This window comes from Stegodyphus dumicola, chromosome 8 (genome assembly GCF_044657685.1).
Source record: "Stegodyphus dumicola isolate Sdum_Otavi_A_Nest chromosome 8, ASM4465768v1".
Lineage (NCBI taxonomy): Eukaryota > Metazoa > Arthropoda > Arachnida > Araneae > Eresidae > Stegodyphus > Stegodyphus dumicola.
This window is the reverse complement of record NC_140775.1, coordinates 141,082,440-141,370,797: the sequence shown is the minus strand read 5'-3', so window position 1 is coordinate 141,370,797 and position 288,358 is coordinate 141,082,440. Positions and strand designations below refer to the sequence as shown.

Below are 288,358 nucleotides of genomic sequence, written 5' to 3'. Positions count from 1 at the left end.
ATACAAGATTTATCTTTCTTGGTTGATATAACCAAACACTTAACCGATTTAAATTTATCGTTACAAGGAAAAGATCATATCATTACGAACATGTTTGACATAATTAAAGCATTCAAATGTCAACTAGTTCTTTGGGAAAAACAACTTAAAAATGAAGATTTGACGCACTTCCCGACGTGCAGCATGAATAAATCAAGTTTAGATGATACTTGTTCGTATCAAAAATACGCAGAAAAAATTGTAAATTTAACAACTGAATTTGAAACGAGGTTTAATGATTTTAGTTCCCTCGAAGAAATTTTTTTTTGTTTTCTTCGATTTTCTCAATAAGTATTGACTCAGTACCCAGCCATATGCAAATGGAGGTGATCGAGATTCAATGCAACTCAAATTTGAAAGCAAAATTCATTGAAGTGGGCGTGCCTGAATTTTACAAATATTTACCAGCCAGGTTTGAAAATACTCGAAAATTCGCATATGAAATTATTTCCATGTTTGGTAGCACTTATCGGTGCGAGCAGTTATTTTCAGTCATGAAAGGTAATAAGACTCCTATTAGAAACCGTATTAATGATGCTCACCTTGGGTCAGCGTTGAAAGTTATCACTGCAAACAAAATTTCTCCCGAAATAGGAAAGATAATAGCAGAGAAGAGATGTCAAGTATCAGGACGTAAACATTAAATTTTTCTTGTTCTTTTCTATATAAATATATATATATATATATGTTTATTATTGTATTATTCGAAATAAATCTACGTTTCTATGAATACTGATTTTTTTTTTTTTTTTTTTTGCGGCCCGCCTAAAGTTAAACCTTATTTGTTTGGCCCAAGTGTACCTATGAGCTTGACATCCCTGTTGTACGGAATAGTAAGTTATACGCATTTTCTTTTTGGAATTTCATTTAACTTTATTGGATTGAATTAAATCTACTCCGTCGATAGCGCATAAACCTCAATAGAATAAATGCACTCTTTGAAATTCACTATATTTATTTACCATAGCGACACTCTGGCGTTAGGTTCACTTAACAGCTATACATTTAATTTATTTCATAACTCTGAATGCACAAAATTCATATCATCTAAAGAATTAGCTAATCGTTGCCACATGTTCTATTCAAATACTATAATAAATCTAAAACGATATATAAAAAGAAATTACACAAACAAACAGAAACAGTTTTTCGCAGAGGATTCAGTATTTCTCCTTCAATTAATTCAGTATTTCTCCTTTAATTAATTCAGTTCTTACTTCACGACAAGGCAAAAATACATAAAAACTAAAAAATATCGCTATTATAAATTACGAAATAAATCTTAAACAAAACACTTATTTCCACGAATAAATTCCGGAATGGATTAAGCATGATTTAATTCGCAATAATAAAAGAAGACATTATCTTTGTTGTTGTGAAGCTTAGTTTCTCTAGATTGGAAACAAATTCACACAAATGCTATGCTTCAAATGTAAACAAAGATGGCTGGTATAGTAAAAGTAAAAATTTGATGTGTACTCCACATGACTTCCTTGTACGGAATATTAAATCATACGCAATTTTCCTGCATTTCATTTAAACATATTAAATTAACAGTTAACGGATTTTGAATCAAATCTACTTCGTAGACACCGCATAAACCTCAATAGAATAAATGCACTCTTTCAAGTTCAATATATTTATTTACCATAGCGACACTTCTGCTGTAGGTTCACTTAACTGCATTACATCTGATTCATTTTATAACTCGGAGTGAGAAAAAATTATATATCATCTGAAGAATTACCACATGCTCTATTCAAATACCATAATAAATATAAAACTATGAATAAAAGAAATTAAACAAATAAAAAAGAAACAATTTTTCACAGACAATTTAGCGCCGCTTACTTAATGCGTATGCGCTACTAATTAATTCAGTTCTCACTTCGCGGCAAGGAAAAAATACATAAAAATTGAAAATATTTTCCTTTAAAAGTGAAGGATATAGAAAAACATAATACACTAATTACAGTTAAAACAATTAAAAAGGAATTTTTACAATTAAAATTACAGTTTCTGCGCAGAAACAAGCTAATAACTTAAACGATAATTCCAGCATGAATTAAGCATAATTTAATTCGCAATAATAATAGAAGAGATTACTTTGTTGTTGCGAAGCTTAGTTTCTCTAGATTGGCAACAAATCCACTATTCTGTTAAGTTTCAGATATAAACAAACACGGCTGCCATGCTAATCAAAAAGTAGGTTTAGAAAACTTAAAAACTGAAATTGTTGATAATTCTATAAGGTATTTCTCCCACTTTCCTAGCGTGCCTTCGTGGTGTAGTGGTTCTGCACGCTAGGCAGGTATTCCAGAGGTCCTTGGTTCGATTCCCGGCGAAGGCATTTGCTAATTTTTCATATTACCTGCTTCCGAGAAACATCCTAATGTCTTTACAGTGGCGCCCGAACTGAAAAGGTTGTGGATGATGACTCTCCACACCCAGGATTTGGCGATTGGGTCTCCTTAAAACCCCAGTCGCCCTTTAAAAAGGGGAGTATATAAGGTATTCCTCCCGCTTTCCTAGCGTGCCTTCGTGGTGTAGTGGTTCTGCAAGCTGGGCCGATATGCCAGAGGTCCGTGGTTCGATTCCCGGCGAAGGCTTTTGCTAATTTTTAATCTTACCTGCTTCCGAAAAACATCCTAATGTCTTTACAATTCTACAAATATTGCATGCAGATTTACTAAAGGCATAAAAAACTCAAGTGGAAGATAAAAATAACATAATTCACTTATTTTAAAGAAAAAAAAATGCACAATTTAAAAACATATAAGGATAAAGAAACTGAGATCACTCAGCCCGAATAACAAAGTATATATATATATATATATATATATATATATATATTTATGTACTTTTGATGAGGCCGATTGCAACCAAAATAGGAGGTGCACATCAACAAGTTATAGCAGTCCTATATACAAAATTTCAACGTTCTGAGGCTACTTGCTTTTGAGTTATGCGCGATACATTTATGCATACATACGCACGTACTCACAGACGCTACGAAAAATTCTGCTTAGAATTAATTTAAAATCAGTTTTTAAATTTTTTGGGGAAAAACAGTCCTTTATTCTGTCCTTACGTACAGATGTCACACGAAAACATTGTTAAATTGCATTGGATAGCGGTCAAAATGGATATTTTCGTTAAAATATGATACCCGACATTTTCACGATTACAGAACTTCCTTTTTACTTCCTACAAGGAAGTAATAGTAATTCCTTTTCTGCACTGCGTCAGTTCGAGAGTAATCCATGTCATATGATTCTTATATAACGGTGGTGACTTAAATTGAACTAAACTCAAACAGCCTATAATAATTTTATAGCTCAAACAGCCAATAATTATCCAACCAAACGCATTGCAGACCGAAACTAGATGATTTTGAATTAAACTGTCATCCTGAACACAGACACTTGCTTTCTGTACCTGGGCCTACCTGGAATGCTGCTTGCTGCTCCCTTCTTACCGCAAAGCTATTCCAAGATGTAAATGTTCTTGAAAAGGCACAAGTTGTGTGCCAGTTTGTTTTTAGCCACAAAATATTTACAGAAATAAAAATGAATATTTAATCTGTTTCGGCTGTCAGGTTGCTGTTCTTTTTACGTACCAACATCTACAAAATGCTATATATATATATATAATATAGCCATCAACTGTTTCTACAATATTATTAGAGCTAAGTTTGCTTGATTACTTATATGCACAGAACTATTATTTTTACATATATTATTTTTATAGTACATTACTTTTAAATACATTTATATATATACAGTTATATTTAATTTGAATGATTTGTAATGAAAACTTAAAAAGATGCCGAGTTTGTATCTGCAAAAGAAATTACAAATGGAACATTAAAGTGTTTTTCAAAATTTATTCGTTTAAGCTAACTATTACTTTAGTAATTTTTACCATTAGTTTAATGTAATATTTTAAGCTAATAAGACAGAAAAAACTGCAAACATTAATCTAGCATAATGTTTCATATTAAGTTTGATGAAAATTTAGTGAAAGGAGCCTTTCAAACCTTTTATGCGCGTTTGTCTCACTGCCTTTTTTGTCACATTCCTGAAATGCAGGGAAATATAAGAAGTACTGCCTTCATTCAGAATAAATTATGTGGAACGAAGGTTACTTTCACGGTAATCTTAATTTCTTAAATTTTAAATCGAATTTCAAAGAGTCTATTGCCTTTTATTGTTACTCTTTGCACAATGTAGCTTCTTTATCCTCATAAATTCGAGAATGTTTAGCAGGTTTTACACTCTCAAGTGTTCACCTCTTCAAAGCAACGAATTCAGAACAACAGGAATTTGCTCTGAAAAAGCATTTTCTTTAATGATTCTTCAAGATAAAGTATAACTGCTTACTCAAATTTTAACAATAAGGGCTTTTTATTTAAATTTTTTTAAAACGCTTTTGAATACGTTAAGTGACATACCTTTATTAAGAGAAGATAAGTACGAAGATGGGGAAAATTCAAGTACCTCAAGATTAAAAAAAAAAAAGCTCTTGATGTCGTCTTTAGAAAATAGAAAAAGACAAAATAATATAAAATTGCGCAAATAGTGCAGAATTTATGTATATAATTTTATAATAAAATGAACGTAAAAATATTTCCCGCGTCATCTTCCTAATGTTATTACATTAGTTTTACATTTTTGTCATTTTTTTCAGCGATTTTCAAAACTACTTACTCTTCTTCACATGCGTTTGATATTTGTGTTTTAAATTAATTCTCATTAAAAATGTTTGAAATGAATTTTTAATTTTCCCTGATATACAAAGTAAGTGCTTGAAAAATTAAAGAATCATTTTATTTATCGTTGACTAACGGAAAAACGCACAGTTATCATTAATGCCACTCGATGGGGTTTTGTTCTGACCGAAGACTTTTAGCTAAAATTTCAGTAAATTAATATCAAAAGTATTTTAGTCTAGCTTGGTACTATTGATAGTTGTATCACGGAACTAAAAATGAATTCACAATTTAATTTTTTCCTATTTTGAGTAACTTCTGCGTGTATAAATGAATTTATCTCAGCACTAATTTCATTAATTCAGATCTGTAATTGGCAGTCAATTTTTGTGACAATCGAAAAGTTTTTTTACACTAGAACATCAAGTAAAAACTATTAGGAGTGAAATCTTATGCATATTCAATATATTTTGATTCCGATTACAAAATTGCTCAGAATTCTCTAAAATTTTAACTATCATTTAATTTTCTCGCTTGGCACGAAAATTCAGTATTCAGTTCTTGCAGATTCCTTGTCTGCTTTTAATTCCTCAGGATTTGTGGCATTTCTTGTTAGTGTGGTTTGGCCTGCATCTGTCAAGCCAAAAGAATTTGAAATTCCGCTCCAACGAGTCCGAATTTTATATCTGAAAAGAAGGAATAAGTAAATTTTTGAAAGTTAATCATAGTTCGCCCCTTAGGTATTAATTTTATTTAGTTTGTGCTAAAATTATTCGCAATGTTTTTGCAGTTGCTGAACTGAGTTTCCTTGAAGCCTTTCACATTTCAAACGTTAACCAAAACTAAATTTTATAACATTCTTTAGTTAATCTGTTAATTCTCAAACCTTTAGTCTAAAATATTAAAAATTTCTCAATATACTAAAAGGATTAAAAATATAAAAATTTAATTACTATTTTCCTCGGTAGATGGCGGCACACTCATTTTCTATTTGCTTTTTTTGCTGATTTCCTTAATAGTACTAGGGTTTCTTTTAAACCTTTTTCAGTCGCGACCCCTTTTTATCGCTGAGATTTTTTCGATACTGCCAGAACCGCATAATATTTACAAAAATTTTGTGGGGCCCCATAAGTATTGCGCAAATCCGACACACGCATGGGTGAAACAGTCAGTTTTTTCACTTGTACTATAATATACTATTGCAATTTTAGGTCATTAACTTTAATTTCTAATCTTAAGACACAGAACAATGTAAAAATTTTAAATAAGTGACAGACGAAATGACAGCGTCACGTGCAAAGCAAGGAAAATGAACGTTTATATTATAAAATGATTGCGTCGAAACGTTTTCGTTTTTTTATTTGTCTGTATTGTCTTATCTTTATCTGTTTTCAGATACATTGTGTAAAAATATTTGGTAATTGCAAAATTATTATAATAAGTTAAAGAACTATCAAAACTTCTATAATTTTTGGCGACTTCCTGCTGCAGATTCCACGACCCCACTATCCCCCCACTAAGAAACCCTACCCTCTCTATACTATCCTCATTCAAGTCCGACTCTAATCACTTTGCACAATTTTTCTGATTGTGTGTATATGGGGGGGGGTAATCTAATGCGATTGTATTCAAAATAGTTTCACTTGCTTTTTGCTTGCCTTTGCACTGGCGTATTTCTCTTCTGATTAAATCTTTTGATACTTGCAATATGTTTTCTCCTACAGAGTGGATACACAAAAGCAGATACATTTTTTTTCACTGAAATATAAAATGTTCCTTATTGTGAAAAGTAAATAAATACAGAAATCTATAAAAAGTATTCATAATTATGCTTTTTTCTCGTTCTGTAACTGTAATAATTTAGTAATTTTTAAACAATTATAGTAATTTTCAGAGCCGTATAACGTTCGACGACTTTAAGAAATTTTACTTAATTTCCTAACTTACTTAATTTTAATAAAATTTTAAGCCATATTTGTGTGAAAAAATTAAGGTAATTTTCTGATTAACGGTTAGAAAGGCAGAAAATGTTATTTATTGGAAGTAATAAAAATATAGATACATGTTTTATAATCTACAGCCAAATAACATAAATATACTGCAGATTATATATTTAGCAACACATTTAACTAATTGCGCGCATATTAATGATTTATTTCTGGTTTCAATGATAATACCAGGTAAAGCAATGAATTAACGGTAGCATTTATTCTTCCATCTCTCACTAAACCTGGTGAATTCGCGAACGCACTTAACGAATAGTAATTAGTATTTTTACGCAATTATTAATTGACTCTCATTAAGGACGTTAATGCAATATTCCTTTTTTATCCTTAATGCGGTAAAAGTATTTAAGTTTGCGACTGTTAGAAAGATAAATATGCCTAAAATTTAATATATTGAATAACATGCAAACTGTCTGGTAAAAGGATCATTTTGTTTTCACTCGAATCTGCTTCTTCCTAGAAAATTTGGCTGAGCATGGAAGCGATGGTATATGATTTGAGAGCGAAGTTATTCGGTTTAATTTTGTTGAATAAAGTACCCAGAAGTACTTCAGATAATTACGTCTTTAAAATAAATGAAAATAAAGTGACGTTTCGGCATCTGTTGATTCAATATTCATGATTCACTGAGGCTTAAAAATATTTAAAAAATTGAAAACAGATATAAGCTATTTACGAACTGTAAAATGTATTTTAAAGGAAATAGAAAACTAAGAAACACAATACAGGAAACCTAACGCCTTCACGACTGTCTTCTGAAGGCCATTGCTGTCATAAGTGCAAGATGGTACGTGTATAAGGTATTTCTCCCGCTTTCCTAGCGTGCCTTCGCGGTGTAGTGGCTGTGGACGCTGTGTCGGTATTCCAGAGGTCCGCGGTTCCATTCCCGGCGAAGACGTTGCTAATTTTTTCATCTTTCCTGCTTCCAAAATACCTAATGTCTCTACAGTGGCGCTCGAACTAAAAGGGTGTTGGATGAGGATTCTCCATACCTAAGATTTGGCGATTGGGTCCCCTAAAAACCCCAGTCGCCCTTTAAAAGGGCGAGTATATGAGGTATTTCTCCCGCTTTCCTAGCGTGCCTTCGAGGTGTAGTGGTCAGCACACTGAGCCGGTATTCCAGAGGTCCGTGGTTCGATTCCCGGCGAAGACGTTTGCTGATTTTTCATCTTTCCTGGTTCCAAAAAGGTACCTAATGTTTCTACACGTGTTTCATTTCTTAGGTAGTGCTTTGGATGGATAATTATTATTACTGTGGCTGTTATTATTAATAAACTGTATTTTACTGTCTCTGCTGTTTTTATTGCTTATTTGTCTTTTTTTGAAACTGTGATTTGTATCATACAATAAACGCGCACTGTTTTATTTTTTATATTTCTTTAACTTGAGAAAATGCTAAAATTTTGACATATTTACTTATAAAATATATCTCCATCCTTCTAGGATGCCTTCGTGGTGTAACTGAAGCATACTCGACTCGTATTCGGGAGGTCTGGAGTTTAAATCACGAGGAGAGCATTGTTCCTTTTTCATGTCTTCTGCTTCCAAAAATTCTAATGACTCTACAGCTTTCATCAATATATAAAGTTTGCTTATTTGTATAATCAGTTCTAGCAAAAGACAGGAAAGCTATCTAAATAAGTGAAAGAGAAAATGCACTATAAATTTGGCGCACATAATGTCCACTCTGAATTCCCTTATTTAATGTTGACAATAATTTACGGGTTGTAATTTATCAATGGAATTTTATTGCACTATATAAAGCGTTCAGTAATATCCACGGTTTCACCTTAACTCCACACCTCATGGGGCTGCTATTAGTCAACATAAACACGTTTCACAGGGACCTGTCTTGTTTCCAGTTGGAAAGATGCATCTAGTCAGCGTTCATATGTGTCCTTAGCATGTGGTTCTAGTTATAGATGTATAGCATGTGGTAGATCCTTAGCATGTGGTTCTAGTCGTGCAATGCTTTATTTACATAAAAATGTAGCTTATAGCATGGCAGCGAGTATTTACAATTTATGTGCATTATATTCGCAATATGTTTCAGCTCTAACATGATTTTTGCTACTTTAAAAACTATTTTATATTTTATATAAGCGTGGCCAAAATGAAAAAGTAAAAAAATGTCAATTTTGTCCTTATCTAACTCTTTAGGCAGATAAAAGTTTGTGTCACTCTTCAGCAACATCCTGCATTCACTCAGCTCTGGTGGTATCTTTAAAAATCAGCTAACTGCTCACTGTTCATAAATTTCACATTGGGTTTGTGGTTTGTATAGTTTATATGAGTTATATTTAGTAAAATATAATATAATGATTGGTGAAATTGTTTACATTGTAAAAAAGGATGGTCAATTAGTGGAACTGACTGATGACATGACTTTCAGTACCAGTACTTAATGACAAGGAAAATGATGACCATTCCCAAATGAGAACGATGACGAAATATATGACAGATACAATAAAATTTACAAACACAATTGTTGACGCATTAAATCTTACGGCTTCTGAAGTGAATGTTATTATACGAAAAGAACTTTCAAGTGAAACTGGCTCTGCTGGATCGTTATATAGCGGGGAGAATATCAAGCGCAGGAACCTGAAATGAAACTGCTGTTGGAGGTGTTCCAAGTTTGTCCATACAGCAAAAGGCATAAAAGAAAATACGAGTTGTGAAAGAGACGAAGGTGAAGTATGTGGAGCAACTTTTCTTGTAACAGAACGCTTACCTGACGAAAGTCAGTATTATTGATAAAATATTTGATCCGATTTTATATTTATTACAGATATGTTTTTGTTTGTAATTACTGTTGTGCAGGTGGCAGTTGTGAGACATGAGTTATAATTGAATATATGCTACTAAATAGCAATATGCGGTAATAAACTAATAACTTAAAAATCACAGAAAAACAAGAAATATATAATTTTTAATATTTTCCTCTGTCTTTGGCAACAGTGTTTAACAGCATACATCTGTCTGGTGCCAAAATAAAAATTCACGCAATACAGGGTTAAAAGCGATAGAGTTTGAGAACGCATTATTATAAGTGCATGCAAACAATGCTTACTATTTCATACAATATGTATATATTATTTCCGCCATAGCGCACTCTAAGCAAAATAATAACTGCACTATTAAAAATTGGAAGTAATTATGAAGAGAATTTCTTTTTTTTTCAATTTTTATATGAGATGTAACAAATTGTGAATAATAAATAATTTAAATATATAAATTTATATATATTAAAAATATAGAGATATATATTAAAAATATTGCTGTATAAATTTTATGTAAAATTTCCATTCTCTTTTTTGTAAAACGCGAAAAAAATTTGCTTCTTATTCGGGCTCGTTGAATGCTAACAACGGTTTCACCTGTTAGTAACTAACAGTTAGTGCTTCAGCAAACGACGAGAAAGGATTCCCCGCGACTTCAACTTATAAGCTTTATATTTTGTCAGCGCGATTTAATTATTTCAAACTAAAAATTTTTTTGCTATGATAGAAAGAAAATATGAAAATTCCTTTTTCACATCTTTAAACATTTATCTGCAGAACAGCTATGAAACGCGTTTTTCATACTAAGGCGCGGTACCGTATAGGTGTAGTTTCGCTAGTGAGATAATTCCTTGAGTTATGTCCCTGACAGAATAATGTCTTTACTGATGACAAGAAGAAGTTCATAAACTAATAGAATTTGGCATTTTGCCTTGCTTATTATCACGTTGTAAAGATAGATGTAAGAGAGGCACGTCAGCTTTAAAATAACGCAGAGTTTAGCCCTGATTGGAATTAATTTTTCAGAAAAGCCCTAAACTTAAAAAAAATTAACATATCTCTCAATCTTCATAGTGCAGAATAATTCTGTGTTTAGTTAAATGTACATGAAAAGAAAAACTTACAAACAGCTAAATGCATGAAAAGATAAACTTACAAACAGCTAAATGCATGAAAAATAAGTTTAATTTTTTTCCTATATAAAAGCTACATTGTAATATTTTTAAGGAGGTGCAAATATAGAGAAAGTGGCTAGGAGTTGATAATTGTTATGGCTGCCTATAAGTAATCCATTGCTTTTTAAAGTGATAGTTACTGTAGTTATAGATTGCAGTTCCAGGTGAAATATATCTTGTTAGAAGGTTTCGGTAAAATAAGGTATAAGCTAACTATTTCATTTCTTCGAATCCTTTCGTTGGCCTAGAATAAAATAGATTTATTTTGTCTGAAGACTATATTTAACACTGCATGTTATTTTATTTTGTGAATGCAGCAATAGAAACAAAAGCAATAAAGGTTTACTAATTCAGAAGTCAAACAACAAAAATTAGCGTTATATTTTCAAATTTTCACAGGACTAATTTCGATGGTTTTATCGAACCACCATCATCAGCTGCAAAAGCGCAAATGAACGAGATAGGATATAATGATTAGATATGGATCTCGAGAACCGGATTTTCTAGAGGCATTTCACATTCAAAAAAATCTTTCTGTTCTAGTTAACGATCCTAATTCCAATCCATCTTTGCCTTCGGCCCTTAAAGAAATTATGTTTTAGTTCTGGTTTCATTAACAGATGGCGCCACTAGCTTATTTCTGTCCAGGCTTTCTTATCTTATCTAATCATTATATCCTATCTCGTTCATTTGCGCTTTTGCAGCTGAGGATGTTGGTTAGGTAAAACCATCGAAACTAGTCCTGTGAAAATTTGAAAATATAACGCTGATTTTTGCTGTTTGACTTCTGAATTAGTATTTGTTCGGCGTGTTATTTTGTCTAAATCAATAAAGGTTTCTTTGCTTATTTTTTAATGGAGTATAGCAAAGAACATGAGAGCTATCCGCTTAAAAAGCAGAATGTTTTCGTGGAGGAATTTCTAAGGGAATCTGGTTCTTAACACGACATGCATAAAATAAGGCATGAAAACCCCCATGAAATCAGTTTTTCCACGAGGATTCGAACAATAATTGAAATACAGCGGCTCACCTGTTCTTGCTTCTAAATAATCTATGGATCAAAACCAATTTATTATATTTAAAGAGAACTGTTGAAGTTTAACAACTGTTAAAATTGATACTCAAAATTACGTAGTGGAAATTATTATCAGATAAGCTCGAAATATATGAAAAGTGGAATGTAATAATGACGCTTTATAACATCTTGTGGAATCGAGTTTAAGGATTAGTGCAAAGAATCTCTTAAAGACACATTATGTTACATCAGAGATTTTGATACTCACTTTTGAATTTGTTTCTATTTATACTATTACGTGAAAGCATAACCTTCGTGAAAACTCATTCTTCAACAAGGAACAACATGTACTTAGTTGCTAGTTGCGACGAAATGAGATTTTTCATTAGAATGAACAATAAAGCTAATTTTTTTGTTTCTTTGGTGGCGATACTGTTCAGACATTTCGAAACGAGTGCACAGTCTCTCTCTTTCTGCACCTCCACGAAGACAACAGGCTTGCTTTTATGTTGAAGCTATTATTGCGTGTTCTTTGGGAGAAGAAATCTATTATCTGCACATCCCGGCCAACTCCCGGGAAGGTTGGACGGGCCAAATAATTTAAACAAGTGATGTTGAGTTACATGGGCATATGAACATGGCATGGGATTCTGCCCTTGAAGAAAATATAATAGAATTCTGTGTAGGTGCAAGTGAAGAGTATAAGATCATAAGCTTAAAAATTACTATACTAAGCTATATCATAAGCTTAAAAATTACACTTCATAAATCATAAGATTACTTACATCAGTTTACCAGAAACACACTTATGCCATATATTATAGGAGCCGTTTACGAAGTATAAAGCAAGTACCAAAATAATAATTCTCAGAAATATGTATGCACTATTTACAAAATAACCTTTTAGTTAACGAGAAGAAAATATACGCGTTACAGATTAAATGTTATGCAAGAGTGAACAGTGAGCTTCGCAGTCGACAGTACTGAGTTAGAAGTATAAAGCATAGTAGTTAGCATCGCATAAACTTGACGTACAAGTTCAATTGTTGGTCACAGCATGAGCTGTACGTCAAGCGGATAAGGACAGACGTGTTCAGGCCTGCACTAATCTGCTCGAATATCAATGCAAGGACAAAACCAGACTGGACCAGATCGTCACTTGTGATGAAAAATGGATTTACCTCAAAAACACAGATCGAAAAGTGGGTTGGTCTGCGTCCGGTGAGCCCCTCGGCAGCGTCGTAAAGCGCAATTTGACTAAAAAATGATAATGCTTTGTATCTGGTGGGACTGCCGTGGTATTATCCACAAAGAGTATCTGGAAAAGGTAAAACCCTCGACAGTAAACTGTACAGCGTGATGCTAGTCCGTGTTGACGCTATTATCAAAGCAAAACGTCGAAATGAATTCCGGCGAAAAAAGGTAATGTTCCATCAAGATAATGCAAAATCTCGTGTGTCTGCATTTCACCGGCTGATCTCTGTAGTGACTCGAATAGGATCTTTTGCCACACCCACCATGTAGCGCCAACGTCGCTCCTTCGGACTTCTACCATTTTCACACCTACAGCTACATCTTTCTGGTGCTATCTTCCATTCCCCACAGGACGTCCGAAATGAAGTTGATCTGTTTTTGGACTCGCTGCCACCAAGTGTCTGGGTCGAATACTTTCAAAAACTACCAAACGTTGGCACAAAATCATAGATTTGGGTGGTGATTACTACCCGCACTAAAGGTACTGCATTCATATCTTTTTTCCTAACTTCATTAAGAATGTTTTTTGGCGAAACAACAAGTATTCATTACAACCAGATATTTTAGAAAAAACAAGTTGATATGTCATAGTAATAAATGTTATTAAATATCGTTTGGTAGGTTTGTTGGATTTCTTTAGAAAGAGTTCCAGAGTTTGTAGACGCGTGATTCACTTACCTCTCTCCTTTAGTGTATGATAATATGTACATTTAAAACTAACATAAAAATGTAGGTAAGTAAAAGAAGTAAAAATGGAGATTCATGGTTTTGCTCGATGCCAGTTATCTCAACTACACCTTTTAACATTTTATCTTTTATTGATCGCATTTACCTATATCAGCAGTTTAAAAATAAAATACATTTTTGTTGATGAACATTATCTGAAGAAAAAAATCTGGAAGCTTACAGATTTTATATTACGCCCAAAGGAGCGTTTTTTATTTACATACACACACCTATTACTAGAGAATTTGGGCTAATATTCTTTGATCTACAAATATTTTAAAACAGCCTATCTTTAGAATTTCCGATAGACAGTCTCGAGCTCTGGAGATAAAAGTGTTTTTTCCTGTACAATGCTGCCATTGCTCACTTTGAAATCATTCAGTTCGTTAATCAAAATTTTTTATCAAAATATGAAAATTTATCAAACATTTATCAAAATATGAAAATTTATCAAACATTTATCAAAATATGAAAATTTATCAAACATTTATCAAAATATGAAATACACAATAAAACAAATTAAAAGTTCAAAGTTCGGGCTTCCAGGTGTCCACATTCGGGTAGGAGAATACCTTATTCAAAATTTGATGTATGTAGGTACCATTGGTTTTTCACAATGCAAAAAACATGCATACATTCATGCAAATTCTTTATTATTTAATCTCTTTAAATGCAATACAGAGCGATAATATTTGGTGGCAAGCATTTTAAAAGTGATTTAAACTTTTATAGTGATTCAACGCAAAATCTTGTTTTGAGACTAACAGCGCCTCTGGGTTAACGCTCGTTTGACTTAAAAAAAAAGGCAAATCCAGAGATTTCTTTCTAATTATTGCAATTTGAATTGAGTTAAAACTTGGCATCGATGTCGGATTTTGTATAAATGTTCAAGATGAGAGCATTGAATTAAAAACTTTAGTTGTCATTATATATTACATATTGTACTGTAATTTCTGTCATAATATCCGTCAGGAGTTCTTTATTTATGTCACATTTTTGTTCCGCTTTCTGTTCAAAAGTAGGAGTTTACATGTGGTAATTAAATATTTCAGAAAAGGTATCGATAAACGATATAGCATTGCAACTTCATGGTAAATTCTTTCACAAAAAATGCAGTAGTTGAATTTCTTCTTTGCTGTGCTAAATGCTTATTTGCCCGAGAATAACACAAATCTTACTTATCATTAGCATTTCGAATGCGGGGAATATTGAGGGATTATAAGAGAAGATTCAAGTTGTTTCAGAAGTAAACATGCTAGACACCGAGAAATAATGAGCTCATTTTAAGAGAAGTACCATATTATCCTTATTTCTAATGCACTGTGAATATTCAGGAGAGTATCTCAGAGAATGTATTTTTGTTAAAAATATAAATTTACAGTAACGTTAAAATCAGTTTGAAATTTAGATACATGTTTTTTTTATCGATTGGGAAAATGCTAATTAAATACATAAAGCTGCAATGCATAAAAAATGATTAAAGATAATGAGCAACTTGGACTGAAAATATCTCAAAAAATGAAAGATGAAGAATTTCGTGGATTGAATGAAAACTAGATTTCAGAAATGATCTATTTATTCTAGACTTTTATATTTTTATTTTGTACTTTTCTATTACCTGTGTTTACTAAAAATTAGAGAATATCGCCAATTATGATTTACACAAATATTTGAATGGCATTAAAATATTTGAACAAAAAAGAAGAGATTAAACACTGTTGAATTGTTTAGGCTATGTCACCCAGTAACAGATGTGTATATAGTGTGCTCATTTCTAATCCCAGCGATTCTTTCCAGTCAAATTAAAAATATTCACTTCAGTTCAGAATCTTTAGTTTTATTAAAAATCAGCATCATATTTTTGCTTCAATCCTTTATCATGTATTCCTTCGTTCAAAATGAAAAGGCTATGTCACCTGCATGAAATTTTCAAAAAATAAAATGGTTATCAGAAGGTGTTAGTGTGTTCTTTATAACAGATATGTGCGAAATGACATCTTCTTGGGTTGCTTAAGTTGTACTACAGTGCAAACGGAGCTAAAGTGTCTTTCGACCATTCAGCGCAATGTCGCATTTTGAGCAAGGGCGCTTGTGTAATGAAGCAAAATTATTTCTTTCATCAGAGAAAAATGTTTTGATCTAGCTTTATCCAATTATCTGCTGGATTTCTCCCCTTTATTAATCTCTTTCATTAAGATGATTACACAAGATCAAAATTTTGAGATATTTTAAACTCTTCAAATGATTATGCCAAATATATAATAGAAGCATTTTAACACTGCTTTTAGGAATATTAGGGCATAGGAAAAAAGTGGGTGGACACCAGGTATTCGTCATAGACAATTAGGTAATGTCCCATTCCACTAACTGTCTAGAACAACCCTATCCTAGATGGTGTGAGACGTACCTAGGCGCATTGCTGACTTGGTTCACGCCACAGCCCCAGGTTTTAAACCGCACGGGACGTACCGTGCATCTCATTCAAAGGTGCGGGTGTTTATTTAAAATTTGAGAGAAAAAACATAAAGCATAAATGGGCTTAAGACATACACGGAACATGCCTAGAGTTACATCACACATAGGGTCAAATCATACATACAGTTAGAACAGACATAGGTTTGGCAAGGACTTCTCATGAGGGGACGCATAATTTTGTGCCTCTGCTTGAAAGAAATTCCCTTATCTGGAGAAGACTGATACGGAGATGTTTGTGTTTGTAGGCGAATTTCAGGAACGCAGGGATCTCAGTACTGGGTCTTTTGAGGTGCCATTGAATTGCCAAGGGACAGTTGAAGATATAATGTTCCCGGTTATCCCTTTCATTTAAAGGAATATTAGCAGTACTTGAACAGATGTGTCTTCGGATGGACTAACTTCGGATGGACTGTCTTCGGATGGACTAACTTCGGATGGACAACTTCGGATGGACTGTCGCTACTTTGAGGGTAACTAAAAACAAGTTTTTGGTGTATCAATCACAACTAGCCTAGATAAGCATATTTCTGCAACACCTTTAAATACAGAATTATATTGCTTTTATACAAAAAACAAAATGAATTCCATTTGCTTTTTCTAAAACTATTATGATCGTCTTACATGATTGATGCAGATTTTCGAAGGGAAATAAAATACTTGAAAAAGAAATTAAATGTTGATGTATTTAGGATGTGACCTCTAATAATGGTTTCTTGTATAGTGTACTAATGTATGATTACAGAAATACTTTCCAATAAAATAAAATCTATCTGACTGAGTTCAGCATCTTCACTGGAGCTATCAAAAGCCTTCCCATACTTACCGGAGACTTAATGATTAATACCCAAATTATGACAAACGTATTCGAAGAAATAGAGTTTCTTGTATCAAAAATTCGTTCGTCTTCCGAACAATTCTTGTTGAAGCGACTATGACCATAAAAAAAACCGGAAAAAAAAAAAAAAAAAAAAAAAAAAACGAATTTTCATGGGCATTATTTCCTTTACGCCTTACTCTCAAAACAAAGATTGATATGTTTTTGCCTTGTTGAAATTTACTTGGATTATTTGAAATTATTTGTATCTTGATGTGAATAACGGTTTTATACAGGTTAATAAAAATGCACTCAAATCAGATTCTCTCCGTTCTCAAATCAAATTCTCTCCGTTGCACTCAAGATTACACATCAAAGTTTTCTTCGGACTGAGTGGCTTTCAGTCTATACAGACGGTTCCTTATTAGGTAGGAAATAGGGTGCGGATCATGGTATTTCTAATTTTTTTAACTATTATTTGTCTGCTAGAAATTTCACCATCCGTTTTGGTGGGGAGCTAATTGCAGTATCTGTAGCTCTTCAACAACTTATTCTGCGTTATTGTGCGTTTGGAAAACAGTTTGGTTTTGGGATTTAATCTATAATACTGGGCATTATGTCGAAATCAAGATTGCTCAGATTTATGAACTAAGAGTTTCAGATGAAATTTAAAGCGCTTTTAGCAGCTTCTTTCACACTCCACAATAGATTATAATAAAAAAGCCAATTTACTTGCAAAGAAGAAAGATCAGCTTCCATTGTCTAATTCTCTCGACAAATTTAACTTAGACATTCCTTAAAAAGCCAACCTTGCAAATTCTTTCAGAAACATACCTGTGATCCAATGAAATACACCTGGTGAAATCGCGATAATTAATCCTCCGAACACGAAATCCATACGTAACGCTTCACCTTTTATCTTAGTACACGCAGGGAAAGTTCTTGTCGTGCTGGCGGAAACTCTGATCAATTTCGCAGGAAGAAAAGGTATGATATTTTTTTAGCTTTTATAAATTTTGTACGCTTGGGTCAGAGGGTTAAAGCAGAAATATAGATTATTAATTCTCTAATTCAGGGCTTAGAATTGGCGGAGTGGATAACGGTGATAGTTGAACTATGTCGATCCTGGCGAACCGGCTAGGTACATATGCGTTATCGTGGTGTTTTCCTGAAGTGAATACGAGCGTAGTTATCTCAGAAACTTCCTCCACGAAGACATTCCTCCCTTGGTAGATAGTCCTTGCGTGCTTTGCCTTAATTAACCCATATTTTACCAATAATCGAAGCAATTAAAGTTTTTGTTTGAAATTTCTAATTTTGTTTTATAGGGAAGAAAAGAAAATAAATTCAAAATTATACGAAACGTTTATTTTCTTTGAGTTTACAGGCTGTCCTATATATAGGACGATGGTCAAATCCAGTGCTATGAAGTTACAGGACAATATTTTCTTTCAAGCACTTTCTTTTGAATGGAATGGTGAAAAACAACTCGAACATTAGCTAATATTAGGTTTTTTACAAATAGTTGTTAATTTCCTTGTATCATTATTTAATTGACAACGACGTCAATGTCCATCAGGGTTTTTGACAATCACATGATCAGTTTGCATTTTCAAGAAGTCCAGATTTCTCTGCTGCGCACCTAATGTTCCGCCTTGAATGTTCCTAGCTATTGATAATTCCAAATAGCTGACTGCTATAGCCCGTCGATATTCTAGAAGATATTCTAGCTTTGGTTTCTTTCATATACATTTTACAACCATGTCGACCGAAATAGCTCACCATTCTTTCATCAATGCTTAGATGTTCGGAAAATACACCTTATTGTTGTAAAGCATCATTCAGTAAATCATAAATACATTCTTTCTAATAGCCGTCCGAATCAATGGTGCTATTGTCAATGAAATGAGTGCATCGCTTTATTTCAGAGTATCTATTTCGTGGCATTGCTCAAATATGGTTCCTGTGTCTGGCGCGTTTCCCCATACATTTTTTCACGTGGCAAAATGTGGTAGCCACTATAAAAAAGTATACCTAAGAATTGCTTGAGTTCATATGTTTTATCAATAAAAAATTATTTTTCTGCTCAGCGTATCTGTTACTCTCAATAACAGCTTTGTTTATCATTTTTTCAGCGACATAGTCAAAGAGTTCTGTAAGACATTTTCCAAAAACAAAATCAGTTGGAGGTTGACTAAAATCTTGAGAAAATATTTCTGAAGCATGTGAATATTTAGGAACGCAATCTTTCCAAACAAGGTTGGGCACACATTTCATTAGCTTCATTTCCTACTAAAATTTCCACAGTTCGTACTCTTTCTATAGTTACTGCTGCGTTTTCATCCCAACTAGCTTGGTCGTGTCAAGTCTTAGTGCAGTCATCGTCTATTTTTTCATTGTCACTGACTGTATCTGGATCAGGTGGTATTACTACCATTTACGGCTCAGTATCTTCATCATCTAATGTGATAAAATATTCCAAAGCTTCTTCAGCTGTTAAAAATTTTCGATTCATTTTGAATGCGTAAAATAATTATTCCTTACAAAATAAACCTTCACAAAAGTAAATTTCTTTCATACAAATAAAACGTGTGAAACGGCTATCAGATGATAAATATAACTCTTTATAATAGGGGACGGAGGACAAGAAACAGTTGATCACTAAATTTTACAGCGAGGGGATGAAACGGACGTAACCATTTCACTCCAGAGTGGTGTTATGTTTCAACGTCATATAATAGTGGATTTAGTAGATTTCTAAAAAAGAAAGCAAAATAAGGATCAATAATACATTTTTCTTTCAGATTTTTTGTCATTCACATTGATGGAGACCTATTTTATTTAAAAAAGATCCACACTTTTTATTTTACCCTTTTTTTCCCTTTTTTTTATGCGTTCAAAAATAAAATGCAAAAAAATCAAAATTAATGCTTTTTGTACGTTTTCTAAAAAACATATTTGTAAAAGTAAAAATTTAAAACAAAATAGCTAATATAACAATCAGCTTTCTAGCAATAATACAATGTGAAAGAAATAGTTTAAACATTATTACTTTTTTCTACTTGCATCAAATATGTATTTTCCTGTATATATCACAATGGTAAAATATGGGTTAAATCAACTAATTTGCCTCTAAATTAATGACCTCCTAAGACATAGCGAAATATCAGTGGGTCTGGAGCCATTTTTTAGAGAGGTGAGAAAAGTTATATTTTAGAAAAAAAAAAAAAAAAAAAAAAAAAAAAAAAAGAAATTAAATATGATAAAGCAAATATACATGAGCAAAATAGTAAATAAATTTAAAGTCTTAAAAAGCGGAAAATATTTAATTTAAAAACATTTTTAACATTCGTAAGTAAAAGTAAAATTACTTATGCTACATCATTACCTTATGTAGAACTAATGTAGAACTTAATGTAGAATACTACATTAAGTTTAGCTTTGAATGAGATCTTATTTTAACGTTTCCAGAATTAAAATTTTATTGATTTACGCATTTTGTTTAAAGGTTCAAAACATTAATCAACTGTTAAACTTATCAGAGTATTAAAAATATATTACATAATTACTATTTTTAAAGAGAACAAGCTTTGAAACTGGAAGTCAATATTGTTACGAATTTGGTATTTAAAAAGCTAATGTTAGTTCAATTATAAATTAAATGGTTTTATTTCTTGCGCAGTGCAGCGCGTGACGAATATTAAAAGAAAGCTAAGCCGGAAAATTGAAAATACAAGAGCGCGTGCATTAAATAAATAAATATCTCTTTTTGATTTCGAGAAAGTACTGGAAAATTCTAGCGCGTGATTTTTAAAATATTATAAAAGGAGGAAAACATCTCAGTTTGTAGTAGTTGCTTAGTTTGTTGTTGTTTAGAAAACTGCTCTTGTTGATTGTAGTGAATTCGCGGATTAGCGTTCTTTAGCTGTTTTGAATTACGTTCTATTGGACATTTGAGTAGTTAAAAGATAACTACTGTGAGATATTGTAATACTGCATGATAATTTGAGAAAATTTAAGCATTTTTGTTGTGATAATAATAAATTTTTGTTCATTTTTCATCGGACTTGTGCATTCATTTCATAACGAACCCGTACGCACGCAACAATATTAAAACGTTTTATCATTTTATTAAAATAAACACAAATAAACACACACCAACACAGATTTCTCTGATATAAGTTTATTAATTCATTATTCATCATGTAAATTAAATAAATGCAATTTCTGATAGCAGGCAATATTATTTACAGTATATACAATGCCAAAAAGCTAAGATATTACTAAATGCTCTTGATATGGGTAACTGTACAGCATAGTATTGTAATGAACCACAATCTATTTCAGAAATCATTTTTCAAAATTGAAAGCAAGTCTACCTTAAATTAAGTTTTAGTTTCTCAAACAGAACATACATTAATTAAATATAATTACACATATTATACACCAAAAATCCTCAAATTTTATTTCCATTTTGAAAAACTGCACAAGAATAACTCAAATAAATCCTATTTGCAAGAATTCAAATAAATCCTATTTGCAAGAAAATGGGGAATTTATTTAGTCGTACGTGTATCTTAAATAATATACCCTGTTATTCACACATTTGAAGTTAAATTACGACACAGAAATATATTTTACAGAAAATCTAGGTTTCTATGGATAATTTCGAAACATGCTAACAAAATGAAAATATATGCAACTGATTTCAGCAACTTTTTCAGTTCCGGCTATATTTCCAAAATATAATATATCTATTCTACTATCACTCTTTCTTGAAAGTAGATAGCTCATTTATTTTAACCATCACAGTTGATAATTAAGACCACTATTTCCTAAATGATATTTGTAATAAGCATGTCCTATTCTAATTACTTTCTACGTTATTGAAAGTCGAATTTTTGCTTACAATTATAATGAATTCAGAACTCTACAAAACTATAACCGTAAACATTTCATTTCTTAATAACTTCCTTACTTTTATCTGACTTGATGTTTCAACATTACATGCATTATTTAAAAGTAAACTTATTATGTCTACTATAAACACCCCTTTTTATGCTTTTTAATAGAAATGATTCTTATTGCTTTCTCCTCGAGAGATAAAAAAACAAATTTTCAAATATCTTTCCGAAATGTAATAATTGCAAATATTAAGTTTTGTAGCAAACTTATTCATTAAGTAACTTTGACTAACCGTATTATTAGTTAGTTCAGACATCAACTCTTCCTGAATGACATTTTTAGCCAGTGTTAACAGCTTTAATTTTACTACACCATATTTCTAATAATTAAAATATCTGACTTATGTTAAAAGACATTACGATTAACAGCATTGTTAAAAGCAACAGTTTTAATAAACAGGCACTATTGCATCATTTCGAGATCAAAACCGCTACATAAATTTGGGGAGATTTATTTAATATACTTAACAGTTAATTTTATTTTGAAGCAACCTTCCTATCGCTCTTGCTTTCAACTCACGCTTTCTTGCCAGAATGTAAATGATCTAGCGTGCGTGAATTCAAATGAGGAAGAAAGAAGTAGTATTTAAGAGAAGATTTTGGAAGGTGATTTAGGAGAGTGTGTTATGCTTCCCTGAAGGTCACGTTGCTATATTTAATTCCCCAGCGATTAGCTTACTGTCGTGTTCTTGCCAATCGGCTTGTTTAGGCCGACTTTTACGAGTCAGAGCCAGCCTGCGCGTTAAGTAACCTGTAAAGCCGTTAAGCTAACTTACTTCATTTAATTTTACATAATTTGTTACCTTTTTTAAGCTAAAAGCGCTGGCTTTTGTAGTGACCATAGACGCAAAAGTGTTGGCTTTTATTAAGTCGGTACCATCTGTAAATTTTAATTTGATTTAATAATGAGTTATTCCCGCCCTTCTCTGGAATTTGTAGTATTTAAGACTTAGAGATAATTCCTTACACAGTCTGCTAACGTCTAGCTAGTTTATGCTTTCAAAGAAAAGGAGACGTTATAAAATTTTCTAAAGAAATGGTATTTTAAGAATTACTTACATTTTTATTTAAAGATTTTGTTTAACTGTAGCAATTTTCACTTTATTTAAAGGAAAAAATTATTTGCGTATTATTTCATACATGCTTTTACTTACATTCATATTTTAAGCTGAAATAATGTTTCATTATAAAGTGGTTCCTTTCGAAAAATATTCTTTTTTTTGTGAATAAATTTAGTGAGTTTATGACTCTGATTTATTTTACCATAGTTCTTGTTTTCACAAATTATTACGTTTAAAAAAATCTTCAATTGAATCGACTAGACGTATTTAAGATAAGAAGATGTTTCTTTTATCTGTACTTATGTATAAAGAACTTGCCGGAATTCAAGTTGTTTAAAGTTTAAAAACAACCAAGGGCAATCAGTTTCCAATCAATTCTAGATAGTAAGTTTGCTCATCGCAGAAATAAAACATAAATCAGAATGCATTAAATTCATTAATTTAATAAAATATACTGTTAGTGACAATAATAAAATTATATACTAAAATGTATGACTATTATGCTGAATAATTCTTTCGTTCTACATGAAGAATTCTATTTGTAAAACTAATTCAGATTCATACTTATGAATTTTCAATCTACGATTTGTATCTTTTGTAATATTACTTTTAATCATTACCTGCTTGAAATGCACACATTTTTGTACTATTTATCCAATCACTATATTAGAATAAGCTAAAATATTTAATTGTAACAGAACGATAACAAAACAACATTCTGAATTTTTGGAATTACTTTAGTAGTTGGAGCATTATGCAAAAATGTAAAATTTTCATATCAGTAAGGTACTCTTGATGGGATTTCTGGTTTTATTTATTTAACCGCGAAATACAATCCATAGGGAATGAGAGATATCTTACATACTATTTAAAACTTCAAAAATAACCAAAAAAAAAAAAAAAGAAAAAAAAAAAGAAACATTACATTAGAGACTTTTTCTTTCTCAACATAAAGAGGAACATTAACATTTATTTCCACTTTCCCTCAATTACAAACAGAATCACAGAAGAGATGTATCATTACGATATTAAGGGCAATGATTCAATAATTATTTACTCAGAAAGTAAACAAAGTTATCCTTTTTATGTTATTTTAAGTATTTTAAATAAATAGATTACATATTTCTAAAGTTGATAATTAAGACCACTATAAGTAAAGTGGAAATATACCAAAATATTCAGTTATTTCATTAAAAATGGTGAAAGAAACATGAGCTTTGAAACATAAGAAAAGAATGAATTTAATATTTATAACTTTACTTCAGTTGTCATGAAATTTTACTTCATGAAAACAATAAATGGAAAACATTTATTTATTAAGGCCCAACTTCTTAATCCAGAAATATAAGTATGACAGTAAATTAGGCTGTCAGGCATTATTTGAAAAATTAATTTCATGTTGCCTATAAATACTTTAGAAAGTATTCTTACAAAGAATACATATGTCTCAAGCGATAAACTAGGCAATGATACATTTACTATGCATAGGGAAAATGCTTTACATAATATATATATATATATATAATATATTCAGGAGTAGGAATTTGGATGGCGTAGAAGTGTTGATCCATAATGACTAGGAAATTGGAGGCGAAGGTAGATTAAATCTTCAGTTTTATTTTCAGTATCATGTTACGGATACACACAAGTAAGCACATTAAATGTGCTTGTTCTCAAAGGTTTACATTTTTGATAACTTTGTAGCAAGAAAGAAGCAGCAGACAGACCGCAGTCCAGCTAAGTCAAAGCGTAGAAAGCAAGTGTGTAATGTTCAGAGTGAAATCGTATTCAGACAGAGTTACTTTGGTTCTCAAAGCATTTTGGTTGGATAGTTAATATTGCTCTAAAATTACTATTGGCTGGTTGAGTTTTAGTTCCATTTACATTACAAGAATTAAGTAAGAATAATATGGCATAGATTTTTCTCGAAATGACGCAGTGCAAATAGATGTTGCTATTTTTAGAATAGAGAAGGGAAATTTATTTACGCTACTAATTTAATCTTTTACATATTCGGTTTCTTACATATTGCAAGATCTAAGAAAATATGATAGCTGTATCAAAAAATAATTGGCAACCTCGAAGTTAACATTCTTAATTTGGCGATCTGTCTCTAAGTTCATCTCTTCTCACAGGTCCACATTTTTCTATCTTACGTAACGTTTTAATGCAGATGCCTTTTGTCCAATCAAACTAATTGTAAACCAAAACTCTGAACTGAAACTTTCCCACTCTCAACCCTCTTCCTCTGAAAGTACTATAAATCTTTCCCCTTTTTTCGCATAAGCTCTGCTGCTGGCAAGACGCTTTTCATCCATGCTGCTGCTTACTTGCTGAAGATGACGTCGTACTTCAAAATGCAACTTACTGTATTCAAATATAATTAGGAAACATCTTGTCTGAAAAAGGATGATTTGATATGCGCAAAAAAATAAAGATTGTTATTTTTGAAGATACGTTGTGCTCAATTGCCTCATCATGCTTTCCACTCTGTCACCTTCAAACCACTACAGTATTCTCGGTCATCTACGCAGTATCTAAGCTGTTAAAAGTTCCACTATTTTCATCTACGCATTTTAAAATCATTATATATATATATATATAATTTTTTAATCTGTTTTCACAATATTAGTCTTGAAAACATTACCTATTTTTGCTGCTGTCAAAAAATCGAGCGCACTTCTTAAAGACAAACTACAATTCCGGCGAAATTTCCGATATTATGTCAATCATTTTGCTGCAGTTGAACTAATCAATCTGAATTTCTGTGCCGAACGATTATCTCGAAAATGATCTGCGCCATCATATAGAAGTCACTGATTGATGGATGCCACAGATTAATACGGAAATTCACAAATTTTTAATGTTGATTACTTTAAGTCTCAAACTCTGTTCAAAAACCAAACTATTACTTAAGTAATCTGTAGACAATGGTATTTTTAAGAATGGTATTTTTTTGATGGATTCCACAGATTAATATGGAAATTCACAAATTTTTAATGTTGATTACTTCAAGTCTCAAACTCTGTTCAAAAACCAAACTATTACTTAAGTAATCTGTAGACAATAGTATTTTTAAGAACCGAAATCGGGAAAAATCAATTGTTGAGTCCTTTGTGGAGTTTGAATAACTTACACCATAACAGCTGGGAAGATTCTCTTACGTTCATTCTTATTTAAAGGATGAGATGGAAAAAGGATCAGAGGAGAAAAGTACGAAATCAAAGAAAAAGAAATCAAAGTGTTGAGAAAGTATTGTCTGCTCCATTTTTAGTTCGTGCGTTACTGTAAACACTATTAGCTTTATGGGGAGCAATTAACTCCGAAAATACATCCTGCCTTCGAGATTTAAATCTCAAATCTTCCAAAGCTAGCTGTATGTGCTAATCACTTACACCGCAAGAACACGCATGGGGTAGGGTAGTGCTATTCATGCCCACTATCTTCATATAACACTTTTATAGAATAAACATCTTAGTCGGAAAAACTGACTACAGAAGTTGAACTATGAAATATCAATACAGATAATGCGTTGTTCTTAATATTTTTACAGTATTTATAGAACGCATTTTAGGAATTTTAGTTTTCAGAAGACATGTAGGTAGTTAAAATCTGTAATTTTATTAACTTATATTTTTGAGAATGTTAGCAAAGTTGACGCGGATTTAAAGGTTTTATTTAAAGCCGAGTGTAGTTGTTTTGCTTGCAAAGAACAGAATTAAATTTTAAAGGCTTACTCTTTAAAAATACTGAAAAAAGAAGAAAAGAAAAACAACAATGTAATCTTTAAGGTAAACAAAACTGTCAAAAATAGTTTTCAGTGTAGCTTATCTCGAAATTCAGCTTCTCCCTTTCTTTTGAAAAGAACATGTAGTGACAGTTACTGAAAACGAAAATTTTATGCACTCATTTATCTTATATCTTCAACTTTCATAAGTTTTTAAGTGGTGGGTTCAGTGTTTTATGCTTTTTTAAGTCTGTAACAGATAAGCTGATTTAAAAGTTACATTGTGAGGTGGAAAAAATGACAGGTTATGATATTAATTTTACTAAATTATTTATATATTTCGTTTGGAGATCAATGGTGTTTAATGTAAAGCATTATTATTTAACATTTTAGAATTTCAAAATTGAAATTTATTTCTTGCTGCCTACCAGCGGCCGAGCGGTAAAGTCGCGGAACACTGGTAGTTTGGTCCGAGGTTCGAATCCCGCGAACGGGCTAGCTGCATGGGCGGTTTCCATGGTTTTCCACATGCGTGACGTGTATACGAGTCAGTTTCCCTTAGAAAGGCATCCCTCCCCTTAGGCAGATAGCCCTAGTGGGCTTTGCGATAATTAAGTAAACCTTAACCTTACTTCTTGCTTTTTACTAAATTAGCCTGAAGTTGCGAAATCTCTTGTGCATGTTTATGTTGTAAATACTATTAATTATCACAACATGTATTTTTTAAGACTTTTAATATTATGATCGATTTTCTTCTGTTACTATATTAATTTTATTACGATTGTGAAAAATAGAAATAAAAGGAATTTTGAATTTAAAATAAATTTCCCTTCAGCCGTGAGGCTATCCGTAAAAATTACTATAAATTAACAGAAAGCAAGTTTTTTCGAAGATTATACGACGAAGAACTTAAAAATATCTTTGCCAAATTATCTTGAAGATGAGATGCCAAAAGCGCAAGTATTCGAAAATATTCATAGAATTCAAAGCCCTCTGTTTTAATAGCGATGAATAAAAATACATCATAAGAAATTCTAAAATTTAACACGAACTTATTAACGCATGTTTAAACTTAACACAAACACATGGACGTAGATAACAGTGTCGTATTTACATTTTTGCTTAATTACGTTATAGTTATACATAGTGGGATAACACGCGAATATGTACTTTTGGCCAAAGAGGTGAAAATTAAATAAAATAAAATTACAGCTAAAGAAGTAGGTAAGACAGAAGTAAATATGTATTTTACAGAAGTAAAATGTGTATTTTGGATATGAAATTTATCGAACTGGTACCCAAGAGGCTGAGAATAAAAAAAAAGTGCTTATAATGAGTAAATATCTAGTTGTTTTAAAAACTAATTAAATTTTCCTGAAAGCTAATTACTATACAAATTAATAGAAATTAACAAGAAACAGTTTTGAAAAAGCTTATATATTAAGCATATAATTTATTATTTTTATGATATAAAAGTTGCTTATATTTAATTTTAGGAAAGCCAATAATTAAGTATGAACAGAATTAAAACTGAAAGGTTCTGCAGGAAAAGCGTCTCATAAAATATTTTTAACAGTTATTGAAAAAATTTATTCTCGTTCTCAATGATGTGCAGATATATGCATAATACTTTCAAAAGACATTACAGAAAGGTGATGTTAATTTTATTTGGAAATATGCTTCAGAAAATTAACAGTTTGAAATAAGCTGTTTCTGCCCGTTTCAGTTTTTGCACATGATTGTAGAAAGAACAATTCTTAACAATAGAAGCGATATAATTTAAATGTCAATGAATCTGATGACAGATAATAATCACATTCAATACATAGGAAACAGAAGACTCTTCTGGGAATTATTAATAACATTTAGCTTTCTATTATCATGTTGTAGTTATGAATCATTTTCTTCAAGGGAATAGTTTAGAAAAGAGATGGTACAGGTTGATAAGAAGCAGCCGGTAGGTGGCGTTAATGTTTGTAGGGTTTTCCTTATTTTTCATAACAAATTTATTTTAAGTTTTCCTGTTCTCAACTTCTCAACTTCCGCTCACATTTTCTCGCCAGGATGTAAATTTAAAGTTTTCGAAAAGCAGTACAAAGAGTGCGCGAGGCGGCTTTTTTTCCGCAGCTTCAAAGCGTAGTAACCGAGTATGTCAGGTCCTGCCATACATGCCAGTTATATAACGATGTAAATTATAGCCCGGCTGAGTATCTAAATAGTGTAAGAGCTACTTTTCCTAATGTGTTAATTGTAATAGATCTACTGGTTCCATTTCCAAAAGGTGAAAGTAATATAAATATATATTTACTATTTATAGTTGATTGTTATTTTTAATTTTTTTGTTTTACTTAAATTGGTTAGAAATAAAAGAGCCTCAGCAAAAATTGTAGCCGATTCTTTTCTAAATAAATACATTTTAAAATATGATGCACCACTTAGGGTAATATCAGATAACGGCCGTTAGTCAAATTTTCGAGGAGCTATGTGTAGGGCTTGGCATCCGCCACCTTAAGATGATCCCGTACAGACCGCAGTCAAATAATGCCGAGCGCGTAAACAGAAACATAGTTAAAATCATTCGGATCTATGTAAAAACGTATCACCGACGCTGGGCGTCGGTGATACGTTTCACTGTGTAAATGAATTGGCGTACGCCCTCGAAACGGCCAAGCATGATACCACGGAAAAGGCCCCTTGTGAACTCTTTCTGGGGAGGAAGATAATTATCCCTTTAGATAAATTTTTTTTTGTCCAGAGAAGGGAGGAAGAATTTAAATAAAAAGACATCCAAAAATTAATTAATGATGCAATCAAAAATTCAGATGTAGCTAGAGAAAAACAGTCGCTCTACTATAAGAAAAGACATGATTTTAATTTTAAACCTGGGGATAAAGTACTGAAAAGAAAACATGCCTTGTCTTGCGCCCCACTCGTAAAAGTGTCAAATTGTTTGCCGAGATTTGAAGGCTCCTACGTGAATGAACGTATTTGTGGATCAGTTTCATATTTAAAGGGAAGCAAAGAGGGCAAGATCACTGCTAATGTTGATCAAGTAAAAAATACCATGATCGTAACGACATGCCTATTTTTAAAGATCTTTTTCAGGAAACTCCAAACATAGGAGAAGGGCCCTCAACAGCACAAATCGTTCTTCCAGGAACCAAAAGGAATGAAGACAGAGTCTTGTAGCCGGATTTAAAGAAGCGTCGACTTCAAGAGCCTAGATGTATGAACAAACGCAATATTGAAAACCAACATAAGAGAAATAAGGTCCTGAGAAAGGAAGGGTAGACTAGACCCCGCACAAGATCGACAAGCAGGCAAATGGAGAGGAGACAGTATTTGAGACATCAGAACTTACGACGCCAGTCACTAAGAAAGGAAGTCAAGAATAAGTTAGCACCTGAAGTTCCACATAGGAAACGAGCATTAGACGATGAGTCGTTAAACAGAAGGAAATACCTAAGAAATGGAGAAGAGCCTACGGAAGTCCAGCGAAAAATTCCCCGACCAGTCCAAAGAGGTTCCTCGGCCACAACCGGAAAGCGTCCAGCGCATGCAGGAGTAGAACATAGCCGAAAGAAACCAGCGTGGGACCGAGGCATCAAACGAAAACGGCCGACAACTGAGAGCAATGGAAACGGTCAAAGTCGCCAGAGGATCAGAGTAAGACGCCTGAATCAAGTTCTATCGTGTGAAGACTTCGTCAAAAAGACAATGACAGAGTACGCCAAACAAAAGATAAGTCAAAATTATTCTATTTACTTTTATTTTAAAATCTAGTACGAAGTTGGTTGAAAATATTTATGTCAGTTTTGCCTCGGGAAGAGGACAAGATTTGTTTAATTTAACAAAAAGCTTACAATTTTGTATTTAGCAAAAAGCTTACAATTTTGTATTTAGCAAAAAGCTTGCAATTTTGTATTTAGCAAAAAGCTTACAATTTTGTGCTTGAAAAAAAATCTAAAACGAATTGTTTTTGTATTATTGTTATTATGCAAGTAATTTAAAATTGTTCTATTAAGCAAGTAGCTTTAAATGTTTATAAAAAGTAAGAAAGTTTAGCAAATAATCTTCTCCATGTTAGAATGAAATGTTAACTTTGGTCGTAGAGACTGTGGTAGGAAAATGCTTGTATGGTATCAAAAAACTTCGTTACTCAAAGTGTTAGAAACTCTTGCATGTAATTAATCTATGCTTATTTTTCAGCGGAGTAAAGTAAGAAATTTATTATGTAAAAATGTTTGAATTCTGAATTACTTAAAGTATGTTGTATGCTTGAAATTATGTTTCGAATGAAAAAATAGTCTATGTTCCTGATGATAAGTACTAAAAAGAAGTTAAGATAAATTGAGAATGAATGTAAATTAAAAGTTTAGGCTCTTCAGACTAAACTAAGTTAATTTTCACTAGCGTTAGCACCTCAGGCTGAGATTTGATTGTCTAGGTCTAGTTCGTTTAATTCTGACAAGTAATTGCGGGGTAGTCGGTAAGTGTTGTACTCATTTTACATAAAGTACGCTCGCATTTTACGGTACACTATGCTGGACAGCAAGGGGAGTTTTAAGATTATTTAGAAAGAATGAATTGAGTATATGCAGAAAAGGTTGAACTGTTAAAATACGTATATATTAAAAGTGTGGCAAATGTAAGATATACTACGTAACTTACTAAACCTTTTTCCTTCCAGACTAACGTACTAAACGTTTTTCCTTCCAGAATACCTGGAAGGAGACAGATCAAAAATTGCCAAAGAGAGAAGATATTGTAATTATGTGCCGCATTTCTCCATCTGTAAAAAACCATTAACTTTAGTTAAGATATAGATTAAGATTCTAAAGGTGAACTCACATGCAGATTTAGAATTTAGCTATCATATCCAGGCTTTTAAAGCCTTGTTATGCGGTAGTTAAATTCTGGCGAGGGAAATTGCAGGGTTTTCCTTATTTTGCATACAAAATTTATTTTAAGGTTTCCTGTTCTCAACTTCTCAAACTACCCCTCACATTCTCTAGCCTAGCGCTTCGCTAGCCTAGCGCACGTTTCGTTGTTATTTCGCGGTCACTCTAGTAAGCCTCTTGGCCTTATCAGTTTAGTATCACGCCGGTTAGATTTCTGTGAGTCTCTTAGAAGTAATTTTGAAGTGCGTTCTTGCACTCGTTTATTTTTCAGATTTGATTTATATTATAGTCTACGTTTAGTTACCGCCGCAAGTGAATGGTGGTTTTGTAACGCACGAAGTCCGTGCTGTCTGTAATTTAAGTTTGAGTTAATAAAGGGTTATTTTGCACCTTTCTTCTTAATTCACGCCTGTGCGCGAGAATTCACCAGGGTCATTGTAGGATCTAAGTTAGTGTATGTGGAAAAGTAGAGATAGGTCTTGCATGTTTACTCTTAGTTTTTAATGTATACGTTCCAAACAATGACGTCTAATAATGGATAATTTATAACGTAACTTATAGTTAATAAAAGAAAGAAAATAAATGCTGTATTGCATACACATGTTAAAAGTTGAGTTTAATTCATACGTTCACCGATAGCTATAAAAAATAAACTAAAGTTTTAATTTGCCTCACCATTCAGTATTTGAAAAGTTAGATTTTTTTAGGTTTATGATTTTTTGTTTTAAGAAAAATCTATGCTTTCAAGTATTTTAGGAAAAGATGAGTTCAGAAAATTTAAGCCCTTTCTTTTATAACGGCTTTATGTAGATAATTATATTTACCATTTAAAGTTTCTAAACAAAGCTTTAGAATATTTGAATAATATTTTAATAAAAGTGCTTCATACATAATTAAATAAAAGATTAAAACAAAAACTGTAAAAGTTAAACAAAATTAATAAAATATAAATAAATATGCATTAAAATCAACTGAGCGACAGAAAGTACAGAGTAATTTTAACGAGAAGCCTGGTTAGGCATTTTAGAGAAACACTGTTTTTAACTTCCTGCAACTTATTATTTCTTAAGCATACACAGCTTTGTCTAATAAATGTTTAGATTTGCAACACTGTGATAAGGTAAATGCGGCTATTTGGAATTAGGTACATTATATTGCATTGGTCACACATATTGCGTATTCAGTGAAATAGATGCCCTGTGTAGTACAATATCGAGTGAGTTAACAGCTTTTAACTTAGTATAGCATTTTCTAACCTCATTCTGAATTTGGTCAGATTAGGTTAAGTTATTTTAAATATAGCAAAGTACACGGAGGCTGTCTGCTTATGGGGAGGAAGGGATGATTTCGGGGAGAACTTTCTAAGGAAAAATGGCTCCTATTTACATTATACATCGGGAAAATTACTAAAGCCGAACATGCAATCAACCCGTTCTCTTGGGATCTTCTGGGACTGATGGCCAATTTCTTAGCATTCAACGGTTTTAACCACTCAACCACTGGTGGGTCTCATCATGGATTTGAAACGATTGAAAAATGCCGATTAAGGTTGATGGGTAAAATTCTTTGCGAAACCGTTGAGATGTTGAAAATTGCCAGCGGCAGTGAAGTCTTTTGTAGTTCAATGCTTTCATTTAGCATCATCCAATTTATAATGGTCCGAAAGAAGCAGGTAATTATGGTTCTGTGAGAGGTTATCTCTTGGCTTATCAAACTGATGACAGTTTTGAGTAGGTTCAACAAAAGTGGAACGAAAACTGTACATAATAACTAAAGGTAATTGCTATGAGCTTTGATACAGACAAACTGCACGAGATTTTTTTAAATCTGATGACTGGTTTTCTGCAGCATGGCAATGCATCAAGCGACAATACAATTATTATCCAATAATTGCAGGCACAGATACAAGTGACTGTGTTAAACCAATAATTTTGTTAGGCAGATTTAGCTCTGGCCAGTTATTATGCATTATCCAAATTGAAATCTTCCCTATGGGGCAAAGCTTTCACTGAAATTAAAGAAGCTGTGACAAAGAACCTAAACATAATCCAGAAAGTAAATTTCCACAGTAAGTACAATCACGCCTTTAAACGTGTGGATTTGAAAGAGATTATACATTTAAAGTATGTCTTACGTGTTTGTTTCGTTTTATTTAGCTAGCGTGTAGAGTCATTAGAAATTTTTGGAAGCCAAAGAGATGAAAAATTATGCAACCGCCTTCCCCGGGAATCGAACCACGGACCTCTGGAATACTGGCCCAGCGTGCTACCGTTACACCACGAAGGAACGCTAGGGAAGTGGGAGAAATACCTTATATACTCCCCTTTCTAAAGGGCGACAAGGGTTTTAGGGGATCTAGTCGCCAAATCCTGGGTGCGGAGAATCATCATCCACAACCCTTTTTTAGTTCGGGTGCCACTTGTAGAGTCATTAGGAATTTTTGGAAGTCAAAGAGATAAAAAATTAGGCAACCGCCTTCGCCGGGAATTGAACCACGGACCTCTGGAATACCGGCCCAGCGTGCTACCGTTACACCACGAAGGCACGCTAGGAAAGAGGGAGAAATACCTTATAAGTGTAGAAACATCGTTTGATCGATAATATTAGCTATATATATGTGTGTGAATTTTGCATGTGAGTGCAAGAAATGTTTTATGCTTAGAACAAAGTGTAATGAAAATTTTACGAACTAAAATTTATCCCTAAGTGGGGTACACATGAAAAGTTTTTTTTAAAATTTGCGTAGCCCTCTACCCTTTTGCCTAGCTTCTTTTTTTATTTTTGCATAGCGTCATATAGAATTTAAAATAAATTATTTGCGTAGAATTTTCTGTCTGTCTCTGCAACTAGAATTAAATATCAAAGAAGAATGTTTTTTGGAATATAGTCTACAGATATATTTTCCAGCACTCTCTATTAAGTATGTAAATAAACAAATAATGCTTTTTAAAAAATACGAACTATATCAAATAAAAGACTGAAAATGCTTTCCCGCCAGACAATTCATTTTGCAATACTGCTGTAGAATGCAAGAATGCAGACATATAATTGGATGAATTTTAATTAATGTTACAAAGTACACGTAGAGATTACACTCCAAAATTTTGCTTCCTTTCTTTTCTACTTTTGGGATCTGTTCATTCTTTGAGGTATAAAGTAGTTTATTAAAGAATTTTAATAACTGTGTACGGAATTTCATTTAAATCTGCTGTGGTTTTCGAATTTACTCTTACGATTTCATATTTTGATATTAATTATAGAAAATTCCCTTGGATGTTTGTTAATTTACTTAAAATAAATAATTTAAGTTTATTTTAGACTGTGCTGACTGTCTAATATGAGGTTATGTTTTAAGGCTAATAAGAAACGTTGAAAAATAAGAAAAGATAAAAAAATACTCTCAATTTGCAAAAACTTCCAGCAAAAGTACTAGTTGCGTATAATATCTTATTAATTAAAACTGATCTAATTAGACACTTTTCATAATGTAAGCGGTAAAAGGACTAGTGAAATTTATATTATAAATAAACATTTTACTTTATTAGAAAGTAATGCGACTAACTGCATTTTGAGAGAATAACATTTTACTCTGAAGAGAAGGAAATATACATCACAATAGACATGCTATATGCAAAACCATGCGCTCTTACTATAATGCTACAGAAAACATATCTTGTCAAAATTCATCAAATTTGAAGCTTAAGTAAAATCATTCCTTTATAGAGGAGATCATTTTCTATAAAAAAATACATATTCTAGAAGAATTTTACGATTGAATGTTTAAATGAACTAATCCAAAAAATTATAGCTTCACAGGAGGTCCAATATATACCTTGCCATTTCATCCTGTTTCTTTATCACAACTATTAACAATCGAATTCAGGACATTCATTAGAAATCCATACATTTCATACAAAATGTTCAGACTAAATATATTTATTTATCGACTTTACGAAAACAGTTGAACCTATCATCGTCCTGAATTCAGCACAATTTAAAATGCGGAGAAACTACAATTAAAATAGATTTATAGATTTATAAAGTTATAATAGATTTGATTTATATTACAATAATCTGATAATATAAGAGTTTTGCAATAATATGATAAGTATAACAATCTGATAGTATAAGAATTATTTCGGCTGAAGGCTATATGTCGATTAATTTACTGCTAGTAAATTCAAGTATATCATTAGAATTGCAAAAGGTATTTTAGTCATATTCAGAAAATGCTTTAAAAGGAGACTTGCCTCGTATATCTGATTTACAGATGAATATAGTGTGTTCCAGAAATATTACGACAAACTGTACGGGAGGTTAGAAGAAACAAAATGCTGTTGAAAAGACTTTGGTTCACTGCTTTGTTCAGAAGAAATTTCAAAATCCCGCGATGTGACCTTAATGTAACTTTCGGTGAAGAGAATGAAACTAATTTCTTCGCGGGCTTGCAATGCCCTGCACGCTAAAGTTTATCGGAATTATTCAAATTCCCGACCACTAACATCAATGTGAACAGAACTACATCGTTCCTTCAGGAACTATCTGTTACATTCATAAATGCCTGGCAACATCCGATTGTTGTCGAAGGATAACTAAATATGCGAAATTATTTCTCTGCATAATGAAAGGATTTCCGTACACAAGTGATATCACATCCTCGTATACGATGATATTGATTAGGTTCACATATAAAGAACAACATATAAAGACAGCATCATCAAAAATGAATCACGTAGTTTTATCTGGACTGTTCGAAGTGTCATCAAAGGAATATTATCTTAGCAAAGCGGTACACCAAGACAATTTTCTTTGAATTTTTTTCTTTTAAATTCCCGAGTCCGGATGTTCTGTTGTCACATTTTTTGTGTGACACATTATACATACATCAGATTAAACATATGTTTTTCGAATATCAATTCGGAACCAAATTAGCTCTTTCTCTTTATTCTAAAATATGAATTTTAATAAAATTACTCCTTTTAGGAGCTATAGCACCACAGCATTTAGTTTTAGCAAAAAAGAACTACATTTTATTCTACCTAATATAATGAGAAATTAAAATAAAATGGTGAAAAATCATTACATAAATATTAATATTTTTGAAAAGTCATTTTACGGGATTAATAGCTTTTAATTTAATAGTATTAGGGTCAAATTTAATTCAAAATGTAATTTGCATGCCAAAGAGTTTGTTATTTATAATCTTATATGTGAAAGAAAATCATCTCATTGTAAAATTTAAAGTTAGGCAAAATTGATCTTCAACTCTATCTGGTGCTGCTGTTATAGAAAACGTCTTTGCTTTTCAAAAGATTCCTTAACACTTTCCAATGCATACAGTTTTTCTATAAAATCAGTATCAATCTAAGGTTTCATTTTGCCTCCTTTTAAATTTCTAACAATTTATTTTTTTATGTGTGGATGTGTACTGTAAATTTTCTAAGCCTTTAAATAATCGGCGTGTTTAATGATTAGACAGCACCTAAAATGGGCATTGAATCGATTGGTACTTAATACTTGTGGATAACCTTTGAAATGATAAAATCGGCTCTTAAGTTCTAAAAATGATATCAAGTATAATATGGTCTCAGATCTAAGATAAATATATAATTTGATAAAAGTTTATGCAATGCATTGCTAATAAAACGAAATTTCTAGTCCTTAAAAATTCAAATTCTGACAGTTTTTTTTCATTTATCAGCAAATACTGAAAATAACATGGTTCTTTTTTTCTCCCCTTAAAGTAAGAAAAATTTAATATCCTGCATTTTTTTATACACACGTACACTGCACTATAATACCTAATTGAAAATTTTAATCAAACAGTTTATAAATTCGAAAAAGGAATTAGCCTCCATACTTTAAGAGTACATTAAGTTATCTGATAGTGCCCAGGGTAAAGAAAAAAGTTTTCTCCGTTTATGCAAGGAAGTTCGCGATTTTAGTGTAGTATTTCCCTCCTTTATTCCTTATCCTCCTTTTTTCCTTATTTTTTTTCCTTTAGTGTAGATAACTCCCGGATTGATAACGCATTATTTTCTTCAATAATTTGCGATAACCTTTTAAATTTCTCTCAGTATAATTACAGAGATATTTTTGAAAGATCAGAGTAGGGAATAGACTAGTAACCTTTGTTTCTAGACGCATAGCAATAAGAAACTTGACATTGATCTACAGAAAGGATTTTTGTATTCAAATTATATCTCTTATGTCCTTAAAATTATGGACAATATGATTAATTCATGAAATCTAATTTTCAATGAATTATCGCATTAAAAAGTAATATAAAAAACAACTAAACTCAGTGGCGCAACAGCCCTAGTGGGCCACGGCCTGCAATGCCCTGAAATCTCCTTTCTTGACCTTGGGCCCTGGAGTGCTTCATATGCCCTGGGAAGTGGTTAGCTTGTCGCAAGACCCCGGTATTTAGTCCCTAAGCGAACTTGGTATTCACTTTATCTACTCACTCAAGGGATGAAGGGCTGAGTCAACCTTTCCTAGCCTGGGGATCGAACACCGGACCTGTGGTGCAACTGCTCGACGCACTAGCCATCGCTCCACGGGGCTTAAAAAGTAATAGAGAATGTAAAAATAATAGAAACATTGAACTTTTCTAAAAATATTTTGATAACACAGAGTCACCAACACCAAATATTCAATGAAATATTAGATACAAATGATGTGCGACAACTGAAAAATTTAAAAATCCATATCTAAAACATATATTATGAAGAAAGTTTTCAATTTTTCAAAATAATTTTATTTCTTTCATATCTGTAGCTGAACTGGGGTTATTAGAAAAAATAAAACAGTAAAGCTCACATTTTCGTAATAAAAATCATACGGGAAAATGAAAAAAAAGTCCAATTAAATATTATTACTTTGAAATAACTGATAATTACGAAATTTAATATTGCTAAACCATGAAAAAGAATTCACAATTTTTAAGGAAAAACCAGGAATTCTTAAAAGCAACACGCAAACCTTCATTAACTGATTGTTTTCTAGCTTGTGGGTAATTAAATATTGAAGATTAAGAATTGGTACATTAAATGCTTGAAATAATATCAGGCGTGAAGTGGACAAATTGTCTTGTCTTGGTTTGGTTTAGAAAAATCTAGCAACTCTAGCTTAGACATAACTGTTTTAAGATTTGTAAAAGACAAGTAAATAACCTTATTTTTTTTAATCTAGGTTTAGACATATTATATCCCTAAAAAACTATTGAAGCATCATCCAGAAATCCTAAAATTCCTTATTACCAAAACTTTTATTTTATCTCTGTCACCATATGCTTAAATTTCAATGCATTCAATGCTTTTATACTTTCAACAGCCATAAACGTGTAATAAATTTTATTGAATCTGACGGGTGTACGCTTTTCTCTAGTAAACTCTTTAAACCACGAATTGGGCAAAAATTCGTGATGTGTTGCTTTAGCAGCAGAAGGAGTCTTTTACGTGAACTATTGATAATAGATTCACATATGAAATGTTTTATTTAAATCGTCAGCTTATAATAAAACACAGCTTATCTTATAGACATTACATTGTATTCACAGTTCTGCTTTCATATAATTTTATTTTAAAAAGCAAGAGTTCTAAAGGATAATTAGGTACGAAGTAACAGCTATAAATGACATTGAAGCTAATTATTTATTTAGGAAAAAAAAACGTAAAATATCCTTTTATTAAGAAACATAATTAAAAATGAAATAGGATTTTTTTAAATATTTATTGTATTATTTATTGAAAACGATTTTCTCTAAGTTCTGGATCTGACAACCTGTCGAGAATGAAATGCCGTAAAAAATGCAAAATTCTATCTTTTGAATTTCCTAATATGCAGATATTCACATTTTTAAACGCTTATCAGCAGTTTTTGCATTACTTTGCAAATATAATACAGAAAGCCTATGCTTTCTCTGAAGACTGCGAAATTGTAGACTTTTCCTCAGTTATCATGTCAGAATCCGAATATAAATTTTTGTGTTTTAATAACAGTAATGATTGTTCTGTAAGCTTATTTTAAATTATAAAAAATTTCAAAGAAGTTAGCTTTTGCAATTCAAAATTGGAATTAAGTTATATAATGAGAGTTTAATTGATGCACTGATTTGATTAATTGATTAATTCTCTAAATAGCTGTAATGCTTTCAGTTTAATGATATTTAACTAAATTTTCTAAAACTCATGTTTACAGACTTTTTGATTATTAATACAGAAAAAAAAAGCCGTTCAATAACGATGTCAATATTTTCAAAATATAGCTTACACTAAATAATGGATTGGAATTTTAATCAGAAAACATTTGAATTTATGTTTTACTGTTTTCATACCTCTGATTTGTTTACATTTCAGTGCTGAGTTTATTTTTATAACCAATTTTGTAAACAAATGACTTTATTCGCCAGTCATTGTGTTATATTTTAATGCATTACCTCGGATTTACAGAACATGGTTACGGTATTTCTTGTAAGACAGGAAACATATTGCTATCAAATATAGGCAGAACATATGTTCTAAAACTTCGAATGTTGCTTTGGTAACGAGAAATTATTATGATTGCTTTCCAAACTGAAAGCCTCACACTCAAGGAGTTAGAGTTTGTTGCTATGAGAAGCATGCTGTGGATTTATTGTATATGGTTTTATGTCTAAATAATTCTTAATCTAATTCAAAATATGTATACATTTTTCGACTTCGATTAAGTGGAAATTTTCACATATTTGAAAAATATAGTTGAAGTCCGTTTTTTTTTGCTATATTTTTTTACTTTAATATTCTAAGGTAGACGTAAAAAATTTATCACTTAAGTTTAAAAATAGCCGCAATAGATGTGGGGAAAATGTTTCTTCTATAAACTTTAATATCAAGATAGCGAATTGAGCAAGCAAAAATTTTGTTTTCGTATCAGCTCCATTATGTGTAATTACAGTGACGTTTCTTCTCATGCAAATAATTAAAGTATTAAGATAATTTTTAGTTCTTTCACATTCTCTAGATTTAATAATTTTTACAGAGATTTTTTCTTCTTGAGCGAATGTAAAAGTTAAAATATTTCGGGCTACTGATACTTTTATAAATGAATGGATTTTAGAAATGCATAAAATTAATTTTTTACATAAAATATGCCCTCATAATATAAAAAACTGAATGGTACTGTAGTGACATTAGGTTATTTTGAAAAAGACATGAAAAATGAGCAATGTCCTCATCGGGACTCGAACCTAGACATCTCGAATGCGCGCCGAGTTTGCCAACCGTTATACCACGAAGGCAAGTAAAAAGGAGGGAGAAAATAGAGGCGACTCAAACAAGATCATAAGGTCTATTTTTAAACCAGGTGGATTGGGTCATATTCTTCTCATTTGTGCCTTATATGCTCCCCCTTTTAAAGGGCGACCGGGGATTAGGGGACCCAATCGCTAAATCCTGATGGTGAAAAATCAGCATCCACTACCTTTTTAGTTCGGGCATGAAGCATGAAAAATGAGCGATGCCCTTGTCGGGACAACCGTTAGTCCAGGAAGGCATGCAGAAAGGAAGGAGAAAATACTTTATAGTACAAATTTTGATGTTCCCATTCCGAAAACATTTTGAGAGAAAGAAAGATCAACTGTCACGATATTTGAATCTTAGAGAAAATTTGAAACATGTTACCAAGTAATGTCATATAATCACTACATATACATCAACTTTATATATAAAAATCAGGCATAACAGACAGCAAAATTTTTAAAACTTGACAAAACAGTTAATTCTGAAAGCTGCCATTCCAATGCAAAAGATTTAAATTTATTTTCCAGGTTACGATAGTATGTCAATAGCATGTTAAAAGCAGTTTTCTAGTACACATGTACCACATCCATAGTTCCTTTGCTTTATATACAGGACAGCAGATGTGATAACTGCAGCTATAGTGTGTAGCAAGAAATGAAGATATTCAAGTTATTATTAAGTTGTTCTTCTTATGAATCATTTATGGAAATTTCATTAACAATAAATATATTTTCAATTCATTGCGTGATGAGTATTGCATTTTTATCATTGTGATTAATCGTTTCAATAAATTTACTAAAAGATAGTTATTAATCATTTCCTACACGGGGGGGGGGTACACAATACTTTAAGGGAACGTTGCAACTATATAAGATATTAATAAAATTAAAACTATACAATATAAAATAAAAATTCTCACAAAAAATATTCAAAAAAGGTATGAAAACAACTAAAATTTATATGCATATCGATTCTGACAATTTATTTTAATCAATTCGTCAAAAATTAATATTATTGAATTATGTCCTTTCTGGAATTGTCTTTGAATATACAATTATAGTGATTACAAAAAATATCTGCAGCATTTTAAGCACTTACAGTGCAGATATCGTAGTTATAAAAATATGTATAAATGCAAAGATATTATTGGTAATGTCTTATTACGGGGAGAGAAAGCTGTACGACACTAACATTATAAAAATAAAAAAAGCAAAGAAACTTTGTTAGAAATAAACTGTACAGGTAATCCACAAAATAAAAAATATATAAGAAATCAATAACTATTATTTAACTACTACCATATTATTATGTATATAATTATAAAATATATAAGATAATTATAAAATTAATCAATTTTTATTTAGCGTTCATTTTTACATTTTATTTTATTTTAATTAATCACGCGTTACTTGAGAAGCAAAAGTACCCATAATGTTTTTTGGTGGTGGGGGGTTACTCACACACATTATAAACTATTTTAGTTGTTCGCAATTTCCGAAAAAGTTTTCGTAAGGTTCAGCAAATTTTAATTAATTAAAATTAGGTTCATAAAGCAAGGTATAATACAAATTTACACAACTAGAGGGTAGAAAAAACGCAAACTGTAGCTTCACCGTAGGAGCATTTTGCGGTTTGAGTTTGTGGAGTTTCACAATCTTCGCGTCGGTCTTCTAATGGTAACCTCACTGACCAGTTAGCCGCTCGCGCACAATCCTTAGTCTTAGAGATGGTGTTGCTTATAGACGACATATCTTTGTTGTTCCGGTGGTTGCGTGTTAACTCTCCAGTGCTTCATCACCGTCTGTTCAAAAGCGAAGTGTGAGGCCTCTATATTGGCCAATCAGCGGTTCTGAACCGTTATACTTGATGGGTATTATCTGGAATTTTCAGCCAAGACGAAGTGAGATTAACGTCGTCATCGAGGCTGCGTGAGTTCCGAAGTGATATAACGAGTGTTCCCAACAGAGTTTACGAGCCAGCAACTGCATATATGCCTGAAGTCAGCAAGAGTCTTCTACCATTGCGCCAAACCTCATGGATTAACCTCATGGCTGTGTTATAGATTGTCTCAGTAAAGACAAATTATTATTAAAATTTTCACTTGAGATCCCCATGAAAGCGCCCTGCAAACAAAACCCTCTAATTCATTTTCTAGAAATACATAATTTTTTAGTTTAAAATATATCGCAAGTTTATTCTTGTCAACCTGGAAGAAAACGCACCAATGTAAAATCTAAAATTATACTAAACAGCAAAATTATTTTGGCGCAGATTTTGAATACAAGTATTCCGAAACCCATCAGCCACAGGTTCATCTCCTTCAGGCGCAAAAACATTCAAGAGGAGAGGAACCTGTGTTTGATAGCCCTCAAAATTGATAGAGTTTTATTCAAAAATCTACGCCAAAATAAGATTGCTGTTTTACCTAACTTATTACATTAGATACTTATGCATTCTTAGAGTGTAAGTTTTAACAGATATATTATTACATTAGATACTTATGCATTCTTAGAGTGTAAGTTTTAACAGATATATTATTACATTAGATACTTATGCATTCTTAGAGTGTAAGTTTTAACAGATATATATGAAAAATTGCAAATATCTTTAAACAGAAGAGCATTTAATATGAAAACTCTCACGCGTGTTGCTTATCTTATACCATTAGATATGATAAAATTATATTTTTGTGATACACATTAATTTAGGAGGGATTTTTTATAATAGTATTGAATAAATGTTTTTTAATGTAATTAAAGCATTCCCTAGAATTTGAAAAAGTAAACCTTATTAAAACCACAAAAACTCTTTAATCATGCAAACAGATTCAAAAGAGATGAAAAGCTAGTTCAATCTTAATTGCACCACATTTCTTTAAGCTAAATATAAAGCATCCCAAGACCAAAATAAAACATTTTAAAATAGCACGTAATGCTTCCTTTTTTTATATACATCAGAAAAAAGTCCTTTTTCTCATTTAAAATAGAAAAGGATGGTCGATAGGAGTAACATGGGATCTCTTTATTTATCCTCCAAATAGCTTTTAAATTGATGAATTAATTTTAAGGACGCTTTTCATGCATGAGCTGCTAAGAAAATGTCTGAAAGGTGATGGTTCTATTCTTTAAATTTTAAAGCTCTCAGGAAGTGTATTTTTAAATTTCATTGTCAAGAAATATTAAATTATAGGAGAATAGCAGACACGGTTTTCAAATTCCTACATACGTAGATTAATTTTACGTTTCTTAAAGTGATGATATTTAGGTTTTTCAAAAATATGACAATTTGCCAAGATTTAAAAATTTAAATTAAAAGTATTTTATTCACTTACATTACATTAAAAACTACATTATGAAATAATACTCGGATTTTCTGAGTGTTTGAAAATCGCTCTATAAATATGACACTCCTAATAAAAACTGAGATTTTAAAAACATTTATAATCATGTATTACATCTCAGAACCTCATAAGTTTTTTTTCATTTTTACTAGGGCATTTCCGTTATATTTAGAAAGTTAACAATAAATAATTTCAGTCGATAAAAAGTGGTCATTACATGAATGAAGGAGAAAAATATTCATCACCTTGTAATAATAGTTCAGTAATAATTGTAGAGTAACAATAGCTCAGTATTACAGTAATAATAGCTTTCAATAAAATATGTCTTTGGAATGCTGTACGGAATGGTGCTATTTGCATGACCATTTAAAATCATGCTTTTGCTTTAAGAGTTGTATTAAGCAGAAGAATAGCAAATAACATAAGGTTATGTTAATGCTCCTATTAAATCAACTTCCTTTATAACTAATACATTTAAATAACTTTAAAATACAATATAAATTTAAGAAATTTCTGTAGAATTCATACTTTACGTTACATGAGCTTAAATTTCTTCTTAATTTGCTCTTAAAGGGGAAGGAATTATCTTAAAAGAATATATTAATTAACTTTGTTAATACATATTAATTAACTTTGATTAGATGAAAATGATTAGGATTCTCTATTATGTCATAACTATGGCCTAGTTTAAAACACCCATATTTACTTCCATTATTTATCACCAAATCAAACAATGGGCACCAATTTGCCAAATTAAAATCAAATATATAACTTTTAATTTCTGACAAAAATAGGACATAAAAGGAAAAAAATGAGATTTTAAAAGTTTAAAATTTGAATAAATATCGAACATTTTATATTCTGTCATGAAGCTTTATAGCTTTACAAACCTATCATCTTAGGCACTGCGCGATTGCAAACATAATAAAGATCTGCATCAAGATTAACCTATTCATTATTCCTGAAGCACCATATCTGAGGAGAGAATTTTATCAATTCCTAAAAGCATTAATGCTTTAAAATTAACGATTAATCATCAGCGATGAATAATGCACGCATTTGCATGATTGTAAACAGAGGAGCTTAATAAAATTCACCAATTCATACTCTTTAAAATTGTGTAATGGAAAAAGAAAATGATTAACAATGGCAAAACTATTCCATGTGAATTTTACGAGATAAACAGAAGCGGGGATGAAACTATTAAGATTGAATAATAAAATTTATCAGCCTCATTAGCACTTTTGTGAAAGCACGTTTCCAACAAAACTTGTTATACCTCACAACCGACTTCAAAGTTTCATTTCTGTTATGCATAAATTTCAGAGTCTTTCTGTTAAGCAATAGACTCTCAAAATGAATTCATTTTCTACTTACTTAAAATCTACTTTTATTCAAGCTGGAATCATTCTGCTATGTAAGCATTCATAGAAGAATACACCAGGAAGTCCGCTGCAGATAAATATGCTGTTTGATAGAACTGCCTAGAATCTGTCCATGACGGAAAAATGTTTTATGACTCTGGCAGTACATTTTTTTCCTTGAGGAAATCAGAAATTTAAAAAGGAGGGAGAAAGATATTTATTGAATGACTGACTGACTGAAGAGTTGTGAAACCAGCAACATATTGCCGGAAATGCAGGGAATATATTGCCTAAAACTGCATCAACTACATTAATATAGTCATGAAATGATGCGTATTGGATTTATGAGCTGGTATCCCTGAAAACGATCGTAGAGTCATAAAAGGGCATGCTCTTGCAGACCAATCAACATGTATATTTACGGTATTCAAAATAATCAAAATGTTTTGCAGCAAAATACATCATGTTAGATGCATCGCTCGTGCATTATATTCCTTTGGTGAATTCATGTAATTTGAATACTGTAATTTACCAAAATGATAAAAAGCGCTTCTTAAATCTCCTTACCATATTCAGCAAATATAGACGCCATTAAGCTACTGCTTACTCCAGATCCACTTGCGATAAGATGGAAAATTCTGATAAATGCAGCACTATTTTGTTTTCTATGAATATTTGAATAATTTAAATGTTTATCTGAATCAACTATACAGTTGCGGCTAATGTCAGTCATCTAAGCGAAGATGGAGGAACACACTTAGAGCCGTTTCAGGCGCATAAAACCAACTATGCTCATTTAGCTTTGATGTGAAATGCTTTATTTTCAATGAAAATATATGCTTTCTTCAAAAGAAAAAGCCTAACACTTTCTTGTACTGAAACACTAGACAAAATTAATTAATTTTTTTATAGTTAGTTAGAGATAATTAACACTAGATAAAATTAATTAATTTTTTATAGTTAGTTAGAGATAGTTAACACTAGAGGAACTTAAATTAAATCATTTTTTTAGAGATAGTTAAGAGAAAATAAAAGATTTTGATTCCACGAATTTTTCAATTTTTTTCCCAATAAACCGTAAATCTGAAAGCTTTCTACTTTCGTCAATTTCCATCAGAATGTAATTTAGTTAAAGTTTAAATACGCTTCAAGTTGCTAAGGTTTTAGACAATCTTTGAGAGGATACTGTTTGTTACTCTGTTTATTTTCTAGTTGTTGCAGTCTGACCTGTCAAAATAAATTTGTGCTAATCGCGGTTAGTCCACGAACACTTAGTCAGAGATGAGCTTGAGTTCAGTTTTATATTAATTTGTTTCTGATAAATATCCAGCTGTATAATCCTTAGTAATTTATAAAATTCCTCCCCAAAAATGAAATAACAAAACGTTTGATCATTATTATTAAATTATTCAAAAATTTAATTATTCTTCGAAACATAACATAAAAAGCATTTTTTTCGGACTGTCTCAAATAATTATTTGTTTAGCCTCTTAAACCTTGGTATGCTTGAAATTATCTTTATAAATTTCCTATCAAGAATGAAAACCCCTATTAAATATTTCAAAATTTAAAACTAATAAAAGCAGCAATGATAACTGTGGAAAAATTATTTAAATAGATAAAAAAAGAAATTTCATTTTCAACTGCTCAAAAGTTCATTTAAAGGAATCACGAAACAAATTTTGATGTTAACACTCACATAATTCCAGGAAATGGTAGAACAATAAAAATAGTAACATTTAACACACGTTTCTTTCCTTTTAAAGTAGATCCATTTAGTAACAGGCAAGCAGTATACTTATACAACAGTTTACAAAATTCGTACATTTGTTTCTTATAAACAAATTACCCTTGCATCCATACACCTTTCAGTTATCTATTCTAACAACAAACACATTCACACCTTTATTACAGTATCACCATAAACATCATTAAATATATAGCTTAAGTTCGCCATTTATTAATAATTTATATATACATATAAACCAGTATTCTTAAAATGAACAAAAACTTAAATAATTTAGTACGGAACATACACATCCATCATGCGAAACACTAGAATGACGTTGATCGTTCTAGAAGTATTAATTCTGCCCACACTAATTATTATTTCACTTGGCAGTAAGATAAACAGCACCAAAGCTTTCAATATTTGTAAATGTACACCTATGCACACACACCACATTTTATATCAAGAGGAATACGCATACGTATTAATTTATATATTTATGCAAGAGTTTAGATGAAAAATATGCAAATAATTCATTCCGCATTTTATGCGGCATCTAAAATGTTTGACGAAATAGAATTTTACAATTTCTTCCTGGTACTATTCTCGAATATTTCCGAATTTCCTAAAATCTCCTTTGGCGTATTAACTGGCATCACGAAATCACAAAATTTGATTTTAAATATATCACGATATCAAGGGGATAAATACTGTTCAAGTTTACGAGATAGTGGCAAAAAATGTGGTGTGTGTTATGAATTATATTACAAAAGAGATTGTGCTATAGATTTTGATTGAAATTTAAGCACATTAAAATGCTTTCTGAAGTCTAACATTAAAATAAATTGTATTATTTCAATAAGAATAACATTATGTAATCCATAATTTATGATGAATGAGAACTAAAGCTATGGATATGAACCTTCTAGATCTCAGCTTATAAGCTTGCACCTATAATTAATAAGATTCATCTATTCTTCAGTATTAATATGAAGAAGCCTCATAAGAAAAATGTTTCTATGTGTAGAAAGTTTTAATGTAGATATATAGTATATTTATATATATGTATATATAATCATGTTTCAGCATATACATATACATGAATCTAATATAATGACAGGATTGAGGACGTATCAAAAGCTCATTCATATTCCCAGTGCTCCTACACAGCACTCTGGTGGTCCGATGACGTCATTTGGATTCACAATAAACGCACTTTTGGATGTTTACAATGGCAACGCAGTGCAAGCCTCCATTCGTCCCCGAAGGCAGAGAGTCATTGTGCGAAAAACATGACTGTCGACTTCCTTTGTGTTTTCACGCCGTTAACGGCAACATTGGTTGTCACAGAACCGTGTCCAGTAATTGCAAGGAACTAATGATGTTTTCGTCCTGCAAAAGCAACAAAAGGTGATCAATATTGCATCAAAGGAAGTAGAGTGACAAGCACGAAACACAGAAATATTATTTAGCGTTTCTCTCCATAAATAAAAGAAGAGTTGATTGGAACACTCGTTCTGCCTAAGAGGCAGCATTCGTTTAATATCTGTTTAGCGGAATTACTTTTTAAATGATATAGCCATAATTTTATCGACCTTCTTATTTACATTTACATTATTCTATCTGTATATTGGATGCATATATTCCTTTGCATCAAAATACTTATTTATACTCCAGGAAAAAAGCGTTTATCCGAAAAGTTTCTTATGGCATCGCTATATGTGATAACCCCATACATAACAGCGTGAACATTATTTTCAGAAAATAATATTTGAATTAAAAAAATAGTTAAACCCAGTTTGTAGACGAGTACCGCGTATAGTGACTAGGGAAGCCGACTGAGACACCAAAGGGCCTGGGTTCAAATCCCGGAGAAGGCATGGTTGTAATTGTCCGTCCCTTCATAGATAGGTAGGTTACGGAGGTAGGACTGGAACGCCTGGTGTCTAACAGAGGTAAACAGGCATATGTTCCACGCCCTTCTCTAACTACAGCAAAAGCTCCGTGGAGCCCCACGAGGCAGCACCAGGAGATTATTGAGGTTGTCAAAGGGAAGTAAATGGCCTTACAAGGGCATTAGTAGGATTGTATTACAGATTGAAGAGGCAAGCTGTGGTGTTACGGATGGTAGGTAGTTAAACTAAAAATACAACAAGAGTACACATAAGCAAATAATATACAAAACACAAAGCACAAATTACATAAAAAGAGAACACAAAAATCAGGTACATACACATAATTACTTAAGGCACAGAAAGACAAATGGAGTACATGAAGTCACATGAAGGCTGGAACACAAATTTAGTGTTGGGCAGTTCTGTTGTATATAAATACAGGTACATCTTGAATGATGAATGATGAGTTGTGAATACTCATGTGTGCAGAAGAGTGCAGTTAGGTTGCGTAAGGCATTGATTATTGTAGCGTGACTAAGAACATAGATTAAAAAAACACCGAGTAAAAGAGCACGAGGATGTTGTACCACTAATTATTGGGCAGTGCTCCAGCAATTAGTGCACCGTGAGGCACACAAAGGTTCACTAACACTGCACAAAAAGATGCTTGTTCACATGCTGTTGAAGAGATTACACATATATCATACGGAGGCATTACACATCTCACTAAGGAGATGTCATGTACTTGCGAATTACTAGCATTGCCACTTTAAACTGGTGGGCATGGGAGCTTAAACGCACAGTGTTTGTGAAGACCAGATATATTAAAATCCATTGGTCTAGTCTTAAAGCTTATCATCAGTATACCAGAGCGTGGAGCGCAAATTATCGTAGATGTCCTAAATTTTCTCAAATAATCTTTTTAGAAGAGGTAATGCTAGATTCAACAGTGGTGTTAATTCTGATAAATACGTATAAAATAAAACTGAAAACGTCACACCTGGCGTGTATTATGCGAATATTGTTCAGAATAAACGTGTAAACATCGATAAGCAAACTGGTGACATAAGATTAGGGTGCTACTGTAGATATCATCAAAGTTCTAAAGGAATTAAATGGCTTTAAAGATTATTCGTTTAGTATTATGTTTAAGGAAAGCTCTAATAAAAAAATGACTGAATTCCAGGCCATGGATAATACTATGGATAAATTGTTCATATTATTTGAAATGTTTGATAAAATTTTCAGTTCTAACAATAATATAAATAATACTTAGTAATATGTATGGTTCAACTTAATAATCCTATAACTAGAAAAACGCCTAAGGCAATTCTCAATATTTAAATTTTATAATAGTATACAGTATTATATAACTTGTTTTGCACTCTTTGACATTCTACTGCATGATCGCCTTGTTTTTGCCAGTCATTTTCTCCCTCTTGTTTTGGTATCTGCTGTTATATGTACTGTTACGCTACCTTTTAAAAGCATCAAATGTTGGCATTTACTTATTTTTTATAAGTACTCGTTTCTCAGTTATTAGGCATCAGCTCGACAACTTATAACACCTTTCCTTCGATTTAGAATCGATCATGTGAAATCCTGGGCATGCAAAATCTCTATTGGTAATTTAAAACCTATTAATATTTAAAAAAATTATTATATAAAATTATTTACCGATAAAATTTATCTTTGTTCAGTTTGATTAGGAGAAATATTCAAGTTACTTTTGTTGACTGGTTAGAAAACCTAATCTTTTGTTCAATAGGTGATAGGGCCCTGTAGGGCCTTCTAGCGCATCAACCCTACAGCCCAGGTATCCTCGCGTATACACCATTTCACACACAGTAAACATTCATAAACATGATATACTTCATATATTCATAAATATTAGACGCCTGTAATCTAAATATTAGTGAAATATAAATGTATTACTTGTATAGCTAGTAAGCAGGGAATGATGATAACGGTAACCGGAAAAATGCCCACAGAAAAAACGCCCACAGGAATAATGCTCACAGGAAAAAAAACTCACACAGAAATATGCCCACAGAAAAAAAGCTCACATGGAAAAATGCTCAATTGGGAAATATGCTCACACGGAAAAAAGCTCGCATAGATATATGCTCACATGGAAATAAGCCCACTGATAAATAAAATATGTAGAAATATCCTTACATTAATCAATCAATAATTAATCGATTTGAACATCGTACACCTACTTGAATTTTTCAAAGAAAAGTTATTTAAATTACGAAAACATCTATGGCATATATGTGATGTACAAGCTTTTGTCGGGAATAAATAGATTGGTGAAGAAATATAGATGTAGTCGTAGCTTAAATTATCAGACGATAAGTTTAAAAAACAAGGATCCATTTATTATTGGTCAGGAGAAATAGCAGTTACAAAATCAGATTTCCGAAGTAAATAAAAAAGAATTACTAATAATTTTCTGTAAGAAGTTTACTGCATCGTTACATTAAAGAAAAGACACCGATATTCCTTTGCGAGTCCTTTTATAGCCTCTGAAAAGGCGGAGCTTCCATGAAATGACGTCAGCCTTGTCAGCCATTCCAGTTCTCTTTAAATATCTCTAGAACATTCTATAACTGTACGTGTAGAAAAGACGGGAAAAACAACTTGACTACGGGGCTGTGCATTTAATTCCAAGTACTTTCAAATAAGAGACCGTCGCCATTAAAAATGAAAAGAACATACAGTTAGAATTTTAAATGTATTTTTCACTAGTCAAAAATACATTTAAAATTCTGTATATATATATATATATATATATATATATATAAAAAGCTATATAACTTATATATAGATTCAGTTGCTATATAATATTAACAAATGGACTGTTTTGAATTAGGAAAAGGAGAGGAGGAAGGAAGAAAAATGAAACCAGAATATACTATGAAAAATTATTACAATTTTAATTGTTAAAAAATCTGATGTCTACACCACAGAACTTTCTTGTATACGGTATATTAAATTTTACGCATTTTTTCTTGCATTTCATTTAAACTTATTGGATTGAATTAAATATACTTCGCCTACAGCGCATAAACTACAATAGAATAAATGCAGTCTTTAAAATTCACTCTAGTATTTGTTTACCATAGCGACACTCTGGTGCTAGATTCACTTAACAGTATTATATTTCGTTCATATTATAACTCATAATGCACAAAATTTATATCATTTAAAAAATAGAATTATCTAATCGTTGCCACCTGTTCTATTCAAATACTATAATAAAGCTAGAACGATGTATAAAAGAAATTAAGCAAACAAAACAAAAAAGAAACAGTTTTTCACAGACGATTGAGTATTTCTCATTCAATTAATTCAGTTCTCACTTCGCGAGAAGGCAAAAATACATAAAAACTCAAAATATCTATATTAAAAATTACGAAGTAAATCTTAAACACTTATTTCCTGGAAAAAATAGCAGAAAGGATTAAGCATGATTTAATTGGCAATGATAAATGAAGGCGTTATCTTTGTTGTTGCGAAGCTAAGTTTCTCTAGATTGGCAACAAATCCACTAGTCTGCTGTTTCAAATGTAAACAATCAATGGCCGCCATAAAAAAAAAAGGCTTAGCGGCACTTAAACAACTATAAAATTGTTGATAAATCTAAAAGTATTGTATACAGATTTACTAAAGGCATAAAAACCTTAACCGGAAGATAAAAACAACATAATTCAATCATTTTTAAAGCAAAAACATGTACAATTTTCAAACATATACGAGTAAGGAAACTGAGATCACTGAACCGGGTAACAGAGTGGATATATATATAAATATATTTATATACGTTTGGCGCGGCCGATTGCAACCAAAATACGAGGTGCACATCTACATGTTATAGCAGTCCTACATACAAAATTTCAACGTTCTGAGGCTACTGGTTTTTGAGTTATGCGAGATACGTACGTACGCACGTACGTACATACATGTTCGTACAGACGCCACGAAAAATTCTCTTCAGAATTCATTTTAAAGCAGTTTTATAATTTTTTTGGAGGAAGCGAGTCTTTTATTCTGTCCTTACGTACAGATATCACGCAAAAACATCGTTAAATTGCATTCGATAGCGGTCAAAATGGATATTTTCGTTGAAATATGCTGCCTGAAACTTTTCGCGATTACAATACTTCCTTTTTACTTCGTACAAGGAAGTAAAAAATAAAATAATAGTAAATATAAGTTACGTATTTTATAATATAAACATTTAGAAGAACAGTAAATATAAATAATTATTTCATTTAAATTACATAAAATACCTTATTATGTATAAATGATAAATATATATTTCAAAATGTTATAAATGCATAAAATTACTGAATATTAGCTAATATGTGTAAACATCTAATTTTATCATCGATTTCATCATAATTTCTCACATGATTCGCGATTACTAAATGTAAGTTTTCATATTTTCTTTTTTTTTTTAACTTCAGTAGACCCTGTATTTACAATAGCTAATAATAAACGTTGAGAGGCTAAATCTTTTTTCAGTCCGTCAAATAAAAACCACATACTGGGATGGATACAATTAAATAATGAATTTAGTACCTTATGGAAGGTTTCCTAACGATTTATGGTTTTAGGAGATTTTTCGAAGGCTGCTTCATAATGATTCCGCACTTCGATTGGAAATTGTGGTCTTCTAGAACTTTTTTGGTTCCAAACTTAAATAACTACATTCAAACATCAATTCCTATACACATCGAAGGTATGCAAAAATAGAGTAAAGAAAAAAACAAAAATTATCTTTTGGCAGTTACAAGAATAAAAATGTTGTACAGGGGCAGTGGTATAAAATATTATAGTACATGGAAAATTTCACTATAGTTTTCATTCTTTTATATACCGCCTCTGAAAAGGTTAATGTGAGCATTTGTCCAATAATTTTTTCAAATGATTAAATAATTTTTGTTTTAAAAATTAAGTAGGTGTAGGATGTTCAGATCGATTAATTATTGATTGATTAACGTAAGGATATTTCTACGTATTTACAGTTTGCTTATTTCCATGTGAGCATATATCTATGTGAGCTTTTTTCCGTGTGAGCATACTTCTAATTGAGCATTTTTTCATGTGAGCTTTTTTCTGTGTGGGTGTATTTCTGTGTGGGCTTCTTTCTTGTGAGCATTTATACTTGTGAGCATTATTCTGTGAGCATTATTCCTGTGGGCTTTTTTCCTGTAGGCTTTTTTCTTAGAACCGATGATAACCTATTGACATAATATAAATAAAGTATCTTCGTCTTATTTGCGAATAGTAAGTACCCGGACTTAATTCAGATAATAGTGAATGCTATATATAACACGACAAGTCATTTAACAAGCAATTAAGACACTAAGAACATTAAATAAAATAAAATTAAAATGTAGCGTATGCTGCACTGTTCATTTACAATGTACTTTATCTTAGATACGACAGTAAAGGGTTGCGATCTTTTCTCCAATTTTCAAGAAATGCCACAGATACGAAAGTTATGTGTTACTGTGAATGTGAAGTACTGTTACTGTACTGTGTGTAAAATACTGTTTCTGAGAAAGTAATATCGAAAAAAGTTTCAAAGAATAGTACAATAATAAATGCCATACAATGCTGTTGAAGCGCTGCGGAAGATCCGAATCACGATTACATACATGATGGTCAGGACTGCCGCGGGGAGAAAGCGACTCGGCATGCATTTCAACATATTACTGTTTCAGTATTTTACCGAAATACGGCTTATTTTCGCTTCTAGTTTAAGAGCCATATATTTATTTATTTTTGAATTTGAGCCATTATTTTCATTTGGGTGCAGAAGACTGTAACAAACGCTTGTGTTTATCTGGTATGCATATTTGTTTATTCATGAATTTTTGAATCGACGTGGACAATGAAGAAAAAACAAAGAAATATAGAGAAGTGTTTTAAAATGCCCTTTAGTATGTTTTTGCTGTGGCTTATCAGAACAAGCTACGGAATTCATGTGGCAAGGAGTGCAAGATTGCGCCCTTTCGCTGGTAAGAGCTTTGAGCCTCATCCAGGTGAGAGTGCGATTTATCTCAGTTCCCTCGCCAATTTTGACGGAGAGCAGCCCGAGGGGGACGGATCCTAGAGTCTCTCCCCCTCTTTCCCTACCTCTAACTTCTCGAGAGGACTTTTGGCTCGACGCATATTTAGAGTAGCCCCATCTTGCACAGACACTATACATTTACAAATATCCATGCCTTCTTCGGGATTCAAATTCAGACGCTTCGGTACGGCTGTCAGCGTCTGTAATCACAATTTCGGTTGGGCGGCCCGTTAATTATAAAGAATATTAAATACTGCTGGGAAATTAAACTTGATCCATTGTTTCAGTACTTAGCGAGAGAGATAAGAGACAAAAGTTGTCGCAGTCATTATTATAAAATTAATGCATCACTCATCATAACATCACAGTTAGTTTGCATTTAATCATCTAACACATATTTTTAAAATTTAAATCTTTAAATATATATGTTTAAAATATTACAAATTTAATTACAGTAAAGCTTCGATTATCCGAATGGAGTCGCAGCAGGTTAATACATTTGTTGAGAAAACTGACTTTCATCTTTAAAATTCTTCAGTTCAAGTAAACCATTCATTCACAAACATTTCCTAAATGGTTTTAACTAATTATATATTTAATTTTATTCATCAATTATCATATTAAACATTAAATTTCATTATTCAACAGAATGATTAAAGAAAACGGACTTGCATTCTGGAGGAAAAAAACATTTTTTCATTTCCCTTTTTTTTAAGTACATATATCTTTTATTGATTTCTGTTTTATTGAACAAGTCCTTTCCTTTGCAACAATATTTTGAATCTCTTGAGTCTCATTAACCATACATTTGAAACCTCTACTTCCACTTCAGCCCGAGCTGGAAGAAAGATTAAACTTCCAGGGCATTAATTACGTCTTTAAAGGAATGAATCTTTTTAGTTACATGTTCACGGAAAGGAAAATTTTCAGATTTCCAGAAATTTAAACACACTTTTTGCATTACATTTGTTATGTAATATTTCTCAAGCTCACATGTTATTTCCACCTTGAGCGGCTGTACTTATTTCATCACAAATGAAAAATCGTAATGATTACACCCGCAGAGTAGATACAAAAAATCATAGAAGTAAGGATGATTAATTCATTATAACATGCACGTGGCAGTTATCTGCCCAATTGGGGGGATAATCTTGGTGGAGCACTTTCTTAGGGAAAGAGGTTATACATCAGAAAAATATGAAGTGCTATGCAACAAGCTCATTCATACGGATTCGTTTCTGGTGCGAACTGCCAGATTAGTTTCATTGGTTTAGTGATTTTGTCTGTTGAAGGCTGCTTCTAGTTGTAGAGCTCTTAGAATTCAACTACACATACAAATGGGAAACTAACCAAAATATTTTGAGTTATTTCAGTCTCCAGAAATGTTTTCATTTCCAGGCATTTCTTGAAAGCATCACCTACATCTGATTTAACAAGTTTCGACGGATGGAAGTTTGTTATGGTATTTGGGTACTTCAGTGTGTTGCAAATTTTAGAAATATATTTTTTGAAAAGAACTTCCTGCTACCATTTCTAATCAAATTTAACCATTTGTGATCGGAGCTATTTCACAGCCTTTATTCGTATTTAAGCTTAAATGTCAGTTAATAATCTTAGAAAATTTTAACATTACTTCTCAATGAAACTATCTAGCACTAAAATTAATTGGATACTCTACAATTTAAGTGGCTGAATGCATTCACGTAAAACAACACTTATTTATTCTCTTAAAAATCTCACTTCCACTAAACATGATCTAATTACTCGATTCCACAACACGCTCTGAAACGACTGATATTGAAAGCGAGATAATGATAATGCGCGGCTAAAGTGTCTCCGTTTTCGTTTCTGTGCTTCCAACTTTCCAATAAAAACTACTTTGCATTCACCCTGGCACCTTCATCTGGCACAATGGAATTTCCAATTGTTTTCTCTGTAACTCTTACTTGCTTTAATCCTAATTAACTTTTAGTGAATGGAATTAATATGATTCTTAAAATTTGTTAAATAGTTTAAGTATTTGGTTGCAGTACTCAATGGCCTTGCCGGTCAGAGAAGAGAATATTTACAGTGATATGATCATAAAAGGAACTTGGAATGTCTTCTAGTTTTTAGGATAAGTACTGGAGAGAATAAGCTCCTGAAGTTTTAATTTTAATCTAAGGATTTCAGATTGCGCTAATTGCAACCAATGGTTTCAATTCATTGTAAAAATAGTTTTTTGTTTTTACATAAAGGAAGTCATTATTTTGTGCAAGATCAAAGCGATGCAATAAATTCTAAAGCTCTGAATAAAATATATTTGAGAGGCAACTGTATGGTCTTATTAAATTCAACACTACTCGGTGACGGTGTAAGCAGGTTTATAAATGTTTGTTGAAAACTTCTTGCTGAACTTTTTATTTAAATCAGAAAGAGATTCCCTCTAAATGTTAATGAAATTATTGCCAGTCTCAATTTTCTTGTTCTAGTAGTGGTAAATCACTTTTCTCAATTTTCCGTTTAACAATGCAGTTCCCGCATCTTACTTCCGGAGATAAATGAATGAAAATCTTTTAAAATGATCAAGAGATCACTTCATTTAGATGAAAATTTAGTTATTTCTAAACCATTCCAGAGATTTTTTACGCAATGTAAAACACGGCCTTTAATAATTATGAATATGAGATTTTATCTAACTTTTCACCATTCTAACTATATACTTAGGCTATTATAGAAAGAATCTTCTCCCAATTATTCGATATAAAAACAAAAGCCACAAACTTACTTAAACCAGAAACAGTGAAAGATCGATTATGGCTAAACAGGCGTTAAATACATTTAATCAAAATTGCTGTGCATGGAAACTTAAATTAGAACTGTAGATAAATTAGGTATTTTTTTAAAAGCAGGAAACATGAAAAATGAGCAACATCTTCGCCGGAACTCGAACCACGGGTCTCTCGAATACAAGCCGAGTGTGCTACCGTTACCCCTCGAAGGCATGCAAGAAGGAAGGAGAAAATGCTTTATACGCTGCCCCTTTTAAAGAGCGACTGGAGTTAGGGGACCCAACCGCCAAATCCTGGTAGTGACGAATTATCGTCTACCACCTTTTAGTTCGGGCGCCACTTGTAGAGTCTTTAGGTTTTTGATGCAGGAAACTTGAAAAATGTGTCCCTCGCTGGGACTCGAACGTGAATATCTCGAATACGCACCGAGTGTTCTACCGTTACACCAGGAAGGCATGCAAGAAGGAAGGAGAAAATACTTTATATGGTTTGCCTCCCACTTGTATCTGTACCTGAGGCCTTACATATAAACCACGGACCTCTCGAATACAGTTCGAGTGTACTGACTACTACATTACGAAAGGGAAAGAAATGCTTTATAGAAATAGTAAAAGAAAGCATACAGGAACTTGTCATAAAATATACGAAAAATATTTGGAAAAAAAAACGAAAGTACTTCAAAGCATAAACGTTAAATAACTGAACGGGATGAAAATTCTGATTACAATTAAATATTAGATATTTATGCATGTTAAGTTTTATCTTATTTGTGTTGTTGTACTATATGATGAAAATTAGGTATTTTCTGAGTTAATTTAAGTTGTAATATAAGTTTTATTTATATTTGTTAGTGGAAGTCTTAGGTTATATTTGTTAGTAGACATCTGCCGTGTCACATATTGTGCCTGCACCGAACACTGCTAACGTTCCGATTAAGTAGAGGAGTTTATCTTTCAGATTATGTAAGTAATTGCGAAATAAACTCATTACGGTTATTACATGAGTTTTTTTCTTTTGCACATTTATTTTTAATTGCTGTCTGCAATCTCTGCACTCCCTTGCTTTCTGTTCATTTTCGTTAACTTCTACTACTCTAGACTGGCGTTTCAAGACTTATATTCTTAACGAATACATTAGGCTGATGTATACTAGCTCTAGCTTTAAAGGTTTTGCAGGGAATTTTGACTCATTCATTATCTGGCACAGGTAAATTTTCAGTTACAAGCAATTTTGAATTATAAATTAGTAAATGAAAACATGGAATACCCTGGAATTTGTCGTGGAAGGATTAAATAGAAAGAGAACTAAAAAATCAACTATTTTGGGAAGCAAAGTTTTTGCATCATTAAAGAATACAGTGGGAATGAGTCAATTTAGAAATGCGTGGAGATTGTATCTTGCTTTGTAGTGAGTTCCTGATCCTTCGAGAAAATGAACTCCCAGATTAACATACCTGCATGTAAATTATATCGACATAATGATAACGTATGATCATCGAATCCATGCTACACAGTTTATACCTATTAATCAAATTCAATTCAAGGGCAGTAATATTATGAAAATAGTATTCGGAAAACTTCGTATAAATACATAAATATACAGACTTTTAAAACATTGTGAAAGATTTTAAGTTTATATGGTTGCGAAATGCCCATCTGCGGTAAGGTAGCTTCCGAGCAAAACGGGTTTAGGGTTTCCAGACAGTGACAGGGAAAGACAGTGTTGCCAGATTTGGCACGAAATCGCCCGACAAAATTGGGGCGACAAAATTGGGGATATGCTATAGACGGAGATAGAACATTCTAGAACGCATTCTTAGCGATTTCTTAGGGACTATTCCGGAATGTAGGTTAGCCTGTCCTGGGAGAAAGTAGTATCTTGAGTAGTGTTAGTAGCAGTGAGTTAGCTTCAAAGCGATCGACCGAGTCGAGAGCTTTGCCGCGAAGCTGTCTTCATGGTTATAGCCTGAAAACTGTCTTGCTGATAGTTTCAGCCAGTTAGTCGTAATTTTTCAACGACTGTAACGTGTCTTTAAAGTCTTGTGTAACAGTGCTTACTGACGAATAAATTGTGTTTTGAATCTTAATAAAAATTGTCATCAATTCCTCCAAATCCACGAACAATATTAGTACTTTTCATTAGTTATCATGACAATATTAGTACTTACCACGAACAATATTAGTACTTTTCATAAGTTGGCTTCCTTTTATTATGGATTTCTCTCTTACACGTCATTTTCTCTAACTTGAGGGAAATAATGGGTAAGGCTGTAGAGACGTAGGTATTTTTGGAAGCAGGAGATGTGAAAAATGAGCAATACCATCGCCGGGACTCGATCTACGGACCTCTCGAATACGCGTCGAGCGTTCTGGCCACTAGACTACGAATGCATGGTAAGTAAGCGGGAGAAATACCTTATAAGGTAATTAAAAAACTCTTAGAAAAACTCCATATTGTTAATTTATTAACTTGACATGAATTTTAATGTAGTTCTTTGTCAGTCAACTTGATGACAAAGTTATATCCGACCAGATGAAATATATATTGTCGTTCAGAAGAGTAGTTATTACTGCTGGAAGTTAAAAAGTTCAGAGATTAGAAATGTTTTTATCAATTATTGAAATGTATGTCGTTTAAATTAAAATGCAATTACTGCGAGTTTAAACTAAGATAGCAAAAGGGAATTTTACATCTTTCAAGTTTTGATTCAACTTGGTATGTATAAACTGTTTTTTACACTTAATTTAACAGCAAATCACAGGGATTTGGTTTGCTTGCTATATATTTTTAAAGATAAATGATATTTTCAATAAATGAAATTGCTTAGCTCTATCATCTGTGTTCTTATTCAGATGCTTAGCTGAGTCAATAATTGAATAACTCGGTGAAGCCTACATGAGAAACATAGGAATTTAAGAAAAGCTATTCCTCATTTACACTGTAATTGATACTCTTTTAGATGAATTCCGAGTTACTCAATTACAGTTTAATCCCTACCACTAAATGAATCAAAAGTTTGTTTCATATATAGTTCATCTTGTAATTACTTAAGTGCATTAATTATGCAAAACATTCATGTATTAAATACTCCCAAGAGGAATTGTTTTTTTTACAATATTTAACATTCTTAAAGTGTAAACGAGATTAAAAATTATTCTCAAACGAGCAGAAGGCACACTGAAACATTACTTAAAGCGTAAATTAGATTAAAAATTACTCTCAAAAGAACAGAAGGCACATTGAAACATTTGACATAGAGACACGGTTAAATTGGCAGCAAAGCAAATTAACATACTTAGTAATTATCGTGTTCATTTTTCGAATTTACTAAGTTGGATTTTAATTAAAAACTCGCATCCGCAAAGTCTTTCGTTTGAAATCTGAGATCCCAGGTGCCTGAAATATCGACGCAGCGCAATTTTATCTGAGATATGTGTTTGAAAAAAAGTGGCAATTTAATTAATTAAATTAGCATTCTTCGAAAAATTTATGCAATTTACGTCGAGAAACATTTGATTAGTAACAGTTTCAGTTAACAGTACTTAAAATTTTCTAAATAATTATATTAAAAATTTTCTGTGATCCCAGATATAAAAGCTAGTTTTGAATTACTCTTTAGATTTGAATTACTCTTTTTGTTTTACATTCTGCAATATATAAATCAAATATATATTGATATCTGAAGCTGTGTTCCATGAAATATTGATGTAATGAGTTTCAGAAACAATATATTGCCAAGAATGGCGTTAAAGAGTGATTTCAAAGAAGTAATATCAATTCAGCCTGCTTGAATTACAAGCAAGGAAATTTCTATTTCAATTTGCACAGTTTATTTTGAATTTCATTTCAATAGAAAAAATTAACCATACAAAAGTAAAATAAGCACATAAGTTTGTAAGGTAATTTTCCCCTCCTTATCGAGTGCCTTTGTGGTGTAATTGGAAGAACATCTGATTAGCAATACCGATGACGGCATTTAAAATATTTTGCTGTTTCTGCTTCGACAAACTTAATGACTCAGCAAATTTACACAAAAAGCCTGAATATATTCTTCAGAATCGTTGCAACATTCATGAAACTAGTTATAATTGCATTTGTACTTATCAAATATGGCGATGGCAACATTAAAAATGTTATATTCTTATCTATTAGAAAAATAAAATAAATGTAGCTTTATCAAACGTAACATCAATTACACTGCCGTTATTGACAGCAAATTCTGTACTCCATGGCCTGCCGTTGTTGAATCATGAGAACCAGAAGCTGCGAAAGGTCATTGGCATATACTGTAGAGGAGCTTCCAGTTTTCATTACCGTTTTTAATTCAATAAAATTAAACTTCAATAGAAGCTAATTGTTTTTTACATTAAAAATGGGGAACACGTAAACTTTAGATTGGGACTTTTGTGACTAATTGCATTATCTACTCTGCCACACGTTACTACGACTAATAATACGGCAATACACTTGATTTTGAGATGATTGGTGCCACGAATATTAATGATTTGGAAATTGAAATAAAATAATAATTTTTGGTGCAATAAGTAATTAATGTGCAATATTGATAAAAATGTGCATGATCTTTAATTTACAAAAATAAACTAACACTTACGGAGAACTGTGAACTATTTTTAATTTTGCACAGTATAAGAAACCTGAACCTTTTCTTAAGAACTGTATAGTTGTTTTTAATAACAAAAACGGAAAAAAGACATTCCCCCTCCCAAAAAAAAACCTTATGCTCCTTTTTTCCCACGTTTAACAGTTTACGAATAAGATCAGTTCATTTAAATGCGGATTTAATAAGCACACATTAGAGTTGTGCTTAATTGCCCTTTTCTTTCGAATTTAATTGAGTCACGAAAAGAGAAGATTCTTAAAAAAGCATCTAAAATTGCGCAGATAGTGAGAAAGTGTGTATTCTTGGAGAGCGTCCAAGTGATGCGGAAATAAACTGGAGATGAAGTTTTTGATAAATGCGCAAACAGCAGGTTAAAATGAACCCTAACACTGCGGTGACGTTGGCAAAAATAGGCCTGGACCATACTGATTGAGTATAATTGCAATATAATTAGAAATCGATACTTAACAACGCGTTTCATATATAGTTCGTTATGTGATCTGACAACCGAGTGCTTTTTTAAAAATATTTTCAGAAGAGATCACAGCTAACTTGCAGTTTTAAATTAGGAATGCTTTCATATTAAAATAGATGAATGAATTAATGTATTATCGATAAATTCAGTTAAGAAGCATAGACTAAATTACATATTGATAACTATAAAATCTCATCACAATTTTATCTATGTGTAATTATCTAATAAATAAATTTAAAATATGCTATAAAACATTAGTTAGATGAAGTTTAAACTCTATCTTCACTCCGTAGATTGCTGGTAAGAAAAAGAAAAAGAAACAAAATTTATTAAACGAGATGAAGGTTAGTTTATAACTATGATTAAACACATGTATTTTATTTCAGAGGAAAGCATACACATTGCACAGTAGTGGTTTTGAGAAGAAAATATGATGTTATCATAGCATGTTACAACTTGCTACCAATTTAAATTCAGTTGTGGAATAAGTAAGTTGAGGAAGGTATAAAAGAAACAAGTTCATTTGATACGGTTAGTTTATTCGGTTTTATGATTTTATTCGGTTATCAGTTTTAATTATGAAATAATTATGGCCATCGTTTGAAAAAGCTTACTTACTTTAAAACTCGTATCCGTGATTTACCGTATAAGCAATGCTTTTTTTTAAAGATAAAAACTGCAAAGTGTACCATTTATATTTAATCAAACAGTAACAGAAATTAATGAATAAAAGGCGTCTAGAAAGTAAATTTATGATGCTTATTACTTCCAAAGAATAATTTATGTGGACATTAATACATTGTGCAATGTGTTTGTTCTTTGATATTGCCATATTCATATTTATAGTAGACAAAACACTGATGATCATGAAGCATAAGGCAAAAGTTTAGATCCTATGCCGTAAGATATGCTATCTTGGATACTGATTCTCAAAATTATCGCCTGTTCCACGTTCTCATCGTCATAATAACTCTATTAAACATGACATTCCATGAAAATGAGACGAGAAGAATATTACTTAGCACTGGATCTGGACTATATAGTTTGAAGAGTGATTTTTAGTGAAACATTTTAAAGCAGACGTTGACAAATTTTAGCATAGGATTATCGAAAAAAATTTCCTATGTTTAGAAAAAGGCTTCTCACTCTTTACGGTTATTATGTAAAACAGGAATGTCCAACAAGTAAATCGTGAAAGGATTTTTGGTCCAACAGTCGATCGTGGAAGGATGTTTGGTCAATCACAACCGGAGCCGATTTTAACATGCCAATGCAACTTAATCGTGACTCATAGAAATAAACGTCGTGTATGCTTTAGCTGATAGCTAAGTATGTAGTAAAATAAAGTTATGAGTAAAATAAATACTGTACGCCATCCGGTAGGGACCACATCTCTAAGATGACTGATTACTTCTTAAAATAACCAGAATTTCTATAAACAACAAACAAAAATAAAAGTGTTGAACATCGCCTCTATAAGAGACAACTACCTCCACAGAAGACCTAAATCATTTGGAATTATGCACAATCGCTTTAGACTGGATTAACTGTATTTGATTTAATTAATTCTCATAAAAATAAATTGCATGGAAACTTTAGTAAATTCAGCAGATTTTATCAAGATGCTTGAATCGTTAAATGCAAGTGCTTTAATATTCCTAGCCGAGAAAAATAAATATGGAGTAATGGCATAAAGCGTCCAATTAATTGTGAATATTAAAGTAACATATATTAACCATTTTCGAATCATTAAAATTAATTGATGATCATTAAATTACTAAAAAAACCCCGTCTCCAATTGAAGATAAGCTCTTAAATAATAACTACAGTTTCATGGTACGTACATAAAAACAACACATCTCTGAACATCACTCAGCTTTAAAGCTACTCTTGAAATGGTGATAATGTCAAGGAATGACTTAAAGGATAGTCCTTAAAAATAAAGTATTTTTTTCTTTAAAAGAAAAGATTAAATTTATGTTACGGAAAAAAGCTTCCATGTTTACCGTTGGGGAGGAAAGAGAACAAAAAACCGCAAAATTAGATTTAACGGGTGAAAAATAGTCTCGCTTCTAACTCCTCTTCTTTCGCTTAAAATTTAAAAAAACAAATAAAAGGATAAAAACTGAGAGACATAGACTTTTACAAAGAAGACCGAGGATCGTTACAAAGAAGAAAATAAAAGCATTTTTTCCCCTTCCTTACCTTTTGACAAATTTCCAAAAACTCATCGAATGTGACGTAACCATCCTGGTTTTGGTCCAACCGCTGAAATAGAAAGAATGAAAGTTACTTAAACATGTTTAAGCAAAAACAATATATAAATTTTTTATGATATGCTGATTTTTAAATTCTTTCCATGAGAGAAAAAATATATCTTCCAGTTTTTTTTTAAAATTCAGTAACAACATAACTGAGAATTATTATTTAGGGGTTCGCTTTCAGAGGCAAAGAAAAAGGCAAACATAAATAATCAAATTCAAGTATAAAAACTATTGATTCAGATAAAAGTTTATTAAAGAAAAGAAAATATTATCATGACTATGTTTAAAAAAAGGGTGAAAGTGAAAATGTTGCACGTAATTTTTTTTAGATATTTCATAGTTTCTCTTTTTATTGTAAATATTGATAGAATAGAAAAGGCAAAGGAAGAGAAAGATTCTAGAAAAAAGTATTTACAATATATTAAAAACCATATGGAGAGTCTTAGGAATAACGAGTAATGTGTATTGCTACCAAAACACAAAAGTAAAATTTAATAACTATATGGTCACTATAATCGGCTTATTATTAGAAAAAATATTAAGTACTTTTGATATATTTTATTAGTACTTTTGATATATTTATTGATAACATATAATAAATAAGTGGATTTAAAGTACTACATCTGTCTTTAGCCCATCGTATAAAAATGTCTCTGCGTCTTCATAATACAGGGATTTCGCAAGGAAACATTTCTGACTCATTCCACAGTCACAGTCCTCTTGTATCTCACTGCATACACTGAACTATTTAGAATTTTGCCTTTATGGGTCTACTTATAATCCTGCTAAAGTAATACACAGAATACTCCGGTACGGCTTAATAATTTTCTGATGTCTGTTTGCTGATTCGGGACTTTCAGTGCCCGAAAATTATACGAATGCACACACGTCTTCTTTGTTCATGCTTCAAAAGGGGTGCTCATATTAACTGCCATTTGATGAAGTTGTATTCTTTAAGAAGTTTTTTAATGACCATTCAGTTCATACAAATACTTGTAGTTAAACATCAACTACGAGTTTTGGTTTTTATCACCATATTAAACTTGCGTTTAAAAATACCAGTCACGTTCATCTATATATACTATATATAAATTAAAATGTATGTTTGTTTGTCCTCTAATAACTCAGTTACTACTATAGCTTTCGTCGCCAAACTTTCTACAATTCTTTTCGGGGTTCTGGAAAAGGTCGATGTCCTCTTTTGCCCCCCAAAATTGCTAAAATCAGAGATAATAATTAAAAATTCTGAAAAACGATTATTTTCTTCCTCAGTTTTCGGTTTGGCAACAGCCTCGCAAGCTGGAGATGAAAGTCTCCTTTATGTCAAATGTTGTTGCGACTGCTCGCTTTCAAATCCTAGAATATGTTAATAAAAATTTCAAAGTAAAAAATAGCATCGACAAAAATACACTATTCCCGCTTAAAAAAATTCGTGGGAAGCCATTTCGGTTATTTCCATCTTCCTACGACTCTAATCAGCCGAAATATTAATAAAAAACTCTGAAAGCGCTAATTTTCGCACTCATTTTTCAGTGTGGCAACAGTGTCGCGCGTTGGAGATAAAAATGCTTTATTTCATAAAGTGTTGCTACTACTCGCTTTCAAATCGTAGAGTTTGTTAATCAAAAATTTGTAAGTTTTACAAAATCTATATATATAATGAAGAATGTCTGTTTGTGTGTTTGTTTGTTCGCGTTATTGATTTTTGATTAACTATGATAAATTTTTTGACACATTTAATCGACTAAAATGAATTTAGGTGAAATATTGGATTTAACTTGAGCTTGGATTTAACTTGACCATTTGATTAGAAAGACGAAAGTCATTAAAAACTGCGAGCCATTGTTGCTGATATGATGACAGAGAATTAGCTTATTTTTCTATCGGAAGTTTTTATGTGGGTTCCATATCGCATCAGACTGAAAAATGTATGACTATGAATTTTATATTTTGCATCGTTATTAGAGAAAGATTACAGCGGTATCGTTCGTTTTGTTGTTAAATACTTTACTCTAAATCTAACTTAACTGCTATTTGGTACTTCCGCTAGTAATTAATAAAATCAAACGTAACTAACATATATCTGTACAGGCAACATATTTTAATATAGTAAATATGTGTGAATTTCATCTTGATCGAGGCCTTAGTTTTAGACTCACTTCGGCATGAAAATAACCTAACGATATTTAAAGACTTTATTTCACTTTAGTATAGGCATTCCAAGAACATTCCTACCATTTGGTTTGCTTGGTAACCACCGTAACTACAGTTGTGGAAGACAAGCGGGTCCTTTAAATTGCTAAAATCTTTTACTTTGCCGTCATTTACGATCGTAACGTGTGCGGTTATGATGACACATGACAGGATCAAAAATGAGGAAAGTGTCGCTATAAACGTAATGCTTCTATTTTAAAGTAGTAACAGATTATAATAACATGTCATCTGTGAAAATAAGAAAATGAGGTCATGGTAATGCTAGAAATGTTGAAAACTGCATGTGATGTGAATGTCATGAAAAGGTCAAATGAATTTAAGTAGTTGCCTTTGGGTCATGTGGGTTATGGGCGAGAAGATTCGATTATTATCTCAGAAGCAGGTAGCCAAAACCAACAGTGATAGTAAAAGACTGTGAGATGTGATATGTTCTGTAAACGGGGCAGATTTTCACCCATATCTTTCAATTACCAGTCGGGCATTCTATATGATATGTCACAACAGCACGAGCTGAGAAAGGCGATAATTCCTTATATTTTCCCCTCACCTTAAAGGGCGAATGAGTAGAGAAGTAAAAGAACCAGTAGGGTAAATCCACGTTATGAGAAACTTTTGTCCACAACCACACTTTAGTCAGACATCACTATTCCATTCAGTGGTTTTCCGATATACTCATTCTAATAATTAAACATAAACAATTTTGGCTCCCACAAAAATGAACAGAAATATTTAATTTTAATTTTTGGGATCAAGTTAAAAAAAGTCGCACACACATTGAAGAATGAAATATTTAAATCAGTATTTAACCAGAAAGCAAATATCTGTTTAGAAAAAGGTTGAGTTTAAAAGATTAAGTGACAGATATTGCTATGCAGACCGTCGTGAAATGTTTTGATCAAGACATACAATTTTTCTAACAGTAATATCTTATTCAGAAACTCCAGGTTTACAAAAATACTGACAGGTTACAGTCTTGGAATATAAGTCAATTTATAATCTCATCTGCATAAATTAAGAGTGAATAATATTTCTAATCTAAACATTTTCTCATTTGACTATTAGATTAGAGTTTTAAAGTAATAAAATTCCAAGTGAATATTATATTCCAAGTAATAAAATTCCAAGTGAATATTATATTCCAAGTAATAAAATTCCAAGTGAATATTATTGACGCGTTTTTAGAATTTTAAAACTGATAAACTACTTGTGGTGGGAAAACATTTTCGGCTTCCGAAATGTAACAAAATTATAAGAAAGTTACACATTAGCACAATTACAAAGAAAAATTACTGAATGACATTAAATGGAAAACAAAATAACGGTTGAAGCACTCTAATTTATTTTTTTTTATCTAACCCTCTAAGGGAAGCCGGAAAAAGGGGCAAAAGAAAAAAAAATTGAAATTGAATTTCTTGCTCAAATTATATCAAATCGGAAATCAAATATTTTATGCTTTCTTTCCTTTTTTTCTTGTTTTTCCTTTTTTTATTTCTCCTTTTTTGGCGGAGGGGGCGGGTTTTAAACGATTTTCTTATTCGTATTTCTTTACTAAATAATCTTCCCTAAACATAAGCATAAACCTTTATTGAATAGAAGTATAGGAACCGGTGGACGGTATAAAATGTTAAATTTCGTAATTTTGCCAAAACTGTTTTTTTAAGTTTAGATGTGCAAAATATGATTAATTGCGCCATTTGCAAATATTTTTCAAACAGGTAATACGTGCCTAGACCAATGATTACAAAAATATACGTAGCATGATGATTTATATGACCACATTATATATGTATTTAAACTGTATACATATGGTGTGTTTACAAGGCATAAAGGTGGATTTTTATCATAGAAGTATATTGCATGCTTATGAGACACATATTGCATGCTTATGAGACATTTGACACGTACATTGAAAATGACATTCCTTTACTTTAAAACATGTTTCTACATATTTCATCCAGTTCTTAGTAATTTAACAAAGCTTTTCTTTACCCACATTCTGTATGAAAGCAGTGATGTTCATTCAGAGCTCTTCTAAAATGTGTTAATTGTTTATATACACAAACCGTTTTAAATTTCACCATAAAAAGTAGTTTCAGTCGGTAATTTCCGAAGTAGGTATTTAGATACTCTTATGAAATAAATAAATACCTTAACATACTATTTAGTGTGTAATATCTTATCTGATACATCGCACCGTTTTCCTGCAACCAATCTTGCTAACGAAAGACAATAAATTGCCTGACTTAAATCTCTGCGTGGACTTAATGGGTGGATGTCGTAAGTGTCTTCTGAATATCCCCTTTCATGCTGCTGTTAAAAGCAACTTTTTTCAATCACGTTTCACATTCAGTGCAAAGTCAATTTCACGAATTTCCTTTACTAGTTTGTCAACTGAATTATTCTGTTTCTTTCCGAATTTACAGAATAATTGTGCATAACACCGATATATCACTTTATCTTGAAATATTATTAGAAAACGTATTCTTAATTAAAGTTTTGCATGGTTACAACATTAAATCAAATGTCAAAGACGTGATACGAAATGCGATTATGTTCAATATCCGCTTCCAAGCAAATGTGCCATCAAACCCATTTCTGCTACCAAAGAATTCATCTCCCTCAAAGAGACTCTTTACACATAAAAGAAAAATATAAGAATCAAAGAATCCCTGCAGATAAAATATGCTTAAAACTAAGTATTCTAAAGATACATCAAACGGAGAAAAAATTCTTTTAACACCTTGTCGAACACAGTATTTGTATGATTAGTTTGGTTTGGTTTAGTTTATTATGGCAAAGCCAACCACGGCTATCTGCCTAAGAGGAGGGATGCTTCGTGAAGGACTTGCTACAGAAAACAGGCTCGTATACACGATACACATGGAGAAAAACACGAAAATCCTCATAAACCCAGCTCGTTGGCTTGGCTTCAAACCCAGGTCAGAATTTTCACTTTTCAGCGATTTTACCGCTTGGCCGTTATATTTATATAAGTTTTTGCTTCTAGATATTAACGTAGTTATGGCGTATGATCCTTCCTTTTTTCTGAATGCATTCACAGGTTGGAAAACGATATGCAATAGGAATTCTGTTGAAATGGAAGATAACAAGTTCGGAAAAAAAAGACATTCTCAGTGATAAAAGTTAACGTTTTATTCAACCGACAGAGAAAAACCTAAAAGGATCTACAAGAATAACAGAACACTGCTGTTAAACACAGTTTGTTTTTAGAAGTTTCTAGTGATAACTATATTGGGGACTTTTTTTATTAATGAAGGGTAATTAAAACAAAATTTCATTGAAAGAGAAAGCCAGTAGAATCCGTTTTGTACAAAGAGGTATTAGATCAACTTTTGGAAAGAGTTGTTTGTTTTAGGATCTAAAAGACTTTGGTAATTACTGGATTTTTGTGGCTCCTTCGTACAGTTCCGTCAAGCTTTTGAACGGAATGAGAAGTGTAGTTTTTATTAATCATTCCCTTACTTTCTAGATATGAAAACTTCCACACTTCTCTGTGTTATTTAAAATGAAATTTTACATTAAGAGCTTCAATCAAGAAAAAAGTATCTAAAAGGCAAAGGTTATTCTAGTTATTGGATTTTACAGAAGTTAGAAAGTTACCAGCGTAGAAGGAATATATGTAGAAGGCTAAACGGTGACAAAATTGGTTTCATCAAATATATCATTTATGGATTTAGTTCTAAAATTTCATAAGCACCTTCTATATAAATTGTATGCCTCTGGAAAAGCTATGCTGTAAATGAACATCACACCCAGATTATTATATTACAATTTATGCGCTTGAAAAGAAAGTGTTCCTTGTCATAGTATTGACGGGCGGTATAGAATATTATGTAATTGTGATGTATACACATATTTAAACACATCAATCAGTTTGGATTCTGTAACATGCATTCATATTCGGCGCATGCATTCTGAAGAAAACATATTATATGTATAGTTGATTAAAGTAACGTTTTTAGTGGCTAAAAGACAAGCTAAAAGACAACACTAGAAGTTTTTGTCCACGTGAATCTTAAGTTTCCTGCTGAATATAAACCAATTATGGCCGACAGGCAGATGGATATAATATTATATCTTACAAATGTATTCATGAGATTAAGTAACATTTTATAAAATGTTAATAAAATATAAACAAATAAAAGCAGTCCCAAACAACTCTTTTTTATGTAGTGACGCTCAATGTGTAAATACCGTTTGCTTTATGTAGCACTTTTTAAGAGCATGTGTTTCAAGTTTCTTTGAATTAAATAATTTTACATTGGTATGTGATTTATATGAATAATATTGTCATAATCATATGATTTTAAAGTATTCACGTTTTCATTGAAAATTATAATTTAGGTTACGATGCTTAAAGTTTTAATTAAATTTTTGCTGGAGAAGAAGTAACTAGTCTCCGTTAGCGTAAGACTTAAATTTAAATGTATTACTATAAATGCAGTAAGTTTTCATGTAAACTGAAAAGAAAACTTTTCATCTATTCATGGCAACTTTATAAAAATGAGGTTTAAAAACTGATTTTTTCTTGTACAGTAACGATCTCACGTGATCACCCATCTGCAAGAGATTTATGCTTCACCATATTTAGCTCAAATGGAATTTTAAAAAATTACTTCAGAAATCTCACGCTAAGTACCTATAGAAAAAAAGATTGGCATATGGACTTGAGCAACGCTGAGCACAATGAGCAATCTTTTTAAATGTTTTCTCCTACGCCTTTTATTTTAGGAAGGTGTCTTGATTTAATATTTTTTTTTTTTATTTTGAAGCAAATTAATTAAGACACTTTCTTGGCTTAGTTGTTTTTTAAAGTGTTTGTGCTTTTTAGTAGAAGTTCATAAAAACTTGCCAAAGCATTAGCTGTTTCAATTAGAGTAAATTAAAACTATAATTAATACATATACTAAATAATACGTTATTAACTCTCACACGCTTTTCGATAAAGACTGTGTTCCACTTTCCAAGTAACTTCTTTTGGCAATTATAACGTTTATGTTACTGATAGCATAATGCCTTGGAAGAATTTTATACTACATTTACAGTAATGTAACTCTGTTCAATCCATTCTGAAATAAGCATCATAACAAAGTATCTAATTATCCTCAACGATATGTATAGTTTCATAAAGTCACAAATATGCCAGCTATATAGAAGAATTTAGGTACATTTCCGTACTTTTATACCATAGATATATTGCGCTTCCAAAACACTGAATGAGGCGTTACAGCTTTATACAGATGTCAAGGGGGAAACTGCATGTAATGACAAATAAAAATAGAACTGGTATCTTTCACGTTTCGTTGCGTTTCCTTGCACCTCTCTCTCTCTACCTGTAATTTTCACGCGCATATGCTGCGCAACTTAGAATTCCACCAGTTTTGGCAAATCAACTTTTCTTTCTAAGGAAGAAATTTAAGGTGTCGTAAACTAAATTTTTAAAGAAAAAGATCAGTTTTTCATGAATAGAAATAAATATGTAGGCGTATAATTCCTACCTGCTCCTTATCACCGATTTATAAGCTATCAGCATGAGTGAAAGAAATCTCGGGATTTTCTATACGTCTGTTATATGTCGGAGAATATGTCTCAGGAAGTAAAGAATATTGTAGTATTTTGATTTTATGATGCAAATTGTTTGTTTTGATTAGTAAAGAGAATATCCAATGTCACTTTACGCCAGGGAGAATTCTTTCACGGGAACTTTATAGCGTCAGGGTGGGGGAAGGTAGTCCGCATTTTATTTACCTTTTAACGTTTCGTTTTAGTTTGTGAATATTAAAAAAAAAAAAAAAAACACTTTTATTTATTGAAGTTATTTATCAACATTTTGCATACTTTTTCTTGCTTAATTTACAAAACACATTAAAAACATAATCTAAATTTAGATTAAATGAATATGTAGTTTTTTGGTTTGGAAAGAAGAGGGATGTGAGCGTCTAGCAATGGTGAAAGGAGTGCATAAGGTATTTCTCACGCCTTCTTAGCGTGCCTTCGTGGTGTAGTGGTCCGCATGCTGGGCGCGTAATCCAGAGGTCCGTGGTTCGATTCCCGGCGAAGGAGGCGTTTGCTTATTTTCATTTCTTCTGCTTACAAAAAAATTTCTAATGTCTCTACAGTGGCGCCCGAACTAAAAGGGTGGTGGATGATGACTCTCCACACCCAGAATTCCTAGTTCTCTAGAAACCCAGTCGCCACTTAAAAGGGGGAGTATATACGGTATTTCTCCCACCTTTTTGGCGTGTCTTCATGGTGTAGTGGTCTGCATGCTGGGCGCGAATTCTAGAGGTCCGTGGTTCAATTCTCGGCGAAGGTGTTTGCTCATTTTTCATTTCTCCTGCTTCCAAAAAAATTTTAATGTCTGGCGCCTGAACTAAAAGTGTGGTGGATGATGATGATCTTCTGTTTGTTAGAGAATTTTAAGGAAATACACGATATCCCATAAATCTGGACACATTTTAAGAAATTATTAAAAAAACAGTTTAGCATATCTAAGTGAATTTTGCACGTATGCTTATTACGGAGTTTAATTTTCTTTTTAGCACAAATTAAAGTTTAGTTCAAAATTTACCAACAGATGGCGCTGTTAATTTCATATAGAATAAGAAAATTTAAATTATAGAGCAATTTATTCGTATTTGACAACATGCAGAATTTCGCCAACAGCTCTTAGTTGCACATAATTTTTTCAAAGATTTAAAATTTATCCATTTTTGGGACATTAACTGTGTAATGATACCGATCGGCAAAAATTTGAATTCAAATGAATCTTAGCCGTTGTGTTTTAAAAGTGTCTGAATTTATCTGATTCTGGGTAGATAAAGGTAAAATGTATATATTTTGCATAAATTCTACTCATTCTTTTGAAAGTTGAGTGTATCTAATCATAACCTTTATACATCGCATCGCAGATGTACATTTAAAATCTGTAACTGACACGAAAAAATACAACTTTTGATCAGATTATGCTTCAAAATTTACCATATACAATTTATTAACCGAAGCAAGAATTAACAATTAATTCAAATGAAATATTCCTGATATCGAATTATTTATATACTTGAAAATGCAAGTAATTTATTTTTTTTGATTAATATAATTTCATATTTTTACAACATCTGGCTTCAGCAAATTATGCAAGATGTTACCGTCTGTCTTTAAATGCTGATTGCAATCTCAAACATTAGTTTATCGAAAAAAGTATAGACCATCGAGCAAAAGACAAGAAATAATATAATCAAGACAGAATTAATACAAAGAAGAAAAATCGTGAATTAAAGCACAAAAGAAATTTGAATTACTAGAAATTGTTGATGCTCAACCATTAACATGATCAAATCACATTAATTTCCGAAATGAGAAAATGCATTTTTTGCATTTTGGATCAGATTTCTTCTGGTATATTAAATGCTGAATTTGCCACAAACAAAGAACTAAAGAAGAATCTTTAGGGATTAAGAAATCTAAGCTTTCATAATTAATGTCTATCTCCATAAAACACGCCTTTACGGAAATGGATGTTGTTTAATTTTTTCCCCCTCTTTCCTGCAAACCCTCAGGAATAATTTTTTATGTAGGAAAAAATTCCTTCTCTAAAAACAGAAAGGAAGATAATCCATCGTATTATTAAAAATATTTCTTTTCCACTAAATCTTCTTTCAGTGTGAATTATTTTCCATTTTTCTTAATTAAAATTCATAGAAGGCCGCTAGAGGAATGTATTTCTTTCCTTGTTAGCAAAAAATAAAAACCTAAACACTAAACTGCTTTGGATTGGCTTATAATTCATTTTTTAAAGTTTTTCTTTAGCGTCATAAATACGCTAAGTGCCCAATTTAAATGCCTGAAGCCAGTTAAAAATGTGCTTATCTCTAAGTGCCTGAAATAACTGTGAGTGGAATTTTAAAATGAGGTATTTTTAAATAACATAAAATAATAAATATTAGCTTGGAGAATTATCAGCATGGAAATAAAAACTGAATATGCAATATGAAAAAAAAATCATAAACAATAATATAACAAAAATTTTTAATAAGGAATAGCGGGAAGTAAGAATAATTACTAATCTGTAAAATTCTTACATATTTCAGGGATTACGAGTTTTCATATTGAAAAGCAAAATCAAAAATAAATTAAGTATTTATATTATTAAGTATTATTATTAAGCATTTCTATTATTAAATATTTATATTATAAATAAATTAAGTATTATATATAATTAAATATATTATTATTGTATATTTACTTTATCGTTTCATATTTAGTTATTCTAAATTGTAATTTTAATTTTAAGTATATGCGGGACGTCGGTGTGTACGGACAGAATAAAGGACTCTTCTCCCCAAAACGTTCTGTAAAATGGAATCAAAATGAATTTTTTCGTGACGTCTGTACGTACGCATGTATCTCACATTATTTAAAAAAGAACAGCCGTAGAACAATAAAATTTTGTATATGGGGTTGATATAAAATCTATTTGTGAAGCTCCTTCTTTTATTGTAACTGGCAGTACCAGAAGAATTGTTTTATAAGTGGGTTAACTTACTAAATTTCTCGAAATTCTTTTAAATTACTCATTGAGGTAATTCAATACTCTTTGTTTTACTTCTGATTTTGTTTAATTCTTTACCCATGCTTATATGGTTGACGAAACACGAACTGAATAATTGAAAAGTTAGGTCTGGAGGCAATTTTCCCTTGAAAAGATCTGTCACCTGCCTGCTCAACATAATTTGCATTTAGTCTTAAAAAATTCTTTAAAGATTTTAGGATTAGTTTATAGATTATTAAATATTTTATTCATGTATTAAGATTCTTGCACTTAATTTACTTATGCTTTCTGAACTTGAATGATATTGCAAATTAGTTCGCCGCAATAATTAATCTTTTATTTGTTTACAAGTGAATGTTCACAATTTAAAATTTTAATTAGCTTTATATGAATGAGATAATGTTTTTGTATTTGTTAAATACAAATTTCATTCCTTGAAACAATGGCGCAAGAGAATTATTTAATTTTATTTAACCTTAAGTTAGTTTCTTATGAAACAATATATATATATATATATGTAAGATATAACAAAATACGATAGCTGCTTTAAAAAAATAATTGGCGACCTCAAAATTAACATTTCTAGATTTGGTACTCTCCCCCTAAATTCATTTGTTCTCCCAAATTCGAGATTTTTCTACGTTACGTAATGCTACTAACCAGTCATAAATTAGCTGTACTTGTACATCAAACTCTGGTATAAAAACCTGTGGCGAGCTAACTACGTCTCTGAACATTTCATGATTCTGAATTTCTGATTTTGAATTTCTGACTATTTCATGTAATTATTTTGAATTATATGCATTTATCTTTTCAATTAGTGAAGTAGTTGGCAAGTCACGCTCCTTCATGACATTAGATTCGCTGCTTTAGGCCACGTGACCAGCTATATAGGGCCTGATCACAGCCCCTTCTACAGCTTCATCCAGTCTTGGCATTTTCTCACAGGAAGCAATGGGCTTCAAAATGTTTCCCCCTTCAGCTTATACCACACCTGGAGAATACCATTTACGGATTTCCTCAGACATCAGGCCCAGATCGGGATTCACTCAGGAATCTGGAAAGAGCAGGGATAGAAATTCACTGCTGCATGCCAGAATAATAACAATAGTATCAAAGTATCATTATGCCTTAAATTCCGCGTCATTCTTCTGCTAGGTTCTACCTTGCTAATGGCACTTCTCTTTGCTTCTCTGTCTAAACAGCCTGGCATGCAGCAGTGAATTTCTATCCCTGCTCTTTCCAGATTCCTGAGTGAATCCCGATCTGGGCCTGATGTCTGAGGAAATCCGTAAATGGTATTCTCCAGGTGTGGTATAAGCTGAAGGGGGAAACATTTTGAAGCCCATTGCTTCCTGTGAGAAAATGCCAAGACTGGATGAAGCTGTAGAAGGGGCTGTGATCAGGCCCTATATAGCTGGTCACGTGGCCTAAAGCAGCGAATCTAATGTCATGAAGGAGCGTGACTTGCCAACTACTTCACTAATTGAAAAGATAAATGCATATAATTCAAAATAATTACATGAAATAGTCAGAAATTCAAAATCAGAAATTCAGAATCATGAAATGTTCAGAGACGTAGTTAGCTCGCCACAGGTTTTTATACCAGAGTTTGATGTACAAGTACAGCTAATTTATGACTGGTTAGTAGCATTACGTAACGTAGAAAAATCTCGAATTTGGGAGAACAAATGAATTTAGGGGGAGAGTACCAAATCTAGAAATGTTAATTTTGAGGTCGCCAATTATTTTTTTAAAGCAGCTATCGTATTTTGTTATATCTTACATATATATATATATATATTGTTTCATAAGAAACTAACTTAAGGTTAAATAAAATTAAATAATTCTCTTGCGCCATTGTTTCAAGGAATGAAATTTGTATTTAACAAATACAAAAACATTATCTCATTCATATAAAGCTAATTAAAATTTTAAATTGTGAACATTCACTTGTAAACAAATAAAAGATTAATTATTGCGGCGAACTAATTTGCAATATCATTCAAGTTCAGAAAGCATAAGTAAATTAAGTGCAAGAATCTTAATACATGAATAAAATATTTAATAATCTATAAACTAATCCTAAAATCTTTAAAGAATTTTTTAAGACTAAATGCAAATTATGTTGAGCAGGCAGGTGACAGATCTTTTCAAGGGAAAATTTTAAGAATCAATGTACATGGCAATTTATCATATTTCATTATGATCATAGAAATGTCTCGGATTTCATTATGATTGGATAAATATTTACTGGGATGATTATGTGCCTGGAAATGAAGAATGGAAATTCGTTAAGTTCATGTTTTGTTATCTTCATCTGTAAGACTTCATCCTCAGCTACAACGACTGCAAGCTAATTCCTCTTCTATGCTTACGGAAATATTACACACACACACACAAACATACATACACACACACACACACACACACACATATATATATATATATATTGGTTTGGCAACTAAGTTCCCCCGCTTTTTTAAATTGAAAAAATCTGTATGACATTAAATACTTTTGGCACGAAGTTGTACATCATTCGAAAGAGAATATATTGTTCTACCGCAAAAGGGCCATATGGCGACGTAAAGTCTGCCAGGAGGGTCGGGCTGCGTCCCTCATATCATACCTAAATATATGTTTCGTTCTTACTAAGATACATTTTCTTGTTATTTACAAATCATTAACATGGAATGTCAAGTTGAGAAGAATGAGCATTTTCGACACTTCCTTATTTTTGCTTTTAATAAAGGTTCTAAGGCCCCAGAAGCTGCTCGCAACATTTGTGCTGTGTATGGAGTGGGTGCTATAGCTGAAAGAACCGCTCGTGATTGGTATGTAAAGTTCAAAAAAGGATATTTTAACCTCAAAGGTGCACCTCGTTCTGGCCGCCTAGTTGAGTTCGATGAAGAGCGATTGAACAACCTTTTGCACAAAAATTCGCGTCAGACAACAAGGGAACTGGCAGAGACAATGGATTGCTCCCACACTACTGTAGAGAAGCATCTTCACTCGATGGGCAAAGTTCAGAAATGTGGAGCATGGGTGCCTCACACATTAAGTGTGACTAACAAAAATCAACGAGCCACAATCTTCTTTGGTTTGCTTGCTCGTTACCGTGCAACCTATGGACACAAGGAACGATTTCTTCACCGAATCGTTGCTGGAGATGAAAAATGGTGCCTCTACATGAATGTGAAGTAGTGTAAGGAATGGCTTAGCCCCGGTAAACAAGCGACCCCACTCGCGAAACAGGACTTTCAGCCACGTTAAAACGATGTTATGCGTATGGTGGAACTGGCAAGGGATTCCATTTAGAATTGCTTGAAAGGACCAAACAATCAACGCGGGACAACGCCCGCCCTCATATCACCAATATGACCAAGGAAGCCATTCAAACTCATGGTTGGGAAGTGCTTCTACACCCACCATACTCTCTCGATTTGGCACCAACGGATTTTCACCTCTTTTGATCTCTTTCAAATGCTATGTGGGAAGTTTCTTAAAATACTGATGCAGAAATGAGAGCTTGGTTGTATGATTTTTTTTGAGTCTCAAACAGGTGATTTCTACCAACGCGGCATTGAAAAACTTGTTAAACTTTGGGAAGACATTGTAGACAACAAAGGAGAATACATTCTTAATTAACTACTTGTATATGTTTATTGAAAAATAACATTTTAACAAACATTATTCAAAACGGCAGGAACTTACTTGCCAACCCAATATATATACTTCTCTTAACAGGCTTAAAAGTCCTTATCCGCATTTATTTTCGCAATCGTTGGTGGTAGTCATAGACGTCCAATTACAGGACTGTTATAAATTATCGAAAAATAACGAAATCTAACATTTTACGTGATATCCCAGTTCCTGTACGTATAATAGGAAAGTTTCATATTCGTTATGAAAAAATAAAATTATAAGAAGCTTAACTCCCGTATGATAAAAATTAACCGGGATTTTCAATTTCAATATTTGCGATTTTTGATACCATTTTCAAACTGTCTTGAGGGATCAGTTATGTAAGTTAGAATAATTCGAGGAATTATGTTCAAATGAAGTGCAGCAAAAAATGTATATAATTTAATAGGGTGCACAAAGTAGTAATGTGGTATCGAAATCAGGTTTTTATCAGAAAATTAGCGAAGCAGCAACCTTGTGTTTGGCGTAGATTTTATTAAACACATAATTGATTTCAAGGGCACAGAATCCTCTTCATTAGGAGCAAAGGAATAATGTCATGGTTATAGTATTCATACCCAAAAGGAATAAAGAGAACAAAAATGTAGTGCCATCTATTGAAGGAAATAATATCGAAAATTGAAAAATTAAGGTAATAAGAAGTTTAAAGCGTTACGAAGGACTGGATTGGAATTAATGGCATTAACTAAGCAAGATAAACTTTTGTGAATGTGAAATGCTTTAAGAAAACCCAATTCACCAATAGAAGAAGCTTACTGGATAATTTTTTGAGGACTGGATAATTTTTGAGGAGGATAGTTTCTGAGTCAAAATTTTAATTATGTCTCCAACTATGATTAGCGGACGAAGGCTCGTTAATTTCGCCTTTTCAGACATCACAATTGTGTTCCTTGGTACGAAATTTTAACGCCTTTTCCGTTTAGGAAATCTCAAACTACATTCACTTGGTGTGCTATTCATTACTCAAGAATTAAAGTCAGAAGTAGAATCTTAAAAACTGAGCCATGGATTTTATTGCTAGACGAGAAAACGACTTGAAAATTGAACTTCTGGAGAAACCATGCAATTTTATAACTGACAGAAAGATGAACGAGAAGCACGACAATGCTATTAATGCTACGTTTAATACCTCGTCTTCTAGAATGCCAACATGAAAATGTGTTACGGACTTTATCAATGACAACGGAAGAAAATTCTCAATGCGTGGCAAATGATTTCAAATAATTGAGTTCGGTAGCAAGCAAAAACGTCTAAAGAAAAAACCTTTGAGAGCGCGAAATACATAATAGCAAAAGAAACCTTCTTTTGCTTACCCGGGTGACATGACTTAAAATGAGGAGGCAAACAAACAGAAAAGGATTTATGGTAAACAGTACTGCTGAAATAATCAAATAAGAAGATCAAGGAAGAGAAGGGGATTGTCAGACTCAGTTTGAAAAGTGAACTGGATGGCTCGATCAATCGAGTTTATAAAAGATAAAGTCTAGGATAAATCTTTTTTATTACCATCAAAATCCCGAAAGTGTCGTCTATGTAGCGAATACAAGAACGAAACGATAGTTTCTCAAATAAGTTGACCTCTAAACAGTGCATACAAATGTCAGCAAGTAAAGGTTTAAGAGGAGTTTCCATAGCTAATACTTCAGTTGATGATAATATTCCTTTTGTAAAAAAAATGGGTTTGAATCAAAGACACTTTGATCCAAGAACGACTATCAACGACTTCATACGAATAGTTTACTGTATGAATATTCTTAGAAAGTAAAGAAGAAAATGTAGAAACTAGATATGTGGCCAAAGTATATGATGCCGCTTCTAAATTCAAAACTACAGGCGGAAAAGAAATTCCAGTTTTGTGGAATTTGGGGACAGCATACAACCCAGCAATAGGTTAAATTGACTTAGTGGTATCTTAGAAGATTTGACAGCTGTTTTAACTTCCTCGAGGTCAGCAGGTGAAGTATATTTGGGGATCGAGCAATATTACCCTTCGTTTATTAGTTTTCGTGACTCCAATAGTGTGACCAATGTCCATCAATGTATGTCCAATGTTTAATGTCCATCAATGCATCTCCAATGTCCAATGTTCATCAGTGGACTCCAATGTCCATCAATGTAGTATGTGTGTTTGTCGATTACAATGATCTGTCTACCCTTATGAACTATGGAAATTATAAAATTAGCATTAGAATGAATTTCACGTAAGGCCTTCCTTTCCTTTTATTAAGATTAGAAACAAATGCTTTGATATTAAAATTCATGTTATGTGTAATTAAATGGCGAATTATATCTTCGTGTTTCTGAAATTTTAAAGATTTGCAAATAAGGGCGATGATTCGAGGAAGATTTAGATATCTTCGAAAAGCTGAAGTTATAATTTAATACCTTCACCTGACATACCAGATATTAGTAATGGGATTAGTATTTAGAGCGGAAAAATTAACCAAACAGATAAGACTAGTCGACAGGAGTGTCAGCTTTGGAATTAAGATACAAGGAATTTTTTATGGCATTGACTATCGGTATCGGTTCTAGAACAAGACTTATAATGAAGTGAGAAAAAAATTTAAAGTAGAATTCGAGATTTTTAAATGAAGGTAATGTAATTCATATTCAGTTCTAGCGTTTGTGCGTGTTTCTTGTAATGTGACGAAGAAGTGATAATTTGAATTTAAGCACGATTTTAAGATTATGTTTAGCTTTTCTAAACATGAGAATGATATTCTGTTGTTTGCACTAAAGAAAAAATGTGTGACACATGACTTCCTTGTATGGAATATTAAATTATACGCAATTTTCCTGCATTTCATTTAAACATATCGAATTAACAGTTAACGAATTTTGAATTAAATCTACTTTCTCGATAGCGCATAAACACCAATAGGATAAATGCCCTCTTTAAAGTTCACTATATTTATTTACCATAGCGACACTTTACTTCGGCGCTACGTTCACTTAGCAGCATTAACATTCATTTTATAACTCAGAGTGCACAAAAATTATATCGTATGAAAAATTACCACAAGTTTTATTCAGATACTATAATAAATACGAAACGATGTATAAAAACGATGTATAAAAACATTAAACAAACAAAGTAAATAAATAAATAAACTTTTCTCAGACGATTCAGTATTTCTCATTCAATTAATTAAGTTCTCACTTCGCCCAAGACCCAAGACTTTATCAGTCCCAAGACTTTATGAAGTTCTAAAAGTTTAGGATATTGAGCTTCATTCCACATATAAGAAGAACCAATATTATTCAATGCTAAAACGACACATTCTTTTACTGTCAGAAATCTTCCAATCATGTCATCCATACTATTCCACCTTGTTTTGCAGTCAAGAATTAAATTTAATTCCTTTCATTTTTCTTTTTTGATATAATTTTGAAGAATAGTGCTTCTTACTGGAAATTTTCTAAAGAACTTACAAATTTTTCTAATTTTTGAAACTGATTGTTTGTAATTATCAGACAAAATAGGAATAAAATGTTCTTGGTTAAAAACATAATAAACAGAATCTTCATAATCGTTATATTCGTATTCGTCATCTTCCGATTCCTTACTTGAAACATTTATTTCGGCTTCAACTTCAGCCATTTCTCTATGTTTGTACAACACATGAGTAACTAACTGCTAAGCGGATGGCGTGTGAATAGCATGGTTGATTAATTATGGATGATAATTTGCATGAATGAGATCCGTTACTTTAGAGTTGTTTCTTGGTAATGAATATCCTTTATGTAGAAGAGACTCTCGTATGAATGAACTATTTGTAATGCTATTAATAGAAAATCCATCCACAGCTGCAAGTTTTGATATGATTTCTTCTAAACTAGTCCTTTTCACTTTCATAAAATTTGAAATATTCGATTGTTCTTCTGAAGAAGAGGGACATCTAGGCGTTTCTTGTTCGCTCATCATTTCTGATTTCTTTCCGATAATTATTTTATAAACTGCTTACAAATGATTATGCAGACTTCTCATAGATGATCCTTAGCAGCTCAACATTTTATGACAATGACTGCAGATTGCCTTGTCTATCCCTAACTTTTTGAAACTATACTGAACTTTCAACTTATTTATTTTTTATCTAAAAATGAAATTAAAGTTATTAAATAAATATTTTTGAAGTTTGTTTTATTGTTTTAATATTAATCTAATTTGAACAAATCTAATCTGCGCATTTTTTAGGATTTTCTAAAAAACACGCATCTTTATAATCTAATTCCGAAATTTGATAGAGATATAATTTATGTCAAAACGTTGCGAAAGAAAATATGTGTTATTTTAAAACGCTATGTTTTACTTAAAACCCCATGAGACAGAAGCCAGAACTTTTTATTTTACATTAATTTTTGAGAGAAGAAATTTATATAAATAAATTAAAGTTTTAAAATGTAAAATACAAACATAGAAATTAGAAACATACTTAATAATTACATTATTTTTACCAAATATAACAACTATATATTTTTGTTTCCAGTTTTCACTTTGCAATATTAAGCGAGTCTGTCGTGACTCGTGACGGATTGCACATGTGTACTAACATAAACTAAATCGGTTAGGCACGTCTTTTCTACGTGCGCAGGCGCAGTGCACTATGCACAAGGACTGGCCAACCTTGAAAAAATCTGTTTGCTGCCAGTTGTATAGAATGAATAGCAAATCAAATAAGTTTAAAATTAATTTTAAATAAGTTTAAAATTAATATTAAAGTTACAGAGATTCCTTAAACTGGTTTTAATAATATCAATTCCTTAAACTGGTTTTTTAAAACCGGGTTTGAAAGCCCGTCAAACTCTACTCTGCACTTATACCTACCTACCTACATTGGTGAAGTTTCGAAACGGATAAATGAAGGACCATACTGCTCAATCCCAAGATATTCTTCAAATTTTGATCTTGCGAAAGTTGAAAGAGCTGTTAAATTTTCTCATGTATTGCCAATGTAAAGCATCACTAATTCCACTTACAAATTGTGCTGGATTTTAAGCTCTCTCCTATGCCCACAAAATTGGAATTTCTTTTCGACCTATAGTTTTCAGCTTAAAAACGACATCATATTCTTTGGTCAAATATTTAATTTTCAAATTTTCTCCTTTACTCTCTGCAACATTTACACTGTAAAAAATTCTTTTCAAGTCATCAATAAACTAAAACATTTTCTCCCTTGCGCTCCCTCGTGGTTTTCTTTTGATGTTAAGTAGCTGTTTACTAATTTTATAGTCGGAAGAACACTAGTCTTGAAACTAGTCTTCGAGAATTCTATTTTATACATACTGAAATTGAAGAACTGCTTTCTTACTAAAGTCTCTTTCAGTCAAATCCACTTTGTTTTCCAACACGAATATTATCGCCAAATTGAAGTATTAGTGTCCGGCCTGTCCTTGCTGACATTTACATGCACTGTATAGAGATTATTTGAGAAATTATCTTTTCGCCTCAATCTAATATTGTTATGATTGCAAATTTCGAAAGTGTTCATGAATTTCAATTTGATCAATAATTTTACCTTCCAAAAACTAAGATTTAAAGTTCTCAATTGAAAAATGGATGAACAGAATTTCGAAACAATTTGTTTTTCATTTCCCTTCTGTTAATAAAAAGAACACGTTCACTTACCTTGAGTCTTTATTATCCGCATACTTGTCTTAAATACGCTAAGCATTCGCAAAAAGTTTTACGAATGCCCCATGAATTATATTCCGGTTCTCCGTCTTTTAAGAGAAAGAACTTGATTTTATTGACAGTTTTAAAGAAAGCAAGAAATTTATAGTTTTGAAATTCACAGAAAAGAGAGTTTAAGAATGAACGGAGAACAAATGGAAGGAACTGAAATATCCTTAGATTAAAGACTGAAATGTTGAAGAGAATAAATGTATGCAACGTTTATTACATGCGATGCCAATAATAGTTAAAAGATAACTAGACGAAGCAGCATTACCTTTCAGAATATTAGATTAGTTTCTCATGCTAGCAGAAATGGAGGATAAATGCGTAATGAATAAAAATATAAAAGTTTGCAATTTTTTATGGAAATGATTGAGCACAGCGAAAGTGTGGGACTAATGTAACAACCACGAAACTAGTAATCAAAAAGAGGAAAAGAGTAATTGAGACCAAGTTTAAAATCAAATAGGTACTAGTTTCTGTCTGAAGTACACGTTTCTGAAAAAAAAAAAAAAAACAACTCGGGAGGTCATCAGTATGCTTGTTTTTACTATTACACACAGCTATTTTCTTCCGAGCTTTTCATTTATTGATGCAGTAAATTTCCTACGATATAATTTTATTCAACGCTACGCACGCTTTTTTTTGGACAGATTGCCAACAGCAGTAAATAATAAAATACTAAAAAATAAACATTGATTATACCTATCCATAAGCTAATTATTATAATTGAAATGTTTAAAAATTCCAGATCACTGCTTATAAACATTAGAACATTCCCCTTTTATCGTATACAAAACATCTAAATATTATACCAACATAATATGTTCCAGGGATTTTAACTCATGCATCACATTTAGTATAATTAATCATTTGTAAAGCTATAGAATTAATGAGATCAGCCATTAGCGTATGTATAGGGAATTGGGACTGCAGGAATACTCTCAACTTACAATAAGTGCAAGAATCAGCCTCATCTCATTATGCGTCAAATATGTATATTAGATTTGAAAGGGAAGGTATTTAGTGCATAATTAAGGAAATCTTTGTCTCGCATATGCTCAGTTTTAGGTTGATACTATCAATGCACCTATCTGCTAATTATGATTACCCATTTAAGAATGCGCCATTAATCTCCTTTTCCTTTGTAAGACTCTGTCTGACTTAATTTACAATTACTTGAATAAAAAGTTATTACCTCTTTTTGAGTAGAAGTGTACTGATCATATTATTTGAATAAATGTTTTGTCGAAATACTCACTTTAGTCTTACGCTCTAACTTCAATATAGTAGCTTTTTATACCGACGCATTTCTTAGCTAAAGATTCACGGTCTATGAATTTAAGAAATATGTTTCTGACAATAGCCATGGTATTCTTATAGTTACGCCACAATATATTCGTGGAATGATATTGGCTGGAAAACAGTTTTTTACGCTCTAAGTATCAGAAGAATAACTATTGACGACATGTCAGTAGTTCAAGAATAGAGAGCCTTTCCTTGGTTTCGAATGAAAGAATGTTTTAGCGGATATAATGTGAACAAAAATTGGATTTCCTATACAAATCCCAATCTGAAGCGGTTGTATTTCAACAAGTTGTATAGTTTTATAGATTTATGAACTTACGGAAATAGTAAGATGCTTCTGGAATTCGCATTTTCTAAATGAAGGAAACATTATTTTCCGATGCGTTGTATTTTTTGAGATTAACTAATATTCGAGTCAGACCGCTCGGTGGCGAAGTGGCTAGCGCATCGCGCTATTGCACCACAGGCCCGGAGTTTGGTTCTTTTAACTACACTCATGTCCATAAATTAAGGATAATTCGGAGTCACACTGAAACCGAACTCTAAAATAAATATATCACCTGTAAAATCACTATACACATCTTCAAGAATCATATGCAAATTTCAGGAAGTAACCAGATGACACCGATGGTACGTCACAATGTCCAGAGTGTAAGAGAGTTATATATAAGGAATACAGGCAAAGAAGTAAAATTGTTCGCAGGCGCTTTATAAGCATTCAGTGCAATACCCGAATAGTTATGACACAAAGAACGCATTTGGATGATTTTTTACGTGGTAGAAGTATCGTCCGTCTGGAATGTGGGCGTACCCAACTGGAAGTATCAGACGAACTTGGAATTGCTCAGAGTGTCATCTACAGGCTTTGGCAACGATTCCAAGATGATGGTAATATGAGTAGACGTTACAGCACAGGTCGCCCCAGAGTTACAACGCCGAATGAGGACCGGTATTTGGCAGTTACTGCCAAAAGAAACAGGCGGAGCACAGCCTCAGACCTCTCTCGTCAGCTCTCTTCAGCCACTGGTACGACAATTTCAAGGCAGACCGTGTACAGACACTTAGGGCAGATTGGTCTATATGCTCGTAGACCTGTCAGATACGTTCCACTTACTGCAACTCACTGTCGCCTGCGGTTAGCCTGGAGTAGAGAGCATGCATTGTGGACACCGCAACAGTGGGCTTGTGTGATGTTTTCCGACGAGTCCAGGTTTAGCTTGCGGTCTGAGTCTCGTCGGACTTTCATATGGATAGCTCCAGGTACCCGTTACCACCAATAAAACATCATTGAACGACACCGTTACGGTGGTGCAGGAGTGCTCGTTTAGGGTGGGAATTATTCTGGGTTTCAGAACTGACCTGCATGTTCAGATTGGAACCATGACAAGCCAAATATATCGGGACGTCATTCTGGAACAATTTGTACGTTTGTTTTGGGGCGGCATGGGTGCACAATTTGTGTTTATGGATGACAATGCCCGTCCTCACCGTGCAAACATCGTAAGCGAATGCCTTCAGTAGGAGGATATCACCCGTATAGACTGGCCAGCATTCTCACCGGACTTGAATCCAGTAGAGCACGTGTGGGACGTGCTTGGCCGATGAGTTGCAGCCCGTCAACCTCCTCCTACATGTCTACCGGAACTTCGGAGAGCATTGCTTTTTGAGTGGTGTAATATCCCCCAAGATCAGATCGATAATTTGATACTCAGCATGCCTAGGCGTTGTACGGACTGTATTGCATCGTCTGGGAGACATACAATGTATTAACAATCGTACCAACCATGTAATATTGGTTTTTTGTAAATAGGTTTCTTGTAATTTGCTCCAGGGAGAGAAAATCGCGGATTTTTTTAATAATATCAAACATATAGCATCTTTTTTTGCTCTTTACCTTTTGTTTAATAAATAAGCTTTACAAATAAGTCAAATTTGTTTTGCTTCTAACTCTTCCTTTGCCTGATTTTGCATTATTCTTAATTTATGGACATGAGTGTAAATATTGCCATCATCAAGGAAACGTTTTCAGGCTCATAAATTAATGCACGAATACACGTATTTTCTGATACATAGGAACAATCTGAGGGAATTTCAAGGTCATCGAATTCAGTGATTATAATTTGAATCCAGACAGTAATTTATACAGTCGTCCCCGCTATAGAATACGTCCGGAAAGAAATACGTCCAAAAATTATATTACATTGATTTTGATTCATATCGTGCGAAAGTTCTATTAAAATATTTGACATAATCCAACACGTTTGTGAATTTTTGCACACCTTATTAATTTTCACATATTTTGATTATTAAGTATTTTATTCAGAAATTCCTTTGGTGCATCAGATATTTAGGATACTAGAAATCTCAAAATATTTATTTATTGCTTTTGATATAATTCTTCTAAAAAATGCTTATGAAATGCTTTACTAAGCTCTTCAGCATTAAGTAGTATCATTGTTCCATGCCCATCACCGTGTTATGACTATACGTATAGAATACATTTAAGAAGCAAACAATACTGCTACTTTTCGTGATAAACAGTCTCATAAGGGACAAATTAAGATTGGTTATTAAATCTGAAGCTTGTCACTTGAAACTATTCGTTATCTCTATTAATTTTTTTCTTTAGTCTATACATTTAACTAATTAAAATGTAATAAATTCTTTAGTAACGGGAATTTGTGCTATATTTAGACAATATAAAAGTTATATTTCATTTTTCTTCAGAACTTTTCAGTTCACAGCGTTGAAGCTGTTTTCATAAAATTCTTTATTTTATTTTAAGAAACCTTACTATTAGATGCACGTACATATCTAAAATCTATATCTGAGGAAATAAAATCTTTAGCATCTTTTTGAAACTTTTTGCACAAATGTGAAGAACTGTTGACATTTTATGTGACGAAAAACAGAAAAAAATATAATTAATATGAATACTCTACTATTTGCATATATTATTACTTTCATTGCAAAAAGAAGTCTGTGAAAGGCTACTCAGTAATTCTAAAGCAATACTGCACAGTAATTTGCTTATATTTCTTGGAGATACAAGAAAATTCCTTGTATTTCCTTGAAACTAATAATTTTTTATACTTAAATTTATTCTCCAGTTTTTATTGAAAATTAATCATTTCTTACATCTAATTTATCATCACCTTTTTCAAACATTACATAAATTAAGAATTTCAAAATTTTTTAGCTTCAGAATAAAGCTTTAAATATTCTAAACGAAGCGTATTAATTGAAAAATTATCAAATACTTTATAAACATCTCTCATTTTAAATGAAAGATTTGTGAGCCTGTATCTGCATCTTAGGCAAATACAATTTTACAGCCCTTACAATATTTTATGCTCAAGGTTTACCAAAGATTTTAAGTAAAATACCATCATATTTTATGATTAGAAGGTGCTCTGATTTACGACCCAACTCGTCAAAGTATCAAATATGCATACAGCTTTTATGTTTAACATTTCGACCGTAAATTAGATAGTTCTAGATAGTGTTAGCAGAATAAGTTATAAGAAGTTTTAGAAGGTTGTCTTGCTTTGTTTAATCGAAAAGTTTGTGAAGCTTCTAACATGACACACGAAGCTGATTATTCGTAAGAGCTTCATGGAAATGATTTTAAAAGACCGATGATAGGGTAAAAGATAATAAAAGCGTGCTTTTATTACCAGATTAGTAAAGCAGTTTGTAATAAATAAAACTGCTTCTTAGAACGGACTTTTCTTTATGTACTTTTAAATATTTCTCTACCATTTGGTATGAAACCTTACATTAATTACATTTTCCATGACTACAAATGGAGTATAAAAAAAAGCATCAAAAGTTACAGCATTTAACTGAGTAAATATATTACAGTTCGTATTTAGATCGTAAATCCATGTTCACATCTTAAAGCACTATCATGATCACTGCTTACTGTGAAAGGTGATAAATTTTGATTGTTTATTTTGTTCTAAATTTCTGTTTTATGAAATTTCTATAATATGAATTCCTATTCTCTATTCTAGATGATCCGATTGATATTCCTGTCAGCATCCATCTTTAAAAGTCTCTAAGAGAACATTGTAACCTCATTTCTGTTCTTGCTAACAAACGAACTTGGGTTAGTTCTCTTCAGTAACGTTATATCCAGGTTATAGCCGCCCGGACGGTATAGTGGTTAGGGCAGCTTACTTCGGTGCCGAAGGGACTGGGTTCGAATCCCGGAGAAGGCATGGATATATGTAAATGCATAGTGTCCTTGCGGCATGGGGCAAACTAAATATATGGTGAGCCGAAAGTCCTCTCGTATGGTTGGTGATAGGGTAGAGGGGTCGGAGGCTCTCGGGCTAGCCCACGGGACGCCTTCTCTTGAAAGTGGAGTGGAAGTAGAAGTCCAACCTTCTTGATGCTCTGACAGCCATTCTTCCATAAAATGAAAGCACAAGACAACAACGACATATACAGGGTATCACACAAAACGTAGATATTAGACGTGTATTCGGCAGGTTAAGAGGATAAATATGTGGTACGTTGCTTCTTTCAGGATATTTATGACTTCTAAGATCCAAATGAAGGATTATCTTGGCTTATTTAATTATGCCAAAGCACTGTAGGGCTATTTGCGTAAGGAGACGGATGCTTTCGTGAACAACATTCTAAGGGAAACTAACTTGTATTCACGTTACACATATAAAAATCCACGAACACGTGCATACAGTCAGCCCGTTCTCCTGGAATCGAACCTGGGCTGAACTATCAGCGTAGACAACTCTACGGTTTGTGATGTAGTCGAGCGTCTATAAATTATGCAAGGTTTATTAAAATCATAGACCATTGATGACATGTTTAAATATGTCTGGCATTATCCTTATTTCAGTGGAAATTAATTGAATGCGTAAAATTAATTCCTCGGCGATGCGGAAAATCTCGTTCGTACACAGTTGATTTCATATGGCCGCATAAAATGAAATCAGTGGATATCTTGTCTGGGGTCTAGATAGAACATTACTGAGAGTAAGTCGTGAGATTTGGTCTTCATTTGGTCGAATGAAAATGACAGACATGGGAGTTTGAAAAAGCGTATGTCCTGAATGAAGTTATGCATAAAAATAATGTCAACTTGATTTTGTTTCTTCAAATTGCTTGAATATATCATTCAACGTTGTCGCTCGTTTATGCGAATCATATACTTAAACATGGTAATCATTGCTTTTGTATAACTTTATTCTTCCCGGTTAACACTGAAAAATTAAAATAAGAATACTATTTTAGAATGAAGCGTCTTCAGAAATTAAACTATTGCCCTGGACTGCAGAAAGAAGAATTCCCGGAATTTGAGTTTCTACACATGAGAATGAACGCTTTAAGATTCTAGAGTAATGATTATAATAATAGACACATTTGCGTCCTACAGTCTGCTATTACTGATTTGTAATCGTATTCGTATTTTGAAGATAAAGAAAATCTTCTCAACTGCATTTCTAAGAAACCTACAGAATTCTATTTTAAAACTGAAATTAAATATACATTTAAAAGTAAATTTATTCTATTACTAAATTATTTAATATCAGATGTCTACTAGGAGGACAAGTATACTTCATTGTTGTGCCCTTTGAAATGTGACAAACATAATACCATGCAAATACGAAATTATTAATGTCTTACCCTAAAGACTTTGTCCGCATGTTCGGTAGCAGTATCTTCGTTTACCATGGGTTCTGTATACTTTCCCAACATGAGATAAACAGAGGAAATGATCTCTCTCATTTCTTCCCTGGTGATTCGACCATCGCCGTTTATATCGTACAGTTTAAAAGTCCACTTTAACTTATCCACCGTAGGACCTCTCGTCATCATAGACAAACCGGTCAGGAACTCCTGTAAAACAAAGCAGAAATAAAAATATTAAATACTGCTTGATGGTTTATTGATAACTTCGCATGTGGCTAAACGTTTAATGCTTTAATCCGTGTTCTATTTTTCAATGACTATGATGTTAGCCGAAACAATTTCGCTGGAACCGATGTCCCGACTAGCTACGCGGGACATAAATTTTCTGCCTCTTATAAATATAAGGAAAATATAAATAAATGCATAAATTTAACTATATATATTTTTACTAAGGTTCCACTCAAACATTTATTTTGCATTAACACCTAATTAACATACTGCGAAACTGGTAGGCGGTAAGGAAATTTTACTACCTACAAAATAGGCGGTAAGTATGAAAAGGTAACCTATCTTGATCTACCGTTAAACGATCTGCGCATGGGCAGCTGACTGAAAATTTTTTCTGTTTTACGCTGTTAAGTGTTTAATATGATTACTACATTCAGTCTTTCATAAATGGCGGAACGAAAAGCACAAGTGTAGAGATAGCTAGCTATCAGCTGGAGTCCTACATATATGGCAGAGTATTATGTCGACTGTGATAATTAATATGTTTGACGCATTATTGACATCAGTTGGTGAACTGTGGTCACCAGAATGTATCTGTTTAAAATGAATTTCGGGTGTGGTTCTAGTATATGTTATTTATTAAAGTAAATTGTTTACAAAAGTGCATGGGATAAAATAATAAATATAAATTTATATGAAATTATTCCTGTATGTTTATTGATCTACATAAAGTTTATTTATATATATCAATGAATAACAACCCTGATTTTGACCAAGGCGTTATTTTGATTTTTTTAGTTTTAAAAGATGGTAGTTTTTACACAGTAATGCTCTTATATCTACAGATATTATACTTCAGAACCGAACAGTGAAAAATACATTGTTTTTCAGAACCGAACAGAGAAAAATACAGTGTTTTTCAGAACCGAACAGTGGAAAATACAGTATTTTTCAGAACTCCGTGAAATATTTAAAAGTACCCCAGTAAATAAATTAAGTATCTTTTATTACATTGAAATAAAGACAAAATCATTAAGTGTTTTTCAACATTTTTCAACAGATGCCCATATCTTCATTTTTCACGTATCTTCGTTCATAGTTGCTAATTTTGTTTGAGATACTCTCACACAGGGCTTCTACTCGTAGTTTTATGGGAAATTTTCACTAATGTACTCTGGTGTGAGAACACAGAATGCTCACAGTGAACACGATGGCATTATCGATTCATGAATCGTTATCTCGCCCTACCACGTGCGTCGCAGTGAATAAAAACTGGAAGAACTGGTTTTGTCTTTCTCTTTCTGCCTGTCGTCGTGTTAACGAGTGTGTGGGCCTTCGGGCCACACACACAGCTCTCGCCATCGTCCACTGTAAAACATCATGTAATCGAGCTGATATTCCTTTGCATAAGATGGATGAGAAAACATGTTCTTGTACAAAGAAAGCTGCATAAATGAATATAAGAACTCAGGCAAACTTTACTGGTTATGCTGCGAGGAAAAAAATTGTTCCTGTGCTGTGATTCAACGTGTATAATCTTGATAACTGGAATTTTCGAAGTGACGACCATGTGCGCCAAATTCAAGCACATCTACAAGAAATCTTCTCTTTTCTCTCGCGAATAAGTGCACCGCCTATTAATTAAGCTTCTTGCAAGATGCTGATAAGTAGTGTGTCATCGATGCTTTAGGATTAGGAATTACAGTATACAGTAAGAAATGAACGCTGTGAGAGTCCTGTAGGACTAACGAATAGGACATGCTGAAAAGCATTCATGAATGTTGTGTTTTTTTTTTTTTTTTTTTTTTGTAACGTATATAATCTAGGCTAATCAAGAAAAGTTTGTTTTGTGATTTAATAAATGTATATTTGAAAGAGAACTACTGACTCATGCATGCCTTATTGGGTAAGTCATTTTATTCTTCTTATTAAAGATCATGCAATGTACTAACCACTAAATTTTAGTTTAACTATTTACGCGGAATTAATTCGCATTTGATACTCTTAGTATCGTTACTCTTTTACGATCACGGTCAACAACACCATATCTGGCAAACAGGTTTATTAGATTACGGCAAAGCACTTGAGGGCTATCTGCCTTAAGGGAGGGATGCCTTCGTGGAGGACTTTTTAAGGGAAACTGGCTCGTATACACGTTACACATGGGGAAAACCACGAAAACACCCATGCAGCCAGCCCCTCCGCGGGATTCGAACCTCGGACCGAACTACCAGTGTTCAGCGACGTTACCGCTCAGTCGCTGGTGGGCCACTCTGGCAAACGGTGTTAGTGATAGTGAGACAAATAACATTCTCGTTGAAAGAGATAATCATCGCTGTTTCCATTCCACTATGGCGTCAGCTGCCTTTCCAGTATAGATAAGTAACTCCTTCCATTATTATTATCATTAAAGATGAATTTTGTACGAGTAAAGTTAGGCGCACTTACAGTTTGAGACACACATAAAATAAAAACTTAAAAAGTTTTCTGTTATTTTAGTTTAATAAAATCTGACATCATTCGCATAATATGTTCAATATGAATTTTTTAATATGTTTTACAGTCTTATGAATAACTCTTTTAATGCGGTATGTTTTATCATAGAAGAAAGGGTAATAAGTTTATTAGATTAAATTACGCAGACACCTAATTTATTATCATTAAATTAAGTACTAATAAAGTGTTGTAGTGTTTTACTGTCTCTCTCGAACTTAATGCAACTAGTGGATAAATGCGAATGAATTTTAGTTTGATTCACAGACGATAGAGAATGAAAAACATTGCCTCTATAATATCGTCATGCATAGTTTTAAGGATTACATGACAATCAAAAGTGATTCTTTTGCATCAGATTGCTGCATTAACAATGAAACATCGATCAAAATTGCTCATGAGCATTTGTGATCATGGTCAGAATGATCTTGAGTATCATTGTATGTGTTTCAAACTATTACACTTGTTCTTTCTGTTCTGCTTCTTTAGTTTATAAAAATATTATTATAAAATAAATTATTTATATTTACATGCAAAGCCTTTTACGAATACCTAGTTCCGTACTTCTATGTACATTCACTAAGAAATTATATAGCTTTGTTTTTTAACATTATTTTCCTGTAAATACTTGATTTCTGTTTATGAAAGTGTTATCTAAATAATATTTATTTATTTAATGATTAAACAATTTTTTTATATTTAACATGCATAATTATGTTTTATAGGTTTTAATGTTTAGGTGCATTTTTGTCATTTGATAGACTTCGATTTCTTCGCTTTGTTGCTATTATTGTTAGATTTAACTTTCATTTACATGACTTTTTATCCTCTAAAAAGCTTATATCCTCTCTTTTAAATATATTAGAAGGTATTTCTCCCGCCTTCATGATGTAGTGGTCAGCACACTCAGCGCGTAATTGAAAGGTCCGCGGATCGATTCCCGGCGAAGCCGTTGCTAATTTTTCATCTTTCCTACTTTAAAAATACCTAATGTAGCGTAAGAAATAAACGGTTGTTGAATGATGATTCTCCTCACCCATAATTTGGCGATTGGGTTCCCTAAAAAAACCCTAGTCGCCCTTTAAAAGGGGAAGTATATAAGGTATTTCTCCCGCCTTCTTAGAGAGCCTTCGTGGTGTAATGGTAAGTACACTCAGCGCGTAATTGAGAATTCGGCGAAGAAGTTGTTATTTTTCATCTTTTCTGCTTTAAAAATACCTAATGTCTTTACATTTTTTTCTTATCAAATAAAATCACCAAGCATAATTATGTCACGCAAATTGACTACGACAAACGTCACTGAACTTACTACGACAAAAATCAATAATCTATAGAAGCTGCCTTCGGCGAATTTTGGCACTGAAGGAAATGGAAGAAGTTTAATTTGTCTTCACGCATCCTTGCAACTAGCCGATTTCCAGAATGCAGCTTTTTGGTAAAATGGAAAGTTTTAAATTTTTAAATTTTTAATTTAATTTAAATTATTTTTATTTTTTAATTAACATGATTAATCTGTCCATATCGATAACAAGCTGAGTAACTTGAAATAATACTCATTTCTTAATAATTTATATCTTTAGTGAAGAATCTAATTTATCGGCATTAAAATAAATTTAATTTAAAATACCCAAATGATAATTTTTATGTGTACTTTCGACTATATTATAAGATACTTCGAATGTCATCTGTTACAAAACTGATACAGATTCATTTGTTTTTTAACTTCTACGACGTTTTTCATATTTCTAAATCGAAACCAAATTAACATTTCGAAAATTTTAATAGTAAAGCCCTTTTTTGCGTTAACCCGAATTGCACCCTTCGAATTGCGGGAACCCATCAAATTGCAGTTTTTTCCGCGTTTACCCATTCCGGTGTTATACGGTGAAATACCAGAGCTATTTTGTATTATAGCAGAATAGCGTAAACCTTGTATTTAATATAATACGGAGCTAAATTTTAAACTTTTTAACTAAACGACCCACTTATATACATTATATTTATGGTTTACTGTCACCAACATGCATGTAGTTTTCCTGAAGAAAGGATAAAAAAATGCCCGGAAGGTATATTTTGTCGTTGTTGTGACTTGTCTGAGAAGTCTGGCTGAAACTTGTCTGACAGTAATATCAGAGTAAGCCCACAAAATTCATCGTGGCAAGGGGTGCAGGATAGCGCTTGTCTTTGGCAACAGCTTCTCTCTTTAAGTGACGAAGTCACGCTGGCAGGTTCCTGAGATTACTTCCCGACCCTGTGTATAGCAACGTAAGGTGATGTGCATAACGTTTTCTTTCGCACAGCATAAGTCCAAAATACAGTGAAAGTCTGTAATAAGATGTTGCAGATTGAAGAAGTAGCTATTATAGCAAGATCTCGTGAAGCAATTATAGCATTAATTAATAGTACGTGAAGAAGCAATTTAGCGCTGAATAATTTGTAGAATTAGCAATTTTGCCATTAAATAAGGCATAACTTGGTCTTGAATCATTAGAGGTGTAGCTGCATGAAAATGCTGTAGACATCATTCAATTCGTTTGGCAACAGCCTTGAGCACCATGCAGGTGACAGTGCCCCTTCCCCAAATTTTGAAGGGGAGTACCCCGCGGATGTGTCCGAGGACCTCCAACCCCTCTTCTTCTACCACGAACTTTCGAGAGAACTTTCGGCTCCCCGCATATTTAAAGTGCTCCGAAGCCTCACAGACACAAGCGCATGCCCTACACACATTTGCAAGCATGCCTTCTCCGGGATTGAAACCCGGCCCTTCGGTACGAGAGTCAGCATCGCTAACCACTATCCCGTTTGAACGACAAGATAAATAAATAAATAAATCTATATTAATAATAACAATTTAACAATAATTCAAATGCTATATAATTCAAATCCTATATAAATATACAATAGCGCCTTAAATCTTCATTATAATTTGGGTAGTTCCCTTGTCTGTTCTAAAACTAGCAGTCGCTTAATATTTTTTTCTGGACTGCGTCATTTCTAGACTAATCCATATCATAGGACTTTTACATGATGCTAATTAGTAGCTAACTCGAAACTTAAACCAAAACTTTTTCTCTTAATAAGTTTCCAAATTGAATAACTACGCATTTTGTTTCGGCTTCTGTTACCGCGATGACACTGCGACGTTGCTTCTCTTCTTACCGAAACAACATCAAAAATATAAAATGTTAAATAATTTGAAAAAAAGGTGAATATTAAATCTGTCTCGAGCGTCAAGGTTTCATTATGTATCAACATCTCGAAAGACAATATTTCTATATCTACGCCATCAACATGCCTACATCATTACATCTAAGTCACTACACGTAATATAGTCACTACATGTAATATGTGTAATGTATAAGTATACAATGACAAAGAAGGATTCTCAAAAACGTTTCGCGATCCATGAAAAATTTATCTCGACTCACACTTCAGGAATCATTAATATATATAATTCAAATGTTAAAGTAGTAAAAAACACTGCAGTGGTTTTTGCATGGCGCTGCAGAGTAGCTTGTAAATTTCTAATATACAGTAAGAATCATGCAATTTTTTTAATAACACTACGAAAAACCGCATATTTTTCCAAAACAGGTGAACTACTTAGTTGCAAACTGCACAGATAGACATCAATATCTCATTTTAAAAATTAACTTGTAAACTACCCTCGGAGTGAGAATGACAGTAAAGCTATTCTCAAGTCATAAACTTAGAACTGATGTAAAGAAAGATGAGAACTGCCTTTGCAAATTAGAATTTATTTCAAAACCTCTCATAATAATGGAAGATTTACTGGATAAAATAAAATTCATTTAATTCAAAGCTTCAGCGAGGCTGATCGCATCTTAAGATTTATTGGAGCTGGGAAAAGTTCAAAGAAACATACACCATGAAGTGCTTGCTGGGGAATTTTTAGAAGCACACTGTGATTTTGAAATTTTATAGGGCGTATAATAAATCAAATTTATTTAAACTAAGAAGAAGCGGAGTGAAAAATAGGGTCAAGACGATTATGTTCTAAAATTTTACGATGGATAAAATATGCTTGAAAGATAAATTTGTCCTAAAATATTAGTTATATGAAATTGCAAAGCTGTAGTTATGCAAAGCTGCAGCATTTAATCAGTTACAGTACCTATTTACAGGGACAGGACCAAAACATCACCAAATGGTTACCAAGCTTGCCGACTTATGGCGATGTCTCGCCAAATTTGGAGACAAAGAAAGGTCTCTAAAACCAATGCCAGCGTGGCGATACCTCGCCAAATTAATGAAATACCTATTTACTCAATGTTAAATGGACTTGCCCTTGTATTCGTACTTTTTCGTCATAGCTTGCCTCTTAAGTTTTCTTTCGCGTTACATTACACAGAAAATACAACAGTTTAACATATAACTGCACTAAAATCATCTATCTATGTACAAATTCGTAACAATATGTAGACTGCACACGTCGTTATGGCCTAGGTTCGAGTCACGCAGAAAACATGGATATTTCTGAGAAACGCCGCCACTTAAAATCTGTCCATCTAAAAGACTGGCGGTAAAAGAAGTGAAAGTACAGAAAACGTTGTAGAGACATTAGGTTATTTCGAAGCAGGAGACATGAAATATGAGCAAAGCCTTCACCGGGACTCGAAGCACAGGCCTCTCGAATACGCACCGAGCACGCTGACCACTAACCTACGAAAGCATGCTAATAAGGCGGGAGAAATACCTTATATACTCCCTCTTTTAAAGGGTGATTGGGGTTTTGGGGGACCCAAACAGTATTTCCTGGTGGTGAAGAATCATCATTAACCAACTTTTAGTTCGGGCACCACTAGAGACATTAGGATTTTTTTGAAAGCAAGAGATGTGAAAAATGAGCAATGCCCTCGCCGGAACTCGAGCCACGGCCCTCTCGAATAAGCGCCGAGCGTGCTGACCACTACACTACGAAGGCATGGTAAGAAGGCGGGAAAAATACCTTATAACCTCAAATTACATTCCTGAGTTGTTAGTGATGAAAACTGGAATGGATCTCTGGCAAATAATCCTCGCGTATTTACAAAGCTAAACAATCCCGTTCCATCAAATACTCATCTTTTCAGCTTTCAATTACAGTCACATACCTAAAGCAATGTAAATATTTTATTAATCAGTATTTGATAGCAATAAAAAACACGTAATATGTTAAATTTTATATTATTGTTCTGGTTTTTCTTCTTCTTGAGTTTTTTAATTCTCTCTACCTATAGTTTTAAAACTGCTTTCTTAACACTCGCTATTTTACAGTTAGATGTACATACATACATGTATAAAATAAACAGTCAATGAAATAAAGTTCCTATCCACATTTTAAGAACATCTTACATGTGCACCCAATAACTCGATGTAATTAAATGAAGAAATCACAATGCGTAAGCAAATAAATGGCTCTAGAATTCAGGAGATTACTTTGAAAGAATAAAAAAGGTTCCTGCCTTACTATCTATAAACTTTAAACAGAGGAAACTGTGTTAGATTTTACGTCAACGTTATATTTGCACACGTGAACTAAGTAGGAAATGAATAGCGGAGATACCTGAAAGTTTAATTTCCGTACAAATGGGGAGCTAATTTATTATCTCGCTTTCGTATTTCACGTCCTTGAATTATCGCTCTGGCAGAGTATTCGTCAAAACATTAAAAGACGCTCTAAATTAATTGCGGAATCTAACACTCAGTCTGAAATCAAGTTGCATTTGGCATTTTAGGAGTGCTATGTCTTCATTATAAGAAAAAGTTTATTTGCTTATTTACTTAAATACGAGGGATTTCGATCTGAAGCATAAATTATACTGCCGCTAGAAATAAAGCCTTTGAGTTAAAGTCTGCAATATATTCTAACTAAATTTATGATACTCGTTTTTCCTAAAATATTAAAATATACTCCATAAGTGGCGTGGATATATTTCCCTCTGTTATTTTCTATAGATTTGGCGTTAGACATGTCTTTAATGGAGTCTTTCCAAAATTTTTGGGAAATTATTTTAAGGTTACGTTAGTTTACGTTACTTTACGCGACGATATACTTTCTTCCATTTGCACTAACGAATTCTGTCAGAGCAACAAGTACTGAATTGTCCTACACCGGGGGATGAAAATCCCTAGGTCTATATAGTGACCAATGGTCTGGATGATCATCGGGTGAGATCTTACATATCGTCATTTCTAGCGTGGATTACAGAAGGTATGTCGAAAGACAGCAATTAGGAAAAGGCTGACGTGCATTTTATGTATGGTTTTGCGAATGGGTTATTTGCTTATTTACTTAACCTTTACTACCTTTGGAAGCCGGAAGGCTGTGCAAGCAGCGTTTTTCGAGAAGACACGTGCCAGACCGAAAAATGTTAGAGCGGTTGCATCGGTGCCTGTGTGAAACGGGATCCTTTGTCACCGGCATGCATGATACAGGGCGTAACAGGAGTATGCGGATGCCACAGGTTTGTAGAGGACATTATGCAAAGAGTGGAAGATCGTCCGGAAATTAGCACGCGAAAGGTTTCCCGTGCCGTAAATGTGCCCCACTGAATTTGTTTGGCAAGTATTACGGGACGAAGGATTACACCCCTACTATGTACAGAAAGTGCAAGCCTTGATACCTGCAGATTATGCGCCACGTATCGAGTTTGCACTTTGATTGTTACAAGTTTTACAACAGTAGCATGGTTTCAGTGCACATGTGATGTTATTCACGGATGAATGCGCATTTACTTAACATTTCTAATACGCATCTTCATCACAATTAAATTTTTGCCCATGAGTTTCGAAGCACCCTGTATTTTAGAAAGTAGGCTGAATGTGTTTTATAGAGAATTTTAATGATAGGATAATCCAGCCCATCTGGTCCTGGGGCCTTTTTTGTTTGGAAGCGTTCTAAAAACTTGCTTGATTTCCATGTCCCAAAAGGGGATATCATTGTGCGTTAATAGAAGTGTAGTATTCTCCCGGATAAGGCTTTAGGCTGGGGTGTCTTAAAGTGGATCATCTTTTGGGAAAATTGTACATAAAATGGTATATGCTGTGTTTTGCCCATGGTTTAGAAAATATCTGAAGATACAAAGCTGTATATAAATTTGCGTGGGATAGAAATAATAGTTCGTTCAATTACGGCTTCACTTGGCGTTAGAATAATTTTAACTTCAAGGTCAGTGTCAAAGGAGTTTACTGTCACTAAAGTATCTCGATTTCAGGCAGGCTGACGGATTAATTATTCTGTTTCCTTTCTGATACCGTTTCAACTACGAATCAGAGGATGTAAAACACAACCGAAAAATTAAGATAGCTAATTCAGTTTGAAAACTGTTTTAGACAAAGGAAGAACTGAAAATGCTCTTAAACCTCGACTAGAGAAACTCTTGCAGCTAGCGAGATCCTCATATAATGATGACAATAACTTAAAATAATTGTTTCTTTGCCTTCAACGTTTTTATGTATTCTAATACAACTTGTCAGAGATTTACATTAAAGGCATTTTAGTTCTATACGCAGTAATTAATACGATATCCTAACAAACGCAGGCAACACCAGTGACCACTTAGAGTAGCGTCATTAGTGCATCGTATCGACATTACTCCACACTGATAACCAAAGGGGATGAATCCGGAACCAATTCGGCAGTCTTTGCTAAGAACTGCATAAACGGGCAAAGACACCATTCAATTTTTGTTTTATTATAAAACTAAATTTATTGCACTGCCTTGCACATTAACCGCCAGTAAGATTATCGAGGATTAAAGGCATGATCGGACTCAGTGTTGTTGTTTCAATTAAAATTTAATTAAGAAATGCATCTAAATTATCAATATCGCTCCATAACGAAGTCATTTAATTGACCAATAATAATCATTTACTTGTAGTAGATGAACGGTGAGTCATTAGTTGACCGGTAGTGATGATCTACTTGTAGTCATCTGGCGACCAATGAATAAATGCTTTTATGGCCACTGATGTTCTAAGGTTCAAATTTAATTAAAAAATGTATCTAAATAAATTACATTTTTATAAATCGGTGACATATGGATCGATCCGAAATGATCAACTCTTCATCATCAGTCACTGGTGATCAACGAATTTGTTAAGTATCGTTGTGGGAGTCTACGTGTTCTTTTCGGGAGTACTCACAATAGATCCTACATGAAAAGGCTACGTAACGAATTCTCAATATATCTTTGAAGAACAGATACTACAGAAGAAGGTTTAAATAACCTTTTTATTTGACTAACGTAACAAGATGCACTCATTCGTTGTTCACAATTCACCTCCACTTGTGGTTAAATAAATTGAATGGAAAATAAAAATATAAAATCACAACAAATTAGGATGACTAAACGACTGGCTCCTTATCTATCTAAACCGTTAAACAGGTTGCACACATCAAAGCCGAGCCTACAATATAATCTGAAGGGGTTGCTGACGGCAACTAGAGAGCTATTTCAAACACCCAGCAGAAACTCGGAATTAACTTCGCTACTACTCCTCACGAACTCTTGATACCGCAGTTTAAATACTGCTTCTGAACACACTTAGATGTTGCTTACTACGTCATTAAAATTTACATTCCGGCAGGAAACTGATATGAGAAGGGAAAGGAAAGTCAATCTAAAAATAATTTTTAATTTCATTATAATAAGATATGTAAATTTACTGTGCACAGGGACCGTCAGTACCGGTGATCAGCAGCCACAACAGGCACTAGTGTCTTTATCATTAGAGGCATTAATTTTATCATTAGAGGCATTCTTATCAGTCTTTCCAATGACAGACTTCCTTCGCAGAGCACATCAAAAAATTTTCAACCGTTATGCTTCAACGCTGACATCACTATCTCTGTAGTTGACAAAGGTGGTTTACGTGCCTGTATGTGTATCACAGTTGTTGCGAATAAAGCCACTTTACTGAAAGTACTATTTAAATAAAATCAACGCCAATTGTCGTTGCTTCTCTTACTTATTTTGTTTAGGGCGCCATTCATTTGAAAATAACAAAGCATTTGTTGAATTTTGCGTGATCACATGGAATTTTTGGCCTTTCACAATTAAATAATGAAACTGTTTTTAAAGCCAATGGTGAAAAACTACATTGAAGTTTGAAACATCTTTTATAATCTGATGAAACTGAAAACTTTCAACATGGAGCATAACACAAATGGCTTTTAATGCTATGTTTTACATCAATGAGCCGAAAACTTTTGTCTACCGTACAATTCACTTTCTTTCTATTCACCATCGACAGAACAGTTGCCCACTGGTTAGGTGTTTTTCAGCCTGTTAGATACGGTCGATGGAATTGAAAAAAAAACGAGCTTAGTACTGTGTCCTCCGGGACACAGTACTAAGCATGTATGAACTATGTAAGCATGTATTATGAAAAATCTATGTATTATGAACTACTTGTACATAAGCATGTACTATGAACTATGCCTGTAATGAACTATGTAACTATGTAAGCATATATTATGAACTATGTAAGCATATATTATGAAGTTTGTAAGCGTGTGTATGTATGAACTATGTAAGCATGTATTATGATACAGGATCAATGTATGCCCTCATGGGGCCAATGAGGTGTTGCCCTGGATAGTTGCGGAGCTGGAGTAAGCCCGAGTAGTCTAAGTAAGCCGGACGGGTGTTCAGACTCTGCTCTCAACTGTGTCCTCCGAGAATGGATTACATTTAGAGCTTAGTGCTGTGTCCTCCGGGAATTGACTACGTTAGGTGAGAAACACAGAAAGGACCACAGCATGGAAAGAAAGCGTTTTGTGGGGACTAAGAGGACTCTGACGACCATTTGTCTTGAGCACTGCCAGGTTGCTGTTACTTGCAAGGAGGTAGAGTACAATTTCACTATCATAATACTGATTATGTGTACAACAGTTTCTGGACTGAGAAAGAGGTTGTGCACTCAACAAAACCTCGTATTTTCTGGATTTGTCATCTTGCGAATACCTCTTTTCTTTAAAGTAAAACTGCCTCTCAAACATTTTTATGTCATTAAACAAAATTAGAAAATCCGTGGTAACCGCTGTTAGAATTTTATGTAAAATTATATTTACAAACCCCTTGGATGGTTAGCGCTAAAAATGTTTTGACAAAATTTCCTTTCCTGTTTTAAGAAATTTTGCTATGGTAGTGCATAACTAAATAAAGCAAGTTCTTTAACTATTTTTCCTGAAGCTCTACTTATTAAGTACTAGTATTTTCTGTTATCAGTGAAGTTCTTAATTTAAAAAAGAATTTTTTCCATTTAAAATAGCATCAAATGTGTTACACGAAATGGTTATTAATTTATGTCTAATATAAATGTCAAACAAATTATACTGAAAGCGATTATATTTAACATTAAATTTAATTGCTCTCATCGTAAAATTTATTCATTCCCCGAAATAATTCATAAATATTTCATTATTTCGCATTGTAAGTGAATGGCATACGTTTTAATTCAATTATTTATTGCGATAAATGAAATAACAAATATTTATTCTGGACAAAATGCTATATTTTTCATAGCTCCGCAGTAAAGGGTACTAAAATGTTTCTTGCAATCGTAAATGATTTGAACTTACTTGAAGCAGTAAAATATCATTAAAAGACAAGTAAATTTATCGTTCCGTTGAAGAGGATTTTATTATGCATTATTATTGAATGAAACTGTCACTAGGATGCGTAAAGGGAAATAAATACTGTTTCATGAGATAAACAGTGAAAGGAATAAGTTTCGAGATTATTTCATTAGTGTCCTTAAATGTTAGTCCTTGCTTCATCTGTCATTTATAAATAAAACGCATAAACCATATTAAATACATCCAGTCATATGCTAGTTCAGGGGTCGGCAACTTTGTAGCTGTGGTTTGCCAGACCAATGTACCAGTATGATTCAGGATGCTGCACAGAAGGAAATACTGAAACAATTCGATTCCCGCGGCGATGTATAGAGAGTTAGGGAAGAGAGGATAAGAATACAGGTTTAGAGTTTTATTGTATATTAATTATGTATCATTTAAAGATATTTATTTACATTGAAATAAACGACATAAAATATAGCTATTCCTTCATAAATAAAAAATTAAAATTATACATATATAATGTTTTTTAAACATATTTATTAAAGTAAAAATGAACGTCATAAAATATAAGTTCTAATATAGTTAGATAAAAATAAAATTTCTTCAATATAGTTAGATAAAAAATTAAAAGTTTAATGCATACCTTGTCCCTGTATAGCTCTAAATATCGCAGTACCAGGGGTATAATTTGTGATTTTGAATTTAATACATGATTCTGAATATTCAGTTGCTAAACAACTTCCTTGTAGACTCAAAATATTTTTCATATGACAAAATATTTGCTCGCATAGACATGTGGAATCAAAAGCTGAAAGAAGAACATATGCAGTTTTCTTCAAACAATTAAATTTCTCCGGCACTGACTTATTTGATTGACTGATGATAAATTGACAGCAATTTAAAACAGCTGTCGATTTATCTGCCAGAATTTTTTGTAATTCTCCATAAATTTTGCTTACGATAATTCTGAAGATATATTTCCATTTCAAATAGTTCCATTTTAAAATTATCATTTTCCATTCATTCAAAATTTGACGAATCGGATAGGACTATTAATGGGTCTATTATATCTGGTTTGATTAGAAAGGAAAATATAGGCATACAAGGTTTTAGAAAGTCTTTGCAACTTTTGGAAAATTTCTCTTTAAGTGCTTCAGCGGCATTTGGGAAGTATTTATAAGTACTAGTATTAATATCATTGGAAAATAGATTAAATTCTCTAGCAAAGTCTTTTAAATATGCAAAACGACCAGACACTGTTTGGTCCTTTCTTTGCGATCCTTAGTTTATCGAGATGTTTAGTTTTATCAGTCAGAAACATCAATTTGCATAACCATTCTTTATCCTTCAATTCTGTAAAATGTTGTTTCGTCTCATTAAGAAAAACTTTAACGTTTTCCATGCATAAGACAAACTTATTCAAGACATAAACTCAACTAAGCCTTTGGACATGGCTGTATAAGGGGCGATCCACATATTTCGTTTTCCATTTCTTCTATAAGAGATTTAAATTGATTGTGTAACAATGAAGAACGAGGCACTATGAAATTGACTACTATAATAACAGCGTTCATTATAGAAATTAAGCGCTATGACGAAATTTTGGCAAATTAAACTTTCCTGACTATGCAGAGAGGAGAGACAGGGCGATTTATCTTCGCCTGAAAACTTTGTAGAGGGGTGTAGAGTGTCACTGAGAATTGTTCCGTGTGCCATAGGTTCCGGCGCCTGTGCTATTTTCATGCTCACATTGGATTCTTGAATTTAATTTGGCCGATTTTTGAGTGCTTTTTGGAAATTTTAGTTAAGGTAAAGTACATTATGGTACAATATTACACGTGAGCAGATAGCAAAGAAATATCACTGAATGGCACTTAAAAGGAAATGTCCAAAATATGGGTCAAAACTGCAAGTACGGGAAACAAAATTTTTGCTTTTAATTTTTTTATAAAATTCGAAATTAAAAATTCGGTCTTACAGGTGCCCATGTACGTGTGGGGGACTACGTAACCCAAATTTAATGGCTCTAGGTAATCGTTGTTTATTCGCTGTGCAAGAAACATGCATGCATTCATGCAGATTTTTCATTATTTAATTTCTTTAAATATAATATAGGACAATAATATTTGGCAGCAGAATTTTGAAAAGTGATTCGGACTTTTAGAGTGATTCAACGCAAAATGTCGTTTCGAGAATAATAGCCCTGGGCTATTATTATTCTCGAAACCTGGGCCCTGGGCTAACGCTCCTTTGGACCAATAAGCATAGTATAGAGAAAAGGGAATTAGTTAGATTTCGAGATTTTATAAAAATAGAAAATGACAAATAATTGCGTCATTTAAAAGTTATTGTAATTGAAAGTATACTGGAACCTTGGATATCGAACAAATTGGTTTACGAACAAATTTTCCAAACAAAAAATATTTTGAGATGTGAACAAGTAAGCCGACAACAAAGGGTACTCCAAAATGCAGTTAATACAGTGAAGGAAATATCTTAAGAAGAATAAGACGCTAAAGATTATTATCCTAGTTATCTGAGCCGCGAAAAATGTGCAAAATTGGATAAGTGCTAAGCTTCGTAGAATATTATCACTTTGATAAAGCAGTAACATAATACTTGCAATGACAAAACCACGCCTTGCTTTAGAAGCATTTTAAAACATAAACAGGAATCAATTACATAGAAAATATTTTTAGTAGAAAAAAGGCTTGGTGTTTCTGAAATAGAAGTTAGCAGCGTTAAGAGAAAGAAAGAGAGGAAGACAACAGCTACGTGGTATTTTTCCGGAAAAGGATTTTCCTTCCGAATAATAATATTCTACACCTTCAGCTGCTTCTCGTTTGCTGTTTGCCCCGTTACAATCAAGTTTCATTCGCAGAAATGATGTAAAATTTATTTCAAATTTTCCTGTTTTTTTCAATGTTTAAATAATAATAATAAAAGAGTACTGGAACTAAATAAGAAAGTATTTTGATTTGAGTTATTTTTAACGTCTGTGTTGAAGATTGTATATGGGTTCGATTTAAATGAATTGCATCAGTTTTGCATTACGAACTTACATATTAAGCACTCTTTTGATTTAAGATTCAGGTACGAATAAATTACTTTTACATTAAATTCTTTGAGGAAAAGTTTTCGATTTACGAGTATTTCGAATAACGATCTTTTTTCAGGAACCATTAAATTCGTGAACCTAGATTTTACTCTATATGTGTACGGTCAGCGGTTGCAAAAGTAAACGTAAGGACTTTCGTGGACATGGCTTACATGACTAAAGAGTTTTAAATACCTTGGATTATTAATTTGTAGATCATATTTTATTTATCCTGCTGTACAAAGAATTCAGCAGAAATGGTTTTATTTTCTACTTTTACAATGAAGCAGACTCAAGTTTGATTATTAAAAAAATATTTATGCAGGTGAGCACTTTTGCAATAAAATTGCTCTCATTTTTTGAATTAACTAAAACGGAATATTAGATTTTAATGAATTCAAATTCCATTTGACTTAAGTTAATCCTTATGTCAAATGGAATTTCTTATGTATGTCGTAAACATCACAAACAAACGCTTTTCCTACATTGGAAAAAATATTAAAAAATAGCTTCAAAGAATGAAATAATTATAAATAATATTTTTAAAAAAGTATTTTATGAATGAATTAAAGGCAACAAAATATGAATAAGGAAACCGGACCGTTTCTTAACTTATATGTTTTTGAATTTTACACTTGTGATGGTTAAAAACTCCCCAAACTGTAAAAAGGTGATTTGTTATTAACAATACTGTTTATTTCGTAAATGCGAACCTTTATAGCTACATAAAAGGGAAACAACATACTTATACCTTTTATGGTCAAATAAGAAAAAAGTTAAAAAATATGCTAAAAGATGTTTTCAGTCCATAAAAGCGGATGAAAACGTTTCTAAGAACCTTGAAAACTTCCAGTAAAGTTTAATGCAGGCTTTAAAAGAACCCAACGGTCCAAAATAAGAAAAAAAATAAAAAATCGAGTCTACCACATCCTGCTGAAGAGTCGTAATTATCTAAATTACTCTTTTAGGTAGTGGGTGGAAAGTATGCGAATGTATGGGAAATGCTGTTATTTGAATACTTCCTTTCTTTACATGCATTTTGTTATGCTAGAATATTTTTTGGGAACAATGAATTCAGGGAAATGGCGTGATAATTGCCCCCTACTGGTTTTACTTGTGAGTTTGTTTATTTCTTTGTCGGGGACATTTTTCATAATACTTTGAAACAATGTTTAAAAAGCGTTACAAAAAGAAAAAGAAGTATGGATTTTATTTTACATATTTTTCTTTGAAACATAGTTGTAACCAAACAAATATATTCGCAATGTTTTACGATAAATAATAATACAGTCAAACCCTGATAATACGTGAGATTCGGCATTGTTTAGAAAAGTTGCTTATTAAGCGGAATGGGAGCTGATCTTTTTAATGATTTTATCGTTTACGCGAAAGAAAGAAATATCATTTTGTTTTGCTTTGAAATAAATGTTAGTACGCTTTTGTTTACACGCAGAAATATATTCAAGAATTTATGAGAAGTGCTCGCAAAATACCATAATTCTAATCATTTAAACAGCGAAAAATAGCACAATTCACTAAATGCTGAAGAATTGCAAGAATACGAAATACTTAAAAGCGATATTTGATTCTTTAAAATGCATCTATAAATATAATATAAAATTGATCATAATACTGACTAAATTGCGTATAGTGAGGAAGTGATAAAGGAATTCAAGGTTATAGCACTGCTTCGAATTTTAGTGAAAGCTGTCCGGTTTTAAAGAGTAAATGGTTTTGTTAAGAAACTAAAATAGCAACTAGATAAACGTGAATACTAGAAATAGCAATGTAAGGTATATTTTTCCTTTGAATAAGAAGGGAAATTTGAATTAAGCTTAGTAGATAGATAATTGAATGATTCAGGCATTTTGAAAAATGATGTAATAAACAAAAATGCGTGTTATCCAACTGACAGCTTAAAAAGATTTCACTTATCATTAACTTAAATTTATCTGTTACAATTTTAACTGAAAATATCTCATCTGGAAAAATTAAGCATTTTTTGAATGAAAATTCGATCTGATATAATTATGGCATATTTCTTGAACGGGAGTTCATATAATTATTATTTTGTATAGAGAAAAGGGTTTCGCTTATTATTCCAGGTTGGTTTTAGTACCATGTTTCAAAATTAGGTAGAAGAAAATTGCAAAGAAAATTTTAGGATTATTATCTTTAGCATGCGTAGTCCTTTTCCATTTTTACAAACGTATATATATCACGTTTATATCTATGAAAGACTGAATTTATGAACTAAATTTGTGTAATTTTTTTTATATTCTTACTAGAACGAATTCGTGTATGATTCATTTAAGAAGAAACTTGCTAGTGTAAAATTTAAAATTAAGCAACAAATATCTTAGTTTTACGTACATTTGGAATAAAACTATCAATTTCGAGATTTATCGGACACAAGTAAGTCTTTCTCAGGAGCAAACAATTTTATTTTGACAAATTACAGCTCTTAAATGTTTTTCCCGTTAAAGAAGACTGACCTATATCTGATTTCCCTCTAGTTTCATGCAAAATGTACACGAAAACAAGGCTGCGTTTTGTCCCATTTTTAATCATTTACTCGTATGATTGATTGCCTCAGATCAAGCTGATTATGATTTATTAACAACGATTATTATATATAACTGAACTGAAAAAAAGCTATTTTGATATGGAATAAGAAAAGGAAACATACTCTGTAGTATCAGTGCCAGAATAAAGTAAGATTTAGACACTAAAGAAAGGTGAAAAATAATTTAGAGTAAAAAGTATGCAATTTAAGAGATATTATGGTTGCATATCCATAAAAGTAAACAGAGAAAAAACTAATAGAATCAAAGAAATCAACATTTAGTGCCCAGAATGCAAAAAGCAGACAACACGTTATTCTAAATACGTTCGGGGGAAAAACTTATAAATTTTAATATTTTACCATTTTCTTTTATTTTCAACCATTTAAAATAGTAAATAGTTTGTAATAATTAAATTGTAATTTGTAATAATTCAACCATTTAAAAATAATTTGTATTTTACGTATTAAAAGATATTTTTGAGCACGGTTATAAAAATGCAATTATTATTTAGGAATAAGGCCTTTCAGGTAATTGAATAAAAAATTAAACTGTATCTTTTCTTTCAAATATTTTAGAATTTAAAAAAGGTACTATTATAGGACACTGCTAGTAAATTTTACTATAATCACATATATAGGAATATATGTGATTTTAATCTAGTTCATTTAGGTTAGATTCTTAATTAGGTTAGATTATAGGTTAGATTCTTAATTTAAATAGAAAATTTATCTGCAAGCATAGGCGACATAAGCAGCCATCAAAGTTCTTCTAACAAGCGATAATTAAATGAAAGTAGGCTTTGAGTTCATTGTATCTGTAATTTATAAAAAGAGCCACATGTACTCATCGCCTATGTCACCGGCAATGTTAGAGTCAAGCCTGTTCAAGGCAGAGTTGACTGAAATATAATTTAGTAAACCATGTTGGATAGAAACCATGAGTCACACCATGCTGAATTTATTAAATAATGTTTGTTTAACTTACTGCATAGAAAAGTACTTTTGGAAACAATTACAGTCAGAGAATGAGTAAACACAATTATACGAAATGTTTTCTTTCATTTATTTATTTAATTATTTATTCTAGATATATTTCTTGAAGTTGAGGCGAAAATTAGTCCGCTACAAAGCCAGGCCGGATTAAATGCATATACGATAGATTTTGTCCTGAAGTATAACTGCCACATAATATTTACATGCTGAGCTACGGCGCGTTCTCCATATCCACTCACCTAAGAACTATTTAAAACTATTTAATTAGATTGCTGCCGTCATATAAAATAGATAACTCGTATGGTAAATTTTACACAGATTTAATCTTTTAGTTCATTAACAATTTACAGCATCAGATATATTAAATTGGTGTTGTGAGCAACAACTTATTTCTTTTATAAAATGGAATTATTTCTTTTAAAATTATTATTATTAATTAAATGTTAATATTCTGATATCCTGATGCTGTTATAGCAAACGGAGAATTTCTACCATTATTAATCCGTTTACAATTTACTTGATTTTACATGACAACTCAGTTTAAATCTATAGTGCTTTAAGTTAGAAAGCCGGTAATTTCAGCGATGTATCCTAAGATTTACCGACACCAGTTGAAAAGTCCGAAGTATATAGTACATTATTTACATTTTGATCTCTTACAAGAGATGAAGGAAGGTATCAGGTATCAGGTGAAGGTACTGTATTTACCAATTATAGTTAGTAAAATTTAAGTATGCGCGCAATTTCAGTAAATAATGTTAACAACATAAATTAAGGAATTTAAAGTATAACTAATGAATGTCAAAATATTATGTAATTTGCTACAATAACTTGAATTAGACAAAGTTTTTGTTCTATTTTTGTTACTTCTTTGTACGAATAAGAGGAAGTATTGCAGTAGCGAAAAATTTGAGGTATCATATTTCAACAAAAATATCTATTTTGACCGTTCTTGAATCTATTTGAGCGATGTTTTGCGTGACATCTGTACGAAGAGACAGAATAAAGAACCTTTTAACTAAAAAGGATTGTAAAATGGATTCAGAAGAGACCTTTTTCGTGAAGTCTGTACGTACGCATGTATGCATCTTTCCTAACTCAAAAACAAGTAGACTCAGAACGTTGAAATTTTGTACATGGGACTGTTATGACATGCAGCTCTGCTCCTCTCGTTTTGGTTGCAATCGGTCGCACAAAAAGTACATATATATATATATATATATATATATATATATATACTCACTCTGTTACCCAGCTTGGTGAGCTCAGTTTTTTTTATTCTTATATGTTGGTAAATTGCTTTTTTTTTGCTTTAAATGTGATTGAATTACGTTGTTCTTATGTCCCTGTTAAGGTTTTTATACCTTTAGATAATCTGCATGCAATAGCAGTAGAATTATCAACAATTTAAAAGTTGTTTAAGTGCTATTTATTCTAAGGTAGCCGCCATTTGTCTGTAAGTCTTCGTATTTCGTTCAAACGTTTCTTAATATTTTATTTAATATTGACTTTGAAGGCACATTTATTTTCACTTATGTCGCAGTACGTTAGCATGTATTATAACTATAAAGAGTTCATAACGTTCTTGTCTTGTTCATAACTTGTCTCAGATTTCATTACTGTTAAGTTTCAGCTATATCATTTATTTTTTATTTCACGCTAAGCGCTTTCTTAGTTATTCCATTATATTAAATTGTGGGGATCTTATGCTAAGTTAACCAGTTATTACAATTTCAGACTTTTTATAATACTAAAAAATCTTTAAAAAAAGTTACGTAAATATGTACATAGTTATATTAATTTATGGTAGTTATTTTTCTATATAATTTGAAAACTACTTATTTTTATTCTATAAGGGGTAGGGTCTCTGACCCAGGCACCCTAGTGCTACACCACTCTCGAGCGTACAAATTTCTCCGTTAAAGGCAGAAACACTGCGGCAAAAACATCACGAACGAAAGCGTCGCGGAGAAAACAACGCAACCTTGTAGAACAAAACATCGTAGGAGAAAAGAAAGGAGAAAACACTGTAGTTCTTAAACAATGCAGCATACAAAATCTGTCATCGACAATTAAGAGCTTCAAAAACATTGCAATTTTAAAACATCGTAGTAGAAAATATTGTGGTAAAAAATAAAGCACCTGCAAATAATCGCATTGCGATTGCATTGCATAAATATGTATTTCAGGCGTTAAAGGTTCTAAATGTATATTCGCGCAGCAATTTGTGAGTGCTAGAAAGAGTGAGAAATGATGTTAGCCTACATATTTCATATTTTTGAACTAACTAATAAATGTTTGCTAAAAAAGCAACTAGGAAACTTAAGCATTCAAAAACTGCAAATGAGTACAAAATTAGTGCTGATCTGATAGAATTTTAAATTTATGTCGTTAACTGTTAAAGGTTACTATTTAATCAGTCTCTTTTATAAAGCTGTATTGGAGTTTTTCATGAAAATATAGTCTAAAAAATATCAGAGGAAGAAAGCGAAACAAAAATGTTTTACAATTTGATAATTAATTGAACAGTTTTAATACAGGTAACCACATGCAGTTCTCATCCTCTGTTTTTAATCTTTTTTAGACTATATTTTCTATGAAAAATTATCAGTACAACTTCATAGAAGAGATTAATTGAATAATGATCTTTAATATTATTTAATATTTAATTAAATAAGTTTCAAATTCCTTTAACTGCTATGCATAGCAATAATTTTCTACTGATTTTGAGGTTTTGAATGCTTGAGTATCCTTGTTGCATTTTTATGAAAAGTTTATTAGTTTTTTTCAAAAATATAATATATATATACGTAAAATATTTCTCATTTATTCTAACTGTCACAAGTCAATATGGGAATATACATTTACATCTTTTGAAGCCCGAAAAAACATGTCTGGAATGTTATCGTCATGCGATGATTTGCAGATGCTTTATTTTTTACCACGATATTTTCTACAATGATGTTTTAAAACTGCGCTTTATTTTCGACGATGATGTTTTATACTATGATTTTTTTGGGGTTTTTTTCCTTCCACGATGTTTTGTACAACGGTGTTTTATACTATGATTTTTTTTGGGTTTTTTTCCTTCCACGATGTTTTGTACAACGGTGTTTTATACTATGATTTTTTTTGGGTTTTTTTCCTTCCACGATGTTTTGTACAACGGTGTTTTCGCCTTATGCTGTTTTCTCAGCGACGTTTTCGTCCGCGATGTTTTAGGCTGACACCTTTCCCCTTTCCATATTCCTCAACAAAATGCAAACTAATTTTGATTACTTAACTGAATTTGAGATAGAGAGCGTGTTTCTGACATTTGTGAGCCACATGGTTAGTTTTTGACGGCTCTACAAGCTTTAATTACTCTGCTTTGCGGTCTCTCGCTATTGAAACTTTAATCCTGATGCGCTGGTAAATTTAGTGAGCCAGTTCTAGCTTAGTATTTAATCGTACAGTTTTTGGATAACGTTTAACGTTAAATTTAAATTGACTGCTCTTATTAATTGCATCCTACGAGTCGTGGTTATTGTATCATAAGAGAGCGCCTTTAATGTTCCAAGACCTGTTTAAACTTATTAAGACTCGTTATCTCAGACATAGCGATATCGTTTATCTCAAACATAGCGATAACTCGTTTCATGGATTACAGAACTAGAGTAGCATTAGGGGCTCACCAGCGGCCGAGCGGTAAAGTCCCTAAAGCTGGTAGTTAGGTCTGAGGTTCAAATTCCGCGAACGGGCTGGCTGCATGGGCGTTTTCGTAGTTTTCCCCATGTGTAAAGTGTTTATACGAGCCAGTTTCCCTTAAAAAGGTCTCCACGAAGACATCTCGCCTTTCCGTGTAGGGCCTTAAAGCTGAACACGTAAATAATAATAACAATACAGTAGCATTACAGGAACGAGTAATATGTAACGTTATTGAATGTTCTTGCTGTACAGTGGTTTCAGTGCTCGCGTCTTCCGTCAATGGAATGGAATGTACAGTGGTTTCGTTTGTTAGTTTATTATTTTAATAGCGCCCATACTTTGTCCCTAATCTTCTAAGCTAGTTCTAGTATTTTCTTTTCAGCAGTTTTTTTAGTTTACATAAAGTAATACTACTTGTTAATTTGTATTTTCATGTGATTAATGCACTTTCAGTTTCAACCAAAGAGGAAATGCATTTGAAATAATAATAATAATAATAAAAACAATATCTTATGTACGCCTAATCAGAAAATACATTTAAAACTACTTAAGAACAGTGATTACTAATAGTATATTTAATTCTCTTTGCAAAGTTTGACAAAAGCAGAAATCATTTACAGCTCAAGAAAGTAGAGAAAAATTGAAAAGTTAAATCAGCCGCTATTGAACTTTTTTAGATTTCATTTTATTAGTCTTTTGTTATATCTAGTTTATTTTTATGCAAAAGGTAATCTGATTAGTACATACACATTTACATGAGGTACTTGAAGCATAAAAGATTGAGAGCCATTGGTTTAGAATAAAGACTGGAAGTAATTTATCTGGTTTAAAACAGCAGATACTGAAATTATACGTAGCTTCCTCATTGCGCAGTCATTTGTGTTACTTAAATTTGTTAGAAAGTAAATTTTCTTTGAATATATTAAATCTTGATTCTTTGGAAGAAAAAATAAAATTTTCTTCAGAAATACTTAACAATGATCCAAGTGATCTGATTACAGCCTATGTAATATTTAAGATGTAATATTTTAGAAATTCAGTACAGTTTCAGTGTAGTCAATAATCTTGAAGCATAAAACCTGATTTCAATACCAATTGTAAGAATAACCTGTTTCAGCGAAAAAGAAGTTCAAGAGACACCTAATTAAGCTTCATGTTTGAATAATAAACGCATTTCTTTAAAACGAAGATTCTTAATTGTTTAGTTTATTAAGTTAGAAATAACTGCAATTGTGGTTTTGAATCCGAATTACTCGCCTTTCAAGAATAACATGTCTGAGAACAATTTTTTCTTTAAGACCGTTAGTGGAAGAATGCTTGAATGTGCAAATGGAACTTTATAAAATTCTTAATGCTTTTCAAAGCGTGCTGTCATTTTGATATCGAAATGTAACTCTTAATGTGAATTGGGAATTCATTTGAATTCAATGGTGCGTGTCGCTTTCTAAAAGACTCTTGATTAGTCTTTATGGAAAGAACTTTTATTGCTTTGGAGTTCCACGAAACGTTACTGTTTTGAAGGGAAATTAAATTTGTTTATCAGATTTGTCAAAAGAAGTGCCTATAAAGAGATTTCAGATTCGAAGTTACACACGATAATCTAGGAGGTAAGTATTAAAATAGTACTATACTTCTAATAGATTTCCAAGAAGCATGAATGTAACGGTATAAAAGTAGTCGGATACTGGAGCTTTTAAGTTTTATTGACAGCTGACACGCTAGTTAGTCATTTACATAGACCTAGTCTTTTCCATAAATTTTCCAAAGACTTTCCCATAGACTTTGTCTTTTCCGTAGACTTCCATAGTCTTTTATTGACTCTTCCGTAGTTTCCCATAGTGTTGTCCATACAGGTTTCAATTATTTTCTGTAGACTTTTCCACTTTTCTTGTAAGGTACACCAGTTAGTTTCGTATGAAAGAGCTTAGAATAAAAAGAAAATTCGAGATTATGATTGGTTGTCTGATGGCTACTATTATTAACGCCACATGTTAAAAATATGTTTTGAAATAGAGCAAGGGTGCAAGCTAGTTAATTATAAAATTACCAAATAAGAGCGAGTTGCATTTAAATATGTTCTGCTCTGGATATTAATATTGAATTAATTAGGCATCTTTCTAGGTGATGCGCTGTTTTTGAAATTACAAATGTCGTAGAGGTCCGATTACTAAAAGGCTTAAAATAGAATAAAGATCATCCCAGATAAGGATGAGTCAGACATGAGATTTTTGAAAGTTAATATTATATAATTCATACGAAATTAAACTAACATGAAGAATGCTAGTCAATCAGTTCTTTTTTGTGCTACTATGAAATTAGAATCAAATTGGCGTAAACAACACTAATCTGACCTTCAATCCTGAAAGACAAATTTTTGTCTAAAATTCTACAATATTCTCAATATGCTGAATTAAATGTCGATTAAAAGTAACTAAAATTTACTTCAGACTTCCACTCAGACTTTCATAAACATCGAGATACAAAAACAGTTTAATGCACAGTTACTTCTCTCTCTAGATGGTAATAGCATGTAAATTCAGTTATTTACAATTCAGAAGTTAGATTCTATCTTAGCACATCGACCAGTAAATTTTATAAACTGTACTCAATATGTAACACCAAAAGGGAAGCTCACCAGCTCAAGAGAATCCGCTCGCTTCAGGTACAGCCAGAGAAGCTGCTTTAAGGTCACTGAAAATGTCTATCTTTATTCTCTTCAGATTCTTACTTCTATTTAAAATTTCTCGTAATTCACATATTCCGGTGGTGGCGGCAGACGAAACAGTTTGAACATAGAATTGATTTAAATACAAGCAAAAACTTGGTGATGAAAACACATTGCAGTGTGAATTTAAATTGCTGCATCAATTTTCTTTTTAGTTCAAAGGGGCTTTGTCCTGAAGGACTATTGTTTTCGTTTTGCGATTTTGCGTTGAATCACTATAAATGTCCGTTTCACTTTTCAAACTGTTGCCACCAAATGTTAGAATCCTGCATTATATTTGAAGAAATTAAATAATGAAAATCTGCTTAAATGAATGTCTATTTCGTGCATTGTGATAAAACAACGGTACATAAAGCCATCGAATTTGGAATGACGTAATCCTCCTACGAATATGGGCATGTGGAAGACCAAATTTGAAATTTGGAATTTGTTTCATTATCGATATTTCTCATATAGTACCTGGTTGCTAACAGGATAACTTTTGGGTTGATTATGATGTATGATGAACCGAATCAAACTTTGTATGCGCTATATAAATAAAGGAAACAGTTTACAGTTTTCTAAAAAAATAATTGGTTTAGAAATATGCCTTCTTTTTTTATTCCTTGGATTTCTCTAGTGAGACATTGTTGTGGAATGATGAATAGAAATACTAAATGTCACCATTCAAATTATAATCAAACATCAAGTAAGGTTCACACTTATGATGAGTCCTGCTTACTTTGAGATAAAATCAATTACGTATAAATTTTAAAATAACTATTTTGCTCCAGTTTCTTGATTGCTTTTACATTTTGGTACCATCGTTTTTATATCAGAATTTTAGCTCAGACATTCTTTAATTTGATGACCAGTTGGTTTTACTATCCTTGGGCTTTTGAACTTCCTTAAGGAAAGTTCACACTAGGGTTTATCGGAGCTAGTGGAGACATATGGCACAGCCGACATTGCGCCACGGTGTCGAAAAAAAAAAAAAAAAAAAAAACACTTTTTCTTCAGCTGAAAATTTTGAACTTCGGGTACAGCGAAGCTAGTCGACACATGGAACTGACCTATTGAATACATTTCTCTAAATTCTAAAATTATGTATTTATCGAAAGCTGAGATAGATCCCAGTTTGAACGGCCGTTTATATATGGAAATGATCAGTTTCATGATAAATTTCTATTTTGCCGTTTTCATGATTTCCTAGCTTATTTTTGGATCCCTTTTGTAAAATTGATAATTGATATAAAATTTCCTGGGCTTTTCATACTGTTTAAAGTTTTAACATTTATTTTTTATATTTAACTATTTTTGTTACAACTAAATACAGCACTTTTGTTTCTTTTAGCTTCAGAATTGAAAGAAGAAATTTTTTTGTTCTTAATATTCATTAAATAATATGGGATTTTTAAAATTGTAGTATCTAACTGAAATTATTATTTTTTTGAAGGAAATAAATCGCTGTTACCATGACAACTTAAAAAATTATGTATTTATCTTCATTAGATCATGTGTAATCATTGTATTTATCTTTTTATTACTCAAGATGCTCTTTTTAATGGCACATTTCGGAAAGTGATTTACAAGAACAAAAACAATAGCACGTTAATTAGCTTCACATGTAAGATTTATACGTCGATGCCTTTCTGCAGAAAGGTAACTAATTTTCTAGACAGCTTATCTGAAGGTAAAAACTGAAAAAATATACACTCTTGGACAAAAAAAAAAAAAAAAACACAACGCACCAGAAGGAGTTATCCGAATGGGATGAAAATCGGTAGAAGTGATGTACATGTACAGAAAAACAAATGATTACAGTTTGAGAAAAATTGGATGATTTATTGAAGTGATAGAGTTTCACAAAATGAAAAAGTCAGTAACGCGTTTGTCCACATCTGTCCCTTATGAAAGCAGTTATTCGACTTGGCATCGATTGATAGAGGTTGCGGATGTCCTCCTGAGGAATATCGTGCCAAACTCTGTCCAAATGGCGCGTTAGATAGTCAACATCCCGAGCTGGTTAGAGGGTCCTGCCCATAATGCTTTAAACGTGCTCAATAGGAGAGAGATCCGGCAACCTTGTTGGCCAAGGTAATGTTCGGTAAGCACAAATGCAAGCAGTAGAAACATGTGCAGTGTGGGGGCGGGCATTACCTAGCTGAAATGTAAGCCCAGGGTGGCGTGACATGAAGGGCAACACAACGGGCCTTAGAACTTCGTCGACGTATCGCTGTGCTGTAAGGTTGCGACGGATGACAACCAAAGGGGTCCTACTATGAAATGAAATGGCACCCCAGACCATCACTTCTGCCTGTCTGCCGGGAGACAGTCAGGTTGGTATTACACCGCTGTACGGGGCGTCTCCACACTCACCTTCGCTGGTTATCGGGACTCAGTTCAAAACGGGACTCATCACTGAAGACTCTTCCACTCCAGTCAATGACATTCCAGTGCAAATGAGCCCGACACAACTGCAAACGGGCTTGACGTTGTACAGAGGTCAATGGTAGTCGGCGCAAGAGGCGCTGTGACCTCAGCCCCTTTTCTGTGAGCCGTCTGTGAATGGTCCTTACGGTCACTGAAGCACTAGTTGCACGTACAATCGATGATAATGATGCATCTGGGGCTGTGAGTGCCGCTCTGACGATTGCTCGATCTTCACGTTCTGTCGTTTCTCTAGGCCTACCGCTTCTTTCTTGACGCTGTGTGCGGCCATGGTTCACCCATTCCTGCCAACATCTTCTAATAGTGGCATCGTCCTGCTCAACTGCCGAGCTTTTCGCCAATAAGACCAACCGGCTTTGAGTCCAACTACACGACCACTCTCAAATTCTAACGTCTATCGTTCGCGCACCTGTATGCGAGGCATAGTTGCTGTCTGCCAGAGTACACGGAATGAAATTCGTGAAGAATTTATGACCTGAAATCGTAATTTCTCCTCTTAAAAATCTTGCCAATTGCGCAGATCAGATGTGCTGTAGCGAAAACCGTTCATTCATTGGCAGCCAAAATGTAAAATTTTGCATTTTCCATCGGAACCTGTATGCATATTTGTGTCCAATTGCTTTATATCTTCTCGGTGCGTCGTGGTGCATCTTTTTTTTTTTTTTTTTTTTGTCTAAGAGTGTATTTCAGTTTAGCACTTAAATCAATAGATAATTAACATATAACACCTGGTTTTGTTTAAAAAAGAAATTACTTTATATTTTAATTTTCAGTTTTTGTTTTTAAAAAACACATATTGCATTTATATTTGTATTTACTTGAGAATGGAAACTTCATTAAGCTAACAATTTTTAAATATGTGTTTTTAAAAAGCACATATTACATTTATATTTGTGTTTACTTGAGAATGGAAACTTGATTAAGCTAACAGTTTTTAAATGGGGGAAACAACGGTTATTGCAGTATTTATGGAACAATATAAGAAGAAATTGATTTAAAATAGCGCGCGATAAAGCAGCGTTTCTCAGTCTGAGATTCTAGAAGCCTGCTTTTATAATCCTCGAAGATTTACGAACAAGATAAAACATAAAACTCAAACTAACTGCATATTCAGCAAATCTGAAGTTGCTGACAAAAGTTGTGTGCTAGAAATTAATTGATGAAGCAAAGGGGCTAGCGGTTTACATCGGCGTTTCTTACTGAAGTGTCTTTCGGCATCGAGTGCTTAAAATTCATGAAAATGCACTTATAAAGTCAGTAAATAAACGTTCCTGTACATGCTGAACAGATCCTGGATTCGCGTAATAATAGGAACCGAGGCTTTTATAAAACTACAAATTAACTGAATTTTGATGCTAATTTGGCATATGCACGTTTTATAGAAAACATTAGAAATACTAATTTAATTACAAAATTCTATTTATTTAAGCAAGTGTATTTTTTTAAATTTATTGTTTCTGATAAATCAATTGCCTGCAGCATTAAGCTTAATTTTTTACAGCTTACACCGTTTTATAATTGTTAGAGAAAATAGAGGATTATTTGCGAACTGCACAAGTGCTGCATTAATTTAATTGTAATTTTTAGAACAGGAGAAGTAATTTAGAAAATTCTGTATTTTATATAGAATGGCTTCTGCTGCATTAAAATAATAATACTTAACAATGGTCAAATAAGTGAAAAAGAATTTAAAAACAACTTGAAAATTGTCATTATCTAATATGTTTAAAATATTTTTGAAATAACTTAGAATAAAAGCATGCGTAAAAAAATTATAGTTAAATCACAGCTGCTGATTAAGAAGAAAATTTCGCGATCTGAAAAGCATCCGTAAAAACTTAAATCTCAACAAAATTTAATTATTTACACCGCTCTTTTCCTAGGCGTACAAGTCGCATTTCCCTATTTAATTAAAATCCACCGAGGTCGCATTTAAACCAGATTGCAGTAATGAGCATTTTCGTCACACAGCTTGGAAACGCAGACGCGGAGAAATCGGCCGCAAGCGCTACCGCCAAACCAGCGACATGGTGATATTTCAGCGCTTTCTTTGCGAAAACTGCCTGGAAGATTTGAGGCTCAGGCTCGCATTCGGGAAAACTGCTTTGAAAGGTAATGGTGCGTTGATTAAATGGATCAATGTAAAAATCCATCTCGAAAGTTCTTTTTTTTCCCTCCAAAAAGTTATATCTACTTCTTTCCGAAGTAAAGGATGCTGTTTCAATAATTTACGATGTTTCATTTGACTGAATCTTATTTCTCTCTATATCTTTACTCTCTGTTTGAAGAGGGGTTTGCTTTATTTTTGAAAGAAAAGAAGAAAAATGTTTAAAACATTTTCTCTGTTTACTCATTTTCCACAATGGCAAAGAAGTATCAAAGTTTATATCAGCTCTCAGTTTTCCGCTTTAATGCCTTATTAGCACCGAATTTCTAAATTGATTTCCAGTGATTCCAATTTTACACTGTTATCAGTTTTCCAAACTGAATTTTGTGTAAAATGATTATATTTTACATAATGCAATAACAGTTGGTTATAAAAATAGTCAACACTGCAGAGTCTTAAATAAAGCTTTATTGAAAAAATTAATTATTTTTGCTAATTTCAGACATTTGCATTGTCATCAAAACTGATAGAATTATACATGTATACAGTTGTTATTACTTATCATTTCTAAAATGCACAAGACATCAGAATTTTCAAGATATGGGGAAGGAATGCCTCCGTGGGCGTCATTCTAAGAGAAACTGGCTCCTATACAGGTTATACATAGAGAAAACCACGAAAACGCTCCTGCAGCCATCCCGATTGCAGCATTCAAACCTCAAACCGAAAAACCAGTGTTCAGCGATTTTACCGTACGGTCGCTGGTGGGTCTGTCTAAGGAGAACGATGCTTTTTGGAAAACCTATTAAAGGAAACTGTCTCCTGTTCATGTTACACATGATGGAAACCACGAAATCAACCATGAAGCAAACTCGTTCGTCTGGAACTGAACCCGAGTGAAACTCCCAGTATTCAGACGTCTTAAGCATTCGACTACAAATGTGGCTAAATTCAACGTGCAAAACAAATTATCTTAGATTGTACAATAATATCTACAGATTTTGCATAATGAGCTGTAGATGGAGCGTTTTTTATACTTATTTTGAACGTGTAAGCAACAAACTAATGAGAGTACCCGATATTACGTTTTAACTCATTATAACGTATTTTCTCCCTCCTTTCTGCATGCCACTGTCGTGTAACAGTATAACAATCGGCATGTATTCGAGAGATCTAGGTTTGATTCCCGGTAAAAAGCATTGCGATGTTCTTCAATTTCTTGCACTGAAAAATTCTAAAAGACTCTACAAGTACGCACGAACTAAAAGGTGGTGGACGATAATTTGCCACCATCAGGCTTGACTGAAGATTAGATGACCGGGTCTCTTAATCTTCAGTCTCCTTTTAAAATGGGGAGTATGTAAGGTATTTTCTCTCCTTTCTACATACCTTCGGGGTGTAACGGTGCGTATTCGAGAGGTTCGAGTCCGGGAGGGCACTGGACATTTTTCTCATCTCCTGCTTCAAAATAACCTAGCAACTCTACAACCTGATAACTTGATTAACCATTTTCTATTTCATGATTTCAAAAAATAATGAAATGAAAATAATGAAAATCAGAAGGATCCGCAGAAATTTTAAAGAGATGTGCCAAATGAGTCCCATAAATATTTGCGAAGTTTGTAATTAAAGTTGTAGATTAAAAGTACATGCTTCATGTGGATCCTATCTTCGAATCTCAAATAAATAATAAGGCAAAACAAGCGTATATTTTAATTTATGAAAGTCATATCTCCTGGGTGAAAACTCCGAGCAGAAAGAACTTGAGTAAGAAAAATGTCAGATATTTACTCTATACAAGTTGTTGACTTTGAGTATATCATATATCTGTACCTAGTCTTGGCATCTAATACAATCTGTAGTTTCTTAATTTAATTTAAAAGATAATAAAAGTAAAGACTGGAGTAGACTATTTAGTTTAGGCAAAGGTACTTGCTTAAGTCCGTATTACTATTAACTCGGGGTGGGCTAAACCCTCTTTTATGGGATCACTCACTGAACGGAAAATAGATTCTGTTTTACAATTCGCCGCTCATTAACCGTGATATATAAGATAAGTAACGGGTAGGGAATCAAGAACGGTTAGCGAGGATGGAAAAAACAGTGGAAAAATACGAACGAACAGTAGGATGAAATAATTGACTCAGTCGAACTGGTTACTTACTGAACTGATTACTTTCCACTATAGTTTTGAGATTCCCTAAAACCTTCTTCCTACATAGAAGTAACCAAAAAAAAAAAAAAAAAAAAACTAGAATAAAATATATTAAAAAGTTGGAAAAAGATAAAAATTATATTCACTTTTAACATGAAAGGATAATATTCTTTTCTCTCATAAGATGGGAATCTAACTTTCCTGGCACACTTTCAGTAGCAGCTTTTGGTGGGTGAACTCTGAAAGAGTTCCTTTCTACGAATCAACCTGCGCTCGTTCAGTAAAGCGAATTGGTTCTTTGAGTCAGTTCGTTAGCAACTGCTACATCTCTACTCTTAACTAAAAGCAGTCTCGGAAACGGAATTTTCTTCTTTTACCAACCGCAAGAGAAGTAGTGTTGCGTGGAAGACTGATCAAATGATAATTATGGAAAAGGGAAATTATGCTTAGGTTGATCACGAAGACAAGAGATTAATGTCCCTCTTATAAAAAACACATAAAGACATAAAAGACGACACACAAAATTTAACTTATTCATCAGTTTCATCAATTTTCGCAAATGGGAAATAGCAATACGGCCTCAATGGAACTTCTAAACCTGCAAAATGTGATCAAAAGTAGCATTGTTGCCCATCTGTTACGGAAACCAACAGTCAATTGTATGAAATAGAAGCATCATTGAAACATCAGTGTGTAACGATATATTTTCATGCATTTAGATATATCTCAACAGAAACATGTGCTGTGTTATGTAAGACGGATCAATAATGTAGGCAGGTTTTAATTCTTAAAATTAGAACTGCCGAAGCACTACGGAGGGAGTGAGGAAGGAAGAACAAAAATAAATAAATAAAATACACTGCAGGCCACCCAAATTGCAACACCAAGAAAGACAAGAGATATCCCAACAAAATTTATTTAGTAGATAACATGTTGACCAAGTAAATTTATAGACTTCTGTCAAGTGTGGTTCCTTCCAGAATCAGTAGCCGCCATTGTTGGAGATCACCGCTGCCACACGCCTCGGCATTGATTCCAGGAGCCTTTGGATGTGTTCTTGGGGTACAGCAAACCAAGCAGCTTCCACACGTTGCCAAAGTTGACCTGGTGTGGCAGCTTGGTATGTAATATGGGTCAATCGTTCAGTAACCATGGACCGCATGTTTTTGTTATATAGAAGTTTCGACACCAAGGTTAAATAGCTTTACTTCAAGGTACCATTGTTAAATAAGAAACTCCTATATGTTAAATGTTAAATATGAACCTACTTGCAGTGAAAGGTTTCTACTTCCTCTTAGGGAGGAAACTAAACTCTTAAGAATTTGCTAATTACCCAAACTTTTAGTGATCGTATAGTGAAACGTTAAAGCATTTTGCGTTGTGAAAAAATGCATCCCGGGACCGCGCCGTGAGAGGATCGAAAACATAAGAAAAACATATACAAGATATATAGGAAAAACATATTAAATATATAAAGAAAACATACTGTAATAGGTTTCCAGATTAAATATCAGTTTATTCAATTACATCACAATGAAAAAAATCTTAACCTCATCTGAGAGTCTAAGGAGAAGTCATCAATTTGTCATTTACCCTTTTTTTTATTTAAATTCATATAAAAAAAACTTAAGGTTTGTCTGGTAATTTAAAAGGGGAAAGGGAAACAATTCAAAGCCTGAGAATTAATTTAAGATTCGACGCTGTTTTTACTTTCCAAGAAAAAGTTATTAAAAACCCACTCAAAGTTCAGACACAAAAAAATAGCACTTAACTTGGTTGGACATCTTGAAGTGGAGGACACGTATCTTAATAAGCGTTGACGTCGGCCGGGCTCATCTTTACACTGGTACGTTATTTTACCACTGTAGAACAGAAACAGGAGCACTGCTGCCCAGGACGGCTATCCGCTTGGTCTTGAAAGTCTAAAGTCAACACGCAGGTAACTCGTTCAAATTTCGCCTCTTTACCAGAAAGCGGCAAGGGAGCGTGTTTGCAGCTTCCGGCCAGAAACGTTTTTTTCTAGGCAATTACGGCTCGCCTGTTCTTACTCATCCCAAGAGCAAGCTTCACGAGTAACGTCCCAAGTAAGTTCCACCCGCCAGTCAGTAAGAGAGAGAATCCAACTCGAATTTCCTTCGTCTCCTTCACAAACGCGGGCTCCCACTATGGCTTCACTTATCGCCCCCTTAATTTTGGCAAAATTTGCGTTTTCAACCCCTGAATGCGGAAATAAGGGTGATCGCGCATGCGCGCCCTTCTTTACTTAGCCAACAACCGGACCCTCAATCGCCAAAAAACCTGAATGACTTACATTGAAAGACAAGTAGCAACCTTTGACCTTTTTTGTCACGTACTTCCTCTCTTAAGGTCGATTCCACAATGAAAAATCCTTCTAGAACATTCTAAAGGACAAAGCGCGCGAAATCATGACTTGGCAAAAATTGCTTCCCTTTCCCTGCTTCTTTCACAATGAATCAAAGCTTGTACAAAATTTGCAAATAAAAGAAAATAAATAATATTCTTTTAAACTAAATAATATTCCCAGAAGCATCTGTTTTTCCCCAAAATTAAAGCCTTAAAATAAATAATTCAGAATCAAATAAAATTAAAATTTCCATAAATCAGAAAATCATTCACCTAGTTTTTATACCGCTATCAGACAAATTCTCTACACAACATTTTCTATCGGCGAAAGATCCGGAAAGCGAGCCGGCCAGAGAAGCAATTCAATCTGGCGATTGACAAAGAACCCTTGGATAATGCGTGCCACGTGTAGTCGCGCATTATCCTGTTGAAATATGGCTGTGTGCAAGCTCTGAAGGTAAGGAAGGACAACTGGCTCCAACACCTCAGAGATGTAGCGCTGGTTGTTTAAAGTACCGGCAATGCGTATTAGAGGAGTGCGAGAGTGATATCCAATACCGCCCCATACCATAATACTCGGTGCAGGATCAGTGTGGCGGTGCATAACGCAGGTGTTCAACATCCTCTTTCCACGATGTCTCCAGACTCGAATCTGACCATCGTGGTGTTGCAGACAGAAGCGTGACTCGTCAGTAAAGACAATTTCATTCCATTCTACCGTCCACATCCTTCTTTCATCGCACCATTGGCGGCGGAGACGTCTGTGGTTCTGCGTTAAGGGTAGATGAAGCAATGGACGTTTTGCGAACAGACCACTCTGCTGTAAACGGCGTCGAATGGTACGCGCAGACACTGGAGGATGCGTTACAGACTGAATGTGCTGTGCTATGGTTCGTGATGTGACTGAGCGATCCGTCACTGCCATGCGTACAAAGTTCCTGTCATCACGTGAAGTGGTGCACTGAGGTGGATGCGATCGAACACGTCGGTCCGTCGTACCCTCCTGCATCCAACGGTCACATGTCCGCATTACAGTTGTTTGGTTTCGTCCAACCACGACTACCGATTTCCCTGAAAGATAATCTCGGTAGACCACTATCCTTCCTCTGTCGAATTCGGATACTTGATCAAACGATGATCGCTGTTTACTACGAGGCATAATTGATCTTTTTTTTTTTTTTTTAAACCACAAGAAACACAATTGCCGAACTTGAAATCGTCGAAAAATCCAAGCCTTAAATAGCGTTTTGAAGTGGCGCCAGAGGCGCGCGTGATGTGCATCTGCGCTGAAATTCTAATCATTTGCATATCTCACCTCCGCTAATGCATGTTGTAAATTTCATGTTATTTGCATGCTTCCTTCAGGCTGTTGCATTTACGGTGGCTAGCAGTGTAATTATTAATAAAGAAAAGTCTGAAAGCTTTCAAATTTAATATTACGCCCAAAGAGGCCATTTTTTTAACGTTTTGTGTGTTATCTTTATTTATTCAACATCATGTTCTTCGCATTTAAACCATAAAATTCAATTCAACAGCAATATCGAAAAAATAATTTTAAAATAATCATATATTTAGAATTTCCGATACACAGTCTCTCGCGCTGGAGATAATTTTTTTTTCGTACAGCAATTGATCGCTTTGAAACCGTTGAGTTTGTTAATCAAAAATTCGTTAAAGTGTTACAAAATATGAAATCGATAATAAAACAAATTTCAAGTTCCAAGTTCGGGCTTCCAGATACCCATATTTAGTGGATGATTACGCTATTCAAAATTGGATGGCTCTAGGTACCGTTGTTTTATCACAATGCGAGAAACTTACATACATTTATGCAGATTCTTCATTATTTAATTTCTTTAAATATAACACAGGGCTCTAATATTTGGTGGCAACAATTTAAAAAGTGAACCAACGCAAAATGCTAAAACGAAATTAATAGCCCTTGTGGGCTAACGCCCTTTGAGCTAGTAATAAAATAATTAACAACTAAAAATTAAATAATTAATAATTAAAATTATTAAAATTAAATTTCAATTAAATGTAAAGAGATAAATAAAATTGGAAGAGAATGAAGATATAAAAATTGGAAAAGCAGCGTATCAATCTAAGACTCAAAATTAGGCAAGACAGGAAATTTATTTTGGTGTACATATTGAACAAAGCTCTGTCGATTTCGATGGCGATATGATACAGGTTCTTTTTCTTCAGTGGTAAAAATTCGGCTGCTAAAGACAAAATAAAGTTGCTGTTTTGCCTAATTTTGAGATAATTAAAAATTTAATAAATTTTTAATTATCTCAAATTAAAAATCTCAAATTAAAAATCAATTAAAAATTTAATACATTTTTAAATTAATAATGAAACAATGCTAAGCAATACAATAAACTATTAGACATAATTTTATCTACGGCTCCACTTGGAATTAATATTTCACTCAAAAAATAAGTCATAGAGGAGCAGTGCGCCGACTGAATTTAAGCTCTGAACCTAAAGTACAATGTACTACTTCAAGGTTGAAAGCAACGAAGACCCTTTTTTTTCCAGAACACCAATGAAAAACGTTAAATGGCTACATCGTTACTAACGAGACAGAGAGAATGCTAAGTATGGACGAAATTTTAACGAAGGATGGGTAAATATGAAAATAATGAGAGAAGAATTCAACACTTTCTGAATACGATCTCCTGCCGGTATAATTCTAGCTATCAAGTAAAATGTAACAGAGAAAACATTTTCCCCCGAATGCCAACATAGGTGAGAAAAAACGTAAGGCTTTACAAATGACAATTTTCTCCCCATATTTCGTTACATCGTACCGAAAAACTGTCTTTTTTGTGAGAAAACAGTAGCGTTGGACGTGTACGACCAAGGTGATAATTTCTAGTACTTTTGGGAAAGAAAACTTGATCCGCTGTCATAAATAAATTGCACTTTCAGCAGAAAAAGGCTTTGTTATATGAGAGAATGGTTCTTGAATGTAGAATTGATTTTTAAAGCTCCTTTTTATGAAAATAAAATTTTCGAAATAAAAGACACTTTCTTATGAAACTGTAGTTCATTTACCTAAAATAAGGCCACATTTCTCTTATTTAGGGCTCCAGTACGTTCTAGATAAAATTAAGATTTTTCTGAAAAATTGCGAAGTACCCGAGCGGAGCAGCTGTGGAGACCGGAACAGATTGAAGCACTAAGTATATGCCAGAGTAGTTTCAGTGATGAAGTTATTAATTTTAGAAAAATAAAGACGGAAAAGCCTGCTCACAGGATGGCACACTTTCAACATCCTAAACGGAAGAATATAACCACAGCTATTGTCCAACAATATCACAGATTAAGTCTGCAACAACAATTGAAAATTCTAAGTACATTTTCTAGACAGTATTTCTAGACAGTTCGTTAAAATTTGTTGAGACAGTCTTGACGAAGCATAGCGAGATCAGTTTTCGCTTCAGGAAGTGGCCATCGCTTTGAAACTTCTTGTTGACTGCAAATAGAAAGCGTGTTTGGTAAATGAAAGCTAAAACCTGAGTTTTTATGGTGAAAACGGATTATTTCCAAGTGTTTAACTGATTAAGCAGATAAAATATTGAACGTTCTTTGGCTTTAGCTTCACTACTGAAATTTCTTCAAAAGCTAGAGAATGTTCAGTTAGTTGGTTAATTTTTAGAATTAAAATACATCGAATATGAATTCATTTAATAATTAAGATCGAAATGACCTTGAATGTGAATAACGATAACTATGAATCCGATTCTGACTTCTTTCTAATGGTATCAATGAATGCTGAAACTTTCAGTAGAACGTAATTCAGCTTCAATGCCATGTATTTCGAAAACAGAATAAGGTAGAGTCCAAATATTCTTACAGCTTCGTTAGATTTTGATTTCGAATTTTAAAATTTATTTAAAAATTAAGCAACACTAGACGCTAATTTTGTATTTCTTAGTACTTTCGTACGTTTTTATAAATTGAACTTTTAACTTCTAATTTCTTATTATAAAAGATAATAAAGAGAAAACTATAATTTAACACTAGATAAGATCTTCAGTCCTGCACGTCACTGGAATCCGTAGAAATCATTAACTGACAGTTTTGTATCCATCGCTGATATACAGTAAAACTTCTAAATTTCCATTTACTTCACCTATATCCATGGTTTAAGTATGGCCTTTAATCAGCGATTCCGAAACGATATAACTTTATTTACTAGAACTTTACAGCTCATTTTTTAAAAGGAGAATGGAATTTAGCGTCTCGATATATATATATATATATATATATATAAATTGATCCTAAAGGCGCTTAGTTTAGATGCCGTATATTTCGCAGAATGTTCCTTAAATTCTTCTGAAAAAGTCTTCCAAAACTAAAATAATATAGAGCAAAATCCACGTTTAAGTACTGGAATATATTAAAAGGCATAAGGCAAAGGTTTAAGTTGAAGGTGGAAGTTATTTAAAGTCAAGTATAGTTCTTGCACTTGACACTTACCTAAGATATAGAGTGTGAATTATTTTGAATTTGCATGATAGGGATAAAAAGATAGAATAAAAACCGAAAGAAGTTTTTAAATTCAATGAATAAATAATTTCAACGGCAGGGAAATATTCCGCACTTTTTAAAAGCAAATGGTTAGCAAAACCGTGAGCACTATATTCATTTTACTACTACAAAGAAAGCAAAAAGCTTGAAATAGGTCACTTATATGATTAACAAGAAGCTGTGAAAGCAATGTACGCATTCTGTGATGCTGATTTCATAATTAGAAAGCAGTGACACTAAAATAAGTTATTAAATGTTTCAATACAGTATATAATTTTGACCCCTTTATTTATCTTCGTTGTGATTTCTTTTTTTTTTTTTTTTTCCTTTTCTTTTCTTTTTTTTCATCAAAATCAAGTGAAATTCGTAAGTATTGAACTGCATTACATCCAAACTGAAATAACACAATTAGATGAACTATTAATTTCAAATGAATAACATTTTATAATAACTGCGAGATTTATTAAGACATATAGCTAGTCAAGTGCGTTAGAAATTTTTATGTTAATATATCCAGTTATGCCATTACTTTCATGCCTACTTTCGTCAGCTTCTACTAGAATGCAAATTAGTTTATATAATCGCAGAGATTTTGAGTTTTAGAGACATAGTTTTTACAGCTATCACTGACCGGTATTCTGCCACGCTTTCCTACTGTCAGTAAACTTAATATTTACAATTATAAAATAAATTAATTTTTAGTCCAAAGGGGCAATTTGCCCAGAAGGCTATTAATTTCGTTTTGCCATTTTGCGTTGATTCACTATAAACGGCGAATCATTTTTGAATTGCTGCCGCTGAATATTAGATCCTCCGTATTATATTTAAATAAATTAAATAATGAAGAATCTGCATAAATGTATGTATGGTTCTCACACCGTGATAAATCAACGGTACCTAGAGCTATCACATTTTGAATAACGTACGTCTCCATCCGAATATGGGTATCTGAAAGTACGAATTTGGAATTTGTTTTGTAAAGCATTTATGAGTTTTGATTAAGAAATTCAACGATTTCAAAGCGAGCAATGGCAACATGTACGAAAAAAACATTTTTATCTCCAGCGCGAGAGACTGCGTATCGGAAATTCTAAAGATAAAGATAATTCTAAAGATTCTCTTTTAAACATATTGTGATATTGCTGTTGAACTGAAATGGTGCAAGCACGAAGAACATAGCATTTAATAAATAAGGGTAGTACACAAAACTTTAAAAAAAAGCCCCATTGGGTATAATGTAAAATATGAAAGCTTTCAGATTTTTTTATTTTCTGTTTTATTTATGACAATGTTTTAATTTATGAAGTTTAAATTGAAAGAAATGGCGTCATGTATAAGATATATAATCCGAATTCCCAAAGGGTTAAAAAGATTAAGAGAAAACGTAAAACTTTGTTAATTTGAGCCATTTTTATAAAATTATACTGAGGGAATGAACCTCAAGATTCATATTTTTAATTACACAACTCACTTATTTATTTTCATTAATTTCGCATCGGTAAATGTAGGTATATTTTTAAAAACTACATTTTAAAATTCATACTTCAATAAATGCAGATCTTAATTTTGCTTTAAATCACAGAAACAAGTATTTTAGCTATGCGCCCGTGAAAGGGTTAAGCATCAAGTTCATGTAGTGATTTATCGATAAAATAACCTACGTAAAGCAAATGTTGGATATTTTCGAAAATTTTGAAATGTTTTCGCGCTGTTGATTCATATGAATTTCGATCTCTACTTGCAAGAATATCAAGAGGAAAAAAAAAAAAAAAAAAAAGGGGAAAAAATTATCCTCTGTAAAAAGTTTCGAGTTAAAGACAAAACATAACATCATTAGTAACGTTAATTATGCCATCAAATCTGACTGGATAATGTCACATATAACATAAATATATTCACGGAACAGTTTTACCGAGATTAGGGATCTTGAAAACGCAACGTTGTAACTTAAATGCAGAACAAGCGCATAACTTTCCATTACTTTTCTCTCGTGATTTTATTGCATGATCCATTTACTGCCGAAGATGGCCAATCGCCAAATGCTGCCATCATACTTTAAACTCTATTTTGATACAAACTTTCCACTTACAGTTTGACATGCATTGAAACGATTTAAAATCCAGAATATTTATTTTCCAGATGCTGATGAAAATGGAAAGAATGGAAAAAAAAGCACAGAAGGAAAAACATAACAAAGCAAAGAAACAAAATGGAGAGGCAAGACGAAAACATCTTACATCAAAAGACAGCTAGCTGAGAGTCAATTCCAAATTATGAACTCTAGCTTTAAATTTTTAAAATGTTCATCTCTTTCGTTATGTCAGCAAGAAAACGCCCGCTGCGGAAAATAGAAACAAATTTGTTCTCTGTTGGAAAAGTAAAGAATCAGTCAACCAATATTTATTTTCTAAGGGATTTTCTTACATAAAAGAGATCTTGATGCCCGAAGGTTTGAGTATCTTTTTTATTCAATAGTTTGAGTCTGTAAACAGCATGTTTTCTCCTTTGCTGTATATGTTAGGTGAAAGGTATGCTTTTGTTAACGGAGAAGTACGTAGTTTCCTTTAAGGTGGGAAATGTAAACTATAGGACTGTAAAATTTATTCCACAGCGATGTTAATATGGCAGTCTTCACTAGAACATAAATATATGAAAAATGAGGCTTTGTTTGCGCATTTGTTAATTATGAAATGAAGTATACAGTAGCTGTTGGAGGAAAACGAAAATTTGCAAGTAGATAAGAGATTGGATTAGAAAATCATACATTCTAAAACATTCGGAATTTTAGCCGCGTAAAAAGATATGGAGATGTAAACAAAAAATATTTAAATATCAGTGAGCTGTAAGAGCAAATACTGCACATTTCGTATTTATCGCGATGTAAGCTTTACGTGTTAAGTACAAAACATGGTTAATGTGAGCTGCAACACAATGGAATCGTATTATGCGATAGTTTTCTGTTGTTGGTGTTGTTGTTGCTACTTCTCACTTGTCTGACCTATAGTCAGCATAAGCCCACGAAGATCATCGTGGCAAAGAGCGCAAGTTTACGCCTGTCGTTGTCATCAGCCTACAGCACCTTACAGCTGACACTGCGATTTAGCTCAGCTTCGCTCCCAATTTTGATGGACAGCACCCCGGGGAGACGGGTCCAAGGGTCTTCCACTCCTCTTTCTCTACCACAACCCCTCGACAGAACTTTCGGCTTGCTCCATATTTAGAATTCCCTCATGCCGCACGCACACTATACAATAACATCCATGCTTTCTCCGGGGTTCGTACCCAGGCCCTTCGGCTCCGCAGTCAGCGACGCTAAACACTATACCGGTTGGGTAGCGACTGGTTTCTAGACGGAAACAATATTTTATTTTAGTCTTATGAATTCAGGTTTGATGAATTCTAGCAGTGCTCTTAGAAGAAAGATTTGTAGAAAATAATTAAATATCTCCAACGTGCAAGAATGGAAGACTGAACATATCCTTTCCAGGATTCGAATCATATCTCTTCTAGCACAGATGTATGAGATAAGAATTTATTTCACAAACGCACATACGAAAGAATGCGATAATTATTTATGACCTTCTCTACTTAAAGACAGCTGGGGAGAGGTACGAGAGTCAGTCAATCAAATGCAGAACATAACGAAGTATCTGTCGCCAGATCCTCTTTTAAAGTTCCACCGTAGTGACTATTACCTTTAAGACCAAAGAAAACACGAAAAGAAGGAAGAACGAACAGGAATTCAGGAAGAAGGAAGAAGAAAACCAACTATGCCTTTCCCGAGTTTCGAACCAAAAATCTTCCATTGCTAGTTGGATATGCTAACTGCTTAGATCACGAGAACACGCTCGTGAAAATGTGATAATTCATTACAGCTTCTGATATTTTCGATGTAAAGAAAGTTTAAAAGACATTTGCTGATAATTTTACATACAAAAACGTGTTTTACAATTTTTGATGTAAAACGAGCTCAAAAGTAAGACTGCAGTTAGAAAAGTTAGAAAAAATATTCAAATCCTAGGTTACGATTACGTAGCATGCACCAAAATTAAAAAGAATGCTAAGGTTAATTTTATCAGGGTCAATGTTCCTTCTTACCTTCTTCGGGAACATGTAAGGACCTGACTCGGAACAGAGAGCTTACTAAAGCTATGTTCAAAACTGTGGGAATTAGACAGGATACACAAGAAGGGTATAAAAAACCCTTTATTTTTTTCTATTTACAAAAACTTCCGTACTTCGGAATACACCGACCCGCTACTTGGGGTCTAACGTAAAAATATAAAAATAGAACTAAACTCTAATTTAACTTTAGAATAAGAAACGTGGAAGATTGGCCTTATAATAACAGGAAGCGTATGTAGCACAGAGAACTGTGAACACTACAATACGTTTAAATTTATCAAGAGGATTAAAACCTCTGGCCTGGAAGGCAAACAGCAACTGCGTAACTTCTAAAGTAAGCGGCCTGCTTCGACTCACTGCTTCCTCTCTCTCGCTTGGCAAAAAGCCACAACTTAAATACTTGGCGTTCGCCAGACAAACTTTGCATAAAAACCTTACCGCTTATAATTCTGGCCGGAAGTAGAAAATAAGAAGTGATAGTAAAGATTTAAAATAAAATAAACAAACGTTAGTAAAACTTAAGATCCTTACATACTTCCCGCCAGAGTTAATTAGTTTGAAACTGAGGTCTAAAACGACCTTGTTGAAAACTTTTAGCTCTAGAATCTAACGCGAGGCCAATCTTTTACAAATATTTTTTCGCTAGAAACTAGAAATTTAAAAGAAAGAAATTTGTTTTTACAATAGCAGCTCCCAGGATACACAATTTGTTTTCATCTGTACTGCATCTAGACAGGAGCTTTTATTCAAATCTGGTTCCTTCCAGATCTCTGGAAGGAAAACTAGTTTAATGAAATGTTACACAATGAAATGGCAAGTAACATGTATAATTATACTTCTCTTAACATTCTTATTTCATTCATGACTATTTTAATTATCTCTCCCCGTGCTCTCTGACATGTGTTGTAAAAGAACACCAAACACGAATGTGATTCTGTCTACGTGTTCCACACTTCCTCCTACAATCAAAACACTAACAAGTTAAAATTCAACATGCCAAGACCTCGTGACACACCCTAATTTCAACTCTAAACCCTGAGGTACTATTCTGAAAGTGTCTAACTCTGAAGTGTAGCGTCAGAGAGCCTAACTACATCATTCAACCTTTAACACATATTCACCATGATTTAGTCTTTTTACTGTCACACGAATAAAAAAAATTAACATTCACTTTTACCATATCACAGTATTTCTTAACATTTAAAATAACAGTTCACATTGTATATAAGAACATATCAACATGCCGTTAATTTTACACATTTGAAAACATACATTAGTAGAACATTGTTAACTTCTATTCTTTTCAAAGCAAGTGCCAAGTCTTTCTACATTGAAATACTACATTTCAAAAAGTCTTTCAGACTAAAACTTCTTTCTTGCTAGAATGTTTTAATAAAATTTATACAATAACGTTTTACAATATTTAAGTCTTTACACAACGCTATTATACATCAACTTTAGTTTTACGCGCGAGTAATTGAAAAACATAATACCAAAATCGGTAACAACTCATTTCTCGCCCTTTTGGCGATAAAGGTAGACCTCGCATGAGGTAAAACTTCTTGAAATCTGCCACTTGCAGTAAGAATGAAAGATTAACTTAAGTTTGCAAAGTAACATAAAATTTTACTTATCTTTGTGATATTCGGACATCCTTTTCTGGTCCCAGTCCTTAAAGGTATTGCAGATAGTTGTTTGATTTATCCTCCTTCTTGTACGGGCTCGCCCTTCAGTGCCTTCCTCTGGAAGCTTCCTTTTTTCACTAGTTCGGTCACCCTTGAATACCTTCTTTTTCTCCTCTGCTTGTGGTCTTGGCCGTTTGATGGCAGCTGGTCTTGGCGGAACCGGGAAACTTCTTTCGTGTTTCTGCTTGGACCTCGTTGCTGGCCATTCAAATTTTCCTTGTAACTTTTCCTCCGCCGCTGATGGCCCTTCCGCAGTTCGGCGACATTTGCTGCGGATAGTCCTGTCGGATGAGTAGATCTTCCGTTTTAGAGCCGGGTTATAGCTGCCGTCATTTCTCCTGGTTCTCTTCACATACGTCGTCCTTCTCCCTTCTTCATTCTGGGGGTGTTCGTGAACTCTCTTTTCTGGACGGTGGGACGGCTTCTTTTTCTTGTTACCTTCAATTTTTCCGCGGGGAAATTTTCTTTTCACTTGCTCCTGCCTCTTAATGGCTTGCCCTTGTACTTGTCGTTTTTCCACCTCTGGAGCTTGTGCCTGCGGTGTCTGCTGTGCCGGATCCTGCAAAAGATCTGAAAATATTTGCATTTTATTACGATCAAAGTAGGGTTTGATTTGATCAATGTTTGCGGAGCAGGTTTCACCATTTCTGGCTTTTAACACTACTACAGCGTGAGTTATTTTTTCTATAACATATGGTCCTTCAAATCGTGGAAAAAATTTGGCAGTTTTATCTTCTGGTGCTGAAGAAAGTGAATGCTTAATTTTTAAAACTTCATCCCCTACTTTATAAGTTACTCCCCGTCGTTTCAAATCATAATAGAGCTTCTGTTTTCTTTGTGCTACTTCCGTATTCTTTTTTGCTTCTTTTATTAGTTTTTCTATATCACCCATTTTAAATTCTGGGGCTCTTTGTTGCACATAAAATAATTTATCTAACGGCGTTATAATCTTTCTGCCTAAAAATAACTCAACAGGAGTTTTGCCCGTTGTATCATGTTTTGCGGTCCTAAGGGCGAAAGCAAATTCATTGACATAGTTATCCCAGCTTTTATGAAAATTTTTAACATAACTACGGATAATTTTCACTATATTTCTATTGACCCGTTCCGCTATATTTGATTGCGGCCGATACGGGACCATTTTTAAATGACGTATGCCCAGTTTTTTGCACATGTCTTCAAATATATTACTTACAAATTGAGGACCATTATCCGATATAACTTTTAGGGGCGCCCCGTATTTTAAAATATATTTATTTAAAATAGAATCAGTAACTAATTTCGCGGAGGCTCGTTTTAAGGGAACAATTTCGGTCCATTTACTAAAATGGTCAACCATAACAAGGGGATAGCGACTTTTATTTAACTGACTTTTTGGGAAAGGGCCCAATAAATCGATGCCAATTATTTCATTTGGAAATTCGGATTTAATATTATTTAGAAACCCGGCCGGGCGGAAATTAATATAATTAACTGCTTGACATGTTGGGCAGGACTGGACATACACCCTTGTTAACTTTTGCAGTTCAGGAAAGTAGACTGCTTCGCGTACGCGTTGGATAGTTTTTCGAATACCAGCATGAGAAGCTAAAGGGCTGTCATGGAGCTCCTGCAGGATATTTAATCTAAGACTAGCTGGGATAACAGGTCGAAATTCGTTGTTGGAATTCGTAGTTTTTGTGTAAAATAATAGACCATCTATTAGTTCGTAATGGGCCGCCCTATTTCTTATCGCCACAATATCTTGGTGGCTAAAATTTTCAGGATGCTTCAAATACTCATAAATGCTTCCAAACTCAGGATCCTTACCCAGTTCGGTTATTACAGTTTCTCGAAAATTTATTGTACATGCTGTGAGCATTGCCACCTTTACGGTATTACCTTGTTCATCTATTTTAATTCTTGATAGGGCATCTGCTACGATATTTTCCTTTCCGGGGGTATGCTTGATTACCAGATTATATTCTTGCAGCTTGAGTGCCCATGTTATTAACCTTGGGGATAAATTTTTCCCTGAGTACAATCTAGTTACCGCCGCATGATCAGAGTACACTGTTATCGGCGCCTTTCCAAAATAGACTCGGAACTTTTGCACTGCTAACAGAACTGCAAGTGCCTCTCTCTCGGTCGCGGAATAGTTTCTTTGTGTTTGATTTAAAGTTCGGCTAAAAAATGCCACTGGCTGCTGATTTTGCGAAAGTACCGCTCCTACCGCATAATCCGAAGCATCCGCTGAAATTTCTAAATTCTCATCCTTTTCAGGAAATTTCAACACAGGGGCTTGCGTTAATGCTTGTTTTAATTTTTCGAAAGCACTATTGACTTCGGCCGTCCACGAGAATCTTGCCTTTTTCCTTTTTAATTTTAACAATGGCTCAGCGATAGCTGCAAAATCTTTTATAAAGGACCTATAATATGAACAAAGTCCTAGAAAAGAAGAGAGCTTCTTTGCCGTGTTTGGAGTCGGATACTTTTGTACAGCGATTATTTTTGATTCGTCTGTCTCTATTCCTTTCTGAGATATCTTGTAACCTAAATATTTTAATTCAGGGGCTGCAAATTTGCACTTTTCGATATTAACTTTTAGACCGGCCTCATTTAATAAAGAAAACACCTGTCTTAAATCCTGTACATGTTGGTCGAGATTATCACTAGTAATAATGATATCGTCTAAATAGATAAATGTGGACTTTCCAAGAACAGATATTAACACAATGTCCATGCATCGCTGAAATGTTGCCGGGGCCCCTGAAAGGCCAAACGGCATACGCAAAAATGCATAAGTGCCAGACTTGGTTATAAAAGCAGTCTTAGGCACGTCCTCAGGCCTAACCCCTATTTGAAAATAACCAGTTGTGGTATCCAGGAGTGCGGTGGCTGGGATATTATTCACCAACACTTCAATCTTCGGAAGAGTCAAATTTTTCACCATTACTGTATTTAACTTGAAGGAAGAGGGGTTGTCGTGGCCTTCGGATTTCCGAACCCTCCCGTCAGCAGAAATCCGTTTTAGTTTAAATCCTTTTTTGTTTCCATGCTTTCCTTCTTTTTCCACTGGCCTTGAGACTTTTTTCCTGGGTTGCTATTGAACTGTCGACGTTCGCCGGCTGTTTTTGAATGCTCGGGTTTCCTTGCCCACTGATTCGCTTTGCCTCCGTAGCCGTGTGCTTGAGTTTGCTGTAGTCTTGGCGTACCAAATTGGTTTCGCTGTTGATATTGGCGTCTTCTTTCGACGTCCGCCGTTCTTCTACTTTCAAACTGGATTGCTAGCTCAAATAACTTTTCCAGTGTAGTCGGATTTCTTAATTCAATAAAGTCTTGCACTTGGGGCAGTAACCTCGGCAAAATCACTTGAATTATTTCAGGATCCGGACGGTTTCCATACAAGAGTTTGAAGACGTGAATTTTTCTTAATATAAAGCTTGAGATGTTTTCGATTCTTTGTTGATATATACTGAAAAGTTCCGTTTCTAATTTCGCACGATCCCTTACAACAGGGAAGGCTTTTAGTAGGGCAGTCTTGAAATTCTCGTAAGTATAGGTGGGACTTCCTGCTTGACCCAAGAGACTTCTGCCTATACATTTGAACCAGTTAAGCGCTTGGCCCCTCAAAGCGCTGGTAGCTAAGGTAACGTTTTGAAACTCGTGCACGGGGTAGAGCATGAAGTGGTCATCCAATTTTTCCAAAAAACTGGTTACCGGTGAGTTTCCATTAAATGTTGCTTCTGGTTTCATCGAAGCGCGCATGGTCTGGACGATGTAACCAAATCCTTCCAGGCCGGCAGCTGGCATTTCTGGATTCTGAGGCGTTTCTGCAGGCAGCACAGGTTCTTCTTGAAACTCGGCCATGGTTATTCTTCTTCGTTGGGCGCCACTATCATGGTCAATGTTCCTTCTTACCTTCTTCGGGAACATGCAAGGACCTGACTCGGAACAGAGAGCTTACTAAAGCTATGTTCAAAACTGTGGGAAGTAGACAGGATACACAAGAAGGGTATACAAAACCCTTTATTTTTCTCTATTTACAAAAACTTCCGTACTTCGGAATACACCGACCCGCTACTTGGGGTCTAACGTAAAAATATAAAAATAGAACTAAACTCTAATTTAACTTTAGAATAAGAAACGTGGAAGATTGGCCTTATAATAACAGGAAGCGTATGTAGCACAGAGAAATGTGAACACTACAATACGTTTAAATTTATCAAGAGGATTAAAACCTCTGGCCTGGAAGGCAAACAGCAACTGCGTAACTTCTAAGATAAGCGGCCTGCTTCGACTCACTGCTTCCTCTCTCTCGCTTGGCAAAAAGCCACAACTTAAATACTTGGCGTTCGCCAGACAAACTTTGCATAAAAACCTTAACGCTTATAATTCTGGCCGGAAGTAGAAAATAAGAAGTGATAGTAAAGATTTAAAATAAAATAAACGTTAGTAAAACTTAAGATCCTTACAATTTGACCTTAAAATTTGTGATATGTGCCTTTAAAATTATTTTGGAGAACTGCATGATTTGTTACTAGAATTAAACAAAAATTCTTGTAAAATCTAAAATTCGTTATTATACATACAGTGCATATATAACTGTTATTATATATTATTAATGAATCTTTATTATATATTCTACATCCATTTGAAAATCTGGTCAATATTTAGCTTAGTTTAAAGACCAATATAACTAGTATCTGTGAGGAACTACCTTCATTGGAAATATTGGGTGATTGGAAATATATAAAAATTCTCCGCGCCTTTTTGGTACATTTTTGAACAAACATTTTCTTTATGAAAATTAATTTTAATCAAGTACATATTGACTGTTATTATCTATTATCCTTTGCCATTTTTCGTGTAGCTTCATAATTCCATCGGTGTAGAACTTCTGTGGTTTATCGTCGTAAAACTTGGGCGAGTGAGTTTCAGCGGCTCTTCGGTCTGCCATTTTTTTAACATCAAGAGCGTTTTGTAGAGACCGAAGAAAATGGTTGTCAGACGGTGCAAGGTTCAGGCTATATAATAAGCTGCGTCAAAACTTCCCAACCAAGTTCCATTAATTTGTTCTAAGCCATTAAAGTTGTGTGTAGCCACGAATTGTTTTAATGGAACACAACTCCCTTTCTTTTGGCCAATTCTGCTCGCTCCTTCTGTATTGCTTCGTTCAAATAGTCGAGTTATGCACAGTACAGGGCCGAATTGATGATTTAGCCAGATTGTACCAGATTGCAATTTATTGGGCACCCAAACATTGAGCTTCATTTTTGTAACCTGCTCTTTTCAAATGATCCCAAACTGTCATGTGGTTGATGTCTAGTGCCTGTGCTATTCCTTCACAGCTTACGTACCGGTCTTGTTCCACCAGTTGCAAAATTGTATCGACATTTTCAGTGACTGGCCGACCAGAGCGAGGTGCCATTTTGATATCGAATTTTCCGGAATGGAATCGAGCAAACTACTCCTGGGTCCTTCGTTCACTCACATCATTCTCACCATACACTTCACAAATTTTTTCGGCACGTTTTTGCAGCCTTTTTACCTTTTTTATAGTAAAAAAGCATTGCATTACGTATTTCGTCAGATATTTCACTCGTTTTCAAATCAATAAAACCTTTTACACAAGCAACGAATTAGAAAACCATTTTTACAAACAATGGAAGCTGAATGTCACCTTTTAATCGCATGTTCATTTGAGACAATCGGGTGAGTGTTGTCGGATATATAGGCATGATCACCATCTAGTAGAAAAAAAAAGCGCGGAGATTTTTGTATGACCCAATATTATATTTGTTGACCTACAACTTGTCTATTTTCAACTTCTAATTAATTCTATTATTACAAAAATTCATTTCTGCAGCTGTTGTTTCTTATTCCTATTCTTGGCGAACAGCTACCAGAACTGTTCATAGGTAGCCGCTTTCATTGGCCAAAATAACTTTTTTGAAGAACACTCCAGAGACAGAATCAAAGAATCTCGTACGCCCGCCTTTTCCCCTACTAAACCAACTTCTGTAAATAATTTTCGTACAAACACTCTGATATTCTCTTAGATTGGAACAGCTACCTAATGAAGTGACAGTTGCAAGGTAGCTAAGATAAAATACGCCTTTCATAAACAGATCATATGATGATTAAGCAAACAAGAAAAGAAACAAGGGAGTCAGATACTAAGTTCTTCACGATTACATGGTAATTACAACTATGTCAGGGTTATAGCTACAACTATGTCAGGTTAAATTAAATATATAATCTCAACCAAAGGAAATAATTTATAAAATAAATGTAATTAAGGCCTTCAGAATTTAAGACATTAAAATATAGCGATAAACTGAACCAGTACCAAAATATTCGACATAGAGCGAAGAGTGAATTTCAAAAATATATGCAATTTAAATTGATAAGAATGTCATATCTACACACATAAATATATCGAAGAAAACTAAAGTTAAGCATAAATTAATACCAAACCCAAAAATGGATAAAGAGAAGATTGTAACAAAAGAAGGAGTACAGAACGTTATTTAAAAGAAAAACAGTAAAATAAATAAACGCATACTTTGGTTAAAAATAAATGATTTCATTAAATTTTCCAGATAAGGCTATAGAGAACAGAGAATGGGGGAGAAGGACAATTTATCAACACTCTTTTTTTTCCAATCTCTGTTTCGCGAAAAAGGAAAGATAGGATAAAAATAATTCTTTCAAAAAGAAAATCGTAAATTTAAATAATACTGCTCCTAAGTAAATAGCTCAAAATTAAATGAAATAACTATCTAATTTAGCTGTTGTAGGGGCATTAAAAACAAGGTTGCGGAGAATGATGCATATCGTCGATTGAATATAGTTGGCGAAATTTGTCGTACTTTCAATGCATTTCGCCGAGAAACACTGAAATTTGCATTGCTTTTAAAAATGTTAAGCATGCTGTGGAAATACTCTTCTGAAACATTCCCTGTTAAAAACTCTTTTTTAAATTTCTCTTTATTAACATTTGTAAAAGATGATTATGCTTATTTTTAGATTCAGGAAGATCAATTACGTCTCAAAAACGACGAATGAATGATTCTCAACATTGTGTACTGACGCTGGCCTCAAGTAAGACAGTCTATTAAAAATTAAAGTTATTTTCTTTTGTGTTGGTCACTCACAGTAATGCTTTGAAAACGATTTCAAATAAGTAGGTCAGTTTCCTAGAAATCTGTTCCATGGATTTTACCGCACCCTCTGATGACAGGTATGTAGTTTTATTAGTTAAACACTATTGACTACTGGGCGCGTCGGCTATAAAAAACGATTGCTACTGCAGCATAGGAAGGTCAACATCTTACTCGTAATTTTAGTCATGAATATATAATCGCTTTCCCTAACTTCATGTGAAGTTTTGAGCCAATTCAAACTTAACTTTTCTACTTAGATTACTACTTAGATTAGATTAAATTCTGTCGCAGTCATTTGAGAGTATACTCCTAAGCTCAAAACTCTAGACAGATAGATTTAGTTTAAACTTCAAACTCATACATCCAGCATTGTAAAACAGTTTAAAACGTGTAGCTTAGAACAAACTTAATGCATATTTTTATGCAGTTATTAGTAGTTCTTACGTAAGACCTCTTATTATTTATAAAGGATTAAAACATGATAGAGGAGGGTTTAGCTTCCTTGTTCTACTGCACAATTATATGTAATACAAAAAATTGCAATATGTTATAATATACTGCAGAGTTTGCCTAATTAAATAAAGAAGAATTAGCCTAATGTAAAATTTCATTTAAGATTCTCAAGAAGCCATTTTAATAGTAATCGCGATAACTCGTAACAATTTCCTATATTTATAGCCATAATCAGAGGGATAGTTAGTCAAATCTAAGTACCGATCGAACTGAAGCGGATTCGATTTTTCAATGAGGTAACGACGTTTATGATTGAAATATCTTTGCAGAATGAGGATACTTAAAATTTATCAATCCGAAAGACCTCTCAAAATATTGGTGGTAAGAATCACAGATATACAGTTCCACATCCCAGAATGTTCTGATACAAAACAAGGATGAAGTTTAGGATAACTATGCCTGGGAATTTCCCCATAATGGAATAATCATTTTTGTAAATTTATCTTCATTATATCCACGTTATTCCTCTATAAATAAATACATTTTTCACAAAATAATAAAAAGAATTAACTCAACAGCTACAACTGAACCGTAATTATTTGCATTATTTGTTTAAAGAAAATAAATTAAAAAATTTGCATGCAGTCAAAATCAAGACTGTTTTCAAAAATAAAAGTTCACTTCGAAAAAAAAAAAAAACTAATAAGCTAATAACAAAAAGAACAGCTAATAAGCCACCAACAATCAATTAGCACACCTCAACATAAACATGGTTTAACTTCTCGCAAAACAAAGCAAATATTCTATACTAGATATGCTGATTTTAAAAGCGGAAACCAACCTTTAACCCGGTTCTAGCTAACAGCGTCTTTGTTCGAGCTAATTTCTTCCAGTTGGAAAAGTGCGTGGCGTTATGTCCGCATTGTCTCTTAGATTAACGAAGAAGCTTTAAATTTACATTCCTCTCAGTCTCAACGAGTTCTGTTAAGCGTCGATAGAGCATTGCTGTGTCTTGAGTGCCACTTCCAAGAAAATATAACTTTCCTCCTCTTACGACTGGGGCTTCTTCTCAGAAGCACTTCAGCAACGGTGTGTGAGCGTTGAGCGTGAAGTGCAACTCTCATGAAGAAAAGAATTATGCCTCATCACCTCTCGTTTCACTCTTCGGAATAAATGGCGCCAGAAGGAAAACAACAAGAATGTAGATTTGAACGATGACCTCAAGATGGTTAACATTGTTGAGAGGCAACTCCTGTCTGATTGTACATGAAACCGAAGTAGAAAGAGGCAATTGCCAAAAGTTCATAACACCATTTAAAGCGACCTAGAACATCATTTTTGTCAAAAAAAGTAATATTGCAATCATGTAAAATCCTTCAAATGGTGCCCACCAGCGGCCGAGCGATAAAGTCGCTGAACACTGGTAGTTCGGTCCGAGGTTCAAATCCCGCGAACGGGCTGGCTGCATGGGCGTTTTCTTGGTTTTCCCCATGTGTAACGTGTATACGAGTTAGTTTCCCTTAGAAAGTCCTCCACGAAAGCATCCCTCCTCTTAGGCAGATAGCCCTCGAGGCTTTGCCATACTCACACACACACCTTTAAATGGGATAAAACTGTTTAAAGATTAAAATATGAAATATGAAGGACTCTTCTAGATACACCACATAAAGTATTTTGCACGGAGGGGTAGTTTAAGACTTGATTAATAGACACAATTTACCCCTCTTTTGATGTTATTATCGTGAGATAAATGCTGAACTGTACATAACTACTGCCTACTAATAATATTGTTATAAGTTCATAAAAATACTGTTACTGTATTCATTTTATTGTGTTACCCATAAATTTGAACACATTGCTTACGTATTAATTTTATTTTCGTGCAGTAAGATTATTTTTATGTTCAGTATATTACATAATGTACTAGTTTTTATGTAGATAACCCCTGTAATCAGTATGCCATATTGTATGTGAATTCCTGCGTAGATAAACTTGAAAATTTCTTTGCTCCTGACAAAGGGAGATCTGTATCTCTTTGCTTTCGAAATCGATTGAGTTATTGACTAAATCTACGACAAACACAAGGTTGTTGCTTTCTTAAATTTCTTTTTCTTTGTGGATATCCTTTGTAAGTTTCAGATCGAGCTGAATCTGAGAAATCCCTTATTAAATTCTATTGGGTCTTCGTGAAATGTCGCCAAAATATCATCAAATTTGGCGACATTTTGAAATGCTCTTTTTAAACGTAATACAACTCTTTTGAAAGAGTTTATTATAAAATCGTACCTCTTATTTTCTAAAACACATCCCATCGGAAATACAGTAAACCACTGCAGAGAATTCTAAATTCTGTGCTCAGCAGCAAATTCTGAATCTTGTTATAACTGCTTTGAGTTTTAGCTCAGTAAGCGAATTTCCTATTCTGTTTTGAACTGATGTTCAGCAAGAGATGGTCCTATACATATATTCGGCACCCGAAATCTGCAATGTGTTCCATCGTTTGAAATAGGATTTCAAGGTTATTTTCGTCGTTGGTCAAATTCGGCATTGTTTGTTTGTAGTCAAAGGGATTAAGCTTTCTCTCCATGGTCTGCTACTTCGAGAGACAGAACGGGAACTAATTATAATTGTTTGGTTTTTGGCATTGTTGTGATTTATACGTAATAGAAAAAGCGGTTGCCTAAAAAAGGAACATACTAGAAGTAAATGGTTTTAATGGCTGCTTTCTTTGAGTTTTACAAAACAGATAAACAGGATATGTCAAGCTATGACGTGGGAGAAAAAACATAAGATGGATAACAGATGATTAATTTGACTGGTATAAACTGTTGCGTCTGCTTGGCAATTCGTTTAGATCGGCAGGTACTTGGCTGCAATTCCATGCGATACTTCATGTAAATGTTGTCAGGGACCTTCTATTAGATTGCTATTCCTAATCTAGTCTTGGACAGCAATATCCCATGTTAGGATTCCGGGCATCACATTGTCGGACAAAGTTGGAGAGAAACGTAGCGACTGGCCACATTGAAAACCAGAATAACACACATACCGATAGGCACATCGCGAGAGCACATACAATTTTTACACATTTCTTGGCTTCTGCCGCGAGATTATATAGCGTTGAGCGTTTCCCTTCTTCAGCACTTCGCAGACGCAAGAGGAGATGCACATTTCCCAACAATCATAATGCTACAACGCGCAAGACTCACATATATTTAATGAAAGTAAATTTTTTATAGCTTTTTTTGGCCATCGACAGATTAATTAAATTTATTTAAATTGCTTTGATCGATTTCGTACCTGGCTTGAGAAATTTGAAGAGTGTTAAATATTCGCATGCTATATTGGACAACAAACTGTGCCATCAGACATGGAAAATGGAGAATTCTAAATAAATGACTAACCTAGTAATTAAGTAATCACGTAAAGACATATATTCACGGCGACTATGATTTCAAGTTAAATTTAAGTAACTTAAAAGTAGTTTTATATTTATATGTCTGTAATGGAAAATAACTATCGTATCTGATGAGAAACAAGTAACATAAAAAAAAAAATTAAATTCCTTCTTAGGTCAAGAAACATTTTAAAAGTAGAAAAAATTTTTAAATACAAAAAAAATTAAATTAAAAACTTTAAAAATTTTAATATCTGAAAAAACTGTATTAACATCAAGTGTCATCCACTACATGTTTTAAAAAAATGTATTTGAACTTGAGCGGAAGAATAAAAAGTATTTTATTAACGATTAAATATTAATTAATTAATAATAAATTAAATAAAAGTTTTTTTTAAATTCAATTCCTACTTAAGTTCACAAAGAAAATTTTTTAAAAAATAAATAAAAATAAAATAAAATAAATAAATAAATCTACCCCAAAAATTAATTTAAAAATTAAAAAAATATTTAATATGTGAAAAAACTGTAGTAACATCAAGTGTCATCCACTACAAGTTTAAAAAAAATTATTATTAACGGCTGAAAGTTTGAACTAGATATAAGGAGAGTGTGAGCTAATAGTAGGAATTTAAAAAGAAGAATACTGAACTAATGCCTAACTTCGTAATTAAAAAATTAGGTATTATATTATTATTATAACAGAAAATAAGAGGTTCGAATCACGTATAAATTAGGTATTATATTAATATTATATTCACGCACCGTGACTTCAACTAAGGATGCTAAAGACTATTTAATTTGTTCTGATTTTACTGACAAAATGAGAGACAGTGAAAGAAAATGTATCATTTGGACATTTTTTCCACGTAAGTGCATGATATTACCCATAATTTTGATATTAAAAGATTTATAAGGGTTTAACACTTATTTCGTTTAATAATTACTTATTTTAATTTTCAATAAAAATTACATTTCCAAATTTAATGAAATTAAAGAAATTAAGAACCACTAAAATAGTACTAACGGCTTGCAGCTGTGGAAACAAATTGAAAATGATGCTTGATTATATATATCTTTCTTGCTTATGTATATCTATGTCTATCTGTCTTGATTATGTATGTCTGTACTATCCGTGATGGTATTCGGGATGTGTTGATGGATTAGGATATGTCTTGTTTTATATCCTCTACATACTAAAACAATATTCAGATTTTCCACTAAAATGTACGAATCGTACTGATTTATATAGCAGCTGATGCAATTTATTTTATAATAAAAATTAATATTGCTATATATATATATGTGATGTATCAGCTTTTTTCCGGAATAAATAGATTGGTGAAAAATCATAGATGTAGTTGTAGCTTAAATTATCAGACGATAAGTTTAAAAAACAGGATCCATTTATTATTGGTCAGGAGAAGTAGCAGTTACAAAAATTAAGATCTCCGGAGTAAATAAAAAAGAATTACTAATAACTTTTTGTATGAAGTTTACTGCATCGTTACATTAAAGAAAAGACCCCGATATTCCTTTGCGAGTATTTTTATAGCCTCTGGAAAGGCGGAGCTACCAATAAATGACGTCAGCCCCGTCAGCCATTCCAGTTCGCTTTAAATATCTCCAGAACGTTCTATAACTGTACGTGTAGAAAAGGCGGGAAAAACAACTTGACTGCGGGGTGTGGATTTAATTCCACGTACTTTCAAATAAGAGAGGTCGCCATTATAAATGAAAAGAACATACAGTTAAAATTTTAAGTGTATTCTTGACTATGGAATTTTATTATTACATATATATAGGTACATGTTTCTGTTATGACATAAATTCGCAAGAAAGTCACCTGACTAATATGAAAGTATTCTTAGAATTAACTCCAGAATTCAATGCTGAATTTTTAATTGTTTAGACGAGCTCCTTCAAGACCTTGAATGCTTTTGGAGTGAAAAAGGAATAAACTATTTAACACAATGATTCTGATGCACAAAATATATTCTTTGAAACATGACTATATAATTCTGTCGCAATAAATGTTTAAGTTAATAGTTAGAAGAGGAAACAAATCTTATTCTATGGCAATAAAATGTGTGAAAGAATGTGAAGTTGAAGAGATTAAAATATTTCACAGAAAACATAAAGAACAAGTTAAGAGTTGACAATAAACCTAGATTTTCTTGAACTTAATTTAACAATGCAACAAATGAGGTGGGAAAAACAACATTCAGTAATTAAGTTCAAAAACTAGTCATTCAGAATATAATTAACGAACTTTATTCCTCACACTTTTCAGATACAAATAAGCAACTTTTATATGACTTTTGTAGATCACATGCAAAATAAAAGAACTGTGTATTTTCTGTTCCCGATGAAATTTTCAAGTATTCAGTTATTTAATAGTTGCATTATTCGAAATGCAAAGCCCTGCAGAGAAACAGGTTTTACTATATTTAACTGCAGCAGTTATGCAAACCGCCAATGGAAGTAGAGGCTTGCTTTGTCTAACTAACTGAATTATAGCATAAAACCAGCAAATTTGAAAATGACATAACAGATATTAAGAAAAAAATAATTATTGCATTACCGTATTTCTCTGATGTGGTTTATAGTTTACACATTCATGACAATTCAAAATACATTAAAAATACCCCTTTTACAACATACATTTTCCGCATCTAATAGATAATATAAACATCTAAAACGTTCAGTCTAAATATATATATGAGTTAGACAATTTTAAAAAAAATTTATATTTGGGAGAAGTTTCAGCTCCAATTTCACGGCGAATGAAATCCAAATAGATATGATCGTTTCCCTAACATTCTTGTACCGAACATTAAGAAACACGTTCCCGAATATAAAAACTTTTCCCTCTCAAAACTGCAACATTACTAGCTGGATTTATATTACACAAGGTCACGCGACCTCTGCATTCAGTTCCGTTAAATAAAAGAGAGATCATGAAGAATGTTACAGTAACACGTATCTACAAAGATAGAAAAGATGGCGTGAGGAAACTGGAAAAAGAACGAAAAAGGTTGGAATATCAAAAGTAGACACACGAATGTTTATTTATATGATTTCATATTGACAATAGAAGGTAAAAGAAAGAGAGCAGATAAGTGTTATGCAATTTTCATAACCTGAAGGCTATATACGGCATATTTTCTTACATAATGATTATAATATGAATTTCAGGCAGATTTCTATGCTTTTATTTCTAAAGGAAGATTAAAAGTTTAGCGAATAATACTCGTATATATACATTCTTTTGAAAAAAAATCGAAGCACCATGAAGGAAGTGGTTGTTTTTGATGAAATTGAATATGTGTATAGCTCATACACAGATAATAAAACGATTACAAAACCAAGGTCATAGTACTTGTTCACGGCTCACAATCACCCACTGATTGTTGAAATTAATAGTTGGTCGGACCGTCCCTGGCGGCAATGCATGCTTGAATTCTTCGAGACAAGGAATGGCAGAGGCTGTTAATATCTTCTTGCGACACATTCTGCCAGGCATTCATCAGTTGTCGCTCCAGATCTGCCATACTTTGTGGTGCCCGAATCTGGAGGGCGACTATGTCCCAGACATGCTCTATTGGTGAAAGGCCTAGTAACCTTGCTGGCCAAAGAAGAGTATCAACAGCACGGAGACAGTCCAGAGATATGCGAGCGGTATGTGGGATGGCATTATCTTGTTGGAAAATCGACCCAGGATGACGTGCCGTGAAGGGTAATGCAACCTGCCGCAGGATGTTATCAACATATCGTTAAGTTGTTAAAGATGTACGGAGGATGACTAAAGATGACCTGCTATCTTAAGAAGTAGCACCCCACACTATCACACCAGGGGTTATGGCTGTATGCCGTTGTAAAACAAAGGCTGATTGGGACCGCCGGCCCCGTCCTCTACAGACACGAACACGGTGGTCATCTGCTTCAAGCGTGAAGCGGTATTCATCGTTGAACACTATACGATGCCTGTCTGATGGCAGGCATGATGATTGGCTGCGACACCACTCCAGACGACTCCGCCGATGTTGTGGGGTCGAAGGCAACGTCTTAAAGGCCCATGCGAGCGAAAGAGGCAAGAGCCGTAAGCTGGTGGACGGTACCACGGGAGGTACAGAAGTGGCTGAAGTGCGTCGAATAGTCGACAATGATACCCTTGGGGCGGTTCGGGCCTGGCGAACAATCATCTTACCTTTCCTCGTATTTGTGAGCCTCGGCCTTCCAGACCCTTCGTCGGCAATTTCCTTGTAGCAAACATTGGTGCCAACATCTTTGTACAGCAGTCGCTGTACGTTGTAGGTGGTGGCCTTTTGTTCGATATGACCACCCAGCTTGACGCAATCCTACAATTCGACCATGTTCGAAGTCGTTTAGCTGTCTGTAAGGTCTTCGATATCGTCGTAAGGGCATCATTAGTTGCTTCTTTACGGAAAAAAAAAAAAAAAAAAAAAAAAAAGAGATAAATCTTCAGCCTCTGTTACTGGTTTTATACTTTGCGAATTGCACACTAGAAATACGCAATGATGACCGCAATTCCTGTTCATTTGCCTTGAAACGTTGATCATTTGCATTTTCGATAAAGATGTTTTTGCATAGCAAATTTCGTCACGATCGCAAAAGTCCTTCTTAGTGCTTCGATTTTTTTTGCAAAAGAATGTATATTGCACTTTTAGTTTTGCAACGGGATAATAGTTATTCTGTAGCCGATGCAAACAAACAGCGTACGAAATGTGTATTATTAATTACAGTAATGATGTAAATGCTTATAAAATACCGATTACTTGTATAAGTTTGTAAGGTACATTTTCATTTTATAAGAGTTATTTTAATTTTGAAACCCTTTACTTTCAATTCTTGTTTTCACTTAACAACTCCCTACCAGAATGAGGTTTTAGAATCCCGCTGAATTCAAATGCGTTACAAGAAATATTTAGGGAGGTTCAAATTACTTTGATAGAGAGAACTAGAAGTCCGTATCTGCGCGTGTTCGCCTTCTATGTCATTCTTAAAGCTGTTTTATTCGGCCATATTATACCTGCCTATTCATATTCTCGGGAGGTAACAATATGGGTTTCTGTTCACAACAATATTATTGTATGCATGAATTACGTAGGTTGTTTTTTTTTCAACCTCCGATCGCACAGTATGATGGCCAGGTATGCGGCAGGTGGTTGGTGTGCGTAGTAGGCAACTGCGCATCTTCCCCTCCATCTGTCATTGGCGTATTCAACACGCCATTTTCTGTTGAGTTGCAGTCACGTAAACATGGCCGTCGCTATTGGTTCTCCCGCCAAGTGTGAATTGCGAGCTGTTATTCGTTTCTTGCAGGCAGAAGGGAACAGTGCAGCGGAAATTCGTCGAAGAATGAGTCGAGTGTATGGAAACAGCTTTATGAGTGATGGCGTTGTTCGTGAATGGTGTTGAAAGTTTAAAGATGGCCGAACTGATGTGCATGATAAAGGGGATCAAGGACGCAAGTCTGTCGCTACAGATGACATTGTTCAACGAGTTGCCAAGCGGTTAAGCAAAATCGAAGGTTCACCATAAGCGAATTATTGATGAATTTTCCGGAAGTTTCAAGATCTTCCCTGTACTCTATCGTTACTGAACAGTTGCGCTACAAAAAAGTTTGCGCTCGCTGGGTCCCACAGATATTGACTGACGACCACAAAACTCGCCGAATGGTTGCAGCGTTTGAGTTTATTGACCGTTACAATACTGACGGAGAAGAGGTTTTGAAATCCATTGTGACAGGTGATGAGACATGGGTTCAGTATGATACGCCCGAAACGAAACGACAATCACAACTATAGATGCCCACAAATTCTCCAAAGAGACCCACAAAATTCAAACGAACCTTTAACAACCGTAAGTTTATGGCAACTGGTTTTGGGGACCAAACAGGTGTGTTGCTTGTGGAGTTTATGTAGCTTGGAACAACAATTAATGCAGATTCATATTGTGAAACTTTGCGACGCTTACGGAGACCTATTCAAAACAAACGAAGAGACATGCTGAATTCTGGAATTTTTCTGATCCTCGACAATGCCCGTCCTCACAGCGCTCGTGTAACCCAACGGCTCTTTCAGCAATTTCAGAGTTAAATTTTCAAACATCCACCATATAATCCCGACCTAGCGCCGAGTGACATCTGCTTTCTGAAGCAGTGGCTTGGCGGGAAGGGCTTCCAAAATGACGTCGAGCTAAAAGAAACCGTCACAACTCACTTCCAATCATTTTATGGACATTTTATGAAGGGAACATTTTATGGCGGGGACATTTTATGAAGAGGCTATTGCAAAGCTTGTTCACAGATATGACAAATGCCTCAATCGTCAAGGTGGTTATGTAGAAAAATAACCTGTATTGTACATTACTTTTGTAATAAAATCTTTTTTGTATATTCACCCGTCTTTTCTTTATAGCCCATTGGAGGTTGAAAAAAAAACAGCCCTCGTATATTATAGTAAAATGAAATCATCTATTTTTATCAAAAATAAGCTACTATATTGATAAAATGAGACAGATACTTCTCAATTTAGATAAGTATTCTTGTTATTTCATTTCGGATATTATATTGCGGCATACGATGATAAATTATGTCAAAAACGTTAAGCAACTCCATTACCGATAAGAAAGTAAAACTGTAATTATAATATCCAGTATGCTGATAAATAAGCAATTTGTAACAATTCTAACATTAGTGTTAAACTTGTGGCAGCTAAGTGATATTTTTAGACAAAGGAACTTAATTGCACAATTTATTATTAATATTAGCTGCTGTTAAAAAATTAAGTCCAATTTACCTTTAGTTTAAATTAATAATAATTTCTTATGAGCATCTGATATTAGTAATTTAGTGGTAGTCTCTACATATAATAAAAGAAAGAGTCTGTCTGTGTGTGTGTATCTTTCGTTTGCGCTGCGAATGCCAATAGACCCACGGCTACGAAATTTGGTACATAGGTGCATCTAGACAAAAGCCAGTGCACCTCGAAGCGATTTTTTCGAAATTCGAATTAGATTTTTTTTATTTTATGTTTTGTGACGAAATCGCGTCATTTTGAGACATAATGGGCTATAGGAAAATGAGATTTTACTCTACACACTCCATTTTCACATCGTCATGAAACGTCATGCACTTAGCTATTTTACGAACTTAAAATAAATTTCGTGTTTCAATAAATAGATTAAATACGAATTTATTTAACAAAGGGTGCTTTTCAATGGGATTTTTTCTAACAAAGTTTATTTTTAAAAATGTACAGTTTATTTTTCTTTGATTTTTTGACACGTTAAACTTTCATCCTTGCGACTGCTTTTACAAAAAGAATTTTCGAAAAATGATAATATTTTGTATTTAAATTTTTTTTTTAAATGAAGCTTCCGAGTACACTTCTCCCATCTCACATCTTTAACATGTGATTTTGGCAACAATTTGCCTGTGTTGTTGATAGATTTTTGATGAAATCGCATCATTTTAAATAGTTTCATTCTTTTAGAAATATGGGTTTGGCAACAATTTTTCAACGTATATTTTATGTCACTGTTTTTAAGAGATTGTCATATTTCATTGCCATTTATATATATATATCTGATACATTTTTACTGATTTTTTTTCATGAAGTTGTTCTACAGAGTAAAATTCTGCGCGAATTTTATGTTTTTTGAGTTGCTTTCATATTATTTTTTGCTTATTTCACTGTTTGTAAGATATTGAAAAGTTTTGCATAATATTTTACCTTTAGCGGACAGTTGGTTAATTTTTTTATTAGGATAATTAATATTTGTATTAAGTGATATAGCTTATTTCATTGTAATTTTTTTCTCTTGAAAATATAAGCTAAAATATCATTAATTATACTTTGCTTTTCAGAATTTTTTGTTTATTTTATTATTTTATGTTATTTATTGCTCATTTCACTGTTTTTAAGATATTGAAAAGTTTTGAGTGATTTTTTTAGGAAACAAAGTTTTTAACCTCCTTTATACCATTTGAGTTCTTAAGATTTTGCAAAGGGAAGTTGGTGAATTTATTTATTAGGATAATTAATATTTGTATTAAGGGATATTGCTTATTTCATTGCAATTTTGTTATACGTAACAACTTTTTTTATGAAGTTGTTCTGCAGAGTAAAATTCTACGCAGTTTTTAAACTTAACGTTTGGTGTTACCTTCAGCCATTTTTCCGGTACATTTAAAAGCCAGACGAAGGCTGGCAGCGAAGCTGCTAGTAATATATATTTCTTTTAAAAAGCTGTAACGTTGTTGCTGTACGTCAGCTACTTAAAAGACATTTCAGATACATGACATTAGCATGTTTACATAAATACATATGTCTTTAAATCACTTTTTGAACAGATAAGAAGAAAAGTAATAAACTATTTTAAAGTTCGAAGAATAATTTATGTTTTCTGCTCCTCCCCGCAAAAAATTTACAATTTATTTCTTGTGTTAAATTTTCATGGATACATTAATAAGATCCGTTTAGATAAGAATGTCATTTTGCCTTTTCGAGTTTGCCATTTTGTTTTAAGTTATTGCATTTCTTTAAACACTGTTAGAAACGGCTTCTTGTTTTATATATTCTAAATATTTCATGAAAAAAGGTTAAATGTGTCATTCTGAAATTTACTATCTTATTGATTTGTGTGAGAGCTACAGCTTGTCTCTGTGTATAATAAAGTTTCAACACATAGCATACATGCAGATCAGAATCTCTAAAGGAAATTAAATATTCAACAAAATTAAACGTCAACTAATCATACTATTTAAAGTCTCAATATGCGATAAGTACATATTAGTCAAAAAATTTAAATTTGAAAAATTCATTTTTATTTTGTTACTTTATAAGGTATTTCTCCCGTCTCCTTAGCATGCCTTCGTAGTGTAGTAGTCAGCACGCTCCACATGTATTCCAGAGGTCCGTGGTTCGAGTCCCGGCGAAGGCGTTGCTCATTTTTCATCTCTGCTGCTTCGAAATAACCTAATAGTCTCTACAGTGGCGCCCGAACTAAAAGGTGGTGAATGATGATTTTTCACCACCAGGATTTGGCGATTGGGTTCCTTAAAACCCCAGTCTTCCTTTAAAAAGAGGGGGTATATATGTTACTTCTCCCGCCTTCTTAGCATGCCTTGGTGGTGTAGTGGTCAGCACGCTCGACGCGTATGTGAGAGGTCCGTGGTTCGAGTCCCGGCGAAGGCGCTTCTCATTTTTCATCTCTTCTGCTTTGAAATAACCTAATAGTCTCTACAACTTAAGGGAATCTTTAGAGACTCGGAAAGTCTCTTCTTCAAGAAGCGAACTGCTACTTGTTAGTCACTCTCAAAATGTATAGAGATTTTCTAGAAAAGCAATGCTAATGTTCAGTTTCACCGTGATCTGTCTCTATCTATTTATTAGAGTTATCTTTTAACACCTGGTAATATACAAGATAAACTTAAATACTGAATTGAATTTCCTTGTTTACCGTAAAGAACACCACATCTGTCAGCCTAAAGAAAAGGATGCTTTTGTGTAGGAATTTCTAAAGGAAACTAATTCATATCTATGTTCCTACGGAAATGATCACATAACCAATGTATTTTCTGTATCTGAATCGGGGTCAAACTGTCAATAATTAGCTTTTTTATCAACGGGCCGACTGCTGGGTTGATCTTTAATATGGAAATGGTAATATAACTAAAAAATACATTAATGAATATGTGCAACATAAAGTTCTAAATATTTAGACTGATATGAATTCTAAAAGGGGTTGATTATTAAAAAGAATTTTCTTTTTTACGAGCTACGTTACTGACACCTGTAACACTATTCTATTAAGTAGGTACTATTAGTCATTACTGAAAGGTTAATTAATTAACAAGTGATGCAGATTAATTTTGAATGGATCGTAAAGTAGAACATCATTAATACCAAATCGTATCAACATGAATTAAGAGTTCACAGCCACCTGAAAAGAATAGTTTGGTTTTCTCTTTTAGGAAATTTCCATGAATAATTGACCATTTTCCCCAAACTATTTTGTAATATCACGAAAATGCAGTATATTTAATACTTCATTTATGTATGATAAATTTAAAATATTTTTTTTTATTTCATAGAATAAACGATAAACTGTAATAAGTTTAAATTAGTCTTTAAATTTATTTTTAACTCTTCTGCGTATGTCGATCACCCCTTCATTGATTGGTTTCTATTTAGTATAATTTCTTTCTATTATATATTATTATTTTTTAGTATAATTACTTATTCCTGAAGTTTTGTTTCTAGTTACTAAGAAATCTATCAAACAATAAGTATTATAATTTCAGTGCTCCTTATGTTGAATATATTGCAATTTCTTAATGCAGCAATTAAGCACTAAAAGAATATTTCTCTCCCAAGGAGCGATTATATATTTAGTAATTAGTATACTGCATATTATTAGTAATGAAACTGAACTGTTATCCAATAAGACATTACACTAATTTAATACACTGTTTACTCAGTATGCATTTCTGGTAAAATATTTACGTGCTTTTGAAATCTGCATAATAGAAGATAAGAGTGTCATTGCAATTTGGCTTGATAAGGCATCAACTCTCAGACTGTGATTCTGTGATGTTTCGCTTGGGAGACATAAAGCTCAAAGTAATATATTTAATTTTATTATGGTTAGTATTATGCTTATGATACATTTGCTATGTTGTACCGTATTTAGTGAAAAACAAAGTTTTTCGAATGTAAATCGCTGTTTACATTGTAGGATAAATTTTAAGAAATAACAATATGGATGAGTATTTGGTGAGAACAGCAGTGATTCGGATTAGAACAAGACAAGCTATCTTATAAAATGAAATTTACGATGATACAGAGAGAAAAATTACTTATAGATTGTTATCTACTTGGGTTCAGGCATACAAATGACCAATAAATTAGATAAAGGCCTAAACTGAAAATGCTCAGCTAGACATGGCTATTATGATTAACAGTTTATATGGCAGTATATATATACATATGTGTGTGTTTGTGGGTAATAAAAACAAATTTAGAAGTACTTAGTAATAGTAGTAGGAGAAATTTAGTAATAGGAAGAGAAATACTGAAATACTGATGGTGCAGCACGTAAATAGCATAGAACGTAGATCCATATTGAAGAGGAAGAATTCTGATTGCTTACAATGCTAAAATGCTGATTCCGTAATGACTGGAAAATTTATCAACCGAATAAAATTAAATATTAATTTTTATTTCGACCGACTGTGGTGACCTCAATTAACTTGGTATTCTAATCGTGCCTATTTCTACAGTATTTACATTTTTGATATTGTCGCGATAGAAACAGAGTAAAATGAAATAGTATCCAAGAGGCACAGAGGTAGAAGCAAAACTGCACAATTGGTCCAGCATGGAAGCTCAGCAAGAGAAAGTTTTGGTTTAGGTTAAAAAGGTTTCATTTCTCAAAAGTTTGAGTTCAAATTATTACACATATATGCATATATATGAATGTATATGTTACATACCAGTATATATAATAAATAAAACACACAACTATTAATTGTGTGGTTTATTTAGTATTTAACCAATGCAATTTTTACCAGTAACTGAAGTCTTTCTCCTTCCTTCTGCAATTTCATTTGCTTAAATACGCGTTTATAAAACTCTACCAAATTTTAGATTTAAAATACAGTAAAGAAGGTGATCTCAGTTTCGAGTAAATTCGGATGTGTTGTACCATTATGTACCATTAAATATTTATTTGTTATTTACTTTTATTATCATATTATGTTTCTATCAGACAGTCATAGAAGACTTTCTATGTACAAATGGAAAGGCAAGCTCAAAATATTTGAAAAATCAGTGATATATGTTCTTTCTAGTTTGAACACATTATTGACATTCCAGCCTCCCAGTTAGGATTTCAAGGCTTTGGGTAGAATTATAGACTCTCCAAACATTATTTCAAATAGTTTGAAACCTTGCAGGAAGCACATATTGATATTGCCACCCTTCTCACACAGCCTTTAAATTAAAGATCTCCTAATTGTAACTGAAAATTTTATTCGTTGGATGGCTTGATCTTTATGAAATCGTGGTGTGAGAACTCGAGGGTAATTTTGACGCAGTGAAAGAAGAGAAAATGAAGTAACTAATCTGGAAAGCAGTCAGGCACACTGAACAATGATATCGTTCTTATATATTGGGCATTTTCAAGAGTAAATATTTAAATGTAAGTTTAGTGCTTAAAAGAAATATCTAAATGATGACAAAATTGCTTATCCTAACAGTCTATTTAAAAATAATAAACTGACTACATAGCTACTTTATCGTCACAAAGGTGAAACCAATTTAAGTAAGGAAGGAATTTGAGGAAGTAAGCAGAGTCAAGGCTTTAAAAATCTGATGTGTTCAGAATCGTTCTAGAGCAGTGATTCTCAACCGGTGGCAGACGTACAACTGGTGGTACGCAAGAGAAAAATAGGTTGTACGCAAAGAAACAATGTCGTTTTAATTATTAAATTCAAAAATCTCGTGAAGAAAAAGAGCAATTGAAAGAAAATTCCTGTGATCGAACATTGAATTTTTATTGCCTTCTTGCACAACCTATTTGTGTGAACAAGGATTTTCTTACATCTTATATTTCAAAAATAAATACAGAATAAAATTCAAAGTGGATCCTAATTTACGGTTAAAACTAAGTGAAATAAGACTGGACATAACGACATTGATCTCTCTTTAAACAGACCCAAATTTCGCAGTAAATTTTAGAATTAAAATATTATAATTTAAATTTTTATAATTAAAATGGTAAACCAATTTTTAATCTAATGTTTTTTATGTATGCATATTTAATACAAATAGCCAATAGGTTGTGAAAATGGCAAAATACGTATATTTTTTATTATTTCTATTGAGAAATTGAAAAATAATCATTGTAAAATGTAGTGGTGGTAGAGCCGGGACAATGTGGAGGCAAGTGAGGCACTTGCCTCAGGTGAATCACTAGAAGGGGCGCCAAAATGACTATACGAATTCCAAAATTACCTTAATTATGTTTTTAAATTTGTCAGTTATTATTAGGGAAAATAAGCTTCGGCAAAGGTAAATTAATAAAACAATAGGAAGAATTGCAAGGAAACCTCGAAATTAATGCAATGTACATTTCGATGTTATTTCTTACTTATCAAGAAAAAATTTTTTAACATTTTCATTTGAAAGTTATAAATAATTGGCTATATTATTTTTCTGAATTTATAAAGCTACGATTAAAAATACTCTAAGAATTATAGCATAATTATGCTATAAGAATTATGATATTTTGATTTAGTACATTTACTTTTGTTTAATACAAGTATAGCTATTTTGATATAAATACAGGGGCGCGCATTTAACTTTTTGCCTCAGAAGAAAAAATATCTTGGTACGGCTGTGAGTGGCGGTACTAAATTTTTTCACTTTTGTTTCAGATGGTACGCGTTAGTCAAAAGGTTGAGAACCGCTGTTCTAGAGTATTCGGTTCAACGATATCATGCCAGTTTGATTTCCCAGTCATCTGTATTTTTGACATATGAATGGGCTGAGTCTTTTTAATGGTTAAAATTATTTCCGTTTTTATACATGAAAAAGAATTATTGCAACTGGTGCAAGTAATATCATTCTGTTTTATGTTAAGATGAAAATAGAGCTGGAATTATCTAGTTTTGACAGCACATCAGAATATTAAATAATAATTAAATTGCTTAAACAATAAATTTTTAAGCCTATACTCAAATTAAAAAATAGTGATGATTCTTAAGTATTTATGTCTTCCTCTTGCAAACACCTATGTGATTCTTCGCACTTCAGTTTAACGTTAATCGTCATTTTTAAAGGTGCGTAAGTTTTGAAAAAGCATGTGGAGAATACAATATGATTTCATATATATTTCTTTCATTCATTTTTTTCCATCTGAGATTTTTCAATTGATCTGTAAAATAAATTTCTTAAAAATGAACGAATTGAATTTATAACTAAAGAGCGGTAGAGATTTTTTAAATAATTTTTTAGAATTAGGAAAGATACGGAATCAATTATAACTCCTCCTGGATTGGAATTATAGATCGTTCTGCTGCTAGTTGCGTGGGTTACCAGTTCAAACAGAAGAACACGAGGAATATGATAATTCCGTATTTTCTCCCCCACTTATTGGATGACTGGAGAAAAGTAAAACCTAGATAGATCAAAGTGGACAGGAGTTACCGGCCAAACCATTTTAGTTCGAGTGCCACTGTAGAGAAATTGTAAATTTGTTTGGAACCAAGAAATGAAAAATATCAATATTTACTCGCCAGCAATCACACAGCGGGTCTTCCAGTTGTTGGGTTTATGTACTAATAACTTATACGACAAGATTATCGCTTGACGGAATTTAATAAGTTCTTACAGAACAATGTTAGAACATGTTTATATTCATTATATAATTCAAATATATAAAATGTCGATTTAAAGTAATACTAAATATTTTGAAGTGCACCGCTTTTGTATTTATCATACTTGCTTTCGCAGATAAGTTGCAAAATGTACGAAAAAATGTATGAAAGAATGTACGAACAAATATACGAAAATCTTTTAAACTTTCCCTCAGTATTATAGTCCAAATAAACTTTTACTCCATAAAGATTTATTATTTCTCTTTTCAAAATCTTACTAACAGTACTGTGACCTTTGCTCTACAAAAACTTACCATCATAAAATATTTGAAGTGTATACCTACTCATAGAAAGAGATTTATTTTTAATACGTATTTCTAGTTTCAACCAAAGAAAGTTATCTTAGGAAAGTTGGAATTGTTTGCTACAGTAATCCAGAACTGTAGATTCAATTTCTTTTCTGAAATGGCTTTCCAAATTTTGTCTTCCTTGCATGAGTTCAGGCATAAAGCGAGTTATTGCTGAGTCGAAGATTTATTTTTATGACCTCAACTGAAACAAATCCGCTGCCAATGACGCAGTAAAATCGCGGCTTTATTTAGATCTTCCTTCGGACATGGTCATTTAGTTTACGATAGTTTACACAGGTAAAGAAAGGTACAAGGGGACAGAAATGGAGTATTCCTGTTCTGTGCGATACTATAAGTAGAAAATGCGTATTATATTAAATTATCCACGAAAAGCTCCATATAGTGTTAATATGTTTTTTCACATTTAAGGTATGAAACATTTCAGAAAATTTAACGGAAAAAAGAAAGAAAAAGGAAAAATATCTGACATAACAGTGGTATTTCATCTGAGAATTCTGAAGATAGAGTATTCGTTTCCAGTACATAATCAAAAATTTTGTAATTGATTTTCTGTCTCAAAAATGCATCTGTTAGGTTGTAAGTAATATCTGAACTTTATAATATTAAAAATGTACCTGAAATCATATTTCGTATTTTAAAATTATTAGTAAGAGGCAATAAAGTGTACACCATTAAATGTTTACATTTTATTTGTGAGAAAAATGAAGTATAGGAGAAGTAACTTCATTTGAAACGTTAGAAAGTTAGAAGATATTTTCCTGTTTGCATATGTTAACAGAACAAAAATACATAATCATAAATTGATGTAAAAAACGAAGAAAAAAATATGAAATCCTTGAAATTTTATATTACGCCCAATGGGCCGCTTTTTCATTTACACACATATACACGTTTCGAGAGCATTTGGGATGATGTCCCTTTAGGCTAAAAATATTTCAAAACATACCTTTATAATTTCCGGCAGAGAGTCTCGCGTACTGGAGATAGAATTGTTTATCCCCCTACAGTGTTGCCATTGCTAGCTTCGCAATCATTGAGTTTGCTAATAAATACTAGTTAATAATAAGTTTTACAAAATATGAACTGGATATTAAAACAAATTCCAAATTCTCAATTCGTACTTCCAGCTGCGCACATTCGGGCGGACGACTATATTATTCAAAATTTGATGACTCTAAGTACCGTTAATTTTTCACAATGCGAGAAACATACATATATTTATGCAGATTCTTCATTACATAGTTTCTTTAATTATAATCCAGGACAATAATATTTGCTGGCAATAATTTGGAAAGTGAAATGGACATATACAGTGAACCAACGTAATATGCCGTTTGGAGACTAATAGCTCTTCTGGGCCAAAAAATTAGCGAACTAAATGTTATAAGCTTTTCCTAAAAAAAGGAGGCAATGACCAATGAAATGTTACTATGAAAGAGAATTTCAACTAGTTTGAATGTAGAAAAGGTACAGAACTTCTTTTGAACATTCTTCAGAATATGGCTGTGATTAGTCCTTTTTTGACAGTATTTTATTTTATTCCTATAGTCTTATAATTTTGTCGTAGCCTTGTTCGTTATGAATACATACAATAGATTATTGGTATTAAACTTGCAAATCTCGAATGATGCAGTCGATTGACGCAAAATTTGCATTATAGATTGAGCATGCTACGACATAAAAATGATCAAACCACAGCGCATACGTTGATAATAGGTGCCTGTAACGCTACCCAGAATCAGTAGAAAGCAGAAAAGAGGTCTTTCCTCGTTCGTGAGATGCACTCAGTTCTGTAGTTTCATGTCATTAACCATTGAAAAACTTGTATGTCGCACTTTAGGGGAGATATTCGTGGGGATACGTGTTATGCAATGCTCTATTTTACGTACAGGAATTATGTTTTCTCTTTGTTTCGTTGACTAAAAGTGTAGAGTATGCCTAATAAGATGGAATATACAACAGCATTTGTCCGAATGCGATCGCGAAAGAATAGCGACGTACCGCGATCACTAATTTACTGCAAAATTGCTGCTAGTTTTGGTTTAAATTCGATCATTGTTATCTTATTTTCGAACCGATGGATCCAGAAAAAATGAATAAAGAGATATAATTCAGAATTATCCCGATGCCATTATTCCACTGGTGTCTGAAGAGACTGCAATAAATTGTTGAATGCTAGGAGTTTATCCTGAATTCGAAGCCAAGAGAATGAGTTGGCTACACGATTGGGTTTCAAGGTTTTACCCATTGTAACCTTAATACGAGCTAGTCTCCCTTAGAACGTCCTCATTGAAGGCATCCCTCATGTTAGGTAGACAGCCCTCGTTTGCCCTGTTATTTTCAAATAGCCAGCCAATTGGTGCACTAGTCTTCGAGGAGTAAAAATAGTTTGCAAATAGTCCATATAGCGCACAGTGCCACATTAAGTATTTTACGACATTTCCTAACACAAAACAGATTACTGCTTTGCCTAGACAAGAGCGTACACCATTTGGTTTCTACTGAACACGTCTATTACCACACACGCCAACTTGACAAAGGCTACCAGCGGCTACAACGGATGATGTTTCGTTGTTACAACCAACTAGATTGCAACATCTCGAAATCCTATCCAAAATCTCCTCGACATTAACTTTCATCATTTAGAAGGGTTTATTGTTATTATTTATAGTGTCCAAAGTCGTCATTGGTCATAGCAAAATGTTTTAATCCACCTTAACTAAAATGTTAACGATTTCATCTTTGTATTATGAAAAATATATAAGTTAAACTCAGTTATGTTTTCTTCTTTCTTTGTTTCAGTTGCGAGGTTATTGGGAGGTCAACAAAGTTTGAAATGAGTTGCAAACTTTGTTGAAATTTAAAGGCCGGCAGTGTGAAACAATACTTCGTTTAGATTTTTAGAACGATACAGAAGAGGAAATTAATATGAGTTTACGACAGAGATAGCCACAGCAAGGCTCTCGCAGTCGAGTGGTGGGTTTTTTATGCAAATAAAATATATGTATGAAATATGGTAAACTAAAACCACTGACTAAAACTAAACTAAACTAAACTATGGCATAACAGCCCTAATGGGCCAAGACCTGCTCTGCCCGAAATCTGCTTTTTTGACCGTGGACCCCGGGGTACGTAAACATATACCCTTAACAAGTCAGCTTGTCGCAGGACTCCCCAGTGTTTAATCCCCAAGGGAACTTGGTACTCATTTTATCGACCCAAGTGATGGAAATCAAGAAAACCACTGACTGTTCAGTAAAAAGTAATCAATTTATGTCATTTCATTTTACAAACTTATTAGTAAAATTTAATAGATTAATGTCGAAATACTATTATTATTTGATTTTATTTCTTGTTAGTTAAGGAACTTGACATTATTCAAAAATATAAAATAAATAAAAATACCGCTCTGATGATATCAAACAAAAGAAACCTTTAAAACTTTGTGGATGATTTTCAAATGGTTGGACCGTATACTTTTGGATGCTTTACAGGAAGGGTATGCCCAATTTCTGAATCATTAGTAGCGGTAGAAACTAAATTGGAGTGGTTTGTGAGCGGAATGAAAACGTATGTAACTCATCAGAAACATTTAATAACATTCAGAATTTAATACAAGTTAAAAATGATTTCGAACTTGATTCGACGTTCGAATGAATGAGAATTTAATACCAATATAAGCTTTGGGAATTTGTATTAAATCTGTGGGCAGTCACAATTTAGAAGAGGAGATTATCATGAAAACATTTTGAGAATATATAAAATTTGAAGACAACAGCTATACAGATTGCCTGCATTGGAAAAAACACGCACGGGAATTATGAGATAATTTTCAGTTAGCCCCCCCAAAAAAATACGATTTGAATAGCTGTGGCGCAGCTTTAATAATAATCCTAAGTTTCGTGCTATCAAAGCTCTGATAGATCAAAATTTTAAGTAGGTATTGGGAAAGAATCGAAGCATTTAAAGACAGAAAAAGAGTATTTTTTACAGAATGAAACTGTAATTACAGAAAACAGAGAGACACCACAAAACTTCGCTTTGTCTTCAACAGATCATGATCACATGCTGTCATTGAAAGATTTTTTAGAAACAGACATTTCTTTCCATTTAAAACTTGTTTCATTGTTTTAAAATATGAACAACGTGTGGCTTTTGGAAAATCTAGCTGTGGTTTACAAATTTTCCTGAACTCCAACATGTGACTCTTACTAACATGAAATTTGACTCCCCCCCGTCTTATACTAAAAGTATGCTTACTATATCTTGAAAGAAATATAATAGATCGTGTGTTTAAATAATACGATTGTGCTCGTTTTAAACGACAAATACCATATTATTCCTTGTATTGAATAATTTCATGGTAGGAATTTATGAGAACTTACACGCATTTTGTATGGAAAATTATCATACTTTAAATTTGCATTAAAGGTAAAATTTTCGGTTTGCTTTATTTACTCTCCTCTGTATTAAGTGTATGCAAAGCGAGTGATAGGTTACAGCAATTAACAGATGGTAACTAACTAACTGTCAAGCTGAACGGTAAGACGCAGTAGATAAACTGCCATTTGGAAAACATTCTGCTTGCGAAGATTTATGGTATACCAGTGTCTGATATAAGGCTTCTTAAACGTTTCTAAGTCGCAACCCCCTTTTTTATCACTGAGATTTTTTCGCGACCCCCAGGTCCCCATAATATTTACGAAAATTTTGTGGAACCCGATAAACATAGTGCAAATCCAACACACGCGTATGTGGAACTGTCAATTTTTTAACTTGTACTGCAATGTACTATGCATGTTTAGGTCATTAATTTTAATTTCTTATTTTAAGACATAGAACAATGTAAAAATAAAAATAAAAAAAAAAAAAAAAAAAAAAAAAAAAAAAACAGCAGACGAAATGACAGCGTCACGTGCAAAGCAAGTAAAATGAACGTTTCTATTATAAAAAAGAATGCGTGGATTTCCTTTTTTCTTTGTTTGCATTGTTTTATCTTTATCTATTTTCAGATACATTGTGTAAAAATATTTGGTAACTGTAAAATTATTATAATAAGTTAAAGAACTATCAAAACTGTTAAATTTTTGGCGATCTCTGCTTCAGGTTCCGCGATTCCCTCCCCCGGGGTCGCGACTCACAATTTAAGAAACGCTGTGCTAGTTCATACTTATAAGTTAGAAATTGTAGGAAAATTTTATATTAGGAGCATTAAGCCATTCATTACTATAGTAAGAGCAGTGAAATTTTAATTAATCCATTCGATTAGAAGTAAAAGCTCGTGATTTACGTTTTGGTTACATTTATTTGCTTGCAGTCTTTACAAACAGCTAAGGTTTACTCTACTGAATGCTCGTTTTATATGTAAGGTGCTCGTTCAAGTTTAGCAAAAGCTTCAGCTGATCTTTACTTCTTGGTGCACTGCTTACATTCTGATTTCTCTCTAAGTGAATAAATCCATAAAAGGCAGTTATGAAATAAGCACATGCCTGTTACATATAATACAATTATCGCAAATCGATAATACGTTCTACTGTACAAAATAGACCATTCTTCAGTTTCCATGGAAGTGAAAAAATATTACCACTTGCCCTGAAAGAACTTGTTGCATGAACTAATCTGAAATTAACTGTTGGAGAAATATGGAAATTGCATATTGATTAACGGTTTTTCTCCATGCAAAGTGTTTCTCTTGATGCTTTGTAAAATGAGTTTCACTTAAATACAATGCGGTATATATATATATATATATATATTATTGATGAATGAGGTATTTTGGAATAACACGCTACTAGCATATATAGAAGAGGAACAAGTTAATTTTGTATTTAAATTCTGACAAACTTCAAATTTAGATTGACTCTCGTTTATACAAAAGTTCTCTGCTTTTCGAGGAAGACAGGTGCAAGTTCTTTCTTCTATAAGAAGCAAAATTACTGATGATAAAGAAACGAATAATCTGAGTTATAAAAGTTTCAGAGGAGTTAAAATATTCAGCTAGAATGCGTTTGCTCAGTATTCATATTTTTAAGCATCCATTAAAAATAACTTTTTAGCAACATTTACATTAAAAAGAAAAACAACTTGAAAATTATTTTAATAATATCATAAGAATTTTAAACAATTAACATATGTAATATAAATAGTTCATTTTATATTGTATTTCTCCCGCCTTCCTAGCGTGCCTTCGTGGTGTAGCGGTTCTGCACGCTGAGCTGAGGTCCGTGGTTCGATTCCCGGCGAAGGTGTTTGCTCATTTTTTATCTCTCTGGCTTTAAAAAAATCCTAAAGTCTCTACAATTTATTTAATTAAGATTTCTTTGAATTCTAAAAACACTTAAATTAAATGAAGATCATAAAAATTTTATATCGAAAATTAGAGATTTGCGATTATAGTGTGAAATTGCTGCTTATTTAGTGCCTTTATAATATACGTAATTTATTTATCAGAAAACATTTTATTTTAGCATCAGAGTAAATCCAAATATATATATTTAAATGGAAAATATTATAAAATTTATGAAACTTGCGAAACTCTCAGTAAGTAGTAGATATTAGATTTTACGATCTCTCAGTAATTTAAATTCACGCCTTAATTTTTATTAGCACACACAAATCAATTTTACTTTCTCCCCAAAGCCGAGAAGAAAATATTCCATTTCTTAAAAAAAATGTGTACCATTTCTTAAACCTAGAATAATTAAGCACTCATTTTTGTCGTTGTTTTTTAACGCAAACGTTAGTGAATATACTTAAAAGAAAAGTAATAAAGTTATAAAAGCTAAATATATGCTACATTTCGAAATTTAAATAACATCCATAAAGATAATAAAGTAAAGTTTTTTACCCATTTTTAATAATAGGAGCATATTAAAACTGAAATATATTGCCACGCATATGGTTTTAGATACATTTGTTTTAATTATCAAGTAATTACAGGAGATAAGAATTTTTTGCATTTTTTTTATTGATTATTACTAATTCTATTCATTTTCTTTTAGTTGTTTTCTTTTCCTTTTGCTTCTTTTAGATTCTTTCGACATTTTACAATTCTACTATCCTATCCTTACGGCAGCAGCAAGGCCCACCATCGGCCGAAAAGTTAAGTCGCTGAACACTGATAGTTCGGTTCGAATCCCGTGAGCGGGTGTTTTCGTAGTTTTCCCTATGTGCAACATGTATATGAGCCAGTTTCCCATAGAAAGTCCTAGACGGAGGCATCGTTTCCTGTAGGCAGATAGCCCTTTAGCGCTTTAATAATCAAATAAACAAATAAATCAAATAAACCAAACCGAACCGGGAGCAGCCAAAAATCTTTTACTGAAACCTGGTATTGATTAAGTGATAGGGCTGTTGAAGCAGAAGACCACAAAGTTACATTATTAATTATATTTTTAAAAATCAATGAATATCACGATTTTAGAATTTTCTATTACTTTAAAAGCTTGCAAATTATTATTTTTTATTCTAAAGTTACCTATAGATGGCAACATTCGGTAATCGTTTTAAATGTATCAATTAAGTATTGTCTTCTAATTATTATTGTCAAATAAATACATTTCATAATCTCCTGAGATTTTCCAAACATAACACGAATAATCTCTAAGATTCGAGATGATTTTTTTAAACAACAGAGTGATCATGTTGATATGGAAATCTGATAATCAAGAAGTGTTCAACTTCAACATATTTTTGCTGAAATGAAATTGCCATCAACTTGAGATCTAAATAAATCCATCTGAAACTGTACGTTTCTAAAATTTTTAATCTCTTAAAATTATCGTGTTGTAGCTGATTTCAGTTGACCGACCTAATGAGAACAAGTCCATGGATTTGTCATGGCAAGAAGTGCCATGTCTAAAACTGCGTCTTTCGTTGACATGATCCTTGTGCACCCTCATATAGGTGACAGAACTGCTTTGCCTTTGCCCAGCTTCGTGCCAGTTTTGATGTACAGCATCCTAGCACGCCCCATATCCAAATCGTCTCTAAACTGCTTTTGGAGAGTTTGTTTCCCATAAACAGAGAACTCCATTGCTTTTTCACTGCATGACGTCATTTTGTCTGTAAACAAACAAGTTTCCCGTTGCCGTTTGAAAAGATTAGAACAAATTAAATTCCTTGAACAAAACAATATTCGATATAAATTATTTTCAATTTATTTCGTCAATTATGTTTCAATTTAATTTTGTTACAATTATGATCACCCGGTACTTACAGACATGTACGCCTTCTTCGGGATTTGAACCCGCACCCAGCAAACAATGCATCAGCAATTAGCAAAAACCACTAAACCGATCGGTGTGTCCATAAACTATAATCGAACTTAAAGTTAAATCTTCAATTAGTGTAGCTTAAAATACCCTCGAAGACAGAATTAATTAAATAATGAAACACTGTAATTACCATCTGCTTAAACGATATGGCTGTAGTTAATTAGATATTATTTTAGAAAGGTTACTGGTAAGAAAAGGACCTTCAACTACTGCTACATTTTAGCAGTCTCCACCTTATTGCTACTCAAATAAAAGAACATCTTACGATTAAACCAGAACTCGACAACTTATGACCCGTGAATCAGAGTGACCCTTTTTATAATTTCAAGTGACCCATCTGAGTTCCGAAAATAAATTATAATATCAAAAAAAGAAATTATGAAACAAATATGAAACAAACACTTGAAGAATACATAAAAAATAAACAAAAAATGGATAATAACAGTGATATTTTTGTTTAATTTTAAGTTGCAGTGACGAACATACATCTTTAAAAATTGTAACATAATTTCAAGCAGAAATCGATAAATTTGGCAACTAAGATCCGTAATCGATAATTCCAAAAAACTGGCTTTGTCATTAAGTTCGCAATGGGTTCAACTTGTAAATGTGAACAAAAATTTTCACACATGAAACTTATAATTAAGTGAAAACAAGATCAGATACCGAAAATTCAGATGCTTACTATAAGTCAGACTCGACTAAATTGACGTCACAATTTCAGCATTAGGTTGGCCATTGACACCGAAAAGAAAAATAAAGTTTAGTCAGTTATGTTTGTTTGTCATTTTATAATTATAAACATTATTTTTCACGTATGAAGTTTAAAGCGTATTGTAATTATTTTTTCAATAAAATTCACTTTGCTATTTCCCAAAAAGGACCGTTTTAAAGGGAAAATGCCACTGACCCGAAACGTCTTCTTAATTTAAACATTTTAGCTGATTTTGACCCGCAGCCAAAAATGTTTGCCAACGCTTGGATTGAACAATGAAAGCAGATTTGCAGAATTCATTTCAATAAATGTGCAGCAAATTTTTGCAAAACAACATTCATAGTATAATACATAAAATCTTACCTATTGTATATGTGGATATTTAAGCATATGCACGATGAAAACATATGTGTCTTTGCCGATGTTACTACTAGTTACAGTAGTACCCTACAATTGCCATTGTAAAACTGCCAGTTATCGCAAATGTTTTCACAAGATTTTTAAACGAAACAGCAATTAAGAAAATAAAATTAGTCATAGCAACATCTATTCCTCAAAGTATACGAATTGAAGGTTTTTTATCAGGTTAGATGATTATAAGTAAAATATGTTTTAAAGTTCATTGTAATTTTTCGCAAAATCGACCTTTTTGATATTATTCAGATATTATGTAGTTTATCTTTCACATTTAAGTAAAATATAAATTCCCTTTTCATGATCAACATAATTTCTTCCCAGTTTAGACGCCAAGGAGATAGGTCATCTATGGGAGATTGTCGCTGAACCGTCTCATACATCTTATTTACTGTTTCTCATGCACATTATTTACTTATTTTTACCCTAAATTAGATATTAAATTCCCTTTCATGTGACATAAAATGATATTTGGGATGCTGTGAAGCATATGATATATTTATTTCACTAATAAAATACGTTCAAAAGTGTAAAGCGATCTCACATATGAGACCGTCTTCTATTCGAGTCATATAATAATTACATGAAATTAATTCATTTATTTTTCTAAATATAAAGCATAGCAAGAATAGCTTATATTTTATATTCATCTATTATTTAACGAATTATTGGCAATACATTGACTTTCATCGGCTAACAATTCTTTTTTTTTTTTTTTTTTTTTTTTTTTGTCATACTATCCTTATTTTGTTTATTCAACGATTATTCTAATAGAAATGGAGATGCCAAAAAAGAATTTGAATATCTCTCATTTTATTGAATTTTGTATTGCATCAATGAATATGCTTTATTTAAGATTATTTCAAAAGCAGTTTTATTGCTTAGGTAAAATATTAAAAAATATGTCATATGAAAGCTGACTGCGAGAATTAATTTTAAAATTAATAGAATGTAATTTACATAAAGCGATGTAATCTGTTTATCGTAAGCTTATAATATTTCACATTTTTCAAAATCATCATTAAAACAGACTTAAAGTTGCAAGAAAGATTTTAAAAATAGATCTATGATAGGAGAAATAAAGTCGAGTTAAAAACAGTCGTATTAACCTGAAAGTTAATTGTACCATTGTTCTGCTGATCACAAGCTTTGAACACATAGTGAGCGTAGAGGGAGGCATCTGAAAAAGAAAGAAAAAGTATTTTTAGAACATACCAATATTCATTTACATTAAATGTAAAATAAAACATTTCAAGATGAGTTTTTGAAATTTATTACACTAAAAATATATCAAAAACAATTTTTAAATGAATAAAATTTTAACTAATTCAGAAGTCAAACAACAAAAATCAGCGTTATACCTACAAAATTTTGTAGGTATATTTGTTTTTTTCTCTGATTTTTGTTGTTTGCTTCGTTTCTTTCTAGCAATTCATATTACATTATAAAAATCAGTTTCACATGATTTCACTAAAATGATTTTCATATATACAAAATTCTTAACAGTATAGACGATGAAGAATTTGCATGAATGTATCCATGTTTTTCGTATTGTGAAAAAACAACGGTACCTAGAGCCATCAGATTTTGAATATCGCACTCCTCCACCCAAATGTGGACACCTGGAAGCCCGAATATTGAATTTACAATTTGTTTTATTGTGTATTTCATATTTTGTGAAAACTTTAACGAATTTTTGATTAACAAACTCAATGATTTCAAAGCGAGCAGTGGCAACACTATACGGGAGAAAATATATTTTTCTCCAGCGCTCGAGACTGTCTGTCGAGAATTCTGAAGATAGGCTGTTTTTAAATATTATTAGTCCAAAGGAACATTAGCCCAAATGCTCTCAAGAGATGTATGTAAATGAAAAAAACTTCCCCTTTGGGCGTAATGTAAAATCTGAAAGATTTCAGATTTTTTTCTTTTTGTGCTGCTAAAGAGAGTTTGAAATGACTTTTGAGACAACAAAACGCCGATCACCTTGCAGTTGTATACTCATAAATTTCAATTTAACTAAAAGACAAAAATCCCAGAGATTTATCAAATGAATCCCGAAAGATAAAATGGGATACCGAAATTTCTAAGTAGTTCCAGTTCGTCGTTGTTCATTTAATCTAATATTTTTTTAATCTAATAATTTCTTTCGGTGCTGAACGCTTTTTATTATAGCAAAACGGAAAATTCCGAATATCGTTTGGTCATTTTTACCGAACTTTTGGCAAACCAAATTCATTTGAAAAAAAAAAAAAAAAAAAAGATAAATTTTCCAACATCAGTAAATTTGAAAAATTTGATATTCAAAATACATTGATACATGTTTCTATGTGGATATTCGTAAGAGCTTAATATAAATGCAAGCACAAGCAGAAAGCAGATGAAACCGACTCATAATTGAAAAACCTATCAATTTTTATAGTCAACTGTAAGCACTTAATTGTATGTAACTAATGTATGAAAGTATGTTTTTTTTTTGTTGTTTAAAACACGTCTTGCAGTTAAATAATAAAACATCATGGAAGTCAAAGTACATTTCAAAATTTCAAATGGGTTAATTCTCTCAACTTTCCGAATTTTATTGAAATAAAAATATTTCCACAAAAGAAAAATATGTATACAGATTGATACTTTTCAAGAACACACAAAAAAGTAATTGTCCGCATGGGCATAAATTTGAATTGTTCATTGTCTGTTCCGATGTATTATTTTTCTAGATATTTTATCCCTGAGTTGTTATCTACATAAAACTAGTTATTTATAGATTATATTATATTATATTATAGAATTTATATCAATCTCTTAAAGTACAGTGAATTACTACGGTGTTTTTTGAAGATAATCGCCTTAGAGAAGTGAATACTTATGAACATAGAGTACGCAGGTTTATGATCTTAGAAGTATTAGTCTCTCGACACTTTAACAGACGGACATCCTACAGAAGTAGTTGCCACGAGATGGTTCACTACATTATCATGATGAGATAATTCCCATCCTCGAATGCATTAATTATTTAAATATGTGGAATATTTGATATTAGAATACGACATTAGGAATAATTATTTCATTCATATTTTAGTTCTGTCTTCATAAACTATAAACAGATGGCAAAATTTAAAGAGTAAGCATTTAATGAAGTAAATTCATTATATTCACCAACAAATGATCACCTATGAAGTTATTTTAATATGTGGATTGGCTAATATTTAATTGTTTCAACTGATAGAATAAAAAGTTACATAATGGAGTCTCAATGCAAGTGTTCTAAAGCCGTTAAAATATTCACAAATTAAATTCTATAGTTACCAGGAGTAATACTGTTTTGGCTTAATCATCTGCAAGCTGAAACCAGCATTCTTCAAACATCAAGCAACTTGACTCTCTCGTAAAAAACAACCTTGTATTTAGCGTAGGTATAATGAAACACTCAATCGATTTCGAGGGCAGCTAAAGGTCCCTCCTCATCAGGAGAAAGAAATACATAGAAAGAAGAAAATAGGAGAAGGAGTCACAGAAACACGTGGTCCTTATCAGCACTGCACGTGGTTATAACTAGATTTTTAATCAGAGTTGCACTGGCCGCCTACTTTTACTGAGCCAGGCTATCTGATCAAGCATAAAGAAATATTAGCGAAGTTAAAATAGGGAGCGAGTGCTGATAAGGACCACGTGTTTCTGTGACTCCTTCTCCTATTTTCTTCTTTCTATGTATTTCTTTCTCCTGATGAGGAGGGACCTTTAGCTGCCCTCGAAATCGATTGAGTGTTTCATTATACCTACGCTAAATACAAGGTTGTTTTTTACGATTTTGATTGTCACATTAGCGTGTTTCTCTTCTAGTTTAACTTAACTCTCTCTTGAGAATTTTTGTTCTTAATGCTGTCTTGACCCACGGCTTTTAGTCGAAAGATGTATTTGAGTACAAACAATATGAAATATCTCTTGGTATATGACCTGTGCAACATGCAACAAAGTATTTGAAGACAGTTTACTGTTCTTTACAACGAAACAAATTACTTAAATAAAAAAAAATCATCATTCACCTGCTATCAGTTATGGAAAAACATAAAATCTGTTATAAGTTCCATTTTTTATCGACAGTACTGTGAGGGAATGGAATGCAATAATTTGCATTTTTATTCTCCTGTCTCAATCGAAGAGAGTAATTTTCGGATGAATGGAATTTAATTGTTACCATCTGACATATACGTCACAATCACAAAGCGCTCGTTCTTTATTCCAGTCGATTCGAAGCCAAACTTGCGGGCTTGGCTTCAACCTCCCAAAACAATATACCATGTGGGCAGAGAAAGTTCGTTCATTGCAATAAATTCTTTTAGGACATCAGATATTCAGCAGAGGTGGAAATGACATGTACGCATACTAAAAAATAAGATCAACTCTAACACCAGTCGCATTAAAAACTGCAGATCTGCTAGGCATCGATGACTCAGCCATGAAGACCACGTCTCGTTATAAGAATGATCTGTATCTTTATATTCATGATTTAATCTACTTTACACATAATGTTAAACAGACTCTTGTCAAGGAAAGTGTTTTGTTAAATTTACCCATTTCATGCTGATCGAGTCGATGGAATTTATTCCCCATAATTGATGGAAGCTGTTCCAACGCCAGTGGGCCCAAGTGCGAATTCCACATAAGATAAGAATATTTGTATCAGAAAGACTTTCCGAAAACTTGATAATACGGAAAGAGATGAATTCCTTCTCCAAGAATGCTCTATCAAAGTTGTGATCGAATCCTCATATACTCTGCCATAATCGAGTAATTTATTTAAGTTCTTTACATTTTTAGTCTAAATAATTTGTCTTGAATAGAGAGTTACTTATAATTATGCTTCCTGTTTTTGCAATTGCATCGTTAGTAATGCAGGAATACTAGTTATAACTAATCATAATTCTATCTTTATTTCATTGGAATAATTTATTAATTTCATTAGTTCTACTTAACTGATTCAATCTGTTTCTCTGGTATCAAGAAGAGCAACCACTATAGTGATCAAGTGAAGAGATAACTTAATTAATTTGCTTAACATTGCATATGCAAGATGAAATAAAAAGTCATTCATATTTTTACGAACTAATCCACTCAAACCCATTATCTTGCCAAGGAATTACAAGACTGAATATTTAATGCTTTAATATGTTATCAGCAACAGTCAGAATAATAAGCATTCCGAGAAGACATAATCCTTTGTCAATGAAAGTGTTTTGTTATAATCAAGAATTAGCAAGGAAGAATACTGTTGCCAGAATTTTTTTCCTTAAATAGCTAGTTTTACTTCATTTGCTCTCCTCCTAGCAAAAAAGGATAAAAAAGTATTGCAAAATTAAACCAGATTTTTTAACCGTCTTGTGGATATGATTACGCAAAATTAATTTTAAAATTTCTTAGGCTTTACTACAGTCAACTGAGAAAGATTATTTCATAATCCTAGGAATTATTTATGTCTGTCTGCAATTTTTCTATTGCACATCTGACGTCACTTAGGCGTTTGAATGTAAGTAAAAAAATGCAAATGAAATCTTCAATAAATAATTATACTTCTTTTTTTAAAAGTTTCGCGAATAACTACAACTTGGCAGTGAATATATTTAAGTGGAAAATATTTTTTCTTTCCGACGCTTTATTTGCATTTTAATTTTTCTTTCATTTAGTATATTTTCTTTTCCTTTTTAATTTATTTCTGAGAATACATCCAGTCAATAATAATAATAAATAAATAATTAACTAATATGATACTTAGCAATGCAATGAATGTTGTATAATACTGTGAAATTTGAAAGAAACAATTCAAATTATAAGGAAAAAAGCGGACTTGTTTAAAATTATTTATTCAGAAATGCTTGTGAAATGATGAAATTAATATGACAGCTTAGTTCTTAGCTCAAAAATCTATCGATAATGTACCTAAATCTTTACCGCAAATATCTATTGAAACAAGTTTTAAAATTCTTGATGAGAATGTTTTCTAACTTAACTCTCTCACATTTCACATTCTCTCACAGTTCTGCGAGTGAATATTCTCCGACTGTATCCATTTTGCTAGCCGACGTTAGAACGACCCATTAAAACATTGACTCAGATCAAGTAGGCCACTTTGTGTGGTCTCCGACTGGTCTTTCATTTAAATTTTTTAATTTAAGTTTTCAATTTACTAAATTTTGAATACCTGCAAGTAATGGAGCTTATTCGTAGGCACAAGTTATGCTTTCTCCTTAGCTAAAGAGTTAATTCAAAGATGATTTAAGCCTTCGTAGAACAATATTTCTGACGGAGCGTTAACTCGCTTGTCAGCTTAATAGGATCTGAAGAAGAGTAAATTCTACACTATTAGGATCCTATAAAAATTAACAGTTTTTTCAATTAACTTTGTGCTTGCAGGCGTTTAGAGTTATATTACTATAAATGCTTTCAGTTCTTTCAATTCCTAATCATTAGCTTTAGAGAATAGCTTTAAAATGTTACATCTAACGCATATGAAAGCAAAATAAAAGCCTGAATTATTTTACATCTTCTTCTAGCATTAGATTTTCTAGTTTCCAACAGCATTAACGCAGAATTTCGGAAATCCAATAAGCCATTATTCTCCTTTATCAAATTATACTTCTTTCAATAATGTTTGGTATCCTAATCCTGAATATGCCTCAAATAAATCAAATGATAAATTGAACATATTTCTAACTTAAAATACGAAAATGTTCAGCTAAAATGACTATTTATTTTAGCCGAAAAACTCTTCGTAAGTAACAAAGAAAATGATTTTTTTTCACCAGGAAACGCACGAAAGAAACTCATTTAAAGTAGGCTTCTTCAGAAACATTGTTCCGATTTCATCTAAACCCTATCTTTAGCAAATGTAGCGTCGGTGTTGGTGTATTTAATTATGGCAAAGCACACTAGGGCTATCTGCCTAAGGGGAGGGATGCCTTTCGTGGAGGACTTTCTAAGGGAAACTGGCTCGTATATACGTTACACATGGGGAAAACCACGAAAACACCCATGCAGCCAGCCCGTTCGCGGGATTCGAACCTCGGACCGAACTACCAGTGTTCAGCGACTTTACCGCTCGGCCGCTGGTGGGCAAATGTAGCGTCGGAAAGCTTTCAATCGAAAATCACTTCATCAAAGGGGGAAATAATATTGATTCAGAATTGCTGTATGCGTTTAAGACCCACTTCTTTGAATGAGAAAGAAAATATTTCTAAAATCATGAATGATGCCAAAGCTCGGAATTCCTGCAGTACATTTAAACATTTAATCAGGCGATTTTAATCCGCACTTCTATAATAATGTCTAGATTTTGGTCCCAAAACTAATAATTATAATTCAGTTATCATCACGGATATACAAGTTATGAGGTCTACGCTAATATGATCTTTACAAAATTTAGTATTTTTAGGTGAATTAATAGACAAACATTCGGCATGTCATGAAAATGTCCAATCTTTGGCCATGTACGCATGCTAAAGAACCTCTGTATATAAATCTTTTATACCCAGTCAACTAAATAACATGAAAAACTATGATGGTATCGGTTATTTAGAGGCAGAACTATTTTCCTTTCATTTGTTAACATATAAATTCGAGTAATTTTTGCACCTCGAATTTTCGCAAGGAATGTAAGGAGAAAGAAATTATTCTTGTAATTGGTCGCCTCAGAATTTTTGTCAAAAAACAATTGTCACTTGGTATGAATCTTGAGAGTGCAGAAAAGCACATGTATGATGTATAATTGTGTTGTGGAATGAGTATAATCCACGGGGACTGTCAGCGTGTTGAAATATGTCTCAGTACACAATTCTAACATATTTGAAAGTAATAGGTATCTTACGTAAAATGGATGGAATTGGGGGACGATCTTCTTCACGAGGATGAAAAATACAAAACGCAACGAAACTAACTGTTCATAAAAAAAATTGAGCGATCCAAATATAAGAACTGCTATTCATAAGAACAAAAACATTTCTTAGTGAGCTTTTGTAGCGACACAAAAAAAAAAAAAATCGTTTGAGGTAGCATGTCTAAAACTAATCGGTTTGTTTCTGAATGTATACTGCTTCCAATTACTCTGAATAAAATAGTTTAGCTTCGAATATTACATCGCAGCTGAACTACTTTCTTCAAAATAGAATAGCTTCTTTAGCTTCTTCAAAAATGCTTTTTTCGAAACAGGATACATTCTAATTTCTCTAATCTAAATAAATACCAAGCAGTACCGCTATACTGCTAGACGAATTTCCGCTTTGCCTCTAACTACAACCATAAAATTCAATAACATAAAAGTGGTAATAATATACGTATAAAAGCAACTACAATGTTTATTGGTACTTTGGTTTGAAGTTACAGAATTAAAATAATTAACATAAACTGGACTTCCACTGCTCTCTGATTAAGAGTTCAGTAGAAGTTCGATTATTTAAAAAATTATTAAACACCAAGAACTTGGTTATGATACTAACAAACCTTCTCACATTGTACAAATGAAAGATTTAAATGCACAATAAGCATAATATTCGAAAAGGTTGAATCAGAATTCCGGGTTTAAGATATCATATCTCTCGCTCGTTGATCTTTCCCCACCGTAGTCATTAAATTCATTTAATTTTCATATCTGATGGAGTAGATGAAAAGGGAGAAGTTTAGAAAAGATTGAACATAAGAAAACGCATATTAATTAAAATAGATCTTAACAATATACAGAAATTTGAGTTTTATGGTACCTGAAGTCATTTAATTGCGATATGTGATTTGATTACATATTTTGTTCAAGAGTACTCATGGGATTTCCGCAGAAGTAAACTTCTCGATAGTCTATATCCATACTTGTTTTCGGAGTTCCAAAATTGAATGTGAAAATAATTAGCAGACTGTGGTAAAGGTCCCAGTCCGTAACTGCACTAAGAGCGTATCTTTGGCATGCACACTCTAACATAGGTTTATACTGGCACGTGATCGGAAGACAAATCATTTATTACCGACAATGCCATTGGCTATGGAGGCGTAATTTATTGAAGTTAGAAACTGAATTATTACCAAAACGTTCGCACCTTGGTAAGTTTAGCATGCTTGGATAAACCGCGTGAACATTATATATAATCACGTATGGTATTTTTTGTACATGCATTATGCATCGCTGCAGTAAATAGCTTTCAGTATAAAGGCATATTCATATTTTCCTTCGAATTTGGAGATTTTTCCATTCCACACAACGAAGGTGCATACATGTGTTAACAAAAACAACAAAAAAACATTATATGTACGTAACAATATGTAGTTATATCTAAAAACGTTTATTATGTATAAATATTACTGATCAAAACAACACCTTTGAGTATTCTTTCATATCAGAATGATCTACATCGCATTTATTTGTTCATTACCTTCTCCTGAAATTCCTCATTTGCATTATTCGGCAGAGGGAGATTAAAATTAAATAACTGTTGAAATCATCTTATTAAAAAGCTATTTTTGCTTACGTCTCGAAAGCTTATTCTTTCACAGAAGCACGGCCATGTAGTCCCATTCTTAGCTTATTTGAATAAAACTAACAAGTAAGAAAATTCAGCTTCAAGAAATTTAGCTTGTGAAACTGTTAAGAAGAAACAAAAAATGGAAATGCATCATGTTTCAAGCCGAGGATTCTTTTCGCTTCGATGCACGCCAGGAATCCATTAAGACGTCTGAAAAATGAGGAAAAAGTAGCTTTTCATTTAAATCTTTTAGCTTTCGAATTTCTAGCGATTTAATTTTGTTTATCACTTACTGCCGAAGAAATTCGGAAACAATCAGCATACCATAATTTTAGATAAGTCAAGTTTGTAATGTTTTAAATATAAATTAGCACATGCATTTAAAATGCATAATCTTTTAAGCCTTTTACTGAATTAAAGGAATAAGAAGACTCGTTCGTCCCGTTAAATACTTCTAACAAAGAATATTTTTATTGAATGTTCAACAACGTTCTTCATATAAAAATACATTGCAAAGAAAAGATTAAGCTCTAGAATTTACAAACTACTCGAAATTCAAGAATGATGTAAAATCAAAGGAATGTATTTTATTAAAAAGCTATTTTTGGTTTCGCCAAATCTGTTGCTCAGTGTACATAATGACCATTTCAATATATTCTATTTTGAGGCGTTTCGAAATCTCATTTCAAAGAGTGTTAAGCATGACTTAATCTCGATGTGCTGGAAAGAAGACTTCGCCGAGTTACATCATTAGAGCCTACTACCTAATAAACAGAGCTGTAGGGTCATTAGGTTTTATTTACGGGCACGAAACATTAAAAATTAGCAATTCCCACGTCGGGATTCGAATATTGGGTTTTCGATTGCCAGCCGTACTTGTTTTGAAATCCTTCACAAAGGCTTCCGGTAAGGAGAGTGAAAATTCCTTACACAGTTATTTCCTTCTACAGCCGCATGCTGTTAAACGAAAAGTTGTCGCCGCGATCTGAAGCCAAACAGTCTGCAGATTACCAAACAGCAAGGTTAATGCGTGAACTAAGTGTTTCTATCTGTCGATGTTATCCCACAAATTCTCGACGGGTTTAAAACCATGGGAATTTGAAGATCGAAGACGCACGGGGATGTATTGGTGGTGCGTCTTCAAACAGGTCCATGATGATTGCAGCAGTGTAGGAGGATGTATTTTCCGTGTGCTTCAGGAAATATGAAGGAGTACCCAAATCAATTCAGACTACCGGCTTTGGGCATTAGAGAACAAAAGCAGCGCTAGGAAAATATCTACCAAACAAGAACACTTCAGTCTGTATTCTACTGATTAGTATTTTTCGGGTGGTGGCTTTCCGATATTTCGCGCTGTATCCGCCACTGTCCATTCATTCGATAATTAGGAATTCGTATGAAAAGACGATCTTGCCATTCCTTAGTGATTTAGTTTCTGTACTGCGATGCAAATTGTTTTCGCCAATGAGTCCTCTTGAACATCGATAGTAGAATTAAGCGTCAGCTGTGGAGTCATATATACTGTAAAGTTCACTTAAATATTGTCTTGGACACACTTCTAGAATCTACTTGATTTATTTTTACTGTGATATGATCCACAGTTGTGGAATGATTGAAGAGCTGCTCTTCTAAAGCTCTGTCAAAACTGACCCGTGGAGCTCCACAGTTGAATTTTTGGGTCTGTTTACCATTAGTTACGTTAATGATACTCACTACAAATGTAAGGGAAACAAATGACAAATCATGAGGCTTCAGTAATGCTAGGCATCATGAGATCATTGGCAATAATCATGAATTTTTTCAATCCGGATAAATCTCATCCTTTCTCCCAAAACCAATTCAAAACAAATTTTACGATTAAAATTAAAGTTTATACGCAAAAACACGCAATTCGACCAGCGGGTAGGAAAACATATTTTTCGGTGCACAAAACGGAACATTTACGCTTGGTCGAACTCGACAACAAAACAAGTTTCTGCACAATGAAGTTGGTGAAAAAACTGACTTAACTTACTATTCTAATAAGATTTTCAAGTGTAAAAAAAATGGAAGCTTTGTTAGGCATAGTACCACTTAAACAACATCTAAATTATTGATAATTCTACAACTATTGCATACAGATTAACTTAAGACATACAAATCTTATCCGGAACATAAGAACAACATAATTCAATCACTTTTAAAGCAAAACGTGCACAATTTGACATATAAGATCTCACTTAGCCGGGTAATAGATATATACAATCTAGAATAAACATATTTAATACGAATCTTCATTATTTAAGCGATCCAGACAACTAAAATAATTGAACGCAAGTATTTTCATTCTGATTGTGATTCCTTGCAAATAAGTTGACTGCTGGGAGGAAGCAGTAACAAGGCCATTACAGTAACAAGGACTAAACATAACTCAGGAGGTAGGGGACTTCCGTAACATAATAACTCAAGAGTTTTCTAAACTTCAGATCGTAACACATAAAAAGATACACAGAAGCTTAATATTGTCGCCGGAACAGAAACTTTTATTATTTAACTACTTACTTTGCTAAAAAGACAAAATTATGCCAAGGAAGAAAAGATCTTATGCAGATTAACGAGATTTATAGAGAGTTTTTTAATTTATAACTTTATTAAAGAGATATTTCAAACGAAAAGCTTCATATATGTTTAAATATTAATGCCATTAATTTTCACCAAAAAACTATATTTGAGTAATGGTTAAAATATAATTTACGTAATGGTGAGTAACGATGTAAAAGATTTCTTTTATAAAGATGCTTACACATTTTTACAGAAAATTTTACGAGGGGGAAAATACTGATTTCGTTAATACTATTAGCTTGATGAAATAAAAGCAGAAAATTCTTTAGAATAAAATACATTTGACGTTTTTCATAAAGATAGAATTCTTAATAATAATGTAAATAGATGCAAATTATTCTCGAAAAGTTATAATAACATGAAAATATGAAATTTATGCTAATTAGATCTAATAATCAGGAGTATCAATGTAAGGGTTAGATAACACTTTTTTTTTCTTCATTGCGTTTTAGTTTATTCCTATTTAATCTGAGACCCCAACAAAAAGTAGAATTAATTTCAACAAACATAGGGAAAAAATGCATCTTTTCAAAATTCTTTGTAACTACTAATATTCGTTCTCTGATATTAGCATGATAGATTAGAGTTTTCATCTTTATTTTTAATATTAAATTTTGGGTTCGATTTATGCCATTACTGCAAAGCCTCGAGGGCTATTTGCCTAAAGTGATGGATGCCTTCGTGGAGACCTTTCGAAGGGAAACTGGCTCTTATGCACGTTACGCATGGAGAAAAGCACGAAAGCGCCCATGCAACCAGCCCGTTCGCGGGATTCGAACCTCGGACCGAACAACCGGGGTCAGGCGACATTACCATTCGGCCGCTGGCGAGCCTAATAATATTTTGGATAAAATATATCAATCACATAAAATTACTGACAATTATTAAATGAAATTAATGATACAATAAACCCTATCATGGTGACCTCCTCCGGAAATACCAGCATTTCTCAGGAACTAAACAAAGCCTAGTAATTAATATCTTCATTTTAAGGGGAGCAAAATTGATTTGAAACATTTATTATTATTACAAACGCGTTCCGTCCTTAGGCACTGCATGAAAGGGACAAATGTCTTCGTGGAGGACTTACTTAGGCAACTAGGTCATATTAACACATTATACATGCGAAAACCGGTAAAACCACGAAAACGCCCATGCAGCCAGCCCGTTGGCGGGATTCGAACTCGAATGGAACTACCACTGCTAAGGGACTTTACCGCTCGGCCGCTGGTTGGCCATCCTTTGATAATCGTTTTAGAAACGGTTCACTACGGCTGACCGAACGTTTATTACAAGCATCAGAATTGTTCATCATAAATATCAGATTAATTGTTAGTATTTTAAAACAACACATCAGTCACAAATCTTGAAAATGGCAATATTTTAAATGGTTTAATAAATAAGTTATTTTTAAATTCTGGTTTCGAAGTAGCAAATAAAATTTATGTTGCTAATAAATTAAAATTTCAATGATCTCTCGTTTCCACCATCTGCAGAACTGTAACTGTAAAATTTCAGTTTTTTAGCACCAAAATTTCAAGCGTTTTTTAATTACTTAAGGAAAAGTATAACTCTGAATACTTCAGGCAACTCATTCAACTGTTACAAAAAAATCATCAATTCATCATCAAAGCCCCAAAAGCATTTATAAAAGCATGGAAAAAAACAGGTATCATTTTATGATATTTATATTTTCAATAGACAGCTTTCTCTTTTAAGTGGAAAAATTTTTAATTATTCACATATTTTATGCAAACACTTATAATTTTAATAAATATTGATTTTTGTTCAAGGAGATATAGCTTAACTTTTAAAATTAAGTATGCTAGAGCAAAAGCAGCGCATTAAAATAAATTAACAAATTAATAAAAAAATTTGAAAGCTTTCAGATTTTATATTACATCTAAAGGGGCATTTTTTCCATTTACATATTTACACACGTTTCGACGGCATTTGGGCTAACGCCTACCTTTAGAATTTCCGGTAGACAGTATCGCGTGCTGGAGATAAAAGTATTTTATTCTGCACAGTAAGTTGCCACTGCTCGTTTTCAAATTGTTGAGTTTCATAATAAAAAATTCGTTAACGTTTAAAAAATATGAAATAGATAATAAAACAAATTTTTAAATTCAAGATTCGGGCTTCCAGGTGCCCAAATTCGGGTGGCTGTCTATGTTATTCAAATTTTGAAGGCTGCAGGTGTCGTTGTTTTCTCACAGTGCCAGAAACAGGCAAACGTTCATTCTGATTCTTCATTACTTAATTTCTTTAAATATAATACAGGGAGATAATATTTGGTGGCAACAATTTGAAAAATGGAATAGCCGTTTACAGTGATTCGACGCAAAATGCCGTTTCGAGACTAACACACCTTCTGGGCTAACGCCACTTTGGGCTAATAAATAGAAATTTATGAAAAAACAAAACAGTTGGAAGATCTGAAAATATATGACAAGGGCAAAAGAAAAGCAAATGTTTTGAACAATATTTTAATTATTTAAGTCCCTGCCTGTGATATTTTTTAATAAAAATATTTCTTCCATACCTACAAATTTAAAAACAATATATCACGAAGAATTATAATTACGGAAGAAAAAAAGTACGCTAAAATATTGAATAAATGTTCGATAGTTATTAAACTTGAACAATAAACAGTTTACTGATTTAAAAGTCTTTGCTAAAGTTGGCTTCTCAGTAGTGAAATATTTCAAAGAATTCTTCTAGAAAGTCTTAATATTCAATTATGAAATAAAAAAAATGACGTTAAGTTTTTATGAGATTCATATGAATATCTGGTGAGAGAAGTAAAAGAATGCGTCTACGTTAGGATGTTAGCAAACGGCATAAATCACTTGCCACAAAATTCTATTAATTTACTTTTGCAAAACATCTTTTCATTTAACATATCAACGAACTTATTTATACTGAAGCAATTTATATATACCGAAAGCTTTTGCACAGGTCTTTAATAAATTTCCGTTTTTCCTGAAAAGGGATTTTCTCAGCCCAGCTGTTTTCAACATCTGTCTATTTCATAAAGAAATAAAATAATTTTAGGTGAAAGCTTCGTTCTGGCTGAATTAGAACACTGCTACAAAACAATTTGTTTCTAATTTTCTAAATATTTTGCATCCTCATGTAATTTTTTTAAGAGGAGCACCTCACAATTCCATTTTAATGATGAAACAATCAGCAACACAGCCTTCAGGCTGTAACGGTGAAGACAACTTCTCGGCAAAGTATAGCTCCCGACTCGGTCGATCGCTCTCAAGCTAATTTCTGAACTCAAGATACTACACTCTCCCAGGATAGCCAGGGTATATATAGCTTTAATCCACCTTCGAGAATATTTTCAAGAAAAGCACTAAAAAGTGTTCTAGAATGTTCTTGTTCCCTCTACGATATATCGCCGGTTTTGTCGTCGAATATCGGCAAATGGGTGATTTCGTTCCAAATCTGGTAATCCTGCTTTTCCCTGCCACTTTCTTGCAACCCTAAGCCCGCCTTGCAGGAAATTATCTCATCGCATAGCCGCTGGGCATTTGCAGCAATATTTCTAAATCTGATTGCTTAAGATAAATTTTATAGCTTAACTCGGCAAGAAGACTGAATACTTTGATAATACTGAATACTTTGTATTGACAATATAAATTATAAGATACGCACTGCCAAAGAAGTACACACTGCCAATGAAGGTACACACTGCCAATGAAGGTACACACTGCCAAAGAAGGAATTATAAGGTACAAAGGAAGACTGCATTTCTAGAATTCTGAATGAGTTATGATAATTCTACTGTTTTGCTTCTCAGCTTTCTTAACTAGAAGCTTCTCAGCTAGAAGAAGGTTTTCAATAATGAAGCTTTCGTTTGATGCCTTACGAGACCGATGTGTTTAAAACTATATAGTTATTGTAAAAAATTATGTCCTTGGCTCTTTTATAGTTCGTTTTAAAGTAGTATATAGACGTAGCGCCCCAATTCTCTCTGTTCAAATCATATTTCGTTTAGACGACAGTAATGTAGAACAGTAGAGTTATCAACTCATATTAAAAATATTTCTTATTTTCTGTTCGCACAAAGACGTTCATAAGGGTTCAATTTTTTAATACTAATGCTCTCACTCGCCAATACATCCCATCTAAATAATGATTATGATTTTTTATTGTTTATTTTCTGAATTTTTCTCATGGGTTAGAAAGTCATTCGCCCAGTTTTTTTTAATTCTATTATTAAAATATTAGGTAAAACTGATAATTAAATATTTTTGTTTTAGAGTGCTATAAAGGTTTAGATTCATTATATGTAATAAATATGCATTATTTTTATGTTTATTAATATATAAATTATTATTACATTTAATGAATATATTCACGGAAATATTTTCTATCTATTTTACTTCAATAAGATGCTGAGCCCACCAGCGGCCGAGCGGTAAAGACGCTGAACACTGGTAGTTCGGTCTGAGGTTCGAATCCCGCGAACGGGCTAGCTGCATGGGCGTTTTCGTGGTTTTCCCCATGTGTAACGTGTATACGAGCCAGTTTCCCTTAGAAAGTCCTCCACGAAAGGCATCTTTCCCTTCAGGCAGATAGCCGTCGTGTGCTTTTCCATAACTGATTGCCATAATTCCATTCCAATAAGATGCTGCCTACATTTACTATTTTTCATCTCTTTTGGGTCATGCGAATTCCCTTTGCTGTGAAATGTTTGTTATAGTTTGATTCTACTAGCTTAAAGTTTAACAACTAAACCATGAAACTGTAGAATTCCCCTCGAATTTTCCCGCCAACTGAGAAATTCTGACTTGCAAAATGTCAACAAAAACATGCAAGGTCCATATAAAGAAGTGCCACCACAAGCACTCACAACGCAGAATTGTTGTACCAGCAGTACCTGGATTAATCTGCGAAGAACATGGATCTGAATTCTGCATTTAATTAAGTTTATATGTTTTGTGTACTGAATTTAGTTGTTTTTTACTTACTTGTACGAAGTAAAAAGGAAGTATTGTAATTGCGAAAAGTTTCAGCCATCATATTTCAACGAAAATATCCATTTTCCCCGCTATCGAATGCAATTTAACGATGTTTTTGCGTAACATCTGTACATAACTACAGAATAAAGGACACGTTTCTCCCCAAAAATTATAAAAAAATTTAAAATGGATTCCGAAGAGAATTTTTCGTGGCGTCTGTGCGTACGTACGTATGTACGTATCTCGCGTAACTCAAAAACGAATAACCTCAGAACGTTGAAATTTTGTATATAGGACTGCTATATCATGTAGATGTGCAACTCGTATTTTGGGTGCAATCGGCCACACTAAAAGTGTATAAATCTATGTATATTTATATCCACTCTGTTACTCGGCTTAGTGATCTCAGTTTTTACTCTTATATATTTGTAAATTGTGCATTTTTTGCTTTACAAATGTTTGAATTATGTTGTTCTTATCATCCGGTCAAGTTCTTTATGCATTTAATTAACTTGCATGCAATAATTGTGGAATTATCAACAATTTAAAAGTTTTTTAAGTGCGGCTAAGCCTAATTTCTGATTACTATGCCGTCCATGTTTCTTTACATTTAAAATTTACCAGAATAGTCAATTTTTTGCCAATTTAGAGCAACTAAGTTTCCCAACAACAAAGTAACGTCTTCTTTTATTATTAGGAATTAAATTATGCTTAATTAATTATGGAATTAACATTTAAGTTATTAGCTTATTTTTATATAAAAACTGTAACTTTAATTGTAAAAATTGTTTTTTTTTAATTGTTTTAACTGTATTTGGTGTTTTATGTTTTTCTATAGCTATAAAATTTTAATGAAAATATTTTTAATTTTATATATTTTTGCCTTGCTGCGAAGTGAGAACTGAATTAATTAGTAGCGCATGCGCATTAGGTAAGCGGCGCTGAAGCGTCTGCGAAATTTTTTTTTTTAATTTGTTTAATTTCTTTTATACATCGTTTTAGATTTGTTACAGTATTTGCATAGAACTTGTGGTAATTCTTCAGATGATATAATTTTTTTGCACTGTTAGTTATAAAATGAATGTTGATGTGTTAAGTGAACATAGCGCCGAAGTGTTTCTATGGTAACTAAATATAGTGAACTTTAAAAAGTGCAGTTATTCTATTGTGATCTAAGCGCTATCGACGAAGTAGATTTAATTCAAGATTCGTTAGCTGTTAATTCAATATGTTTAAATGAAATGCGAGAAAACTGCGTATAATTTAATATTCCATACAAGGAAGTCATGCACATCAGATTTTTTATTGTAGTGTTAACTGAGAAGCACTGAAATTACAGTTTGCCTTTTGAACAGAACTCATGAAACTTCTATACCCGGTAAGAAATGATGCGATGCAGAGCGAGTATTTCACTCCAATCAGTAATATTGCAGGTAATTGTTTCTAAAACCATTGTAACCATGTAAACCTTTCTTGAATGAGTTTCAGAGACAGGAATTCTTGCTAGGAAATTGATATGTTTATCTATAGACGACGAGAGAACTTAAATTCAGCAATCAGACTATATTTCATTAATTTTAATAAACGTCTAGGTAACAAAGGGTTCTCGAGAGTGTGAATTGAGCAAAAAGTCATCCTTAAAACATTATTGTTTACAATTTCTTTATTTATATTTAGAACGGGAAACAATAACCCACTTTGAAAGCCTATTTCTATGATGCTGTTGTTGTTGTCTTGTCCATGTATTTCATGGAAGAATGGTTGTCAGAGCCTCAAGGAGGCTTGAGAGACAGCACCCGGGGGTGGTCTTTCCCCCGATGTTGTCTCTCCTCTTCTCTACCACCAAACCACAAAAGAGAACTTCTGGCTCATTATATATTTAGAGTGCCCCCATGCCTCAAAGACACGATACATTTACAAACATCTATACCTTCTCCGATATTCGAACCTGCAGTATTTGGTACCGCAGTATGCTTCTCTAATCACTATACCGGCTTAATATGCAGTCTTATCCAAATATGAAAAGTAACTTATTAAAACTAATTATTGTATTGCATGCTAATTCAGAATATCGTTTTGTGTTGTAAATAAGTTGTCTTTTGGATTATGACTAAGCTTCTTCAAGGAAGCAATATTTACATGCCAATTATGATTAATTTCATAAGTTTGTAATAAAGAAATTTATCTATTTTGCTAGTTGCTGTGTTATACATTTATTAGGATTCATAATGTTTTCTGAATAACGGAACGTAGATGTAATCAGTCAGTAAAAGTATCTTTGAAAGCATTCCAGAAAAGAAACATTTATAAGGAATATAGTTACTGTCACAATTAAAGAAGAAAGTCCATTTATTTTTCTTTTAGATTTATTAAATTCCTTTATGTAAAGCAAAGACAATTAGCTGATTATCATCATTTTTGCATTAACTATGAACCAAATATAATTTAAGATATTTTTATGTTACTTCGCTTTTGTTTTACACTAAATTGCTCCCTAGAGTATCTTTTCGAGCTTCTGCTCTCGACGATTAAGTTTATCATTAATCTCAAAATTTGAATTACTGCCAAATTGTCGACTTACGTCAAACTTCTAAGCTAAATTGAAGTAAACCTTAACGACTAGTTACACTATTAAGTGTATCATAAATTTTAGGCTTAATTTACTAGCTAGTGTTTCTCAATTATTGAAGAAAACATATGTATAGTTTTATTTAAAGATCATTTAGAAAATGTTTAATGATTTGTAGCAGACATTTGAAATCGCAATAGGCACTTTATTTATGGATCCCTGATGTGTATTCAATTAATTCAAGATAATTGGAAATGATTAGCGAGTTTCAATTTGTTAATTGACGGTTAATTTTTCTAATCGCGCTTTAGACACCTCTCAGATGTCTTTAATATACAGTCCCTTAAGGGAAATAGAAAGAACTTTTAGCGCATATGTACCATAATAAAACTGCTACGAGAAAATTATAATTTGGACTGATTCTTTTAATTTAGGAATATTAGTGTATGACTATAGACAGGACTATTCGTTTTCTGGGCAGGTAAGCTCATGAAATGTAATAAAATACACTGGTGATGACTCGTTCAAAAATACGCCAATTCGTATAAAATTTGAATTCGTTGTCACATAAGTGTTGCTGAGTAAAACTGCAGTACGCAAATTAGTTTCACTGCAACCGGAATGCGTTATATTGGAGAAGCATAAAATTACTTCTTTGAGAGGAAGCCTTCAAATTTCTCTGTGATATTGAGATAAGAAATCTGAAATAACCAATTCGTAACACTGTTCTCCAGGTATCATTTCCACGAACAGCTGAGATACAGAGCTATTGGAGACTAGAGGCAGGATACAATCAGTCAGAAGTGACCAGATGGCTAAATGTGAGTCTTTTTGTGGTTCTTAGGCTTTGGAAACAATTTCTAACCACAGATTCGGCATCCAGGAGGTTCAGCCAACGCCGGCCAACAGTTACGACGATCGCCGATGATCGATATTTATTGTTATGTGCACGAAGGAACAGAGCCTGTACTCAGATCCTCCCTTGTTGCAGCCACCGGAAGGTTGGTGTCAACGTCATTCGTGCATAGAAACTTCACAAAGGAGGTCTATGTCTGAGACCATCCATTTGCATGACGCTCACGTAACGTCATAGAAGGGAGCTTATGAGTTGGGCACATCCAACATACCCACAGAACGGCTGATCAATGGAGGACTATTCTCTTTTACGGATGAATCGAGGTTTAGCCTCCAAACATATAATAGGCGTTATTTGATTTGGAGGGAGCCTGGAACCCATTATCATCCTTAAACCATCTGTGAAAAAGATGCATACGGAGGAAGCAGTGTCTGTGTTTAGGGTTGTATCTCTTTGATTAGACGCACAAACCTCAGTCTTTCCACGAGGAGCCGTGAATACTCAGACTATAGACATGACATCCTTGATGCTTATGTGCACCTTTATGCCTAGGTGGTGATTTCTTATTACAGGACCACAACGCTAGATCACACAGGGCTTGCATCGTAGATGATTATCATCATCAGCAAACAATTCAGCGCATGGAGTCACCAGCTCGATTACAGGACCTGAATCCTATTGAGCATGTTTGGTACGCTTTAGGAAGACGTATAGCTGACGTCAGTTCTAATCTTCAGATCTTTGTTACGTTTGCAACAGCTTTGCAAGAGCAATGGTTCTCAGTTTCTTCGGAACTGACAAGACCGCATAATTTTAGGGTATCACATATCGCTGTATGTGCTGTATTACTTCTAGAGGAGATCATACTCCACATTGAAGGTAATGTTTCTATACCAAACTGACACATCAAATTTGTTTATTTTATATGATTTCTAAGTTCTATAATACCATAATCTTATGATTAACGCTTAGTTTCAAACCAAAATTCACTGGCTTTTTTTCTGATGTCATTAAATGGTGTTCAGCAATTCTTTTCATGCCATTATTTTATACCTTACTATGTGTTGTATACTGTCAGACAGTTGCACCAAATTCTACGTGTAGCTTTCACCGTAATCGTCATTTTTGAGAATTTTTCTTAATTAATAATAACCAGTGTAGTAGAATATTTATCCGTTAACTATATCACAAAAGTCGCCTGCAAGCTTTTCTTTACTATTAAATGATCTTTTTTAATGACTGGATTGGCACTAATGATTATATTTTGACGCAGTTTGCAAATCCTAGTTAAAATTCGAGCATCTGCATTTTTCAATTCTTGTTAAATAAATATGTTGCAGTGTTCAAATGGTGCGAGTGAATTAGGTGTTTCAAAAATTTTAAATCTGGGTGTTTCAAAAACTGTAAATCATCTTATGATTAACGCTTAGTTTCAAACCAAAATTTACTGGCCTTTTTTTCTGATGTCATTAAATGGTGTTTAACAATTTATTACCTTCAAGAGTGGCTTCTGTTTTACCCTGAAAGCTATTTGAATGAAAGAGTGCATCCAGTTTTATTATTTATCTCCGTTTCAGTTTCTGCGATAATCAGAAAAACAAAAAACAAAGGATGAAACTATAAATCGTACAGAAAGTTAGCAATTTATAAATTAGCAGAGCTGAAGATAATTTCATTGTCTTTTTCTTATTTGCATTATTCATTGTCTTATTATTCATTGTCTTTATTATTCATTGTCTTTTTCTTATTCAAGAAAATTTAGGTTCGAATCCTAAATTTTCTTGAATCTGAATATAATTACTTATCAACCTTTCTTTTAAATGAGAACAAGGAGGAGACTTTTCATTAGAGTGTGTAATTTTGGTAAAATTTGAACACAATTTTTTAAAATATCCTTAAATTTTTTAAGAAGTTACAAATGATATTTAGTCTGAAAATGTTGTAGCATTCAGGGCTCCCAGAACTGAATGACGGCAAAATGAGAATGGGATTTTTTTCTTTCTCTTTTCTCTCTCTCTCTCTCTTTTTTTTTTTTTTTTTTTTTTTTTTTTTTGACTCTTGTGAATACCAGTAAAGTTAATCTGTCCATAATTTGAGTTAACTTTAGATTTCGAAATAATGTAGGAAATAACATCGATTCGAGTTGTTAACATCGAAGGGGAACTCGAATGTTTATCCACAGACTTCTACTATCAGTTTCGTGAAGAAACTACTAACATGTAAACCGGTAGGTAGAACAATAGGGTTACTGTATATTCATTCATTCATGAACATTATATATTCATTAGGATTCTTTTTTAAGAGAGGCGAAAAATGTGCAATACTCTAGCTGGGACACGAACCCAGAGCTTCTCGAATACGTGTCGAGTATGCTTCCAGTTACACCACGCATGCGAAGAGGAGCGAGAAAATACTTTATGTACTCCCTCTTTTAAAGGGCGACTAGGAATTAGGGAAAGCAATCTCCAAATTCTGGTGGTAAGGAGTTATTGTCCACCACCTTTCCGTTCGGACGCCATTTGTGAAGTCATTAGTTTTTTTTTTTTTGGGGGGGGCGAGCAAGAAAGGTGAAAAATGTGCAATGCCCTCGCCGAGACTCAAATCCTGGACCTCTCGAATACTCGTCGAGTATACTTTCAAGTTACACTACGAAGGCATGCGAAAAACAATAGAAACTACCTTATAAAAGATATGCGTGTTTAGATAGACCAAAAAACAAAGCATCAGCTTATGAAACTAGCAACATATAAATAATAACAATAATAAATCTATTGTATGTTCCTTATTATTTTAAATGTACATAGTCCATATGTTTACTCTAATCTGAATTCAGGCATGATATAAATCACATAAATTATATTTCATTGATATTTGCCGTAACTTCAAACATATAATATGCATTTATCTGGTTTTAGCAAACAGAAATGAAGGCAATAAAATAATAGGCGTAATATCTCTTTGGTGTACATTGCCATTATAGAGAGAATAACAGCAAAATTACCAACTATCATCTAATGATTTAATGCTTGTAATTAGAGTTTTGTCGGTGATTGGTATATTGACATAGAAGGCATGACGTAACACTCTAAATAGTATATTATTTGTGAAGAGATCTCACTGGTGACTAAATATTATTTAGCGAGTTACTTTGCTATTATTAAACGGATGAAGGAAAAGAAGGTTTCATTGCTCAGACATTAATTGAGTGCAAAGGAGAAAAAACTATAAATTTAGCATAAAGGAAGAGACGATGCGATCCAGTATATTTATCGGGTTCTCTTAGATTAATTGAATCACGTAACCAAGAAGAATTCTTAGAGCGAAAGTAAATCAAGTTAGAAATTTCGTTCTAGTTAAATGGTAAAATAAAATAATTAATGAGAGAAATAATTACAGTTGACTAGTTAGCCATTATTTAGAAAATAAAATTAGTGGAATAACGCCGTTAAGTGAGAATGATGATCATTGACATATAATTAGTTCATCGATAAAAGATTAGCGGTGTGTGGAAAATGTTATACCTAAACAGGAAATGTTCTGTAATTTGATTAACACTCAGCATGTAATTATGTGTCAAAGATGGAATTATGAAATTAGGATATAATTATATATTCTACTGCCATTTTATTGGCTGTAGTGTTGATGACTAGAAATCTTAAAAATCTCCAAATCTAAGCGTAGATTGTCAGAGAGCATGAAAATGACGTGAAATGTCAGCCATTCGTTTACTGAAACGCTTGATTAATGCTTCGTCTTGACATCTAATAGTATATCATCACTCTTTTTAAGAGGTGTTTCGGCAGAAAAAAAATATTCACAAATCTGGAATGAAAGACATTTGCCCGAAATGGACTATTGATTTTGACCAGAAAGCAAATGTCGCTGCATAAAATGTAAGATGTATTTCTTTTCACCGTGTAATACAATTTAGCATTTGATATTCCGAGTGTTCAGATATCAAATATATAGTGATGATTTTGTGTCTAATAATTAGTTAAAATAATGATAATATAAAACAGAAATTTCCTGAAATATGATAAAATTGAAAGTCTTTAAGGTATTTTTACTATCATGTCAAAAAAGTATTCTTTTACTCTTGCTGATCTAATTTAAGAACCGTAATGCATAATTCCCCTCACTCAAATTAATTCTTCGTCGATTCCTAATGCAAGATTATTACAAAAGAAATGTACTGTTTCAGTAATTTAATAAAATACCACGGAAAAGTAATGCAATATAACTTTAAGGAACACTTGCATTCAGGTGTAACTTTTTTTCAGTATTATGTGGTGGCATACGATCACTGTATGGCATGCATATCAATAGACAAAATGACTTTGTTTACAATTGAGAAATCGTAATCTAATTTTGTTTATCAAACTCATTTAGATCTTGCTACAAATGGAATTTGTCAGGAATGAATTTGAGTCACTTCTGTAAAAATTTTCAAAATGGAGGCTGTAAAATCTGAAATTCGACACTCGCTCTCTCTTTCCTTCGGATTTACTGAAAAATACAGCAAGCATGTTCAGTAAGGTTTTTGCGTAAAATTGCTAAGTATTTTTAGCTTTGGATTGTTACTGAATTTCATGTAACAATCATAGGAAATTCATTCCTTGTACCAAAAGCGTCTAACTTGAAAGTAACGTTTTTAAAGATTCATGAATATTTTGCGTTACATAAACCTAGAAAATGGGTTCTAATTGGTTGAATTCAAAAGCACAACATGTGTTCTCTACAGCAGTATAGTCATTCTGTCTGCTAATTAATTTCTCTTATACATTTATTGTGTGCCCACATTTTGCAAACTACGTAATGCCCCCATTCTTCTTTATCAGAGTTGCTGTAAGCATCTTCGCAAGTTAACATTAAGTGACTAACTCCGTAAAACCTCGCATTTTTGTTTCATTATCGGTATCTGAGTTCAGGTTTACTCTTTTCAACCCTTTATTTCTTCGTTTTTTATTCAGATATTTTTCTTCAACCATTCTCTTTTCTTTATTAGTCTAAGGGGGATTTGTCCCTGAAGAACTATTGTTTTCGTTTTGCGATTTTGCGTTGGTTCACTATTAAATGTCCGTTTCACTTTTCACCAAATGTTAGAATTCTGTATTATATTTGAAGAAATTAAATAATGAAAAATCTGCATAAATGTATGTATATTTCTCGCATTGTGATAAAACAACGGTAAATAGGGCCATCGAATTTTGAATCCTACTACGAATATGGGCATCTGGAAGCCCAAATTTGAAATTTGGATTTGTTTTATTATCGATTTCATACTTTGTAAAACTTTAACGAATTTTTGATTAACAAACTCAAGGATTTTAAAGCGAGCCATGGCAACGTTGTACAGAAGAAATATTTTTATCTCCAACGCGTGAGACTCTGTGTCGGAAATTCTAAAGATATGTTCAATTTAAAACTAGTCTGAGATATTGCTCTTGAACTGAATTTTATGGTTTAAGTGCGAAGAAATTGATATTTAATAAATATCGGTAACAGAAAAAATGTTAAATTGTGAGACTCTGTATCGGAAATTCTAAAGATATGCTCAATTTAAAACTATTCTGGGATATTGCTCTTGAACTGAATTTTATGGCTTAAGTGCGAAGAAATTGATACTTAATAAATAACGGTAACAGAAAAAATGTTAAAAAAACGCCCCTTTGGACGTAATTGAAAATCTGAAAACGCCCCTTTGGACGTAAATGAAAATCTGAAAAGTTAATAAAAAATCTAAAGGTTTTTTTAATGTATTTTTTTATTAACTAGATCTTCATATGCTATTTCCAATGCTTCTTTTTCGGGCATGTCAGTTAGGGTAGCAGCTTTCCTTTTGAGTCATGACCATTCGTTTCGGCGAAACATTGACTGTGCTGGGTCATAAGTGTGATGTTCCGTAAATCTTCTAAAACTTTTAAAAACCACTGCTTAGCGTGCATGTTACTTCTTACCCCTGTTATAACTATCTCCTAACTCCCCTACTTAGAATGGTTTAATATTTATGGTGTTTAAATAAAAACTTTTACGATGAACTTTTACAAGCTTTCAAATGAAAACTAAGTTTCACATGAAAGTTTTTAAGTTTATTTTACTCTAAATGTGTTCAAAGACTACATTACTACCTAAAACGATACGTGCAAAATAAAATATATTTTTCGAAAAATCATCTGATCATTCCTGGGAAGGAAAACAAAATGTCATGGGTTCTAGGAAAAAAGAGTGCAATTAGACTGAATCAGAACCTAACAAAGCTGAAACAGCTGACATGGACCACGAAAACATCACGGCCAACAAGAAAGCATATGTGTCTTTGGCCAAAAATATGAAAACCATATTATTGACAATATAACTTTTTGCTACTAAATAACAACTGTGATCTGTTAATGTCTGACAGGGAAGCGAATCCAACAGTATCATATCTATAAATCACTAACCTCTGTAGAAAGTTTTTGGCTCAAAGGACATTCAGTGCACCTTTACCCCAAATGAAATTTTGCAAACATTCACATTTTTTCAGGATTCCACAACACTGTCGCAACCGGCACAACTAACTACCGTACTGAAGTGGACGACCTTATTAATTTAGTTAAACGAAATTGCACTGTGTGCCGGAAATGATTAATTGCAAGACTATCTGAGGAAGAGCATGAAGTTTGTCTTATGAGATGTAAAATGACTTTTGGAAACTGACCTTTGAAAGAAAAACTTTTTTGCTTTTTTTCAATTTGTGGTGTTTTTTTTTTCTTTTTTTTATTCGACAAGTATACAAAGAAATGATTTCGGTTAAGTAAAAACGTGTTAAAGAGTGTATCTCGTATAAAATATTTAGAAAGTTATTCGAATCGCTGTAAATCAATATTTCAAAAGGAGACAAACTTCGTCAATGATTTCTAATTTTATACAACTACAGAACAGAAGCAATAACTTCGAATAAAATCAAGCTTACTTTTTACTTCCTGGTACTAAGTAAAGGAAGTATTGTAATCGCGAAACATTTCAAGTATTGTATTTCAATGAAAATATCAATTTTGACTGCTCCGGAATCCATTTGAATGAAGATTTTGCGTGAAATCCGTTCGTACGGACAAGGATTATTATCCAAAGCGGGTTTTGAAGTAGATTTAAAATGGATTCACAAGAGATTTTTTTCATGACATCTGTACGTACGTAAGTACATATGTATGTATCTCGCATAACTTAAAACGAGTAGTCTTAGAACGTTGAAATTTTGTACATGAGACTTCTATAACTAATATGAGACTGCTTTCGTTGCAACTTTGTATATGCGATTAATCTTATATACAAATAACTTTGTATATGAGACTAACTTCGTACACAACTAACTTTGTATATGAGACTGCTTTCGTATCGTCTGTACCAGATATATATATACACAATCTGTTACCCGGCTAAGGTCAGGTTTTTTTATTTTTATACGTTGGTGAATTGGGCATTTTTAGCTTTAAAATTGATTGAATTATTCCTTTAGTTAATCTGCATGCAATAGTTGTGTAATTATAAACAATTTAAACGTATGAGGGAGTCGTTTTGCATAGGGTCATAGAAGAGTTCTTTATATCGTTACAAGTATTTATTAGCAGGTTTAAGTTACATACGGACATTACATTTACCTTTAAGAAAAATTGCAGAGCAAGAGTGTGATACAACCTATCAGGTTAACACTTGGCTTTTACAGAAGTACTTCTTTGGCTACTCACCCGAGGGCACCTTTATTGTTACAGTTAGTCCAACTGTTTATATTAAAGGATTAGTTACAAAAGTTGTTTAATTGAAACTTATTCTGACGAAGCAGCCGTTTGCTTACATTTGAAAGTCTTAGTAGAATAGTTAATTAAATCATTTTGTGCACTTCAATCACTTCAGTGTTGTTTTCAGTCAATTTTGTGCACCGAAAAATCAGCCTTTCTACCCTCTGACCAAAAGATTTTGCGTAGAAACTTTAATTTTAACTGTAAATATTGTGTTTTTACTTGTTTAACTGTAGTTGGTGTTTAAAGTTTAAAAGAGTTTTTGACTCTTTTGTATTTTTGCCTTGCCGCGGAGTGAGAAGTGAATTAATGCAATGAGAAATATGTGTCTAATTGAAATGGGAGCAAATAAGTTTAAATGAAATGTAGCAAAAAATGTGTTTAATTTAATAGGCCGTACAAGAAAGTCATGTGGTATCCACATCAGATTTTTGTTTCAAAATGCCAGCAACCAACAGCCTGACAGTGCCTAAGAATATCATGTTTCTGTTTCTCAGATGATATAAAACGCTCCTGAATTATGATAATTTTATAAATTACATTAAACTTTTAAAGTTATTTCTGTAACTTTCATATAAAGTATTTCAGTTAAGGAAATTAGTTGATGGCAAATCAAAGCATTTAATGTGCTACTATAGATAAACATTTTTTTCAATATAAATTGTTATATCTTTTTAAATAATACTCAATTATTCATGCCCATCTATTGATTTCATCGGAATAAAACAAAGCGGCGAGAAAATCCTAAATTCTTGAATAGCTAATTAGATTCAGTTAACTGTAATTTGAACTGAATATTTAATTATAAAATTAATGAAACATTAAACAGCTTTCAAAACCGTTAACTAACGGCATTTTCAGATAATCACTTTGCCTATCTCTTTACTAATGCTTTTAATATAAAGCAATTTGCTATTATGATATTGATTTAAAATTAGCTTCATTTTAAGCAGTTCCTTGTGGCTTAATTAAACCATTTACGCATTATTTATAAATGGCTGGTAATGATTAAAATTCTCTTTTCAGTTTCAAAGAAAAATGTTGGAAGGAGTCCTTGACCTCATTTCATGAAAAGAGTTAGCGTTCAGCTTAATAAAATAATAAAATAAGTCCTTCAACTGCACTTTGTTTGAACTTTTTTATTACTAGTTTTCATTTAATATTTCAGCATTTGTAAAAATATGAATGGTCTTTTTCATTCATCCAAAGAAAGAAGAGCGTCTTGATTGAAAACCGAAAGAAAGAAATAGAAAAAATAATAACTGTTCTTGTGGGGGTAGGGATACATACCAAAATTCCGCGTTGAATAATATTAATTCGCTTTTTTCATCTGGCGAAGCATTTAGAATTTATTTGGCTCTACTCAAATAAGTTAATAAAAGAAATGATTTAGCTTTTATATTTCTTGTATCCTTAGCAGAATATTTTTAATATGTATTCTGTATGTAAATAATTTATTTATATAATAATATATGTGTTTAAAACAAAATTCTAAGTTATATATCACAAATATCTCGTTATACTGATAATTAAATACTATAAAGATCAAACTCTCTCTGACTATTGATACCAAAAACTTCAATACTTCCTTCTGTTGAAATTATACACTCCACGTACTCTCGGGACTCTCCACGCGATGCACTCGACGATACACAAGAGTATAGCTCTCGACTCAGCACAATCTAAGACAAAACTCGACGATGCACTAATTCGCGATGCACTAAAACACTCTCTCGATGCACTCGACGACCACCCTCTGCGCTAGACTTCGAGACACTCGCTCAATGACTAACTATCAGCTCGCTAGACGAGGCACACACACTCACTGACTACGGACCAGCAGGGTTTATATAGTTTTCGGCTTGTGTTCGAGAACATTTTGGGCTAAACCGGTAAGAATTCGTTCCAGAAGGTTCTCCATCTGTCCATGGCATATCGCCAATTTTCTCGCCAAATGTGCGATTTCTCGCCAAATGTGACAACCCTGCTTTCCTTTGTCATTTTATGGCAACCCTAAAACTGCTTTGCAGGGAAGCCATCTTACCGCGCCTGTATATTTCGTAACAATATTATAACTACTACTACGCATACACATAAACAGACAATACAGCGAAACCTCGATTCTGGAATTTAATATGTTCGCTAAGCCGTTATTCCACCAAATTGACCGTAAACCGAAACTTTTCCCATACGAATTAGTAAAAAATGCTTTTTCTCGTTTCTGGTCTAAATATGATTACTTACTTAAATTTGACAACAGCGCATTGTGCTGCATGTTCATAATTAATGACGATCATTAAATATAAAACAAAACAGTTAAAAACAGTTTTAAACAGATAAAACAGACGAAAACATAATTTAAGTCAACAGTTACTAATAAGAAATAGAGTGGACGGGATAAGTGTGGATGGTTCTCCTCTAGACATAACATAAAAGCATCAAGTATTCTTTACGGTATGTTCTTTTATCTTTTCTTTGCTTTTAAGGCATCATTCGACTTTATGTGAACATTCATTGAGTCTCAGGTTTACTAAAATTTGCCCAATGTGATTTCTATTTGCTACATTTTAAAATGCTTCAAAAGAAGGCATGTTAGTGTTAATAAACCTGCTTAAGCTATAGCTTGCTACAACTTTATAAGGCTTATATCTTTAAGTGAAAACGTTGCATCGTACCCATTTTGCCCAAATTTCGCGCACCACAGAGCTAAGCTCATTTTTCTTCTTTCTCTTAATTCTGAAGATACTTCTTCTCCAATTTCCTTTTGCTCCTGCTCCTGAAGTTGTTTGTAGTTCATTTCTGTTGAGCTCATTTTTATGGTAGTCTCGTAAATACTTCACGTCTTTATTGTTAACGTTCTAGACCATGGTTTTGCCTAGAAAAAGAATATCATAGAAAACAACAATAAAAAAATCCAAATTATTAAACGGCATGCAATCCATTATAGCCATAATTTCTTTCAGGACGAATTCATAGTCCAGTAAGTAACTTGCTGCCAGGCCACTATTAATGAGAGATAAGCAATGAAAAATGTTAAAATTTGGTTTCTTGAAGTCACTGATTTTACCTGTGAAACAATTGAAAATCCCATGTTACCGACTTCACTGTTCGTAACTCGAGACAGCCTACGTAAGTCGAGGAGGGTATTATTTAGATAACTTGTACGTTAAGTACGGCGTTCGTAATCCGAGGCTCCACTGTACATGTATATATGTAATATATATGTAAAATAAAAAATATGAAAGCAAACTTCTAATTTTAATTGGCTATAACAACTTTTATTTTTTATTTAATTTGGGGACTTCCTCTTTCTGCCTTAGATATAGCGCCATAAGTCTAATCTGCGTCATTCAAATTAACCATGCGATCTTCCGGAATGCTTAATGCAGATAACTCTTGCCCAATCAAAGTAATTGTAAAAGAAAGCTTTTTGACTCCCTCTCTTCTTCTTCTGCACTACTACTGCGACATTCTCTCTTTTTTTTCGCTTACGCTATGATCCTGTTAACACGCTGCTGCAATCATCTATGTTTGCTTCTATCGCAATAGTATCAAATTTGTTCTAGAAATAGGCCCGATTGGAGTGCCAAGTGAATTGTGGCCAAAAATGGGAATTTAAATAAATGAAAAACGAATTTAATCCAGCTGGACTCATTCCTCTTCAGTATGGGTCAATGGGTTAAGCATCAAGTACCTACGCCATCAGTATTTCTGCGCATCTACATCTCAGTGTTCTTACATCAGTGCTTCCAAAATAGTTCTTTTATTACACATACACACACATAAATATATATTGTTGCGTGAGAACGGGTTCGTAATAGATTGAATGCACACAGGTCCAATTATATATTAATAAAATTTATTTAATCAAAAGGAACAAAACTTCTGGAATTTTCTGCAGAAATTCTCGTACAGGTGTTCCCAAAATCACAGAATACAATGATTAATTCAATTCGAAACTACTAAGAACGTTAAACACAAGGCAATGCAAAGGGAATCTAAAGAGAAGGCTAAATCCGATATATCTCAGTTCACGCGGAACTAGCAACTCGCAACCACAATAACTAAGGAGCTGTGAGCAGATGCGCTCTCCGACCTTATATAGTTTACAACCGTCCACTGAGATATTTCTAGTGCTTTCTGCTTCTCAAAATTATTGTAAAGCAATACGAGGGTCGAATTACGATTACAGCTAATACAATGATCAATTATATTTATTCAATTACAATGCTTATTATCGTGATACAGGGACCGGACCAAAATGTCTCCAAATAAACCCAAACTTGGCTACTTTTGGCTATTTCTCGGCAAATGTAGCGACAAAATAAGTCGCCAAAACCGTTGTCAGCTTGGCGTTATCTCGCGCTAAATTACCGAGATACGCTCAATGTTAAATGGGCTTGCCCCTGTATTCTTACTTTCTTGGCATAGCTTCTCTCTTTAAATATTTCGCGTTACATTACACAGAAAAAATATGATATATTTCACATATAATTGCACTAAAATCATCTATCTATATATAAAATTCGTAAGAATATATATATATACATATAAATGAATAAATACAAAGCAGTTTAAAACCTAATAGATATTGAATATGTAATGAATTTTAAGGGTATTTTTTATTTTGTCATTTACTTTGCGTTATATATAGCTATGACTATTGTACATATATTTATGTTTCAGAAATATAAGAGGATAGAAAATTTACCAATAAAATTAATCATGTAGTTTAACATCGAAGCTGAAATAAAATATCAAATCTAGTAGAAATCGAAATATTTTGGAGCTAAGTGAAAAAGATCAAGAAAGAGATCCTAACTCGAGTTTAAATACGAGCGACATAAAAAAAGAGTAAGAAATGGAAGAAAAAATAATTTTTACTGATAACACTGTGTGATCATTTTTGCTTTAACCCTCCAACAAACGTAGATACGTCGTGTAGCATTACAGCTGCATTGCAGTAATTGCAAATAAAAGTTTGTTGTTTTATCGTACGAGAAACAAACAAAAGAAAACAGAAATATCTATCCGGATTACTATTTCTTTATCAAAGTTTACAGTAAATTGAAATTGCTTTTTCAATTTAAGTCTAGAAATGAGAACATAATCTAAAGTTGCACGGAAAAGAATGCTTGCCAAATATAAATTTTTTACATTTAAAGAAATGAATATAATACCTCAGGTTAGTTGAAAAGATATTAAACTATTTCTTGACTTTAAAATGTACTTTTTTACAGCAATAGGAAATAGTATCTTTTTTACTTAAAAGATTATTAAATTTAATCTATTGAATTTTAGAAATAAGGGAACAAAAGATGATAACTTAAAAGTATAAAGGGAAATTGAACATAATGCAATAAATTTTCTTCTATGTACGAAGCCCAAACAACAGCTCTGAGAAAGGCATATGGATATTAAATAAATTCCTCCTTTACAACCTACGGAAATTTTGTCACGTCTTTATCAGGAATAATACCTTTTATGAGCATGCTTCCCATTTATTCCCAGAGAAAAAACGATTATTCCCGAAGGAATTTTAATCTTCAAATGATTGATGTGAAAGCTGCAAACTCAAAATTTTCTCATAAGATATTATTTCATAAATATTCCTTTTATACTCTGAAAGAAGCTATTTGTTTTCCAAATTTAACGATTTAAATGTTTTATATTTAGAAATACGTTAAGAGAGAAAATGTCTTAAAATTTAGAACATTTTAACAGATGGAAGAAATGCTATTAAATTTGATTTAATTGAAAAAAATGACGCTTCAACTCCTTAATATTATTCTACTGACGTTTAATTTATTTCAAATATACTCTTTCTTTATTAGATAGTTTTGTTCATACAAATTACTTCTTTAATGAAAAATTATCTCTCTGACAAACAAATGTTTTACCCGAACAACATCATATAAATCTTTATTTGATATAAAATTCACCATGACGAAACCTAAGATCATCTTAAATTTATTCACTTGCAATAGCTTTATTTCGTCTAAAAATATTTATGTTATCCTGTATGTTCCCATCATGCATTTAAAATCACTTCATATTTATTTTGCTCGAAACCATAACATTCTTATATTTCATGAGTCCGTATATTTTAGTCGGTCCAGAGTGTTATGCCGCTTTTATGCTGGTGAATAAAACACAAGAATTTGATTACTAATAAGGTTTTCTCTTCATAAACTTTCATTTTCACAGATCATATTTTCACTGTATTTCACAGATCATATGGCCAGTTACTCAAGAGCATTTCAATTGCGCAGTCTTTTTTAAGTATTCTGCGCACCAAATTAGTAGCTAATTGAGAAAACTAAATTATTCAAATGCATTAATTTATATAGATCACCGGAACTTTTATCTTTAGATATTTTATACCAAACTACACAGGTTGTTTTCCTAAAGAGCTATGAAGAATCTGAATAATATTTCTTTATGGCGGAAATAAGTGCATTTCTTCTCGTGTTATTTTGACGAAATTTCCCTTAAACCTTATCTTTGGATTCGGAGAAATAGAAAACGATTCCGAAAGCATCCCGAAGATCTAACGCTCTCTTTCTCATCTGAAAGAAATCTCAGCAATAAATCACCGTTAGTAGCTGAAAGGGATGCATACGGTTTGAGAGACAAGGCGAAAAAACTCCTCAAACTCCAAAATTGATCTCGATCCCATTAGCCTTAATCCATTCTCGCCAGAATACTTTTTTCTGTTACTCTTATTCTCTCTTTGCAGATCACCAGTTGGCGTGCTGGCTTTAAATACTACTGAAAAGGGACACTTTGAACGGGGAAAACTTAATCTTCGGTCCTTATGAAGATTACATTTTACAGACTGGTGGGCAGCCTTTATTGTTTGTTTTGTTTCCTGTAGACTGGTCTGGGAATTGAAGAAAACGTAACAGGAAATGGAATTACGCATTCAGCATCGGATAAGAATGTATGCAAGACTTTAGTGTTTAATGTAATTTTAAGACTGAACCTAGATTTAACGGCAAAAGATGTTAAGATAATACAGTCGTTAATTTATCTAAAGAAAAATACTAATACGTAGATTTCATTTTAATTTTTTGACTCCGAACCTCAAACCATTTTGATTCAAAACTTTTATTTGTTCAAAAGTATGCAACATTTATTTTATCTTGTTAGTTTTTCCTAACAAAAGCAACTAAACGGTAACATAGCAGGACAATGCATCGGCTTCCATTCATACAAGCAACACTGGCACACGACCGACATTAGTTATTACCAATATATGTGTAGGGTTTATATTTATTTTAAGTTGAAGTTACCTTTCCTGTCTAGCCTTTACTTTCCCTTAGAATTGCCAATGCTAGAGTATGTAAATTGTAGTAGAGCGCGTAGTATATTCAAATTTAGCGGAAGTAAGTTGAGTTTAAATAGGAAGGAAACGAGATTGTAGGTGTGCTACTTGAATCACGAACGTGAATATTGCTCGGTAGAAATTTTAGAAAAGCGCGTGTCGGCCTGTATGCCTAGCTCGGCAGATTTTGCTAGATCTTTCAACTGCTTAATCAGTAAGCTCGCTGAATCTCAGCGGTAATGTTAGAACGCGGTTAGGTTAGTTTAAGATCTCAGAGCCTCTTGGATAGTGATCTCGCTATTTATTCATCCAGTCATTATTTTTTCAGTTCTACGTTCTGTTACAGTTAAACCGCCGTGTGGGCGTAGTTTGTGAGCGTCAAGTGGACCCATCTGTTATTTTAAAAGTTGAATAAAAAGGGCTTTTAACTCTTCTTACGTTTCTGTGTACATTCACACTTAGTAGCAGTCACTACCACAGTTTGCTGACAAGGTTAGGGCCTTTAGATCTTACATATGAAATAATGATTAAAAGGATTATTTCACATTTTTACAGCACATAGACATACAGTCTATTCTGCTTTAGCCATAACCAGGGTATAATATAATATGAGTAGACCAATAAGTTTACGCTCTTTCCAATGATCGAGTTAAATGACATCACTAGACATAAGCAGTGGAAGAAACGAAAAGACAAAGGGAATAGAGAATAGTTGTTTTTGAGCAGACTGAGAATCAGTGATATCCCCCGCTCAAAAGGTTTTGGTTGGAAGTAGATAGTTCAGCAAGCTCTTTACAACCGACGTAAAGTCGACACTATGATACAGTCGACATTGGCATCATGTAGACAAAGCTTATGCATACCTGTGGATCATAATGAAAAGGGAAATTTGACTTAGTTATTATTTATGGTACACGCATGGCATTGACATCAGCGGAGGATAGACGCCATCATAAGATTGAAACCGAAGTTTGAGAAACCGTGTCGAGCACGTGCAGGAAGAAAAGCTGTCGTTCTATCTCAAGTTCCCAAGAAATCATAGACAGTTGAAAGATAAGCGATTCCAAATTCTGCCAGAACTTCAGCTCATCTAAACAGTAAATGAATAATAAATCTACTGTGATTCTGGAGCAAATCTATGTATGTTTTTTGCATTGTCAAATGGAATTACTCACTTGAAGAATATAGGAAATTCTAAAGCGTTTTATAAATGTTAACAAGTTTAATATGTTCAACACTCCGAGTACAGTTCTTACTATTTCCACCAGATATTATGCTTATACTTTATATAGACGAAGGTGTGCGCTTAATACTGTATTAAACCCTTAAAAACATTAAAATGGCGTATAAAATTTGTTTTTATTTATTTGGTTTTTAAATCAGCGGAAAATTTTATTTGAATTTAGTTCTGTACAGAATTCTGTTGCTAGGTTTCCAGCCAACAAAGCAAAGCTGCAGAATATAACCGATATATATATATATATATATATATATATATAAACCTAAAAAAACTGTTAGTAAATAAATAATAATTTAATAATTAATAAAATAGTACTTCTAGAAATTATAATTTTTAATACATAAATTACGGCTTTTTCCATGGTTTTGTGCAATAGCATTATAATGAACAAAATTATTGCAGTATAAAAGGAAATTAGTTGAATATAAAAGGACATTTTCATCATCGCCCTTTAAAGATCATCCGTGTATGTTTGTCAATTTTAAAGAGGAAAGTTCCTGGTTTAAAAAAGTTCCTGGTCTCTAGACGATAAGAATTATGGCGATCCATTTTTATGAACAGTCTCTCAAAATTATCTATAGGAATAGTTTTTAACTAAATCATCAGTAGTGACTTCTGCACATAAAAACACTTTTTCTGGGTAAGGGATTCAATGGCCTAGGGCAGTTATGCTGGTGGCTTATTTGAAAGGCAGACTGTGACTCGGACGTTTCCTTCCAAACTATATCGAGTGATAAGAAAAGTTTACATTGCAATTAAATTTAATTTCACATTTTAAAGTTTAAAGATAAATGTGTTGAGCATTACATCATTAGATGTTGGAATAAGATGAAAAATTTTCATGCTATTTTAGAAGAAAATTATTTGGCACGATTTTTTGTTGCAAAAGTTTGGCACTGAAATGTGATTAATAAATTTTTGATTTTCCAGCGCACTTTACACACACATGACATATCAAACAAAAATTTACAGAGTACAAATAAATAGCATTATGGAACCGTTTAATAGTCTATTCAGAACTAGATTTAGGGAAAAAAACCATGCAAATTCAGCTGGAATTCTATCATGCTGAATATGATCCCTTCCTTCAAGTAATGAAAGAAAAGCACCAGATTTCTTCAGATCGCTTTTCAGTGAAGGTTATCATTAATTAATCATTTCTGATCGAAAAATGATGCCAATATTTTAAAGTACTTATCTACATGAAAATGTATTTTCTGTTATAAGATTTACCGAGAATCGCTACTGAAGTTGTCTCACAAATTCCGATTTGCTACAACAAAAGTCGTGTTTTGCCACTTACAACAACAAAAATTAACGACGACATCTAAAAGTTAGGATTCGGAAGATTCGAATAATGAAAAATACTCGAAGATCCGGAATTTCAAACTTAAATCGTCTTTAAGGATTACTGGATATACTGCAAATAGTATTTTAAAAAATAAGAGCAACACATATACTTTAACTGCAATAAGGAAGCAATGTTGGTGCGCATATCGTTCAGTAAAAAGTTGCTTGGTGAGGGTTATCTTACAACAGATAAAATAGAATTAAAATTTTAATATGGTAAGCTTTTTCTGTTAACGACTTAAAAAATAACCGTGTTTTAGGTGTTTTAGCAACATTGTGATTCAAGAAGACGGTTTATAGTTATCATCTAATGATTTCTAGATAAATTCTTCCTTGAAAGTTGCAACATCCTTCAGAAAATCCACTGTCGAACTAATCTGAAATATGCTCTCAAAGAACGTTCTATAACAAAATCTCGAACCCGATTATCCACAAATCTGATCCTGTTTTCAAACTTACACAGCTTTAGCAAAAGGGAATTAATTCTTCCACTCCCAAGTTTCGTATGCCAATAACAAATTCTCCCAAAGCAATTAATTCATTAGAGCAAACAAAAGAAAGCTGATAATTCTTATTACTTTCACTTCCCCGACTTTCGAAAGATGGCAGATTTCATTTCGTGCGGTTCACAAAAATACGCAAAACTAATTTTTCCATATTTTGTCATTCGGCTCATTTCACATGAAACGAGTCTGAAACTGAAAAGCGGAAGACTTCATTTGAAACTGAACTTTTCTTGAAATATTGAAAAGAATTAACGACTAAATCAGGAATGAATATGTATTAAATTTGAAAACAACAACATTGATTAATTTTCTGATGAGTATATGTCTTCTTAAAAATATCTAACGATAGATAAAAGATCATCAAACAAACGATTATTAAAGTTAAATTCTGCAGAAACACGACTCACGTCATTCAGAATTCCACATTATTGACGTTTACGTAATAATAAAAACCTTCATCAATGTCACTATGCTCAGTTTTAGGTTACTTACTGATGACATATTACGCATTAGTGTCATAAGGATAACAAAATTCCTTTTTTAAAAATAAAATATACTTTTAGCGAAGCATGTGACTTACAAATAAGAATAAGCATTGGGAAACAATTATATCATGTTTCTAGTTTGTGGGGATTCATTTGATTTATCTAGTAATTATTATTTTAAAGCAACTTTCCTCTGATTCTCGTTTTCAACCCATGCTTTCTTGTCAGAAAGTTAGCGTGTTGTGCCCGCTTGAAGGCCACGTTCTTATCATAAATTACTAGCGATTATATTTCCTGGGCGTTGAGTGCTTCTAGCCATTAAGCTTGTTTATACCTTCCTGCGCGTTAAATTATCCTGCGAGCCGTTAGGCTAAACTTTGAACATTGAATTTTAGGTTCGTCGTTCCCTTTTTACTTCCTTGTACGAAGTAAAAAGGAAGTATTGTAATCGCGAAAATTTTTAGGCAGCATATTTCAACGAAAATATCCATTTTGACCGCTATCGAATGCAATTTAACGAAGTTTTTGCGTGATATCTGTACGTAAGGACAGAATAAATTACTCTTTTCCTCCAAAAAAAAATTATAAAACTGCTCTAAAATAAATTCTGAAGGGAATTTTTCGTGGCGTCTGTACGAACGTATGTACGTACGTATCTCGCATAACTCAAAAACGAGTAGCCTCAGAACGTTGAAATTTTGTATGTAGGACTGCTATAACATGTAGATGTGCACCTCGTATTTTGGTTGCAATCGAGCGCATCAAAAGCATATAAATATATTTATATATATATCCACTCTGTTACCCGGCTCAGTGATCTCAGTTTCTTTATTCTTATATGTTTGTAAATGTAATTGTTTGCTTTAAAAATGATTGAATTATGTTGTTCTTATCTTACGGTTAAGGTTTATGCCTTTAGTAAATCTGTATGCAATATGTTTAGAATTATCAACAATTTTAAAGCTGTTTAATCGCCGCTAAGCCTAATAATTTTTTTTATGGCAACCATTGCTTGTTTACATTTGAAACAGCAGGATAGTAGATTTGTTGTCAATCTAGAGAAACTTAGCTTCGCAACAACAAAGATATCGCCTTCATTTGTTATTGCCAATTAAATCATGCTTAATCCTTTCTGGAATTTTTTCGAGGAAATAAGTGTTTAAGAGTTACTTCGCAAGTTTTACAGATATTTTCAGTTTTTATGTATTTTTGCCTTGTCGCGAAGTGAGAACTGAATTAATTGAATGAGAAATACACAATCGTCTGTGAAAAACGGTTTCTTTTTTGTTTTGTTTGCTTAATTTCTTTTATACATCGTTTTAGCTTTATTATAGTATTTGAATAGAACATGTGGCAACTATTAGATAATTCTTTAAATGATATAAATTTTGTGCATTCTGAGTTATAATATGAACGAAAAATAATACATTTAAGTGAACCTAGCGCCAGAGTGTCGCAATGGTAAACAAATAATGTGAATTTTACAGAATGCATTTATTCTATTGTGGTTTATGCGCTGTCGGCGAAGTAGATTTAATTCAATCCAATAAGTGTAAATGAAATGCAAGAAAAAATGCGCATAATTTAACATTCCGTACAAGGAAGTCATGTGGTGCACACATCAGATTTTTTTATTTTATTTTAGTCAAAAGTGCTGGCTTCTGAAGGACGAGTCGTGGCCATCTGTGATTACATAGAGTTAATAAAGGTTCTTTACCCCCTTGTCTGAATTTTATCGGAATTGATAATTTCTCAGATAGCCTTCTAGTGTTTCATTAGTTTATGATAGCAAAAAGAACAAAACGCTGTAAGTTTCCAAAATTTCGGCTTTGAAACCTTGCATCTTAAGTTAATTTCAAATTGTAATAATTTTGTTTAACAACGTTTTTAAATATCCTACTGGCTAAAAATTAAAATTTAATACTTTATTGTATGTAAGAAAGTTCATATTCTTTATTTAACATGTTTAATATTATCTCAACCATCTTCCAAAACCAATTTTAAGTTAGTTACCTCAGACATTTCTTGAGTAATGAATGCTGCTGAGATTTTGCAATCTAAATCTTGCTGTATGATTTACTAGCAGTCGAGTGGTACAGTTTCTGAACACCGGTAGTTCGCGTGACTGCTAAGAATGATTTTATTATACTCTATTCTGCTACTTGAAAACACTAAAAGCTGCTTTTGCTTGACTGCTTTTAAACGCTTAAATTTATTCTGGCACTCTAACATTTCAAATATAAATGTATTGGCAATAGGGAGGAAGTAAAAAAACTGTGTATTCTGTATTTGCATTTTAATTCTTATAAAAAGAAAGACTAACATTAGCAGCGAATAAATACTTGTTATAGCGATAACCGCAGTCTAATCAAACTTAAATGTACTAGAAGGCTTTCTTGACTTTCCAATGCACTAAGAATGGCTCGATAAATAGCATGCCGTCGATTCATAAAAGATTGTTGTTTGATTTAATTAAGGCAGGAGGGCAATATGCTAATGGAATGATGAAAGAGGCCTTCTTAGGAAACGAGTAAAGTCGTTAGGTTATTTTGGAGATGGCGAAGGAAAAGGTGTGCAGTGCCCTCTCAGGAACTCGAATCCCTGGTCCCCTCGAATACGCCTCAAGTGTGCTTCCAACTACATCACGAATGCATGCGGAAAGGAGGGAGAAAATACCTTATAAACTTTCCAAGAGAAACCAGTTTACATCATATTATGGATTGGAAATAGCTGCAAAAAAGCTTAGCCCATTTCGTAACTATACACGTCCCACATCTTCCATGAATCTAGGTACAGTACCGAATAAAATTAAACATAACATATGGAAACTAAACCTCGGTATATTCCTATAATCAATTATCGCTCGATTCTCTCTGACTAAGCTGTATTCTCGTACTGATTACCAGAGCACGAGCAATAATTTTGCTGAACACTCATAGTTCGGCTAGGGTTCAAACTTCAGAGCATGAGCTGGTAGTATGCGGGCTTTCGTGATTCTGCCATGTATAATATGAATGCGAGTTAGCACTCCTTAATGAATTCTCCATGAAGGCATCCCTTCCTTTAATTAGACAGACCTAGTGTGCTTTGCCACAATCAAACAATTAAAAAACGTACTACCGATATTAATAGTCAGACTAAATATGAAATTAATAGTCAGACTATATTAATAGTCAGACTAAATAAAATTGTTTCGATTTATGCTAGTACAATTCTTGTTTCCTACAGTAGAAAGAAATGAAATAGAAAGGAAAAAAATTGATTAGGCACAAAACTGTAATTATTAGTTAAAATAATATTAAGAATCTACAAAACTTCAGATGCTTTTAAAACTAACAAGACCCCTTTAAGGAAATATTGTATCAAAACTGAAGGAAAAATTTAAATAATTTGGCCTATGCTAATCTCACACAGCTTGATAAGAAACACCAACTAATGAATATCACGCAAAGCTTCAGCATCTAGAAAGACAATAAATAGCAGATACCATCAGTCTGTTTTTGAACTTTCGCTTTAAGCATCAAGTTTACTTTTCTCTGCATTAATTCTGTGAGGTCAATGTCCTTTTCTATTCCGTGCTTGACACTACGTGACTGCTACTCATTCTCTCCTTTAAACATATTAATATGCATTTTTACATAACATTTCGTTTAACAGCGTTGTGTAATTAAAGAAATTTTTTGCTAATACTTGCATGTTATCTAAATATGCAAAACGGTAACAAGACAAAACAACGTTGAATAATTTCTAAAAGGCATTTCCATCTGTTTTCAACAATTAACTCAAAAGTGAGAATTCCTTCTAGAAAAAGCACTTTTAGGTAAGTTATCTTTGGTTTACCGTTGTTTATAAGACTATCTATGTTTTCCTGTTGAAGGTTACCCTATCGCGGTAGATTAGTTTAAACTAGGTTGCCAAAATATTTTTATGAATCTGCTTCAATTTTTAATGCTATTTCTACCACAAAATATTTAATATATTTTACATACTATTGCTGAGGGTTGTTGGTTTATGAAATAATTTTTATGAACTACTACGAGTGAGCAAGATAAATGTATGCTTTATGGAAATAAATAGCAGCAGTAAACAGCCATAACTACATAACTATTTCAAGGAGAATTACATAGATAAAATAAATTTTCCTTAACACTGCGAGAAATAGCGTAGATCAGCTTGCAGAATAAAATCTAAAGCAGTAATCCCACAATACTGAATTAATTCATTCCGCTAAACTGCAATCTTAACTTCAATGCAGCCGTGTTCATAATGATTCCCAACCATTCTGGAAGCTTCAGTACATCACTGGGAAAGGCAGCTTTCCTCAAAGAATTAAGAAACAGCTGAATTACCGAACCAGTAAAAAAAACGGAAGAACTAACCACCCTTTTGGCCGGTAAACAGAGACGCTACATAAAAAATAATAGGGGGAGCGAAAGGTAATATCGCTTTCTTACATTAAATTCACACGAATAAATTTTTAACACGTTTTTATTTTTAATCGATAATATAATCACCCTCGTTATCAACAACCTTTTGCCATATAGTGTGCATATTTTCAATCCCCAGACCGATATAAATCAACTGGTTTTTGAGTAAAATATCTCAAGATGGCATTTTGGACATCATTCAAATTTTCAAATTTTTTGGCACTAAGAATATGTTGTAGGGATTTGAATAAATGGAAATCCGAGTATACGATATCGGGCGAGTATGATGGGTGATGCAGCACCTCCCATCACAATTCATTAAATTTTTCCAGTGTCCGTCTTGCATAGTGCGGTCTTGTATTGTAGTGTTGCAGAATGATGCCTTTTCTATTGACAATCGCCGAATATTTTTCGATTAAAGATTGGTTCACTCGATCCAATTGTTTACAATGAAGATCTGCATTAACAGTTTGTCCAGGTTTCAGCAATTCAAAATGAACAATTCCGCGAATACTCCACCGAACACACAGGAGCGCCTTTTTGGGATGTAAACCCCTTGTAACCCCTATTAAAACTGCCATTTGAGTTTTGGTTTATCATATAGGAGCCATTTTTTGACTCCAGAAATCAAAGGATCAAAAAACGGTTCTGTATGGTGCCGTTGAAGCAATATGTTGCAGTGATGGATCGGTTGACTTTGTTCTCTTTGGGCAGATTATGGGGGACTGAAACACCTGCTTTGCTTATTTTTCCATTCTGCTTTAAATATTGTTGTCCAAAGTTGGTTAAGAGTGTTTGACATGGATTTTCTTCCACTTCTGCCCTTAGCATGTTGTTGTCGACATGCGCAGAAACGACATTACTTTCCGATCCCCCTATTAGAAACATCAGAATGATGAAGAACGCCACGGGAAAAGGGAAGATAATACAAATATTCATAGACGTGGATATACAACCATGTGTTATAAAACCGAAGAATAATATCTACAGATTACAAGTAAACTATATACTGTAAGAAAGAATAAGAATGAAAAAAAAAAACTATAAACAATACTAAGAAAAGGTACACTCTTAAACATAAATGTGCAATATCAAAAATGAATACAAATGCAGATAAAAGATACATTATTAGTTCACTTTAAAACAAGCAGAATATATTATAGTACAGAATCATGCAGAAATAGGTACATATAATTGTTATTTGTAACTACGTGCAAATATCTATTCTGTATAAAGAAATGGTGCAGAACTAGTAAGCGCTGCGATTATTTTTCTAATTACTGCTTAATTCTGTTAGCATTCTTCATTCATGCTCCCCAATGCTTCAGTAGATGAAATATGAAGATAAGTAGATACGGTACATGAACTGCTAAAAACATAAAGATCTGAGTTGCTGGGTGAACCACATCGGTAGAGATCCATCCCTTTATTGCTGAAACGATACACACACGATGGGAAAGGATCGTGGCCTGTGAGGAATGAACAGAAATTGGAATCTATGCTCCTTTCACTGAGCGAAACTTTGGAAATCAGCCTATAAGTTCTAGAGCAGTCAGTTCGAATCACATCTCTGCTGTTACTTTTGAAGAACTCTTGTGAAAGGTGTGGCTCTTCATATATGATTTTATAAATTGTATGCTGCATAATACAGAAGATCAGAACTGAAGTTTGCTTTGCGAGTTAATCTGCCGCTTCATAATCGACGAGTCCAGTGTGTAATGGCACCCAACGCAATGGTCTAATCTTTCTAGGCAAAGAAGGGAGTCTTTGGATATTTTAAACTGCTGGGTTTCTGTATGCTGTATTCATAACTGTAGTGAGAGTAGCATTGGAGGCAGAGAATAATGTGGTGCTGCCTGGCAAACACTTAACATAAATTACGGTTTGTATGATAGCGTGTAATTGAACCTGATATATTATATTGTGATCTCTGAGTTTCGTATTCCAGTTATTAAGTTTTCTGTCATATATATAAGCGCAAATTCACAGCCTGTTTCTTTACAACATTTAGAGCCATCTGTGAAACAAGCTAAGGGAGTTCACTAAGAGGTTGACCGCTTAAAATACAGTTAATATCCGTTTAAACTACAGTTAATATCTAAGAGTCCAGGGTTTCATATAGGTTCGATGTCATGATGTTTATAATCACTGTATAGATGTGTTGCCACAAGGTAGTAGTGTTCTGGGTTCGAGCTGTACCTACAATAGCTGCTTCAAGTTGTCTCAGCAAGGCAGATCTACTAATACTTGTAAAGTGTTCGTAGAAGTTGGCCGGTATGTACAGTAATTCTACGAAAGAAGAGTCTCTGACATATTTTCAGATAACTTGTGAACAGCCCTGTGGCGCTGAGGCCGCATATGGCTGCACCGTGCAAAAAGTAATCCGTTCTGCTACCGAACGGTACCAAGTATTCCGCATCGTATTTGACGCTCCCAATGTAAGTCCCATAGATTTTTTTGCTACGAAAACTTTATTAGTTTGTCTTTTACGTATTTCACATGTCAAAGCCAGTTAAGCTAACCATCAATTACTGCACCAAGGTATTTAAGATTTTGAACAACCTCAACTGGGATACCTTTAAAAGACACAGACAGTTTTCTTGTGAGTCGAATGCCATGATTGATTGCTAGTAATTTTACATTATTGAGCGAAATGATGAATTGAAGCTGCTTGGTCCAGTTTGCAAAATTTCGTAAGCTGTGTTTGGTATTAGCTTCTAAAAGGCGTCTATTCCGCCCATTAGAAACTATCATAAAGTCGCCCGTATATGCAAGGACTTCAGTGTGCGGTATATCATTGGAATTCGTCTCTAAACTCCATAACACGGGTTCCATACAGGAAACTTCCTGACACTCCTTGTTAAGTTGAAACTTGCGGATGGATCCGTCTGTAATAAGCTGCACAAGGCCTCGGAAAAAATCATTTCTGGGACTACGAAAATAACGTTTTTTGAAAACTTCCAGAAAGTCCCGAAGTCGATGAGATATCACTAAATATCGCAAACGTAGCTGATCAAAATTATTGCCCATGCCTGTCACCTGAACTGAGGCCCATATCTCGGTTTCTAATTGATCTACTTTTTAACTAATGTCGATCGTTTCAAAATTAAATTCCCTACAATTTTTATTCGAAACAAATATTTGCAATCAGAATATGTAGCTATAAATTCATTTAAACAAAAATAGGCTTTAAAATTATGACTTAAAATGCGCGAATTAAACTAATAAGTATAGAAAAATTTAGAACAAGACCATATGCCGACTTAATTACATTCTAATCTTAGTTTATCTAGACAAACACAATCACAACTTATATAAGCAATATCTGCATAACTAGGGTTGCAGCGTTTTATCTGTAGGCCAATTATAATGGGTGGTTATATTTAGAGTTATCCTATTTAGACCTATGTATCCGTTTTTTTAGCTCTCGTTTGGTGAAACTTGGTATATATGTTATATGGATCATGGGAAAACAAAGCTGTCATAGAATTTAATGGTTTAAATTTCAATCGACAAAGGAGCTTTTCAGGAAATGTTGGAAGGACGTTACAAAAATTCGGGGCGTTTTAAAAAGAAAGTCGTCAATCCAGTAAAATCATTCTTCACCATGCCTTCACCGTCTTTACCGTGCTTTAATGATCAAGTTGTTTGTTAGAAATTTTCAACTGCACTGAGATTGGGGAGTTGTGTGTGCGAAGAAGAGGACGGAAACGGATTTCAAAAAAATCTGTGGAAGTAGTCGGATTTATCCAGTTCGAAAGAAAATCCGGTTCCCAGTATTCTTCGACAGGAGCTGGAGTGGTGTCACATATGATTTGTCTCTCCCGTGTTCTATAGGAAAAGTTCTGCAATCCATTGTAAAATGGTAGCCATACAAGATCCAAATTATTGCGGTAAGCCTCGGAGGCTATCTGCCTAAGGGGAGGGATACCCTATTAAAGGACTTTCTAAGGGAAACTTGCTTACGTTACCCGTGGGGGGAACTACGAAAACGCCCATGCAGTCAGCCAGTTCGCAGGATTCGAACCTTGGATTGAACTACCAGTGTTCAGCGACTTAATCGCCCGGCCGCTGGTGAGCCCATGGGACTTTGAAGATAACTAGTTTGTTTCTAGAAGTTCTCAGATTATCTAGCGTCCTTGTTCTTTGGAACTGAATCCCAATTCCTGAAAGATCGTGTGTATGGAGGAAGCATGCTATACTTGAATGCGGATTATGCTTGAATTTAAAGCAAGCATAAGACATCATATTGGCGCAAATGATCGAGAAAGCCTTCTCATTACCATTGAATATAGTATAAAAGTCTTTGAACTTGTGATTTTCTCAAATGGAATGCACATTGAACAAATGCTATGATTAAATAAAATTCTGTGTTTCAAATTTGAGCTTTCTGTCCTTCATGCGCCCCTTTTCCACTTGGTGGTCAAAATTTGAACGATTATTTTTTATTGCAGGTTTCATTACTCCGTGGTCCATATAACGTACGTAGGAAGTTTCAACGAAATCTATTTACCAGAACGGGTTGTACATAGGTCTAAATAGAGTAACTTTGATTATAACTGTCTTGAATTATGTTTCCTAATTGAGGAGGTTTCATTTAGTCTTAAATCACATTCCTTTTTAACATATATTATGCACTTGGAATCGATAAAATTATCTACTTGCCATTAAAGAATCTGTTAAACACACTTCTTTCGACAACATTAAACAATAATTCTTCTTTATTTGGACTAACATCAATAATTTTATTTTTCAAAAATAAATAGTCTGGAAGTCTTCACATTTCAGTCTAACATCTCAAAGAAAACATCATTAAAGTCTGAAAAACAATTCCAAAAACGTTAAATTTAAAAACCTGAAAAAGAGGAAGATTAAAAATAAACCGAATTATGATCTTGATATGTAGATTTCGGTTTAAAAATTTAAACTGATCAGTTACGACAGAGTATTAATGTATTAGAATAACACCTAGAATTTAGAGATGCAGAACATAAAATTTTGTGTTTAAAACTGCAAACTGAGAAAAGAGAAACAGTAATTATATCAGTTCATTATATCAGTTCACTCGTCTGACCGAAGTGGAATCATGGGATGTTCTCTTGGAAGAAGGAGTATACGGAAATTATTTTTTTTTATCCAATTTCCTTATTACACCGTATAAAGGTGTCTCACTTTATCTGGGATCAAGCATTAAATTATCTAATAAGGAGACATAACTAGCAACTTTATAAAAAAACATTTCTTAATACTTGAAATAATGTAATATAGATCAGTCTTGATTTATCGTTAATTTAGAGTCATAGTCATAATTTATAGTTAATTTAGAGTCATAGTCATAATTAATCAGTCGCAAAAGAATAATTTTTACACCACATAAATTTCTGAAGCTTGAAATGAAACGGAGCCTTTTTAACAGAAACATAATTTTATTTTTTAATCACATATGATGTAAAATATTTTCATGGACAGCTATGGAAAACGATAACATTAAATACTGCATCTAAGAAATTTAAAGGAATGATTACGTTCATATATGTATAATTATAGAACATCTATATTCAAAAGAATTGAATTACCAATTTAAGTTAAAGAATAAAATTGCTAAATATCATAAATTAATATCTCATTCATTGAGCTGAAATATTTTACTTATTTAATTATTTGAGGATACATTAATTAATACTGCAGTTTCAAAGATTTGGCAATAAGTACAAAATTCACTGCAAGCATTTAAAATTTATATTTTAAAATTACGATATAACACCAGATAAAGACTATAAAGTCAATCTCTTCGTCTAATATTATAGAATTAAAGTGGAGAGAAATTTAGTTTTGAAGAAGAAAAATAAATAAATAAATAAATAAATAAACTTCTTTGCGTTTGCAGATACGTTTTGATGAAAGAAAAAAAAATTTCCGAAAAATTTTCCTAATGTTTACAAATAAAAAGCACATTTAAATTTATTAATTCTGCATTTCTTCCAAACCTTTTGAACTAAAATGCAAAATATTGCACACATCTGTCAAATTATTACACATATTCTTCAATAAAAATAGAACGCCTTAGCCTTCAGTAATGTCAGTAAAATAAATATTTTTTACATGTAAAATTCCTAAAACTGCGTTAAATAATGAAGAAAAAGATTACGTAATAAGACCAACTCTTAAAACACTTTTGACGTGAATTAATGTTTCGAATTTTGACTTCACAGAAATTATATCCCTCAGTAAACATTTAGATCTATCTACGGCTGAAAAGACGGCATTAAATTTCCAGCAGTTACTAGTTCTTGATGATGTAATCTCATTTACGACGGGTGAAATGTAAAATCAGTCACTGATTTTACGGACGCATGGATAGAAGTTAACGTTACCGCCTATTCCGCGATTTCAATTTGAGGCGCATGTAAATCGGAAAATGGAAGTTAATTTTCTGTGAAACTATCCGTCTTTTCAAAAGTTCTTGATACTGAATGAACTTAATACAGCAAGTATTAGGTTCCCTAGAGATTATTTTAGAAGCGAAAATTTAATGGCAATTCCATGTACTTTGATCTAGTTACTAGAGTTTCTGTTGTTCTATTATCGCGCGCTCAAGACAAAAAAGTCAAAGTATTGATTTTAAGATAAACTCATTGAATTAGTAAATTTCCCAAACTTTCAAACCATAAATGTTGTCTAAGAATTTCCTAAAATTTACAAATTTTGTAATGGCTGGTTGTTTGGAAGGCTTAGCAATGAAATGATTTCGTTAGATATTATGTATTCTAACTTTTATACAATGGTGGAGACTAAACTAAATATAATTATTCTACAGCATCTAAAGCGCCCAGCAGCGGCCGAGTGGTAAGTATCATAATTCGGTTTGCGCTTCGAATCCCAGCGAACGGACTGACTGCAACGGGCATTTTCGTGGTTTTCCATATTTGTAACAATTATACGAGCCAGTTTCCCATATAAAGTCCTCCCCGAAGGTATCTCTCTTCTTAAGCAGATAGCCCTCGAGTGGTTTGACATAATCAAATGAATCAAATCTGCAGCCCCTGAGATCTCAAATCTAATAGCAAATGTCACATTTCCTCGAAAATTTGTTTCCCTTTTTTAACTAACGTTATCGTCTGAAAATCGTGAGGGATAATTTATGCGAGTACTTTAACTTCTAAAGAACATGGCTACAGTAAGAACATAACAAATAAAATGTAGTCATGGGTAAATTACTGGTAACTGTCGCAATATAGTTTCTTTGAAAGAAGGTGACCTCTCACGTTTGTTTTCAGGTTTCTATGCGCCTAAAAAGCTTATAACCTAAAAAGCCTAAAAGCTTATAGAGGAGAGCTTATAGAGGAGAGCAAACTTAAATGTGATGAATGATAACTCGTAACATCTGTATTTTGAGAATTACGTCGTATATCTCCAGCCGCCCCTGAAAAGGGGCAATAACAGAATGTAGGAAATTATAGCATTTCGTTTGAGCTTTCTTGTAAGGTAATTAATTAGCATATTCAGTTAACGAATAGGAGATCCATGGTTCGAATGTCGGCGAAAGTACAGCTGATTTTTCCCGTTTCTCACACCGAAAATCCTCATAATCTCTGCAGATTTACGAAACAGAATAAAATGTAATGAAAGGATTAATTATGTGCCGAAAAGAACCAGAAGCACGATGTAAGCTGAGTTCAACAACATGAAAAGAACTGCATATCATTTTTAAAAATCATGTGATTTAAACAATCCTATAAAAATTAAGCTTTAAAATTGAATTTTACGCGACAGTCCTCAAATAATGAGTATTACAATGAGACTTTATTGCCCAGACTGGATTGTTATCTTTAGGTAGGATATGCAAATATCAAATTCTTGCTGAACATCGATTTGTATTTAAGTAAATACTGAAAATAAAAAGAGATAGAGCAGAAATTGTTACATACAAGAGCTTATATGCTGAGGTAAAAATTAGAGTATATAATAAATTTAATTTACTTTAATAACATTTCAGATAAAGTATATAGGATATTTTCAACGACTGCTGGTCTACTTAAAGACAAGAAAAAATAATCCACTATCGAATTTACGAATCTGAGAATAATATGTGGAAATAATTCGAATGAATGGAAAATTAATCAGAAGGCCTGTTTCGTGGCGTCGAAAGTTACAGCGTTTATTGGTCAATGCAATTGCAAAGCAACAGCAACAATTTTTCCAGTGATTACTATTACACTCGCAGGAAACATTAGTTCCGGGTACGAAGACCGAATGAAAAGGTTATTTTAGTATTAAACATTTATACCTTTCAGACCCTCTGAGCACTATTTTACTTAGGTCATCAACTTGAGACTTGAATGCAAACACAGTAGTTTCCGCAATGATTACTAAAGATGAATCGAGCTTTGTGCTAGAATCGACAATAATTACTTGGCCGTTTTGAAGAGAATAAGGACACTAATGATACAGATCTAAAAATAACGTTGAAAATATTATGCCTTTGCTTATGGTAATGGCCTACCTTCCGGACCCCAAACCGGTATTTGGCGTTCTTGGGAGGGTAGAAAGGCTTTTTCAAGTTCTTGAAATCTATGCATGCCGAACCTCTTGCTGCTATAATAGATCAAGAGTCTCTTTAGATAGATGTCAACTCTTGCTCATATGAGCAAATCTGGTGGAGAATTACCATGACTGTATTGGTATTAAACACATACGGCAGTCAGCTTATTCTGCAAGTCTAAATATAGAATCCTAAGAGTTTCCCTCCCTCTACCAGGCATGTACTGCAAACTGATTTTATAAAAGAATAGTAATCATTGGACTATGTTTCCCTAGTTCGTAGTAATGCGATAGTAATGATTGAAGGATTGAATGAATTTTACGAAGCACTTGTCAGAGGTAACAATGATGGCGTCCCATATTAATTTTGAATTCAGTAGCCTTAAATGATAAACATAATTAACATGCTTGTGAATTCAGTCAAAGCAAGTTTGTTTTGGCTTATGCCAGAAAAATTGTTCAGTCTAGGAAGACATTCAATTATCTTGATTTAATAGTTTGCCTATTAATTATTGCCACTTTTTATTAATCCAATGGCTGAAAACTTACTTGTTAAGAATTTATTGGTAACAACTAAATCCATTATATATTTAGACAAGGTCCCACCAAGAAATTTGCTTTGGGTGCAACACAAGAAAAATCGATCTGCAGGAAAAGGTGAGAATAATTACAGACACCCATTCTTCCTGCAAAATTTGAACTCGTACTGGGACTCGTCGATATGACAACAGACTTTATTGATCATCATACCGAACAGGAAGGCATAAATTCTATACTAATACATTTTTAAAAGTTAATTTTCTGCACAGAAAACTAACTAAGTTAATATAAAATTAACAACTAGGTATAAGTAGTTTTTGCGCAGAAAACTAACTAAATGTAACTAACCTAGGTCACACAGAGACAGGGAAAAGTGGAGAGCACCAGAACTTTGCATATGCTCACATACATATTGCTCGGTCGCACTACTATACATCTTAGAACACACAAAAAGTAATGTCGCTTAGTTATTTAGTTTAATGATGATTAGATTAGGTCAGTGGATATTTATGGCACATAATCTTAAAGGTTATAAAGCGCTAAAATAATGAGTAGGTTGTAGTTTGTTGAACTTGGGTAAATGATAATTATTAAATGAATAATATAAATATTACTGTAACTGAAGAACAAATAAAACTACGAATATATACTAATATACTTGAATTCTTATACATGATCGAAGCTCCATATTGGATTATATCAAATAGTTTTGATTTGTGATATCATTTTTAAAAGGTAACCTCAGTTACGTTACTGCCTCTTTCATTTACTGACTATATTCAGAGGCAGAAATTCAGCTGGCATTTTATGCCCCTGTCTAATTTTTTTAGAAAGTCCCTCTGCGAAATCCTTTTATTCTTGAAGAGCAGGAACTTTGTCAGCTCGTGTTAGGAATAGCTGAATTTTTTTTTTTCAATCTGAGTTGTGTAAGTTAGTTTATTTGCGTAATACTGTATTCTTCATTGGTGCGTTTATCTCGCGTATAGATTTTTCGCAGTTAGTTTCAAAAACGTACATTTCAATAATGCCAAAACGCTGAATTATATTTATGAATCTTCACTGTAACCACAGAAAAGAAGATCATATTAATACTTTTCCATTAAGGTCTGATTATATTTAAATATCTGAATATACAATTAATATTTTAAGACATGTATTCATTACATGCATTAAGAAAGCAAAGTAATGATTTTAAAATGTTGCCTAAAATTTCTCGATATCACTTGCTGAAAATTCAGTTTCTTCGATATTTGAAACCAATAGTACTCAGTGCCCCTAAAATTATATTACTTTCATTTCAGATTTAATTATTCTTCAATGTAGAAATCTCCTTGAAAGTATGCCAGTGTATAGGAAAATCCTACTGATGAACCCTTCAGTTTTAGATATTGAATCATATGCATGGTTAGAGCAGAATAAATTTAATTTTGATTTCCACTAAACCCGAAGAGGAAATCTGTGGATTATTCTAGAAATGTGGATATATTTTAGATGTCTAGTTACACTTAAACATCAAAAGGATTGCTTCAAATGTATAGTATTACTGATGTTTTCTTAAATCGCCTTTAAGTTGCGCTCGTAGCTTAAGACGTTTACCTAGAATCGATATGCATCTTTTAATGAAATCTTGTGATTTTATTCTAGCATCAAAATAACACTTGTGTAGATATTCGCAGCAAGTTTGTACATCAAAAATTCAATTTTGAAGACTGTTTAAACATATTTTCGCTTCTTAGATTATCTTAAAATTCGTATTTCCTTTTTAATAGCATCTTATAAAACGCGTACCTTTATTAGGCATACATACTAACACTCATCTAATCATTACGTGACTAATTTATATTCCAAAAGCATAACTATTAAATTTATTATTCAATATTAAGCACTACTGCACAAAAAATTAAGCACTACTGCACAAAAGTGCATCAATACCGAAGTTGAAGAACCCTTTATTACCCTTTTCGATGAAAATCCTATAAACAATGTCATTTATCATAATATTTCAGGTTATGTTTTTATTAATTTCATGATATTTATTTTTGTCCAAATTAAATTTTGATGTTTATTAGATTATGTAATAAAATTGTATTTATTCAATATTTATTCAATTTCATCTCTTATCTCCATAATTTTCCTTTTTTCACAACTTCCTGTTTCTATCTTCTTCCTCTTTGTAATTATTCCTCTTTGTTATTATCCATTAAAGAAAAATTATGTAGTATGAAATCTGAGAGATTCAAAGGCATACCATGGCCCCATGGCAAATGAATTTGCTGTAAAGTGCTTATTCCCTTCTGTGGGAGACTTTTGACACATCATTTACCTCATCAATAAACGCTGCAGCTTATACGTAACTGAATGTATTTAATTTTCCAAGTAATAAATAATAAATTTAGAAAAATAGACTGAAACATTATCATTTTCTGTATTTTTTACGGCCTATTTTCCTCCCTCAAATTATTTCTTTATATAAGTTCATTACTTTTCAGCAAAACGTAGCAAGGTAAAAAGGAAACGAAAACAGCTGTGCCTTTTACAGTTTGAAAATTGTGTTATATCTTCTCGAAATAAAAAAAAATTGAAAGAAAATTTATTTTTAGAAAAAAAGTTTCACTTCAAATTTTCAAAGCACCGTTTTTTTTATTACGTATACACCGAAAGCGTATCGAAATTTTTGAACTATTATCAAAAAACAACATCAGTACTGATAGATGTGGAATACAAATATGAATGAGAAACGCAACCAATTCTACATTTACTAACTATGTCGAAAAAGAGATTACGCCCTAAATTCTTCAATGGAAAAGACAGATGGCATCCCAGAAAAACGAAAGATCAAAATATGAGGCAAGTGTGTATAAACTTCCAACTAATATAATAATTTTGAAATTATTCTAATGCTAATACTTTTCGTTAAACGTACACTGCTAAAAAGAAAATTCTGAAATAACATACCAATGTTTTTCCACATGTCGATTCTACGACTCGAATTATGCCTAAATATTAAATTTTGTAAAATTTGGTGCGAAATTTACAGAGAAATTTTAAAATTTATCTTGGCGCAATCTTTTCAGCTTGCGCCCACTTGGCGAATTTCTTAATATATTTTATATTAAGAAATTTCCTTTCAATTTTCCTTCCAATTTTCCTTTCCCTTCCATTATGCCTGAACGAAAAAAAGGCACCTCGTTCCTAGATTTTTACATTGTGCATCACGGGGAAAAAGTCACATCGTTCCTACTTTCAAATAATTTTAGCAAACTGTCTAAACCACATTTGATGGTTTATCGCTTTCAACAAATACGCCAAATTTCAAAACGCTTCAATTTATAAATTCACGTATATCTTCGGAAATTTTGAATAAAAAACTGTAATTTTAGACTTAACTGCTTAGAAATACGTCTACTTTAAGATGATGGTAAAAATTTTATACATTATAATTCAAAATGTTTTTTGAAAAATTTATAAAAATTATTTAAAAATATAAATTTTTAAAATAAATCATAAAAAACGGGTGAATTTTATTTGGAATGAACCTGAATTTCGAAATGTGAAAGGAAGAATCAAATAAGTTGAATAAAGAAAGAGAGATTAATAAATGTTTACCAAACTGAATTAATATTGTGCAGCTAAAATTTTGAGAGCTAATTTTTTAAAAACTATTCGTGCGATCTTTTACGAAACTTGGTAGTATGGCGCAATTTGAGTCGTAGAATTGAAATATGAAAAGAAACTGGTATGGTATTTAAGAAAAAGGTTCGATTTGATGTCAAAATACCTATATTAGAACAATGCTGTATATAAATCTAATACATATCCTTAGTCGTGCTTTCGAGATATGAAAAACGCATGTTGAATTTCGTCAATCGGCCCAGTGGAACGGGAGATATAGAACTGTCCTTCCCTTTTTCTTCTTTTTTCTTTCTTTTTTTTCTTTTTTCCCCCTGTGTACATCTAGAGCACTTTCAGGCAGAGAGGGATAAAGGATCGACAGTCAGTTGGGAAATCAAAGTTACATTCCTATAATTGCAATAACTTGAAAAATCCAGATTCCTTACTGTTAAACATAGCATGCTATAAATAAATGTTAAGATGAAACTTATACAATGTTTTCCATTTACGTGACTTAAAATATTATGAATATTTTTGCTAAAATTGTCAAACATTTATAAAACAATTGCATGAGCGGAGGCATTATTATGAGCTATGTGGCAGATTCCTCAAATATCACTCTCCTCACTCTTTGACATAATGTTACAGTTTTATTTATTCTTTATCGCAAAGGCAGAAAACAGGTCCCTAGATATCAACCTAAAGTCACTGCACTAATGTTTCTAAAATTTCATTTACAGTTCCAAGCATTTGAAAATAAAATATGTAGAACAGGCCATTCACGATACTTCTGCAAAATTTATATCTATAAAAATAATTTTTGTTTCAAAGAAAAAAAGAAATATGAGAGATTTCTTACCGCCTTGGGGAAAGTAGGAATTGAAAATGTCCTTGAAGGTGTTTTCGTTGACTACTCCCGTGGGACATACCTGGAAATAAAGAATAGTTTCTCATTCCACATCGTTAATACTTGACATTAACAGTAGACATAAAAATGATTAACCGTTATCCCGCATTATAACGAACACGGAGATTAAATGACGTAATGGAGACGTAGGAGGTGGTCTGGATTTAAGCCAGTCACTGCTTTATGAGCAGCTGTAAATTCTTGTTTAGAACTATGATTTTTAAGGTACCTTTGGGAACAGTGTGACAGAGTCTCATTTAATATTGCTGACATACAGATCCTATAAACTGAGTAAAGCAGCATTCCGTCAAAGAAGTTTAAATGCAATCTTCAGCGTAAAACTTCTACGCTACTGTGTCAAACGTAGTTTTATGAAATATACAAAGAAACAATGCAGCAAAATACCTCGTAACTTTCTATTCTTAATTGTGCTGAGAGGTAAGGGTTTTTTGTGTTTTTAAGTTTTAGGACTACGATGCTCTTTCTTAAGGGAAAGATGAGATTTCCACATTATTTATGAAAGGGGAAGCCACTTCCATGAATTATTATTTATGAAAGGGGAAGCAGTTTCCATGGATAACTTTAAAAGGAAAATAGACTTTTTGCAATGTGAGTTAGAAATAAGATTACACGTTTGAAAACATCGTGCGACAACAGCATATTGTAGCTACGAGAAGTGAGGTAGTTCCATTACAAAGACCGCAATTTGAAGAATAATACGCATTAATTCCGAACAGATTCACTTCATTGTCTTAAATTTCTTGCTGTTGTTTTCTTGCTTATAATTCTTGCTTGATAAAGTCATATTTTTACCTCTGGTGCCAAACGTTTAGGACTAACGATAGAACTCAGCTCTTTACCATCTTAATACTATCTAAATATATTTTAAATATAATGAATTCAAGATAAGAAAAGAAGCAATGGCACAGTTAACTCTGGATGTGTCTTTCTTCTCATTTAATCTTTTCTTCTAAGTGTTAAGCACTTATATTATTGTTAATAATTTTACAGTCTCTCTCTGGTGTTATAGTCTCCTCTGGTGGTTTATTTTTAGAGCTATACATTTGTTTTCTCTCAGTATACATTTAAAAATACTTTGTGCCTAAAATTTTCTCGTTTTTAGTCAGGAACTTTCTTTGCCTGTTTGTTTAAAAAGTCCGAAGGAAATTAAAGTAAACAAAATATGGAGCTCACTATCGACATTGTTTATTTAAGCAAAAATTTATAGAAAACAATCTTGTGAAATAAGTGAAATTATTATTATTGTCCACTTAATACTAATATATATATTAGTGAGACTTGTTGCAGAATTGTTTTGTTTATTGCCACTATCTCATACAAAAATTAATTTAAAGACCACTACTTGTAGGCAGGCATTCGCTGGGATTTAAACTTAGACCATAAAGTCTTCAAAATTCAGCTTTACTCTTGAGGGAAATCTCAAACTGTTCAAGACAAACCATTGAAATATTTATTTTAAACATTTATATGTGAGATAGAGAATCAGCTCGCAGACATTCTGCATTTATCCTGGTTACTTGAGGGAAAATATGAAAACTGTTCAAACTCATTACGAAGGTTGCTTTTCTTCATATTAAAAGTTGATCTTCATGCAAGTGCAAGTATTTTATGCCTGGGTATCTCCATGCATATTTTATCTTGGCAAATAGGGTTTTATTTTGTTTTGTTTTAACATCTTGAATGATCATAATAATTAAAAAGGAAAGTTTAAGTTTGGTTCAAGCCCTAAAGTTTACTTGTATCGAATTTAGTTTAACTACATAGTATAATTTATTAAATACATTTAGACACTCGTTTAAAGGCTTTTTTATGCTGCTTTGTTGAAGCAACGCTTTGGCAAATTTTAATTAAAAATTTGCAAAAGCCGTAGATTAAACTTTTCGGAATTTACTATTTGACAATAGAAATGTCTTGACCAAAGACGTTCTAAAGTTGTTTAATTCTTATGTTACATGTTGCATTATTTTATGTTACCATGCATTTATCAATCACGTTCTTTGGAAAATGTCATTGCTCGAAATACACCGTCTTTTTTATTTCTTTCCACGTGGCGTAGCACCAGTTCTCAAACCGTTATATTTTATAAAATTATAAAAAATTAATTATCTTTTAACCAACATTTAATTTGTTAAAAATGCAGTGTCTTGAACTTAATTAATGACATATTAATAATGGAGGTTTTTGTTTAATTTTTAATAATCTAGTAACTAATACAATATAAATTATTTTATTGTATAAAATATTTACTTCATAATTTTTAAAAGCATTTATAGCAGTATCGTAATTAGTAAAAGATTTTCTAGAGTCCCATATTACGTCCTTCGGGGCGAAAGTATTTGTTTCTATAGTTTTCCGCAAAATTACACATCATGGAAATGTGTTAAAATAATTTATTTAAAGTAAGATTTTGAAAATAGTAGGTTAGTTAGTTAATTGATTAGAAACAACCCATACTAGGGCTAATAGTCTTATAGGAAAAGGTTTTCTGTGAAATAATGGTTTTCTTACACATAGGAAAAACTACGAAATACCCATGCAATTTGCCGTTTCTAAAAACAAAGGTGCAAGACAAACGCTAAAGATAGTACAATCATTGTATTTCCAATAATGTTATAAAATGCTAGAACGAAAAGTAATAAAAGTAAATAGTTTTAAATAAAATCTAAATTCGCTTATTGAAACTGAAAAAAAAAACTATACTAATACCTATTCATTTGTTAATTAAAAATAAACAGAAATGTTGTTGACAATATTAGCTTTTTTCGAACATCACAAAACCTTATTATGAGCATGCAACTATTTGAATAATAATAACAACTATTTGAATAATGTAATTCGGATACAGTATAATTCATTTACTTTTCCGTAAAATAACACAGCAGTAAAAATATTCCGATAATGACTTCATTAGGTTTTGGAGCACGATTCATTAAGTATTCGATGTAGAATAATAAACATGTTTATTTGAAAGACTCATTACATATATTTATTTTTTTACTTTCTATCTATTTATATTTAATAATATTTTATATACACTCATGTCCATAAATTAAGGATAATGCGGAGTCACACAGAAATCGAACTCTAAAATAAATTTATCACCTGTAAAATCACTACACACATCTTCAAGAATCATATGCAAATTTCAGGAAGTAACCAGATGACACCGATGGTACGTCACAATGACGAGAGTGTAAGAGAGTGATATATAAGGAATACAGTCAAAGAAGTAAAATTGTTCGTAGGCGTTTTATAAGCATTTCAGGGCAATAACCGAATAGTTATGACACAAAGAACGCATTTGGATGATTTTTTACGTGGTAGAAGTATCGTCCGTCTGGAATGTGGGCGTACCCAACTGAAAGTATCAGACGAACTTGGAATTGCTCAGAGTGTCATCTACAGGCTTTGGCAACGATTCCAAGATGATGGTAATATGAGTAGACGTTACAGCACAGGTCGCCCCAGAGTTACAACGCCGAATGAGGACCGGTATTTGGCAGTTACTGCCAAAAGAAACAGGCGGAGCACAGCCTCAGACCTCTCTCGTCAGCTCTCTTCAGCCACTGGTACGACAATTTCAAGGCAGACCGTGTACAGACACTTAGGGCAGATTGGTCTATATGCTCGTAGACCTGTCAGATACGTTCCACTTACTGCAACTCACTGTCGCCTGCGGTTAGCCTGGAGTAGAGAGCATGCATTGTGGACACCGCAACAGTGGACTTGTGTGATGTTTTCCGACGAGTCCAGGTTTAGCTTGCGGTCTGAGTCTCGTCGGACTTTCATATGGATAGCTCCAGGTACCCGTTATCACCAATAAAACATCATTGAACGACACCGTTACGGTGGTGCAGGAGTGCTCGTTTAGGGTGGGAATTATTCTGGGTTTCAGAACTGACCTGCATGTTCAGATTGGAACCATGACAAGCCAAATATATCGGGACGTCATTCTGGAACAATTTGTACGTTTGTTTTGGGGCGGCATGGGTGCACAATTTGTGTTTATGGATGACAATGCCCGTCCTCACCGTGCAAACATCGTAAGCGAATGCCTTCAATCGGAGGATATCACCCGTATGGACTGGCCAGCATTCTCACCGGACTTGAATCCAGTGGGACATGCTTGGCCGACGAGCTGCAATCCGTCAACCTCCTCCTACATGTCTACCGAAACTTCGGAGAGCATTGCTTTTTGAGTGGTGTAATATCCCCCAAGATCAGATCGATAATTTGATACTCAGCATGCCTAGGCGTTGTACGGACTGTATTGCATCGTCTGGGAGACATACAATGTTTTAACAATAATACCAATCATGTAATATTGGTTTTTTGTAAATATTTTTTTTTTAATTTGCTTCAAGGTGAAAAAATCGCTATTTTTAATAATATCAAACATATAGCATCTTTTTTGCTCTTTACCTTTTGTTTAATAAATAAGCTTTACAAATAAGTCAAATTTATTTTGCTTCTAACTCTTCCTCTGCTTGATTTTCCATTATCTTTAATTTACGGATATGAGTGTATATTTCTATACATTTTTACTTTCCGTTTATTGTTACTTTTTTTTTCTCTTCATGCTCGCACGGGGTTTGTGGATTTGGAGGGAATAATGACAACAGCACTTGATAAAGTGACGAAACACGCTTTATTAGAAAGTATTATTCAAGATAGCTCCAATAACACGTTTACAGTCGTCGAAGAACTACTATAATCACGCTGAAACAATCAGCGACACAGCTTTCAGGCTATAACGATGGAGACAGCTTCACGGCACTCCCGACTCTGCTCGGTCATTCTCGGAACTCTGCGTACCCTCGAGACTCTCCACGCAACAACTCGGGATGCACTCGAGGATACGCTAGAGTACAGTTCCCGACTCCTCAGTTCAGTCGTTCTTCGAGCTCAACACACTCTAACTCGACGATGCGCTAACTCGCGATACAGTTAGAGACTCTCTCGATACACTCGAGACCAAAACTTGGCACTAGACTACGAGACACTGGCTCGCTGACCGACTTTCAACTCGATCGACTCCGCACGGATTGACTCTCCGCTTACCAGCAGGATTTATATAGCTTTTGGCTCGTGTTCGAGAACATTCTGGGTTAAACCAGTAAAAATTCGTTCCAGAAGATTCTCCATCTGTCTATGGCATATAGCCAATTTTGTTGCCAAATGCGGTAACTCTGCCTTTCCTTGCCATTTTCTAAACTTGCTTTGCGGAGAAGCTATCTTACCGTGGCTGGAGATTTCGTAACAATATTATATTACTTTCTATATATTTATGTTATATTTATTTATACGTATTAATATAATTTATCTGTATTTATGTGATATATTTTCATGGCAGTTTCTTTCTATTAAAATATTATATATATATATATATATATATATATATGTATAATATAATTTATATACATATGTATAATTTATATGCAATATAAATTATATACATATATATCTATAGATATAGATATATATGTGTGTCTGTATAATAATAGCAAAAACGGTAATTATCTTGGTCACTGTAACATATTTGGGCAGTTGTTTCACTGCGTAGTTTGATAATGTATAATGAAGGAGATTCTTGTAGGCAGACATGGCCGAATCGAACATAATTCTTATTGCGGGACACAAACTAATTATCCAATATATTTTTTATCATACATGATCATGGGCACAATATCCACCCCAATGTTTTATGTTATATCATATTTCAGATAACGGCCTAGTTAGCAGCAAGAGAAAGCACAAGACAGTAATAAACCAAACAGAGGTCTGAAAGAAGAGTCGAAAACAGAAAATTCGAAGCAAAAGCGAGAGAGTCTGAGCAGCGAAGACCTTTTATACCATATTAAATTTCAGATAGCATGACAGATTAATATCCAGATGTTAAGATTTCATCGATAAGTGCGCAGTTATCCAGTATGGAAGCTCACCAAAAGAAGGTTTTGGTTTAGGTAGTTTATTAAGAGAAAGGTTTCAGTTCTCGAAATGTTGAGTTTAGGTTCCGAATTAACTACGTCATTAGCATTACGCAAGGCATACGAGATGGATTGATCTGCATTCCAGAAAAGTTAATAAGATTTTTAGAATAGAAAGGGGGAATTTAGAACTTTTGCTAACTTAAATTATAATTTTGATTTGCATTATTTATCTTATAATTTTGATTATAAGGTATATATTTTATTGTATAGTAAAAAGTAGAAAAAGGTATTAAAAATCAAGTGACCTAGTAGATCAAAAATAGCGCATGTAGCTGCTGATTTCTGAAAACTGATTTTAATAAGAAAAGAAGTTTTGAAACCTATTAAAGGTCGTAAAAACATCTGTGTATCTTACCAAATTCCTGAATATCTATGTAAAATAGTGCAAAACCAAATTAAAAAAAATTACGACAAATCCTATCTAATCTACATAAAAATTGAAAAAAGCGCACATAGAAATAACAAAGTCAATCTTCCCTGTTCAAGGCTTCAAAGATAGCTTATCAAGGGAAAAGTGCTTGAAGCCTTCAACCAAGTTGGTTAACTAAGAGCATGCAAACACGTTTCGTCGAGAAAATACATTGAGACTCCGAACGGTATTACACGTAATTTATTTTCTTTTCAAACTAAAACTAACAAAAGCCTCAATAGATTAGCCCATTTTCCCGACGTGTTTGCGTGTCTTGATGGTATATTAGTATGCGCCGTACGTGTTTGTGTGTCTTGATGGCATATTAGTATGCGCCGTATAAGTTCACTTGTTTCAAACAGATAGGAAATTTCTTATAAATGGATATTTGGGCAAAGTATTGAACAGCTTAACTTATTATTTTATTTTCAAAGAATGGCAGCGGATGTTACTGACGCAACAAATTAAAAAAATACCAAAATATATTGTCTGTCCAGCATACGATCTCAACCATGAAGAAAAGTGATCGTTTCGTTTCAAACACCAAAGCAAGCTTTTAAAACTTTTAGCATAGACACTACGTCTAGAAAATTTTATCACTAATATTTCTTATTATTTTCGACAAACCTGCTAAATGATAACTAACGCCTTGCAGGGAGATTAATGTTAATAGTATCATACTAACGTTGAACGTATGAATTTTAATACTCTAGTACGTTTACTAATAGATCTAGTACATTTGCCACTTTTAATATAAAACCTATATAACATTCACCAGTACTAACTGTGAGAAAATTTTATGAATTTTAGATATTATAAATTAAAACCCCAACCCCAAGATGTTTCAGTTTTTTTCTTAAAATTTAACTCACATTCTGATGGAAAATGTATAGATTCTCTTAATCTAGGTGATATAAAATTCACTAAGATTCTCGAATATGTTAGAATACATCACAAGAATATCCCTTCTTAATTTGGTATAATTTTCCATCTCAACAAAATTTCATTATCATTAAAACATACTGATCGTTCAGAGACACGATTTTATTAAAGCATCATTAGAAATATTTACATAACCTAACTAATGAGCTGATTACCCTGTGGGAGAAAAATGTTTCGCGAAATAGGTTTGTGGCTCTTTATCAAAATCCTGTCACATTCACCGCTCTTATGTTTTTCAAAATATTGTACTAATGAGTAATTATCTCGTTTCCTGGAACCATTTTCTTGCAGGAATTAAATCAGTTTCACTCGTATCATTAGTGTCGTTATTAATCATTTCTCATAGTGGGTTCGTCGAAGAAAGAGAATAATTTAAAACCCTAAAAGTATTTTAAAGCTTTGAAGTCGAAATAGCGCAGAATATACATTTTCACTTTCGTTTTTGTACAGATTTTATTCTTTGAAGAATTTTATTTTTTCGCTATACTGCGAACCTATGCACTTTGTTAGGTACTTTAATAGGCGTGAAAAGTAGTTAAAACACGCAATATTTCTATTTCTGTGTTCTGAAACAGTTCATTCATACACATTCATATGAATACTCAAATGAAAAATAAATGGTATATATGTAATATTTGCCTAAGTTACTAGTTGAAAAATTTTCCGACACATTAGGCAAAGTAACAGCTTTAAATAATATTAAATTCTTGTAGTTTAAATAATTTTAATAGATGAACATTAAGGTATTTGTGAATGGCAATATTTGAAACCAGACTCGAGTGCCTCGTGCGACTCTCGCACGAAGAATGTAATTTATTTTTAAATATAGAATATGTTTTCTCTTCTTGTTTGTATGTCGCCATTTTTGAGTGTTAAATAAAAGTTATTGCTATGTTCCATCATTGGAGTTGCTTCATTTCGTCAAAGAAGTATTACAGTCTTAATTATTTTTGGAGGCACCGGCGAGATCGAATAATCGTGCGTATTTTTATTTCATTAGTTCATCACTGAACGTAATCTTAGTGATACCAGATTATTACTTCCTGTTGATATTAAATTGCCTTATTTTATTTAGTTCACCACTGAACGTAACTTCCTGTTGATATTGAATTGTCTTATTTTATTAGTTCATCACTGAACGTAACTTCCTGTTGATATTGAATTGTCTTATTTTATTAGTTCATCACTGAACATAACATTAGTGATACCAGGTTATTACTTCCTGTTAATATTGAATTGCCTTATTTTATTAGTTCATCACTGAACGTAATAATCAGGATATTACTTCTTGTTAACACTGAACTGCCTTATTTTATTAATTTATCACTTGAACGTAAACTTAGTGATACCATTTTAATGCCGTTTCTACTAGAGCTCAAAGGAAAAGAAAAATAGCTGAAGAGCAGATCTTTGAACCGATGAAGGAAGAAAATAAAGCATCCAGAGATGTATTTGAAGAAGAAGTATTACAGCACGGAGACCTTTTTATATAAGCCAATATATAGCTACGGAAAAAATTATCTTTTTTACTTGAACGAAATATAAGGCCAGAAGATTTTTTTTTTGGTTAATGTAAGGAAAGAGAACTATGAAAGGAGAATAATAATTAGCATCCGAACTGTTGCTTTCGTGCCTGAAAAAATATTTTTAAAATTCGTTTTACATATCGTAATGGATGTAAATGCATAAACACTCTGAAGATATAAATATATTTATACATGTACAAGAACATTCTGGATAATGCACGTTTTTTGAAGAAAATTTATCGGAAGGAAGTAAAGAATATGTTACGTAAAATTTACTTGAGTAGTGCTGAAAGTTGAAGAGAAAGCTTTCTTTGTGCTACAAGGAAACGTATTAGATTATGAGTATAAGAACTATTGATGAGTTTCCTGAGAACGTTAACTTAATATAAAAGGTTTAAAATGTTCCCTAGTGTGAGTTCCTGTTATTGCAACTATTCTAAAAAGCTATAGGATGGCTCTAAGATATCTAAGCAGTTTATTCCTCTTTTCTAACTGCATTTTTTTGTTTAATATTTTGTACTTCTATCTTTTCGCGTAGCACTGCAACTTCTGTTGTACATTAAAGGTTAGAGTGCTTAATTAAAAAAAGGGAGATGGAACTTGAAGGAGGTTTTTCCCCATCTCCGAGGAAAATGCAGTGGAAGCTATGTCATTCATGGGACAGATATTAAGGGAAACTTAGGAAGTTTTCAAAGAAATCCAAATTGAGGATCTAATTAGTTTTGGATCTAAATTTGAAAGTTTTGGTTTTTATGCCAACAATGGGATGTTGTGAAAGACATTTTTCATCACTTACTCCAAATTATTATTACCTGCATATTTAGTGTTTGGTTATTAACCATGTCTAAAATATTACATATCTTCACTACACCCTTACCTGAGGCCTTCAGAAGCTCAAATCTGAATTAACCGTTTAACAAATTCACAATCGGATATCATGTAAAGATGATATTACGCCTTATGTCATTCCAAAATGACTAAACGCAGCACGAACATTCCAAAAGTGAATACCGGAAACTCAATAATTCATCATCATGTATATATTTCGTCTATAAACACGGACTTTGTTGTAAACTTTTCTTGCCTGAAGTAAATACAGTACAACTCGCTTATAACGAGCCCTTATTTAACTAGACCTGGATAACGAGGAAATCGAAAATATTTGGTTTGTAATGGGAGCATAACTCGCGTTTAGCGAGCAAATTACGGTTATAGCGAGCAATATTTTTGTGATTCATAAAATTTCTATAGAGTGCTACCTGCCCAGATCGGCTAATCCTTTCTTGGAAAAATTTCTTTATCATTCAGTCAATCGAAAGTTAGTGATGAGTCATAAATCTTGGGGAACACGTTACATCGGCCTTTTTTATCTTGTGAAATAATCAGCGTTGAATTTTAAAGAACAAATTCTGCAAGTGTTATACAGCATATGAAGAAAAGGTTCATCAGAAGTTTTAAATCAAACTTTCTTTGAAGTACTTAATTTTGATACTTCTCGATAGAAGAGAAAAAGGAGGAACAACCTCTGCTAATATAAACGAACTCGAAGTGATATATTTAATTAGCAAAGCATGGGAAAACATTACATCAATATACATTGCCAACTACTTCCGAAAGGCACAGATGAACTGAGGAAAGGCTTTGCTGTGAATTATAGCCGAGGAACTGGTCCACCATGGAAGAGATCTAGCGCCGTCAAGAAAAAAAAAGAAGACTAATTTGAACACTGTTCCATTTTCTTTCTATTTAAATGTGGGGTAAAAATATTTGTTTAAAATTTAAAATTTTCGGCCTGAAAATTTGAAAACTTATGAGAGAAGTTATCTTTTCTCTTTAAGCAATTGAGCAAGCCGAGCTTATAAACTTTCGAAATTTACAGAATTTTTCCCTTCGGTAAAAGTCTCTCCGTTGGGGGAGAGGTTAATTATTTTGTCTTAATTATTAATTATTTGAGGTCAAAATTAAAAAATTAGTCAAATTAGTCTTCTTCTTTTTTTTTTTTTTTTTCTTGACGGCGCCTAGATCTCTTCCATGGTGGACCAGTTCCTCGGCTATAATTCACAGCAAAGCCTTTCCTCAGTTCATCTGTGCCTTTCGGATAATATTCATTTGTCATTTGCTTTCGACAATTGTTTTCTTCGTCTATTAGTAGCGGCTTTGATATTAAATCAAAAGCCGAAAGATGTTGATAACGCTGCATTGCAAAATGATTCTCAATATTAATTTCTTTATCGTTTTTCAAATTTTCGTGAAGATCTTTCCTGGTTTAATTCTGGTGATTTAACTTCTTCTTCAAATACATCTCTGGATGCTTTATTTTCTTCCTTCATCGATTCCAAAATCTGCTCTTCAGCTATTTTTCTTTTCCTTTGAGCTCTAGTAGAAATGGCATTAAAATGGTATCACTAAGTTTACGTTCAAGTGATAAACTAATAAAATAAGGCAGTTCAGTGTTAACAGGAAGTAATAACCTGATATCACTAATATTACGTTCAGTGATGAACTAATAAAATAAGACAATTCAATATCAACAGGAAGTAATAACCTGGTATCACTAATATTATGTTCAGTGATGAACAAATTAAATAAGACAATTCAATATCAACAGGAAGTTACGTTCAGTGGTGAACTAATAAAATAAGGCAATTTAATATCAACAGGAAGTAATAACCTGGTATCACTAATATTGCGTTCAGTGATGAACTAATAAAATAAAGCAATTCAATATTAACAGGAAATAATAATCTGGTATCACTAATATTATGTTCAGTGATGAACTAATGAAATAAAAATACGCACGATTATTCGATCTGGGTCGGTGCCTCCAAAATAATTAAGACTGTAATTATTTTGTCTTAATTATGACTGTGATGCTTCTTTGGCAATATGAAGCATCACAGCAAGTATCATTTTCTTGAGATTTTCACAGCTTTGACTGTTTAATAAATAAAATGTGATAATGCATATCTTAACTTATTTTTACCATTATAACATTTCACACCATTTTTGAGCTTATAGAGTTTTAAAATTTTTATTGGAGCAGGAAACGCGAAAAATGTTGCAATACCTTAGCCCGAATTCGAACGCGAAAAATGTAGCAATACCTTAGCCCGAATCTCCGGGACGTGCTTCCAATTACTCTAATAAGATGCGCAGTGAGAACAGAGAAAGTGAAAGTAAACGGAATTAAAGTAAAATTCAAATTCAAATTTTATATTACGCCCAAAGGGGCTTTTTCTCATTTACACACATACGCATATTTCGAGAACATTTGGACTAATGTCCCATTGAGATAAAAATAATAAAAACAGTATATCTTTAGAATTTCCGATAGAACGTCTCGCGCGCTCGAGTTAAAAATGTTTTATTTTCTGTACAGTGTTGCCATTGCTCGCTTTGAAATCGTTGAGTTTGTTAATAAAAAATTTGTTAACAACACAGACAATAACACAAATTTCGAATTCGGACTACCAGATACCCGTATTCGTATGGAGAACTACGTTCTCTTAAATTTGATGGCACTAAGTACCGTCGTTTTTCCACAATGCTAGAAACATACATACATTCATGCAGATTTTTCATTGAAGAGTGAAATAGACATTCATAGTGAACCAATGAAAAATGCCGTTTCGAGACTAATACCCCCCCCCCTCTCTGCGCTAATACCCCTTTCTGCTGAAAACAAATGAAAAGTGTCTTATTTATTTATTAAAGAGCTAGGAAAAAATATAAAATATATCCATAAATAACAGTATTCATACATCACAAATAGTATTCTAACTTGATTGACAACTCATATTTTTCTAAAAGAATATCTGTAAATTTTAAGCTTGCTATCATGAACTAATAAAGGACTGAAAATGTATGAGATTACTTCCGATGCATATGAATATTTCATACGAAATGTGACATTTCTTTTTTTTTTTTTTTTGTTTTCTAGGAAACTTTATAAAACATTTGCTTCTTTATATTTTGTTTCGGTTCAGTTTTATCAATAAATTTGTAGTTTCGGGTTCAATAGATTCTTTTCATGATGTCCCTGAGCTATATTGCCGGTTTCTTTTAAGGATAGTGCACTATTTTCTTTTGAAGGATTAAAGTTTAACTAATGTATTTAGTACAGTTTCTTATTGTTAACTTTATACGGTATTTCTCCCGCCTACCTAACGTGCCTTCGTAGTGTATTGGTTCAGCACGCTGGGCAGGTATTCCAGAGGTCTGTGGTTCGATTCCCGGCGACGGCAATTGCTCATTTTTTCATCTCTCCGGCTTCCAAAAATTAACCTAATGTCTCTACAGTGGCGCCCGAACTAAAAGGGAGTTGGATGAGGATTCTCCACACCCAGGATATGGCGACTGGGTTCCCCTAAAAACCAAAGTCGCCCTTTAAAAGGCTGAGTATATAAGGTATTTCTCCCGCCTTCCTAGCGTGCCTTCGTGGTGTAGTGATCAGCACACTGAGCCGGTATTTCAGAGGTCCGTGGTTCGATTCCCAGCGAAGGCGATTGCTAATTTTTCATCTTGCCTGCTTTAAAAAATCCTAATGTCTCTAGAACTTATCAAATCTAATAATCCTAAACTTGACACGAGAAAGAAGGAATGGTTGAAGAAGCAAGAAGCAATGCTCATTCTCAATTTTGATCCTCGGTAGATAAACGTGTGTTTTCATTGTTTTCCCCATGTATAGTGGTTTGGTTTGGTTTAATTCATTTTGGTACAGCACGAGAAAATATCTGCCTACGAGACAGATGCCTTTTAGGAGATGGCTAGCATCTTCGTCACACATGAGGAAAACGCATGCCGAAATTTGAGCAAGAATATTTTGCTAAGTTGAAACATGGGATCCGCATACTTACATAGAGAATATATAGTAATACGTATGTGGCTTACGTACCGAATCTTCATTAAATTATTATGTACTACACTTTTGGAATATTTATTCTATCTTATAGTTCCTAGATAAAATAGATTTTTCAGAGATAACTTCCTTCAACACATCCTTCCTTATGGATGATGGTCGTCCAGACAGCGCATCATATTTTAAGCTGAAATTTCCGCCTTTAAACTTCTCAGACCACTTTCGAACAGTGTCATTAGACTTGTAGTACGTATACAGCAGGAATTTTACGAGCAGTATGACTAGCATTTTCAGGTACTCTAAGCGCTGCTCTAAGAGAAAAGTAATGGCATAACACATGTTACAATTAGCAACGCGAGCAGAAAAAAAAAAAAAACTCTTTTAAAATACCTGCTTCGATCAAAGTCTTGTCAGCAATAACAAAATAAAAAGGTAACGCACTTTCGATTTAAAAGATCGCAAAACTTTCCGGATGGTTTAATACGTATAAATGGCGCACACTTGTTTGTAGACCTGAAAAGACGTTTAGGTTTGATAAACCCCATGATTAATTATATTCCGCACGATCAAAAAAAGAAAGTTTAAATACCTCTAAGGGTGAAAAAAGAGGACGGGGTTAATGCAAGTTAAAAATCATTCGTTATCATAATTTAACCCCTCAGTGCCTTTAAATTTCAGTCATATTTTGAATTAGTAACTTGCACCAAATTTCACTTTTATAAATGATTCTCAAGCTCAGTTGTGACGAAGTATTTAACTTTCAAATCATAAAAAGCAAATTCAAATTTAAGAGTGCAATCTACTTAATTCTCGTAACTGATTAGCCCGCGTACTCTTCAAACGTGAATCGTATGGAGAATATGCAGCAGAGAAGATTTACGCACAAGAATGGCAGTATATCAGTTATTTAGATTTTTATTATTAAATAGATGAAGCATTGGGAAAAACTTCTGTACTGTACGATCAATTCCAAAGCATATTTTTAGAACCATTAAAAATATGGCGTGATTTAATATTGATGGTGGCATTTAATGAGAATTCGTAAATGCACTCAAAAATGGTTCTATACATCTAGGAGTGCGACTTTAACTATTATTTTCAAAGACTTTATCTATTATTTTAAGAAACTTGACTTTTATTATTATTATTTTAAGAAAGGGAAGTTTTTTTTAATAATTTCTTTTGTTGGGAACATAAATCAACACTTTTTTTACTTACAAAATTTCTTTGAATTAATTAATTTTAATGTTTATTTCATCTTGAGTGCGGTTCTTTTATTTTAGACAAATATGAAAGTAAATTATGTATTCACGTATTAAAACCCCCATCCTTGACCATAGTAAAAACCGATGTTTACTTACGAGTGCATCCATGATACCTAAGCACCGAAAGGTCTAGACCTTTAGTACAAATCGTTATAAGGTATTTTCTTCCTCCTATTTACGTGCCTTTGTAGTGCAACTGAGTGCGATGCGTAATCGGAAGGTCCGAAATTCGAATTCTGGCAAGGACACTGCACATCTTTAACATCTCCAGCTGAAAAAAACCTTATAATTCTATATCGTACGTGCCTAAAGAATAAATCGTAAGTAATTAAAGACTAGAGAACGTCACCCAATCGGTACAGTGGTTAGCGTCGCTGACTGCCATGCCGAAGGACTCGGGGTCGAATCCCGGAGAAGGCATGGATGTGTGTAAATGTATAGCATCAGTGCGGCATAGCGGCATCCTAAATATGCCGCGAGCCGGAAGTTGTCTCGTGCGGTTTGGCGGAACGGGAGAGGGGTGGGACGCCCTCGGACTTGTCCCCTCTCGGAGTGCTCTCCATCAAAATTGGAGGCGGAACTGAGCTGACAAATATGAAAGTAAATTGTCGTTGGCAACAGCCTGGAGCACCTTACCACTTGTAAGGTGCTCCAGGCTGTTGCCTACGACAGGCTATCTTAAGCGCTCCTTCCTATGAGGAATTTCATGGGCTTGGGCTGATGTTGTTGTCAGGCAAGTGAGCATAAGTAACAACAAAAACAGACCTAAAGAACAAATGTGCATTCAACATACCAAATTAAAAAAAGAACATATATTTTCACAAATAAAATGTATTAATTCAGTAGTTGAGTTAGTGATTGGAGCTTACTTTTTCTCTCAGAATGTAAACAACGTTAGAATGCTGAAAGTAAAAACTTTTGGCCTACAGCTAATTGTTGTAATAGCCATTATAATTAACTGTCTAACCATGCATTAATATATACGAGATAGCACAATAATAAAACAATAAGAATCGTTCAGAAGGGGTTTAAGTAAAGAAAACTAGTTTAAGATTAAGCATTCGCACAATAGTGAAACAAAATTTTAATATTTCTACAGCTACATATAAATGCTGATAACGTTTCGATCTCCGTTTCGAAGACTGATGCAAAGAAAATGTGCAAATTTTCAAAAAATCAAAAAATGAATGTGTTCCAAGTGAAGTGAATAAAGTGAGCGCCCGTTTACAGAGGAAATTTCTCATTAAAATTTAATAGAGGATATATTTTTTATACTTCACCTGACAAGTTAGAATGCGCATTAAAATATGCTCCAAAACAACTATTAAGAAATAACATTATTTGAGAAAATACTAATTTCTTGAATGACGTAGAAAAAAATTGAAAAATGTGAAATTTCTCTCCTGCACGAATTTCATTCATATGCCATATTTTTTATGCGAATAAATACGAGTTGCTCATGCATAGTCCGTTAGCCGCGAACAAATACAAGTTTTAATACATAAGTGTCTATATATGTAATAGGCACATTACCACAGATTATTTAACAACATAATAATAAGGTAGCATGTTGTATATAAAAGTTGAAATTAAATGGTTGCCATGGATATCAAAAATGGGCTGAGTATCGTCTTTTGAGAATATTGTGGCGTATCATCCCATAATGTGTAGAAAAGTCAGTTGTTGCCTCTCTAAAGGCATTTTTAAAAATCTCTAGTAAAAAAAAAATCTTCTACTTAATAAATGAAAGTATTTTGGGATTGTTTTGTATTTTTTTGGAATTCCCAGAAATTATGAAAATATTTAATGAGCATTTTTTATTAAGAAATGAAGTGCTTCGTCTCAGATTAAAACTGAGTTAATTAATTTTACTACAATTAATTAATTTACTACAATTAATTAATAAAATTACTTACTATTATCATTATCATCTAATGTATACAACAGGGTACGAAATTTTCCTTCCTAGTTAACACATATTAAAACAACATTTGATGTAGTGATACTTTATCATCCAGTAGAATAGTAAGCAATTCTCAAGAAAAAAAGTTCTCTTAAAAATAATGCTCTTAAATGAAAGTAAAGAGTTTGGAAAACACGAGTAGAAAAAAAGACTGATGCAAAGAAAATGTGCAAGCTTTTAGAAAAATGAATACGTGTCAAGTGAAGTGAATAAAGTGAGCGCCCGTTCTTTTAACTCAGGAAATTTCTCATTAAAATTTAATCGAGGACATATTTCTTTATACTTCACCTGACAGATCAGAATATGCGTTGAAATATGCTCCAAAACAACTACTATGAAATAGTATAATTTGAGAAAAAAACTAACTTGTGAAAACTGATTCGTATTGGAAAATTATTAAATGTGAATAGTGTTAACATTAACGTTTTATTTATTAACATCTTAGATAAGCTGTTACTTTCACTTGGGAGTTTTTGTCCTAACGAATTAAGCTAATAAGTTGATGCAATCGATTATACCTAAGACTATTCATTTAATTTCCATATAAAATATATTTATCATCGAATAATGAAGTGAATTATTCTGAAAAGTAATTTTGCATGCAGTTGGTAACAGCATTTTGTAATAGCTGTTATTTTAAATCACTAGTCTAATAAACTACGTATAGTTATGGCTTTATACAATACATTGACAGCAAAATTTTAAACTTTAATTCTTGTATATGTTACCATTTATATTATGAGGATTATAGCTGGCTAGCTCTTTACGTGAACTGTTAAGCGACTATTCGCTAAGGTCAAAAAGTATCAATATCAAGACGTAAGGAAGGGGATAAAGACCCTTTTATTCAGCTCAAGAAGGAATTTATAGACGTATTTCCTGGTGCTTACAAACTTAGCCTTTGGATACAACTTAAAATAGAAGTATAAAATTAAAACTAGGTTGAATAATCAACCGAAGCTGCACAGAGATAATTAACACATTGGCCCTTACCACTACCACCGACGTGTACACAATACGACGTGTACACCACGACGTGTACCGCTGGCAATTAATATGCACGGTCGTAAAATGGCTAGCTTAAATAAGTGAAACAATGTGCCGAAAGGCAGAACACACTCTGTCTGAAGTAACTCAGACCCGAGCTTAAATATTATCTTTCTATCCTACTTTGCGTAACACGCAAAACTGAGATATCATTCTGGCAGGAAATGGACATGAGGCAAAACAGAAAAGTAAGTAACTGAACAAAAACTGGTTAGTTTAAATGCTTCTTTACGATATCAAAAATAAAAACCTAATACAGACTAATCGAATGTGCAAGATGTAATTGCTACTAGTAATAAATTATGCAGATTTGACCACTGTAAAATAACCATTTGAATGAATCTTGCGAAGTAGATCCAGATTGACTAATACTCGCAACTCTCAAAGCTAGGAGAATATTACTGATTTTATACCTCTAGAATACCCCTGAGCTTATATAATCAGGTTAATCTAACTGAGCCGTTACTTGAAGGACGTGAATAATGTTCGTAAAGGTCTTCAAAATTTCGTAGTATTTTAACATCATTAACATCTGGAACGGAAAAACGTCATATTCCTCTTCTATAAATGTCATGAAAGTGACGAGATTAGCTCTCTGATGATTTAGTTTCTCTAGCTTGTGATAGTCATAGAAACATGTGTCTCCTCCATTTCATCAATACTTCTGTATTCAGTACTCTATTATGGTATTCCATTTCTTCCCAGGCTAGTTACATTATATACCAGTGCAATTAAAGCTTTAAGAAATCATAGTGTTAGTTTAATTTACAAAAGATATTTCTAGTACTAGATATTATCATGTTGCTCCAGTGCCAATATTTAATAGGTGATGCAATTTCATTTCTAAAACTTAAAGATAACTAACTGCATATACTTCATAGTCAATTTAAACGTATTGTTTGCAGAATGAAGATTTCTGGGAAAAAATGAAGAAAATGGATAAAAAAAATCAATGTCTTGACGGTTTTTTTTTTGCGATTCGCGTAATATACAACATAAGTTTACGTGTTATTATTATGAACATGCTCACCCAAACGATATAGTGGTTAGGGAAGCTGACTGCGATAGGTCCGAATTGAGAGGCATGGATGTAAATTGTCTGTTCCCTCATATGAGGTAACGGTGGCCGCTTATTAGGTGCTTCCATAATAAAATGACCATCACTTCTGACCTTAGTAATGGCGAAGCCTAAACATGGTTAGTGCCCGCCATAAAAAAATTATGGAAAGTTACTGTAGCATTGTAATAGATATTCTTGTAGAGAATATTGCAAAATGTATGGAAAATTTAACTAAATTAATTTATTTAAAAAAGAGCTTCACATATGTTCTCTGCATTGATCAGTTTTACTCCGTACAAATATCTTTCGTATCTACCAACAAACACAAAAATATAGCTTTTGCTCAGTTCGCAAATCTGATTACTGCAAGTTCAAAGCAGTTTCACCATTCCAGAAATGACAAAATTAGATTAATATGCATCAATTCGTATAACTAAGGAAAGTGCATGCTCAAAATATCGGAAACTCAGAAGAAATATTCTTAACTCTTGAAAATTTCTGCATCGGTAAGCTAATGGCATTTTCACTTCAAGGCCAAATCTTGTACAGGAAAGAAAATCAAATTATCTAAAGGAAATGTGCCGTAAGTAAAAGATGGCGTTTAAAGAAAACTGAAAAGTGAAATCTTTCTTTCTTTGCGCAATTACTGAGTTGTTTCCGTACTGATCAACATAAAGAATTTAAGAAGGATATGCACTGAGAGTCATAATAGCCTGCCAAAGCTTCTAGCGTAAAGGGATAAAGTAACATAATTAACGGTAATGAGAAAAAATGCTCTAATTTTTTATAACCTTACAAAGTCTCATGTATTCGTCCCTTTTGTTATAGCAGAAGACAATGCAATCTCATTTTGTCCACATTTGACTTCACTTCTGCTTAATCGATCTTAGTGACAGACGCGATAACATATTGTTTGAGTTGAATTAAATCTTAAAGTAGAGAGGCAAGGATAAATAATGGTATTAAAAGCTAGTGTTCAACCTCTACCGACTGGTTAAAGCAATAGATACGGTTTCTAGGGCATAACTATAGCAAATGAAACGTCTATAATCCCTAATTTTCTTGATTCTCAAGTATAACATGAACGTGAGGCAATTTCTTCAAAGATGTGACACAAGAGATGCAGAAATCCCTTTGGTTAGGTAGCTATCGAGTATTTTGCACTAGCGTCTGCAAGCTAGCCCTATTATTTGGTTTGTTGAGATAGTAAAGCTAGACACTTGGGCTAGCTGCCTAGAAAGAGCTATGCTTTTGTAAGAGACTTGTTAAGGAAAAGTGATTCATACTATCATGATACATGGGAAAAGCCACGATAACTATAGAGCAGCGAGCCCGTTCATCTGGATTTAAACCCGGGTCAAACAATGAGTCTTCAGCGGAATAAATCTACTCGCCCACTAGTGTATCTTGTTATATCTTGTTATTTGTGTTACATGTAACTCCACTAATGTTATTATAAGTTCTATAAGGTATTTCTCCCGCCTTCTTAGCATGCCTTCCTAGTGTAGTGGTAGGTCTCCTAAAACCCCAGTTGCCTTTTAAAATGGGGAGCATATAAGGCTTTTCTCCCGTATTCTTAGCATGCCTTCGTAGTGTAGTTGTCAGCACGCTCGGCGCGTATTCGAGAGGCCCGTGGTTTGAGTCCCGGCGAAGGCGTTGCCCATTTTTTATTTCTTCAGCTTCGAAATAACATAATGACTCTACAGTCCTACTGTTGATATTTCCTTTATTGTTTCTGGTTTATACGAAAATTAGCAAAGTAATTTATTGTGAAATGTTTATATGAAAATTAGTAAAGGAATTTTTTGTGAAAAATGTACACGAAAATTAGTTAAAGAATTTGTTCTGAAGAAAGAAACTATGAGTTGTAAATATCACACAGAAATAATTATACAAGTTCTGTTGAATAGTTAATAAGGCAGGAGAAAATAATTTAAAATAATTTTCCCATTTCATTAGATAACGAATCGTGTATTTTATTTTATAAGAATTTAAGCAGTGGATTGAAACCACATTCACTGAAGCATTTATGCAAATTTCTAAAGTTGAAAGCCTTTTCCCCTTTAAAACATCTTACATATCAAGTCTCTCCAGAATCTAATAAATTTCAATTTTATTGATTTGAACCGGTTTTTTAATCTTTCTCATTTTCACTGGATTACAGAACTTAAATTAAAAGACGAAGAAAAAAAGTTAAACGATTGGAACCTTCCTTTTATGCCCATATATCTTCTCGCCTTTGTCAATAGAGTTCTTTCATATGCCTAATTTCTACAGGAGAAATGCGTCTATTCAGGGTCTTGCAAGAATTAATTAATTCTAATTAATTACTTTTACTAATAACTTTGCTGCTGGGAAGAGAAGTAATTAATCATGTGTTTGCTATGTCCTGAATTTATTTGGCCAATATGTGATAGCAAATGCATAACTGAGGCAGCAGATAAGAATAGCTGATGCCAAAAATTAGTTTGCAAAGACTTTTTGCTGCTAGATTCAATTAAGTTCACAGGTTATATAATGCAATTATTGTTAGCAGTAAGATTTTGAGTTGTAGACAAATTGAAAATTAAAAGTTTTGTCTTAAGTAGATAGAAATACATCTGAACCTGAAAAAGGTTTTCTGGCGTAAGGAGTTGAAAACAAATCTTGAATTTTAAAATTCTGAATTATTATCTGAAGTCAAAAAGCTTACACAGATGATTTCTAAGTACGAAATTGCTGCTTATAATTTTTCTGAATGTAGTATTTAATTCCAGACGACCGTAAAGAATGCTCTTTTAATTAAATTTCAGTAAATTTCAGTAACTTTTTGCACAAACATTTCACACTGAAAACTCTGCTTGCTTTTAATACGATTTTTTAAGGTTGAATTGATTTTGCCTCTGATTTTGTAGGTCGACAAGAAATGATTTCCATCCCATGACCAAAATATGAAAATTTCTGAAGTTCAAAACATACGGTTATAAGATATTCCTTCCCCCTTTCTGGCGTGCCTTCCTGGTGTAGTGGTTCTGCTCGCTGAGCCGGTATTCCAGAGGTCCGTGGTTCGATTCCCGGCGAAGGCGATTGCTAATTTTTGATCTTGCCTGCTTCCAAAAAAATCCTAATGTCTCTACACGGTTTTCAACTGTTACTGCAAATATGTACAATGTGAACAATAATGTGATGGCCACATTAGGTGATTACAGCTAAAAATATCAATCAGTACAAATGAGTTAATAAGTTGACAATGATATATAGTTCCACGTTGTAAGCACAGTGTACACATATTTGAATTATTTAAATTATTAATGCTTAAATGCTTATAAACAATTAAAAATTAACAAAACTGTATTTCTTGTGCGAATACAAAATCCCCAAAAGAGGCTGATGTGTATGATTCTGATGGTTTGCTTCCTGGACATAAGTTTATTGATTGTGGAATGTTGTGCGTGTGTTTGTACATTACGTATCGTTAAATATTTTAATAAAATAACCTCGGATATTTAAAAATTATTATGCTCTTGTAAGAGCTGAAATCGTCGGCTACAAATTTCCAATATTTTGTTACACGTACTGTAGTTATTGTTTGGGTAGAACATATTAAAAATTTAAAGGAAGATTATTTTGATGGCCTAAATTAAACATCTTAAGGTTATGAAGTATTTTCACTTTCCATCCAGCATGTCTTCGTGGTGTAATGGTAGCACACTCGGTGCGCATTCGCGTGGTCCAGGTTCGAGTCTCGGCGAGGGCATTGCCCATTTTTCTCGTCTCCTGCTTTAGAATAACTTAATGAATCTAGAAGATAATAACAAGTAACGAAGTTGATATATATTTTAGACAAACTATGATACAGAATCATCTTCACACATTTACTAGAACTACAAAAAATCGAAACTCATAAAAAATAGTTAACATGCATAATCTGAAATATAATGATTATAATATTGTATTCTGATATTACTGTTTATATTCTCATTTTCTGATGTAACTGTTAAAAAAAGAAGTGTTTGCATATAATTACAATGCTTTTCTCTCTTAGACTCAAATATTTAGATATAGCTCATAGTGGTTTAATCAATCCTCGTATTCAGAAATGAATAACTTAACAGTATATTATTGGCCACACAGGGTGCTGCTAATTTTGTAATACTTTGTGACACATGACAGCTAAATAAGAAAATCTTGTATTTGAACAGATGAAGCGAAACAAATGTGACGTGGACGCAGGTCGGTGTTTGCATTTACAGAGTGTTGCCATTTTTATATTCGATATACAGTTTATATTTGAGAAACGAATTGATAAAGGTATCCGGATGTGCTCTGGACAACTTCATCCGTAAAAACTGTTACTGCTTGTAGTTATAAAAAAGGTTAGGTTAGGTTACTTAAATACAGCAAAGCCTCAAGGGCTATCTGCCTAAAGGGAGGGATGCCTTCGTGGAGGACTTTCTAAGGGAAACTGGCTCGTATACACGTTACAAACAAGGAGGTTAGAATAGAAGGAGGGGAAGGTTCAACTCAAACGGTGAAGCTTGGAGGCCATGTTACTGTTATCGCTGTGACTTGTGCAAGGTAATTGCAACATTTTTTTTTTCTTTTCTTTTTGAAGCATGTCAGCTTGTGTTGCATATGGATGCACAAATATATTTTCGAAAAAGATTCCCGGAATTACTTTTCACTCGTAAGTATTGATTTTCGTTTTCTATGTAATTTGATAAATATCACAATGTCATGTTGTATTCTTTCCAGATGTGAAAAAGAGTACTTAATAATAATCAAACTATATTAAATACGTTTTAATGCTTTTGTTTATAGCTGATATCCTCGTTCCTTAACATACAATGATATATGCTAGGATTTAAACTGTATAATTTGAACGTTTTAAATTATTCGTTTTAGAATTTTCATTAAAAATAAGAAATCAATTGTTACTATTTTTATGAATTGTAAATGTGTTAAATAAAGTAATGCTTTTATTTATGTATTAATTATTATTCATGTTTAAGTTTTGTGAACTGTTAGGAATATAATTTGTGGATTTGCTCAAGATAAACTACCTGTTTTGTTGTTAAAATGTTTTTGCATAAAATTACAAATTTGTGAGCAGTATAGCGATAGAAGTAAAATATTTACACAACTGAACATGTGGGAAAGATGTATCCAAATATTTATATTGGTATATTTCTGTAATTCACCTTAATTCAAGGAAATTTCTTTGAGACTGAAATATGAAACGAGCATAAACTGAAATCATTTAATTCACATAAATCTGTTTTATTTTATTAATATTTATTTTCATGTTGTTATAAGGTTGTTGGTTGTGAAAAGAATCTATTTAAAACTTTCATTAAAAAATGCAACTTGTGACTATCATTTTAGATAATTATCTGCTATTAATTTCAGGTTAAAATAATTTTAAATGATTCTTTAGTAAATTATAATATTGTGAATATATCAGAAATATCACTTGTTAAAGGAAAAATTGCAAAGTACACCCAACAGGCTGCTAATAAAACCTAAACAAATTCTTGAAATATACAGAAACTTCATTTTTAAAGGCTTTAATGTTATGCACTTTCATTTAGATTTCGAACTAGTTCTTAATGATTTTCTGTACGTAGTTAATTAAGAATATTATCTTTATAACTTTAAAACAAAAAACTAACAATAGCGAAGGATTTCATTATAAATTTAACATATTTTTACTGGAAAATACATGCACAGAACAGCTTAAAAACACGTACATTTCACTGCCGTAATGCAATGTTTTGAAGTTACAAACATGGACGCCGCTTGTTCGGTGGAGTTTCATTCCCCGACAGTGGAGGAAACTGCGAACCTTCCCTCCTTCTATTCTAACCTCCTTGGTTACAAATGGGGAAAACCACGAAAACGCCCATGCAGCCAGCCCGTTCGCGGAATTCGAACCTCGGACCGAACTACCAGTGTTCAGCGTCTTTACCGCTCGGCCGCTGGTGGGACGTTGGGCAGTTATAAAAAAGGTTCAAGCGTTTTGTTTAATTTTTTAGAAGGAAAAAAAAGGCTGCATGTTTTGGCATATTTATCCGCAAAGTTATCTGTGTGTTTACACAAAGTTTATGTAAACATACAAAATTACCTACTCGGTATTTGAAAACACTAGAAAATATAAAAATATTTAATTTAATTATTCTTTGTTCTGAAGCTGATGATGGCAGCAGTTTGTAAAGCAATGGAATCCTAACTTTTAAGACTTTTATTTTGGAAGACAGGTAAGATATTATTTTTATGCATTTAAAATTGTGAATTTTAATAATACAATGAATAGGATATTATAAGCATTATTATTATGATCTAATTTTCTGAGTTGCATGCTGCGAACTGTTTTGATATTAGTTTTAAGATATTTTGAGATAAAAGAACTTTAAGGCATGAATTAACTACTTTAATTATTATTGCAGCGTTAAAAATAGCACGAGCATCTTGGCTAATATGATTGGGAAAGCCGAAGAGAAAAGAAGAGCGAAGAAAAAAAAAATGCATGGGACGTAGACGACCTCAGATTACCAAAATTTACATGTCATCGGATGAATAAAAAAATGTCTTCGATTGGGTATTTCACTGCACATTTGCTGCAGCATCATACGGACCTATTCTTTCTTCCCAAAGTACGCTAAGAAGCTTAAAACCCACCTTCTCACTCAACCATGAATTTCGCAGTTGAATGTAGCTTTACAGATAGCACACTCATCACACACACACACTTATTATCCGGCTGGAAGTAAACCAGTGATATATTTTACCCCACTAGTAACGCACATCATTCTTCGCTGTATGCTATAACAAAACTGTTTCGCACCCGTAACTGTCCAGTTAAGTATATCTAAAAATAAATGACTATTACAAATATGTACTGTCCGTTATTTGACGAAAACAAGTATAATGAATTTGACATACTAAAATGGATAATGCAATCCGATAAATTAAATAAAGATACTTCTAAAAATATTGAATTTTCCTTTTGGTGATTTTTTAAGATATTCATGAACTATCATTCTGCACTTAACAGACTTCACCTCTTAAATATACTTCCCATCTTAAAATATTCCTTATCTCTGGTGCTTAAGATAAGCATGTTTTATAAATTTCAATACAGAATATAACCAATTCTACTTTGAATAGTTTAATTTAATTCAATTATTAGAAATGTCATGTGAAATATGTTATATTCAATATTTAGACCCTTTTATTAGAAGACCACCCTTTTTTCTGTTTAAATAAAACAAGAATATCATTCATTATATCAAATTAACAACTGACATATGACTACAATAAGGCAAAATTTCATCATAAACTTTAGATAAAATTTAAACTAAAAATAAGAACTAAGATAAAATAAAAAATGAAATAAAATAAAAGAATAACATAAGAACTAAAACTAAGATAAAAGTTAAACTAAACATACCACACTGCAAATGTCATTTTGGAATTGCAGGCATGTTGGAAAATTGTATTTACAATATTCTGAAAATCGAACGCGATTACTAGCTTAAATCCAAACCTCCATAACGGAACCTATTTCCTGAGAGATTGCCTATGAATGCATCTGAAATTCTATATTTAGCAACCAAGGAATTAGTGCTAAAATTGTTAAGCACAGCAAATATCTCGGATTTATCTTCAATGATAACTGAATCCGAGCTTTCTGTACAGATTACAGGAATAGTAACCCTGCAATTGTATGTAGTAAAGTGTGCTTTGATATGAGTTATTAGAATATTCTCACATTTCCATAATAATGATATTTCATATAACAATGATCCTCTGAAACATTGTTTCATCACTACATTGGCATTTTGGCTCTATATGTTTATGTGTTCTTTTTATTTTATTTCTTTTGTTACGAAATAATGACTTCATATATATTTATATATTTGTTAACCATTACAGATAACAGAAACGTGTTTATAATGTACGAAGAACGTGTCTTATTGTAGTTATTATACATTCTATGATTTCGTCGTGTACGTGACATTTGGCGAAATTTTACAACTTGAAACCTGTCCAAGTGAAATACATTTCAGGAAACCTCTGTCATTAGTAAAGTTCCAGAATTTTCCAGGAGCCTTGTACATCCAAGAAATTGAATTACTTTTCTGCAGTTGATAAATACTCTTTCTAACAGGCTGCATTAATGTTAAAAATATAATAAGGATTGCTTTAACAACAGCGCAAAACTAGCAAATTATTGATTGAAAGAATATTTTAACCCTATAGTTGTCATAAATTATTAGGCTATTCTTGATGTCCCCTCATATACGATTATTAGCTGAATGAATCTGCCTTCCATGTTAACGATTCTGTCAGATTTGCTGAAATCGAAGTCAAATAAAAATGAAATCTGAACAATTATTTAGGCCTCATGCTCCAGTAATGCTTATAAATGAAATTAACAGCTAAAATAGCTTCAGTAGAAGCTATGGATGAAGAAATGAAGGAAATTAGTTAATATTTAATGAGTACAAATGTTTTGTAATAGGAAATTAACAGTAGATTTATCCTATCTTAAAGAAGAAAAGGCCCTGTCTTAAGGAAGAGAAACGAATGTTGAATAAATAATAAATGATGAAAGTAGAATTAATAAGTATGGCTGGTAATAAAAAAAATGGGAAGACTGGGCGGATACGGTCAAAGAAAATGTTCGCGATTTGATAAAGAATATATATATCTAGAGACATGAAACTGTAATTTTTTGTAAAACATTTGCTTTATACAAGTTTGTTGAGTCGCATATTAAAGCACATAAAACATACATAACAGATGTAAACAGTTTCAGGACTAACGCATTTTCATAACTTTGCGACTATAAGTAAAAAAGCTAGCACGACGAACAACAATTATTTAAGATGTTAATTATACCAACAAAAATCAAAGTAAATTTCAAACATTTGCAGGATTATAGTTTTGAAGGTTTTAAGCGATAAAGGAGACAAAAGTTTTTCAGCTAAGAAAGGGAAACAATTCCATCAACGTCATCTATTGACAAAAAGTGAAACAACTATAATGTACATTTTTAAAAGCTGATGGCAAAGATGTATTAGAATAGCGAATAACTAGAACTAGAATCGAAATTAACAAGAACTGAAAGGATCTGTTATTTCGATTATGACAAAGCACACTAGGGCTATTTACCTAAGGGAAGAGATGGCTTCGCGGAGCACTTGTTAAAAGAAACTGGCTAGTAAATACGTTACATATTATGAAGGCAAGCCCTCACATTGTCACTCCGAATTTAATTTACAATGGGGTAACGAACATAGGCTAAAAAGACTACAAACAGACCAGGTTTGAAGTTCTCTCTCCCGTTTCGCTCTTTACTGTTACGCTCTCTGGAATAAATGAAGGCTGCAAGACATATTTGGTAACTTTTTATCATGCCGATTCGGGGCCACAATTTTCATGAGCAATCCCTCTTGCTTCTTCATATAAATACTATTTTCCTACCTGTGAACATGTTTAATAATCATCTTCAAGATTTTCCTCGTTATTGCTAGGATGAAGAAGAATTTGTAAGCTCCGAATTGAATCCAGTAGCAATTTCTTTACGCTGTAGTCATGAGATCGACCAAGCAATGCAAGTTGTTAAAAATCAGCTGGACAGCTTTCTTTGCAGCCAAGTCATATTCCTCTGCAAGAAAAACGTCGGAATTTAATTAGTGACTTTGACGATGTTTCAAGATTTCACTTTCTTGGGTGTTCTGTTCTTCTACGACGAACTCACAAATGTCGTTACGTGATTGATGTTATCCAGGTTTCTTGTGACCAAATGTATCTAAACATCTACTATATCATTAATATTCTGAATAAATACATGTTTCAGTGGTGAAAATATTATGCGTAATTTTAGGTTATTAAGGCACACCAGAATCAAATTTAAATTATCTCTTCTTCTTGGGTTATTGCGGCAGCAGCAGAGAAAAATAATTAAAATATCTCTCTCTCTACACTAACATTTTGGTAACAATCCCTTAAAATTTTACAACAAACAGAGAGAAAACCACGAAAACGACCATGGAACCAGCCCATTCACCTGCAATCAAACACAGGTTGGAACTACCAAAGTTCAGCGATTTTAGCGCTCGGAACAAATTCGCCAAAGGAACATATTTTTTCAATAATTTTGGCGCCAGAGAAATGGAAAATGTGATTTTTTTTAGAATCATTGTTGGGTAACTGAGGATTCGTGTGGTTTATTTTTCCTAAATGTGTCTCACGCTTTTTAGTCCAGAATTTTGTCTCTTAGTTTGATCAATAAGCCTTAATGGGAAAGAAAACTGTATGCACTTCAAAGGTTTATATCCGGAATGGTGTTTCTTACTCTGGAACTGCGAATTTTATTGATAGGAGAAAAAACGACATGAAAGTTAATCTTCTGTAAATATGTCCAATTTTATAGCTAATTGAGCTTGACTACGGAATTCTAGCTGAAAGCGAAAGAATGTTTTTTTATTGTGTTGAGATGCAAATTTCCAACAGCTTGTTCAATAATATAAGGTAGAAAGCCTTTGTCAATTAAGCTCTCAAGTACTTGAATTCTTGATGAAGAACTAACATGGAGGGGAAAATGTGAAGTGCAGAGAGTAATAAAAGAAAGCTGTCTTCATTTTATTCTTTCATTTGTAATGCAGTCTAAACATAAATTTTAAGAAAACTTCAGTTTGGTGCTGGTGTTCAAATTTCAATTTCACGTCTGAAACAGTTTTAAGATTAACAATTATGATAGGCCTACAAGCTTTAGAATGGAAAGAAACTCAACATGGAAATACACGAAAATCATGTTATGATATTATTGCATCATAATACCCTACAAGCAACCGAGTGGTTAAAATCGCTGAATATTGAGAGTATGACTTGGGCTTGATACGAGAGAAACGGAATGGCTGCACAATTGACTTTTGTAGTGTCCCCATGCGTAACGTGAATAGGACCCATCTCCTATTTACATCACTTAGATCTTAGAAAGCCTACGAAAGGCATTCCTTTGTATTGTTTCTCTTAGAAATCCTATAGGAAGTTTAGTTTCTCTTAGAAAGCTTATACGAAAGTCATTCCTTGAGTTGGATTTTGCCATATTTGGAGTAACTTAACCTATTTCATCATAATATGTATGATGGTATATGGTAATATGCTGTATTATTATTCCCTCTTAAGTAGACACGTGCTATTGCATGTGAAAACTTTTTCACTTATTTAGTTAAAAGGACACGTAAAACTGTTCAATATATAGCTGTTATTTGATTTAACTGGATCGCTTGGCATGAAGTTGGTAAATATAATATTTTCTGCAAGCGGATCGCAATTAATGTTCTTCCAGAACACAAAATTCGTATTTTGAAAATAAAAGGTAAAGGAAAATGTATCGAGAAAACAATAAAAATAATAAGAGATAAAGGAACTTTTAAAGGATATTTTAAGTACGCTTTCTATTTTTAAATTTAGATTTTTTTCATTTAAACTGAAGGATTAAAACTAAGTATTGAAAAGATTTTATATTTTGAGAGCTATTACTCGAAATGAACTTGTTTATACCATTGTACTCTTCCAGTCAAAGGAATAAGAGACTCTTTAATCAATTTCAGAACAGATGACGCCATTCAGCTATACCTCAAAAGAGTGACAAGAATTCCATCCACTAATGGAAACTCTACTTAACAGCTGTCACCTCTAAAAAGGTCATGAAGGTTAATGCGTTATTGTCTGATGAGGGAGTTTCTGACAAGAGATCACTGCTAATTTCTATTCGTTGTCTTTTGAATTACTGTTTCCAGTGTTATTTGTAGATTTTATTTTTTGCATTTGCTTTTGACCACATATCATTTCCTGAGCATTTCCGTTTCTCAATTATTAGTGATTACACTCTGAAAGTATACGAAGTTGAGGAAAAAGGATAACCTTTCAGAGAAAACACCCAAACAAGCCGCGAATCTTACTTAAAATGCTACAACAGTGAGAATATTTGATACATGTTAACATCTGGAGATGACGTAAAAATAATGCTAATAATAATAAAACGATTGAGTAAAGATCCTTTTATAATGCAAAAATTATTCGAATTGTGAAATGATTTAAATCTGTCGTCAAACTATTATTTTACTCTAACAGTATTTTCATATAAAAATGCCTATTCACACATTGCTGTTTGATAGCAGAAAACGCAGTTAAAGCTCGATAAAAATGATAAAATGGACAGGCCTTTCTTCGAGTATTCAGTTCATGCGTGAATTCTTCGTTTTTACGAACTATTCCATTGCCGTCGTAAAGCATAGAGCTAATATTAATTTTAGCTCTAATTTATGAATATCGAAATAACACATTCTTTCTTTCCAGAGTTTCTGACAGGAAACCGAAATTTTGAATGACGAACAATAACGTTCTCTGGAATTAAATCTCTCAATCCGTCAGAATTCTCAAGTTGAGAAATAAAAGAGACAGGAATTTGCTTTCATAATCGAAATGTAGGGGTTTTGGAATTCCAACTACACACCTTCCAGTTGCTAGCTGAAAGTACTAGCTACTTACAACACCGAAGCACGCAGGAAGAATATTCCATAGATTCTTTCTTAAGTAAAGACAACTGGGCAGAAGTACGAGATGCAGCAGAAAAAAATTCAGGTCATGAGGATTTATGGGCCACCACTTTCCAATTTCAGCCTACTGTTTAGGCAAGCGTTTCCCAAACTTTTGACTAATGGGTCCTTCTTTACTATCAGTTATCTTTAGGATCCCTCTACAGAACGAGAACTATCTGTCTAAGGTGAGGGATGTCTTCTTAGAGGGCTTTCTAAGGGATACTTTCTCGTATCCACATTAAACTTGCAGAAAATCACAAGAAACAATTGTGCAGCTAATCCGCTTGCTAGATTTCAAACCAGAATCTGCATTCAGCTCTCTTAATCATTCGGCCACTACTAGGGCCAGTGTCAGGGAAAAAATAGATGGGATAGATAGTAAAGAAATGTAAATTAAGATATATCAAAAGAACTACACAATATCCATAAAAATGAAATAATTTTAAAAACTTTGAAATTTAATTTAATATCTCAGTTTATTTTCAACTGTCATCAATAGGTATACTATTGCCAAAATTTTGCCGTACGAAAAAATTATTTTAAAATTCAGCAAATCAAATCTTTTGCATTACAACAGATTACTGACGAGAGTAACAAAAAGTGGTCCATACAAAAAACACAGCTATTTCAGTTTAACCATCATATTTAAGTCAGTTAAAATATATATTCGCTTATTATTTGTTATACGAAATGTTTATTATTCATTGCAGCAAGCAAACTAAGTTCCATGTTTTAACTGGAATGCAGTATAATTCAATATCAGTCCTAAAATATGGCATAACATAAAACAAAAGTTTAATGAAACGTGTGTGAACTGCAACTTTTAGTATAGTTTTCTTACTTTATATTTAACTGATGATAATTACAGGTGAATGTCTAGCTCTGCATTTTGTTTTGGTTCTTTCAGAAGCAGAGTATGAGGGCCGGTAGCGCAGTGGCTAGTGCGTTGTGTAGCATCACCACAGGTCTGGAATTCGATTCCCGGGCTGGGCGAGGTTGACTAAGGCTTTTATCGCTAGAGTGGGTCGATAAAATGAATTCTAAAGTTCGCTTTGGGACTAAACACCGGGGATCCTGCGACCTAACTAGTTGTCCAGGCAAAGATGCGTACGTACTCCGAAGCCCATGGTCTAGAAAGCATATATCAGGGCACTGACGGCCATGTCTCTCTAAGGGCTGCCTGTGCCATCGAGTTTTACTATCAGAGGCAGAGCATCTCGCTTTACAGAGATATGTAGTTAATAAGTAACAATGATATGATAAGCAGCAACATTAATTTTATTTCCTCATGCAAGATTCTGAATTCACTTTTTAAAAGCCAAACATCCGGTGGAGTTTGATTTGAAATTCGTTTTTCAATTTATTGTGAGATGTCACGTCTATAATAACCGTCTATTCCGCTGAGTTTAAGCTAATTTTTGAAATATTCACGCTGATTACGTTCATAAGCCATGAAACATCTTCTTCTGAGATTTTGGAAAATAATGTTTAAACTAGCCTGTCAAAATTTTCAAAGATAAATCTGTTTCTATACTTTTTCTAGCATTTTGATATTATTTTCATTCAAGAATTCTTAAGAGAGAAGTAATCGACATCTTCCTTTCCTATGCACTTTACCAATGCATAAATTCCGTCTTAAAAATAGATACGTTGGCGTTTGTTCAAACAATTCTCAATTCTTTAGACTCTCACTTTTCAGGACTTTTTCAAACAGTGTAATCATGCTCGAAAGACATACCCGAAGAGAAATCGACCATGTACTGAAGAATGCGGGGAGGTTATTCCAAGATCAGCTGGAGCAACTGGTGTTTAAGCACCGCATACTTTCAAAAGTCCCCAGCTTCTGCTTAACTTCATAAGCTAAAACAAAATTTATGAGGATTTGTGGAATAAACTGTGAGCCACCTGGTACTTGGCACGCTAGGACCAAGTTGTGTGGGCCTAGCAGTAATCAGAAACTGCCTAAGACTGACATATACAGGTGCTTGGACTATAACAGACGAAAGATTAACCACAGAAATTCTCTCAAATGCGTGTGGGTCATGTTCAGAATATCCATCTGTTTCGAAAGTAGATGAAAATTCTGAAACGTACGCAGATCCTAGTTCTATGAATCTATTCATGTATATTTATGAACCAATCTAATGGATCTATTGAGATCTTATTATAAAGCAGCCTTAAAACTACTTTTTTGGAAATCGTAGCAAATAAAGGTGAATACACACTGCTCTTTTTTAATGCCATCTCCATTCACAATATTTTTTATACGTCTGTATGAATTAGAAAAATCGAGAGTTCACTACATTATAATTTTTTTTGTTGAATGGGTTTCAGGATGCTTTCATGGAATTTAAAATACTTCTGTTGAAAAGAAAACTTCCCTTAAAAATGTGATAAATATTTTTACGTTTTCTGATGTCCTTTGATTTCAAATAAAAATTCAATTTTAGTATAATTTAAATTTCTTGTTTTTACTATCTTTTACATTTTTTCTGATGCTATCTTAATAAGTGAATGGAAGTCTAAAATATATTACATTTCAGAAAACAAAATACTACAAAAGTAAGGCAATCACTTCGTTACACTTAAATAAAGTGAAAGAAACTTTTAGGATCTGTTAGCTGTCATAATAGTAATCTGGGTATATCCATTTCCGTCAAATAGCACTTAAAGTTCCGACTGTCATAAAAGTAATAATGTTGACAATTACACCATGTTATTTGCCATTGACTTTTTATATTTCTTTTTGTATCTGGGTAGGAAAAGGAGTAATGACACTTAAGTTCTTTTGTTTCTATCAGTCATTTTGCTTTAAAGATTATGGTCTTCATTATTTAAAGCTTAACTGCAATATTTCCGGTTTATTAACCAGTTCATCCACACGTAAGTGCAGTTGCTTGGTTACGTTCTGCAGCTTCAAAAGTAATGAGTTAATAAACTGACTTACAAAGTATGTTTAAATGATTTAGGAAATGTATGTTCATTTAGGTAACGAGTTTTACTGTATAAAGAGACGAGACAGCTATATAAACTCATTAATTATTCAAGTGCACTTAAAATATATTGCCTCTAATGTAAACACTTCCGACGTATATCTGTAGTATGATTGTACGGTTAATTTTCATGAAGACTAAACGAATCAAAGGCTGAAAGAAGAAGAAAATCTCAGATTGGTTTATCCAGGTTAAAATCTACGTGACAATGGCAAACTACTAGTGTTACTATTAAAATGTACTGTATGTACTAAAAAATTATTTTTTGTTAAATTCAGTCACATATGTTTTGCAAATCGATGTGTACGCTTTAATATTAACTCACCTTATGTTATGATTTGGCATTTACTATGATGTCTTTTTCCGTAATCTTTAACAAAATGCAAATTATTTGCTTGTGTACTTAAGACGAGGATTTAGATGCTTTAAGTTCCTGTCTGCCTAAATTTTCCGGCTTTAACATACTGCTAGCCGAAGTTTAAAATATGCGCTTGACATTATTTTGAGGCAACTTAAATAGTCTATTTTAAATGTAGTCTCCGACTATTTTACCTACGTTCAAATTTAAAATATCTTATCTTAAATACCCGCAAATAGCGGAAGTTCATTTGCGACACCAGCAATGCGTCGCTCTTCATTTAAATTTAAATCAAAATGTTATTTTAACCTTCTTAATACTTGTTCATTGTTTCACACTACCATGATAACTTGCTTGCAGTCCAATAGGATCTGCATAATGTGATATTAACACAAGCTTCTAGATGAGCAGAACCCTAAATGGTAATTAGGTGTTAGTAGACAATGTAGTTCCTTTAATAATGATATTAAAAATATGGCTCTATTTTTATATTGAATTACTATAAGACTGATAATTATTGCAAGTTAGTTGCTTGCTTCGGGGCTGACTATGAACAGACAAGATTAGCGGGGGTCCGTGACACAGCCGACGGGACACTCAACCGACACCAGTTAGCCGACAGGACATTTAGCCGACACGGACACAGCCGACACGGACAGCCGACAGGACATTTAGTCGACAAGGACACTTAGCCGACAGGTCATTTAGCCGACACGGGCAGTTAGCCGACAAGATATTTAGCCGACATGGACACTTAGCCGACAGGACATTTAGCCGACACACAGAATTCTCCGTCAGGGCACTTAGCTACGGGGCAGTTAACTTTAAAGACATTTAGTCAACAGGACACTAAGCTGACAGTGACGTTTAGCTGACGCGTACCGAATGATTATTTAAATTTACAATCAATTACAAAATTTCTCGACTTCTCCATTAGTTCAATATGTAAGCTATATTTTTCACTTGTCAGTAAAATTCAGTTTTCGATTCTTGAAGATCTCTTACGTGCTTTTAATTTTATTGTGTTAATTTAGCATTGTTTGATCTGTATCGTGCTGTTTGGTGTATATTGGCCAAATTGAAAAAGCACTGAAATTTCTCTTCAGGGAATATGAATTAAATTTCGAAAGGAAAAAGAACTTTTTAGCTAATTACGACGGTCACTGAATTACTTTCTAATATGGGATCTTCAAAAATTATCCGTAAAGCTTCTTCATTTAATCAACTTTCACATCATTAATAATTTTTCTTGTTTGCTTAATGATATTAGTTTTCCAATCTCGTTCTTCCAAATACTTTCAAATTTCTAATATCTTTACGTTACATTGCTATTTTGCTCATCACATAGTGTTACATTCCTTCCCTTAAAAATCGTTTGGCTCCTGCCACTAATGAAATTTCCTTTCTCTGTCATGAAAAATCTGAATAATGCAATAAAAATTACTGTTATTCTTGAATTATACTTTTTTATAGAAACATATGGCAGTGAGGGTTAGTTTAGCAAATATATTTTATTTTGTTATTAAAAACGATTAATCCGAATTTGAATCCCGCGAACAGACAGGCTGTTTTCGTGGTTTTTTCCCATGTGTAACATGTATACGAGGCAGTTTTCCTTAGAAAGTCCTCCACGAAGGCATCCCTCCCCTTAGACAAATAGCCCTCTGGCTTTGCCGTAATTACATAAACCAAACTTACTTCTGTAAGGTAGCCGCTAAACCAAAAAAGAGAAAGAGAAGGAATGAAAGAGGGAAAAAAATTAAATTAATGAGAAATGAAATGAAAATTTATACATTTTTAACAGATATTGAGAGAAGTTATATTTTATGAGAAAAACATTATATTGGAAATTACACATCGCGACTTTCAAAACATAGTAAATAATATTATCTATTTACACGACAGATATAGTTAAATCTAGCATCGCTAGATGGCACTACGTTGCGGTGACTCTTCATGATGTGTCCTTTGCTCCCCCCTACTTTGTGGCCCCTCCTTCTGCAGCTTCAGTTATGAATAAAACAAAACCTTAAAGATCATTTTGCTTCTAAATTAAACATTATGCACTAGTTTAGGGCAATAAACATTAACCTAAGTAAGTATTTTAAGCGAGAGGCGTGGTCAATAAAATGTCACAATATTTTTATCTCAAGAATGGTGACATGAACTGTAAATTATAGAGGTCACAAATAATTTATACCTTTGCTTGTCTTACAAATTCACTTTTTTTAATTCTTTCTAATAACAAAATAAAATATATTTGCTAAACTAACCCTCCGCACCATATGTTTCTACACAAAATATAATTCAAGAATAACAATAACTTTTATTGCATTATTCAGATTTTTCAGAACGGTCTACTCCTACTACGCTGAGGACAGCAGCCAGTTCAGTCTAGCCTACGATGTCTCTCGAGTAACTGCACTTCGTAACACGAAATGATTGATCCCACTTTACTGCGGATTCTCGCACGATATTCGTACAACCAAGTTATGCCTAAACAGTATCTGTCAAATAATTATAATTGCTCCCTACGAATATAATTGCTCATCCCCTCTTACTTCGCTAAACTGGTATCTGAATGCTTCGCATTCAAATCTCCTGAACTTAATGCTAGCACCGAAAAAGTAATGCTCAGTAATTTCACTTACTATATACAGGGTAAGGCAATGGCTGGATACCTACATCTGCGACTGCGTCGCTTCATAGGACAGGGAAAGGAAATTTCATTAGTGGGAGGAGCCAAACGATTTTGTAAGGGAAAGAATGTAACATGATGTGATGAGTAAAATATTAATGAAACGTAAAGGTATTAGAAATTTGAAAGCATTTGGAAGAGCGAGATTGAAAAATTATTATCATTAAGTAAACAAGGGAAATGTGTGTCATGTAAAAGTGTTCATAAGAACCCAGTTGATTAAATGAAGAAGCATTACAAATAATTTTTGAAGATCCCATATTAAAATGTAATTCAGTGACCGTCGTACTTAGCTAAAAAAATTCTTTTTTCCTTTCGAAATTTAATTCATATTCCCTGACGAGAAATTTCAGCGCTTTTTCAATTTGGCCAATATACACCAAGCAGCACGATACATATCAAACAATGCTAAATTAACACAATAAAAATTAAAAGCACGTATGAGAGCTTCAAGAATCGAAAACTGAACTTTACTGATAAGTAAAAAAATAACTTAAATATTGAACTTATGGAGAAGTCGAGAAATTTTGTAATTGATTGTAAATTTAAATAATTATTGGGTACGTATCAGCTAAACTTCACTGTCGGCTTAGTGTTGACAGTCTTGACATTTAAGTGTCCCGTAACTAAATGTCCTGACGGCTAACTCTTTGTGTCGGCTAAATGTCCTGCCGGCTAACTGTCCGTGTCGGCTAAATGTCCTGTCGGCTAACTATCCGTGTCGGCTAAATGACCTGTCGGTTAAGTGTCCGTTTCGGCTAAATGTCCTGTCGGCTAAGTGTCCTTGTCGGCTAAGTGTCCGCGACCGGATTAGCGGCACGATCCATTCTTGATCATGTTTGATCTGTAGCTAGAATAGGCAGGTTTGTGAGCTTCAAAAATGATGCCAAAGCAGTGGATGCAGAAAAGGGGATATTTGAGGCACTGTATATCAATACAGCATCATAAATTCGCGAATCCCTTACTCCCGCATCGGTATTGATGATTGCTACACTATCATTCCAGTCGCAATCAGAGTACAATCAGAATTTAATAGTCGCTCCCACATTTTGAATATGCGTTTAGTTCATTAACAAGCGAAAATTATATAATTGCATTTAACAAAATACAATTATTTACAATTTTGTTTAATAAAATATGATTACCTTGATTTTTAGCAAATGTTGATACAAAGTAGAAAAGCAAAACAAATGATTCTACGCAGCGGTAAATAAAATAAGGTGTTACGAAGCATTTATGTTTATTAAAATAATATTGCAGGTATTCGTAAAAGCTATCAATGGTTGTATTCGGAATTAAATATATTTTAAACTATATCAATTACAGACAAATTTAAAAACTAAAAAAAAAAAAAAAAAAATCTGAAAGATTTCAGATTTTAAATTACTTCCAAAGGGGCGGTTTTTTTTTTTTTTTTTTTTTTTTTTTTTTTTTTTACACTTTGTGTGTTACTTTTATTTATTAGATATCATGTTCTTCACACTTAAACCATAAAATTCAGTTCAAGAGCAATATCGTAAATTATTTTAAAATGAGCATATCTTTAGAATTTCCGACACACAGTCTCCCGCGCGCATATTTTAGTAAGTGCACATCTATATAGCCACCGAGAAAGTGGCTTTTAGAATGGATAAATCCTATTCTAGTAATATTTCTGTCATTTCACATGACCTTTGCTGCGCTTTAAGGAAGAAGGTTGAAAATGTTTTGCCGCGCAATTTCTTGTGCACAATAATTAAAGCATCCTGGGTTTCTTGTGAAAATTTTCATTGCGAAGATAGATCAAATATAAGTATAATTATATATGTAAAAAGTAAAAGTCTTGGCATTTTATTGCGGTCTATATGAAAAAGACATTCTATAATAATAGTTTTCGATACACAGTCTCACGCGCTGGAGATAAAAATGTTTTTTCTGTACAACGTTGCCATCGCTCGCTTTGAAATCCTTGAATTTCTTAATCAGAAATTAGTACAAGTTTTACAAAATATGAAATCGATAATTCCAAATTTTGGCTTCCAGATGCCCATAAAATTGGATGGCTCTAGGTACCGTTATTTTATCATTATGCGAGAAACATACATACATTTATGCAAATTCTTCATCATTTAATTACTTTAACACAGGACTCTAATATTTGGTGGCAATAATTCAAAAAGTGATTCGCCGTTTATAGTGAATCAACGCAAAATGCCAAAACGAAATCAATAGCCCGTCTGGGCAAATTGCCTCTTTGGACTAACAAGATTTGAATTATTAAGAAGTTCGTTTATTGCTTTTAAATCTCTCAATTTGTTAAACAGTTACTGATTTGTCTAGATTTAATTTAAGTTCTTTTGTTCGAACTGAAATGCTGTGAGAAATGAATTTTATGTTTCGAGCAATGCAGCACTATCCAGCTCGAGTGGCTGATATATACAAATTAGTAATTAATGTAACAGTTAAAAATATTGAAAAGTGACCATTAAGAATGCTTCTAATGTTTAAACATATGTAAAAATATATTTCTAGTTAAATATTACTCTTAGCGAAAAAAAAAACTTACTTGTTTGAAGCCTTGATACATGAGTTTGATTTCGGATTTGGAAAAATTGGTGAGTCGACAGAGAGCGTTTATCCTTTGTGGTCTATACCTAGGAGCTACTGGGTCGAAGTCTTCGTAAGACACATCTATAAGAAAACGATAACTGTCAGCGTATATTTTCTATAATCATGATAAGACATGCAGTATAACTGATTATGAAATATAATGTTACGAAAGAATATTAAACAATACTAAAGGCATAAAAAATTAGCTTTGTCACAACTTTATGCAGAAAAATGTGCATGCAATTATGGCAGAATACATACAAATAACTTATTACATCCTTTAGTTCATAGTTGTTACAATCATGTATGATATGCAAAGCGCAAAGTAATTGGACTTTTTATCAGAACGGAAAAGCCAAGGATTTTTAAGAGTTTCGGACATATGCTTTTTGTGAGGTACATCTGAAAGATCAGAACCATGCAAATTATATTTATGAACGGTTTTACAAAGTCTACATTTTTCAAGGAGTGTAATCAATTGAAAAATAAATCTAGTTGTACTTTTGAAAGGCAAAATTGTTTCATAAAATAAATTACAAGTGTAGAAGATTCTCTGTTTCAAGGGGTCAAATATTCAGATAAAGTTTGACCACTTCGTTATAATTTTAACTGTTATCGATATTTACCTCCTAGCTCTCTTGACACTGAACCGGAAGACATACGGGTAACTCAAAATACAGTATACAATTAGGGCTTCACATCATAATAATAATTATAAAATATTCTTTTGAAAGGAGTATTTGAGTGAGATGTCTATTTTGCAGGTTGACAATATCAAACAGCAGATTTAACCTTTAGAAAGCTATCAGTTGAAGAGCTATAGATAAGCCTTTTTAATTAACTTCTTAAGGGTTATTTTGCCTAGTATGATTATTAAATTCTAATAATGTGTGCTTGTCTTGATCGCTTTTCCGTTGGAATAATGGAGCTTATATACCTGTAAAACAGTTTCTTTCTAATTAGATTGACAGAGGAAATGGAAAATTATTGAGCCCTTATGTAACAAATAAAGACAGTATTTATTTTAAATACGTAATACTGGAGAATTTTCCACAAAGTTATTACTAAAAGAGAGAAAATGAATTAGTACATACACAGCTACAGTGCATATGAGAATATGTAATTAATGAAAGCGATTATTTTATTCATATATACGTGAATCTGTGGAATATTTAGGCATACTTTTACACAACAGAATATATATATAATACAGAGTTTTTCATCAAATTGGTTACAAACTTTCAGGAGAAACAGAGAAAACCTAGACGATGGAAATAATGTAGCAGTGTATGGTCGGAAACGCTTCCCTCCCCTGGCGCGGTAGTGAAGACATAAATCGCAAGAAAGGAAGGACAAGGTGTGAGAAAAGATGTTTATTATGATAAGTACAGCAGAAACCAAGAAATAAGAACAAAACAGACAACAATCATCATCAAAGAAAGCGTTCGAAATTACGACCCCGGACTGTGATGGAGGAACCGTGAGTCATGCATCTTCCATATGTGATGCAGAACGTCAAACTACGTTTTTCACAAAATTATGCAATGGAATTATTTCTATTTATTTTAACAGTCTTGTTTTACCATACCATTTCAATTTAAATAACACAAATTAATTTCTGGTAAAATAGAACCTAAATTAAACAAAGAACAAAATATCAATAAGCACACGTAATTGCCTTCTTATTCAGATTTATAGGTTACGTATTTAAAAAACGTTGGAGTCAATCTACATGCTTAATATTTTCAATCTATACTGGTCAAGCGAGTTCTTAAAAATGTGTACTGCGCAGTATTTTCTTTTTATATTATTAAAATGAAAGGAAAAAATTTTGATGTGACCAGCACATAACCTCCTGCCAGCAACCAGAATTAAGTAAAATATCATTTCCGGTTAATTGAATGCAAAGAAAATCTAATTTGTTGTTCCGATTGATACAAAGTCTATGATAGGAAATTTTGGGTTACATTTTATTTAAACAAATAGTCCCTGGGACTTCAAAGAGGTATATCATAATTGGTCATGTATAAAAATTAGTTTTGGTAAAAACTGCAAATTCATGCCAACATAATGAAATGATAGCTTTTTGTGGGCACAATTCGAAAAACCTGTCTAGTTAACTATTATTATACTTATTCTATATTTTTCCATGAAATTCTGTTCCATGAAATTCCACGAAATTCATTTCGAGTCGAATTTTACTTGAATCTGTTTATCTGAGATTGAAGTAAAATACAATTTCCTGTTTATCATATAAGAGCAAAATCTAGCATGCTGTTCCCATTCATATAGGAGATTTGAGTAGTAGAATTCAAACTTTTTGGATTATACTATAACACGTTTTTTTTTCTCGAAAATTGTTCAGCGCGTTAATTAAAGTATTACTTCAGTTTATCAGTTGAGTGGAAATCTAGTATGTTGTTCATATTGATGTAAAAGTCTTAAATACTAAAATTGAAAAGCTTTGGATTAAATTTTTGTAATCACGGAATACATAAATTTTGGAAAAGTTGATATATGAGTTACCATGGAAGATACTATCGTCACAAATATGCCCACAGATAGACGAACATTACTGTAAAATCAGCAAAAACGTATTGTAGGAACTCTAATTCATGCTTATTCACTGAGAAATTTTGGACTGAAAGCAATACCTCTTTTACCTATATATATATGTTAGCTGGGGGTAAAAATAAAATCTGAAAATGAACTAACAATGATAATTTAATTCGATTACAAAGATCGTCAAGTAATACAAATAATCCGAGTTTCGGATAGCTAGATATCTGTGTAATATTAGAGTAAAAATGACCTTGAAAAGGTTATAGATTATACCAGAGCAAAAGTACTGCATATAAATTAAAGATAAACATTAATTATTAAAAGGAAATTTTCCAGAAAAACACAGATATAATATTAAAAAAATCTGAAAGATTTCAGATTTTATATTACGCCCAAAGGGGTATTTTTTCATTTACATACACGTGCACGTTTCGAGAGCATATGGGTTAATGTTCCTTTAGACTAGAAATATTTAAATTTATTTTTGCGATAGATAGACAATCTCGTGCGCTGGAGATAAAAATTTTATTTTCCGTACAGTGTTGCCATTGGTCGCTTTAAAATCATTGATTTTGCTTAGTAAAAAAAAATTAAATTATTTTTTTATTTAACTAAGCGGATTTATGACTTGTGCCTACTCTCTGCCTAATCCTAAAATTCGAACTAACATGTTTCTCATCAATTTATTGTTGCATGTAACTCATTAGTAAACGTTCATGCAAAACAAACCATTTATTTCATTAATGTTTTCAAGAATGATTTTAAAAAAGGAAGATTTTGAACGAACGTAAGGCTATAGTTGTATGACGTAGCATCAAAATTAAATTCTGATGCTAAAAATTATAGATTCATGATACAGATGTTACTTTGGAAAACGAAAACGAATGAGATATGATGAATTATGATTTAAGTATTTTGAATTATCTGGCGAAATTAAGCAATAAAATGCGTTATCAGATTTTACTCTAAGAAAGCAAATAAATTTGCTAATTACATCTAAGGTGCTGAATCAATGAGGACTGTAAGATATATGCTGTTTCAAAAGCCAACGGCGCAATCTCAATAAACTTAAGGAATAAAAGTAAATGGAGACAGTTCCATGGGAAATAATTAGAGTTAGGGAGCAATGATAAATGATTCACTACTTACTACCACATAATTACAGATTTCAAATGACTCCTGCCAATGCAACTATACAGATTTAATTGAATGGATCAAATAGGGATTTACAGCCAAGCATACGCCTTAGGAAAATTTAAGCTTTTCGTTAACTCAGTTATGATTAGTTAATTAAGCATTAGTTAATTTGGCAATGGAGAACACAACTGCATTAAAATTTTGAACAATCTCGTATAAGCAAATTGTTATTGATCAGTAAGCTTGAAATAAAGTGCATTTATTCGATTTACAGATATATTTTATTTCAAAGTCTATAATAATTCTAACACAATTACCTTCCGAACATAATAATAATGTAAATAATAACAAACTCCTTATTGAAATGTCTGAATTAAAAGATTGAACTGATTTAAATTATAAGTCTGAGACGAACGTTTATTTAGCAAAATCTTTCCACAGAGTATTTAATTCTAGTTGATCCAGAATCAAATGTCTAATGTTTCAGATGCACGAAACAAATAATCTCTCCAATATTAAGTTAAATATTTTTTTTGCGTCTACAGAAATAAAGAAGATACGGTTAAAGGGGAAAGGTTGAATACTAGGTATCGAAAAATTAATTGAAAAAAATTATGTAAATCTTACTTTAAGGAAACAGAAAAAGTTTAGTTTAAATAAAATCTATATCTATATATGTATTTAACCTATTATAGTTTCATAAGCTATGTCACAGGCTCATTATCAAATGTTAAAGCAGTAGCTCTAGTTTTTTTTAAATCTATATATTGAATATTCAATCCGCCCACCAGTGTGAAGAGGGATAAGACGTATGAAAAATGATATTTCACCTGGGTTCCAATCCTGGATAATTCATTGGTTTCATGATTTTCGTTGTTTTGCCCGTGTGTTATATCAATGTGATTTGCTTTTCTTTAAAAATACATTCAAGAAAGCCTTCTACTTAGGCAGACAATCCTCACTTGCTATTCCGTAATCAAAACAATTAATCTAAAATTCGATATAATTCGTAAACTGTTAAAAGATAATTAGATTTGTTCCAGAGATCTAGCTGGTTATAGCATGCAGGAATTACTTGCTTGTTTAATTCAAGCATCGGAAAAATGACTATATTCGAGAAGGAGATATCAAGATGATTAATATTAGTTTTAGTATTTTTCACACTTTATTAAATCATCTGTGGTATAAAATCTGTACAACAATAACAAAAGACTCAGGACAATGATTTCATAGAAAATGAAAAAGAATATTTGCAACTACTTTGAGATGATATTTCATAAAAGCTTTATACACCAATTTGCTGATATTTCTTTTACCCAGTTCCAGTTCCAACTCGACGTGGTGCAGTCAGAATGAACTTCGAATTTTAGAGAAGGCAATGAATCGACACCTTCTTCGCTGTCTAATGTCGAGGAGAGTCCTCAGTTTCTTAGCAGCCGCTCGTTTTGTACGTTATTTTGTATTAATTTAAGTGAATAATGTTTGAATTTTAATTAACCTCAAATGAGCGGACACTGATAATGTCACACTTAGCGATTGTGCTAACATTAATAATAGCGTCATTTCTTTAATACAATCATTTATTGTTCAAATAGTTACAGAGGCCAGATATGTGGCCCTTTTGAGGGTGACTGGCAAATGGGTCCTAGTAGGAGGGCTAGTTGTCGGTAAACTTTTGTTACTGCTGAAACAAATTTTTAGATCTTTTCTTATGATAATTGTCACACTTGAGTGGCAAAGGCAGAAGAATTATATATAATAACTAATTAATTAATTAATAACCCACCTTCTTTTCCCCTTTTGAATGTGTCTGATCGTCGTCGAATCTATAGTTTATCCGTGTCCGATCGTGATCGGAGTCGATAGAGTTTTAGTTAAAAATCAGCGTCAAATTTACGTTGCATTTTTGCTTAATTTTAAATATGCAGCGTTGTATAATAAATCATTCTGTTATCCAAATCTGGTACATCTGCCAGATTCCGGGCTAACATATACGATATATCTCTTTTTTAAGGCAATAAAAGTAACAAATTCGTAATAATAGTTTTAGTAGAAAATATTGAAAAAAAATACTTTTATTGAATGACATGCTTAAGCATTGAGCTTTCTTAAAATATTTGGTGCTATTTACATTCCACAATTAGATAATTGCTTAAGCCATTTAGTAATTTGTAGCAGAAAAATATTTTTCATCCACTTTTTATTTGTTGTTAGGCGTATTATCTATACAACAAGGAGAAATGAACCTAATTAGTTAATTACTAAATAGTGAATTTGACAATACGTACGAAAGAAATAAGAAGTTAGGAAATATACTGTTATATTAGGTAGAAAAGAAACTACTCTGAAGTTGCTTATTACTCTGAATGCCAAAAAATTTGAAACATTAATGAATGAATTGTTTTAGAAACTGATGTACCGAGTAACGCTTTTTGAAAGTATATCTGGGTATATAATAGCCCTGCTAATTATTTTACACCAAATTAATTTCCACAATAGAAAAGGGATAAATAATTTCGAATTAAAATGACTCTAAATGTTAAATATTCTCTAAGCAGTGTAACAATATTTCTTGTTTACAATTTCATCAATTTATACAATTACTAAAATAATATGATTTTCGTACCAATGGAGTAACTGTAAATACTGATTATATTTATTCACAATTAATTAGTTATTCATGGAAATAGAATTAATAGAGTTTAAAAAACAGAAATTTTAATGAAGTTGTAGCCATTTTTTAGAATATAATACTTAATGAAATCTCCTAATAAATATTTCATAAAATACTGAAATAACTCTATACTAATTTATGAGTTTAAAACATAATTTATGTAATAAATGTTAAGTGAATGTGCAGTTTTCTTTCATAAAATTTTAATTCTTTTCCGCAATTTAGTAGCAAAGGTTAAACAGAGGCAAACATTTGAAAAGTTTATGATCATTAAGTCGTGAACACTATTTTATTCAAAAATTCAATGAATTAAATAACATTGTATAGTTTTAATCATATAGTAAATAATACTATATTGATAATAATGTAAATAATACTGTATACATACTAGCTGCATGATGTAAGTAAAAATGTTTAAATGCTCATATGTCCATAGTTAAAAACAAAGTATTAAAACTATTATTCATTAATAATTAAAATGTATATTAATATGCCATGATTAATTTAAAAAAATTCATTTAATCTACCAAACTGGATTCAAACAGCTAATGTACATGATTTCCCAATTCATTTGTTTTAGCCACTGCGTTCCGAGATTGTTTCCCAGCATCTGCGCGGGCTGGTAGCAAGGAGCTCTTGCATTTTTTCCCATGTGAAATTTAATTATGACCCAATTTCATTTGCAACGTCCTCCATGAAAGCATTCGATTCAAAGTATATGTATACCATGAATTTTTATTTATAATTAATTAACACAAACTAAAAAGATTTCATATCCTCTTTATGAAATAATTATTGATATAATATTTTTTTTATTTAAATAGTATCTACAGATGCCCAGAATAAACTCATTTTACGCATCATTTTCAATAATCATATAGTTCTTCTGACGCTCATGTGCACAAAAACTATCTGCTTTTCTTAGATCGAATAATTACAGAATTAATGAATACCAAAAGATTGAATTTAATGGTTAATTAATTACATTTGACCCTTGAATAGAGCAGAGGTTAGAAACGCAGACGACACATAGTGACAAAATCGGTGCACAACTTTCGCCAAGCTTTGCTGACAGCAAGCTTTCGATCAGAAGCGTCGTTGATAACGTAAACAGCTGACTAATATATATTTTGTGTGGCATATGTATTAGACACTCTTTCCATGCAGCAAGAAATATTACATTCGTTAGTGAAGTAAAGAAAATATCATAACAAACACAAAATGCTGGATATATCTATGTTCTTCGAATAAAGAGAGTAAACTTACGGAATGAAAACGTAAATCAGTGAAACACAAGGAAGATAAAAATACAAAGACTATCAAAGGCTAGGAAATATATTAAAATCTGTATTTGCAATCAGTCTACAGGAGAAATAGGTGAAACCATGAATTTTGAAAATAAATTTTACTAAATATTGTTATTAGAATTATAATTGTCAAATACAGTCTCACCTATAAAAGAACACAAAAATGGCTTCATAATAAAATCTAAATATAATTAATAGCAGCTATTTTTAAGCACCGCTTATTGACTTGGCTTACAACACGGACAACAACAAAAGCATTTTCTAAGGGATGTTTCCTTCCTACATGCTACTAGATTCTGTATGATATCATTTTACTACTGATTTCTGACGGCTCCTTTAACCAAAATTCGTTCATGTCTAAAAATTTAAATAAATATTTATGCTTGTTGTCACTAACTATTATGATACTTTCTTCAAAAGTTAAGAGCGGAATTTGTTCATTTGTTCAAGGCGAAGCAACACAGAATGACGTGCCAATTTATATTAGTGTCACGAATTTTCAAATCTTGTTTTCCTTCCAGATTAAGGAGATTATTTTACCGTATTACTGACCCGAGGAAATGACATCTCACATCTATAACTAGATATTCAGAGATTCAATGTTCAAAGCTGTATCAGAAATATAATTTCAACTAAACATACAAACAATAATAAAAAAGCACATAATTTTAAATATTTCTGTGCAGATATACTTTTATTCATTGTAATTTCATTAAATTAAATATTTTACGTGCTTATTGACCATTGAATCTCTCTGTATATGTACAAGAGTGTATGGACTTCTAAGTTTGTCTCTTCTCTGCAAACTATTGTCGGGCCTTACATAACGAGCATATGTTATGCAAGGCCCGACATTGTTTTCCGACAATGCAAATGTGCACGCGAATTGAAAAGTGTCTCGCATAACAAAAAAGCTTGATCCAACATTACAAACCACGTGTGAATTACATCGCTTATGAAACGCGAAGCTAAATTTATGCTTTTTTCTGTTTTGTCTATTCGCGAATGTAGAAATTCTATCTATGCGAATGCAAAAAACAACCAGAAGTAAGGCGAGTGAAGAAACGTAGCAGAAATACCATTTTTCAAGCCATTTTCTCCATTCCTGAAAATTGAACTCAGTTTCGAACAGCACTCTATACTTCTCTGTCACATTCCGTTATTGCTTCATACCTTTAAAACTCTCTCAGAACATCTAACTCCTTTCTCTTTTTTGTTCTTCATGATAATATTTTTAATGTTTAACTTTTGATTTAATAATTAATAAAAACTGACTTTTGACGCAACCCCGCATCACATGATATTACTATGGTCTAAATGTATGTCCTATCCTTTTTTCCAAACCAATTATAATAATTTTAATAGTTGAGTGCTTACTCAGCTATTAAAATTATGCGCCAGATTTTCCTTATTTTTCTCAAAATAGGACAACTGTTGTATTTTTTACATTGTTCTCTGCCCAGTGTGAGATCCAGTGCAACAGATGAAACGATTCTTAAGTAACAACAGAACTCCAGTTAGTCTGTCTACATCTGATTTCTTTACCAAGTCTTTCCCGAGTTTGATCTTTTATCAAAACAATAAAATGGCTTCTTACGTAATTAGGGCACAGTTTTTATAGTTACATCTTTTCCATCCTCCTAGAACAAGTTCTTTCAATGTGTTTCATCTTTCCCGATTTCTAGACCTTTTAGCGTATTCAACAATCATGCTCCAATGAACCTTTTCATTCAAACAACTTCCTTCTTCTGCATTGAGCCCCCACGGCTCTGAAATAGCTTGATCCATTAGAACGACAGGAAGTATTTCTTTCTTATACTATGCACAGAAGGAAAAAGCATCTTTTATACACTATTCTTTTGTTTATTTATAGCTCTCACCTCCAGTCACAATGAAATAACTCTCTCTCCTTTCATACTATCAAAATACAAAGTTAGTACACAGATTAGTCCTGAAGCGAGGTAAGTACATAACGAAGATCTGAAGAAGTGTGTTCAGATGACAGCTAAGCAGTGGCATTTCAGTCACACTAACATGAATAAAGTAGCTGATCTGTTCAATATGACAATGTTATACATTATTTGAAGATCATACGAAAAAAAGGAGAAAAATGTGTCCACGTTAGACTATTTAAAACCTGAATCCCTCTCTAAAAACCAAAGATATATAACCAAGAAAATCAAGAATAGAGAAGACTTACATTTCCAAAACATGACTGAGAAAATTCAGATTAATCTAAACATGCGAAATTATGTATATGCATAGTGTATGCAAATAGTTTTTCAAATAAATAAATTGGTAAGCTCTTAAAATTTTTAACTGATGATGGTTTCAAAATTCCTTTAAAGAATTTGTAATTATATATCTTATTTTGAACATTTGTCCAAACTAATGAAAATCAGCAAATGAGATCCTGAAACGCATGACGCTCTTACTTCTGAGAGGCCAGTGTACCTGTTTGTCTTAACCATAACCATATCAACCTCGCCTTTTATCAGACTGGAAGAGAAACATCCCAGTGTAAAATTTAGAACTAGGCAAAGAAATATAGCTTTGGCTTGTTGAAGATTTTCAATTGGAAACTCTATCAGTTTCGAGCGTGATCAGACGCATCAAGTGTAAAAGAATTTTTAGTGATGATTTTTTTTCGCAGAAGTGTCTGTGTGTGTAAAAGAATTTTTAGTGATGATTTTTGTTTCGCAGAAGTGCCTGTGTTTGCCGAAAATCTACTCAAAATTCAGTTTGGGTTTTGTCTAATTTGAAATTGTCTTTTAAGGTAAGAAGCATCGTAGATTTTGTACATATTACTAACATTAAACATAAAAACTTGATGGGGACAGTAAATGACGTCCCGCCAATTCCATTTTTAAATAAAAATCAGCTTTAAATAAAATATCAAGTAATAGTTTCTAATCTTAGATACCTGTTGCTATTTAAAACATGAAATCGGTAAATAAAATCTAATATGGTTACAAACTTTATACTCAGTGTTAATCATAAATACTAGTTGTTTTACTTTTTCTATTCTCCCATAAAAATGGGAAAATATAACTAAACGTGCTCGTGTACACGTCTGTTTTCTTGCTTTCATTTGAAAATATTGCATCGATCATCGTAGTATATCCTCTGGCAATATAGTGTTTTAGATTCATAATGGCCTAAAAATCACAAAATGTTTTAATAATACATCTATAAAATTTCTGATAGAATGTTAGTATGTTGCCATAGTGTGCTGCCATGATTTTTTTAATTTCTCAGTTCATCATATCAGCATTCGATATTTTAAGTAACATGACAGCTTTTTTATTTGTTCCTTTAAGTTTGTTTACTGAAAATCACTTTCTTCGCACTGACGTCGCAAAACATTTAACAACAAAATCCTTAAAAGCAACATACCGTTATCTGAAAACTATTAGGCATGTTACTATGAGTTGCAGTCAGAAACTGTTGCTGAGTGCTTACTGTGAGGCAACTATGACGCTGTATGCAGCTAGATTCCAAACTATGAGGAGGCAAATGCGCAATATGTTTCTTTCTATCGATCTTCAAACGCCCATCTTCAAACGACAGATATCTTGCAAACATGAAAGTTGTTTTCTCCCCAGCAATTTTGCTCTGGTACAACTTTTAGATCTGGGTGTCACTAAGAATTTGAAAATGTTCTACAGGCAAAGGTTTATATAAGCAAATATTCAAAATATACCTACAGGATACACACAGAAAATTATAAATATTCTTAAAGCTCTGAATATGATTTCGCTAGCTTAGACTCGGGCACAAATAATTAAAAATTGTTTCATGAAAGGAGTATTTTCGAACCCAAAGTTAAATGAAAGTTTTGACGAAGAAGATGATGATGAAACTGTGATTATGAATGAGAAAGATTGGAAATTACTGGGATCAGACATTGCAATCGATGATGCCAATGTAATTACGTAAGACTTATGCACAGCTGGAGAACTTATCGAAAACTTTTTACCAGATGAATACTTAAGCAGCTGGGATGAAGACGAAAATAAAAAAACTATCCCATCTTCTTTTCAAAATACTATATACTGCACTGGAATCCTGAAAAATTTCCTTTTATATAACAATATAAAAGAGAAAATATTTCAAGAACTGAGTTCGTTTCACAGCGCTTTATCTAAGATTCAGAATCAAAAGACCAGACGACAACTAAAGACTTTAAATAAATAAACAAAATTTGCTTAAATAAAAAAATGCTGTTGGAAATTTTTTTTATTCAAGATCGTAATTCAATAAAGGTATGACTTCTTTTTTTCAATTTTATGTGACTACATACAAAAAATTTGCATTGTTATGATTTTAAAAATGTTAAATTTGTATTAATATCATTTATAAAATATTAATTATAAAAAATTAAATTATTTAAATTTCAGGTATGTATAATTCTAGATATCTCGCAGTTGAATTTTAATTATTATAAGCAGTTTAACGAACAAAGGAATGATATGTGCTTTACAGCTTTCGATAAATGTTGTCCTGTAACCTCTTACAGAAGCACTGATCTCTCTCAGTATGATTTTATGTGATCAATCCAGAAAGAAAGCAAATTACTCATTCAACATCTGGCACAGCAATAAACTGAGAGAGCAAGCATAAAGTAGATAGCAGTAAAGGCGTTTTATTGACTGGCTACTACTAGGAATGATTATTTGCAAAGAGTCTTAAAAGGAGAGATAAGCTAACATGTAATTTTTACTATCCACACCTTTGATCTCAGATACTTAGGACTTCAGAGCATAGTGTGAGGGCTTTAAATTTTGAAAAACTTGTAAATAATTATTATCCTTGAAAACAAAGAAATTTGATATGATGAACTTCCTATATGAAGTCGCTCTGTTTAAAATAATTTCAAAAGCTTGAAATTTATCAAGCTGTTGTCAGTGTATTGTTTCTTTTTCCATTGCTGCTGTTTTCTGAACATCTGAGTTCACTAAGAATAGATAGATACTTAACGTTTCAACATACTTCGGATGATATATTTAGTATCCCAAACCAAGAAGTACTATTTTGCAATCAAAAGTAGTATTTTCTTCACGTTTTATTATTCTGAAAGTCATTATTTTCTTATTTAATAATGAGATCAGAGATTCTAATATACTACAAAAATTTTTGCATGCGGAGCAGTCTTAGTTTCACCTATTTCATCTGTATTATGTGCATCTATAGAGGTCTAAATTCTTCTATATCACATATGTTTAACATTCAGTGACGAAACGACGTTTCATTTGTATGGAATGATGAACCGTCACAACTTCCGGATGTAGGACGCAGAAATGTGGCATGCCGTCGCTGAATAGAATTTACTAAATTAAACACATCTTATATGCTATTTCTCTGGCAAAGTTGGTTACGCAGGCCTTATTTTGGAAGCAAATGCATTGCAAGTGATTCTACAGTATGCATTGTAATTCAGTATATCTGTAAAGACTGGGGAAGGGTGTACGGGACCATTTTATTTAAATCAATTAAACGTTATTAGAAGGCACCAATCGTACTTACAGAAGCCAGCATTTATGACTTAAATTAAAAGTATTGAAATTGACTTAACTAAGTTAGCTATACAAATAGAGTAACGCACACGTTGGCTCTTACCTAAAGTCGACGTGATAAATCTAATGGCGAGAATAACGCAACGTTGCAGAATACTATTCTCAAAAGACTCAAATCAGCAGCGTGGCTTCAGCAGACAGAACACGCTCTAATTCTACCCTCTAAAACTTTCTTTTAAAGACAACATCTCCTTCAAATACAACATCTTTTAACACCTCCTTTTTACCTCATTTGAATATCACGTGAGCTAGAAATTTGTATTCTGGCAGGAAAATAGGAAACGAGGAGGACAGAACAATGTAACATAAAATAACTGCTTAATAAACTAAACGAGATCTTACAATGCATTACTTATATTCTGTGAGGTAAATTATCAACATCAGAATATCTAACCATAAAAAAGCAAAAAGAGAATTAAAACACTTCAGATCTTTCTGCCTCTTCATGTGAGAGATTATAAAATATAGAAACGTAAATTTGTAAGGCAACCTAGATCTGGTTTAAAACTCAAGATTTTTTCCCCAATGAGCATAAATTCGACAATTTAAATCAAATTTGATTAATGATTACAATCTCGCCTGAACCGCAACAGAAAGTTAAATACACACTTAGAAAACATGATCTAACTTATCTATCTACAGTACTAATATCTAGACCGGTATTGGAGTGGCCGGGATACACTCTGCTTTAAACCGCAAAGTAGAGAATCGTAGCTCATACTTTCACACTCCTATTCGTAAGTCTCCAAACTTAATAGTAAAAGGGTTTGCCATCCCAATCTACATAATTTCTGGAATGAATGAGCCTCGTGGTAAAAAGAGGCGGAAGGGAAATAACTAAATTACATTTCGTTAGTAAAAGTTAAACATCAACACTACAAAATCATTTTCTGTTTTAGAATGCTAATCTTTAAAATATTTATCCATGTTTTAAGGTTTTATCCACTGTTTCTCTGCTACACGCAGTTCGAAGGTAGCACGGTATAAAACCATCTAGAGCATTTAATCATAGCATCGGCAGTTGAAGTGCACTTGTCGCCGGTATAAAGCAAGAAATCTAGGAAGGTTAAGCCTTTCTGACAAAACAGTGAATAATATTAGGGTGAGTTCCGCGCATAACACATAAAAATAATAATTGTATTAGTTCTGAACTTAGCATTTCGCAGTCAGCCATTTGGAAGAATTTGTATTGCTATGTCTTTTCATTATTTATTCCACTGTTACATATATACTTTGCGTGTTTTGTTTCCAACCCCTGCATATTGCAATTCATACTTACTTTTATGTTTTTTTATCAAAACACATTAGCATTTTTATGGTAATTATATATATCACACTCTAGTTTTGTGCACAATTAAGAAACTTTTTTAACTTATTTTAGAAGGAAGAAGGTACTTTGCCTAGGCACCCTGGTGTTCAGGAATCTTAATGAATAATCCCAACAAAACATCTCTCCCTTTTAGCAGAAAGGCGTTTATGTGCTTTGCCATCAATTAAGAATCCAACTATGGATCTTTCATTTGCATTCGATCGCGCGTGGATCAAGATAGAACAGAGGGAAAGCGAAATTTCCTCACGTTGTGTATATGCTGTTAGGTAAATATTTTAAATTAATAATTAAATTAATGTTTTGCACCAAGCAATAGAATCATTTAAGCAATAATATAATCACTTATCTACAACACTTTATTATCAAATATTATGTTATTAATGAGGCGAATTTTTCTTGCTTCTGATTCCGCCTTCTCGATTTACTCTTCTATCATTTTCGTTTAAGAACTGCTTTTATGTTAAATATGTAGTTTTAAAAAACAAGGATTTGTTTAGATTAAATGTTCCAGATTAAAGACAGTATTCTGGGAAAAATTTATTTCATGAAAAATAATTAATAGTAATAGAAAGTCTGCTGAAAAATGTGAAAGATTATAAATCTTTCACTGTGCTCTTGTAAAAAAATACTAGAGAATAATTTTAAGGAATTAATTATAAAAGAAAATAATATTAATAAATATAGTTATACAACATGAAGCAGAATAAACAAGAATGAAATGTCTTAATGTCATCAAGTGCAAAAAGTAATTATTTAGAAAATATCGGTTGAAAATGCAAAAGTATTTTTACGAAAATGCTAACATTTTTAATGGTAATTTGTATATTCAGCTGAACGAAAGTTGAAAGAAAGTACGTAGTATAAGATGTATGAAACATTATTTTATACTCTTGGTGGCGCCAATGCCAATCAAGCAGCACATCAGACGAATCCATTTTTGTTGCGCTAACGCAATCTATAACATTTTCTTGCTATTCTCGTTGCCATTTTCCAATAAATTTGAATATTATTATGAAATGCATTTATGCTATTCTTAATCCAGACAGTAAACCATGAATGTCTAGTTTTAAAGATCTTACGGATGTGTGTCAAGCCTCGATAAAAATGTGTGAAAAACTTTATGCAAAATAGGAAATTTATTAACGATCGCAATATGATCATATTATTAATGGATCTAGTAAAAGAATGTTCAGAGTTTAACCCAAAAGATATTTATTAGGAACAAATACAAACATATCAATTTTAATGCGTAAACTAAGCATGCGCTTTGAATGGTAGTATGCCTATACTTAATTTAATAGTCGCGGTAACCAAGCAAATGCATTTTCAAGTCGATAATCGGAAATTTCGTATCATAATTTACTTTTGCATTCTCTCTATATAAGAAAAACTTTACTTGCAAATACAAGTCCTTTCAAAGAAAAGTCATGAGTAAAAGTGCTCTTGAATCCTTAGATATTGTACTTTTAATAAAGAAGACTTAAAGTCCAAAATCTGGCCAAGGTTAGACAAGAGCTACCATCCGCTCTCTCCGAAAGAAGAGGAAAATGGATTCCGTTTGGCAATTAATAGTTACGTTGTAGAACCATTAGAATTTTTGAAGCAGGAGACGTGAAAAATGTGCAGAATAAACATCATCGAGACCCAAACTCTGGACCTCTCGAACGCGTCGAGTATGCTTCCAGTTACACCACGAGGGAAGGAGGAATTCCCCTTTTCAAAGGGCGACTGGGGTTTAGAGGTTCCAATCGCCAGATCCTGGCGGTGACGAATTATCGTCCACCACGTTTTAGTTTAGTTCTCACTGTAGTCTTTTAGAATTTTTTTATGTAAGGAAACTGAAAAAATCCGCATTGCCCTCACCGGGACTTGAACGATGCACACGTCGAAACTGTCGGGTATTCTTCTAATTATAATGAAGTAAACCATTTACATACGAAGGCATGCAGATAGGAGGGAGAAATTATTTGGTAACGTCTTGGGGAAACAGTATTCGTTCTTTTGTAGTTGGCTCCTGAAGAAACTAAGTTCACATACCTCTTGGAATTTCGCAAATAGAGCTACGGAATTTTGTGCTTACCTTTTTAAATAAGTTAACAGAAATTTATTTTACGGAAGCATGTAAAAGGTTTTATATTGGAAAAACGTTCCATATTCGAATGAATCTTGTAAAATATTTGTTTTGGTTTTGAGAAATTTAGTAACTAGAATATCATGTGTAAATTCAGTATTTAAGAGAGTAAAGCTGTGGCTATCATTTTCAAATAGCTTTTATACAGTATTGTATCACATAATATAATGAACAGAGATTTCCTTATTGAGGAGTGCATAGAGAATGATGAATAGAGATTCCCTTGTCACTAGTAGCAAGCAGTTCAGTAAATTGTTAGTGATTCAAAACATCATTATTCTAAACATATAATATAAATTACATATTCCTTTGATCTTAAGGTTTCGTAACTGAAAAACTGCAATATTCTAAAACACATTAATAGCACTATAAATCACGTCTATTTTGAATATTGTAGACAAGTCCGGTAATATATCAATTACACTATTTGAGTTAAATTTATATTAAAATGTATTGGTAACTATTAAATCTAGAAAGACATGTTTTTATGAAATTATATTTATGCATTTTTGTGAAGTGAAAGAAGTTGAAAAGGAAG

At 32.8% G+C, this 288,358-nt stretch overlaps 1 protein-coding gene across 1 annotated transcript; it reads right to left on the bottom strand.

Annotated features, from left to right (window-relative positions):
* Nucleotides 1-47,095: 47,095 nt before the first annotated feature.
* LOC118191798 (A-type potassium channel modulatory protein KCNIP1-like) lies at nucleotides 47,096-282,368 on the bottom strand. The gene is made up of 7 exons (XM_085823036.1): nucleotides 282,180-282,368; nucleotides 271,060-271,218; nucleotides 230,744-230,813; nucleotides 174,692-174,762; nucleotides 92,608-92,820; nucleotides 65,418-65,480; nucleotides 47,096-48,757 (listed from the first exon to the last, which is right to left on the bottom strand). The coding sequence occupies exons 1-7, from the start codon at nucleotides 282,366-282,368 to the stop codon at nucleotides 48,710-48,712; spliced, it is 813 nt and encodes a 270-aa protein (XP_085679162.1). The 3' UTR covers nucleotides 47,096-48,709.
* Nucleotides 282,369-288,358: the final 5,990 nt, after the last annotated feature.

What these genes read in the sequence shown, in the direction of transcription:
- LOC118191798 (XM_085823036.1), bottom strand. Translation starts at nt 282,368, where the DNA reads ATGTTTGCAAGATATCTGTCGTTTGAAGATGGGCGTTTGAAGATCGAT. An exon ending in CTAATAGTTTTCAGATAACG is followed by an intron (nt 271,219 to 282,179) that starts GTATGTTGCTTT and finishes TCATGATTATAG; the next exon opens with AAAATATACGCTGACAGTTA. An exon ending in TGTATCAAGGCTTCAAACAA is followed by an intron (nt 230,814 to 271,059) that starts GTAAGTTTTTTT and finishes CTTTATTTCCAG; the next exon opens with GTATGTCCCACGGGAGTAGT.